Here is a 286,609-nt window from a genome sequence, read left to right as displayed (position 1 = left end):
CTTAATATGAAATTAATATAATCTTAATATGTAATATTTTATGAAATCAATATAATCTTAATAATCTTAATGTGTCCTTAATATGATTAAGGAAAATAGGAGAAAAAAATTATATACCAATGTCATTTATTTCATCCTAAAAAATATTAGCAAATTGAGTATATGTATATAATTGATCCAACTGGGATACAAAAATAATTTAAAAGTAGGAAACCCCAAGTTGGGTCCTCTGGGTGGAGCACTTGGTTAAGTGGCTGACTCTTGGTTTTGGCTCAGGTCATGACCTTAGGGTCATGAGGTGAAGCCTCACATCAAACTCTGTGCTCAGTACGGAGTCTGCTAGTTTCTCTCTCCCTGTCCCTCTCCCTCTGCCCCTCCCTGTGCTCTCTCTTTCTCATAAATAAATAAATAAATAAATAAATAAATAAATAAATAAATATTTAAAAATAAAATTAGAAAACCCCAAGAAACTTATCAAGTTAACATAGCAAAGAAGAAAACCCAATTTTAGTATATGTGCTGCTGAAGCTAGCACAACAAAACCCATATAATCTTCTCAATAGATACAAATAGCATTTAAAAAAAAGAGTTTATTTATTTATTTGAGCGAGAGAGAGAGAGAGAATGAGAGAGATCATGAGCAGAGGGGAAAGGGGCAGAAGGAGAAGCAGACTCCCTGCTGAGTCAGGAGCCACATTATAGAGCTTGATCCCAGGACCCTGGGATCATGACCTGAGCCAAAGGCAGACACTTCACTGACTGAGTCACCTAGGCACCCCACAAATAGCATTTTTAAAAAAGATTTATTTTAGAGGAAGAAGGAGTGCATGTACATGTGCATAAGTGTGGGGACCGGCAGAGGGAGAGGGAGAGAGAGAGAGAATCTAGAGCAGACTCCCCACTGAGCATGGAGCCTGATGTGGGGCTCTCTCTCACCACTCAGAGATCATGACCTGAGTCAAAATTAAGACTCAGACACCCAACTAAGTCACCCAGATGCCCTGCTAACAAATAGCATTTGATAACAATTTAACATCACTCATTATAAAAAACTCTTGACCATTTCAGAGTTGAAGGAAACTTCCTAAACCTGAGACAAGATATTTGTCAAATATCTACAGCAAAGGATATTCTTTTTGTTGTTGTTGTTATTTTTAAGATTTTATTTATTTACTTGTGAGAGACACACAGAGAGAGAGAGAGAGAAAGGCAGAGAGATAGGCAGAGGGAGAAGCAGGCTCTCTGCAGAGAGCCCAATGTGGGACTCATGGCGGGGGACTCAAGGATCACACCCTGGGCCAAAGGCAGGCGCTAAACCCCTGAGCCACCTAGGCGTCCTAGCAGATGATACTCTTAATGGTGAGACTTAAGATGTATTTCCTTTGAAATCAGATATGAAAAAAATCTACATGTGTAGTGCTGATACCATGCAACATTGTACTAGATATTTTAGCTAGCATAGTAAAACAAGAACTGAAAAGATAAAAATTGCAGTGGAAGAAAAAACTGCAATTTTATGTGCAGATGACTCGTCTAGATAAAATATTCAAGGAAATCCACAGGTAAACTAAACTAGGAAGTGTTCAGTAAGATGGTTGCATATAAGGTTAGTATAAAAAATATGATAGAAAAATTTAATTGAAAAAAAAAAGAAAAATTTAATTGTTTCCCAGAGGAACATGGAACAGGGTGAAGAATAGTAGTCTTCACCCAGGTGTATACACTTTGTTTCTTGAAAGAAAGATGGGGTTCCTGGATGGCTCAGTTGGTTAAGTGTCCTACTCTTGATTTCAGCTCAGGTCATGACTTCAGGGTGGTGTGATGGAGCTCTGTGTCAAGTTCTGTGCTCAATGGGGAGTCTGCTTGTCCCTCTCCCTCTTCCCCTCTCCCCATGCTCATGCACACTTTCTCTCAGATAAATAAACAAGGGACGCCTGGGTGGCTCAGTGGTTAAAACTGCCTGCCTTCGGCTCAAGGTATGGTCTTGGGGTCCCAGGATCGGGTCCCACATTGGGCTCCCTGCATGGAGCCTGCTACTCCCTCTGCTTGTGTCTCTGCCTCTCTCTGTGTCCTTCACAAATAAATAAATTCATAAATAAATCTTTTCTTAAAAATTGGTTCTTTAGAAGGGGTACTGGGAAGAGCTTTCATTTCCTTATCTGTACCACTTCAGCATTCACTGAACAGTACTTCCTGAGTGAGCACCTCCCCGGTGCTGGGCTTTGTGCCAGGCCTTGGAGATCAGACTCCTAGTGTTGGAGTGGAGCATGGGCTGCGATAATGTGTGCGAGGGGCATCAGCATGGTGGCTGGAGCACGGCTGCACTCAATATATGGTGACCATTATTATTACTGGCTCCTAAGGAAAGGCATGAAGTTTTCAGCTGCCAAGATAAAGAGTCAGTCTCTCATTAGTCCTGCCCTTGGCTTTATTGCACCCAACACATGTTCATTAAAGTCTGTGTTCAGCCTATTCCACACAGCCCAGCATGTAAACAAGTCATCAGGGGCAGAGGCCCCTAGTGGGGCAGCCCCAGCACCTGGGGATGTGGCGGGTGCAGGGAGGCTCGTAGACTCCATGGATCCGGAGAAGAAGGATGGAGCCCTGGTGGCGCTGTGATGGCCTCTTGAAGTAGACGAGGGGTCTCCTGGACCTCCACACAGGCCTGGCTTTGGCCCTCATTTCTTGCTGCTTGGGCCTCTATCCCTTAGCCGCAGAATCGAACACAGTATAACAAAAGGAAATAAGCAGGACCTCACACTTGGGTGGCATTTAAGTTTGCTGTTGCTCAGAGTCTGTTTTTGAACTAAAGGAATTTTGTGTGGGGCAGGATTGGGTGCGGGGTGTGGGGTGTGCCTCACTTCATTGTTCCAGCACAAAAGAATCACCCAGTTCTCTGAAAATTCTGGAAGCCCTTCCACGCCAAAATAGCTCAAGGATGTGCCAATGCTCAGAAGGCCCGAGGTTGGAGCTCCTGTTGGTGGGGAGCTTTTAAAACTGGCCTCCTGGCACCGCGAGCAAGGCTGCTTACAGCCCTGGGTGTGGGGCATGTCTTGGAGGGCAGGGAAGTGCCTCCCTGGATCCAACACCCACTGCACGAGGCAGGCGCCCTGGCTCTAAACTTTCCCATAGTTTCGGTTGGAAGATGCCGTCTTTGAAACTTCGCTAGGCTCTGACGCCAGCCAGTTTCCTCCTGGTCTGGAGCCCAGGGACCACGGTCCAAGCATGCCCAAGCCCTCCTGCTGGGCTTGCACCCCTGAAACTGGCCTTGGCTCTGTGGCCTGGGAGCCCAAGAAACTCTTGTTGGCAGGCAGGGACAGAAGTGGTAAGAGTACTCAGTCTGCTGCTCCTGTCAGGGTTAGTCTGTCTTTCTTGCCGTCTTTCTTCTAGCTTTCTCTCCCTTTCTTTCTTTCTTTCTTTCTTTCTTTCTTTCTTTCTTTCTTTCTTTCTTTCTTTCTTTCTTTCTTTCTTTCTTTCTTTCTTCTTTCTTTCTCTTTCTTTCTTCTCTTTTTCTTTTTTTCTTTCCTCCACTCTCCTTTCTTTCTTTGTTTCTTCTTTCTCTTTCTCTTTTTCTCTTTCTTTCTTTCTTTGGACCTTTCTTTCCCATTGCCTCAAGCCTAGAGCTCTGTAGCTCCCTGCCAGCATTGCCTCCTCACTGGCTGGCAAAGCCTGCTTGGACAGAAGGTTGGTAATTTGTGACTCATGGCCTGTCTCTGACCATGGGCAGTGCTGAGTCACTGGGGCTTGCCTGTTCTGCCGAGGAGTGCCAGGGGTGGGGTAGCCCCCTAGGAAGGCACTGGCAGGGGTGGGGGGACGCCCCCTTACCTGCTGGGTGGGGCTGGCCTCAGCTCATGGGGGGCAGAACCTGCCTGCCGGGGCTGTGCCCCTTGAAGAAACCCATGCAGCCAGGTCTGTGCTGTTGTATCTGGGGCATCTGCCTCAGGAAGGCCTCCCCGCTTGGGTCCCCTTGGTCCCTGGGACTCCGCTGGCTGTTGGCCCTGACTGGAGCGTACCTTGCATAATCAAGGCTGCTGCAGTGGGTGGTCTGTCCACTGTCTCTCTGGAGATCTTGAGATTCTGAGTCCTGGGTGAGCCAGGGATGGTGAGGCTGCCGACCTGGGTCCTCCAGCCACTGACTTGATCTTCCTTCATTTTTCACTTAGAAAAGGACAGAAGTAAAAACAGTGAGGAGCACCATTTCATGGGTTCTGCTCATCAGATTGTCAGAACATTTGAAAGGACTGATAATGCCCAGTGTTGAAGAGAATGTAGGGAAACGGATGCTGTTCTGTGAAAGTGGCTGCAAGAGGCCCAGCCCCTTTCAGAAGGGCCACTTGGCAGTACCTACTAGTCTTCATTCATTATTTTATTTAGATTCAAGTTAATTAACATATAGTGTAGTATTGGTTTCAGGAGTAGACTTTTTTTTTTTTTTAAGATTTTATTTATTCATTCATAGAGACACAGAGAGAGAGAGAGGCAGAGACACAGGCAGAGGGAGAAGCAGGCTCCATGCAGGGAGCCCGACATGGGACTCGATCCCGGGCCTCCAGGATCACGCCCCGGGCTGAAGGTGGGGCTAAACCACTGAGCCACCGGGGCTGCCCAGGAGTAGACTTTTTTGAAGTGTCTATTAACATTTTAAAAACACATATACTTTTTTTAGAGATTTATTTTTGGGATCCCTGGGTGGCTCAGTGGTTGAGTGCCTGCCTTTGGCTCAGGTTGTGATCCTGGAGTTCCCAGATCGAGTCCCACATCGGGCTCCCTGCATGGCACCTGCTTCTCCCTCTGCCTGTCTCTGCCTCTCTCTCTGTGTGTCTCTCATGAATAAATAAAATCTTTAAAAAAAAGCAACAATTAAATAAAGACCATTAGTAGGGTGATGTATAAATAAAGTAGGCTCTACTTTTGAATACAACTGTGAAAAAGAACAGGGTAGATCTGCATGTACTGAGTGATATGAAAGGGTGTTTGTGATCTAAAGTGAAAACAAGTCATAGAATCACATATTTCATAGGGCCTATTAAACAAGCAGAACCTTGTATGTGCGTGTATACAGCTCTGCATGCACACGCATTCACACATCCACATATGGAAGTATGTTAATAGTGGTTTTCTCTGGAAACAGTCTGATCTTTGAGATAATGGGAGACTTTCACTTTGTAATCTTTATATTCCCATTTCGTGTGACATTTTTACAAGTGGGTCTTTTAAATAAAAACAAAACAAAACAAAAACAAAATAAACAGATGTCCTCATGCATGATGAAGACTCATATGTGTGTGTATAAATATGTCTATATATGAGAGATGGGAGAAGAGTTCGAGATTTCTCCTGCCTCCCCCAGGGCTGAAAGCTCTTCCCAGAGCCCATCCTCCCTCAGGTCGGATCACCCAGTTGGTGCCACAACTGGGCCTAACTCCCATTCCTACACAGCTTCCCATGTTGACTCCCCACCTCTCCATGTTACTTCCTTGGGAGGGGGAGGCGGTCCCCATCCTGTGTTCCCAGAGTTCCCTGCCTGTTTCCTTTGTGGCCACTTCACACTGGTTACACCCCTAATTTGCTTCCATGCAGCAACAAACTAAGGTGGCATCCTGCCCCTCATATGCATAGAGAGGATCCTGGGGACTTGTGCAGTGAGTAAATGAATAGAAGGGGATGCTTGGGTGGCTCAGTGGTTGAGCGTCTACCTTGGGTTCAGGTTGTGATCCCAGGGTCCTGGGGTTGAGTCCTGTATCGGGCTCCCTACGGAGAGCCTGCTTCTCCATCTGCCTGTGTCTGTCTCTCTCTCTCTGTGTCTCTCACGAATAAATAAATAAAATCTTAAAAAAAAAAAAAAAAGAATAGAAGGATGCTGGGGGAAGGGACCCCTGCCATCACTCAGCCCACTTTCCCATCCAATGCCCAAATGCCCTCTGCTGGCACCTCTGGTGGTGGGGCGCCCACTCCTGTCTGGGCAGCTCACTGGGCCTTCCTGCGCAGAGTAAGCGGCTCCCCGTGCTCCACAGGGAGAGGGGCCAGGGGGTCCCGCATTTCCCAGGTAAATTTAGTCTGTAATCAGTCCAGCAGGCAATTTCGGAGCTTGACAGCCTGAAATGCAATGCCTCCCTCTCTCCAGCCGGGAGAGCCTGCCAGCGAGACCTCATCCAGTCCTAGCAGGCCAGCCCCACCCTAACCATCGTGTTGGCAGGGTAAATTAAGCATTAAAAACAAACTAATTAGTACTTCAGGGTAGCTTCATTCACAAAATTACCTCACTGAGGACGTGTCTCATTTATAACCGACTTAATTAAAAGAAACTCGGTAAATTCCTGTAACAGATGAGGACAGCACTTTCTAGAAACGCCGTAATTGAAATGTTTTACTGCGTGTATCAAATGGTTATTAAATCTTTAATATCATAATTCCTTAAGAATGCCATTGTCAGTGACAAACAGCAACCCTCACAACAAAGGAGCTAATTGTTCCCTCCTCTTGGCTCCGCAGCCCACAGGAAGTCATAACTTCTCTGTTGTACTTCTTTCTTTGCATTTTTAATGCGTATGGGTGCGTGCCAGCCCTGGGAGGAATCCACCATAAAGATTAAGAATGGGAAGAAGCCCTGTTTCTGACTGGTTGACTTGAGGTTTAGAAAAAAATGCACCTTTCCCAGGTGAGGCTCTGGCAGGCATTGGTTGAGTATCTGCCACTGTGGGTGGGCTGTGGCCTTGGGGTAGCACAGGGATGCTGAGTGACTCCCCCAAGTTACCCAGCAATGTGGAGTTTGGAGAAAGCTCCCCTGTGCGGTGTTGGGTGGCCTGGCTGAGGCTCCGTGGGAATGTGCCCTGAGGCAGGCAGGATAAAGTGTGTACAACCTGACCTCCACTCCCCCTCCCCCCCATACCAGGCTTCCTCCCCACCAGCTCCTAGGGACTCACTCCATGCAGGGGCCCCAGGCGCGTCTTTGTGCAGGATGGGTGCCAGGCCTTCTCCCCTGAGCACCTGGCCCTGGAATGGCTGATGGGAGGAATCTGCAGAGTGGTGGAGGGCTGGCCAGTGGGTTCATTGACCCAGAAGAAACTGGTAAAATACGGACACTCTCAAGCTTCGGAGGGGGCATTGAAGGAGCTTATGAATAGAGTCTGAGGCCTTTTCAGAAGGAAGGGATTGAAGGCATCCTTTTGCTGGCTTGCTGGATGACTGGGCGAGGGGCACGGCCACTTCTTGCTCTGGTTTCCTTTCCTCTGAAAGAGGTGGAAATGTTACGAGGGCCTGTGTTCGGAGTCACAGTGATTGAGCGTGACTCCTGCTTGGTTATGTATCGTGGGATTTGGGGCCTCTGTCCCTTAACCTTGTAGAACGAGATGCTTGGCTTCAGGGCCTGGAGGTCAGGGTCCAGTGAGCCAGCTCCTGAAGCAGCAAGCACAGTAACTGGCACACGGGCAGCGCTCAGTAAATGGATTCACATTAATTGTTAATACAATCTGATCTGGGTCCAGAGGAAGGAGAAATAGAGTGGATCACGTGGTGCCATGTCCAGATGGTGGACCGGCTGACTGCATCAGGTTCTTACAAACAAGTCCATGAAGAGGAGCTGAGTGGGAAAGGCAGTGTGAGGTGCTCTGACCCCAAACCAGAATGCAAATTACTTTGCAACAGTCTTTCTTGGAAAGTGCCGTTGACCTGGTCACCCTGACCCGCGGAAGCACACCGGGCTGTCTTCCTTCTAGCTGCAGTTGAGCATACATGAGAGCTGCCTACATTCTCTTAGTATCAGAGCTGGCGGGACCGGTAGAATGAGCTAGATTGATGGGGAAACCGAGGCACAGGGTGGGTGATTCTTGGTTCCCAACTGGAGAGCTATGGCTGGTTTGGAGTCAAGGCCCAGCCTCCTGGCTCCCGGTCCAGTGCTCCTTGTACAATTCACTGCTATTGTCCAGACAGCCACTGGCCCCCTGGACATCTTTTAGAGAACTGGAAGGAGGTTCCTTCTCCATCCTTGTAATTAGAGGGTCCTGGCTGGATTTTAGCCTCACTGACTTCCTCCACCACGTGCTGTCATACAAGGCACAACCCAGAGGCCATATGTGATATGATCTACTGCCCCCTCTTCCTGCAGCCGGAATTATACACATTTTCCTAGCTAGGCCTCTTCCACAGAGGAGTGTGGGTGGGTATGGGTTGGCTCCCCTGATCCCCCAGATGCTCCCATGGATTTTTTTTTTTTTTTTTTTGCTTGAGGTGGGAGGAATTGTTATCCATCTGGGTCACAGCCTCCTCCCCTACTCTGACTCTGGCTACCACCCACATGCCCAAAGCCAGTTTACCAAAATCGATATATCCAGCAACATCCCCATCCCCAAATATTAGAATATTAGAAATCCCCCTTATTTCTAATATTCTTTTGGAAGAAGTTTTCCATCTTTTGAGTTTTTCAAAGAGATTCTTAAGCCAGTTTGCATTAGGGTGGTTCTGCCTTAACTCCAGGTCAACCAAAGCACTTTAGAAGCTTCTAAGAAATGGAAGACCTTGAGAGAAAGTCATTCATGTGTAGAAGAAGGGGCAATCATTCCCCATAATCAGGAAAACAGTGGCTTCTGTATTTCACACTCTCCTTATTGCACATTCTCTTTTATCTCTGCCCCTTTCGGGGGTGGAGGGTGGGGGTGTGTGGAGGTCTTACAAGTGTAAAAGGGGCTTCTCTTCAGCATGTCCCCCAAAGGATGCACTGAAGAACAGAAGGGTTCAATAATTTAAGAGCAAACTGTATGATCACCAGAAAATAGAACTATTGACTTGTCTGGAAAGGGAAGGTGTATCAAAGCTGGGTACAGGGGATGACACTATAAAAGAGAAGGTGGCACAATTAATTCATCTAAATTTCCACATGTAAAGCAAAACAAAACATAATCAACTGAGAAATAGGCCTCAGAAGCTTTAAAAATGCTTGTACTATTTGAACCAGGAATTCAACTTATGCTGAATCTCTGGTAATGAATAGCCCTTAAATATGGAGTTCAGTTATACATTGAATTATTTATCGTGGAATTATTTGTGACAGCAGAGGGGAAAGAAAAACAGAAAATAGTCTACATATGCAGTGATTGAGAAATGGCTCAATCCACCTAAAAGAATATTATGAGGTCATATTATTTTTTTATTTTTTATTTATTTTTTTTTTTTAATTTTTTTTAAAATTTTTTTTATTTATGATAGTCACACAGAGAGAGAGGCAGAGACACAGGCAGAGGGAGAAGCAGGCTCCATGCACTGGGAACCCGATGTGGGATTCGATCCCGGGTCTCCGGGATCGTGCCCTGGGCCAAAGGCAGGCGCCAAACCGCTGCGCCACCCAGGGATCCCTATTTTTTTATTTTTTAAAGATCTTATTTTTAGGGGCACCTGGATGTCTCAGGGGTTGACTGACTGTCTTTAGCTCAGGTCGTGATCCTGGGATCCTGGGATGAAATCCCACAGGGGGGTTCCCGCAGGGAGCCTGCTTTCCGGCTCTGCCTGTGTCTCTGCCTCTCTCTGTGTGTTTCTCATGAATAAATAAATAAAATCTTTTAAAAAATTATCTTTAGTAATCTCTACACCCAATGTAAGGCTCGAACTTGCATTGGGTATAGCATTTAAAATTATTTTAGTGGGCAGCCCAGGTGGCTCAGTGGTTTAGTGCCACCTTCAGCCCAGGGCCTGATCCTGGAGTCCTGGGATCAAGTCCCACGTCCGGCTCCCTGCATGGAGCCTGCTTCTCCCTCTGCCTGTGACTCTGCCTCTCTTTCTCTGTGTGTGTCTCTCATGAATAAATAAATAAAATATTTAACAGAATTTTAAAAAATGATTTTAGTGGTGCCTGGCTGGCTCAGTCAGTAGAGCATGGGACTCTTGATTTTGGGGTCGTGGGTTAAAGCTGCACATTGAGTGTAGAGATTACTAAAAATAAACTTTAAAAAAAATAGATAAAAATGTTCACCAAGAGGCAGTGATACATAGTATCAGCAATATAGGTTTGGAGTTAGCCAAACCTACATTAGAAATCAGGTGCTACCTGTATAAACTTGGGATAATCTCTCTCTAAATCTCAGTTTAGACATCTGTAAAATGGAGATAAGAAGAGTACCCACTTAAAAAAAAAAGAGTACCCACTTTGTAGGGTAATTGTGTGACACGAGATAATGTATATAAAAAGACTCATTGCAAAGGAAGCCCTCAATTGTCACATTATGATGATCATTCTTTTGCAGAACTTAGACAGTTATCCATGTTCACTCATTCTTGAATTCAGCAAATATTTATTGAGGTCATATTTGTGCTAAATACTGCTCTAAATATTGGAGCTACAACACTAAATATGTTCATGCTACCTGAAAGAAACAGAAGGTATGCATGCAGCTTGAGCCCAGATGTGTTAAAAATAAAAAGATGCCCGGGAAAAAAAAAAGACTAGAAGGAAATAGACCAAGATATTAGCTGAAATTGTCTTTGGATAGTGAGGCCATTGGGTGATCGGTCCTTACTATCCAATATTCCTTAATGAATATGAATTTCTTTTATAAGGAGTAATGTTTTTAGGGGTTGAAAAAAGAAAAAAATGCTGGTGCCTGTTGATTAGCCTTTTATGACCGAGGATCATGCTTTCTGTGCATGTTGTGAAAAGCGGGGCACTGCGGTGAACCATGCCTCTGAGACCCACCCCCCATGTCCTCCTGCAACGTCAAGCCAGACCTACCATCCCACGTGGGAACAACACTGGCTTGTGCTGATTTGTTCTGAATGCATCCACATTGCACAAAAAGTGTGCAAAATCAAAACAGAACAGCAAAGCAAAAAGTAAACACCCCAAAGGATTTATAGCTGATGGCGGGGTCTGTAGCACCATGAGATGATAAAATACTTCTTGGCCATATGACTGCGAGGAAGCAGCATCAGCGGAGAGATCCACAGGCCGCCCCGCCCCTGCCCCCGCCCCGGGCTCCCTGAGCTTCCTCCTGTGGGGCTCTGTGGAGACTGTGGGAATAGGCAGGAGCATGTCGTTTCTCTCTCCTATAGAAACGATGCTCGATCCTCGGAGGCCCACCTCACGCTCCTGCCCTGGAAGCCTTGCGGGTCCCCGGGGCACCTCTCTTCACCCCACCTTGACCTCCTGTTTGGAGAGACCTCGGCAGCACCTCTGATGTTGCCCCTCCCTTCAAGCCGCGGGGACACTGACACATCTCTGTTGCCTCTCAGTGGGTCCTGTCCCCGCACGGGCCTCCCGCCTGCGTGTCTGCAGTCACGCACCACTCAACTCCTTATTAACCAGGGCTTCTAGCCTGCCCCAGCAGGCGGCCTTGCAGGCAAAAAGCATCCCTTTGTTCCCTTTCTATGACCTACTTAGGTATCAAAAGCTTCATTCCCTGGGGAGTTTCCAGGAAAGCAGCTCTGAGGAGGGGCAAGGGAAGGGCTCTGAGGGTCAAGGACGCTGTCTGGCTCCCAGCCCTGCCGGGTGCAAGAGTGTGTCCCTTCCTTCTCAGGGCACTTACTTCCTTCATTTCCACCTGGGGTGTGTTTGGTGGGGGCAGGGGAGGTGGCTAAGATCACTTGACACGGCCCTAACGGCGCAGCCACAACACAGGCTCAGAGCACCCTCAAATCAGGCCCTGTGGCTCTTTATCTTCACCCCCACTTAACAGATCAGAAAACCGAGGTCCAGAGATGTTACACGACAGGCCCAAGGTCACCCAAGAGGCAGGTGGTGGAGTTGAGATGGAAAGCAGAACGGATGCTGCTGACCACTCTGCAAGGTGTTTTAAAACCAGCTTCAATTTGTGGGGAGGACTCCTTTCTTCTATTTTGAGGTGCTGCTCCAAAGGACACAGCACTCAGAGGCCTGCAGCCTCCTTCTGGCCTTCACTCAACCCTCTTAGACCTTGGATGGGTCCTCCGATTTCTGGCTGTGGGAGGCAGAATAATGTTCCCTACCATCCTAAAATGTCCATGTCCTAACCCCTAGAACCTATGAATATGTCCACTGACATGGACAAGAGACTCCACAGATGTGAGGAGTGAAGGAGCTGCAGCTGGGGAGATCATCTTGGGCTATCCAGGTGAGGCCAAGGTAATCACAAGGCTCCTTCAAGGGGGAGGCAGGAGAGTTGGTCATAGGAGATAGGACAAGAAAAGCAGAGGCCTGAGAGAGATTCTTCGAAGATGCTGCATTGTGGGCGTTGCTGCAGGCTTTAGAGATGGTGGGTGAGGTCACCAGCCAAGGAATACAGGCAGCTTCTAGAAGCTGGAAAAAGCAAAGAAATGATTCTTTCCTGGAGCCCCCAGAAGAAATGCAGCCCTGCTGGCACCTGGATCTTAGGACCTCAGACCTCCAGATCTGTAAGATGATAAATGTGTGTTGTTTTGAATCACCTAAGTTTGTGGTAATTAGTTATAGCAGCCACAGGAAACGAATTTGCTGGGCTCCAGCTGTCCCCTCTGTAAACAAGTAGGGTGGCCGGCTGGATGGGCCATACACACTCTGCCTTTTTCCAGAGGCTTTGCAAGTCCCAGCCACAGAGCCTGGGTTGTTTTGACTGATTTTGTGGACTTTGTTAGGGAATCTTGATCCTTAGCTGTTCTTTATCCTCTGTGGAAAGAGCGGTTGCTTTGTCTCTTGGGGCCCTGGGGCAAGGGGCAGTTTGGCCTGTAATTGGGTTGGCCAAACCCCACAAGGCAAGAAAATAGTACAGCTCTGCAGAGCAGGCCTTGCTGGGGGTTGCTGGGTCCTTGCATTGGAACTTGTCTTGAGACCAGCCCCTCAAAAGGTCAAAACTGCCCTCTGGCTCCCATGCAGAATTATAGCCTCCCTTCCGCAGAATGGCCGAGGTTGAGGGTGCCTCCATGAGGGCTCTGAGCTCCATGTGGTCCCGTTCTCTTCTATGTTCCCAGCACTGCCACAGCGACTCAGAGAGCAGGTGCTCGAGAAATGGGTGTTGAATGAATGAATGATTCAGTGACACACATCACACAGTCATTTCTATACCTAGACGCATAGCTAGACATGCACCTGCATACAAGTCTCACACAGTCACACACCCGGATGGAAATGTGCACACAGATGCATGGAGATGTGCACACACGTGGGGCTGAGCCCCACTCTGAAGGAAGACAGGACACTGTTCTGGGGAGGGAGTTAGAATACCAGCTAGTTTAACAGGGTCTTGGGAGCTTTAATAAATCCATGGTCACCAGAGGCTTCCCTGTGGGGCCCAGCAGCTGAGGAGGGACCCAGGCAGGAAGAATGGGGCAGATTCTCCATCGATAGAAGGTGGGTAGCCAGATGCTGGCTGCCGTTGGTGGGTACACACACCTGCGTACGGTGTGACCTAGGGACCGAGAGGGGACTGGGGGCCCCGCACAGATGTCTGAGTTGCCTCCCTGTGTGTGGAGATGAACCTCTGAATTTCAGGTCCTGAATCACAACCCATCCAGATCCCGGAGGAGGCCCAACTTTGGAGGCTTCTTAGAAAGGAAGCAATGCAAGCTAAAAATCCCCCTGGTAGAGGGATAGGGGAGGGAGGCAGGTGGTGAGCAGAGAAGATCCCTGCTCTTGAGTTAGAGGCTTGGTCCAGTCTTAGTCTGTTGCTTACCAGCTGTGTGACCTTGGGCTGGTTGGTTAAGTGGTAGCTTCATCATCTCTGCGGTGGGCTAATGGAGGTCCTTACTTGTCAGAGCTGGAGGGGTTAGGTGAGGGAATGAGAGTCAAGTGCTCAGCTCACTGCCAAGGAATTAAAAAATGGTAGTCTGAGAAAACAGAGGTGCTCAACCCAAAGGGCACTCAACCTATTCTAGATCAGAATAACCAGGGAGGACATGAGGAGTCCTCTCCAGCCACTTGCCACCAGCTGGTCCCACAGTCTAGAATCCTGCTCTAAGCAGGCTGGTTCTGGGAGAGGTATGGGTCATGGGCCCATGTTGACCTGGTGAGGCTTGCTGTGTGACCTTGAGTAGATAGCTTTGTGTCTCTGAGCCCCAGCTGCCTCATTATCCCCTGCCCGGAGAGCTCTGAACCTCAAATGAGACTGTGCCTCTGAAAGTCTCAGAGGAAGTAAAGAATCCTTCATCAGCTGGGAGTACCTCTGGCCGTCCTGGGACACTGGGAAATGATGACCCACCGTTCACCCCCGAGTCTCTGACCACTGGCGAGTCTCTGACCACTGGCTCATAGTTTCTCCCCGAGGCTCTTGACTGGATCTGACGGCTGGGCCAGCTGGGCCTCTGTGGGTCTGCCTTTTCAGCTCCCATTCTCTTATCCAAACAGAGAAAAAAGGCCCAGCAGAGTCCCTCCCCAGGCATGTCTGTCAGGGCCTACATGCCCTGGGTGCAGAGACAGGAGAGCCCCAGATGCCCGGAGCATCCTGCTTTCTGCCTTATGGTGTGATCCCTCCAGAGATGGAGCCTTAGAGGAGCCCAACTCATTGGAAAGCTCAAGTCCAAGTCTCAAGTGAGGCTGTGCCTGGCCATCTCTCCTCTGTAGCCTCAAGGGCTGAGTGAGTCCCCATTGTCTCATCTGTTGGCCAGGAATTCCTACGGGGCAGGGCCCAGGTATACATCACCCGGTCCTGGGCACTCAGCAGGGCCTTGTGGGCTACCAGGGTGCTAGGGTGGGGGTAGACAGGGGCTATGAGGTCCAGAATCACTGGGCTTGGTTTTCAATGCCATGTGCCACCTCCTCACCTTTCCGTGCTAACAGGGCCTGGTCCCCAGCCAAGCCCACACTGCCCAGGCTGAGCACAGGATGGCTGTGGCCTTGAGCCCGCCTCGGTGGCTATCGGACCCCAGGTCATTAGTGCTGGGTCATTGGGCGGCCTTCTTTCCGAGCCTGCCACACCCTCTTTGACTCATTCTGAGACAGCATTGCCATGAGGGTTTCTGGCCTCTGAATTCACCTTTGGTTTGGTTTCTGCTCGGGCAGCTCAGAGCAGTTTTGTTTTTAAGTACAAACCCACAGAGCTGCTTTCCCCTTTCTCTGATCCCCCAAAACAAACAAAGGATGTTGGTCTGCATTTTGGTTTGTTTTGAAGCTGAGAGGAAAGTGAGGGAAATGGGTCACATCAGGGGCTTCGAGGGTGGCCAGGTTGGTGAGGGAATGTGAGGGTGAATGGGGAGGGGCGGGTGGTGGCTGGGATGGCGTCTCACTCCCTCGAAGGGCACCCCGGGTGGGCTCTGCTCCCCTGGAGCTCCCCCATCAACAGGAATGTGAGAGCTGGGGACCTCTCAGGGGGCCAGGAGAAGGACTCCACATTGAAGGGAGAAGACCCAGGTCAGAGTCATGGCTCTGAGTTCCCTCACTGTGTGACATTAGGCAAGGCCTGCTTCTCCCTGAATTTCAGCTTCCTGAGGCATCAAGCTCTGTTCCATCCTATGGAACATCCCCTTTTGCTGATGGGGAGCAGGGGAGGCACCACTGATGGGGAGACACTTATGATCTGACTTCCAGGTCTACCCTGAGTAGCTAGTCCTAGATCCATTGGAAAGCGCTTTGTATCTGCTGGGACCTTGGCCATCAGATGTGGTCTCCCCCAGCCCAAGCTCCCCTCCCCATTCTTCCCTCTGGTCTGGTAGAGGCCCCCTATCTGGGGTCTATGATCCATGCATGTGCCCCCACTGGTTCTGTGACCCCTCCAATAGGGTATGCAATTTCCTGAAACAGAAAAGATCAGTCCAAGGAATTTTCAGTCCAAGGGCAGAGAGGTCTCTTTTCTGACACTTCCCAAGGAAAGTCTAGGAAAAAAGTCACCTGAGCAAGGTGAACTCCATTGTGCCCAGAGCTTCCAGGAGACCAGCGATGTTCAGAAGGAGGTGCTGGGCTGGCCAAGTCCTTGAACCACCAAGGGAAGGAGCTGGAGGTGTTTCTCCTTCAGTGACAATGAGTTGAAAAGTGAGCACATTTGTTCCAGAATAAATCAACTGGATCCTAAATAGTTTAAAATTTAAATTTCTTTATTAAAATCCATCGGGCCAGGGATCCCTGAGTGGCTCAGCAGTTTAGTGCCTGCCTTCGGTCCAAGACATGATCCTGGAGTCCCTAGATCAAGCCCCATGTCAGGCTCCCTGCTCATTGGGGGGGGGGGGGGGGGGTCTACTTCTTCCTCTCCCTCTGCCCCTCCCTGCTGGTGTTCTCTCTCTCTTGCTCACCCTCTCTCTCAAATAAATAAAATCGTAAAAAAAAAAAAAAACTAATAGACTCCATCTGTTCGACAGTTCTTAATCTTTTGTGTTTTTAATCTTTCTAGTGGAAAGGGGTTCACATCCCTCCATGCTGAGCTTTTAGGAAGTTGAGGGAATCCAGGGAGAGATGACTGGCTCAGGTGCCCCATTTCTCATTTGGGGTAATTGGGCTTTTTTTCAAAGGGTACTTTGGAGAGATGTGGAGCCAGTTTCTTCTTTTAAGGCATGTGATGCCTGCTTAGAAGTAAGTCTCTCTTGGTTACCAGATCAGAAGGTAACTTTCTTGGGGACCCATGGGAAGGAGGCCCTGGACTCCTGGGCCCCAAGAGGGGCCTATTTTGGTGTTCCTGGAGCTCTTTAACCTAAAAAGGAGGTAACGACACCCCCCTTTTATTTATGTATTTATTTTAAATACTTTATTTATTTATTCATGAGAGACAGAGAGAGAGAGAGAGAGAGAGGCAGAGACACAGGCAGAAGGAGAAGCAGGCTCCATGCAGGGAGCCCCATGTGAGACTCCATCCGGGACCCAGGATCATGCCCTGGGCCGAAGGCAGAGGCTCAACCACCAAGCCACCCAGGTGCCGCCCATCTCCCCCTTTAAAGTAATTTCTACACCCACTGTGGGACTCGAACTCACAATCCCGAGGTCAGGAGCCAGCGGCTCTACCGACTGAACCAGCCAGGAACCCCAGCCCTTTTGATGTCTTAGTTGAGCAGATCATCGGTGGGTGGGAATTTGCGCGGTTCAGGTTGCAGCACTGCTTCTAGGACCCCTTGCAGCCCCAACGAAGCTCCACCAGGAACAGCGTGGAAATCCGGGGGGGGGGGGGGGGGGGGGCGCCTGCCGGTTGACCTCCCACACCCGGAGGGGATAAGACTCCAAGCGGCCGCGGCGCGCGCCGACAGCCCAGGCTCGGAGCGCGGCCCCCTCCCGGGCGCTCGGGTTGCGGCGAGCCGGGCCCGCCCTCGCACGGCTTCGGGCGGCTTCTGGCGCCACCTGCTGGCTGCTTCTCTCGCAGCGCCCGGATCTCCCCCTGGCCACGGCGGGTCCTCGCCCCGAGTCAAAGGAGGTCTTTCACGAAACTCCTACCAGCGGCAGAGGGGGGAGAGGCACCCCAGACGGATTAAATCATCATCTCTCGGGGTGAGGCTGGCATCCACGTTTTTTAGAATTCTCCAGATGGTGCCAAAGTAAAGCCAGGGTTGGGAATCACTGTGGGGGCAAGCGGGTTGGTTCCCCAGGCCTGGGCTAACCCACCAGCAAGGGGGAGTCCAAGGGGCTGGGGAGAAATTGCAGAGGCTTTCTGAAGAACATGCCTCACTCCCCTTGAGTAGACCTACTCAGTGCTCTGGAAATTCAGAGGCATGCGGACCAGGGAGTCGTGATCGCTCGGTGGAGAATGTTGCAACTAAAGAACCGAGTCTCTGATCTGGCCTTGACGTTAGGGTCTATGGACATTTCATGGGAGTCCCCAGGTTTTCTATGAGCATTTGCTCATTTTGTGTCTTATCTCAGGGAAAATATTTAAAAATCAACATAGACACACTTTGCATTACTTGGAGGTTTATTAACTGACTCTCTCTCCCAAGGTTTTAGTAATCCAAGGTCCATTTGGAACCTTTTTTTTTTTTTTTTAAGATCTTATCTATTTATCCATGAAAGACAGAGAAAGAGGCAGAGACATAGGCGGAGGGAAAAGCAGGCTCCCTGCAGAGAGCCCAATGTGGGACTCCAACCCTGAACTCCAGGATCACGCCCTGGGCCCAGGACAGACGCTCAACCACTGAGCCACCCAGGCGTCCCTGGAACTTACTGTCTTATTGATGCTAAACAGAACTACTTTAGTTGTCATGGGCAAATTAGCAAAGGGTGAAAGGACTTAACTGGTGCAGAATGTGTTGAATCAGATGAAAGCTTAGAGAATATTCCAGAACATTCTACAAACAAAGGTTTTATAGCAGTTCCAACCAAGAAAAGGCTTGGGAGAATAGAGATCTCTTTTTTAAAAAAGTCCTTTCAGGGCAGCCCCGGTGGTGCAGCAGTTTAGCGCCACCTGCAGCCCAGGGTGTGATCCTGGAGACCTGGGATAGAGTCCCACGTCGGGCTCCCTGCATGGAGCCTGCTTCTCCCTCTGCCTGTGCCTCTGCCTCTCTCTCTCTCTCTGTCTCTAATAAATAAATAAAATCTTAAAAAAATAAACAGTCCTTTCATGCTTTTAGAATAAGGCTGTAGTTATTTTGAACTCTTAAGCATCTGCCTCATGCTGTCCCATGTGTATTTACCTTGTGAGTGATGTTTGGGATGGAGAGGAGGAGTCACTGGCATTTGGACAAGAAATAAAGTCTCTACTCCTGACCATCGCAAGCAAAACCCTGTAGGCTCTGCATCTGCCTTTCTTCAAACCTCCCTTCTTACCCTTCCACCCTCCCTGGCTTTATTCTAGCCATACTCAACTTTTTGCTGCTTCTCAAGGATGTCAGACTTATTGCCACCTCAGGGCCTTTGCACCTGCTGTTTGCTTTGCTTGGATCACTCTTGTCCCAGATATTTACATGGTGTGCTCTTTGAGTTTTTTTCAGGCCTTAGCTGTGGCCTTACCTCACCATCCTAAGTAAATTAGGATTTACTCCCTCCCATGCAGGGAGCTTGATGTGAGACTCGATCCCAGGACTCCAGGATCACGCCCTGGGCTGAAGGCAGCGCTAAACCACTGAGCCACCCAGGCTGCCCTATCTTTTCATTTTTAAAAAAGAGTTTTTATTTATTTATCTTAAAGTAAACTCTACACCCAACGTAGGGCTCAAATGCACAAAACCCCGAGATCAAGAGTTGCATGCTCTTCTGACTGACCCAGCCAGGAGCCCTGCACATGAAGAGGTTTTAGAATTGCCAAACCACAGCCTTCTGAGGAACAAATTCACTAACTAAAATATGGGTGCATATTCTTTTTGTTGTCTTCAGTCTTGGCGTGTGCCATCAAAAAATCATATTTCCCTAATTTATTAAGACCAGCTCTTTTCTTCCCCACTCTCTGGTGTGGCTGGCTTTGTTATTTCTTTCTAATAAAGTTAAATTCATTTCTTATCCTTTGTATTCCATTTGAGGCACCCCACATCCTGGTTGATTTGGATTATTATTACTATGATTTTTTGGTATGTGAAGTATTAGCATCAGGTTTTAAGACTCCGAACTGTACAAAGAGATTGGCGGAGAGGAGTGGCACTCTTTGTTACTGCTGTCTGCTCTCATTCCCTCCCCCTGCCAGTGTCCACTCCTTCCTGTACGTTAGCACTCTCATTAATTAGTAGTTTCTCCTTCCTCAACTTCTTTTTGGACCATGTTCAGATGTATATACATATTTATTTTCTTATACCCCTTCACTTCTTTCTCACATAAAATGTAGTATACCATAGGTACTCTTAAAAAAATTTTTTTTAGGGTAGTCCGGGTGGCTCAGCAGTTTAGTGCCACCTTCAGCCCAGAGTGTGATCCTGGAGACCCGGGATCAAGTCCCACATCAGGCTCCCTGTTTGGATCCTGTTTCTCCCTCTGCCTATGTCTCTGCCTCTTTCTCTCTCTCTCTCTGTGTCTCTCATGAATAAATAAATAAATAAAATCTTAAAAACATTTAAAAAAAGATTTATTTATCCATTTTAGAGAGAGAGAACACGAGCAGGAGGCAGGGCAGAGAGAGAGGGACAAGCAGACTCCCCATTGAGCAGGGAGCCAGACTTGGGGCTCAACCTCACCACCCAGGGGATCACACATCCTGGGCCGAAACCAAGAGTCTGATGCTTCACCACCTGAGCCACCCAGGCACTCTTTTGCATTTTTCCTTTCTTTTACTTTAATATCTCTTGGGAATCAATTTGTATCCAGTTCTTTCTTTTTCTTCCCAGCTGCAAGCTACTCTGTTATGTGGCGCACCATAGTTTATTCAACCATTCTCCTGTGCATGGACATTTAGGTGGTTTCCATATTGTGCAGTTATATACAATTCTGCAATGAATAACCCTTTGCAGGCATATTTTGTATTGCTGGAGGTGTTTCTTCAGAGTAAATTCCTAGAAGTGGTTTTCTGGGTCAAAAGGTAAGGGCAGATGTAGTATTGTGAGGTAACACATCAGTTTGCTAATGCTGCTATTACCACAAATCTAGTGGCTTAAAACAGCACAAGTTCGTAGTCTTCCAGTTCTAAAGGCCAGAACTCTGAAATGGTTTCACTGGTCCCCAAACCAAGGTTGTCAGGGCATGCTCCCTCCAAGATGCTAGGACAGAAACTGTTTCTGTACCTTTTCTCGTGTCTGGAGCTGCATTCCTTGGCCTCAGGTCTCTTCCCCATCTACAAAGTCAGCAGAGTAGCATCTTACTTCCATTGTCCCGGGGTCTCCTCCTTCTGTAAAGGACCCCTCTTTTGTCCATTGTCCCAGGGTCTCCTCCTTCTGTAAAGGCTCTCTCTTATAAGAACACCTGCAATAGCATTCAGGATCCATCTGGGTAATGCAGGGTAATCTCTCTATCTCAAGATCCTTAACTGAGTCCCTTTCGCTATATAAAAGGAATCTGTAAAATTCACAGATGGCCGGGATGGGAACCTCTTCAGAACACCACAGGGGGGATCCCTGGGTGGCGCAGCGGTTTAGCGCCTGCCTTTGGCCCAGGGCACGATCCTGGAAACCTGGGATCAAATCCCACATCGGGCTCCGGGTGCATGGAGCCTGCTTCTCCCTCTGCCTGTGTCTCTGCCTCTCTCTCTCTCTCTCTGTGTGACTATCATAAATAAATAAAAATTAAAAAAAAAAAAGAACACCACAGGGAATACAGGCTTTTTTGAACGAAGTGAATATAATCCCTACAGATTTACTGCAAGTCTTCATTTTTATTATAAAATCTGTACAAGGCAAGGATAAGACCTGGAGGTCTTTTTTTTTTTTTTTTTTAAAGATTTTATTTATCTATTCATGAGAGAGAGAGAGAGAGAGGCAGAGATACAGGCAGAGGGAGAAGCAGGCTCCACGAAGGGAGCCTGACGTGGGACTCGATCCCAGGAACCCAGGATCACACCCTGAGCCGAAGGCAGATGTTCAACCACTGAGTCACTCAGGCATCCCAAGACCTGGAGGTCTTTAAAGTTCCTCGTTGTTGAAAATCCTATGTCTGGGGGTGCCTGTGTGGCTCAGTCGGTTAAGCATCTGCCTTTGGCTCAGGTCACAATCCCAGGACCCTGAGATTGAGCCCCACATCAGGCTTCCTGCTTAGCGAAGAGTCTGCTTCTCCCTCTCCCTCTGCCTGCTACTCCCTCTGCTTGTGCTCTTTCTCTGTCAAATAAGTAAATAAAATACTTTTTTAAAATTTTTATTTACTTTTAAATTTATTTTTATTTTTTAAAGATTTTTATTATTTATTTATTCATGAGAGACACACAGAGAGAGGCAGAGACACTGGCAGAGGAAGAAGCAGGCTCCATGCAGGGAGCCCAATGCAGGATGTGGGACTCAATCCTAGGACTCCTGGATCACGCTCTGGGCCAAAGGCAGGCACTAAACCTCTGAGCCACCTGGGAGTCCCTATTTTTATTTTTTTTTTTTAAAGAAGGAACAAAGAAAAGTCTATGTCTGGCTTTTGTTCTGTCTTGATGAGCTGGATAGTCAGTAAACAGTTGTTCCTAACGCTGTGTTGATCCCACACAACGTGGCTCTCCAGGATGAGGTGCTTGTAGCCTGTCTCATGAGTGAGTGACAAGTGATAGGATGGAAGTGGTGGCTGGAGCATTTTATTTTCTTTCTTCTCTTTCTTTTTTATTCTCTTAAAAGATTTTATTTATTTCAGAGACAGAGAGAGCATGAGCAGGGGGAGAAGCAGATGGAGAGGGAGAAGCAGACTCTCCACTGAGCAGGGAGTCTGATGTGGGGCTCGATCCAGGACCCCAGGATCATGACCCAAGCTGAAGACAGAAGCTTAACTGACTGAGCCACCGAGGCACCCCTTCTCTTTCTTTTAATTTTTTTATTTTATTTATTTTTTTTAATTATTTATTTATTTATTTATGATAGTCACACAGAGAGAGAGAGAGAGAGAGAGAGAGAGAGAGAGAGAGAGGCAGAGACATAGGCAGAGGGAGAAGCAGGCTCCATGCACTGGGAGCCCGATGTGGGATTCGATCCCGGGTCTCCAGGATCGCGCCCTGGGCCAAAGGCAGGCGCCAACCCGCTGCGCCACCCAGGGATCCCTTCTCTTTCTTTTTAAAAAGATTTATTTGTGGGGATCCCTGGGGAGTGATTTAGCTCAGTGGTTTAGCGCCTGCCTTTGGTCCAGGGCGTGATCTTGGAGTCCTGGGATCAAGTCCCACGTGGGGCTCCCTGCATGGAGCCTGCTTCTCCCTCTGCCTGTGTCTCTGCCTCTCTCTCTCTCCGTGTCTCTCATGAATAAATAAATAAAATCTTTTTTAAAAAATAAAAGATTCATTTGTTTGTTTATACAAGTAAGTAATCTCTATACCCAACATGGGGCTTGAAATCAGGACCCCTGAGATCAAGAATTGCATGTTCTTCCCACTGAGCCAGCCAGGTGACCCTGGAGCATTTGCTGTTGGGTCTCTTGGTCTCCTTGGGACAAAAGCCTTGGTCTAGCAAATCTAGGCCTAATTCATGATTCTAGCACAAATGGAGAGCTGAAGAGAAAACTCCTTTACCCTGAGATGCATTGGTCTGAGTTTTTCTTATGATTAGAGTTGCCAAACAGGAACTTGTGGCTCAGTGAGTTTCTGGTCAATAGAAGTTCTAAACAGGTGCTAAATGACCAGAAGAGGACAACCCGGGTGGCTTAGTGGTTTAGCACCGCCTTCAGCCCAGGGCGTGATCCTGGAGACCCAGGATCAATTTCCACGACAGGCTCTCTGCATGGAGCCTGCTTCTCCCTCTGCCTGTGTCTCTACCTCTCTCTCTCCCTGTCACTAATAAATAAATAACATCTTTAAGAATAAATAAATAAAAATAAACTGTCTTAAAAAATAAATGACCAGAAGATATTGCTGGGGGATCTGTTACATTATTTAGGACCTCACTGTCCAACATAATAGGCACTAGCCATGTGTGCTATCTGATGCTTTATGCTTATTTTGTATTTAAATTGTTTTTAAAGATTTTACTCATTTATTTGAGGGAAAGAGAGAGTGAGAGAGAGAAAGAGATCACGAGTAGGGGGAAAGGGCCGAGGGAGAGGCAGATTCCTTGCCAAGCAGGAAACCTGATGCCAGACTCGATCCTAGGACCCTGGAATCATGACTTGAGCCAGAGCCAGACACTTAACCAACTGAACCACCCAGGCACCCTCCTATATAAATTTTTTAAAACCTTTTTATTTTGAAATAATCATAGATTTACAGGAAGTTGCAAAAATAGGAGAGAGGTCGGGATACCTGGGTGACTCAGTGATTGAGCGTCTGCCTTGGGTTCAGGGCGTGATCCTGAAGAGAGGTCTGTACCCTTGCCCCCACTTCCCTCAATGGTTACATTTTGTATGACTGTAGCACAATATCAAAACCAGGAAATTTGCATTGGTACAATGCGTGTAGTGTCCTATGTCACTTTCTCACATGTATAAGTTTGTGTATCCACCTCCATAATCAAGATCTAGCGCTATTTCCTCACCACAAAGCTCACTCACGTGGTACTCCTGCAGTCTTCCCCCACCCTTCCCCCCACCATCCTTAGTTCCTGATAACTGCTTCTGTTTTCCATCTCTGTAATATTATCATTTTGAGAGAATTACATTCATGGAAGCATAAAGGTATACTGTTTAAAGTTTAGTTCATTAAAATTAAAATTGAATTTAAAATTCAGCTCCTCAGTCGTACCAGCCACATTTCTATCTATCTATCTATCTATCTATCTATCTATCTATCTATGACAGAGAGAGGCAGAGACATAAGCAGACAGATCATGACCTGAGCCAAAGGGACATGCCCAACCACAAACCACTCAGACATCCCCAGCCACATTTCTAATGCTTAGCCACATGTGGCTAGCAGCTGTCAGGGGACAGCACGGATATATGACTGTTCCATCACTGCAGAAAATTCTATTGGCCAGTGCTGCTTTATGGAATAAGACCAGATCCATAGTTCACAAATGCTGATTCGTGGGGTGCCTGGGTGGCTCAGTTGGTTAAGCATCTATCTGCCTTCCAGCTCAGGTCCTGATCCTGATGCATGGTTCTGGGATCCAGCCCCGTGTCAGTCTCCCTGCTCCACAGAGAGCTTGCTTCTCCCTCTCCCTCTGCTGCACCCCCGCTTGTGCTCTCTGTCAAATAATTAATTAAATAAATAAACTTAAAAAAAAAAACACAACCAAATGCTGATTCATATACCAAATCACCCAGAAGTGTGACAAAATAGATTCCTGAGTATATTACTTAACTATTATGTATAATAAATTATCCCCAAAGGTAGTGGCTTAAAACAATCAACCTTTATGATGTTGCATACTTTCTGTAAGTCGGGGTTCAGGAATGATTCAGTTGTGTTATTAGGCTCACAGGCTCTCATGAAGTAGCAGTAAAATGTTGGCCAGAGCTATGCTCATCCGGAGGCTTGGCGGGCTGGAGGACCTGCCTCCAAGGTGGCTCCCTCAAGAGGCTGGCAAATTAGTGCTGCCTGTTAGGGTGACCACTTGTCTCCATTTGCACAGGATTAGATTAAGAGGTTTCCTGACTTGTAGGTAAGACTTTAAGTGTCAAAACTGAGACTGTCCTCGACACCCAGGAACAGCTGTTGATGGGAGGACTTCATTCCTCCCCACATTTGGCCTCTTGTGGGGCTGCTCTAATGTCCTTCTGACATGGCCATCGGGTTCTTTTAGAGTGAGTAATCCTAGAGAGCAAGAGAGAAGCTCCAATGTCTTTTCAGACCTGCCTTGGGAGTCGTATGGCATCACTTCTGCTGTATTTTGTCATTAGAAACAAGTCACTGAAAACTCTGGTCCACATTCAGGGAGAGGGGAATTAGGATCCACTTTTTTGAAGAGAGGTTTGGGAAGGGATTAGTGGACTTATTATTGTAAACCCTCCACACTGACCTATACCTGGAATCCTGATGGGACAAAGGGGGCAGGGCCGAGGAATCCATACTTTATCAAGATTCCTGGATGATCCCTGATGTGCCTGCCACCAGCTTCCCTGGCCTCAAAGGCCCTTCCCACCCTGAGATCGTGGACATCTCACCTACTTTGGTAAACACTCTTAGGAGGTAAGAGGACAAAGGATGATTCAGGCCAGTTGAATTGGTGAGTTGAGTGATTCCTGAAGCTTTATTTGAGTATATGGATGTCATTTACCATGGTGTAAATGAACAACTAGGGAATCATTTAGAAAATCCTCCCTGGGGGATGCCTGGGTGACTCAGTGGTTGAGCATCTGCCTTTGGCTCAGATCCTGATCCCAGGGTCCTGGGATCAAGTCCCGCATCAGGTTCCCCACAGGGAGTCTGCTTCTCCCTCTGCCTATGTTTCTGCCTCTCTCTGTGTGTCTCTCATGAATAAATAAATCTGAAAAAAAAAGAAAAGAAAAGAAAATCCTTGCTGAAACACTGAACCTGTTACAAATTATCATCAGCAAAACATATAGCAAAATGGGGAAAGATGTGACACAATATATTTATCAAGTGTGTATCACACACACTTAAGGGATGGTTGAGATGCTGTAGCAAGAGGTGGACAAGGTCTGGGAATGCATTTATTATACAAAAAAAGAACACAATTGCAGTTATGGTTGGTGGGTGGTGAGAGGGCTGTGAAGACTAAAGAAACTACTGCTGGTTTTATTGTCTCTTCAATAAAAGAGAGTCATTCCTTCTTCAGATCTTAGCTCAGCTGACACCTTTTCAGAGACCTCTCCAAACTTGGTTAACACTGGCCTCCTCTGTAATAGTTGATGTTTTATTGTCTTGCTTGTGTCCACATAGCACCTGTCACTTTTGCAAACATTATCTCCCCCTGCAGCCTGTGAGCTCCCTGAAGGAAGGCAGGGACTGGGTCTGCTTTTGTCCTCTGTGGTCTCTCCCGGGCCAGCACTAGTGCCTTGGACACGCTCACTGCCTAGGGATTAACTGAAGTATGAATGAGGTGAAGTCTGAAGGAAGGAGGAGGGAGCTGCTGGAGGTGCAGGAGGCAATCGGAGAGCTTGGAGAGCTCATGCTGGCTGGAGAAGGGGAGGCTGGGATCAGCCCTGGTGCAGTCGGCCCTGATCCAGGGAGACGGCTAAGATGACATGGGCCGACATTTGAGAATCTGATTCAATCTGTGTTTCTTGATCTTGGCGCTGTTGATATTTTGGGTTAGATAATGCTTTGTTGCAGAGGGCTGCCTTGGGTAAGATGTTTAGCAGCACCCTGGACCTCCGTCCAGTAGAGGCCAATGCCACATCCTCTCCTGTTGTAACAATCAAAAATATCCCTGAATATTGCCAAATGCACTGCCCATGGGTTGGCTCAGAGAACCAGTCCAGGGACGCCTGGGTGGCTTAGCGGCTGAGCGTCTGCCTCCAGCTCAGGGCGTAATCCTGGGGTCTGGGATCAAGTCCCACATCTGGCTCCTTGTGGGGAGCCTGCTTCTCCCTCTGCCTATGTCTCTGCCTCTCTCTCTGTGTCTCTTATGAATAAGTAAATAAAATATTTTAAAAAGAAAAGAAAAGAGAACCAGTCCAGCACCCTAGTGAGCCTAAAATCTTTGCATGAAGATGAACTGGGGATGTAAAAGAGGGACACTGAGGCCTGTCTCACGCGGGAAGGACTCTTGAGAATGATCTGGGCATCAGGTGCGGTGTGTGCTGGCACCTGCTGGTGCAAGGCTGGGAGTGCACCTATGGCAACACAACAAACCCGGGGACTGGAGCAACTTGGCTGGTGGGTGGGCGCCAGCAGTGCTGCCCATTAAGAGCCTTTCCTTAAGGATGGGCCAGGGCAGCCCCAAATAAGACAGCTGGGGTGTGCAGCAACCAAGGGAGCTAGTGGGAACAGGACATTTCCCCATCATTTTGGTCAAATGTTCAAGGATGTGCTTGTTAAAAAGAAAAAAAAAATCAGGCCAACTTATTTATTTCTCTTTTCCTTTTTTCTGCAGACACAATGGTCCCTCCTCCCTAGAAATTCTCTGATCTGGGTTTGGATCAGGACAGGGACCCTTCGAGAGGGGGTCATGCTCAGCTTCTTATTCCTCAACCACTCCCCTTGGCTAGACTGCTGGTGATCCCAGAGGTAGCTGCCTCCCATAGGCTACCCTAGTGGGGGTAAAGGGGTATGGGGGCGGGGGTTGATGGGGGAGAAGGCAGGAGGTTGGCACCTCCAATGGCCAAACCCACACTTCCCATCTTCTGCACACCTGCCCCTTCCCTATGCTCCCAGCTCAGTAGGGATGGCATCAGCTCTAGTTACAGAAATGTCACCTCCAACGTTGAGTCCTACAGGTTCTGCTTCCTTTTTTAATCTACCTTATCCACCTTCCCACCTCTGGGGCTGTTTTCACCACTGCCTGAGCCTCCCTCATCCCAAGCCTGGGCCACTGCTGTGGCTCAGTTGGACTGTTGTATTCCATGCAGTTTCACCTGAGGCCACACTTGTGGTTGCGTTGAGCTGAGACCTGGCCAGGGCTGGAATGTTCTATAGATGGCTAGTCTCACATATCTATCTGGTACCTGGGGCTGAGAGTGGGGGTAAGGAGGCAGCTCAGCCTCTCTCTCCTGCAGGAGAGTTGCACTTATCTGGGGGACTGGGGCTACAGAAGATGGAGAAGGAAAACTCCTTGCCTCTAAAGTCTAGGCCTAGAACTGGCGCACTGTTCCTTCTACCACATTCAGTTGGTCAGAACAGGATCCAAGGCCAGTTAAGTTTTAACAGGAGGGGAAGGAGACTCCACCTCTTTCATTTATTTATTTATTTATTTATTTATTTATTTATTTATTTAATTTATTTATTTATTCATGAGAGACATACAGAGAGTCAGAGACACAGGCAGAGGGAGAAGCAGGCTCCATGCAGGGAGCCCGACGTGGGACTCGATCCTGGGTCTCCAGGATCACGCCCTGGGCTGAAGGTGGCGCTAAACCTCTGAGCCACCCGGGGTGCTGTATTTTTTTTTTTATTTAAATTCAATTTGCCAACATGTAGTACATCATTAGTTTCAGGTGTAGTTTTCAATAATTCATCAGTTTCATATAACACCCAGTGCTCATCCCATCAAGTGCCCTCCTCAGTGCTCATCACCCAAACACCCCATCCCCTCACCCACTTCCCCTCCAGCAACCCTCAGTTTGTTTCCCAGGGTAAGAGTCTCTGTGGTTTGTCTTCCTCTCTGCTTTCTTTCCATTCTGTTTTCCCTTCCCCTATGATCCTCTGTGCTGTTTCTTATATTCCACGTATGAGCGAAACCATATGATAATTGTCTTTCTCCAATTGACTTATTTCACTCAGCATAATACCCTCCAGTTCCATCCATGTCAATGTAAATGGTAGATATTCACCCTTTTTGATAGTTGAGTAATAATCCATTCTATCTATTTATCATCTATCTCACATCTTCTTCATCCATTCATCTGTCAAAGGACACCATGGTGCCTTTTATAGTTTGGCTACTGTGGACATCACTGCTAAGAACATTGGGATGCAGGTGCCCCTTCGTTTCACTACATCTATATCTTTGGGGTAAATACCCAGCAGTACAATTGCTGGGACATAGGATTAGACTCCACCTCTTGATGAAAGACGCTTGATAATTGGGAGGAACTGGCCATCACCTTTGCAGACAACCCACCATGCCCACCTTCCTCAGGTCAGGTCAGCCTTTCCATTAAAGATTCACTTACTCACTTTGTTTCTGCTTAAAAAGTTCCCTCCTTGGAAAGGCCTTTGCTTTCTACTGGACATTTACCAGCACTTGACATTATAGTTCATATTTATTGGCTAACTTTTAGCCTTGCCCATGAGACAGTAAGCCCCAAGAGGGGAGGGATTATGTCTTTTTAGTTCAGTGCTGAGTCCTGGACACCTACCAGAGTGTCTGGCCCACTGTAGGAACTTAGTACATGTTTGTTGAAAGAATGAATGTTTCTAAGAAACTTTTTTTAAAGATTTTATTTATTTATTCATGAGAGACACAGAGAGAATGAGACAGACACAGGCAGAGGGAGAAGCAAGCTCCATGCAGGGAGCCTGACATGGGACTTGATCCTGGTGGGTATCCAGGATCACACCCTGGCCCAAAGGCGGCACTAAACCACTGAGCCACCCGGGCTGCCCAGAAACTTTCTTCCATAACACTGGAGATCATCATCATATGTTTATTTATATGGTGATTTGAGCAAAGTCTGTCTTTTCCACAAGGAAAGGAACAGTGTTTATACCCATCATTACATTATATTGCCACTTTTTTAGGGCAATGTCTGGAAAATAGGAACCTACATGAATTTTGGCTGAATGAGTGAACTCTGAGTGGAGGGACAGGCTGCAGGGCAAAAGTGAAGCATCTTCCTAGGGAGTCATCCCTCATTACAACGCACAGACCTTGGATCTTGAAAAAGAGGGCTATAAATAAAAATGTTCTGAATTGATACTCTTTATTTTTTTGAAAAGTCTTTTTTTTTTTTTAATTTATTTATGATAGTCACACACAGAGAGAGAGGCAGAGACACAGGCAGAGGGAGAAGCAGGCTCCATGCACCAGGAGCCTAATGTGGGATTCGATCCCGGGTCTCCAGGATTGCGCCCCGGGCCAAAGGCAGGCGCTAAACTGCTGCGCCACCTAGGGATCCCTGAATTGATACTCTTTAAACCTGCCTGAGGGAGTTGGTGTTTGGCGCAGCCGCACCCTGAATTTCTCTCTGTGAGGTTATGTAAGGTCATGGCATTTCTCTGAGGACCACTTGGGGTGCTTCTGAAAAATGCAGGTGGTGGCCCCACCCCCCAAAATATTAATGGAGCACCTTGAGTAGGGAGACCCCACCACCTGCATGTGCCAGGAGCCCTCCGGGTGATTCTCAGGTGCACCACATTTTCAGAAACATTGCTTTTCATTTCTGCATTCGAAGTTTGTGGTTCTGGGGGCTGGGTTTTCCTATAGACCACTTGTGTCTCTTAAGTCCTTGGTAGCTTTATTTACTTATTTCCCTCAGAAGGCTTTGTCAACAAGCAGTCTGTTCTATCATCCCTGGAAAATAAGGCTTGTTTCCTCCTCTTTTGAGGAGGCTGATGCTCAGGATCATGGAGAGGTCATATGGTGTAGTCCCCTGTGGCTGGGCAGGATCATGCTTAAACCACAGAAGGCAGAAAGGAAACAAAACTGGGTGTCTTCTCCTGCAGACTGATGATGTGTGGACTTATGAGGTTTGTGTCTGGGGCTTATAGAGAGAAGAGGTGGGGTCCTTGATATGGGGAGGCCCTTGGCTCAGTTAATGGAAAGCCAGTATCTCCCCAGGGTTGAGGAGGAACTGGGGAGGGAATGGGAAGGATAGAAGGCCTAATCTTCTTACGTAAGAGTCATGGAAGAACTTGTTTTGTAATCCCGGGGCAGCAGGGCTGCTAAGTTTAGATTTGAACCTGAAACTTCTGAACGTCGAGAGGCATCTGAGGCTGCCGCTCCCTTGGGCTGTGCTGGCAGGAAGGGCTGTGTCTCTGGCTCCATGGTCTCCAGCTGGGCAGTGGGGGGAAAACTGGGGCGTTAGAGGAAGGAGAGGCCTAACTAGTTTTAGGCAAGCTATGGCATTTCCAGAGGAAACTCTGGTGATCAGCCCAAGCCCCACAGTGTCTCCACCAGCAAGGACTATAGTAGGTCCTGGGGAGGGGGGTGAGGCATGAGAGACTGGGGTGGGGGCAATGGCAGGGACACTTTGGCTCAGTAGCCAACCTGGCTGCTGATTTGTTGCCTGCCTACCTGTCACTGTCCATATCAGCAAGAAAGTCCCTCTCATCGGCCAGGACAGAGGAGGTCCCTGTGGTGAGGCCAGTGAGGAAGCAACTACTGTCCTGGAGCTCCTGGAGGAGGCTTTGGGAATAAGAACCAGTAGGCAGTATAGTCTCAGCTAGGGCAGATGCTTGGTCTGAGAGTAGACCTTGGTCAGCCTGGAGAAACCAGGACAGTCCTCTTCCTACAGAGTGTATGCGTGTGTACCTGTGTTTGGGAATGGGAGTGGGGGGTGGCTTAGGGGAAGTGCTACGTGAGAGAGAGCAGTCTATCAAACCATGCCCCCCCCCTTTTTAAAAAAGATTTATTTATGTATTCATTCAGAGAGAGAGAGAGAGAGACAGGCAGAGACACAGGCAGAGGGAGAAGCAGGCCCCATGCAGGGAGCCCGATGTGGGACTCGATCCTGGGTCTCCAGAATCACGTCCTGGGCTGCAGGCGGCACTAAACCGCTGCACCACTGGGGCTGCCCAAACCATGCCCCTTTTGACACCAGTTGCAAGTTTCAGGGTCTCCAAGATCACCTTTATTTTTTTTTTAAATTTCTTTTTAAAAAGACTTTATTTATTTATTTATTTATTTATTTATTAATGAGAGATGGAGAGAGGCAGAGACACAGGGAGAGCAAGAAGCAAGCTCCATGCAGGGAGCCCGACATGGGACTCAATCCTGGGTCTCCAGGACCAGGCCCTGGGCCGAAGGCAGCGCCAAACTGCTGAGCACCCGGGGCCGCCCAGTCAAGATCACCTTTATATGTAATAATTTACTAAAAGGACTTGCAGAACTCACCAAGGGCCATTATGGTTACAGTGATGGATATGGAATATTGCCAACTAGGGAAGTTCTCTTGAGCCTTGGTGACCAGAGATTTACTGGGGCTCCATAGTCAATTGTCCACGTAGCTGATATCAACATCCAGTCCCTCTGGAGGTCCAGCTGCTACTGTGTGACTCAAAGCTCCCACCCTAAATCACATTGTTAGTTTATCTAGTTAGTAACTGGTCCCTCCTCTGAATCACATTGTTAGTTTATCCTGTGTGGCCAGCCCTCACCCTAAATGAAGATAGTCCTATCTGGCATGACCTCGCAAGGGCTCAGAGATTATTTTCCAGAAGCTAAGGGCAAGTTCCAGACCTCTCTTAGAATGAAGTAAGATTAAATTCCTTATTACACAGGCAGATTAAACAGCCCTCCACCCACAATAAGGCTTTGAGGCCTTTCCTCCTGGATGATCAATGACAATCCTTGGGCACGATTTCTAGCTGTCTGGCCAGGAGGACCGAGAACGGCGGTCCTTAAAGTGTGCCACCTGCATAGAAGTCAGTCACCTCCTTTTACAGTGTGTGCCACTCACCATCTATTTAGACATTTGTTTACTCACCATTTACTGAACACCTGCAATGTGAGCAGCATTTTAAGGAGGGAGATGGAGAATCAAGAGCAAAACAAGTGTGAAAGAATTTTGAAGTGTGCTACACGCTAAAAAGGAAACAGAGGGCTGACCTCAGAGTAAGAAGAGAGGGGAGAAAAGAACCTGCTTTAGATTGCATGGCAGGAAAAGGCAGCTTTTAGTGGGAAAGACGGACGGACGAGTGTGCCTGGTGTAGGGGCACATGGGCCTCAGCTGCCATTGGATGCTTCCATATGGGTTTCGGAAAGGTGCCCAGCAGCAGAAACATAACTGCTTCCTTGTGGTCGACAACAGTCTTGTCAGGACCCAAGGCTTCCTGAGCCATGTCTGGACAGGATCTCAGCCCCACACATCCCCTTTGCCTGTGCTTGCGCAGCATGTAAGCCACAGGACTCCTTGGACGAACAGTACCTGGAAACAAGCATCCCTGGGGCAGCCCTACCGTGCTGGGACCAGATACAAGGCCATTTTAACTGCATCTGACCTCACGCACATTTCAAATAATGTGTTGCCTGTTAGCAGAGGACATGGTGCAGAAATTGGGAAATTCTTCCTCAAGTCCCAGACCTTTGAGCAGTGCATGCAAGTCAAGGGCAAGAGGCATTTTTGTTTCTGTCTTCAGGCCATGCTGCATGCATCCACTTACTGGTGGGGTCTGGAAAAGAGATTCCCTGTCTCTTGCAGTAAAGGGGATCCTATCTGAATATTTGCCTGGTTTTCTTCATCTTTTGTAGGACCCAGTACATGCTGAGCAAAGGACAAAGTCCTACCCTCTTTTAGCTCAGAGGTCTCTGGTAGTATATTAGCCCAAGTCAGTTCTACCTAATACTCTCAGCCCCACCCCCACACACGCAGGCGCTTGCACACACACTGGTGTCCCTCTCCAGGGCCCTTACAAGTACCAGAGCTGGACCTGGATGAGGCTCAGGTTTGCCATACAGTAACATTAGATCTGCGTTCCAAATCACAGGTGGTTTTACATAGCAGAAATCCCTGCTTCTTTTCATAATTGTTTGATTTTAATTTGTTTCCCACACTGTGTGAAAGTTGAAACTTAGAGAAAATAAAACAAAAACAAAAACACTTAGAACCTTGCCATTTATTACGGACTGCATGTTTCTGTCCTCCCTCAAATTCAAATGTTGAAACTGTAACCCCCAACGGGAATATATTAGGAGGTGGGGCCTTTGGGAGGTAATTAAGGTTAGATGAGGTCATGAGGGTGGGGCCCCCTGATGTGAATAATGCCCTTATAAAAAGAGGAGGAGACAGGGGATCTCTCTCTCCTTCCCTTCCCCCTTCCCCTTCCCCCTTCCCCCTCCACCTTCCCCACCCTCTTCCTCTTTCTCTCTGTGCTCACACCAAGGAAAGCCATGTGAGGACATAAGCAGGAAGGGGGCTCTCACCAAGAACCCAATCATGCTGCCCACCCCCTCCCAATCTCAGACTTCTAGCCCCTAGAACTGTGAGAAATTAATGTCTGTTAACCTAGTCTTTGGTTTTCTGTTTTAGTACTCTGAGCTGACTAAGCAGTCTAACAAATCATTTATAGTATTGTCTTCCGAGGTTTGTGTATTAGTTTCCTAGGCTATTATAAAAAACTACCTGGGGGCACCTGGGTGGCTCAGTCGGTTAAGCATCTGCCTTCAGCTCAGGTCATGATCCCAGGGTCCTGGGATTGAGCCCTGCATTGGGCTCCCTGCTCAGTGGGGAGCCTGCTTCTCCTTCTGCCACTGCCTACTGCTCTGCGTGCTTGTGCTCTCTCTCTGTCAAATAAATAAAATCTTAAAAAACAAAACAACTACAATAGGCTTAGGGGCTTAAAACAATTTAGATTTAGTTCAGGTCAGAAGTTCAAAATTAGTCTCACTGGGCTAAAGTTAAGGTGTCAGCAAGGGCTGGTTCCTTCTAGAGGTTTTGAGAGGAGACTCTGTTTCCTTATCTTTTCCAGCTTCCGGGCTGTCTGCATCACGTGGCTCATGACCCTTTCTGCCACCATCAAGGTCAACAGAAAGGCATCTTCCAATCTTTCTCTCTGACCTTTGCTTCTGTTGTTACATCACCTCCCCTTGCCCCGAGTCTCTTGTCTTCCTTCATAACACCACCGTGAGTACAGAGGGCCCACCCGGACAGTCTAGGTTCACCTATCCATTTCAAGATCCTGCACATAATCATGTCTGTTAAATTACTTCTGATATGTAAGGTAACATATGTTTAGATCTGGGTGATTAGGGCATAGACATCTTTGGGAGGTCATTATTCTGTCTCTATATTTTTTATTTTTATTATTATTTTTTAAAAGATTTTATTTATTTATTCATGAGAGACACACAGAGAGAGAGGCAGAGACACAGGCAGAGGGAGAAGCAGGATCCATGCAGGGAGCCTGATGCGGGACTTGATCCTGGGACTCCAGGATCATGACCTGAGCCAAAGGCAGACCCTTAACCACTGAGCCACCCAGGCATTCCCGTCTCTACAGTTTTTAATGTCATGTTGCAGTAATACTAATACACAATTGCCTGCAATTAGCATTGTAGTAAATATTACCCCACCGGAAGTCTTTGTGACCTCCTTTCCTCAAGGCTATGAATGCTCTATAGAGGGTGTAAGCTTCAATTTGCTCAAGCTGGAAACCAGGCCGTATTCCATCCTGGGCTGCCATACATCTTTCTGAAGCTAGTATTACCCCTTCTTGGGATTGCTTTAGCATAGGTTCCCAGGAGCAGGTCAAAGGAGTAGGTTTATGATTCTTGTTATATATTGCCTAATTGCTTTCCAGGAATGCATCACTTTATACTACCTCTCCTGATCAACCTCATTTGGCTTTCAGGAAAAAAAAAAGTTCTCTCATTTTATAGTAAAGGTATTATATCTCACTAAAGAATATTTGGGAGATATAGAAAGAACTAAAGGAAAAAAATCAGTCCCATAAACTGATCTTTTAAAAAGTTTAGTTTTTTGTAAACTCTATACCCAACGTGGAGCCCAAACTTACAAACTGATGACCAGGAGTCACAAACTCCCAGAAATTGAAACACAACTTCCATTAATACTTAATATATTTCTTTCCTTTTTTTTTTTAAAAAAAGATTTTACTTATTTATTCATGAGAGACAGAGAGAGAGGCAGAGACACAGGCAGAGGGAGAAGCAGGCTCCATGCAGGAAGCCCTATGTGGGACTCCATTCTGGGACTCCAGGATCACGCCCTGGGCCAAAGGCAGGCACTAAACTGCTGAGTCACCCAGGGATCCTCCAATAAATTTCTTTCCAATATTTTTCTCTGAGTGTATGTATATATAATTTAAAAAAAATCATAGATACGATGTTGGAACTTCTTGGACCTGTTTTAGATCTGGGACACCTCATTGTTTTGGATCTGCAGGAGAAAAATTTTTATTGTGCTTATCTTGGGATGTCCCCAGGATATGGTCTGTTTCTCTTTTGTGGACTGGTTTCATTCTTAGGGTCTTTTTTAAAAATTTTATAAAGATTTTATTTATCCCCTGCAGGGAGCCTGTTGCAGGACTTGGTATCAGGACCCTGGAATCACAACCTGAGCCAAAGGCAGACTCAGTAACTGAGCCACCCAGGTGCCCCAGCGCAAGTCTTTATTTCAAAAGCCCTGAAGTCTGACGAAGATCATTGGTCCATCCTGTAGCCAGTAGGGTGCAGTGCTTTGATTGGTCCAAGAAAGGGCCTGGAGTCAGGGATGGAGTTAGCTCCATCAAAGCTTATGGAATGACTGGAGAGAGAGAAGGGTCATTCCCTCCAAAGAAACACTGTTATACCTGACCTGGGTTTATTAGCTCATAATTGCAAGGGAGGACCTGATTGGCTGCTCTTGGGTCAGGTGCCCCCCCTCCAGTCCGAACCTGGCAAGAAAGAAGGAAGGTGGGGCTGGAGGTGGCAGAGCCAAGCCTGGCATAACCTGCTGCCTGGTTCAGCTCTTCCTTTGGGGCTGTGGTGGGGAGCAGTCAACACTAGGGTCTGAGGATGCCATGTTGCACCAGATTTCTTCAGTGTTTTTGGAGTGCTTGCTTCCCATTTTAAACTTGCCCCAACCCTCTGAAATTGCAGCTGAGCAGTTAGCCCAGTTGCCCAGAGTCACACAGCCAGTGAGTCAAAGAACACTCGTGTGATTCATCTGAAAGTGACACCTGGGGGAGCCCCAGAAGGGACCCAGAGCAGGTGGGGTATGGGGAACTCTTCCCACAATCAGGGTCCTGAAAGGTGGTTTGGCAAGGAGGTGCTGGAGAGGAGGGGAACACTTAGGACCTTTGGTCCAAGCATCACACCTGGGCTTTACTGACCCAGGGTGAGATATCTGCTCCTAGCTCCTGTGACATTTCTGGAGCCCCATCTTCCCCTAGAGCTATCTGGCTCTGCCCTGCCTCCTTGAGGTCCTGTCCTCCCAAAGGCGGCTTTCCTGCGCTCATGGGTGACTCAGTGGCTTTCCTTGCCTCACCCTCTCCAGGAGTGTGCCGGGGCCTTTGTGTGTGGAGCGGGAATGACCAGGCTGGGAAGCTCTGAGCCCTCCAGTTAGCCATGGAGCAGCTCGTGGGCCTGGGGAGAGTTCCAGCATGAGCGCTCCACGCTCCAGGACCTCAGGGGGTTTAGCGTGCTTAGACCAGAGACCCCTACAGAGCCCGGTGCACTTTGCACCGCCCCCGCCCCCCCCTTCCCAACCCCATAAGCTGGTGCCCTTCTTCTCGGCATCCGGGCCCCATCGGAACACCAGTCAGTTGCCTTTTCCTCCTCCCGCTGCCCTCGGCCCAGCAGCCTGTCCTCTGGCCTCTGCCGCCGCCCCAGCCGCCTGCTCCTTTAATCGGCGCCACAGCTGGTGGTGAGCGAGCGTCGGGGTCCCGGAGCCCCTGCCTCCTCCACGGGCCCCGAGGCGCGGAGAACGAACGTTTGTTGGCGGAGGCCAAAGCCGCGCAGCCCCTCCGACCGGCCACGAGGCTCTGCGCAATTCTGGGTGACGGAGGCCGCCGGCTCGGGCGGGGCGGGGGCTCCCCGGGGGCCCGGGCTGGCTCCCGCCTCCCGTCTGCGCTCTCGGGCTCCCAGCGGGGGACGTTCTGCCGAAGCGCGGTTTGCTGTTTTCACTTCGCAAAAGCTCCGAAAATGGCCACTGGCAGTCTCGCTCCCGGGGAAAGTGCCTGCTACTCTGGAGCGCAAAAGCTCGGCGCACCCGGGTTGCTCGGCGCTTGGCCCTCGGCCGCCGCGGCCGGCACGCGTGTCCCCGCGCACGCACCCCTCGCGCGCCGCCTCGTCCCGCGCCGGGGCCCTCGCCGCCCCCCTCCGCGCGCCCGCACTCGCCCGGGGCACCGCGTCGGGGCAGGCGCCGAGGGCGCGCGGAGGGGGCGGCGGGCGCGGGCGCGGGCGCGGGCGCGGGGACCGGGCCCCGGCCTGGGCGGTGTCCGGGGCGGGCCCAGGGGCGGGGCTCGCGTGCCCGGGTGCGCAGGGTCGGGGCGGGTCCGCGCCGCCGCCGTCCGCGCCGCCCCGCCCCGCCCTCGGCCCGGCCGTGCGCTCGGTTCCTCGCGCAGCAGCCTCCGCGGTAGGTGCCGCCGAGCCCGCCGCCGAGCCCGCCGCCGCCCGCGAGGTAGGCACCTCGGCCGGGGACCCGCGCCCCGCAGGCGCCCGGGGGGGCGGGCCGGGCCGCGGGAGCTGAGCGGGAGGCGGTGGAGGGAGGAGCCGCGCGGACGGGGGGCCGAGGGCCGGGCCGGGCCGGGCCGGGCGGCGCGGGGGAGCGGAGCGGGGCGGGAGCGGGGCGGGAGCGGGGCGGGAGCGGGGCGCCCCGCGAGGGCCTGGGCGGGCAGCGGCGGGCGCAGCAGGCCTCGGCGGGCGGCCCGGGCGGGGAGCGGGCGGCCGGACGCCCCGGGGCGCCTGCGGCTGGGGCTCGAGCCTGCGGGGACCGCGGGGACCGCGGGCGGAAGGGCACGGGCCGCGCGTGAGGGCCCGGCCGGCTGCAGGTCTCGGTGACCTTTGCCGGCGGCGCCCTCTGGACCTGGGTCCCGCCCTCGCGGCCCGGCGGGGGACCGCCCGCCACCCACGCTCGCCGGGCTCGGCCCACGGACCGGCGCGGGCCATGCGGTGGCCGCGGGGATGAGCCGCTGTGATGACCGAGGCCCAGCCCGGCCCCGGCCCCGGCCCCGGCCCCCGCACCGGCCCCCGGCCCCCGGCCCCGCACGCCCTGCCCGGCCCGTGGGTGCACGCCCAGGGACGCTGGCGCCCGGCCTTGTCCGCGGGTCCTAGGCCTCTAGGGCCCGGGCGGGGGGCTAGGCCTTGGGAAGGGAGGCCCGGCGGGAGCGGGATGTGGCCTCCTTGGCCTCTGGAGCGCCTCCCGGTTTGTTTGCTCGTTCATTCACGGAGCGCGGCGGCGCCTTCACGAAACTGGCTCGGAGCCCTTGGATTTCCGGACTTGCAATCCCAGTGACTTGTCCAAGGTCACACTCAGCAGGCCTGAGTGCTCTCATCTGTAGAATAGGAGCAGTTACAGCTCTCCCTCGTTGGGTTTTTGGGAAGAATAAAATGAGTTGGTCAACACGAAGCCTTCAGGGGAAAGCTGGACAGCCTTGAGGCTTTTTGGGAGGATTTAGCCCATCCTCTGCAGACCATTTTACTCCACGTGGTGTTCTGGAAAGGGTTCAATAAACAGCCAGCTGCTGTTATTTTAAACATTATTACTAAGCACTTGTATACTGGGCACTGAGTAATTTTCAGGATAATTCATGAAAAATCCTTATAGAAGTTTATAGACAGACAAGGTCAGGCTGAAGCAGGAAGTTGCCTTTGGGTGCAGAGCTGAGGGAAGCCTAGCCTTGTTTGACCCATTCCCTTGACCAGCCTCACCTCTCTGGAGGAGATAGAGAATGGATCCCTCCTTTTCTGCATTCACTGTTGGCAAGGCCAGGGCAGACTGCCCAGGGCTTGCCTTGTTTCTCCAGCCCAGCTCTGGACTGAGTTCTACAGGGTTAGGCTTAAGCCTTATGCAGCTTTGTTTTCAGCGCCTGGGGTGGTGCCACTTGACCCACATTAGGTACTTGAGAAGGGTCTGTGGGGGCAAATGCAATCTTGCTTTTTATCCAAGAAGCAACTCACCCTTACTGAGAGAAGGATAGTTTTTACGATGGCAGCATGTGGCTTAGAGTAGGTGCTCATTAAGTATTTGTGAAATTATTGAATGGGCATATGTAGTGGATGCAGGCCCAGACCAGAGTTTCTTGATCTTGGACATCCTAAGGGACACACACTCATTCACTTCCAGCAAATACCCTTGCTTAGGAGAGAGTCACAGATATTTAAAGACTCGCAGTTGAATGTACAGCCCTGGAGCACTGAGATGCAGATCTGTTTCCTTTTTTTTTTTTTTTTTTAAGATTTTTAAATTTTATTTATTCATAGAGACAGAGAGAGAGGCAGAGACACAGGCAGAGGGAGAAGCGGGCTCCCTGCAGGGAGCCCGATGTGGGATTCGATCCTGGGTCTCCAGGATCACGACCCAGGCTGTAGGCGGTGCTAAACCACTGCGCCACCGGGGCTGCCCGCAGATCTGTTTCCTAATTTGAAATCTGCTTTAAACCTATTACCTTCGTTATGTGACTTTTTCACATCCTGTGGGAAACTTGTAGAACTGGTGTTTCTGGGCCTGCAGGGTGGTGGTGGTGGGGTGACCCCAGTGAGTCGGGATTCTCCTAAGGTTTTGGGCCTGGTGCTTTTCCTCTTTCTGATGAGTGGATTGGTAAAATGCTTGACCCTGGAGATTGTCCAGAGTAAAATTCTTGACCGTGGGGAGGGGGTAGTACTGCTCTTACTTGATTACTTAGTTTTATTTCTGTATTCTATTCTGTATGCAATAGGCAAGGGCTATCTGTAGACACAAATACAGTGGCTTAGGGGGACCATATAGTGATGAGTTGACTGTGGGCTGCTGGTCCTGCTGGGCAATAGGCAGATGTGGACAGTAACCTTCAGGCTGGTGCTAAGGAGAAACGCTGGCCCTCCACTTTTGCCTGTAAGATGTTCCCAAGGGACTGAAGTTCACTTGGTCCTTGATGGAATTTCTCATGGCCTACCCTCTTTGTTGGTGATGACTTTGTTGGCATGTGTGGTTGAGAGCCAGCTCAAATCTGCAGGCAGCCCCTCAGGGTACTCAGAGGGTCTGTGCCCTTGGGCTCCCTACAGACACTTCTGGTAGCCACTGAGGAAATGTGACCAGTGGGATCCTCCACCCGGCCTGGGCACAATCCTCCTTTTCATTGCTTGCTCTTAGTGGTGTGTGGGTGGGTATCTATATGCCCTTTACCCAGAACTGTGCTAGAAGGAGTCTCGGAGAGCAGACTGAGTTCACAACACAGCTCTGACAGGAGCCCCCGGATCTAGTACAGGTCAAGTCAATGTCTTGTTCCTTAGTTTCTCCCCTGTGTGATCATCATCATCATCAAAATAGTCCTTAATTGAGGGCCTGCTCAGCACCCTCCTGGGGGCTTAACATGTGTTCTGTAACATTGAATCCACTATCCTGCAAGCCTTGGGAGAGAGGTACTATGGTTTGTTTCTTTTTCATGGGTCAGGAGGCTTGAGCACATATTTGGGATTCAGGGTTGTCTGGCTAGTTCCAGGGCTGGCAATTTTGTTTTTGTTTTTGTTTTGTTTTGCTTTTTTTGGTAGGGCTGGCAATTTTGCACTGAGGTTGCCACACCAAGGGGCCACTGGGATGAGCTAATAGATGTGAATGCATTTTGAATGGTAGGATTTGCTGTTCAGAGGGGAAGTGTTTTCTTTCCCACTAATCGGAGTGAACATGTGTATGGCTGGGCGTAGGCTAGCTGTCAGTGGATTGCAGTGGATCACAGTCCTGTGGAGTCATCCCTCTTTGTCGCAAGGACAGTGACCCTGGACATCTGTCAGGATTGAAAGGTCAGTTTTTCCTCGGGTGAGATAGGATGCATTCTAGGACCTACTGGGAGAATATTCAGCTAAACAGTCCCTCATTATGGTCAGGTAGAGAGTGGCCTTTTGATAACTTGCATTGCAAAGGTAATTATAATAAGAAATACATAAAATGTAAATCTCTAATAAAATACTATCTGGTTGTTGCATACCTCCCAGGCACTATTCACTGTATTAAGTATTTCATGTTACCCATCTAATTCAGTTCTCACAGTGATGCTGAGATAGGTACTCTTTCCCCATATTAGAACCTGAGAAAAGTGAGACTTTTCTTGCCCTGAGCCACGTATCCAGAGAGTTGTGAACTGGTACTGGAACTCAGGGCTGCTTGACTCCCAGATCTACCTGCCCAAGCACTATCTATTTTAACCCCACTGGATCAAGCCAGGCAGTAAGGCTCCAGGTAACTTGAGTCTGAGGCCACGCCGGAGCTCTGGGTGTGCATGGGACCTAAACCTCATGGGTGGGCAGGCAGGCAGGCAGGCAGGGTGTCCCCGGGTCAGTTACATTGTCTTGAGGATTCTGATGGAAGGCTGTGCTGGTGGTGGCCTACCTCCCGGGGTGTTTGAAAATAGAAGCAATGCCTAGGAAGCCGGGCTGCCCGGTGTGAGACTGTCGTGGAGTGGGAGGGAAGGACAGCTGTGCCGGAAACACAGACTTGGTACCAGAGCACACGATGTTGGTTTTGCCAGCATCCTATAGACCTAACAAGGGGCTGCCTTTTCCCTGAGAAAATGTGGGATGGGTATGTGTGTGGCAGCTTCTGATGGTGTGGGCCCAGTATGTTGGCTTTCAGAGCTGGGCTGGCCTCCTCCTGGGGAACTTGCTTTTCCTGGTCCCCAGGGTTAGGGGGAGGTGCTTTTGTTCTAATCCCTGGCTGGTCTGATGCTCCTCCTATATGCTGGCCCAGTTCTGCTCAGACAAACCACCTCTAATGCTGTTAAGAGAAACAGCAGAACCAAAGGCTTTCTTACAATTTTCCCTTTCTAAGGGAAATCCAGGACGGTGGTGATGGTGATGGAGGTGATTGCCATGTTAGTTGGGGTCCTTGCAGGAATCAGGTATGCACTTATGTGCAGTAATAATGAAGGGATCATTTGCCAAGATGTGAGCAGAGTGTGGAGCACCTGACAAGTGATGTGCTCCACACCACCTCCTCCCCCTCCCCACAACTTTGGGTCCTTTGGAACCTGGATAGGGCCCCTTGGCAGGAGCCATGGCCTTGGAAGATCATCAGTGCCCACCTAATGCCCAGCAGGGAGGGAGCTTGGGGAACGAGTGCCCCAGCCTCACTCTTCCATCTTTTGCTGGTGTCTCCTATTGGCCAAGAAAGACACTATTGTTAGCTCCATTTTATGGAGCAAAATGAGGCACTGAGAATATAAGTTCATCAGAGGTTTGTCCAAAATTATACAGCTAGTAAAGGCTGGTGCCAGTAGAACCTCTGCCAGACTCATAGTTCCTTCTAGTAGTCACTGTATCCTGCTGCCTGGGCACCCGGATAGGCTGGGAAATGCTGTAGCAGGGTGGCTCCTGGTGTTTAGGTCCTAGCTCTGTTGTACCCTTGCCCTTGAAGATAGTGTCTGTCAACCCATTGGCTGTAATGTTGCTCAGAAGACTTATCCTGACTAAGCCTCGAGGACTTAAGGCTACCCTGCTTCCTGTGTGAACCACTTCAGTGGTGGTTAGCTCTCTGAGGGTACCAGGGCTCCTGTGTCTGGATCCTTCTGCCTCTGCAGAGAAAAGTGCTGTCCTGCCTGTTTGCTAGGCTAGGAAAGGCTGAGAGGGAGGGAAGGAGGCTTTTGAACAAGTGGCTCAGGTGATTCTCATGTACACTAAAATTAGGAAACTGTCCAACTCCTGCCTCCTGGACAGGATGTCCAGAGCTACAGGTGGTCACCTGGGAGTAGAATGTGTCCCCTATAGGCCTTGCTTGTTAACTGTGACATCTCAGTGTGGTTTGCATCTGTTGTTGGAACCAGGATAGATACTTTCCACATGGCTTTTCCTTTTGGCTCCTCTATTGCAACAGCCATTTAGAACATGACTTATTGCGTCGTGTAGGCAAACATAGCTCAATTTCAGACACGTTGGCTGGATTTTTAAATTTCCTGTCCTTAAAAAAAATTATCATTGTATCCCAACAACTTAAATAATAAAGTGGAATAAACATTGAAAATCCTATTTTTAACTCTACTACCTCCATAAACCCCCTCTTCTTTCCAGAAGCAGCTCCCAGGCAGCCACAATTTACAGATGGGCTTGTAGCATTTCAACATGCCTTTCCATCATTCACAAATGTGTGAATATACAAATGTGTTTGTAAAAGGGTTTTCCTCTAATAACATGGAATTAACACATTGTCTGTGACTTGCTTTTTTCATTTAACTACAGCAGGGCCTTGAGCAACATGGGAGTTAGAGATGCTTACCCCCAAGCAGTCGAAAATCCTTGTATAAAGATTTTATCTATTAGAGAGAGAGAGAGAGAGGGCATAAACAAGGGGGAGCAGTAGGCAGAGGGAGAGGGAGAAGCAGGCTCCCCATGTATCAGGGAGCCTGATGCAGGGGCTCAATCTCAGGACCGTGGGATCATGATCTGAGCTGAAGGCAGCCACTTAACAGACTAAGCCACTCAGGCACCTCCTTGTATAACTTTTGACCTCTCCCTCATTTAACTATGAATAGCCTATTGTTAACTTGAAGCCTTACCAATAAGATATAGTCGATTAACTTATATTTTGTATGTTGCATATATTATATATATATTCTTACAGCAAACTAAGGTAGAGAAAAAATAATTAAGAAAATCATAAGAGAAAACACATTTATAGTACTATACTGTATTTATTGAAAAAAATCCACATATAAGTAGACTTGTTCAAATCCGTGTTGTTCAAAGATAGCTGTATATCAAAGATAGCTTTCTTTGCCACAATGCATAAATCCATCCTGTTCTTTCTACCACATAGTACTCCTTAGTTTGCACGTACTTTAATTTTTATTCATTCATGGGATGCCTGGGTGGCTCAGCAGTTGAGCATCTGCCTTTGGCTCAGGTCGTGATTCCAGGGTCCTGGGATCGAGTCCCGCATTGGGCTCCTTCTAGGGAGCCTGCTTCTCCCTCTGCCTCTCTCTCTCTCTCTGTGTGTATCTTTCATTAATAAATAAATAAAATCTTAAAAAATTTTTTTTTATTCATTCATTTCCCTGTCGATGGACATTTAAGGTACTTCCAGCTTGTGTGTTAAAAGTAATGCTGCAGTGAGCATCCTCATGTACACATCTTTAGGGTGCCTTGGGTGGGTTCCTAACAGCAGAATTGCCACGAGGTTGATATATGCCCGCTTAGACACAGGCCGGCAACTGTCTCCAGAGGGGCTGTACTGTACAAAGTACTTACACTTGGCGTGAATGGGAGTGGCCATTTTTCACACCAACAGTGGATGTTTTCACTTACAGTTTTGCCAATTTGTTTGTTGAGTGAGCCTCTCAAACACAGATATGTCATTCACTCTAAAGTGGCTCCCTGAGGCCCTTAGAATAAAGTCCATGCCTTGTTCCGAGGTCAGAAGAGGCAGTGATCACTTCCGCAGGCACGTAGTCTTGTCGGCTTGAGTTGAGCTCTCCTCAGGTCAAGGTGGGTGAAGAGGGTGCTGGTTGTGGGTCTCTCCACCCCCTGCTGCGGAGGGAGCTCTTACTGCCTGGTTTACATTGTCATTGACTTAGACCCTCTTGTTGGATACTAAGTTTCTATTTTTTTCCTCCTACTATAAAAATGCTTTCATGCTCTTTGCACATTTACTCATTAAACAGACATTTATATTGAATATCTGCTACGTGCTAGGGCTTGTCATCTTTGACACATAGCTTTTTACATATTTTGGATGAATTTAGGCGTGACAGGCTCTTGGATGCTTTGAGTTCAAGGGCGCAATTTGGGGGTAGGTGTGCATTGTGGGAGTGGTGGGGGCGCTGGGAGCAGAGCAGCCGTCACTGCTCGGCAACTGATGAGTCAAGGAAGCTATGTTCCCTCTAGGCGGAGGTTATGTAAGTGTTAGGCAGGCCATGCTGGGCGATATACTATCTCTAGGCTTTGAGCTTCCAGTAGGGCCTGGAGTTTCATTCCTCAACTGGAGTGGAGCTTGCGTAATCTGTTCAAGGTCAGCCAGGGAACGGTTGGGTAGGTAGGCTAGGCGGCAGTGGAGGGATACCAGGGACTCCTGTTGCCTGTTGTGGCTTACTTAGTCCTTGTCAAAGTTAGGTCTCCCCGGCCCAGGCCTGTCCATCCCTTGTGTCCCACATATCCTCGGGAACCATGACCCTGGGCTCTTTCTTGAAGCCTTCCCCAGGCAGACAACTAGGTTCCCGCCTTCCCCCAGGCAGCCTTCTGATTCCCATTTGTCCAGGGTCAGCTCTGTGTCAGAGTGCCCCATTTTGTGGTCAGCCTCCAGAGGATGGTCTCCTGAAGGCACATGGAGTGGATGTCACAGAGAGAGATGGTGAGCGATTTGGAGCTCACCAAATGTGGGTGGAGGTAGGGGCTAGGGCCAGAGTTCAGCCTTGGAGTCAGCACAGGCAGGATGTTAAGTGAAAAGGCAGGATACCTAGCTCTCTTCCCTCTGGTCCCGACCTGAGAAAACATGAATGGAAATCATTATTTCTACACTAAAAATTGTTTTTGCAGTGGGTGCTGAGAACTGTGTAAAAATGGGCATTTTCTGGGTGCTGTTGGCAGTTGTAAGAAAGCTGAGCTGTCTCAGGCCTTGCATGAATCCTCAGAAAATGCAGAAGGAGACTGGGCGGGGAAAGCGGAGGACTGCACCAAAAGCATAGGGGAAGCTACCTCTGCATGGCACACTGGGGCCTTTAGTGAGGGGGAGTCATCCTCTCGCCTTCCCTGGGTCCAGGAGTGGGCTTGGCTTCACTCAGATCCCGCACGTCTTCCCTGTAGCTGAGCTGGAGCTGCACAGAGAGCTTGGCCTGGTCCAGGCTCCCTCTGCGGTCCCCACTCCCTTGTCCTTCCATGGTAATCTCCTTAACGGCTGTGTACTTTAGGGCCATGTTTGCTGGCAGTGGAGTGTTTTTGGGCAGGTGGCTTTGCTTGTTGGGTTTTGGGGATTAGTAATGAGTGAGGGCATTTGGGGCACATTAAATGATGAGTGATCTGTCTTTTCACTGAGGGACAGACCAGTCCAGCTAGGAAAGCTGCCCATGTCTGGTGAGGTGGGTCCTAGAGGCAGCAGAGGGTACTTGGGAAGGCGCTGGACCCTGAGGTATGAGGGAGGGCTTAGCTGACCCAGAGACACTGGCACGGTCCTCCTTTTCCCCTCACCTGGGGCTGCATTTGTGGCAGGGGAAGGGCAGCGCTGAAGATGGATGCTCAGTCTACTAATCCCTACTAGCATTGGCTGGGGTGGAGAGTGCTGTGGGCCCTTTGCTGAGATGTGCACATTTCCTGGGGGCTGCGTTGTCTCAGCCTTGACACATGGTTGTTTCATTGCTTCTCCTGGGAGGAGCCAGGGCCATCTGTGGCTGGAGCATGTTTATTTAGGCTGGGGGTATTCTGGTGCACGGTATTCTGGTCTGCCCCTGGGGTGGATGTGTCTGTGAGGTTTGCTTAGGGTGGGAGGGGAACAGGTCAGGAGAGGGGAGTCCCCAGACTTGAAACAGCCAATCAGGACAGCCTAAAATGGATCTTTCCCAGTGTTCTTTGTAGGCTGATGCAGACGTGGACTGAGCTATCCATGGTTCTAGCCGGATCACGTGCAAGAAATAACAAGAGCAACAAAAATAGGAGAGTGTAAACAGCTCACGGGGCTGCTCCACTCCACGCTGCTCTGACACAAAAGTGGGGTGAGGCAGAATTAGCAAAGCCTTTGAAAAAAGTAAAATAGGACTTGGACCACACTTTTGTAATTTCAAAATGTGGAAGTTTATACTTGCTTATTTTACAATATACTCCCTGCTTCTGTGGGCTTCATGCAATGTGTTGGAAGTTAAGGCTTAGGTCAGCAACGCAGCTTCCAGTTGTGATACTGTCCCCCTGGGGTCACTTGAACCACTTTTCATTGGGTTCCCGTTTACCAAGGGCATGCTGTGCAGGTGTTGATTTGTGTGACTACATACATATGTGGCTTCAGATGGGGTATATGCAGATTCAGTTTGGCGATTTAGGTACACTACATATTAAAATTAAAAAAAAATTATTTATTTATTCATGACAGACACAGCTTGAGAGAGAGAGGCAGAGACACAGGCAGAGGGAGAAGCAGGCTCCTTGCAGGGAGCCTGACGTGGGACTTGATCCCGGGTCTCCAGGATGAGGTCCTGGGCCGAAGGCAGCGCTAAACCACTGAGCCACCTGGGCTGCCCTATATTTTAAAAATTAGTGGAACCATTTATGAGTTTATTGAAATTCTGCTAATTAAGGCTAATGATTCTGGAAATGAGGAAGATGCAGGCTATGGTTGCTTTCTCATGGCTCCTCCTGGGTGGAGCACACTTGTATGTGCCATCCTGGATTTGGATTTTAATTTTATGTGTGTGATACATCACAGCAAAGCCTCTCAGGGATACATTGTGGTTCTTAGGGCAAAGGACTGTTTGAATTACTTGCCTTCCTTGATCACTGAGGTATTTAATAAATGCTTGTTGACTGATTTAGTGATATGCAACAATTTCAAGTAGTATTTTGATAGTTGATTTATTTATTTATTTAAAGATTTTTTATTTATTCATGACAGACACACAGAGAGAGGCAGAGACATAGGAGAGGGAAAAACAGGCTTCCTGTGGGGAGCCTGATGCAGGACCTGATCCCAGGATCCTGGGATCATGACCTGAGCCAAAGGCAGATGCTAAGCCTCTCAGGTGCCCCTGAGAGTTGGTTTTAAAAATAAAGTACCATTACAACTCAGTAAATGTCGGGATGCCTTGGTGGCTCAGCGGTTGAGTGTCTGTCTGCCTTTGCTCAGGGCATGATCCTGGAGACCGAGGATTGAGTCCCACATCGGGCTCCCTGCATGGAGCCTGCTTCTCCCTCTGCCTGTGTCTCTGCCTCTCTCTCCATGTCTCTCATGAATAAATAAATAAATAAAATCTTTAAAAATAAAATAAAACAAATCAATAAATGTTTGTTTGAATTAATTTTTGAGGGGTGTGTGTAGTTTTATTTCCTTCCATGTGAAAGTTGCCTAATTATTCAGTTTTACTGTATTCTCTATGAGGAATACGATTCTTAAAAAATGGGTTCCCCTGAAGGGCGCCTTCTTTTCCTTCTGCTGCCCCTGCTTGTGCTCTCTCTGTGTCTGTCAAATAAATAAATAAAATCTTGAAAAAAAAAGTAGGTTCTCCTGAAATGCAAAATCTTGTGAAAAGTTACATTCGTTCTGGCACATAGTAGGTAATCTGTAAGTATTTTGTTGAATGGATGAAATCAGAACCATATGGAGAATAGGTTGGCCTGACAAGCTCTGATTTCTATTCAGTGAATTTAATGTCTTAGTAGCCGACATTTTGTAAGAAGATATGTTTCATTGGCAAGAGCCCTGCAGTTCAGTGAAGTAGCTGGCTCATGAGAATGTGTCTTTGACAATTAATTCATTCAGCAAATATTTACTGACTCCTGCTATATTCTGGGCTTGTTTTCAGTCCTGGGGATGCCAAGGAGAAGTCTAAAGGCAGGCTGATATGCTGTCAACAAAAACTCATGGATGCCAGGAGAAGCACTAGAGCACAAGACTCCCGTGCTCCTGTGCACATCTGGGAGAATAAGGAGTCTGGACCTCTGTGCTGATGATTTTTATTGGTGGTTAATTATAGCTAATAATTTTTATTGGTGGAAAACTCATTTCCCTAATTACTAATGTATTTCTCCTGGTGATTCTTTTATTGTAGCAGAAGATGGCTGTGCCTCCCACGTATGCTGATCTTGGCAAATCTGCCAGGGACGTCTTCACTAAGGGTTATGGTGAGTGTGTGAGCTCGCAGACTGGGTTGGCACGTAGGGATTTTACCCACTGCATTTTGAAAGACGTAGGTCAGGTAGCTCTTAGAACTCTCATGTCAGGAAAAAAAGACAAGCTGTCTATGGCTAGTAAAGTAATTTTGGTTTGTGCACCCGGTAGGGGCAGGCTCATGAATTGCTACAGGCAAGTGGACATTCTGGTTTCCTCTCCCACGGGTTGGAGCAGCTCTTTGTATGCCACTGCAGCAGAGTGTGATTTCTAAATGTAGCCCGTCCTTAGGCACGTGCTCGCGCTATCATGCATCTTTTCCTCACATTCTGTTGGGAGTACAGGTGAGGCTCGGGGGTGCCGTGCCTTTCGGTGTGCCACTCTTTGGTGACACCCTGAGTTCCACACGTAGGCAGGCAGCAGCGGAGACAGGCTCCCTACACACTCATGGCATTTTGAAACAACAGAAGGGAGGCAGAGATGCTACTCGAGTTATTTAACCTGTTAATAGTCATTATCTTCTTTCTTTTAGGATTTGGCTTAATAAAACTTGACTTGAAAACAAAATCTGAGAATGGACTGGTAAGTTGTCTAACCGACATGGAGTATGCCTGTTTATTGTAGATCAGTAAATAACTTCCATGTCCTGGGTGGCAGAGCCAAATGAAAGGCCCTTTTTGATTGTGGCGGTTGTGGCTGTCACATTCATTGCATCTTCTATGGGATGGGTGGTTCAGGGGAACCCTGCCTGTAGGTCCCCAATTTAGCAGCTATTAATACTCATTGTTGTTTTCCTTGTTTATTACTTTAAAACAGACCTGTTTCGGGGCACCTGGGTGACTCAGTTGGTCATGATTTCAGGGTCCTGGGATCAAGCCCTGTAGTTTGCTCCATACTCCTTCTGCCCTCCCCCACCGCCCCTTGTGTACACTCTCTTTCTATCTCAAGTAAATAAATAAAAATCTGTAATAAAAAAAATTGACGTGTTCTTTTTTTGACCTGTTTTTAATGCCACAAAATTATTTTAAAAGTCTTAGTAGTTCCTTTTATTTTTTTTAAGATTTATTTATTTTAGAGAAAGAGTGTGTACACACGTGTGTGTACAAGCGAGGGAACTGCAGAGGGAGAGGAAGAGAATCTCAGAGAATCTCAAGCAGACACCCTGCTGAGCATGGATCCTGAAGACCCAGGGCTCCATCTGAAGACCAGGGGCTTGATCTTACGACCCTGAGATCCTGGCCTGAGCTAAAACCAAGAACTGGATGCTCAACTGACTGAGTACCCAGGCCTCTTTAGCAGTCCCTTTTAGATTGTGCATGTGGTAATTGTTAGAAGGAGGAAGTTTTGGGGTTGATCTACTGCAGTGTCATCTTTAGCTCAGTGCTGGAAGTAGGATAGAAGGGGGATTGCTTTCCTGTCTAGACCAAAGCATTACCAGGGAGGAAGGAAGCTGTCTCCTGACAAAGAATTCCCCATAAGAGTCCTTTAATCAACAGATTTCTTTAGCCCCATCTGTATTTAAATACTGAATTGAATTATAGGAATAGCTTTTGTTCCCATATATATATATATTTTTTCCATATATATATATATTTTTAAGATTTTACTTATTCATGAGAGACACAGAGGCAGAGACATAGGCAGAGGGAGAAGCAGGCTCCCCTTGAGGAGCCCGATGTGGGACTCGATCCCAGGACTGAGGGATCATGCCCTGAGCTGAAGGCAGACACCCAACCACTAAGCCACCCAGGTGCCCCCTCCCCCCACCACATTCTTACATAAAGGAAAATGCATTCTGTTTAGGGTGGCATGATGTACCATGGCAGTGCTGGCATACAGGTTATGACTCTCTTTCTCCTTTTAAAGGAATTTACAAGTTCGGGTTCAGCCAACACTGAGACCACCAAAGTGACGGGCAGTCTGGAAACCAAGTACAGATGGACTGAATATGGTCTGACGTTTACAGAGAAATGGAACACTGACAACACTCTAGGCACAGAGATCACTGTGGAAGATCAGGTAATGGTCACCTGTGGAAAGACACATTTTTATTCATTGACATCTGTTGCCCTGCCTTTTGACTAAGCCTGGCAAATTTCTTTTCGGTTCAGCTTGCACGTGGACTGAAGCTGACCTTTGATTCATCCTTCTCACCAAACACAGGGTAAGAGTCTCGTGTGTTTTCTTAGCAAGGACGTTTAGCCATGTTGTGTAGTAAGGTTCTGTGCTGCCCACTGTGGTTCTCCTGGCCTTAGCTGTGGCCAGGCTTCAGGACTTGTGGTCTAGTAATGCTCTGTGTCATATGAATGAGGCTGCTGCTAATGCAAATGGCCAAGGCAATAGGGCAGCAGGCGATGTTTGGAAGCAGGGGTTAAGTGAACACTGTGCCCAGCCCCAGTTTTCAGGCTGGGAGGGCCCTCTCCTCAGCTTTCTGCTTAGGAGCAGGGAGGCTTCTAACTGAGGGTGGCTCTGGAGGCTGCTCTTTTCCTCTGTGACCCTCAGCCACAAAGCATTTAAGCTTTACAGTTATTGGGCTCATCAGGAGGCAAGATGGTGTGTTGGTTGCCTCAGCTCCTGAGTGCTTTTCAAAGTGGCTAGGAGAGGAAAACTTTCTTTTTTTCCTCCCTGCTTAGAACAGTGGGTCTCCTAAATCTGGGGGAGATTGTTTTGCATATCATTGACAGGCTCAAGGGCATATACTGAATTTCACTTTTTGGTTTTTAAACATTATAGTAAAATACACATATAAAATTAATCCTCCACAGTCTTTAAATGTACATTAAGTGGCATTATGAATTTCATCTTTTGCTGTTATATATTATTTCTTTTCTTCCCTTCTGAAAAATGTCTTTTGGAGGGAGGGTCTACTGAGTTCAGACCCTGCACTGCATGCAGGGTAACTGCAAAGAACTGGACACACAGGGCTTCTGTGTCTGGAGGTTATAGTTTTTTGTAACTTTGTTATGGATCACGTGAAGACCATTGGGCAGGAGCTGGATTTACTCTTTTTCATCTCTGCTGTAGTTTCTCCTGCAGCAGCATTGGTTTCTTGCTTGCCTACTTCCTCCTGGCACTTTGCCGTGATGAGAGAGGTTACCCAGAGAAACCCTGTGATAGCATGAGGGGCAGGAGGATATACTCACATGCTTGAATTTGCTGCCTAGGATTTTGCCTGCTGCCCTGAGATGGCACACTTTGGAATTTGTAAGGTATTTCCTATTACCTTTGGGAGGTTTGCAGAGAAGTCTCTAGGTCCTATAGTAATACACATAAGAGGAATGCTTTTTTTTTTTTTTTAAATTAACTTTTTATTTTGAAATAGTTTTATAGTTAACATACACAGAAATGCTGCACAAATAGTGTATAGATTTCCCATATATCCTCAACTTAGCTTCTCCTAATGTTAACATCTTACATGATGACTATAACATGATCATCAGAACCAGGAAATTTATGTAGCTTTCATATAGTTAACTGATCTGTTGTCCTACTAATGTCTTATTTCTGGTCCATGATCCAGTTCAGGATACTAGATCGCATTTAGTTGTCAAATCTCTTTTGTCTCCTTTAATCTGGGCATTAGTTTTTCTTTCTCTTTCGTGACCTTGACAGTGTTAAAGAGGATTGGCCAATTATTTTGTAGAATCCTTCAATTTGGATTTGTTTGATGTTTCCTCATGGTGAAACTCAGATTATGCATTTTTGACAGCCACAGAAGTGATTTTTGTGTTGTGTCTGTCTTGGTGTGTGATACTAGGGCGTATATGTCAGTATGCCTCATTACCAGTGACATTAACTTTGATCACTTGATTAAAGTGCTGCTTGTGAGGTTTCTCTATGTAGCTATTTTTCTCTTTGTAAATAAGTATCTTGGGAGATTCTTTGAGACTCTGTAAATATTCTGTTTCTTATCCTTTGACTAAGAAAGTTAGTATCCATTAGTGATTCTTGCCTGCAACAATTATGTTTGGCAAGTGGTGATTTTCTCTTCCCATCATTCCTTCTGCATTTATTAATTGGGATTCTGCTGTGAGAAAGAGTTCTTTCTTTTTCTCCATTTATTTATTTAATCAATTATTTCTTTCAGCATGGATCCATTGACATTTTTTTTAAAGATTTTATTTATTCATGAGAAACACACACACACACACACACACACACACACACACACACAGGCGCAGAGACACAGGCAGAGGGAGAAGCAGGCTCCATACAGGGAGCCCGATGTGGGACTCTATCCTGGGACTCCAGGATAACGCCCTGGACCGAAGGCAAGCGCCAAACCACCCAGGGATCCCCATGACTCCTTTTTATTTTTTATTTTATGTATTTATTTATTTTTATTTTTATTTTTAAAAATATTTTATTTATTCATTCATGATAGACAGAGAGGGAGAGAGAGGCAGAGACACAGGCAGAGGGAGAAGCAGGCTCCATGCCGGGAGCCCGATGCGGGATTCGATCCCGGGACTCCAGGATCGCGCCCTGGGCCAAAGGCAGGCACTAAACCGCTGAGCCACCCAGGGATCCCCTCCCATGACTCCTTTTTAAATAAGCATAACCACAATATGATTACATTGTAACAAATAAGTTCCTTCATACTTTTAAATCTCTAGCCTGATCAGATTTACATGATTTTATTTTTTTACAGAATCAAAAGTTACCCATGCAAAATTGCAAAAATTGGTTCATATGGCCCTTAAATCTCATTAATTTTTAGATTTTCCTCCTCTTCCTTTTCCCCACTTGCAATTTATTGAAGTTGAAACTAGGTCATTTGTCCTATAAGATTACATACAGACTGCATTTTGCTGTTTGTGTCTCTGTGGTGCCATTTAACTTGTTCCTCTGTCTCCCTCATTTACTGTGAATTGGTAAGTCTAGAGGCTTCATTGCATTTAGGTTCCACTGGTGGGGGGGGGGGGGTTGTAGAATATAAATGGTGCTGTATGCTTCTATGATTTGGACGTAGAAGGCCCAATTTGTTCTTTGTGTGTTAGTGTTATTCACAATTCATTAGAGGTCACAAACTGGTGATAATTCTACTTTAATCATTCATTCTTCAGGTATTAGCTAGAATATTGCAATAAAAAGAAACTTCTGATTAACTATTGGTTACTTTAAGATAGAGTTAGTGTAGGAAAGGTGGATTAAATGTTTGCCTCCTTTTTAATTTATTGTTTCAAAGTAACATATTGCTTTTCTAGTCTCTGAAGATGACTTAGGTATGTGTTTTAAGTGTATGAATGAATTCATAGATTTGAACATACTTGTTACATTTCAATCCATTGCTGGTATTGTTCTTAATAATGTCCTCTTGCCTCCCATGTTGACCTTTGGTAAAGGCAAGGTAATATGTTTGCAGGTGACATGACTCACCCATGTTTCCTGAATAGTAGGCACGATAGGCACTCACCTGGTCATATATGCAAAACTGGGATTAGCAGACAAGACCTGTGGACTTTTCCTGACTTGCAGGGACCTGGCCCCCATGACTGCAAGGCCTCCAGTTCATCTCAATACCCAGGTCTCTGAAATACATACTCATTGGGATCTCATGAATAATGAATTAAAAGCTATCAGTTATATTTATACTTAGAAGGATCTGGCTAGTGTTTGCTGGTTTATTTACTTACTAAGTGAGCCACAAAGTAAGAAAGTAACCATCTCCTTAAAAGTTGCCGTTGAGATTGCTGCCTTCATGACAGATACACCATATCTTTTTCATAGACTTGGAGGATAGCAAAGAAACATCTGTTTCATAATTACATGGTGGCACTCTCCCTAATAAATGCCTGTGTAAATCATTACATTAAGCATAGGGAGAGGTTAGTAAAAGACAATTACTTAGTGCTTTTTCCCCCCAAGCTTTTCCAGGCTGTGTTCTCACTTCATTATTATGGCATTTCTGCAGACTGGATTCTGGTTGGAGAGTTTGTGTTCTGCCGTTAGAGCGCAGCAGCTGCATAAGGAAGATCTGGGCCCTGACTTGGCCCTGCATCTCTGTATATAAACTGGGATTAAATTTTTTTTTTTTAAATTTCTTGGTATGCAAGGTAAGTTAGTAAGTTAGTTTGTGTTCTTAATCCAATTTCTTTTTCTTCAGGAAAAAAAATGCTAAAATCAAGACAGGGTATAAGCGGGAGCACATCAACCTGGGCTGTGACGTGGATTTTGACATTGCTGGTCCTTCCATCCGGGGTGCTTTGGTGCTGGGCTATGAGGGCTGGCTGGCTGGCTACCAGATGAATTTTGAGACTGCAAAGTCCCGAGTGACCCAGAGCAACTTTGCAGTTGGCTACAAGACCGACGAATTCCAGCTCCATACTAACGTGTAAGTGTACATGAGTGTGGTGTGTGAGTTTGTGTAGAAGAGAAATTGCTTTTCAAGCTCAATTTTTTTTTTTTTTTAAGATTTTATTTATTTATTGATGAGAGCCACAGAGAAAGGTAGAGACATAGGGAGAGGGAGAAGCAGGCTTCCTGCAGGGAACCCAATGTGGGACTTGATCCCAGGACCCCAGGATCACCACCTAAGCCGAAGGGAGATGCTTAACCACTAAGCTACCCAGGTGCCCCCAAGCTCAATTTTAAATTACTTTAATATGAGTGTATTCATTTTTTTTTTTAAGTGAGTATATTCAAATCAGATGAACCAAATGGCCTTCTGGTATTTTTCTGTTTCCCACCTGCTCATCTCCAGAAGTGGCTTAGAGTCTTTCTGTTCTAGAGATGGTCAGTGTTGTAACTGGTACACATAGAATGACTGATCAGTTACAGCAGTGGCATGATGTCTGTCCAGAGGAGTGTCCCTTCCCTGCTAGTGTCCTTTAGTGGACATTAGAGCACCTTTCAGTTTTAGTAACAAAGTGGTGGGGAAAGGTGCTGCTCTCTTTCTCTGTATGATGCCTAAGATCAGGTGGCTGTGCTTAATGAAATGCAGATCTGAGAGACAGGTTAGGGGATGATGATCTTGGTTGCATACGGTGTCTTCTCTACATGGCATAGCATGCCCATTTTATTAATGACTGGACAGTATGGTGAAGGGGCAGATTAGGTTAGAGAGCCCCTTGTAATCAAATTTGGGAGTTCAAGTGGAGTGCTGCTGATTTAGGTAAATGGAAATGCACTTTTTGTTTTTTAAAGATTTTATTCATTTGACAGAGAGAGCACAAGCAGGCGGAGGGTCAGAGGGAGAGGGAGAAGCAGGTTCCCTGCTGAACAGAGAGCCAGATGTGAGGCTTGATCCCAGGACCCTGGGATCATGACCCTGAGGTGAAGGCAGGCGCTTAACTGATTGAGCCACCTGGGCACCCTGGAAATGCACCTTTAAGTCTAAAATCACCATAGGCAGGAGGTACCTGTGGCATGAGTAGGGGACAACTTTACCAGTTTTCTTTCTTTCCACTAGAGGTCACTAAAGAAGTGACTTAAAGACAAGGAAGGGATACTAATATCTTAACATTTCCATTTATAAACTTTTTTGAGGAGTTTTTTTTTTTAAGATTTTATTTATTTATTTGAAAGAGAGAGAGAGAGACAGCAGCAGAGAGCAGGAGCTGGGGGATCAGAGGGAGAGAGAAAAGCAGACTCCCCGCTGAGCAGGGAGCCCGACATGAGGTTTGATTCCAGGACCCCAAGATCACAACCCAAGCTGAAGGCAGACACTAACCAACTGAGCCACCCAGGCACCATGAGGAATTTTTATTTATTTTAGAAGTTTTAATTTTTAAAATATTATTTATTTATTTATTCATGAGAAACACACAGAGAGAGGCAGAGACACAGGCAGAGAGAGAAGCAGGCTGCCCATGGGGAGCCTGATGCGGGACTTGGTCCCAGGACCCCAGGATCATGACTTGAGCCAAAGGCAGCTGCTCAACCACTGAGCCACCCAGGTGTCATGAGGAATTTTTATACAGTAGTTCCCCCATATTTGCCATTTCACTTTCCACAATGTCAGTTATCCATTTTCAACCACAGTCTAGAAGTAGATGATCCTCCTTCTGATGTATTGTCAAGAGATCAGTAGTAGCCTGACGCTATGTCACATGTCTTTGTCATTCACCTAAAATTTATCCCATCATGTAGGTGTTTTATCATTCACAACATCCTAAGAAGATTGTATATACTCTGAGGCGCCTGGGTGGCTCAGTTGGTTAAGCATCCAAATCTTGATTTTGGCTCAGGTCATAATCTTAGGATCATGAGATGGAGCCCCGTGTCGGGCTCCATGCTGGGCATGGAAGCTGCTTGAGATTCTCTCTGCTTCTCCCTCTGCTCCTCCTTATACCTCCCTCTCTAAAAACAAAACAAAACAAAACAAAAACCACCAACAAAAAAACCCCCCAAAACCAAAGACGGGGATATACAGCGCAATAAGATATTTTGTGAGACAGAGAGACCACATTTATAGAACTTTGAGTACAGTATATTGTTATAATTGTTCTATTTTATTCAAAAATTGTTATTGTTGCTAATCTCTTACTATGTCTAATTTATAAATTAAATTTATCATAGGTATGTATGTATAGTAGAGAAACAGTAAGTTTAGGCTTCAGTACTATCTGTGGTTTCAGACATCCATTTGCGATCTTGCAACATATCCTTTCAGATAAGGGAGGACCACTGTAATTAATATAACGGAATTAACATAATAGATATATTAATGGAGTAATTTTTGAGTTTTTTAAAACAAGAGAGTCCCATGAAAACCATAGTGAAGGATAGTCTAGGGTTTCCTAGGTTGGGGGTGGGAGTGTGTGACCACAAAGGGGTGGTATGAGATTTGGGGCGGGGGGCAGATAGAATTGTTCTGTATCCTGATTGTAGTGGTCACACAGATCTTGTACATGTGTTAAAATCCGTAGAAATATACACCAAAGGAGTACCTGGGTGGCTCAACAGGTTAAGCATCTGCCTTCAGCTCATGTCATGATCTTAGGGTCCTGGGATGGAGCCTCTCTAGGGCTCCCTGCTCAGAGGGGAGCCTGCTTCTCTCTCTCCCCTTGCCTGCTGCTCCCTCTGCTTGTGTGCTCACTCTTTCTCTGTCAAATAAATGAATAAAATCTTAAAAAAATATATACCAAAAAAGGTAAAAAAGATGGGTAAATTAAAAAAAAGTAACATACAAAAATGTCACGGGAAAAACAGTACAAGCAATAGAAAGATTTGTTAAGTTAGAATTTTTGTTTTATTTTGTTTTGTTTTTTTAACATTTTATTTATTCATGAGAGACACACAAAGAGAGGCAGAGACACCGGCAGAGGGAGATGCAGGCTCCCCACAGGGAGCCTGATGCAGGACTGGATCCTGGCACTGCAGGATCACACCCTGAGCCGAAGGCAGATGCTCAAAACACTGAGCTACCCGAAGTTAGAATTTTGACTGAAATGGAAAGACCTTCTTTGGTTTGGAATTGGAAATTGGCATCAGTTCTAGGAATAACAATGACTGTTAGCTGTTTTCCCCACATACCTGAGCCTCACATACCTGATTTTTAATAAGTGGACATGGTTTATTTTTAGCTGGCGTGGAAACAGCTGACACAGCTAATCTGGGTTGCTCTGGTGCTTGTGGAGGCCCCAATGTGTAATAGACGCTCTTTGTGCTTTTTTTTTTTTTTCTTTGTGCTTTATATAGATGAATTGGAACAATGAATTCCCTCCGTTTAGGGTTTTGAGAGCTCAGTACAGGAAGATGGCCGTGTTGCTGGTTTTAGAGTTTATTGAAAAAACAAGTTTTTTAGACAAACATGTGAGGCCCCCAAATTTTCCCATTTTAGTTATACTAAAGTCACTTATAAATCTGTTATTTGTGACAAGCTGCTGTTTTGTAGCATACTCAGTTTTTCTGAAGAAGTTAGGATTCCGTGTGAATTGGGGTTGCCTGGGCTCAACCTGTACTTTCTGGAAGCACAACGTCTATGTGGTTGAATTCCAGGGGAACATTTCAGCATTTAGAATGTATTTATGAGCATCTACTTCAGGGAGAGTGTATTGGTGAGGAGTAGAATTTGCAATGAATCAGTAACTATTTGTCCTTGGATTAGTGAGTGACTTCTAAGCTCTTTGCTGAATTCCAAAGCACATGGGCTTTGCCTTTACTAGTTTTCCTTTCCTTTCCTTTCCTTTCCTTTCCTTTCCTTTCCTTTCCTTTCCTTTCCTTTCCTTTCCTTTCCTTTCCTTTCCGTTTCCTTCCTTTTTCCTTTCCTTTTTCCTTTCCTTTTTCCTTTCCTTTTTCCTTTCCTTTTTCCTTTCCTTTTTCCTTTCCTTTCCTTTCCTTCTTTAAGATTTTATTTATTTATTCATGAGAGACACACACACAGAGAGAGAGAGAGGCAGAGACACAAGCAGGCTCCATGCAGGGAGCCCGACACGGGACTTGATCCCAGGTCTCCAGGATCACACCCCAGGCCGAAGGCAGCGCTAAACCGCTGAGCCACTGGGGCTGCCCTCTTTACCAGTTTCTGATGACGTTTCTACTTGAAACACCCAAGACGATGAGGCACAACTCTGAGATTGTTTCATGTTAAAAATATAAGGAGGGGAGGGGGATATCTTCAGAGGCTGGAGTCAATATGGGGTGTTTGGAAGAGAGGAAGGAGTTTGTCCCAGTTGGGTTTCATTCCATTTTTGAAAGCTAGAAACATTTTGTAAGCACCAAGTAGCTCCCTTTCATCCATCAGAACTGTAGAGATAGTGCGGTTTGCGCTAAGAGTTTTGCATAAGTAGAGGAGTTTGAGTTTCAGGTTAAGCTCTTTTGTAATTGCTGGTCCTCTGAGGGACCGGGTCACTTTTGGCTGTGTCTACACAGCAGTGGCTGCAGCTGGTGGTGCTAAGGGCTGTAACTTGCCATCTGAAGAATACTAGAGGCCCAGTCTTTCTTACCATTTCTGGCTGTGTTCTCTTCTCAATTGCTTCTGCTTCCTTACCATTGTTATTTATAGTCACTTTTATAAAAGTAATAACATCAGCAGCAGCAAAAAAGAAAAATTTCCCAGAATCCCAATGTCTTACTTGCTGGTTTTATTTAAAGAATATTTTGGAAGCAAACCTCCAAAGTTCCATGCATCCTGAGCTTCCTGCCCTTTGGTGTTCCTAGTGATGGTTCAAATAGCCTTTCCCTTCCTTTGAACCTTCCCAATGCTGGTGTCTGTTCTATTCCTGTCAGGCTTTTCCCTAATTTGGTACCTGCTTTGTGTCAGCTTTGGTCCATTTATAGCATCCCTGCCCTCTGTTAGACTTGGACAGCTGTGCCTGGTTCTAGCCAGTCTTTGGGCATCTGTGCTATGCTTGTTTGCAGAAATGATGGGACAGAGTTTGGTGGCTCCATTTATCAGAAGGTGAACAAGAAGTTAGAGACCGCTGTCAATCTGGCCTGGACAGCAGGAAATAGTAACACTCGCTTTGGAATAGCGGCCAAGTATCAGATTGACCCCGATGCCTGCTTCTCGGTGAGTACCTGTGGAATCATGCATTGCCCAGGCTCCACCTGAAGGTTGGGTTGCAATCACTCTGGAGGGCTGGGATTCTGTGCTTGGGCTAGAAATTTTCTCCCTGTGGAAAGAGTTTGAAATGAGGAAAGTGATAACAGTAATAGCACTCACTGTGCATGCCAGGCACTGTGTGCAGCCCATTATAGGTGGGTTACTGTGTTTAATTCTTACACAACCTATTTGAGATAGGTGCCTTAAAAAAAAAAAAAAATCATCCCAACCCTGTTTTCACAAATGAGGAACTGAAAATTCAGAGAGGTCAAAGGCAGATGGGGCAGACAGTCGGTAAACACTGAGGTCTGGACTTGATGGTTTGCTGGGGAGCCTCTTCGTCTAATCAGCCCTTATTCCACCTGCAGACTGTAAAGGGGTTACCTTGAACCTTAAGGTTTTAAATGTTCATTTTCCTTCTCATTTTTCATTCTCTTGCCCTGCTTCTGTATTGGATATTAAGAAACCAGACCCTGGCATTTAGCAATTGCTGTATGGTTTTTGCATTAAATCCTGTTCAGCTCATCTCTTTTGTCACAGGGCATTACTAGCTGCATCCTTTTTGGAGTGGAATGAGGAAATCTCATGTTACGGGATGGTGCTTGTGTAATTTACAAACAGCCCATTTGAAGTCTGAAATGGAAACTGAATCTGGCTCCCTGAGTGTTAAGTGCCTTAGGAAAAGGGGCCTTAGTAATTAGATGGTATAAGCAAAAACGAACAGCCAGATGGGACACTCACTCACTCACTACTGGGAGATCTTCCTTCCCCCTGCTTTGTTCTTTCTCATGGGGGTTGTCAGGTTGAAAACATGTACCTTGGCAGCCTCAGCTTTTTCCAGGACTTGGTGTTCTCATGACTTGAGATTGCTGTGCTTCCTGACCTCTCTTTATTTCACCAGAAAGGGGCCAGGGAGAGGCCCTACAACTCAGGCAGAAGAGTGAGGGCAAAATTATTATTGACTCAACTGCTTTATTGAATTAATTATTAATCAGCATTCACTAAGTGCTGAAATTTAAGTGACTGGCAAAGTCATTCTTTTGCTCCAGCATACATTTTAAATTCAGGCATGGCAGTGCCAAACCTTCTTCATGTCCATTTGATTTTTGCTTGCTTTTTTCATGAAGGGAAAATTCTAACAATGCTATGCCTTAAAAAACAAACAAACAAAAAACCCCCTCAAAACCCCATCTGGCATTTGCTGTTTTCCCTTATCCTAATTAAATAGATCTTGAAGAAGTCTTCCATATAAGAAAGATTTCTATTTCTCTGGCCACAAATGAAAGTGTCTTCACCTGTTACAAATTCAGACCTACTCAGTATAAATGAAATTGGGCATTCATACCTTCAGGAATCAAATTTAAATAATAACTTCCTTTTAATTGATAGTTGTGTTGACTCTTTGAGTTTCTTTTCTGAGACTTAGCTCTCAGATTTTATATATTTCATGTTGACTTGAATGAATCCCATAAAAAAAGTTGTCATAAAGATAGAGAATTTGATCCTGAAGTCCAGAGTTGGTTGTTACAAAGCTTTTACTCATTTTGGAGAAGGAAACATAAAGTACTTAACGGTTTCACTGTGTCTTATCTTTTCCTTGACTAGGCTAAAGTGAACAACTCCAGCCTGATAGGTTTAGGATACACTCAGACCCTAAAGCCAGGTATGTGTTGCTTGTGAAAATGAGTGAGATTAATTATTTACTTTAAAGAAAATTAGGGTGCTGGTTTGCTGCTTTATGTTACTGCTTATATAATGCCTGTCTTGTAAATTTTAAATGAGTGTATATAAGGTTTTTATAATGAAATGTTTATAAAAGGTTATAGAGTCATTATAAGACATTTGGAAACTAGAAGTAGTAAATAGGAGAAAAAAGGTCAAGGCTAACGTACATTATACTTTTGGTTATTTTATTCCATCTGTTTTTCCAGTGTATTCATCATGCTCGATACTTATTTCCAGCAGGTTCTTAAAATTAGCACATAGATCATCCTTATTGTATAACTTGTGCAGGTTTCCTTTGCACGATTGGCTAGACCAGTCCCTTGTGTATTAGAACTACAGGAGATGGTACCACCTTGGGGTTAGTTTCATCATGTTGGGTCTTTGAACTCTAGAAATCTAAGATTATCTGATGGCAAAATCAAGCTATTGTAGGGAAAATACCAATTAGTTGTGTGCGTGTGTGTGTGTGTTTGTGTGTACACTGAGTGTGAGGCCTTGGAGTCTGATTCATGGTTGGGTTTCATTTCAAGGTATTTTTGCTGAAGAAGTTTACTGCATGGTGCCAGTGGTAGAGAGGTTATTGTAGCAGGGGGCGATGAGAGGACAAAAGAAAGTGGACTCCCTAAAGTGGGTTTGGGTGGGCTGTGGAATAATAATTGGTGTTTTATAAGCTCCTTCTAGGCTATCAATTAATTAGTCAGATGGTGTTCAGTAACAGGGATTGATGGGCCATGTGGTTTGGCCTTGCTGATCACACACAGCCAAAGCAGGTTCTGAAATTGCTGTGGTCTTGCCAGTGTGCTTTGGCATGCCTCCATGTGTTAACCTGTCTTCTATGTGTTGATATTTCTTATATTTTCTCTCCTCCATTCCTCCCTCTTTCCTCTCCCCGATTCTTCCCCCTGCAGGTATCAAACTGACGCTATCGGCTCTGCTGGATGGCAAGAATGTCAATGCTGGCGGCCACAAGCTTGGTCTAGGACTGGAGTTTCAGGCGTAAATGGATACTGTACAATCATTTAATTTTAAACTATTTTGAGCATAGCTACCTTCAGAATTTAGTGTACCTTTTAATGTTGTATGTCTGGGATGCAAGTATTGCTAAATATCATGTTAGACCTCCAGGTTAAAGATGATTGAGCTTTAAAGTGTTACCCTTTCAGAGGTACAGAAGAAACCCAATTCCATGAAAAGTCCTTTCAGCTGTAGACTTGGGGGGACCTTGGTGGCCCCTCTAGAGAGTTCAGGTTTCTTTTTTATCTAGAAATGGCTGCAAGTGGAAGCTGATAATTTGTAGGCACTTTGTTAATTGATATTGAGTCAATGAATGAAATGATGAATTCTTGAGAATTGAACTTTGGTTTCCTACCCGAATGAAGGAGAGGCTCATTGATGGTGTGTACAAACTCATTGAAAGAGATTTTTTTTAGACAGATTTTCATGACCTGTTTCCACCCACTCCATCACCTCTTTTACACCAAAAGTAGTCTGCAGGGCGTGATAGCTGTTTCTTTTGTGCCATTTTGGGGTGGAGAAGGTGGATGTGATTAAGCCAATAATTCAGGACTTAATTCCCTCTCATGTTGTGGTTTTCTACCCTTGCACCAGAGTATGAAATAGCTTCTAAGAGTCCCAGCTCTAAGCTGGGAAGAGTCTCTGTGACTGTAATCACGTTGTGACAACACTCGGAATAAAAATTGGACTTGTTATATTCTCACTACTCAGTTTATTTTTTAGCAGTTTAATGGGTACATTTTAGAGTCTTCCATTTTGTGTGGAATTAGATCATCCCCTTCAAATGCTGTAATTAACATCACTTAAAGTAAAACTTGAATAAAATATTGAAACCTCATTCTTCTGTTGTCTTTATTAATAAAGGGGTAAATGGGGCATTTGTTTGACATTTGTGTTTGCTTGCACTGTGTGTGTGTGAGAGAGATTTTTAGTTTTCTGTTGTTGCATAACACATTAGCCAAATTTAGTTGCTTAAAACAACACTCAATTATTTATTTCACAGGCTTGTAGGTCAGAAGTCTAGCACAGTATGGCTGGGTTCTCTGTTAAGATTCTCACTATCCTGAAATTAGGATGTCTGCCAGGCTGTGTTCTCGTCTGGAGACAAGAGCCCTCTTCCAAGCTCATGTGGTTGTGGCAGGATTCAACTCTTTTAGGGTATAGGATAACGATCCCTATTTCCTTGCTGGCCATCAGGTAGAGGTATTCTCAGCAAATAGAGGCCACGTGCATTCCTTGCCACATGGTCCCCTCCCATCTTTAAAGCTGGCATGGAGGAACTCCCTTGCTGTCAAATCCCTCTCATATTTGAAATCTCTAGGAGGAGCGCCAGCTACACCATATGCCTTTAAAAATTTTTACTATTTGTTCATTTATTTAATAAAGATTTTACTGAGGCGAGAGATACTGTGCACATGTGCGTGTACATATGAGGGGAGGGGCAGAGAGAGAGGGAGAGAGAATCTCAAGTGGACTCTGCTTAGTGCAGAGACCAATGTAGGACTCGATCCCATGACCCTAAGATCATGATTTGAGCTGCAATTAAGAGTCGGACATTTAACTGACTGAGCCAGCCAGGCACCCCTATTTTTTATTTATTGAGGTATAATTGACATAGAATATATTGGTTTCAGGTGGACAACATAATGATTCAATATTTGTATTATAAAATGATCACTACAATAAATCTAGTTAGCATCTGTCACCATACAGTTACATTTTTTTTCTTTGTGATAAGAACTAAGATCTGCTCTCGGGGCATTTGGGTGGCTCAGTCGGTTAAGCATCTGCTTTCGACTCAGGTCATGATCCCAGGGTTCTGGGATCAAGCCCTGCATTGGGCTCCCTGCTCAGCAGTGAGTCTGCTTCTCCCTCTCCACCACTTGTGTTCTCTTGTGCATGTTCTCTCAATAAATAAACTTTAAAGATAGAAGATCTTCTCTCTTAGCAACTTTCAAATAGACAATACAGCATTATTAACTATGGTCACCATGCTGTACATGACATCCCCAGGACTTAACTCATAACTTCTCCAAACCTTTTAAGGGTTCACCTGTTGAGGTGAGATCTTCTTAGGAAAATCTCCCCTTAACGACTGTGCCCTTTATTTTTTTTTTATTTTTTTAAAGATTTTATTTATTTATTCATAGAGACATACACACACAGAGAGAGAGAGAGAGAGAGAGAGAGAGGTAGAGACACAGGCAGAGGGAGAAGCAGGCTCCATGCAGAGAGCCTGATGTGGGACTCTATCCAGGGTCTCCAGGATCACACCCTGGGCTGCAGGTGGCGCTAAACCACTGTGCCACTGGGGCTGCCCTTACTGTGCCCTTTAGTAACCTATCACAATAATGATAATCCCATCATGTTCACAGGTCCCTCTCATACCCAAGGGCAGTGGATCATACAAAGGCATGGATCATTGAGGTTTGTTCTAGAATTCTGCAGTTTAGATTTTAAAAAATGACAGTGTGGGCAGCCCAGGTGGCTCAGAGGTTTAAGGCCGCCTTCAACCCAGGGCATGATCCTGGAGACCTGGGATCGAGTCCCATATCAGGCTCCCTACATGGAGCCTGCTTCTCCCTCTGCCTGTGTCTTTGCCTCTCTCTCTCTCTCTGTATCTCTCATGAATAAACAAAGTCTTAAAAAGAAATGCTTTAAAAAAAGTGACAATGTGTAAATTTCAAACATTTACAAAGTAAGAGTAAACTACGTATACATTATCCAGCTTCAGTAAATGTGAACATTTTTTTCTATTCCATAATACATTTTTAGGCAGAGTGCCTTTTTATGGATGTTTGGAAGTGACAGTGCCAAACAAATTATCAGATTTACTTGAGCATTTTGTGTCACCCAAAACTTGCTGGCCTCTATTTGTCATACTGTCTTCATCAGGTTCATGAGGATCTGTATCTTTTAAAGCGAGCTTCTGAATTTGTCCAGAGATTTTGGCAAATAACAGTTGGGTACATCCAGTCCGAGGCTAGGTACAGTACTGGTATTTTGAAATGTACAAAGGGCCCTCTGAATATTGAAGGGTGTATTTCCCTCCCCTTAGATATTAAGTATCTGCCTGTTGTATGCAGCATGTCAGAATATTGTGAAAAATGCCTTGAGTTAATGATATTTCATAGGTAAGAGAACCCAAACATGCTGATCTGGGGACACAGGAAGAAAGTGGACAAAGAAGAGAAGATTGAAAGTGTGTTTATTACAGAAAAAGTCTTACATCTGAATCTCCCAACAAGCAGAAGCTAGAATTGAGAGGCTTATTCATTAAACTGAGTTGTGATTTCTGTGCTCAGAGAAGGGAAAGCTCCAAGGGAATTGGGAAGCCTTAGTATCCTGGCTACCATGGAGGGTTTGCAATAAGGGCACCATTCAGTCTGTCTAGGCTTGTGGTGGGCTTCGGGAAAGGAACATGAATGACCTCTTAGTTTTCTTAACAACACAGAGTTTGTGTGTTTCTGAGCTGTCACTGGGGCCAGATAAATGTTAAGGGAAACCAGATTCAGGAAAACGGGCCCTTCTCTCGAGGGGCAGCTCAGCTGTGTCTCTGGAGGATTCTTCTGTGGGAATCGCAGACATCAGAATGGTGAAGCTATGTGTACAGCAAATGTCTTGCTTCATGCCACAATGATTTTCCAGCAAATCAATCAAGTGGAACTTCTAGGATTTCAAGTCTACAGACATTTATTTAAGAAACACTTGCAGAATACCCCACAGCATGTGTCAAGGCAGTAAGGGAACTCTCTAAATCTGCATTTTTATATACTGGAGGTTTTATGTTAACAAAATTAAAAAAGTAACAAGTGTATTGTAGGAAATGTGGAGGCTGTTTGCAACCTACTTCCTAGCCTGCTTTTTCTCCAGTACACCTTTATCATTGTATAGTGTCTGTTTTACACTATCTTCTTCCTCACAAACTCCACAAAGGTATGTAATTCATTTAGTTAACTGTTGTGTCCTGAAATATGAAAAGGTGCTAAGTATTTGCTGAAGTAACAAATGATGAGGAGAAAGTTAGAAACATTTACCTATAATTTCACCACCCAAATATGATGACTGTGAGCAGTTGTGTTTCATTTGCATTTGGGAGAGGGAGCACAGCTACTTCTCTTTTGGGATCAGTCTGTTAAACAGTCAGATCTTCCTTTTAACAATTTTGTTTTTTTTAAAGATTTTATTAATTTATTTGAGAGAAAGAGCAGGAGGAGGGGCAGAGGGAGAGAGAATCCCAAGTGGAGTACCTTGAGCACAGAGCCACAGGTGGAGGCAGTGCTGGATCTCATGACCCTGAGATCATGATCTGAGCCAAAATCAAGAGTTAGCCACTTAAATCAAGTCAATCAGAGGGAGACAGTTATCTGATTTCACTCATATGTGGAATTTAAGAAAACATTATCATAGGGGAATGGACCGGAAAAATAAGATGAAATCAGAGAGGGAAACAACTCATAAGAGACTTAATCATAGGAAACAAACAGGGTTGCTGGAGGAGGGGTGGGGAGATGGGGTAACCGGGTGACAGGCATTAAGGAGGCCAGGTGGTGTAAAGAGCACTGGGTGTTCTATGCAACTGATGAATCACTAACCTCTACCTCTGAAACTAATAAAACACCATGTTAATTAATAAATTTAAATAAAAGAGGAATTGGCCACAACCCACTGAGCAATCCAGGTGCCTCTTTTTTTTTTTTTTTTTTTTTAATGACTTTATTTATTTGAGAGCCCCAGAGAGCGAGCACAAGGACGGGGAGCATCACAGGGGGAGGGAGAAGCAGGCTTCCCTCTGAGCGGGGAGCCCGACTGCAGGGCTTGATCCCAGGACCCCGGGATAATGATCTGAGCCGAAGGCAGATGCTTGACCCATTGAGCTACCCAGGCGCCCCGCTTCTTCCTTTTAATAATGTTTTCGGGGCACGCGGCTGGCTCAGTCCGTAAAGGAGGCCACACTTGACCTTAGGGTCGTAAGTTCGAGCCCCACTTTGGGTGCAGCGATTACTGAAACACAGTCTTTATAAAAACGCCAACGTTTAAAACACTTTCACGACCTGGACGGCGCCCGTCACGCGGCAGGCAGGGAGGGGCTGCCCCGACCCTCCCGGCAGCGAACACTTTACAACCCGAACCGCCAACGGGCTTGGGCGGGGCCTGCCCTTCGCTACAGCTGGGTGCCCTTCCTCCGCGTCCGGGTTTCCCGAGCTCCCTGCCAGGCTGCGACGTCATCACGTTGAGACGCAGATGCCTCTGGCGGCGGCGCCTCACGCAGTGTCTGACGTCATGCCGTAGAGCTTAGCAACAGCGCAGGCTCCCGGCGGAGTCCGTTATGGCCGCTGCTGCCTTGAGGAGGATGAGGGGAGCCGTGCGAGCGAAACTGCGGCCCTCGCCGGGCCTCCAGGCGTCCGGGGTGCTGGCGCGGCCGCTGGTCCTGGCGCTCCTGCTCGCGTCCGCCACCACGTCCAGGGGTAAAGGGCGCGCGGCGGCAGCGCGGGCGCGGGCGCGGGCGCGGGCGGGGAGACGGGCCCGGCCAGGGCGCGGGCGCTTCCGAGTGTCCGGCGCAGATGGCGGCGTCCGGAGACGGCAGCGTCTCTCGGGGCGAGGTGGGCGAGCAGGCTGTCGGGAGGAGTCTCCGGCGGGCCCGGAGCGCGGCGGGGGGATGCGGCCATCCAGGGAGCCGGAAGCGGCGAGCGCGGGTGGGCGTGGAGGGGGGGCGGTGGCGTGGGCCCGGGACTCGAGCGCGTTGCCGCGGGAGTGGCGGTGGGGGTCTGCGAGGTTGCTCGCAGGGGCGAGTCGCGAGGGGGCCGAGGGAGCAAGTGCTGCCGGGACGGCGCAGTCAGGTGTGGTGTCGGGGCGGGGCGGGGGGGCAGCGTAGGGGGAGAGGCGCCGGGGAGGGGAGTGTGGGCGCTCTCCCGCGCGGGGCAGCGGTGAGGACCTGGGGGGCGGGCGCCGACCCCGCCCGGCTGCTGCCGCATTTCGGGGAGCAGGAGCCCGACGGGGGACAGGACACTGCAGACGCGGTTCTCCGTGCCCTGCCTTAGCCGGACGAGGCTGCTTCGTTTTAATAGGGTCGTTAGGATTTGATTAGTTAATTAAAATTCTCTTATTTACTTTTTTGTTGTTATTTATTGATGCGTGGTTGGCATGTGACACGTGAGATTCGGAGGTACAACCTCATGATTTGACATTTGTAGACACTAGGAACGTACCGGCACGATAGTTGTAGTTACCACTCATCACCATACGGAATTAAAAATGATCTTTTCTCGTAATGAGAGTAAATGTTAAGATTTTCTATCTAAGCAACTTTCAAATATGCATTACTATATTCTCGACGATGGCCACCCCGGCTCTATATGTTGCATCCTTGCGAGTTACTTATTTTGTAACAGGAAGTTTGTACCTTTTGATACTCCTCTCCCAGCTCACCAGCCTCCAACACGCTCTTTGGCAGCCATCAGTCTAGTCTCTTCTCTGGGAGTTTGGCTTGTTTGCTTGTTTGTTTCGTTTTGATTTTTTTTTTTTTTTAAGATTTTATTTATTTGAGAGAGAGAATGAGCACGAGGAGGGGCAGAGGGAGAAGCAGACTCCCCACTGAGCAGGGAGCACCAGTGTGGGGCTCTATCCTGGGACCCCAGGATCATGACCTGAGCAGAAGGCAGATACTTAACTGACTGAGCCACCCGGGGAACCCATTGTTTTGATTTTTTTTATTCCACATATAAGTGAGGTCATACGGTGTTTGTCTTTTTCTGTCTGACTTATTTTGCTTAGCATAATGCTTCAAGGTCATGTCATGTGATGTCACAAATGCCATATTTCTTTTTTTTTAAAGATTTTATTTACTTTTTATTTTTTAAAAAAGATTTTATTTATTCATGAGAGACGCAGAGAGAGGGAGAAGCAGGCTCCACACAGGGAGCCCCATGTGGGACTCGATCCCAGGCCTCCAGGAGCATGCCCCCGGCCGAAGGCAGGCGCCCAACCTCTGAGCCACCCGGGTATCCCCCAGATTTTATTTATTTCTTCATGAGAGACACACAGAGGCAGAGACACAGGCAGAGGGAGAAGCAGGCTCCATGCAGAGAGCCCCATGTGCAGGACTCGGTCCTGGGCTCCGGGATCAGTCCTGAGCCAACCAGGTGTCCTACAAATGCCATATTTCATTTTTGTGTGTGTGTGGCTGAGTAGTATTCCATTGTGTATACATACCACATCTTGATCTGTTCATCCATCCATGGGTATTTAGATTGTTTCCATATCTTGGCTCTTGTAAATAATGCTGCATGATTAAGTATTTCTTTTCTTAGAAATGTTACATTGTGAATGAAGATATTGAAGGCTTTATCAGGAAATAAATATGTAACCTACGGCCTGAGACTTAGGGAGAACAAATCCATTAATAAGAATTTGTAATGATTAAGCAGTATTTTGTTCAGTAGTCCGTTTTTCCTTTAGATCAAGACACAGTCCTGTTTTTCTTCTTATATGTTTTTTGAATTTTCAAATGAAAACCTGTGAATAGGATAGTGTTTTCTTGTTTGCCAACAGGGGCCGGGCTGTCTAGCCATAATTTGTCTACTACAGTGCTGTGGTTACTTCCTTAGGTTTCCTCAGCAGCACTGAGGTTAGGGCAGCCCCCATCCCAGAAGCATTTTAAGTCTGTGGGGGAAGGACTGAGGTTTGTTTTCCCAAGGCCTTTCATCATGAGTAAACATAACGAGGGTTTGTCTGGTTGATGCAGATATTCCTATTCCTAAAGTCCTTACATATCATGATTGTTTTGGTTATTTAATCATTAAAGAAAAAACCTGACAGTTAAACATTTATTTTTCTTACTGGAATGCTTAAGACATACAGTTTGAGGGATATAGCTGGTAACTGTAGTTTCAGAAACAGCTTTTCCCTTGGTTGAAAATTTTGTGAGAAGGGGCAAGCGAGGGGGAAGTGTGGACTCTTAAGGTATCCTCTTGTCCCTTTATTTATTAGAGCCCCATAAATGATTGCTTGATCTATATTGGGACATTTTAGGTAACCTTTTTCTTTATTAAATCTTTCAGTTTAAAATTCTTATTCTCTACTGAAAATAATTTAAAATGTAAACTAACATACATGCTCTTGGAAGCAGCTACACTGCAGTATATACCTTATGGTAGAGTGATTTCAAAGTACTCTTAATAAAAAAGCTTACAGTCTAGATAGGGTGTGTGTGTGTTTTAAAAATCTTATTTATTCATGAGAGACACAGAGGCAGAGATGTAGGCAGAAGGGGAAGCAGACCCCCCCCCCCCCCCCCCCGGAGCCTGATGCGGGACTCGATCCAAGGACCCCAGGATCACAACCTGAGCCAAAGGCAGGTGGCTTCAACCACCGAGTCACCCAGGTGCCCCTAGATAGGATGTGTTGAGTTCCAAACTTCAAGTAAGCATAGAAAGTTACTACATTAGATTTATTTAAACTTTTTCCATATAAGGTTTCTTAAAATTTAAATACTTGGGTGTATTCTTGGCAATCTGTAAGGAATTTAAAGTTTTATATTTTATTTTGACAAAATCTAAAAAAATTAATATAAGCATTATTTTAGATCACTGGATGATCACCTTATGATTAAGTTTTGCCATGCCATTTCAAAAGTACCTACTTTCTATTTTTGCCATCAAACTACTCCCAAATGACCACCTCAATTTAATGTGTAATGTGTTTAATTTTTTTTTTAAAGATTTTAATTATTTATTCATGAGAGACACAGAGAGAGAGGCAGAGACACAGGCAGAGGGGAGAAGCAGCCTGCCTGCAAGAAGCCTGATGTGGGACTCCATCCTGGACCCCAGGATCATGCCCTGAGCCAAAGTCAGGCGCTCAACCACTGAGCCACCCAGGTGTCCCTATTTTGTTTTTGGAGTGGGAAGTAAAAATACATTTCTTTAAACTTTTTATTTTGAAATAATTGTAGATTCTCTTGCTGTTGTAGGATATAATACATATCCTATGTACCCTTTACTCAGTTTCCCCAGTGGTAACATCTTAAGAAACTATAATACAGTATCACAGTCGTGATACTGACTTGGGTACACTAAAAGAGCATTGCCATCACCCTCTTGTGTTGCTCTTGTATAGTTACTCCCACTTCCTTCCTATCCCCCATTCCCTCTTGAAATCATGGCAACCACTTATCTGTTATTTCTTTAATTTTATCATTTGAAGGATGTGATATAAACGGAATCCTATGGTATGTAATTTTTTGGAATTGGCTTTTTTTAACCTAGCATAATTCTGTGGAGGTTAATATAGTTGTTTCATTTGTTCTTTTTTATTGCTGAGTGATTCCATTATTGTACAGATATATTGCACTTTGTTTAACCATTCACCTTTTGAAGGACATCGGGGTTGTTTCCGGGTTTTGGCTATTCTGTGAATGTTCATGTACAGATTTTTTGTGTGATTGTAAGTTTTCATTTCTTTGGGATAAATGGCCAGGGGTGCAATTGCTGGATCATAGGGTAGTTACATATTTAGTTTTTTAAGGAATTGCCAAAGTGTTTTCTGGCATTGCTGTCCTTTTTTTAAAAAAAGATTTTATTTATTTATTCATTCATGAGAGACACACAGAGGGAGAGGCAGAGACACAGGCAGAGAGAGAAGCAGGCTCCATGCAGGAGCCCGACGTGGGACTCGATCCTGGGTCTCCAGGATCATGCCCTGGGCCGAAGGCTGCCCCTGGCATTGTCGTCCTATTTTATGTTACCACCAGCAACACTTAAGTGATCTAGCTTCTCTGCATCTTTGCCAATATTTGGTTTTGTCATTACTTTTTATATTAGTCATTTTGATAGATGTGTAGTGATATCTTTATTGTGGCTTTAATTTGCATTTCCCTGATGCATAATATCTTTTCCTGTGCTTATTTGCCATATATATATGTCTTCAGTGAAATGTACCTTTGTGTCTGTTGCCTGTGTTCTAGTTGGATTGTTAGCTTTTTCATTTTTTGAGTTTTCAGATTTCTTTTTGTATTCTGGATACTAGTCCATTTTTGGGTTGGGGCTTACAAATATTTCTTCCTTTGTATAGCTTATCTTTTCATCCTCACAGGAAAGTCTTTCGTGGAGCAAATTTTTTTCATTTTGATAGAATCAAATTTATAGGGTTTTTTTCCTTTTATGTACTGTGTTTTTTGGTGTCAAGTCTACAAATTTGTGTTTAGTCCTAGATTGCAGATTTTTTTTCCTTTGTCTTTTTCTAAAAGTTTGTATAGTTGTACATTTTACCTTTATTTTTATTTTTTGAAGATTTATTTATTTGAGGGAGGGAGTGCTAGCAAGTGAGCCTGTGCCTGTGCTTACAAAAGCAGGGAGTAGGGGGAGGGGCAGAGGGGGAGGGAGAGGAAGAGGGAGAGGGAGAGAATCCCAAGCGGAATTCATGCTGGGTGAGGAGCACGGGGAGGGCTTGATCTAACTACCCTGAGATCATGACCTGAGTTGAAACCAAGAGTTGGGTGCTTAACCAACTGAGCCACCCAGGCATGCCTACATTTTACATTTAAATTGGTAATCCGGGGGCAGCCCCAGTGGCGCAGCGGTTTAGCGCCGCCTGCAGCCCAGGGCATGATCTTGGAGACCCTGGATCAAGTCCCACGTCAGGCTCTCTGCATGGAGCCTGCTTCTCCCTCTGCCTGTCTCTCTCTCTCTCTCTCTCTCTCTGTCTCTATGAATAAATAAATAATCTTAAAAAAAAAAATAAATAAATAAATTGGTAATCCGGGATCCCTGGGTGGCGCAGTGGTTTAGCGCCTGCCTTTGGCCCAGGGCGCGATCCTGGAGACCCGGGATCGAATCCCACGTCGGGCTCCTGGTGCATGGAGCCTGCTTCTCCCTCTGCCTGTGTCTCTGCCTCTCTCTCTCTCTCTCTCTCTCTCTCTGTGTGTGACTATCATAAAAATAAAAAAATTAAAAAAAATTGGTAATCCATTTTATTTTTATTGTATTTATTTATTATTTTTATCTTTAAAGGAATCTCTACACCCAACATGGGTCTTGAACCTACCATCCCAAGATCAAGAGTCCCATGCTCCTCTGACTGAGCCCTGTGAACCATTTTTAGTTAATTTTTGTATAAGGTGTGAGGCTTAGGTCAAGTTTCATTTGGCTTGTTAATATGGTGGATTGCGTTGATTGATTTTTGAATACTATCAGTTTTGCATCCCTGGAATAACCCTTGTTCATGGAATATCATTCTTTTTATATATGACTTATTTCTATTTGCTAATATTTTGTTAAGAATTTTTGCAGCTATTCACGAAAAATATTAGTCTGCAGTTTTCTTTTTCTGTAGTGTTTTGGTTTTGGTATCAGGGTAATAATACTACCTTCATAAAATGAATTGAACAGTGTTCCCTTCTGTTCTCTGGAAGAGATTCTGTAGAATTGGTGATAGTTCTTTAAACATTTAATTCTCCAGTGAAACCATTTGGGCCTGGAGATTAATTTTTTGGGAGTTTTAAAATTCAAGATTTAATTGCATTAATAGTTATAGCGCTATTGGTATGATGTATTTCATACTGGGTGAGTTATAGTTTGTGTTTTTAAGACTGATCTTAAACTTTTCTCTTTTTAGTTGGCTTTTTATGACATTGCTCTGGCAGGGGAGGAGGGGTTGCTCTACAGTACTGTCAGATAGATGTAGAAATCTAGGGTCTCCATTTGATCTCTGTTGACACCCAAAGGGTGATAGTCTTCTTGTTACTTTCTGGACAAGGGTGGGGGTTCTGTCTCCCCTCATGGTCTGTACTTATATGGTAGTGAGGGTGGCTTTCTTACTACTGGGTGATGATTAAAGTCTTAACTCTCCACTAGGCCTCTTCTGACACCATTACACTGTGGAGAGGAAGAGGCAGTTTGTCACAGCCTGCTGAGGGTGGAAGTCTAGGCTCTCTACTTGGCCTTTGCTTGTGTAGATGCGAGGAGAGCCACAGTGGTGGTTTTTTGTTTTTGTTTTTGTAGATGTTTGCCTGGAGTAGAGCAGTCATTATCTAAAAGTTTTCTTTCTTTCTAGGCTGCCTCTCTCCTGATTTTTTGGTTAGAGAGAGCAGGCTTTTTTTTTTTTTTTTTTTTTTTTGTGGTCCGGGGATGGTTTGTGTACATACTCCCTGATGTTTCCAGGTTGCTGGTTTCTTTAGCTAGAAGTCCAGAATATGTGAGGTAAAAGAAAAATCCAGGGAAGTTCCCACTAGGTTGTTTCTCAGGTCCTGAGGTTTCTAACCACTCTGCCTTATTTTCTCTACCTTTCAGAGTCTTAAGCTATTTTTTATATAATATACAGGGTTAATTGTTTTCCGTGGAGGAATAGGGAAAATTTGTCTACTCCATATTCCTGGAAGCCTAAGTAAGAATTCATTTTGAATGTCAGACATCCAAGAGGAGATGTCAAGTTGCAGTTGGATTTATGAGTCTAGAGTTCTGGTAGTTCATGGAAGTTCCCTTCTTATGGCTTCCTTTTTTCCCAGAGAAGTTAGGAAGTGATGTCATCCATTGAGAATGAGGACAACAGAGAAGGTGTGGAAAGTTTGAGAATAGAGGAGCGTATGAATAGTCTCCTAAGGGAGTAGGAAGGTAAATGGACTAGAAAAATAGAGTATAATTGCCCACAACATTGCATGTGTGCCTGAATTTTTGGCATTTAATTTAAAATAAAATAAAAACAGTGATATGGTCATGTATTTATTTCTAGATCTGTTCAGCTGCTTGGTGCAGATGGGGGAGTAGTCAGAAAATTTGATTTTACTTGGGATGTAGCCTTGCCAAGTGAATGGGACAAGGTGAGAAAGGGGTTAGGGGCCTGGAGGTGTACATAAGGGAGGGTTAATAGCTGACTATAAAACTGAATCTGGATAAAGAGAGAGGACAAGAGTATTGGGCAAGTATGGGATGGTGGCCCACGGAGGACTGAAAAGATGGTAGGATCAGATAATTGTAGGTCCTGAATCCTGAATGAATTAGGATAGATGGTCATGTCAGCAAGTAGGATGCGTGAAATTTAGATCGTGGAAGATTTGTGAGGATACTGACCATGATATGACAAGTTAAGGGGGAGGTCTGGCTCATCAGAAGAGAGGTCAAGGATTTTGAAATCAAAACAGTACTTGAGTAGATTGAACTAGAGTTCATTCTAGAGCCAGGAGCTAAAATAATTGAGAATAGGAACCGTTGACCTGGAGTTCATGGACAAAGATTATAGAGGGTGATAGGTGATGCTAGGAGAATCAAGGCTGGTGCATCTAGGGAGGGGAATGGGATAATGGTCTGAAAGGGCCCCTCGGCCCCCCACCCCCAGTAATTTTCCCCCTTCCAAATTCAGTGGTGCAAGGATGTGGGTAAAAAAACAACTTTTAATTAAAAGGGCTTCAGGGAAAGTGTATCTTTAGGGGAGAGCTAGTTTTCAGTTATAACAAGAAATTGAAGGATAAGAGATTTGCTTATATCTGACTGAATTCCAGAGTGCACAGTGGATAAGTTTCTGGACATAGAGAGAGGTGGCTGGTGTGGACAATTACAGTCATTCCCACTCCTATCAGCTTGTGTCCTTTAAAAATACACGATTATTCTATTTTCGTATATATGCTGCCGAAGTGAGTAATGTACATGATTATTCTAAAAGTCAAGTATAGAAAAACAATTTTTAAAAAAGTCACGATTAGTTAGTTGCTTCTAGGTTTAAAAAGTTATAGTTTAAATCATACTTTCCCCAATTTTGGCAGGAAAGTTAAATCTACCAGAGAAATAGTAATTTGTAAATGCAAATGTAAAAATTCTTTTAAGAAATTCCTGTTAATAGTTTTCTGAATAATGTAGGCATTTGTAGGCCCTGTTTCTTTTCTTCCAATGGAAAGTTTCAAGGAACCAACTGTTGAAAGTATTTAAGACAGTTTTACTAATATTTTTTTTTTACCACTTTGCTAGTTTATTTTTTTCTAAGAGATTCCATTCAGTCCAATTAAAACTAGCTATTTATTTTTCCTATACAAAATAGGTGTCAACTTTCTATACAAAATAGGTGTCAACAAACCACAGTATATTCATGTATTCAAGTATTACATGTTTGAACAAAGAGTAGCCTTTTAGGTTGCTAATTTATGTGCATGTACACATTTGTGAAAGTCCAGGAATGATTTGGTTTAACTTACCCCTATAAAATATTTTAATTTGATAGACTTTAAAATAGTATCTGTATATTTTTAGATCTCATATGACAATCACTTTTTTTTTTTTTTTTTACAAGATTTATTTATTTTTAGAGAGTGTAGGGGAAGGGACAGAAGGAGAGAGAGAGAGAGAGAGAGTTTTAAGTGGACTCTGCTAAGTCCAAGCCCAACACAGGACTTAGATCTCATGACCCTGAGATCATGACTGGAGCTGAAACCAAGACTTAGACACTTAACTGTGCCACCCAGGTTCCCCAGACAGTTCCTTTTTTAACAAATATAATGGATGCTCTTGAAGTTTTTTTTTTTTTTTTTTTAACAGATACTATATTAGATTGTTAATTAGAAACACTTAAATTTCATCAGGGATTCTTCTGAACTTTTGGTGTATAGAGTTATTTCTGTAAATACTTTACTGTAGTAAACCATACTGAGTGGGTAGGAGCATAAGGAAATAAGAACTTGTATGTGTTTGGTGTCATTCCCATACCTGGATTGCCTTTCCCAAGCTTTAAAATAGTCTAGTTCAAAAAAAAAAAAAAAAAAAAATCTACTTCACACTTAGTTTTCAATTTCCATTTCTTCCCCTTTAGGAGTTTTCACTTTCTTCTACCTAAGAATACTTAAAAAGAAAACTGGCAGAGGAGGCCTTCTGGTTCTGGCATCACTTAGAAATGCTGCCTGCAGCTTGCTTATAGCGTCTCTTAAATTTGTTGTATATTTTGAAAATATTTAGGTTTGCATTCTATGTCTAGTTTTTATTTTTTATTTTTATTTTTTGTATATTTTTTAATTGGAGTTCGATTTGCCAACATATAGCATAACACCCAGTGCTCATCCTGTCAAGTGCCCCCTCAGTGCCCGTCACCCAGTCACCCCAACCTCCTGCCCACCTCCCCTTCCACTACCCCTTGTCCATTTCCCAGAGTTAGGAGTCTCTCATGTTCTGTCACCCTCTCTGATATTTCCCACTCATTTTCTCTCCTTTTCCTTTTATTCCCTTTCTATATCTAGTTTGTGGCCTACTTGAGCTAGGATCAGCCACCAATCTCTGTTCTGGGGATGGTGTGCAGTCTGGACAGGTGTTACTCTGAAGTCCAGCCTCTATGTGAAATGAAAACAGAGGGGATGGATGAGAGCTTTGTGTGAATTTCACCATTGTTACCTAAAGTTATCCCTCTCTGTTCTTTCCTTTTTCTTTTGGTGACAGGCTATGTAATGTAGTAGGTCTTTCATTTCTTTCTGGCTAAAGAGTTATTACCTGATGAATAATTGACTAAGAAGAAATGTAACGGATTGCTGGCTATTGAGGCATATTAACAAATAACAAAAGAGAGAGGAATTTACCAAAGAGAAATGCTTAGTGAAAATTTTAGGTAAATATGCTTCTGGCTTGGTGGAGATAAAGTTGGAGATTTCAGTTTAATGTTCTTTATTCACTATTTTAGCTCTTCCACAAACCAATTTGTCGAGCCACACTGTACTCCAGCCAGATGTTTCTGCTCCAAGTACGAGTGCTGTAACACATGAAAACCAAACCAAACTTTCTGTCTTCCAAATCCGCACCACTCTCCAACCCACAGCTAGTACAGAGAAAAGTGGAGGAGCATCTGTGGCCCCTCATCCCTCACCTACTACTTCTCTGTCTCAAGAGGAAACAGGTAACAATGAAGATCCCAGCATAGAGGAAGAGGATCTTCTCACGCTCAATAGTTCTCCGTCCACTGCCAAAGACACTCTGGACAATGGAGACTATGGAGAACCAGACTATGACTGGACCACCAGCCCCAGAGACGATGAGTCCAGTGAGGCCCTGGAAGAAAACAGGAACTACATGGAAATTGAACAGTCAGTGAGGTCTTTTAAGAGCCCATCCTCAAATATTGAAGAGGAAGATAGCCATTTCTTTTTTCATCTTATTATTTTTGCTTTTTGTATTGCTGTTGTTTACATTACATATCACAACAAAAGGAAGGTATGTTTGGTCTTTTCAGCCCCTCTAATTATCCTTTCTTATCTGTTCCATTTCTTACTAATGTTTTTGATGATTCAGAATTTTGTTCTTTTTTAGCCAAGTGTAAATTGATGGTAAAATATCAAGATGTCTGATCAATTTGTAAATCTGTGGTGTATTTCAACAAATTACAGACAATGCTTTATCTTGTGTGCTTCTAAAAAAACGTTGAAAGGTTTTTTAATTAGCGAAACCAAAGCCTGGTGTTTTTTTTCTTTTTAATAAATTTATTTTTTATTGGTGTTCAATTTGTCAACATACAGAATAACACCCAGTGCTCATCCAGTCAAGTGCCCACCTCAGTGCCCGCCACCCAGTCACCCCCACCCCCCACCCACCTCCCCTTCCACCACCCCTAGTTCGTTTCCCAGAGTTAGGAGTCTTTCATGTTCTGTCTCCCTTTCTGATATTTCCTACCCATTTCTTCTCCCTTACCCTCTATTCCCTTTCCCTATTATTTACATTCCCCAAATGAATGAGACCATATAATGTTTGTCCTTCTCCGATTGACTTATTTCACTCAGCATAATACCCTCCAGTTCCATCCACGTCAAAGCAAATGGTGGGTATTTGTCACTTCTAATAGCTGAGTAATATTCCATTGTATACATAAACCACATCTTCTTTATCCATTCATCTTTCAATGGACACCGAGGCTCTTCCACAGTTTGGCTGTTGTGGACATTGCTGCTATAAACATTGGGGTGCAGGTGTTCCGGCGTTTCATTGCATCTGTATCTTTGGGGAGCCTGATGGTTTTTAAAAAACAGGTTGTATGTCTTAAGTTAGCATTGCTACTTCAGTGGCAATATTTGTGGAAAAAGATTAATTGCTTATATATACTTTTAATTAATTAAGCTTTGAATTTAATGATCTTTTAATAACTTTTTTCCTGGTTGTAAAATACATATTTATTTTGAATATATAAATACATATTTATTTAGAATGCCAGTGATATTCTATCCCAGTTTTGAATGTTGGGCCATCTCTGTTATAACTACCTAAGGGACTCCTTGGTTCCCCTGTGATCTACTAACTCATTTCTGCAGATGGAACCCAGAATCAATCTTCAGCAAGCATTCTGCATTAAATTTTGAGAAGCACTGTTTTACTTTTTTTACAAAATGGAAAATAAAGCCCTTCTGTTGTTGTTATTTTGCTTTCTGAATTTGGGGGCCTAGGACAGAGATAATACACTTATTATAATTGTTATACTTTTAGCATATCCCCACTTTCTTTTTTGCATATCTAATTTATTTATTTATTTGTTTGTTTATTTATTTTTTCCAGATTTTCCTTCTGGTTCAAAGCAGGAAATGGCGTGATGGTCTTTGTTCCAAAACAGTGGAATATCATCGTCTAGACCAGAATGTTAATGAGGCAATGCCTTCTCTGAAGATTACCAATGATTATATTTTTTAAAGCACTGTGATTTGAGTTTGCTTATTATGTAATTTTATTTGCTTGACTTTTTTATATAATATTGTGCAGATGTTTGCCATAGGCAGTTGGTACTTAGAGAGATGGGTCTCTCTTTATTTTGCCTTGGTGCTTTGGAAATGAAATGTCACAAACAAGGAGTATATAATTTTTTATCTACACTTTTAGAGGTAAATTTAATCAGGTGTCCAGAATGTGGAGCTAAGCATTATCTGTTAGTTTTGTTTTAGATTTCTTTATTACTTCTTTTGGAAGTATTAGTAATACTGGTTTTAAAAGATCCCAACCTTGTAACTAAATCCTAACATATCTGGTACTGTTGGCTCAGATTCTCTTTCTGCCATCCAAGTACTATTTTTTAAGCATACATTCTGTGCTCCCAAACTATAATCTACAAGGATGTGTGTAATAGTGCTTGGCATATAAGTAACATTTTTTCTTCCAGGAAAATTGCTTTGGATATTTTTGGATAATTTAACTTAAAAATAACTTAAGATAATGATATTGCTCAATCTGACCACAATTTTAGGCAAAACATTAATAAATGTCTCTAGAAATCCTGGCAGTAGAGAGACTCTGCAGTTTGCAGTGGACGTGGATAAAATGTTATAGAGATACTGTATTTTGGCTTAAATTACTGAATTAAATTTAGAGGTAGAAATTGTGGCAAAATATTAAATACAAATTCAGTTGCTTTTAGTTAGCAATTGATTGTAGCACGGGTTCCTCCAAGCTTTCAAGCAAGGAGCAGAGTTTAAAATTATATCAGATTTGTTCATTTTGTTTATTACTTTATAGTAAGTTTGAATAAACCTTAGGGGCCATTATCACTTAAGTAATACTTTATCTAGGCTTTTCAAAATTATACCTCAATGAAGTTGTTTGTATACATAAAGGATATATGTGTACACTGACTTTTTCTCCCCATGTACTTGTTTTATTTTCTTCTGTTTTGTTTTTCACAGCAACTGGAAATTATTTAATGTATTTCATTTTAGCCTGTCTTTATATAATAAAGAGTTGATCAGTTTGTAAATATGTGATTTAAACCATGGTTGACTTACAAATGTCACTGCAATTTTTTAGAAAACATAATCCCTAATATATGTTAAACACCTACTCAGAAAGCCCAGGTGAGCCAGTGAGCATGTGCTTTGTGTAAAGATGGAAGAAGTAGGGCAATCCATCATTTCTTTCAGGTGGACAATTTACTGTCCTAATAAGGAAGGGAGCACAATGGAAATACACCTGAACTGTTTTATTGCAGTAATTTTTCATATCTGAAATTGTATTATTTAATATTTTGAATAAGATTTTAAAAATAAATGGCAAAGATATAAATCTATGATTTTATAAGTATGTTTCATTTTAATGATGGCATGAGTCTTTCATTTGGGTGGTGACAGAGAGGTCGTGCTTTGGGAACAAGATAAACTGACTAGCTTGCTTTTGTTCCTTTTGGCAGTAGTACTCTGCCTCTACGAATCCTCTTAGATTTCTAAATCCTATGTGAGGTCCAGTTTTCTGCTAGGTACTGAAGTTTAATGAAAACTCTTGCAAAGTAAGTTTGCGAAGAAAAGTAAAGGAGCTACATCAGTGTATGCTTTCTAGTATTCTGGCCTCCCTTTTGTGCCCCTGTTGAAGGTTCCCCTATCAGGAAGCTTGTACCATCTTAGTGGATCTAGGGTTCTTGGGCTTTTCCTGATGGCACAGTCTCTGCATTCCAAGCCCCAGTGCTGCAATCAAGTAGTCTTTGACTTTTGGAGCATCACATCATACATTGATTAAAAATGCTGCTGGGAATGCCTGGTGGGCTCAGTTGGTGGAGCATCCAACTTTTGATCTTGGGGTTGTGAGTTTGGGCCCCATGTTTGGTATGGAGATTACTTAAAAAACATTTTTTTTTTTTAAGATTTTATTTATTTGAGAGAGAGGGCATGAGCAGGGGGAGGGGAGAGAGAGAGGAAGAGAGGATCTCAAGCAGACTCCTTGTTGAGCAAGACCCGCATTTGAGTCTTTTTTTTTTTATAATAAATTTATTTTTATTGGAGTTCAATTTACCAACACCGCATTTGAGTCTTACAGCACAGTGTAGCTGACCTGTGTGTGCTCTCTGTACCCTTCTCCCACTCTGGGTAGGTGAGGCATTCTGCACCAGGTGTTGGAACGAATGGCATAATAGGTTACCTTTTAGCTTCTATTTCTTATCTGAAAAGGGATGTTTTAAAACTTGTGAGGTAGATAGAAACAGACATTTTGAATTTGTGCAGGCAGGAATGTCGTGACTGGGGTTTTGATTTTAGGTGTGATCTCATGAGGGTGAGTGCAGTTTCTTAATAGAATGTGTGCAGGGGGCAGCCCTCTCAATACCTTGCCCCAGAATGTAAGCTTGAGAACAGAAGACTGGCTCTTAGTCATCTCTGGCCCCATATTCAGCACTGCCTGGCTCCTACTAGGTCCCTTGAAATTATTCAGTGATGTGTTTGTGAAATTAGGTAAGAAAAGACAAAGGAGGCTCAGCACAGGCTCATATAGTTGACATTCAGTCTAATAATACTACTGACATTTGGGACTCAGACCTGCACTCAGTAGGGGAGAACCAAGACGTGTGCGTGTGTGTCAGCTTTATCCGAACAGCCACATTCCTACATTGTGTGCGATAATAGCCCTTCCCCCAAATCCCAGGTTCTGATCAGAGCAGCTGCTGTCCATGAAGGCAAAAGGAGTGGAGGATGCCACTGCTGGTGCAGCTTCCCAAAGCGTCCAGTTCTTTCTCTCGCCCTGACTGACTTTGCCTTTTCTCAACCTGTTCTGCTGGTGCAATAGTTTGCCTCCCTCCTGGGTCCAGCGGCGAGCAGTTCCATCCTTCTCAGCAGAAGTTGAGGTTGAAAGTCTTGCTGAGGGCCTGATGTCTTCCAAGGGAGTGGAGAAGGAGGCTGTCCTGAGGTTTGAGGTCAGTCTGTGAACAGAATTCTGTTCACTTGTGTTTTTAACTCCGACTTGAGGAAGTTGCTGGGACAGATTCTGCATGCACATAGACCTGGGGTCATTTCTGACTCCCATTTCAGTAACCCGGTGGTGGTGACCTGCTGTTTGGGTGAAGTGACTCAGGGAACCTGATTCTGGAGCAGAAAGCAGCAGCTTCTACGCCTTAAGCTCCAAGCCTGCCTCTCTTTCGGCTCCCGGAGGAGTCCCAGACTCCTCTGCCCCTGCTCCCGAGGAAGCTTTTCTCTGACACCCTAATATCTCTGCTTTAAGACCCTATGCTTCTTTTTCTCACAGCCCCCAAACTGTCTCACTTCTCTGCTGAGTAATGATGGCATGTTCTGGGAATCATTTACTTCCTGCACACCCTTCTCGTAGGATCCCTTGTGCCTCTCTGCCAGGCCACCCCTTGGCATGTGGGTTGGATGGCACTCCCATGTGAGACCCTTGTAAAAGAGTGCCGGGCAGCCCGGGTGGCTCAGTTGGTTTAGCACCTGCCTTCGGCTCAGGGCATGATCCTGGAGACCGGGGATTGAGTCCCACGTCGGGCTCCCTGCATGGAGCCTGCTTCTCCCTCTACCTGTGTCTCTGCCTCTCTCTCTCTCTCTGTGTCTCTCATGAGTAAATAAATAAAACCTTAAAAAAAAAAAAAAAAAAAGAGGGCAGCCCTGGTGGTTCAGCAGGTTTGGCGCTGCCTCCAGCCCAGGGCGTGATCCCGGGGACCCGGGATCGGGTTCCACGTCTGGCTCCCTGCATGGAGCCTGCTTCTCCCTCTGCCTTTGTCTCTGCCTCTCTCTCTCTCTGTGTCTCTATGAATAAATAAAATGTTAAAAAAAAAAAAGAGAGTGCCTTGGGTTAGAAGTACTAACCATGGTGAACTCTGGAATCAGACAGGTCTGGGTTGAATTTACATTCTAGGTCTGAACTTAAAGCTGAGTGCTCCCCATTTTGCAGCTCCAGGGTTAGGCCAAACACATTTTCTGATACCTTTGCATGTGAGAAAGGGCCTGGAATCTGGAGGGCTAACTCGAATGCCCTGAGCTTTGCCAGGGCTAAGATGTCCCGGCCCCTGTTGTAGATACCTGTGCTTCTAGGAAGACACATCCAAGGAGAAATGGAGGGGAAAGAGAACAGCAAATTCTGTCAAATAAATAAATAAAATCTTTTAAAAAAAGTTTCTTTTACGGGCACCTAGGTGGCTCAGTTAATTAAGCCTCTGCCCTCCACTCAGGTCATGATCCCAGAGTCCTGGGCTCTGTGGGGATCCTGCTTCTCCCTCTCTCTCTGCTGCTCCCCCTACTTGTTCTCTCTCTGTCAAATAAATAAATAGAAGCTTTAAAAAATAAAGTTACTTTTATTATGAGTATAACAATATACTGTAGGAAATACATTAAGCAAGTGTACAGCCTAATAAATTATTACAAAGCAAATACTTGCATAGCTAATCACCCAGATAGAGAAATAGAACTTGGTCAGCACCCAAGCTCCCCTTTCTCTTCTCTATCCTCTTCTTCTCTTCTCTCCATGGGGAGATATTATTCGCAGCAATCACTACCTTGTTTTTCTTTTTTCAATTTATCACCGAAGTACATATGCCTAAACACTGTAATTTGGGACTTTTATATAAATTGAATCCTACAGTACACACTGTATATATATTCTTTTGTGACTGATTTCTTTCTTTCTACATTATGATGGTGAGATTCGTCATGCTGGTTCATTCATTTTCATTGCTGTATGGTATTCTATTGTAAAAGTATGCTGTAATAAATTTTCCTGGGCTGCTGTCGGTGGATATTTGAGTTATTTCCAGTATCAGACTATTATGGATGACATTGTTAGCAACATTCTTATACATATACATATCTTTTGTTGCTTGCAAGAGTGTTTGCATTTCTGATGGGTATATACCTGGGAGTTGACTTGCTAGATGCATACGTTCAACTTGCGTAGCTAACGCCAAGCATTTTTCTCCAGTGACTGAACCAATTTATACTCCTACTAGCAGTGTGTGACACTTCCTGTTGGTGTACATCCTGGCTAGCCTTTGGCATCATTGGTGTCCTTAATTTTAACTATTCTGGTGGATATATAGAGGTGGTATCTCATTGTAGTTTGACTTTGCATTTCTCTGATTTATTAGTCGTTTTCTTTTTAAAAGATTTTATTTATTTATGTATTTGAGAGGAGAGAGAGAGGGAGGGATAGAGGGAGAGAGAGAACCAGCTGGGGTGGGGGAAGGAGCAGAGGGAGAGGGAGAAGCAGACTCCCTGCTAAGCAGGGAGTCCAATGCAGGGCTTCATCAGGACCTTGAGATCATGACCTGAGCTGAAGGCAGGCACTTTACCCAGTGAGCCACCCAGGTGCCCCTGATGATTAGTCTTATTAATCATTTTTTTTCCATTTGTTCATTGGAACGTTCTGTCTTGTGAAGAGCTTATTCAAGTCTCTTGCTTATTTTCCTATTGGAGTATCTGTCTTTTTCTTACTCTTTTGTGGGCGTTCTCTATTCTGGAGATGAGCCCTTAGTTGGTTACTCAAATCCATTTTCTTACTCTATGTCTGGCTTGCCTTGGCACTCTATTAAGGATGTCTTTTGATGAACAGAAGTTCTCAAAGTTTTTTGAGGAAATTATAGCTGTTTTATTTGTATACTTTACATGCATAAATTCACAGATTTTAAATGTTCTGCTTAATCAGTTTTGACAATGTATATATATGTGTAACTGCCACCCATGAGAACATAAACAATATTTCCATCATCCCAGAGAATTCCCTAGTACTTCTTTCCAGACCCTTCTTTACCTATCTTCCAGAGGTAACCACTTTCTGATTTTTTTCACCACAGATTAGTTCTGCTTATTCTAGAATTTCATATAGATGGAAAGAAAAGTATGCATTCTCTTATGTCTTACTTCTTTTGGTCAACATGTTCTTGTTTTTTTTTTTTTTTGTTGTTTTTAGATTCACTCAAGTTATTGCATTATCACTAGTTCATTACCTTTTTTTTTTTTTTTTTTTGAGAGAGAGAATGTACGTGAGCAGGGGGAGGGGCCAAGGGAGGGAGAGAGAGAGAATCTAAAGCAGCCTCCAAGCCCGGCATGGTGCCTAACACAGGGCTTGATCACATGACTCTGAGATCATTACCTGAGCCAAAATCAAGAGTCAGACGCTTAGCCTTCTCAGCCACCCAGGTGCCAAGCAGTTCATTACTTTCTATTGTTTAGTATCTATTGAACGAATTGATCACGACTTGTTTATTCATTCTCCTATTGATGGACATTTGTATTGTTTCTAGATATATACACATAAATCTGTCTCTGGATTTAATATATATTATACAGATATCAAATATATTAATGATGTATTTTAATAACTTAATGCTATTTAATGATTAATATATTACATATATAGTGTAAATATATGTTAAACTTTAAATTTTGAGATAATTATAGATTAATATGCAATTGTAAGAAATAATATAGAGATCCCATGTATCCTATACTCAATTTTCCTCAATAACATTTTGCAAAGCTGTAGTACAATATCACAACCAAGATATTTTTAAAAAAGATTTTATTTATTTATTCATGAGAGATGCAGAGAGAGAGAGAGAGGCAGAGACACAGGCAGAGGGAGAAGCAGACTCCTTGCAGGGAGTCCAATGTGGAACTTGATCCTAGAACCCCGGGATCACGCCCTGAGCCGATGGCAGATGCTCAACCACTGAGCCACCCAGGCGTCCCCAGGATATGATCTTGATGCTGTCCACATACAGAGCATTTCCATCACCACAAGGACTCACTTGTTTTTGTAGGCATACACATTTCTCTTGCACTCTGAAACTCTCTTTAATCCCTGACAACCACCAATCTGTTCTCCATTTCTATCATGTTATCCTTTCAAGAGTGTTGTATGAATGGAATCACATAGTATATAACCTTTCGGGGTTGGTTTTTTCAGTCAGTATCATCCTCTGGGAGAAGCTAACACAGGTGATTTCCCTGTACGGAGAAAAGGGGTGGGAAAGGACAGGAAAGTGAACAAAAAAGGGGGAAAGGAAGGAAAGGGAAAGGAAGGAAAGGGGAAAGGATAAGGAAAAAAGGAAAGGATAGGTAGGCTTGATACGGAAAGTTTCCCTTCCCTTCCCTTCCCTTCCCTTCCCTTCCCTTCCCTTCCCTTCCTTCCCTTCCCTTCCCTTCCTTCCTTCCTTCCCTTCCCTTCCCTTCCCTTCCCTTCCCTTCCCTTCCCTTCCCTTCCCTTCCCTTCCCTTCCCTTCCCTTCCCTTCCCCCTTCCCTTCCCCCTTCCCTTCCCCCTTCCCTCTCCTTCCCCCTTCCCTCCCCTCCCCTCCCCTTCCCTTCATGTTTCAGGGGTAGAATTCAGTGATTCATCAGTTGCACATCACACCTAGTGCTCATTACCCCAAGTGCCCTCCTTAATGCCCATCACCCAGTTATCCCACCCCCCCACCTCCCTTCCAGCAACTGTTTCATAGAGTTCAACGTTTCTAATGGTTTGCCTCCCTCTCTATTTTCATCTTATTTTATTTTTCTGTCCCTTCCCCTATGTTAATGTTTTGTTTCTTAAATTCCATATATGAGCAAAATCATATGGTATTTGTCTTTCTCTGACTTATTTCACTTAGCACAATAACAACTTCTTTTTTTTTTTTTAAGATTTTATTTATCCGAAAGAGAGAGAGATAGTGAGAGAGAGAGAGAGAGAGCGCACCAGCAGTGGGGAGAGGGAGAAGCAGGCTCTCTGCTGATCAGGGAGCCTGACGCGGGGTTCCATCCCAGGACCCCAGGATCACAACCTGAGCCAAAGGCAGAAGCTCCACTGGCTGAGCCACCCAGGTACCCAGCACAATACCTTCTACATCCACATCATTGCAAATGGCAAGATTTCATTCTTTTGATGGTTGAGTAATATTCCATTGTGTGTTTATTATACACACACACACACGCACACACACACCACATTTTTATCCATTCATCTGTCGATGGACATCTGGGCTCTTTCCATAGTTTGCCTATTATGGATGTTGCTGTTTTTTTTTTTTTGAAAATTTTTATTTATTTATGATAGTCACAGAGAGAGAGAGGCAGAGACATAGGCAGAGGGAGAAGCAGGCTCCATGCACCGAGAGCCCGATGTGGGATTCGATCCCGGGTCTCCAGGATCGCGCCCTGGGCCAAAGGCAGGCGCTAAACCGCTGCACCACCCAGGGATCCCTGGATGTTGCTGTTATGAACATTGAAGTGTATGTGCTCCTTCGAATTCCTATGCCTGTATCCTTTGGATAGATAACTAGCGGTGCAATTACTGTTGAAGGGTAACCCTATTTTTTTAAAATTTTTTTTAAATTTTTATTTATTTATGATAGTCACAGAGAGACAGAGGCAGAGACACAGGCAGAGGGAGAAGCAGGCTCCATGCACCGGGAGCCCGATGTGGGATTCGATCCCGGGTCTCCAGGATCACGCCCTGGGCCAAAGGCAGGCGCCAGACCGCTGCGCCACCCAGGGATCCCGGGTAACCCTATTTTTAACTTTCTGAGGAATCTCCACACTGTTTTCTTTTTTTCTCTTTTTCTTTTTTATTGGAGTTCAATATGCCAACATAGAGCATAACACCCAGTGCTCATCCCGCCAAATGCCCCCCTCAGTGCCCATCACCCAGTCACCCCAACCCCCTGCCCACCTCCCTTTCCATGGCCCCTTGTTCATTTCCCAGATTTAGGTGTCTCTCATGTTTTGTCACCCTCACTGATATTTTCATTCATTTTCTCTCCTTTCCCTTTATTCCCTTTCATTAATCCACACTGTGTTCCAGAGTGGCTGCACCAGTTTTTATTCCCACCAACAGTGCAAGAGGTTTCCCCTTTCTCTGCTTTCTCACTAAAATCTGTTGTTTCCTGAGTTGTTAATTTTAGCCATTCTGACTGATGTGACATGGTATCTCATTGTGATTTTGATTTGAATTTTCCTGATGCTGAATGATACTGAGCATTTTTCATGTATCTGTTGACCATTTGTCTTCTTTGGAGAAATGTCTGTTCATGTCTTCTGCCTATTTCTTGACTGGGTTTTTTGTTTTTGTCACTTAGATTCTTTCAAACATTAATAGTTCTCTTTTTTATTGCCGAGTAGTATTCCATGGTATGGACGTACCATACACTCTTTAACCATCCATCTATTCCAGGATGTCTGTGTTGTTTCTGTTTTTTTTTTTTTTTAAAGATTTTATTTATTTATTCATAGAGACAGAGAGAGAGAGAGAGAGAGAGGCAGAGGGAGAAGCAGGCTCCATGCAGGGAACCTGATGTGGGACTCGATCCCGGGTCTCCAGGATCACACCCCAGGCTGCAGGCGGCGCCAAACCGCTGCGCCACCGGGGCTGCCCTGTTTCTGGTTTTTGACTATTGTGAGTAAAGCTGCTATAAAGATTTGTGTGCAAATTTTTGTGTGAATGTAAGTTTTCATTTCCATGGGATAAATGCCTAGGACTGTGATTGCTGCATTATATGGTACTTGCATATTTAGTTTTTTAAAAAAAGTACTAAAATGTCTCTCAAAGTGACTGTCCTATTTTTACATTCTCACCAGCAACATAAGTGGTCCAGTTTCTCTGCATCCTTGCCAACATGTGGTATTTTCACTATTTTTTACTTTAGCCATTCTGATAGGTGTGTAGTGATATCTTATTATGGTTTTAATTAGTATTACCTTAATAGATAATGATGTTGAACATCTTTTTTTTTTTTGGAAGATTTTATTTATTTATTTGAGAGAGAGCATGTGTGCACAACAGAGAGAGAGAGAGAGAGAGAGAGAAAGAGTGAGCACAAGCAGGGGGGAGGGGCAGAGGGAGAGAGAGAAGCAGGCTCCCTGCTGAGCAGGGATTTCCTCATGCAGGACTCCATTCCAGGACCCTGAGGTCATGACCTGAGCTGAAGGCAGACGCTTAACCAGCTGAGACACCCAGGTGCCTGAACATCTTTTCATGTACTTGTCATCTGTACGCCCTTTTCGGTGAAATGCCTCTTAATGTCTTTTGCCCATATTGTAATTGGATTGTTTGCTTTTTGCTGTTTTTTTTCTTCTGTTGGCTTTTTAAAAACTTTTTTTATTATGATATAAAATTGATCATTTTAACCATTTTAAGTATACAATTCATTGGCATTAATTACATTCATACTGTTGTGCAACCATCACCACTAGATGTTTGCACAGTTTTTTCATCATCCTAACAGAAACTCTGCAAGCATTAAGCAACAACTGCCCTACCCCCGCCACCGCTGGTTACCTCTAATCCATTTTATGTCTCCATGAATTTGCCTACTTGAGGTATTTCACAATGGAATGGAATCATACAGGATTTGTTCTTTTGTGTCTGGCTTATTTCCCTTAGCATGATGTTTTCCTGTTGTAGCATGTATTAGGACTTCAGTCCTTTTTTATGGATGAGTAATAATATTGTGTTGCTTGTATATGCCACATTTTCTTTATCCATTCATTTGTAGGTAGACACTTAGCTTGATGCTACCTTACAGCTATTTTGAATATTGCTGCAATTAACATTGGCATACAAACATCTATTTGAGTCCTTGCTTTCAATTCTTTTGGGTCTACCTAGGAGTGAAATTGCTGTGTCATATGGTAATGTTATATTTAGCTTTTTGAGGAACTGCCAAACTACGGTAGCAGCTGTACCATTTGTACATTTCCACTACCCAGTGTAAGAGGCGTCCAACTCCACATCTTTGTGAACACTTGTTATTTTCACTTATTTATTCACTTATTTATTTCCTAATAGTTACGAAGTGGTATCTTATTGTGGTTTCCATTTGCATTTCCATAATGACTAAGAATGTTGAGTATCTTTTCACAAAGTGTTTATTGGCCATTTGGATCTTTTCAGAGAAGTGTCTATTCAAATTCTTTATCCATTTTTTGATTAGGTTCTCTGTCTTTTTGTTGTTGAGTTTCAGGAATTTTTTATATATTTTGGATCTTAATTTCTTATTAGATATTTGATTTGCAAATATTTTCTTCCATTTTGAAGGTTGTCTTTTTACTTTATCTGTCCCTTGATGCATAAAAGTTTTTAATTTTGATAAGGTTCAATTTATCTGTTTTTTCTTTTCTTGCTTTTGCTTTTTAAAAAAATTGTATTTATTTTAAAATATTTTATTTATTTTTTTTTGAGAGAGAGAGAGAGAGAGAGAGAGCGCGTGCGCTTAAGTGAGGGAGGGAGGGGCCAAGGAAAGGGAGAAGCAGACTGTCTGCTGAGCAGACTTCAAGATCATGACCTGAGCTGAAGGCAGACACTTAACTGACTGAGTCATTCAGGCACCCCTTAAAAATTTTATTTTAAATTCCTGTATAATTAACATACAATGTTATATTAGTTTCATGTGTACAATATAGTGATTCATTACTTTCATACATCACCTGGTGCTCAACAAATGCACTCCTTAATCCCCATCACCTATTTCACCCATCCTCCCACGTACCACCTCCCCTCTGATAACCATCTATTTGTTCTTCATAGTTAAGAGTCTCTTTCTTGGTTTCTCTCTGTCTCTTTTTCCTGTGCTCATTTTTTGTTTCTTAAATTCCATACATTAGTGAAATCATATGCTATTCTCTTTCTCTGGCTGACTTATTTTGCTTAGCAGACTTATTTTGCTTAGCATTATATTCTCCAACTCCATCCATGTCATTGCAAATGGCAAGACCTCATTCTTTTTTTATGGCTGAATAATATTCCACTGTGTATATGTATTCCATGTATCCTTTACTCATTCATCAACTGATGAACACTTGGGCACGTCCGTATTTTGGCCGTTGTCAATAATACTGCTATAAACATTGGGGTGCATATAATCCTTTTGAATTAGTGTTTTTGTATTTTTTGGGTAAATACCCAGCAACGTGATTACTGGATCATAGGATAGTTCTATTTTTAACCTTTTGAGGAACCTCCATACTGTTTTCCAGAAGGGCTGCACCAGTTTGTTTTCTCACCAACAGAGCAAGAGGGCTCCTTTTCCTCCACATTCTCACCAATTGTTTCTTCTGTTTTTGATTTTAGCCATTCTGACAGGCTTGAGGTCATATCTCAGTGTACTTTTGCTTTTTTGTTTGTTTTTTTAAATAGTAGCTTTTGGTGTTATCTCTTGTTTCATTTATTTATTTTCTTTTTTTTTTTAAGATTTTATTTATTCATGAGAGATACAGAGAGAGAGGCAGAGACACAGGCAGAGGGAGAAGCAGGCTCCATGCAGGGAGCCTGATGTGGGACTTGATCCTGGGTCTCCAGGATCACACCCTGGGCTGAAGGCAGGTGCCAAACTGCTGAGCCACCCAGGTGTCCCTATTTACTTATTTTCAAAATAGACTCTACCCTCAATGTGGGGCTCGAACTTATGACCCCCAGATCAAGAATGGGATGCTCTACCAACTAAGCCAGCGAGGCGTCCCCTTTTGTAGTTTTGATTTGTATTTCTCTGATGATGAGTGATGTTGAGCATCTTTTCATGTGTCTTAGCTATCTGGATGTCTTCTTTGGAGAAATGTCTGCTCATGTCTTCTGCCTATTTTAAAATTATTTGTTTTTTGGGTTTTGAGTTTTATAAGTTCTTTATATATTTTGGATACTAATCCTTTACTGGATATATCATTTGCAAATATCTTCTCCGATTCTATAGGTTGCTTTGTAGTTTTGCTGATTGTTTCCTTTGCTGTGTAGAAGCTTTTTATTTTGATGTAGTCCCAATAGTTTATTTTTGCTTTTCTTTCTCCTGCCTCAGGGGACCTATCTAGAAAAATATGGCTATGGTTGATGTCAGCGAAATTACTGCCTGTGCTTTCTTTTAGGATTTTTATGGTTTCAAGTCTCACGTTGTCTTTTATCCATTTTGAATTTATTTTTGTGTATCATGAAAGAAAGTGATCCAGTTTCATTGTTTTGCATGTTGCTTCCAGTTTTCCAGACACCATTTGTGTGAGAGTCTTCTTTCCATTTGATATTCTTTACTGCTTTCTAGAAGATTAATTGAGCATATAATTGTGGGCTTATTTCTGGGTTTTCTATTCTGTTTGTTGATCCATATGTTGTTTTTGTGCCCGTACCATACTGTTTTGATCACTACTGCTTTGTAATATAACTTGAAGTCTGGAATTGTGATATCACCAATTTTGCTTTTCTTTTTCAAAATTGCTTTGGTATTTGGGGTCTTTGGTGATTCCATATAAATTTTAGGATTTTTTGTTCTAGTTCTGTGAAAATGCTGTTGGTATTTTGATAGGGATTGCATTAAATGAACAGATTGCTGTGGGTAGTATAGACATTTTCACAATATTTGTTCTTCCAATTCATGAGCATGAATTTCTTTCCCTTTTTTTGTGTTGTCTTCAGTTTCTTTCATTAGTGTTTTACAGTTTTCAGAGTTCATGTCTTTCACCTCTTTGGTTAGGTTTATTCCTAGGTATCTTATTATTTTTGGTGTCATTGTAAATGAGATTGTTTTCTTATTTTTTTTTTTTTTTTTGCTGCTTCATTACTAATGTATAGAAATGCAATAGATTTCTGCACATTGATTTTGTATCCTGTGACTTTCCTGAATTCATTTATCAGTTCTAGTAGTTTTTTGATGGAGTCTTTAGGGTATTATATATAATATATAATATTATATATTATTATAATATATAATATATATATATATATCTGCCAAGAAGTGAAAGTTTTACTTCTGCCTTACTGATTTGGATGCCTTTTATTTCTTCTTGTTGTCTGATTGAGGCTCTGACTTCTAGTACTCTGTTGAATAAAAGTGGTGAGAGTGGACATCCTTGTACCTTGTTCCTGACCTTAGGGGAAAAGCTCTCAGTCTTTCCCCATGAGGATGATGTTGGCTGTAGGTTTGCCATATATGGCCTTTATTATGTTGAGGTATGTTCCCTCTAAACCGACTTTGTTGAGGGTTTTTATCATGAATGGATGTTATACTTTGTCAAGTGCTTTTTCTGCATTCACTGAGATGATCATATGGTTTTTATCTTTTCTGTTATTGATGCGCTATATCATGTTGATTGACAGCTAATATTGAACCATCCTGGCATCCCCGGGTGGGATGATTTTGGTGAATGATTTTTAAAAAATGTCTTGTTGGATTCTGTTTGCTAGTATTTTGTTGAGGATTTTTGCATCTGTGTTCACTGGGGCTATTGGCCTGTAGTTTTTCTTTTTTTGTGGTGTCTTTATCTGGTTTTGATATCAGGGTGATACTCATCTCATAGAATGAATTTGGAAGTTTTCCTTCTTCTATTTTTTGGAATACTTTGAGTAGAGTAGGTATTAACTCTTCTTATTAAATGTTTGGTAGACTTTACCTGCGAAGCCAGCTGGTCCTGGACTTTCGTTTGTTGGGAGTTTATTTTTTTATTTTTTTAAATTTTTATTCATTCATGAGAGACACAGGCAGAGGGAGAAGCAGGCTCCATGCCGAGAGCCCGACGTGGGACTAGATCCCGGGTCTCCAGGATCACACCCCGGGGTGAAGATGGCGCTAAGCCATTGAGCCACCGGGGCTGCCCTGTTGGGAGTTTTTTTTTTTTTTTTTTTTTAATTTATGATAGTCACACAGAGAGAGAGAGAGAGGCAGAGGCAGAGACATAGGCAGAGGGAGAAGCAGGCTCCATGCACCGGGAGCCCGACGTGGGAATCGATCCCGAGTCTCCAGGATCGCGCCCTGGGCCAAAGGCAGGCGCCAAACCGCTGCGCCACCCAGGGATCCCCTGGGAGTTTTTTGATTACTGATTTAATCTTGCTGGTAATCAGTCTGTTCAAATTTTCTACTTCTTCCTACTTCAGTTTTGGTAGGTTATATGTTTCTAGGAATTTATCCATTACTTCTATGTTGTCTAATTTGTTGGAATATAGTTTTTCATAATATTCTCTTACAATTGTATTTCTGAGCTGTTGGTTGTTAATTCTCCTCTTTCATTGGTGATTTTGTTTGAGTTCTTTGATGTAGGAAATGTTAGGGTTCAGAGCCAATGGCCATGAAAGAATTCTTGAGACATCTTTGGTGCAAAAGAGGTGGTTTTATTAAAGCACAGTGACAGGACCCATGGGCAAAAAGAGCTGCGATGGGGTTGTGACAGGTGACTGATTATATACTTTCTAGTTGGGAGGGGTTTATGGACAGTTAAGTCTCTAAGGAATTTTGAGAGCAAGGTTTCCAGGACTTTGGGGGGGCTAGCTATTGTTAGGAAAAGGACATGTATTATGGTCCTTCCTTTATCTCTCTCTATATAGGGACAAAGGAGGTTTCCAAAGGGATTTATATATATTAAAGAAGATTTACAAGAACCTGGAGGGGTTGGGATAATGTTAAGCTAAGATTACCTTTTGCCCTTAGCAAAGTTTCAACATCAAGGCAGCTGAATTTCTAGAGGAATGTCATTCTGCTTGTTTCAAGGACTTGTCAATGGGCTGTAGGCAGTAATGAAATTTAATATTTTTCTTTACCTTTGTTTCCCACATCATTCTGCCTGAACAATTTTGACCCTTAAATCTTTAAGGTTGCTGAGGGTGGAAGGTCTCATGTTCTGTAACTTCCTCCTGCTGAATAGGGATATAGAGATGTCCCTACCTGTAGGTCAACATTTGTCAGTTGGTGGCTTATATATAGGAGTTATGAAAGGCAGAGGCAGATGAATCCAAAGGAGACCACATGTATGGGATCTTCCCAAGTGGAAAAGATCATCTGTCAGCTTGAAATTATAGCAGGAAAGAAATCGTGGTACCAGGTGGAGAGACATGGGAGAAAACAGCAATACATGATTAGAATTAACAAAGAAAACGAAGCCCAAATAGGAGTCCTTTGATAGTTGACAAAAATCCTCCTCTAGTCCAGGAGTTTAACCCATCATTAAAGGAAAGATAGGCATCTTCTAAAGCGCCAATTTGGGTATTCATATCAGTTAGAAACCCAGAAATATTTTTGTGGTAATCTGGAGCATATACACAGCATTCTGTTTTTATGATAACGCAAGTTCCACCTTGTGCAGCAGTTAAAACATCTAATGACATTCTGCTTTGTAAAACTGCTTTATTTGTGTTACTTCAGTATTTAGTAGAGAAACGCTATTTTGAGGGTCATTTAGGGGTTTGATCATGTACTTATGAAGAACTTCCATATGCCAAACAACATTCTCTAATCCCAAAGAGGGAACAAAGATGGATGCTAGATGTTCATAGCAATGAAAGGCAGAACATATCCACCATTGTTTTAAATTTGGAAGGTTGGCTGGGTTTGTAGTGGTTTTAATAATGCATCGGTGTATCTGGGCAAAACCCAGAGTATAGCAGCCTATCAAGCTTGGGGGAGCCATGCCACAAGTTTGAGCTGCATAGCCATTGGGTCCTGTTAGGAGCTAGCCATCTAATTCTGGGCCTCCTTGAACTGTAGTCAGGATATCCAGGGCTGTTCAGTTTTGACCACGTTTAGAATTTGTGGGTGACTGTGAGTTGGGTCTGGTTACAGGTGACTGTTGTATGCGTGGCTAAAGTCTCCATTTGCAATTTTACATCAATAGAGGTAGTTCCTAGGACAAACATGACTAAGGAATAAAGCCATCAAGAAGTCCTCTTTGTTTGAGGTCCTGCCTTAACAATATCCTAATTATGAAGAATCACTGGCAAATGGGAGAAGACTTTCTCAGGAGACTAGGGCATCCCCAAATGCATCATCTAACCCAATCATAGGGAAAGTGGGGCCATCCGTTATCTCCATAAGTCCATAGTTAACCCTATGGAATGGAGTACATTCTGGCTTTTAAGGAAAAATTTTGTCATCCCAGCCACACAGAATTGGTTAGGGTGGGTTATATTACCACACAGAATTGGTAATAGCTGAGTTATATAATTGTTGGGGAATCAATCCCATTTTCCAGTTATTCAAATAATCATATACCCATGGGGTCCTGTTATTATCCCTACAGAATAACAAGAATGAAGATTGTTTAAAAAAAAAAAAGAATGAAGATTGTTTATACATGAGCTATTGTGGCAATTTCTGTGAAGTTTACCTCAAGTTGTCTAGCTTAGGCAAACAACTTTCAAAGACAATCAGAACTAGAATTTAATATCTGCAAAGATGTGTTATTAAACAGTAATTTTTTCTCTCTAAAATCACCCTTATTTCCAGAGATAGCTAAATTAAGACTAATTCATTTGCAAAACAAGTCCAATTTTAACAAGCTTGGTCTAATTATTTACATAAGCTCAGCAAGAATAGTGATTGACTGTATAGATCTCTTAAAGTCTGCTTTGCTGGAACTTTTATAAGGAATCGAGATTTAAATTTTAGTAGCCTCTCAAGGCCAGAAGCCAAGCCAAGCATTTGCCATCAGACTTGCCTGTAATACCCGTAGTGGGCAGATTTTTCTTGATGAAGTCCCCAGAGTATCTTGAGGTTCTTGCACCTGCCAGGAAGTAACAGCCTTTACTCACCTGGTAAGGCTGCTGGGAATTCTGTAAGCAGAGTATCAGGCCAACATTTCCAAGGGACTTTAGGCTCCATGTTTCATAAAGTCAATCTTTTTTTTTTTTATTTTTTATTTATTTTTATTTATTTATTTATTTTCATAAAGTCAATCTTAACTCTTTAAAACTGTTTGGTCATATCTGAATCCATGCATGTGTCTCTCAAACAGGGCATTCCAGTCAGAGCCTTCGTAAAATAGCCAGTGTTTCCAATGGTGTCCTGTTATAAGGAGAACAGATTCCTATTGAACTTATGCAAATGATCGATTGCCATGGAAGAAAGAATACTTACTGACACATTTTGAATTTCAGAAGATTCAAGTTAGAAAAGTTAAATGCTACGGTTTGTTCACAAATGAATACTTTATCACATTTCTGTAAGTCATAGATATCTTAAGAGAAAGTATCCTTAATCTGGAAGAAAAACATTACAGAACCAGCAATGTTTCAAGTAAGAGTCACAAAACTATCTTTTTTAGTTCATTTAGTCCCATGTTACTAATTCTTGTTCAGCTTGAATGTGCCTTCTTAGGTCTAGAAATTCTACCCATTTTAGTTTTGATCAGAAAGATATCAAATACCTGTATTTGTCAAAAGCCCTTTCTGTGAATCTCCTTGAAGATAAAACTCTTTTGTAAGAGCATCAGAACAATTACTATAAATCACAAAAACTCAGAAATGGACATTGTTAATGATCTGATACGAGAGTTCATTATGATGCAGTTGACAAGGAAATTCAGTTATTTCTGACACATAATACTTCAATAATCAGAACATCATGTGATAACCATATACCAGAATACAACATGCCAAATAAACCAGCCTAACTAGTCAAAGAGACTTCGTTTATGATTTAAACCTTGGGGAAGTTTGTTAAAACCTTAGAAAGTTTTAAAGCACGTGCCTATTTAGGATTAAAGATCATCAAAGACCTGATAAAGGCAAAACATAAAAACTGGTTTTTCAGGGCAAAGAAAACAACTTGGTTTACATTTTCTTATCAAGAGCAGACCAACAATTCAGGAAAACTTGCCTTTTTAACAGAGAGAAAAGAGTTCCAGTGTATCTTAAAAATACATTCATTTCAACTTTAGTTCATCCTGACCACACATAAAATTCTTTTCCAAAGATTTTCCTTATTACCGTCCGCTCTTAAATACATTTAGCAAGATTTTAATTTTCAGAAACCATAGTCTCCAGTGAAAACTAAGTAGCAACCAATCATGAACCGTCACACCAGAATTCTTTAGATGACAGATTTATGAATCAGTTAAGCACAAAGCATGTTTTCCAACAGACCCAAAATATCCTTAGTTTCTTTGCAATTAGAAGTCAAAAGCACAAACTTAACGTTCAGTTATCAATGTCTTAGTATTTTTTCTAGTTTGGAAAAGACCTAGATGTCCAATGAATTTGTTACAATTTATCATCCAAATAAAAAATTAAAGTTTCAGGTTACCAAAGACTTTAAAAACTATCTTAATTATCCTTGAAAACTTTGAGACAGACAAAATTAACCATCATTTTAAATCATCTTTTTGCTAACAAATTGCAACAGAGATAACACAAGTGTATTTGATCTATACTAAACCTTAGTAGAAGAAGTTTCATATTTAATGCTGATAACTCCAAAGACATGTGTATCTTAAACCAACAAACATTGGCTTAAGGAGGAGGAGGAAGTTGGTGTCCCCTTCATTAGAGATGGCCTGTATTTTCTCCAGCAACCTAGGTTCTATCAGGAGGAGGTGTATTTAGATAATTATCATCTAGTACGTCAGGAGAGAGTTTACTGGCCTAGTTACTTAGAAAACATGTTCTACAAGAGACCCTTAGGTCCAGGTCCTGATTTAGAGCCCTGAAGGCCTGGACATAGGGTACCTTTGTCCATTTGCTCTGTTTCCTACAGAAGAGATCTAACTGATAGATCCTCTTGAGGCCATGCACTGTTATGGGAGCTGAATCCTTTTTAAAATTTTGCCATCTGAATTGTTTCCAGTGGGTTAAAAAGTATCCCAAAGGAGAGTCCTTGGAAAGAAGAGAGAAGATCCATTACCAAAAACCTCTCTCGACTCCTGGGTGACGTTCCACAAAGGATATGTCAGTTTCCTGATGTCAAAGCCATTCAAAGTGTCCCTTGAACAAAATCACATGATCACTACCCTGCCATTAAAGGCTTTGGAGGAAGGATGCTAGCTAGCATCCCCTGCTTCCCCATTGCACTCTAGATTGCAAAACGGGTGCCAGTGTATGGACTGAGATGTCCATGTCTTGAAGGTCATACCTTATTTTACCTTGCCTTGGAGAATCTGTGTTTTTTTTTTTTTTTTTTAAGATTTCATTTTATTTATTTAGAGAGAGCATGAGCAGGGAGGAGGAGCATAATGAAAGGGAGAGAGAGATCCCAAGAAGACTCTGCTGAGCACATAGCCCAGCTTGGGGCTGGATCCCATGACTTTGAGATCATGACCTGAGCTGAAACCAAGAGTTGGACACTCAACCAACTGAACCACACAGGTGCCCTCTCTTCTCTAACCTTTATTATTTCTTTCCTTCTGCTGGTTTTGGGTTTTGCTTGTTGTTCTTTTTTCTAGCTCTGTTAGGTGCAAGGTTAGGTTATTTGAACATTTTCTTGCTTCTTGAGGTAGATCTATATTGTTATAAACTTCCCTCAGAATTGCTTTTGCTGCATCCCAAAGGTTTTGGACCATTGTGTTTTCATTTTCATTTGTTTCCATGTACTTTTTTGATTTCTTGGTTGACCCATTCATTGTTGAGTATCATGTTACTTAACCTCCATGGATTTGTGTTCTTTCCATTTTTTTCTTGTGGTTGATTTCTAATTTCTTAGCATTGTGGTCAGAAAAGATGTATGGTATGACTTTGATCTTTTTGAATTTATTGAAACTTGTTTTGTAGCCTAATATGTGGACTATCGTGGAGAATGTTCCATGTACACTTGAAAAGAATGTGTATTCTGCTGTTTGAAGATGGAGTGCATCTGTTAAATTAATCTGGTACAACATGTCATTCAAAGCCACTGTTGCCTTGTTTATTTTCTGTTTGGATGGTCTTTCCATCAGTGTTAGTGGGGTGTTAAAGTCCTCTGCTATTACTGTATTACTATTGATGAATTCTTTTATGTTTGTCATTAACTCTTTTACGTATTTGGGTGCTCCCATTTTGGGTGCTTATGTATTACAATTGTTATATCTTCTTACTGGATTCTCCCCTTTATTATTAATAGTGTTTTCTTTCTCTCTTTTTACAGACTTTATATTTAAAAGTCTCTTTTGTCTGGTATAAGTATAGCTACTCTGGCTTTTGACATCCATTTGCATTATAATTGTTTCCCCATCCCCTCACTTTCAATCTGCAGGTGTCTTTAGGTCTAAAATGAGTCTCTTGTAGACAGCATATAGATGGGTCTTGTTTTTTACTTAATCCACTTTGTCACCCTAGTTTTTTGATTGGAGCATTTAGTCCATATACATTCAAAGTGATTATTGATAGTTTTGTATTTTTGTATTTATTGACATTTTGTTACTTGTTTTGTGGTTGTTTTTGTAGTTTTTCGCTGATCTTTTCTTATCTTACTTTCTTTCACTGTTTGTTGGTTTTCTTTAGTGATATCCTTGGGTTCCTTATGCTTTATTTTTTGCATATCTATTATTTTTGGTTTGTGGTTACCATTTGGTTTATATATAACATCTTCTGCTTATAGCAGTCTAAATTAAACTAATGGTTGCTTAATTTTGAACTCTTTATTCCTCTCTCCTTTACGTTTTAGATATTTGGTATCATCTTTTATATCCTTTTATTTTGTACTTCCTGTTTTTCTTACTCTTATGTTTTCTTTCCACTCACAGGGTCCCCCTTATCATTTCTTGTAAGGCTGGTTTTGTGGTCATGAAAAGTCATGAAACCAGTTTGATTGCTTTAACTTTTGTTTGTCTGGGAAATGATTTCTCCTTCTATTCTGAATGATAGGCTTGCTGGATAAAATCTTCTTGGCTACAGGGTTTCCCCTTTCAGCACTTTGAATATATCATGCTGCTTTCTTCTGGCTTTCTTCTGAAAAATCAGCTGAATAGCCTTATGAGTTTTCCTTCATATGTGACTATCTTCTTTTCTTTTGCAACTTTATTATTTTTTTCTTAAATTCTTTATTATTTTTTTCTTTTTTTCTTTTCTTTATTTATTCATGAGAGACAGAGAGAGGGAGAGAGAGAGAGAGAGAGAGAGGCAGAGATATAGGCAGAGGGAGAAGCAGGCTCCATGCAGGGAGCCTGACATGGAACTTGATCCCAGGTCTCCAGGATCAGGCCCTGGGCTGAAGGCAGCACTTAACTGCTGAGCCACCCGGGCTGCCCTCTTTTGCAACTTTAAAATCCTTTCTTTATCACTGTTTTTTTTTTTTTTTTTTTCTGTTTTTAATTACTATGTGTCTTTTTTTTTTTTTTAAAAGATTTTATTTATTTATTCATGAGAGACACACAGAGAGAAAGAGAGAGAGAGAGAGGCAAAGGGAGAAGCAGGCTCCATGCAGGGAGCCTGATGTGGGACTTGATCCCAGGTCTCCAGGATCACACCCTGAGTTGCAGGTGGCACTAAACCGCTGCGCCACTGGGGCTGCCCCAATTATTGTGTGTCTTATTATGGACCTTGTTGGGTTGAATTTCTTGGGGGATCTCTGTGCCTCTTGAATCAGGACCTCTGTTTCCCTCCTCAAATTTGGGAAGTTTTCAGGTATTGTTTCTTCAAATACATTTTCTGCTGCCCTTTCTCTTTTCTCCTTATAGGATCCCTATAATGCACATGTTATTACACCTGATGTGTTACTGAGTTCTGTAAGTCTGTTCTCATTATGCAGTATTGGACTTTTACCTGTTCAGCTTGATTGCTTTTTATTACTCTATTCTTCAGGTCACTGATACATTCCTCTGCTTCCTGTAGTCTACTATTTATTCCATCTATTCTATTTTTAATTTCATTTATTGAATTCTTCACCTCTGATATGTAATTTTTTCTCTTTGTCAAGGGTCTTTTTTTTTAAGATTTTATTTATTTATTTGAGTGAGAAAGTGCACATGCGAGAGGCACAAAGAAGGGCAGAAGGAGAGGGAGAAGCAGGCTCCTTTCTGGCTGAGTAGGGAGCCCAACATGGGGCTCGATCCCAGGACCTTGGGATCATGCCCTGAGCTGAAGGCAGACACTTAATTGACTGAGCCACCCAGGTGTCCCTCTTTGTCAGGGGTCTTACTGATGTCATCCACTCTTGTCTGAAGTCCAGTGAGTATCTTTATGATCATTATTTTAAATTCTTTATCAGACTTATTACTTATTTCTCTTTTGTTTAGATCTCCTGCTGTAAATTTGTCCTGTTCTTTCATTTGGGGCATATTTCTCTGTCTCTTCATTTTACCTACCTCTCTGTGTCTTTTTCTCTGTGTTAGAAAAGTCAGTTACATCTTCTGCTCTTGAAAGTAGTGGCTTTATGAAGAAGAGGTCTTATAGGGTTCCCAGTTCACCAGAGTCTGGTACTTTAGCGAAGTCTCTGATGTGTGTTGCTTGCATCTTGCTGTTGTGTCTGAATCATTTTTCCCTTCAGTACAGATGTCTGCACTGACTCTCTGCCTGTTGTGGGGTGTGCTTGCTCTCTGTCATGTTAGTGAGACCCAGGAAGGCTGGCTCTGAAGGGAATGTGACAGGGAAGGGCTTGGGGGCAGGGCAGCAAGGTGAGCAAAATTTGTGCAGAGCCATTTGTTCTAGACCAGATCCTCCACAGCCAGGTGGCCACTGGGAGTATGGTGCAAGGTAGCAGTGTTGGCAGGCAGGGTGCTTGGCATCTGTGTGAGTGATGAATGGGCAGGGTGTGTGATAATGGTATTATCAAAATTTGTAGACTTGAGAAGAGTGTGTGTGCTACTGTTGGATAGAGTATTCTATATATGTCTGTTATATCTGGTTGATTTATCATATTGTTCTAGTCCTTATTGGTCTTCTGTCTGTGTATCCATTATTCTTTCTTTCTTTCTATCTATCTATCTATCTATCTATCTATCTATCTATCTATCTATCTTTAAGTAATTTCTATGCCCAATGTGGGGCTTAAACTCTTGACCCCAAGATCAAGGTTTGCATGCTTTTCCATCTGAGCCAGACAGGTGTTCCTCTATCTATTTCTGAAAGTGGTGAATTGAAGTCTCTGTTATTGTAGAACTGTCTAGTTCTCCTTTCATTTCTGTTGTTTGCTGTATATATTTTGAGGTTCTGTTGTTTGGTTTATATATGTTTATAACTGTTATATCTTCTTGATGAATTGGCCCTTTTCTCAATATATAATGCCTTTCTTTAGGGTTTCTTTCAACAATTTTAAATTTGAAGTATTTTGTATGATATCATTATAGCTATCCCAGCTCTCTTTTGGTTATAATTTGCAAGGAATATCTTTTTCTTTCTTTTCACTTTCAACATATTTATATCTTTGGATCTAAATGTATATATAGCATGTATCTGGATAAAACTTTAAAAAAGCTATTATAATTACTGATAAGGGAAGATTTCTGTGATTTTGCTATTTGTTTTTTTCTATGTCATACTTCTTTTTTTTGTTCCTCATTTTTCCATTACTGCCTTTTTAAATGTTTAGTTGATTGTTTGTAGTGAACTTTTTTGATTGCATTCTCATTTACTTTTGTATATATTCCATAGATATGTTCTTTGTAATTACATGGGGATTATACTTATCACCTGAATTTGTAACAGGGTATTTTAAAGCTCTGCTGTTATATAGCTTTGTCCTCCCTCCTTTATGTTGCTCTTGTCACAGATACCATCTTTATATATTGTGTGCCTAGTAGCATAGGTTTATAATTATTTTTTATGTATTTGTCTTTTAAATCCTGTAGGAAATAACAAGTGGACTTAAAAATGAAAAGTATAATAACAGCTTTTATATTTGTCCATGTATTTATCTTATCAGGCATCTTTATTTCTTCATATGGTTCCTTGTTACTGTCTAATGTCCTGTCATTTCAATCTGAAGGACCCCTTGACATTCTTGTAGGGCGGGTATAATAGTACTGAATTCTCTCAGGTTTCATTTATCTGGCAACATCTTGGTTTCTCTCTTAGTTTTGAAAGATGATTTTGTTTGATTTAGAATTATTGGTTGAAAAAATTTAAATTTCAGCAGTTTAAATATGTCATCCCATTATCTCTGGCTTCATTGGTCTCTCATGGAAATTGTCTGTTAATCTTATTGAGGGTCTCTTGTATGTGATGAGTCGCTTGTCTCTTGCTAATTCCAAGATTCTGTCTTTGTCTTTGTTTTTCGACAGTTTGATTCTAATGTGACTCACTGTGGGTCCTTTTGAGTTTATTCTACTTGGGAGTTTTTTGAGCTTTTGGATTTTTGGATTTGTAGATTCATGAGTTTCATCAAATCGGAGAGTTTTTAGTTATTATTTCTTCAAATATTCTTTCTGCCTATTCTCTCTCTCTTCTCTTCTGGGATTCCTACAGTACATGTGGCTCTGCTTGATGGTGTCTCACAGGTCTCTTAGACACTTCTTTTCTTTTTTCTTTTTTACTTTCTTTTCTTTCTCCCCTGCTCTTTAGACTTGATAATATCAGTAGTCCTGTCTTGAAGTGTGCTAATTTTATTTCTGCCTGCCCAAATCTGCTGTCGAACCCTATAGTGAATCTCAATTATTTTAGCTCATGACTTTCTGGATGTCTCAACTGAGTGTCAGGAATATTAATGTGTTATTTACATGTGTTGGTGAGATTTCATTCACTTTGGCAGGGCCATAACACCAATTTCCCTTAGCACTTTTGCTCTCAACCCAATAGCAGCTCCTATTGGCAAGCCTCAGGTACTCTCTTCCTATACATGTATAGCTTAGCTGTCAGCTACAGATTTACAAGGAAACCCTTCCTTGACCTACTGGGCTCCATATCTGCACATCTATCTTCTATTCAAAGCCCTCATTCTTAGATTGAAGCTGCATTAGCTGCTCTAAACTCTGACCCCTGCTTCCTCATCTTACTGGTACTGTCATACTCTATTTGGACTATAGCTCTATAAAACATGATTGGAAAATTGTCCTCAATAAGAGAGATGGATGGTTGAATGATTGTGTAGCTGACCTTATGAGTTTTCCTTCTCTCAGGTATCAGTCTTACGCTGCCTGCTGTCCCTGCCTGAATAATTGTCATATATGTATTGTAGTTTTATAGTTGTTTATGATGGGAGGGCTAGAGTGCTATTAACTACTCCATCATAGTTACAGGCAGAAGTTTTTCTCTTTCTTTCTCGATGAAGTGGATTATGTGTTGTCAAAGATGTTGAGACAGATGTCAGGCAGAGCCAGCCACTTTCTCTGAAACTTTGCCTTTGTCAGGTCTCAATGAACAATAGGGCAATCACTTGTTCAGCTCTGCAAGTACACAGATATGATGTCTTACACCCCCCAAATCCTTAGCATACTCCAAATAAAGGGACTTCTACTACATGAGCACTAATGGCAAGATTCTCTTGGATCCTGGAAGTCATTCACCTTATTGCAGACAAATAATGTGTTCATTTCTCATTAAAAATGCAGTTCTTCCTGTATTGCTCTTTGGTAGCAAGGAAGTTAAGTTTGCCCTATTGCTTGGTTGCGGGTGGATGGGACCATAACACTTTCAAAGGTCTTTTTGGCTTCCTTGCTGCTGTGATTAGCACATGGGCCAGACTCCTGGCTTTGGGCCTGCAGGCAGAAAGCCATATAGTAAAGCATTTTCCAGCAGAGGAGGACACACAAGGGATGTCTTTCAGCCCGTTAGAAAGGAGGCATAGCCAAGTCAAACACCAAAACTGAGACATGCTACATCTACAAAGAAACATGGAGCTTGGCATCTCACACAGCTCCAGGAGCCCACAGGCAACTCATTCATTAAAGAGACATTTAATGATTGCCCTATACTGAGCCAGGCCCTATATTGGGTTCTGTATATAGACTGTGAGGGGAAGATTCATCAAGGATATGATGCTAAAGTTGGCTTCTGGAGTCAAATCCTGGTTCCAAGGAAAATTGAGGAAAAAAATTGCACTGAGCTCATCTTTTCCATATTTCTATTTGAATAAAAGAACATACAATCTGGATTTATTTTTTGCAAAAGGACTCAGAGATTTCATTTTGGAGGCTGAAGCACTGGTTGGAGGGCAACCTCTAACCTTATCTAACCCACACATATGCTCTTACAGTAGGTCTCAAGAGCCCACTCCTGGGTGTGTTTCCACAGCTGAGGACATGAATAGTATGGCCTTTCTGGAGCACTGAAGACTTTCTTTTTCCAAGAAGTAGATGTCCAAACTTGAGGTGGCTCACTCCACATTGTAAGATTAGGTGTGGACCTTTGAACTCCTTCCCTGGGTTACTCCTGAGACTGCCCTCCTGGCACGTTCAGTTTGTGGGTGGGTTTCTGGTAGGCAGAAAAGGGAAATTTCTATTTTAGGTGCCATGGACCTCTCTGGAGTAGGGACACTGCTGGCCAGGCTGAACATTTATAGGTCTGTATGTTCTTTGTATAAGTGAACCCACTACCTTCAAGTAAAGTCTTACATTCTCTCTGAAAATTTAGTTTCTATTAAAGGGAGGTCCCTGCAGGACCTAATGGTCCCAACACTCCAGAGATTTCCTGGGTTTCCAAAGATGATTTCAGGGCTTTCATTTTAATTAGGTTTACAAATATATCTCTGACTTCTTTTCTCAGTCAAGTTCTTGTGAGCCCTCTGGCCTGGGGGGCCTGGAGTCTTGGAATAAGGGAATAAGGGCTGTCTTGCCTGCTCAGTATCATTTTGGGGTTCTTGTGGCCACATTGGTAGATGAAGCCTCCAGTTCCAGACCATACGCTTCCATAATGCCCTCATCCATTCCTTCTCCAGTTTTCCCATCCTCTCCCTCTGCCTGTCCTCCCAAGTTCTACAGCACTTTCCACATTTATCTGCTGTTGCTGGCATCCCTTCCATGGGCAGGCACGGATTCTTTGCAGAAACAGCCTATTTTGGGGGGTCTGGGGAAAATCTATGATATGATGGTCAGAATTATGATGGAAATTTATTGACTTAAAAATAAAATAAAAACAATTCGGTCTGGAAGAGACACCTTAGAAGAGGTGGTCTAAATGGAAATCCGTGGTATGCTGTGTTTTGTGGTTGGAATGGGATTGTAGTTTCAGGAGGCTGGAGCCTACTCTGAGAAGCAGAGGAAACTGAGTCACCATCACTAAAGGTTGGCAGAAACATGAGCTGGGACATTCCCAGGTGATGGTTACAAGCCTGCTTTTTCCCTCCTCTCACGAGAGTGGGTGTGAATGCCAGTCAAGAAAGCGGATACTGTGCTATCAGGCTGCTCTGTTGTACAAAACAAGTAAAGCATTTGGTGATACTAACCAGGGCCCACCTGGGAGTAATGGAACCCAGGCTTAGGAAAGGTGCTTGGGACTCTAGGAATACACCAGGGTGGGTGGGGGAGGGGGCAGGGGAAGATGGAGAAAGGGGAATTCACAATTTCTTGTGACTTAAGTGAAGAACAACAAGCAATTTCCCCCTAAGAGCTGCACCCCCCACCCGATAGATAGATAGATAGATAGATAGATAGATAGATAGATAGATAAGGAAAGTATGTGAGACGTGAGCCAGTATTGGCCAAATGTATCCATTGCGTTCTGATAGGCTAGGCTTGAGGAAAGAGTTTTCATGATGCATAAACCACTCTAAGCCCTAATGAGTCTGATTCCTCCCTTCTGGCTCTCCTGGCATAGTGAGAGGAGGCTTTTGTATAATTGGCCCTTGAAACATTATTACAATCACTTTGCGGCCTCCCTTCAGCTTATTTTTAATTACAAGGTCTATTGCATTGTTAAATTATTAACTGTGACAATTACTTATCTTGGCATTTTCTTATCTTGATGAAAATGAAAACAGCAAGGTCGTGTTAGCTCACTTGAGGTTTTGGTCGGCCACAGGCTTCAATTAAGCTGGGCCGGCTAGGCAAATGTTTGCAGTGTGCGGATGGGGCTCGTTGGCGGAGAGGCTGTTAGTGGGATCTGGGCGGCGAGGACCTGGGCTGCAGAGGTGCTCGTTCCTGGGCAGCTGGGACCAGGCCTTCTGTGGAAGTAGGAAGTGTTCTTGCAGGTCAGTGATTGGGGCTGCCTGCTGCGTCTGTCCCTCTAACCTCGAGGAGGGGACCCTGTGCACAGGGCTCACACTTTAAGAAGCTATCCTTCCAGGATCCCTGGGTGGCTTAGCGGTTTAGTGCCTGCCTTTGGCCCAGGGCCTGATCCTGGAGTCTTAGGATCGAGTCCCACGTCGGGCTCCCTGCACAGAACCTGCTTCTCCCTCTGCTTGTGTCTCTGCCTCTCTCTCTCTCTCTGTCTCTCATGAATAAATAAATAAAAACTAAAAAAAAAAAAAAAAGAAGCTATCCTTCCTACCAGAGAGACAGACAGCTTGGGGCAGAGTCAGGAAGCAGAGTGCGTCTTTCTGCCTCCCCCGACAACACATGTCCCAGCTCTCCGCTAGCCATCGTCCCCTCGTCCCCTTTCTGCTTCTCTGTCAGCTGGAGGTCATTTAGACCTCCTTTTCCCTACTCCTGTCAGCTGACCTCCTAGTGCTCTCTATATGGTCATACGGGCCATAGCGACAGCAACTAAGGGGCCGTGATGGTAACGGTAACATTTAGTGAATGCTTGCTGTATGCCTGGTGTCTTGTCCACAGCAGGCTCTTGGCAAATGTTCTCAAGCGCTGGCCGTGGCACTCATTGTCATGCTGCCTTCTGTCCAGCAGGGGGTAGTGTGACCACACTATAAAGGGGGGCTTTCCTCCACCGAGTTCTCCGGAAAAGTGAAACTTCAGAGCTTCTGCAGGTCCTGGAAGAATGCTACTGACTTTGACCGCGGGTTGAAGGCTCCCACAGACAACAGGGTGAAATGATGCACAGCTGTCATTCCTGCCTGTCCCCCAGCCTGGGGCACTTGGGGTCTATCAGTCTCAACCTCAGGTCATTCTGTGTTCAACCCCCAGTTTCTACTAATTCCACGGAGGGCAAAGCACATGAGGTTGGAGAAACAGCTTTGGCCTCAGTGGGCAGTGTTGATTCCATGGCAGGTCCTTGACCTTACTTCCTTAGAGACACACAGATGATTCCCAGACCAGAGAGCCACGTGGTAGGAATTAGAGATTGGGGGTGCACTGATGCCCAAATGTGTTATATACTTTAGTGTATGGCACCACAGTTGAAAGACTAGTTGGCCATTTGAGATACTTGCTTCAGTAGATAAATCCCCAGGGTGTCTAGCACTTAGGCAGAAGCCCTATGAAAAAGTCCTGTCTTCCCCATAGCCTGGGAACCAATTGTGACCATGGTGTCATTCTCAGAGGGGAAGGAGTGAGACCACAGTGGGATGTGGCTGGGTCAGCTCTGACCTCTCCTGTCCGTGGAGGGCCACGGTGAGAAGATGAGGCCTGAGCTGCTCTTACTCTGGGCAATCTCTGTTGACCTAGCTCCCTCTGTGGGCTTTTGCTTTGGGGAACAGGCAAGAGCTTCTGAGGAATGACTCCATGGACATTTCTGACAACTCAGGACTCTGAAAGCTGACTTTTTACTTGAGGAGGAATTTTCGGTGGCTGTGCCTAACAAAGATGGGTTAGGAGATCTCCTTGGTTAACTTCTCTGAGGGTTTGGATCCTGGGTCCTTCCACACAGCCCACAGCTGAGGCTCTAGCTCCAATGGACTTATAGATTGATGGGGCTGCCTGACCTCTAGGCTTGCAGAAGTGCTGTTGGTTCAGGTGTTCAAAGCAGCCCGAGTTATCTTTGTAGCTTCTCCAAATTCCACCACTATTTTCTAGGCCTCTGTGAAAAAAGATGCTAATTTACCACAGACTGCTAACTCCCCCACCCTCCTCCAGCCCACCTCTCCAGCTATCCACCTATGGGAGCCAGCAGGAACAGAGCAGTCAGTGTACCAGCTGTCAAATGTCTGCAAGGTGAAGGTGATGCCCACATTCTGGGGCTTTTGCTCTCCACCAGCAGGCCTCACCCCGAATTCACTGTGCAAAGTTCTCAAGTTTAAGGAAGCTGTGTATCTGTGTGCATGCTCAGCTCACGTCCATTTTGAGAGAGTTGCCTTTCAGTGTCAGAGTTGCAGCTGAGGAGGACATGTTCCTTGATTCCTGACCTGGTAGGTGGGTTGGGGCCATTTATACTCTGGTTTAAAATAATAACAGCAACAACAACCATAATGATGATGATGATGACTGGCTGTTCTGAGCACTTTAACACTAGCTATCTACTTTACAAGGATTATCCACTTTAATTTTTCGCAGGAACTCCAGGATGTACCTGCTATATGTGATATATATAATATTATATATAAATGTATATGTATAATGTATATATAATCTACTATATATAATACCTCTGTTATATAAGGTGGAACCTGAAGTGTGGAGCATTTAACTGAAAGGTCTTTCTGGGAGAAAGTCACTGAGCCAAGAGCTGGGAAGTGGCTGAGAGGGGGCTGGCTGAGGAGCAGAATACAAGCTTCAGATCTCTCTCCACCCCAGCTGCTTACACCCACCTGATGTGGAGCCACATGGGGCTTGGTAATTATAGTACGACCTAGATCCAGTGGCCAGCAGCCAAGCTTCAGTCCCCACGATGGAGAGCCATGGTCTCTCATACAGTTTCCCAGACCTAAGCCAATTCACATTACCAGAAAACACATAGTTGAAGGGGATTCTTGGTCCCATTGAGGAAGAAATCTACAACAGTGCCGCACCATGTTTAAATGTACTGTAAATATGCTACTTCCCCTGTGGGGTCCATTGCCATTTACCAGAGTGAATGTAGATAAAGGAAATCTACAGTCCCTTTTGGGGCCACTTGAAACTGAATCTTAGTTTTTTTTCCAATTCCTGGGGACTCCAAATGCCACCATAATCTACCATAAAAAAAAAATTAAAAAAAAAAAAAAGGTTTATGGTGGTCAGATGATAATTGGAGTTTTGAACAAACTTCATTTCACATTGAGTCCATGACCTTACTCTGTGATATTTCCTTAGTTTCTAAATGTATAATGGGATATACACTATGCAATCGGCACTATGCAATTGGCAGAATCATCACATTAGCTCCTTGAGCTGTGGAGTGAGAACTACTATGAACTTTGCCCTTCCTACAGTGATAGCCAAAAACAATGCTGTGTCCTCGGCAGGGGTGGGGGGCAAGGGGAGGATGTCAGAGACTAGCATGGAAAGGTCTTGAAAGGTGTAGAGGTAGTGGTTTCTATCTCATACCTTCTTAGCTCATCTCTTTGGCCTGTGCAGAAAGATGTGCGTCTTAGAAAATTATCATAAACCTAATTTATGTAGATTATCATAAACCTAATTAGTTGGTGATTCTAATTATAGTCACTTTTCTAGGTGTGGTAACTTTATTGGCACAAATCCACACAACTCCTGGCATCTAATATGTTAAGTTTTCAATCTGACAAATACTTTTGCTTTTACGCATCAGATACTGTAGCCAGGGCATCTTGGTGTGCTGTCTCAGGCTGTAATATAGACTGTAAGGATCTTGGTCATCTTCACATGCCACAGAACATCACACAGATCCACTGCATGGATGAGAGCCTGCTGATTGGACCTAATAAGGAGGAAGTAGAATCTTAGAAACCTTAGAGACACATACAAGCCAGAGGATGAGAGATTAACCCAAAGAAAATTCTCTGAAGTTTTTTGGAATCTGGCGATTTGGAGAATATGGGGATATTCCCTCCAAAGTGAAAGAAAAGTTGCTCCATCTTTCATCCCTTACCTTTAAAGAGGCACAATGCTTTGGGGCCTTTTTGGATTTTGGAAACAATATGTACTACATTTTAGGATGCTGCTCTGACCTATTTATCAATTTATAAGGCTTAAAGTTTTGCCTAGAGTCCAGAGCAAGAGAAGACTCTGCGGGAGGTCCCAGCAGCAGTACAAGATGCTCTGACACAGAGCTTTAGGACTCAGCAGGTCAAATATACTTGAGGTTATCTATGGTAAATAATAATGCTGTGTGGAGACTCTACTAAGCCCTAATAGGAGAATCAGGGCATATACTCTTGGGTTTTTTTTTTTTTTTTTTAATTTTATTTATTTATTTATGATAGTCACACAGTGAGAGAGAGAGGGGCAGAGACACAGGCAGAGAGAGAAGCAGGCTCCACGCACCGGGAGCCCGATGTGGGATTCGATCCCGGGTCTCCAGGATCGCGCCCTGGGCCAAAGGCAGGCACCAAACCGCTGCGCCACCCAGGGATCCCTACTCTTGGGGTTTTGAAGAAAAGCTGTGCTGCTGCTGCTGCTACTCCTTCTTCTTTTTTATTTTTATTTTTTTGCAGTTTTATCCTTTATATGACAATCAGCGATTAGTTCTCATCCACATTAACAGTCTGTAGATTTTTGAAAGTGGTGACAGGTATGTAGGTAACAAGCGTGTAGAGCTTGTTTGGTGAATCTTCATCCTCGTTACGTTTTCTGGACAACTGCACACGGATACGGTATGGAACATTCCTTATTCCTTTGGCCCAGACAGCTTTGTTGAGCCTGGTGTCAATGCGCACATCTGGAGTTCCCATCTCCTTCATGGCAAATTTCCGGTCTCTTTGAGTGCCCGAGGGGCATGCTTCTTGAAACCCACTCCATGGATGTGTTTGTGAATGTTGATGGTGTATTCTCTGGTCACTACCTCGCTGATGGCAGAATGGCCCTTCTTCTTCTCGCCATCCTTCTTTGCAGGAGCCATTCCGCCGGGCCCTAGTTGGAAAAGCTTCTTCTTTTTTAAAGCAGACTCCATGCTCAGCATGGAGCCCAGTGTGGGGCTCGAACTCATGATCCCGAGATCAAGAGTTAGACACTCAACTGACTGAGCCACCAGCTGCCCCAAAAGCTGTGCTTTCTTATCCAAATAACTATTCTCTTCTTAAGAAACCACTCCTGGCTTCCTCTAGCTGGCCCTGGTAGACTAGATGCCTGAATAGGCAAACTGAGCTGCCCATCACACACTGGGTATTATTTGGCCCCCTTACCCAAGGTGGGGCTTGCATAGTAGTAAATCCCTCAGATAAGGATTCTCCCTCAAGAGAATTAGAGAGAACAAGTAAATTGCATGATAAGTAAGACATGAGTAAGTGAGTGCCACTTTTTTTTTTTTTAATGTCAGGAAAATTTTTATTTGATTGAAATGTTAATGAAAGATTCCACACATGTTGAGTGCCACTTTTTTTTTTAAGATTTTATTTATTTATTCATGAGAGACACAGAGAGAGAGAAACAGAGACATAGGCAGAGAGAGAAGCAGGCTCCCCGCAGGGAGCCCAGTGTGGGACTTGGTCTTGTGACTCTGGGATCATGCCCTGAGCAAAGGCAGATGCTCAACCACTAAGCCACCCAGGTGCCCCTAAGAGGTTAGAACTTAAGAACAACCCATGGCTGCCCACTTTCTCTGGACTCAGAGGTGGCCAGAAGTGTGAATCTACTCTAATTCATGGGTAATGGCTTAAAGTTTGGCTGGATGATCAGGGACTTGGAAAGAACAGGATCAGAAACTGGTGGCAGTCTGGATAAGAGGTACATGCATAGATCTCTCAGGAAGGGCACAGAGCATGAAGATTTTTGTGTCTCATGTGAATGCTTACCAAATTGCATCCACTGTGAGGAGGCTTTCGGTAATCAAGTGGACGTGATGACAAGTTCTGCAGAGGTAATCAACCTCTTTTGCCAGTGGTCCCAATGTTTGCTCAATGGGCCCATGAAAAAAGAGCCTGTGGTGGCAGGAATGGAGACTACACATGGACTCCAAACCTGGACTGCTCCAAGGCTGATCTGTTTATCATCACCACTGCTGAGTGCTTAACCTGACAGCAATAGAGACCAATGCTAAGCCCCTGCTTATAGCATCATTCCTTGGAATATTTGACTCCTTCCATCATGGTGAGGACAATAATTGGTTCTCTCTGGAACACTCATGTATTCTGGATATGGATTCGCCTTCCCTGCCTTCTGTCAGTACCAGAATTCACGTATTATGGGATGCCTTATTTACCATTAAGGTACTCCTCCAACATTGCTTCATAGTAAGGAACTCATTTCATTGTAAAAGAAGCACAGCAATGGATGCATGCCCATGAAATTCACTGGTCTTATCATGTGCCCCATTAGCTGGCCTGATAATGGATTGAACCATGTCAAATTGCCAACGTTCAACTGTTTTAGACTCATAAAATTAGCAAATTTCAATGATTCAACTCAACACAACAGTGGAATGACTTTTTGAATATTCATGTATGGCACCAATTGGGAGACAACATCCCCAAAGAATGGCGATCTGTCTTATTGGATGCAGTATACTACAGTCAGAATTCAGGGATCTGGGAACTAAGAGGGTGAATGTGGAAACTGCTCCTTTTACTACTCTACCCAATAATCCACTGAAATGATTTTTGCCTCATGGTCCTGCAACTTTGGGCTCAGCTTGTCTTTTAGTCTTGATTTCTGAGGGAGGAATGTTTTCACTGGGAAACAAAACAATGACACTGTGGAACTGGAAGTTGGGATTGCCACCTGGCCACTTTGGGCTTCTCATGGAACTGAGCCAATGAGTAAACTCTCAGAAGGAGTTTACTCTCCTGGTTGGGAGGATGGATCCCAATTACCAATAAATTCATTGTTTTGCTTAAGTCAGTTCAAGTTAGTTTTCTGTCCTTTGTGATAAAGATATACCATAGGAGCTCAATAAATACTGAATTACAAATTAGTTTCTCTTCTATCTCTTTGGGTTGCTCCATAGTTGGGTCACAGAATAGCTTATGTAATTCATTCCTTTTTTCTTACTGGAGGCCTCCTTTCTTGACCACACCTGGAAAGGCAGGTGGGATGACAGCGCCACCTGAACAAAGCAGCAGAGAAGGAAACCAAACTTTTGGTTGTCATTTAAAACATGAAAAATGAGAAAAATAGCAATTTATATTTCCTTCCTCTCCCAGAGCACTGCGTGAAGTGTCTGAAAGCTTCTGCAGTACAGAGTTTGGAACTGCTTCTTTACCTCACACCTTTGATGAGCAATAGCTTGAGGTCTGAGGCAGGGCTCTAAAAGAAGTTGACATTTTTTCCCTTTTCACCTTGTTACAATGTCCAGTGATGCCTGTTTAATGGGGCCAGAAATGAGGTCCCACGTGTCTACATCAGGGCTTTGAGAATCTTATCTGGTGGTACAACTTTTACTCAAAATTAACGCATTGCGTGGTTAAGGGGATGAATAAACTCATTAAGGGAGCTAGCCGATGTCCTCATTGTCACCTAACAGCATTCATTGTGTGTGTGCTTAGAATAATGTCTTTCCTACAAGCCAAATGGGAAAATGCTCTAATGTATTTCCCTGAATTTGGCCTGCCACTATTGTAAATTACCTTGCTTAATGGACTTTGGGATTCTGTTATCTATTTGGAAACTTCTGAGCTCCTGGAGAACCAAATCAAGTGCTTTAGTCCCTAGCAAGGGAAGGCAGGCTTAGAAGATTTACAACTCTGTGAACATCATTATTGATGTCTGTTGTGTTTTGCAAACAACTTTCCTGTGAAATAAGTACTTATGATGAGGCCACAGGCACTTTTTTTTTTTGATAAGTCACCCTGAAATAATGACTACTAGGACCCATAAATCCCCTCTGGTAATCAACAGGCCAGGAAGGTATCTGGCAATGATCCCACCCCACCCCCACTCTAGCTGCATGTGGGAACCCTGCCAAGGCCCTCAGCAACCTTCTGGTCATTTACCAAGAGCAGCTAAAGTGATCACTACCACTGTCACCACCACCACCACCACCACCACCGTAGCCACAGATGTAGAGCACTTTACAGCTGATGGAAGCATTCATAGGCCTTATCTCGCCTCAGGAGATGTGGGACCTGAGGTCCAGAGAGGTCAGCCAGGAGTGAGGGCAGGAACTAGGGTAGAACTTGGGCATCCTGACTTGCTCTTACTGTCTTTACTCTTTATACTGGGGTGGTTAAGTTTATGAGTCAGCTTGACTGGGCCATGGGTGTCCAGATATTGGGTCAAACATTACTGTGGGTTTCTGTGAGGGTATATTTAGATAAGAGAAACATTTAAATCGGTGGACTGAGTAAAGCAGAATGCCCTCCCTAATGTAGATGGGCCTCATCCAATCCTTTGCAGGTCTGATTGGAGCAAAGCCCAGCCCTCCAATGAGTAAGAGAATTCTCTGGCCTGATGACCTTTGAACTGGGACATCAGCTCTACAGATTTTGGATTTGCCAGACTCCATACTCATGTAAGCCAATTCCTTACCATAAATCTCCATATATATATCTATCATATATACATATACCTTCTATTGATTCTGTTTCTCTGGAGAATTCTAATATGACTACTTCCTCCTCATGGAGTGATATAACGTGCCCTGACTGCTGGTCCCTGAGCCGGAGCACAGGCCTGAGCTTGGGGATATGAAAAGGTTAAAACTGGTTGTGACAGTAAAGGTGTAAAAGAATTATTTTTAATTGTGACAGAATGCATATAACATAGAATTTACCATCTTGACCATTTCTGAGTGTACAGTTTATCAGTGCCAACTATGCTCACAGTATTGCATAAAGTTCTCATTAAAATTGGGCTAGATAGAACTTTTTAGTACCCAAAGATGAGATCATCCTTACCGCGAGCAGTGACCCTCACAACTTCTGGATTTGCCCGAGATGGCTCCGAGCGACAGGGAAGGAGAGCCAATAGAATGTGTTTGCAAGCAGGAGTGAGAGAAAAATTAAAAATCAAGCTACTGCCCATTTGTCTCTGTGGAGCAGGGGCCTTTCTTTAAGCCAGGATCAGAGCCAGTTGCAAGGCTGTGACAGCATCAAGGGGAGGAGGAGGCAGAAACAAAAGGGAAGCTTGGAGGAAGGGGGGAGGGGTGCATCTGAGCCGAATGTGGAAGAGTGGCAGGATTTGAACACTTGAAGATGGGTGGGGATGAGGGGGACTCAAGGCAGAGAGCTGTGTGACTGAGGGCCAGTATCAGCATGTACACCTGCGTCCCTGCAGTCATGTGTCCTTGGGCCACAACCCTTTCAGTGCCACGTTCCCACCAGGCTCTGCGCCCTGAGCCTGGGGCCCCTAGAGGCTCTGCCGTTCTGGAGGAGCCCCACCCCAACCCCAATTCCCCTCGAGCTTCTAATCCACAACCAAGAAGCAGCATTTTATAAATAGCCGTGTTGACAAAACTTAAATATAGCACCCCTGGGAACTTAATTACCCAGTGGCAGTGCTATAAGGACCATCCGGGCTGTGACTGGTGGTACTGGCGGTGCAGGGAGGGGCAGGGGGTCTGAAGTGTGGCCAGTCAGCCCTGCCTCCAGGTCCTCTGCCCCCCACAACCTGAGCATTTCTACCAGGACTGGCCTGAAGGGGTGGGGTGGGACCTCACTAGGAGCAGGCCTAGCTAGACACCCATCCCTCGTCTGATCAGAGAGACACCTTGGGGTTCTCTGTCCTGGCAGACTTCTTCTCAGAGACTGCAAGATAGCAGAGGCCACCACTGGGGCCATCTGGGGAGCAGCCAGCTTCCAGGCTTAGGCCTGGGACCTGCCCAGAGGACTCACCCGAGCAGCTCAGTCCCAGGAAGTGGACTGCATCTCAGGCCTGGGGGGTCTGGCTCCAGCCTGTTCGCAGAGCCCCTACTCCCTACTGTGCTTTCCACACTGTGGCCACAGGTGCCTTCTTCGGGGACCCCACAAGCAGCAAGCCCAGACTCCACACAGCACCCATCTCCCTGCCCAGAGCCCTCTCCTCTTCTTGCTTTCTCCATGTTCCAACATAAATTCTTTCCCTGAGCAGTGCTCCCTTGTCCTGGCTAAGGGTGCGACCCCTGATGTATGCTCGTGAGGCACTATGTTTGTCCTGGGTACCTAAGATTCCAGTAGTTACTAAGCACTCAGTGCACTGTTGGCTGAATATTTGCCACCTTTGTGAGACTGCAAGCTCGCAAGGATGTGGCTTGTTCCTCCCTGTACTCCCAGCTCCTAGCACGGGGCTTGGCACTCAAGGGGTATGCAGTGAATGTGCAATAAATGGCAGATAGAATATTTAGCAGAGCTCACACTTCTCTAGAACCAGAAGCAGCCACATCCCAACAGCTGAGACCTCTCTCCACCTCCCTGGAAACATCTGGTCACCTCAACAGCTGAGTCCAGCTGAAGTCAATGGGAGAGCCATCTGGATCTCCCTGAGGCCAGCAAGTACTGAAGACATAGATCTGGGAATGCTGGGGTGAGGTCTTGGCCAGCAAGGGGTGTGGTGGCAGCAGGGCAGTGGATGCATCATTGGTACATGCCATTGTGTGTGTCACCCAAGTGTTCCGGAGGGGACAGGGAGGTTGCCTGGTCAAGGCAGGCTGTGTATGGAGGTGGGGAGAGGGGAGGCTGTCTAGACTTCAGGAGGGGATGCTTGAAGCTCTGGGGTACATCAGGAGATGCAGAGTTGAGGCCACAGGGAAGACACAGAGATGGACTTGAGTTCTCACACGTGGAGCCTTTCCAGATAAGGCCAGGCTCTGCTGACCACACTGGCAGCTCCGTGACATGGTAATGTAGACCAGCTGCTGGAGAGGTGGACGTCTGGCACACCTGGGCAGGCCATGACCCAGCAAATCCTGGGGGCAAGGAAGAGGATTAGCCAGCAGGGAACAGTGGGTCCCCCCAGGGCCGGAAGTCTCCGCAGCTTACAGGGCTGCGATGTTGGAGAAGAGGAGGGCAGAGGGGAGAAGGACATGGGTGAGAGACACCCTGACCTCATGGCGACAGGGACAGGCCCTGGTCAGGGACACGCAGCCCCAGAACCACTCCTGGCGAGGCAGGACTCAGCCTGGTGCCAGGGCAGGGAGCCCCCTGGCCTAAACTTCACATTCATGATCACCTCTTCACATTTAGACTTCAGGAATTATTCCAAGTGAGGTTTTAATGTTAAAAGAAGTAATTTGTTAAATGTAAGCATTTAAAACATGCCAGAGGTTTTATAGCTGTATCTTGGCATGTCTTTGGTCTTTAATCTACCAAAGGCCTAGAAAAGTGGAAGTGGTCCAGACAGACCTGCTGGCTGTGGGCGGCCTGGCTGAGACACAGGGACACAGCCCTGGCTGGGGGAGCCCCAGACCCCGTCCTGCCCTGCACACAGTTACTTGGTGTCTCCCCTTTTGGATATAGCTCTACCCAGGCCACCAGCTTTCCCCTTGAGAGAACCCAGGATGTTTTCATTGCCTCTTATTCACCCCATTGGTGACAGAGGGGTTCCCACCCTACAACGATGGCCACACACACAGCATCTGATACTGGACAGCAATTTGTCATATAGACACAAAGCCTGGGGAAGGAAGACATAGCACACCATGCAGGGCCACATGGGGATTGAGTACATGGGGACATGAAAACAGAGTACACAACCAGAGTTTGAGAGAGGCAGGCTTTATAGTATCCAGAGGATGAGGTGGCCCCCTTCCTGGGGGAGGATGTGATTGTCTTGTATGTAGTAGTACGCCTGAATTCTAGCTCCTGCCTCGAGTGCATGGTGAGGGACACAGGCCAAGACTGAACAGACAGCAGTGTGTTCAGGGAGCTCAGTGGGAGCTTGGGAGGGGTTTGTGGGAGGCTGTGTGGGCCCAGGAGGTCACCCAAGAGTTCACCCAGGATGACAAATGAAAGTTCTCCTCTTGCTGACATATTCCTGTGGTACTTCTTGAAGCTGCCCCTGCTGTGTTTAAACCAAATCAGATTTGTTTCCAGAATGGGATGGCCCCATTTTTCTGGCCCGATGGAGAAAGCACATATGTTGGGGTATCCTTGGGTCAGGGGTCTTAAGGCTAGAAGCCCAGCCACTAGGAGGTCAGCTGACTCTGGTAGGTATAGACTCAGGCTCCTGAGAGGCAGGAAGCCCCACAGAGTGTTCTCTGTTCCCCTCTGCTTCTCCCGCCCTGAAGTTCTTGATCCAGGCTCACAGGATGGCCCTGGGGACCCGTGGGCCAGATGGAGACGTGTAACCCCAGGGTCACACATTCCATGTGTCCACCATTTTGCCTTGTGATCAGGATTGTTGTGTCCACTTTTGACTCTGACAAGTCAGCTCCTCCCAGTGGACCATCACTCCAGCAGTCTCCATACATCGCACCCCAGGCCTCCCTGCTCGTTCATGCCCTCTGCCAGATGCAAAGACTCACCCTTGCTTCCTGGAACTCACACTAACACTCTTCTGTCCTCCATAGACCTATAAATTCCTTATACTTTCCTGAATTGTGTGTGTGTGTGGTGTTTTTCCTGAATTGTGTTTAAAAACACATGATGCAGTTTCTTAGGATATGAATCTTGCTGAAAAAAACTTCACTGATTTTGCTCTCACTGAAAAACTTGAGGCACTTTTTTTTATTGTTATAAGTTTTATTTTGCAGAGATTGAGGTATCTTGACCATTTGCTCGAAACGGAAAAAGAAAATCCTAAAACTCATTGGCATTGCTTTTTCAACAGACCAGGGACTACTGGACTATGAGGTTATGGTCAAGTCTCCTATGGAGGCACTTCTTTTATTTTTTTTAAGATTTTGTTTATTTGAGAGAGAGAGACAGGAAGCATGAGAGAGAGGGAGGGAGAGAGAGAGAGAGCACAAGCAGGGAGGAGAGGGAGAAGGAGAGGGAAAGGCAGATTCCCCGCTGAGCACAGAGCCTGACACTGGACTAGAGGCTAATCCATATAATCTTGCATCCATTTCTTTTGGGGACTCTGGTCTATCCTCCAGGCATCTATGTCCACCACAGAATTTGGTTACTTGGAGTATGCCCAGTCTCAGTTCCAGTTCTACTTCCAGCAGAAAGGACAGCTGAGTGGTTTCCATCCCTCATTCTGACTCTCCAGCCCCCAACTCCTCAGATTGCTCCTGGAGCCTCCAGGGCAGGACCTTGGAGGGAGGGGCAAAGAGCAGGAAGCTCTGGGGATGGGGCTGAGCCCTGGAGTGAGCCTGGGGTTGAAGACTCGACCTCTCCCTGGGCAGGGACTTGGTGGGATAGAATCCCTGGGCTGTGCACCTTAAGAGAACAAACAAGCTGCTTCCTTCAAAAAAAAAAAGTCAGGGACACCTGGGTGGCTCAGCGGTTGAGCATCTGCCTTTGGCTCAGGGTGTGACCCTGGAGTCCTGGGATGGAGTCCCATGTCGGGCTCCCTGCATGGAGCCTGCTTCTCCCTCTGCCTGTGTCTCTGCCTCTCTCTCTCTTTCTCTCATTCTCTCCCCATGTGAATAGATAAATAAAACCTTTAAAAAACAAAAACAAAACAAAAGGCAGCTGCCCAACCGAATAAGCCATGGAGGTGCCTTGGGGCACTTCTAAACGTGGGAAGGGGCAGATTTGCAGGTTTCACAAGCAACAGAGACCAGTGTCCCAGGCCTAGATGGTCCGGAAGAACTGGGGGACCCCAGGGAGAATGGCTGATTGGTTTGGCAGAGGTCCACCCTCGATGCCAAATTGGAATGGCCAGGCAAGACTGAAATGATAGGATCCTTCTTGAATATTCTACTCTGTACAGGACCCCCACCCCCACCCCAAAGAATATTGCATGACTCTAGGAAGGGAAAGAGACCTTCCTAAAATCTAACAGATACTGGGTTTCCCATCAACTTAGGGGAGTGGCCTGTTCACTTTTTTTTAAAGAAGTAATTTGCCTTAGAAAATTTGGAAACTGTGGAAAAGTACAAAGACAACCAGCCTTACCCAGAACTGCAGCGCCTGGCGGTAAGTGCTGTTGCCATTTCGGCGCCGTTCCTCCCAGTCGTATTTCCTACCCTTTTAGATGTGGGTATGTCCAGTTCTCAGGACAGGGATTCCATGGGGAGAATTTCACTTGCTTCTTTTGATTTAACAGCTGCACGATACTCTACTCTGTGGATCTCTAATCATATAACCACTTCTCCTATTTTGGGTTTTTTGGGTTCTTTCCAGGTTTTTTGTTTTTGTTTTTTGTTTTTTTTTGCTATTATTAGTAATGCTGCAGTAAATATCCTGGCATGTAAATCTTTATGTATGTCATTGATCAATTGATTTGTCAAGTGTCACCCTGCAAAGACCCCTGCTTGGGAGTAAAGGAGGGTCTCCTGATCTAGAGGTCCAAAGCCAGAGGCACATGCTCATTTCCAGAAACCTTCCCCCTAACTTTTTTAAAAAAATTTTTAGCGGCCAAAAGGTCCTTTATTGGGGCTCATGTGGCAAGCAGGAATCCGTCTTGTCCTATAACCTCTCTTCATCCCACTTCAGTAACTCCTAGGTCACTAGACTGGAAGCTAGCTATGCCTAATCTGGGCAGAGCTCTGGAGACTTTGAAGGGAGAGGGGACAGGAGACAGAAATGGAGGGTGAATGGAAAACCATTCTGGTAGCATTCCCTAGCCTCTCCCACAGACTTGCAAGATAGACCATTTTCTTGCCTCCAGTTGACAGATGAGGAGACTGAGGCACGGATAGAGACAGATTAATTGCCCGAGGCCACTGAGTGAGTAGATGGCATTGCTGGAACCTAAAAACAAGACAAACCGAGTACCCCTCCCCCGTCCACCCATGCCGTGCAGAGAGGGGCTCTGATGTGAATGCAGATGGATGGTCTCTAGCGGGCGGCTCCCGCGCCCACCCAGCCCCGCCTCCTTCATTTTCTCCGCCTTGTTTCACACACCCCGTCTTTCCAGTGGGTGTTCAGAAAGCTCCCAATTCAGGACTGTTGCGCCTGACACTTCCTCTGCATTCGTTTAGCTCAAAGCTGCTGTCCACCTCCACCTACCACATCAGAAACTGTGAGGAGGAAACTTGAGAATGCCACTGGAGCAGGAACGTCACGCTTTCCAGTGGGGGACCTGCTGTGACTCACCATTGGGCTGTGGGCCTCTGGAAACATTCCTCGGGGTGAGGGGGTCAGTGTGGCCAGAGAAGCTTTGGGAGCCCAAGGCCCTGTCTGAGCCACTCCTGGAAGAGAGGACACCCTAGGCCTCCACGGCCTCCTCTGCGGATGCTCAGAGGGAAGAGATCCAGACTGCCTGCAGCCCCCGCAAGTCCTCAGGGGCCATCACACACCCTGGGCTCTCCCCAACCCCAGGATCCTGCCAAGCTCCAGGGCCACCTTTCCAGAATGTTCTTCCTGCCAAAGCCCAAGGCACTGATGAAGAAAAAGCAATGTGCATGGAGAATGTTGTGCTCCCCCCTCAAAGGATAAGTTAAAGTCCTAATCGCTGGTGCTTCAGAATGTGATGTTATTTGGAAATACTCAGCAGATGTAATTAGTTAAGATGGATTAAGGCGGGCCCTCAAGCCAAAGATTGTGTCCTTATAAGAAGGCTGTGTGGAGACACACAGAGAAAATGTCCGTGTGACAAGGGAGACCAGAGGATGGAGTGATGTAGCTGTGAACCAAGGGAATGCCAAGGATTTGTGGTAACGGTCAGAAGCTAGAGCGAGGGAGGAAGGATCCTCCCCTAAGGATTTTAGACTGAGTGAGACCCTGTCAACACCTCGATTTTGGACGTCTAACCTTCAGAAGAGAGAGAGAACAAACTCCTGTTGTTTTAAGCCATCCTATTCATGGTCATTGGTCATGGCAGCTCTAGGACACTGACTAGAGGGTGAGTTGGGGTGCTGGCCCCCCTGAAGCACTCCCATTCCTAGAGGCTGAGAAGGCATCCATAAGAGAGGAAGTAAGTGTTTTCAGAGCATGGCTCCTGAACTCGCCCTCTTGGCAAACTTACTGTTCTCTCCTGGGGCTCTCCCCAGCTCTTCAGAGTTTCTGACGCACCTGGGGCCTAGTGGTGCACATCTGACATCCAAGGACTGGTCTGGCAGGGAAGTTTTGTTTGTGAGGGGATCCATCCTGAGACTGGACTTTGTATGTCCAAACCTGAGACTATAAAGAAAGTTTCTTTAAATCACCTTAAAAAGTTTCTGACTAAAGGGGTGCCTGGGTGGCTCACTTGGTTAAGCATCTGATCTTGGTTTCCAATCAGGTCATGATCTCAGCATTGTGGGATCAAGCCCTGCCTTCGGCTCCCTGCTCAGCACAGAGTCCACTTAAGACCCTCTCTCTGCGTCTCCACCCACCCCTAAAATAAATAAATAAGTCTTTTTTTTTTTTTTAAAAAGAAAGTTCCTGACTAGAATTTTAAGTCTTTTTTTATCAGTACAAGGGACCCTATATCGCTCTCTACTGTCCCTACCCCTCACCTTTTTGTCTTTTAGCCAGAAGGTAAAAGTAGTTAGCTCATGGTCACTGCTGCATGGAGGAGCTACCTGATTCTCCCATTGTCTCTCCTCACTCTCAACGGGAACTGCTGGCTGGGGAGGGAAGCCCTGGTCATTTGTACTGACGGGAAGCAAACCTGAGCCAAGAGCAGCCGTGCCCAGAATGAGCGTTAAGGCAAATGTGACGCGGGCAGAAGTTTCCCTTTCCTGAAGCCAGCCACCAGCGTGGATGGTGTGGCATGGGGTAATAGCTCTCATCTTCCACTCCTTTCTTTTGTGATTTGTCATTGCTTGAAGGTCCTTCATCCCCTCCCTCCTTAGAGTTCAGATGTTATTGGCACCGATCCCCCATTTACATACGTGGATGGTTGTTTATCACGTCTGGCTGCTCTGAACTCTAGGTTCCAGGAGGGCAGGCTGTCCCCAGGCCTAGAGCTTGTCCAGCACATAGACGGTGCTCAGAAGAACTTTATTGAAACAATAAGTAAGTTAGAAGAAGAGTATTGTTTTACAGAGACACATACTAACTGTGAGCTCAAATCCATGTGGAAGGGGGACAGGGAGGGCACAAACCCTTTTCTTCAAATGAAAAGAACAATAACTGATACCGTATACTTATAGTGCCTTTAACTTCCTCAAAGCACCGTAATATGGTATATAATGTATATATAATATATATATAATGTGGGTAGAGAGGGTGTTATGATCACCGTGTCACTAATGGGCAAAGTGAAGTCTGTGTGGGGTGAAATGACTGGGTTGGGCAGGACGGGGCAGGAACCCAGCTCTCCCTCCTGGGAGTCTGTGCCTGGTAGCTGGGAGCCGTGAGGAGGGTTAAAACAGTACTTACTAATTTTGACATTGAAACAGAAAACAGCTGGCTCATCTAGTATTTTCTAAAATATGTCCTAAGAACGTGAGGCCCTCCAGAGGCTTTGTGAATCTGCAAACTCTGGTCGGATTCACAGAGGATGTGAGGGAGTATGTCACACACATCTCTTAGAAGCTCTGGTAAGTCCTGCGCTAAAGGGCCCATTTAACCTCCAACACTGTGTTTCCCTATGATTTTGGGCCGTAGAAGCCTCCCTCACTCCCTCTTCTTTCCTTTCCTTTCTAGTAGAAAATAACATCCTGCCGCGGATACCTTGTACACTGTCAATTCTTTGGTTTTTCCTTAGAAGAAGTGCCCTTTTCAGAGGATCACATGAAGGGGAGGAGGGCACGGGGCAGAAACCTCATGTCTAGAGCCCCAGACAAGGCCAGTCCTCCTGGGCTCTTGTACCTGGGGATCCTCTTGGGAAGGGCTGTCCCGGGGAGGGCGGGGACTTGGGGCGGAGCTGCGATCCTGGGCAGCAGAGGAAAGAGCGGACTCCTGTGGTGGCAGCTGCCTTCCTGAAGTCGAGTGGAGCAGTCTGTGGTTAATTATTTGCTTCTCCTGAGGAGCACTGCGTACCCCAACCTGTGGCTCCCTGGGCCTGATTGCATGACTCCTCTCCATGCAGATTCATCTCAAACTTGTTTGATGCTTCTCCAAAGAGCTCCATCTGGTTCCCACACCATTTCTGACAGGTGGCTAACACGGCTCTTTGAAGCCCCCAGAACACCAGGAAGTGTCTTCCGCAGAACCGACTTGGCTTTTATGTCACTTTTCTGTCTCCCTGTTGTGTATTTGCCAGGACCATAGACATTTGTATGAAAATGGAGTCCATGTTTGTAAGGACTCGTCTGCTCAGCCTGCAGGGCGAGGAGGCGCTGGGGGGCAATCTGCCCAGCCCAGCACCTACCCACATGGCTCTGTTCCTCCCTATGTGAGACTTCTCTGGGCTCTGAGAGAGGGGGACGCCATCCAGCCCGGATTTATGGCCTGAGTGGGCCTTCCTGGGCCACAGGAGCATCTGCTTCAACATGGAAACAACATCACTCCGTCTCCAAGCATATGTCCAGACTTGGGCCTCATGGGCTGTGGACTGCGGGCTGCATTGTGAAGTGCTTGGCTGGATGGTGGGGCCAGCCTGCGGGGCCAGGAAAGGCCAGTGGGGAGTCTGAGGGGTGAATGACTATCAACAGGCTGCTATGGTTAGAGAGAGCCACTGACAGCACATTAAGAGAGTATCAGGGCCTGGGTGGGGGCCAGCACATGACCTAGCCTGATGGAAGCAAACACCGAGCACATCTCTTCTGCCATCCTTGTGAGCCTGGAACGTTAGCATTTTCAAAGCACCTTCACCACCATTTGGTGTTTTCATGATGGATGTTATGGACCAAATGTTTATGTTTCCCCCAAACTCATATATTGAAGCCCTACTCCGCAATGTGATGGTATTTGGAGCTGGGGCCTTTGGGAGGTAATTAGGTTTAGATGAAGCCATGAGGGTGGGGCCCCCACAAGAAGATTGGTGCCCTTCTAAGAAGAGGAAGAGACAGCAGAGCTTCCTCGTCCACCATATGAGGACAGAGTGATAAGGAGGCCATCTGTAAACCAGGAAGCAGCCTTCACTAGACCCTGACCATGATGGCATCCTGATCTCAGACTTTTAGCCTCCAGAATGGTGAGAAATGTCTGGTACTTAAGCCACCCAGTCTGTGGTATTCTGGAACAGCAGTCTGAGCTGTCTGAAGTGACTGGGAAGTATTGCTGGCTGATGGAGAAGGTCTATCTGCTGCAGGTTCCACAGTCCTGGTTTTTCAGGGAGATGCAGCTCTGATGACATCACTTCTGTGCTGGATCCAGCCATGTCTGACAACCCTAGAGTTGTAGTTTCCTAGTTTTGCTTAAATCAGTTTGAACTGGATTCCTGTCCGTTCTGACCAAAACCAGAGTTCTGACCAAAGCAGTGGTGTACCCCTATTCTGATGCCATTCTCTTGGAGAACCAGCCCTCCCCTGACACTCTGAGGCTCCCCTTGCTGAACAAGTTGAACACCTGTTCCCTGTGGCGCTGCATCCTCTTTCCATAGGGAGATCTTACAATAATCACCCTCATGTGGGGCTGAGGCGGGGTGGCTGAGGAGAAAGCCATGGAGAATCACTGAAGAGGATTTTTTGTTTGTTTGGTGGTTTATTATTTACTTTGGGTTTCTTTTTGTTATTTAAAAAATGTATTATTATTGTAGTATTTATTATTTACTTGTGTTTTTTCAATTCACAATGTTTATTATTTTTATTATTATTTGCTTTACTTATTTATTTATTTTTAGAAAGGCCGATTGACAGGACAATACTGATATTTTCCACCCCGAGGGTTGGGGCAGAGGTGAACTGGATGGGCTCCCAGGGCAGGTGAGCTCCTGAACTCAGGAATAGGCAGGGCGATGGATTCAAGAGAAGTAGAAATCTTCAAGAGTCATCACATATTGACTTGAAGGGTATGGCGGGGAGATGGAGTGGATAAGGACTCCTATTTTTGGGGGGTTTTGTTTTGGCTGCAGCATGTGGGTGGACAGTGGAGAGCCATTGAGTCAGAGCAAGCGTTGAAAAGGACCAGCCCCTGGGAGGGCCCAGTTCAGGCCCCAGGCCCTTGTGGCCCCCTCCCCTTGGTAATCCCTTGCTCTATCTACATGTTTACTTTTGAAGGACATTTTCTGTCTATGCTTTGAAGCCACTTAATCCATTAATTCTTCATTATTTATGTCCGGCTTCATTATGTTATAATCTTTACAGTTGTTAATTTGCATTTCATTTCCTGCAGTGACAGAAAACCCCAAAACTTTACCCATGAAAAATGTTATTGTTGTGAATATTAATACAAGTCACAAATGATCACCATCCAGAGCCCAGTGCATAGCAACGGCTCCCTTCTTTCCAAGGATGAGAAGATTGAGGTAATTACCAAAAGCAAGAGCTCTGCTTGCCCTGAGGGCTGAGCAAGGCAGAACCAGTCACGAGTCCTGCGATAATATTATAAGAGGGAGAGGGGCACCTGGGGGGGCTCAGTTGTGTCCCAGGTCATGATCCCAGGGTCTTGGGATTGAGTCCCGCATCGGCCTCCCTGCAGGGAGCCTGCTTCTCCCTCTGCCTATGTTTCTACCTCTCTCTTTGTGTCTCTCATGAATAAATAAAATCTTAAAAAAAAAAAAAAGTGGGAGAAAAAACAGTACCTGAAGACAGCCACTGCCCACTCTTGCATCTAGCATCACTCCTGGCCCAGACTCCACAATGTCCACAGCTAAGCCTCTTGGAGGCTAAAGAGGCTAGATGGCTGTCTCCATGCCCCGAGGGGTAGGGGAGAGCTCGTGCCCGAGGGGACAGAGGAGGAGAAAAGCCAAGATGAGGTGAGGTGGCCCTGGGAGGGAAGGACAGGATGGGGTGGAGGGGAGCTGCTGCATGTGCTCTAGCTTTAAGCTCCTCAATACCTCCTTTCCTGGCCCAGGATGGGACTTGGGCTTCGTGCTTTTTAAGGAAAACCACACTGCAAGGAGGAATTTCTCTGCCTCGAGGCCAGAGATAACCAATACTCCTAAGCCCCTGAATGAGATGCCTGAACATGGAGATCTGGTAGGGAATAGCTGTCACTCCTGAAGGAGTTTTGTGGCCCTGTAAGAAGTATGGGAGCAAGCCAGGGGTGGTTGAGGCATAGCTCTGCCCACTGGGGCCCAGTTGTGTGCAGGAGGTTAAGGCTGTGAGTGAACCCCTACTGTGGGCCTGTGATCCTGGCTGTGCTCCAGAACGTATCTGGGTCCCAGCTCTAAACATTGACTGGCCTCTGCCTGCACCTGACTCCAGGATGAGCCCCAACTCTGGTTACAGACCTCTCTGGACACTACTTCTGATGAAGCCCTTATCCTGGCCCCTTTCTCCTGCTCCAGTTCTGATTCCAGACAGTCCCCAGTCCCACTCACTTTTCTCCAGTGTCACCTCAGCCTTGGAACGCATTGGTCTACACTGTCACTCACACCAAGCTCACAGGTTGGTTAGACAGAGGCACTAGCTGCTGGACATCCCACCTCTGGGATCCTTCTCCGCAGTGCTGCTAGCACCAACCCCTCTTCCTCCACAAAGCCTTCTCTTTCCAGTCCAGCTCTCACGGACTTATCCTGCCATGGGCAACCTGAGGGCTGGTTGAACTTCCTGGTTCTGTGCGGTTGTCTTGCTAATATTAATGGCAGGAGCCATTGCTACTAATTAGCAATGGCCTAATGACCTAATAGGCCCCAGCCACTGTGCTGAATTCTTCACAGGCCTCAGCCTCTAATCTTCTGGAAGAGCTCAGGAGATTGAGATTAGGTCATGCCCATTGTACAGAGGGGAAGACGGGCTCAGGGATGCAAAAGAAGTTGCTCAAAAATATGCAACAAGTAAACCACAAATCTAGGGTTTGAACCAGGTGCTCTTTTGCCTTCTTTTCTTTTAAAAAAAGTCCCCCTTCCCCACTCTTTTGGGGGAAGGTGTTAACCCCACAGAAAAGCTGGAAGAACTGGGTGTCCTCTTAACAGCTTGCCTTAACCCACTCCATTTCTCTCCCTTTATATACATACACCATTTGCTTTTGTCAAATCGTCCAGAAGTGGGCTGGGACATTTGTGACACTTGACTCCTTGGATGCATGCGTTTCTCAAAAACATGGATTTAATCCAGAGTCGAGCTGCGCATTTGGCTGCGAGATTTCTGTAGCCCTCCTCCATCGAGGGCGGTCAGAAGGTCAGCTCTCTGCAAAGTCTAGACTGATGTGGTCTGCATTAGGTCCCACATTCTGAATGTGTCCTACCTCCTCCTTCTAGCTAGATTCAAGTCAGATGTTTCCATCAAGAACACCAACCGTGTAGGTAAGTCCCTTTCACCACCCATGTGGGGCACGCAGGGGACAGAACCGCCTTGCGGAAGTGCAGCATCCGTGTTAGGGTGGTGGCTGCCCTGTCTCTGCTGTGCACTCACTGTTCTCTCCCTGGGTGAAGTGCTCCGGGCAGTCCTCTGGGGCTGTGTGACACCCGGTTCCCTGCCACAGCCTTAATCCCAATAGTTTTAGCTTCTTTTCCTGATTCTCAACTGACCCACCTTTCTTGTTCTGTTGTCTCCTCTACATTTATTAGTTGGCATTCTCTGATGAGAGATTTTTCATGTTTTCTTGTCTTTCTTCTTTCCCTGGCCCTGTCTTTTGGTGTATTACTGTGGACTCATGGATTCCCTCCCACCCCCATTAAATGTGCTAGAATCTCCACGATTATCATTCTTCTTTTTTTAGTAATCTCTATGCCCAACAGGGGGCTCAAAGTCCTGACCTCCAGATCAAAAGTTGCATGCTCTACCCACTGAGCCAGCCAAGTGCCCCATCATTATTCTTTCTGGTGCTAAATTTGGTCCAAATTTGGCCAGTGGGCTCCTTTTTAGATTGGTTCCTGTGCCTTTGAAAAATGATCCTGTTACATCTTTGATCAGTCCCTTGCTTTCTGGTCCAAGACCTTCCAGGTTCACTTTGTACTTTCCCTGCTCTAGAACTAGAATGAGCTGTTTTTCCAAGAAGTCCTAGTTTTTTCCCCCTTTGGTCTCCTCGCAGGCTTGACTTAGAGAATATACCTATTTCTTGTAGAATGGGCTTCTTGGAGAGATCTGTAATGTAGCAGTCACTATTTGAAGATGCTGTCTGTGGGGATGATGGTTGTGGCAAATGGAGGTGACATTTGGGCAGTAGCAAATCACCAATCAGAATGCTAAGGATGGGCTCAGGTGCCCACAAAGCCAAGGTACCAAGTGGGCTGAGCAGTGTACCCCAGAAGGTATGTCCCATGTTCATATTCTCTAATTTGTGAATGTGACCTTATTTGGGAAAAAGGGAACGTTGCAGATGTAACTAAGTTAAAGATTTTCTGAGGAGAGCATCTGGACTACCCAGATCCTAAATCCAGGGGCAAGAACCCTTATGAGAGAGAAGAAAGGCACATAGAGGAGAAGGCCATGTGAAGAGGGAGCCAGGGATTAGTAAGTGCAGCTGCATGCCCCAGAACAGCTGGAACCACCAGAGGCTGGAAGGGATAAGGAGTTCTCTTCTAGAGCCTTCAGAGGGAGTCTGGCCTTATCAACACCTTGATTTTGGGCTTTGGGACTCCAGGATGATGAGAGAACAAATTTCCATTGTTTTAACCCATCTAGTTTGTGGTGATTTGGGAGGGCGAGCCAGGAAAGTCACACAAGCACCAAGGAAAGAATTTGCCCGAAAAAGCATCAAGGTAGTTGATATGGAAGAAATCAGAATGGTGTTAGACCACCTTACACTTCTTGTATAGTATTGTTTTTATCTGAAATTACTGCTGGGATCCTCTAAGGTCTTGACCCAGTCCTGTCCCCATGTTCCCGGTGGCTGGTGCTGTGGCCATAGCTCTGAGATGTTTGCCACGTTCTGCGGAATGGTAAACATGGCCCCCCAGATAGAGCGGTAGCCTGCCCTGAGCCCTGCACCCAGGGATTGGGGGCTGCCTCTATCAAAGGGCTGCCACCCTGGTCGGACGGCCCTCCCCAGTTCAGAAGGGTCTCTGGTGGCTGACTCACCTCCCATTTCCCTGGTCTGTGCATACAGGGCCACATAACTGGAGAGGCAACAGTGAAGGATTAGGGCCTGGGGGACATAACTAAGGTGATGCTAATGTGCTGGTCTGGAGCCACTGGGAGCAGCCCTCACAGCACAGGCTTGGGGTCCAGCCTGCAAAGCTAGGTGGGGGCTGGTGGACCAGAACGTGTCTGATGGAAAGCTGGTGTGGCAGGACATGGTGGTTCAGATCACCTGATTTGATTTGATGAGGGGATCCTGCTGGAGGGCGTGGCACCAAAGGGTTGAAAGGACAGGCTTGTGGCTCGCCTACCCCAGTGACCGTAGTGTCTGACTCACTCCGGGGATGATGGATCCCATCACTCCTGTGAGCGCAGTGCTTCTTTCAGAATAGCTAAAGCTAATCTTGGGTCAGGCTGTGTGTGACCTCAGGCTCTGCTGACTCTTTGTTTCCATAGTGATTTGGGGTTTTTGAAAAGGTGGGTCCTCAAAGCTGAACTGGGGCAGGGCACCTATATTGGGCCTCGTGGTCTGGGCCATGGGCATGAGCGGACACCAGAGGAGAGTTTTCTGCAGAAGGCCCCCAGCCCCTCTCCCTGGGACATACAGAGCCCTGGCCTTTAGACTAGAGAAGGGCAGGGGGAAATGACCTTGCGCCCAAGCCCGGCCCTCCAGCTCTGACATAGCCACACTGCTATGACCCGCCTGATTTCCACTAACGGCCGAAGAGAACCATAAATTCCGATTAGGGAAAGACGTTGGTTGGCAATGACATACAAAAAAGTTTGTGATTAGTGAACTGTAAAAGCTAACATGACATGCTCATAATTGGGATGTATTTACTGCGTGAGAAATGCCGTGCTGCCATTGGGACAAAGTGACTTTGAGGGAACTTTCTAAAGGAGGCTGACACAACTTCTCTCTTTTGCTTACCAAACAGCAGTGGCTGTTATTGATGGCGCTTTTCACACGGCAGCTACAGAGAGCGAGAGAGGGGCTGTGATTTCTTGTCAGAACTGCTTTATGGTGTCGTATTTTCCGGGTGTTTAAGAAGCCCTGTTCATTGGCGGCATTATCCTGGGTGATTTATGGACCCTCAAAAAGCTTACTTCATTTCACTGTTTTAGACATTTTGCTTTTTTTTTTTTTTTCAACAAACCTTCCAATATAATCAATGGAGGTTTCTCCATCTGGCCTGGGAGGGGAGTGCCATGTGGGTTTATAGCAAAATCAATATGAGGATAAATGGACAGCAAAGAAAGTCCATTGTCAGGATAGAAAGAGGCTTGTAAGTCCCGTCTAAGTGGCAGAGCCATCGGCAGGGGCTGGTTCGAGGCTGGCCCTGCCAAATATGGCTACAGGGTGTTCTCACTGACCAGCTTGGAAGGGTTAGGGACCATAGCCCGGTGCTGGGGAGAGGGCTCAGCCACACTGTAATTAAATAAGTTTGTTTATAAGCAGCCCCTCTGCAAGTCTCATTAATGTTTGATGCTGTTTGAATCTGTGTTTTCTAATTAAAGTAAAAAATGATTCCCAAACATATCAATGTTCGAACATTTGCTTTCCAGGGGCCGAGAAAGCAGATGAGCAGCTCACAGCTGGGTCTGATGTCTCCTGAAGGAGACCTTACCGCATCAGGGCCCCTGGAGGAGCTCTAGACGTGCTTGCTCACCCCCTGTCAATGCCAGGAAAGTCCCTGTATCTTCTCTGGAGTCGTGGAGGGGTACCACAGGCCACTGCTTCCAGGGCACCTAAGAGGTGGAGGACTGTTTGGGATACCTGGATGGGGCTGCTGTGAGTACATGAGGTCATATAAGACAAATAAGAGTTGGCTTTTATTAGAGAAGGAAAACTCACAGGCCTCTTGAGCCCTCTTGGAGGAACACAGTAAATATTGAATTAATGAGCAAACAAAGGATAGTCAGACTGGAAATAAAATCCAGTTCCAGGCAGAGGGGATGCACATGTAAGGAATACCTCTCCCGCCTTGAGCAGCCTCGTGGGGCACATAGTTGCTCACTGTCCCACTGGCTGGACTTATATTCATTCACTCATGGATTCACTCACTGACCCCCTGGGATGGGCCAGGGCTTGTGCAGGGACCTGCAGGCACAGTGGTGCCTCGGACACGTAGGCTCTTGCTCTCTTGGAGCTCATAGTCTTGGGCAGGAGCAGGTCCTGAACAAGTGAGCACAGAAACATAGAACTACCAAAAAGAGACATCACGAAGAGCCCAGTTAGCTTCCCAGTCCTCTCGAGCACTGCTACCACCCTCTGGTCAGAGAGACCACTCCTATTCCTAGTGCTTGATGGATTTGGTTCTGGACCCTGTCAGGCCATGCCTTCTCAGAAACTTGCTCATCTCTCCAGCCTTTTACTCACGAGGGAGAATTGTGCCCTTGCCAGAGCACGTTGCAGAAATTACCATGGTATGCTTATTTATTTTTAAACTTTATATTATAAAAATATATATACAGAAAAGTAGAGGGAATAGTATAACGGACATATATAGTATAGTGTGTGTTATAGTAGTATAACAGACACCCGTATGCCCACCACCTATCTTTAACTACTATTTACATTATGGCATTTTTGCATCTTCTCTTTCTTCTTTCTTTTTTTAAAAGATTTTATTTATTTATTCATGAGAGACACAGAGAGAGGCAGAGACACAGGCAGAGGGAGAAGCAGGCTCCCTGTGGGAAGCCCGATGTAGGACTCGATCCCAGGACTCCAGGATCATGATCTTTGCCAAAGGCAGACGCTCAACCACTGAGCCACCCAGGTGCCCCTTCTCTTTCTTATTTCTGAAGTATTTAAAAATAAAGACACTGTTACATTTCCCCCATAACTATTTCAATACGCACCTCTGGAAAAATAAGGTAATATGCATATGTAATCATAATGCCATTGTATCAGTTAGGGTTCTCCAGAGAAAAAGAACCAACAGGATGTATGTGGATACATAGAAAGAGATTTATTGTAAGGAATTGGCTCATGTAGTTATGGAGATTGAGAACCCCAAGATTTGTAGTTGGCAAATCCGGGAGAACTGATGGTATAGTTCCAGCCTAAAAGCCAGCAGGTTCCAGACCGAGGAGGAGGCAATATTTCAGTTCAATGTTCTAATCATGCAGGAAGCCTTCTGTCTTATTAGCAGGAGGGTTAGTCTTTTCAGTTTATTCAGTCCTTCAACTGACCAGACAAGGCCCACCCATGTGAGAGAGGGCAATCTGCTTTACTCTGTTCAACTGTGTGTGTGTGTTTTAAAGATTTTATTTATTTGTTCACGAGAGACACAGAGAAGGAGAGGCAGAGACATAGGCAGAGGGAGAAGGAGAAGCAGGCTCCCTGCAGGAGCCTGATGCGGGACTTGATCCCAGATCCCTGGGATCACATCCTGTACCAAAGGCAGATGCTCAACCACTGAGTCACCCAGGTGCCCTTACTCTATTCAAATGTTAATCTCATCCAAAGAACTGTCACAGACAGACTCAAAATACTATTTCAGCAAATGTCTGCCATGCCTGTGGCCTTAAGTTGACACATGAAATTAACCATCACAGCCATTATTGTGCCTAAAAAAGTTAAGAGTCTCCTGATCCAATACCCTGTCTAAATTCAGATTTCCCCAAAATTCCTTCAGACTAGTATCCAATCAGAGATCAAGCATTGAACTTGATTGTCACTTGTGACCTTTTGAAAAGCCCAGTAGCCAGGGTCATTGACTCCTCCAGGTTTATGGGGGAAGATGTTGGATGTGGAATTTGGTGGTGGGTCTGAGAAGATAATTGTTTATTACTGAGAACAAGCACAAGTGAAGCATCATAACACTCAGGTCTGCATTCCCCGATAATTTATGGGCCCCAGGCATGGAGCATTTATGTCTCTAAGTGCTTTACATCGTTAATTAGACACACCTGGGAACTCTAGCAAGGACAAGTCAGCACGACCACGGCTACCTCCAGCAAAGTTTGAGAAGCTGAGCTGTACAGGGAAGGTCACCAAGCAGGTGTGGGCCTGAGAGTGGAGCAGGGGCCCCAAGAAAAGAGTGTTGGACTCCTCTCTGAGAGTTGAAGCCAAAGCCCAGCAGCCAGCCTTGGTCCAGCATTCCCAGACCCAGGATGGATTTAGGCTCCCCCCTGGAGAGAAGGTTGGCAGGCTAGCAGCAGCGGGTATACACCCAGGGGTAGACATAGGTTCCCACTCCAGGTCAGGAGGGAAGACTCCTTCTTGGAGTGTGCTCCTGCGGGGCAAGAGGCCCTTTGGTTCTAGATGCCCTCAGGCCCCTCTCTGAAGAGCAGTTCTGAGTGCTTCTTCTTGGAATTCACAGCCAACTGCCTTTGCTCCCCCTGCCACATTATTTTTCAAAGCGATGACCCAATGAAGCAATTACTATTCCACTCGGGATGAAGATCTCTGCAGCCTGCAGCCAAGCATTGCCTCTGGAGCATCTGTTTCTTTCTCTCTTCCTCAGCCTCACCAAAGACCTCCTCCATTTGTGACTGCTCAGGTCTACAAAGGCTCCAACAATAAGACCAAGGCCCCTCTGAATGGACACTTCCTAAGAAAGGAGCTCCACGTTATCCAAGAGACTTTGTGAAGGAGTGTTTGGTTCCACTTGTGCTGTTTGCATTCTGGATGCTTTTCTCCCCTTGGAGAGCAAACTCAATTAAAATTTACATTTTATTGATAGACAAATTGTGACTACAGTCTAGAAAGTTTAATTGTGGAAGAACGGTTCCATGATGCTTGGCCAGGCACTGTTCACCTATGAAATGACTGTTTGCTGCACCATATTCTCCAGCACACGAAAAATCTGGAGCAGAAGGAAATAAAATGGAGGACTGCACAGGTTGCTTCTGCACAGGTTCTGTTTCTGCACAGTGTGTGGACGCTGTCACTGGAGGGGCGAGGGCCATCGTATGTTGGGGAGGTGGAGTCCCTGCCTGGAACTTTGGAGAATGGGGATGTCAGGCTTCCCCGCTGCAGGAAGAATATGGACCGCAGTTATGGGATCTTGTACCTGAAAGCAAGCAGGGTGGGCAGGGACCTTGATGCTCGACCTTTCTCACACGGCTTTTGGCTCTTTCCCTCATCTTTCTCCCAGAAGTGGACCTTTCAGGGGGCTCAGCTGGTTCTGGCTCCAACAGTCCCTCCTAGGCTCTCCACGTCTGGGTGGAGGAACTGGGAACAGCTATGCCAGCTGCACTGTTCTGTACAGCTTCTCCCAGGAAGGTCCAGGTCCAGAATGCTCTATGCTCTGTGACCTTGTGGCCTCAGTCATATCTAAATGCATGTGGATCAGCCAGGACATGGGGCAACAGAGTCCTTGCTCCCACTTGGCTGGGGTGTAGGTGCAGATATTCTTGAGCCTCAGAAGAGGTTCTGAATCTGTGTGCCTACCGGTCGCTTTGCTGGGGAAGGCGGTGTGTGAGGGACCACTCCCTGAGGCACTGCAGAACTCTTCCCAGCTGCCCTGCCTGGTGCTACCTGCCCCAGCTGCCTACCAAGTGGGATGCAATGGGCACCTAAACAAACTTACAGGCAACTCCAAACCGTTGCAGTTAGGATACTACCTAGCTTTCCCCTGAAGGGCTGGGCTTCGGAGCTGTCAAGACAATGAAGTGTTTTTGAATACCAGTGCTCGGGTGTTCCTGCAGGACTCAGAGCTGTGCTCTCCCAAATCAGAAGCATAGCATGCGACTGTCATCACGTTTTGTTATTCTCTGCCTGCATTTACATAACATTTCTGCAAAGTGCTTTATAATCATTTCATTAGTCATTCATTTGCTTAATTGCATAGCCCTCAATTCAGTTAGAAAATCTGATTTTAAATTCAAGTTTCTGCGACCACAAGTTTTAATTCAGAAAAACTTTTTTTTTTTTTTTTTTTTTTTTAAGAAGATGGAAACATTTCCAAATTTTGAGCCCCATCTTACCAGCAGTGACTGATTTTGGAGTACAGAGTGAGACATTTAAAAGTGGTGACAGTGGTCACTTGCTTCTAAGATCTAATTTAGAATGACTAAGGGGTACCTGGGTGGCTCAGTTGGTTAAGCATCTGCCTTTGGCTCAGGTCATATCCCAGGGTTCTGAGATTGAGCCCCATGTTGGGCTCCTGGCTCAGCAGGGAGTCTGCTTCTCCCTCTCCCTCTGCCCCTCCCCTTGCTTGTGCTCATGCTCTCTCTCTCTCTCTCTCTGTCAAATAAATAAATAAACTCTTAAAGAAAATGAAGAATGGCCCAGAAACCCTGCCCACCACCTTGAAACAGTGGGGATACCAGGTTGAACATGAATGTGGTAGGTCAGAAAGAGTTCCGTTGCTAAAGAAGACTCACAGGACCCCCAAGAATCTATGGCTTATTGCAGGGCCAGGATACAACATAATGCTATAGCAATAGCATTATAAAAAAGAAACCCCTCACTGCCAAAGGCTGCTTCACAGTGCCAGGCACCACTGTCTGGAGAGAGTCCAGGCCTGAGCTCCAGTTGTCCTCTTTGTGGAAGGCCGTTCTGGATACACTTTAGCTCTTGGACCAGGAATCTTCAACAAGGGCACAGAACACTTCTGAACTGGGAAGTCTGAAATGGAGACTTGGCCAGGGCCTCTCATGCCCAGGGCCTCTCATACCCAGTGGGCATTTTTTCTGGCTGCACTCCTGGCCTCATGGTAGAGACTTTGGTGGGGGGGGGGGGGTCATGGAGAGCAGGTGCAAATCATCCGTCTTGGTGTTATCAATAAATGATGCTGTCAAGTGGAAACAAAGTACCCTTAAACTCTTATGACCCATGGTTGCAAAGCAACGCTATTAATCAGTGAGTTTTCTGTGCTGATCACAGGACCAGCGCCGTGTAGGTGTATTTCTTATTTCAGTAACTTTGCTCAGGCCAGTTCTAGGCCTGCTGGAAGCAACCCTCTCAGCAGCTCGGGGAGCATGGGTGACCAGGAGTGAAGAGGGCATAGGACTGATCCAGTGTGCTAGTGTGAGCCTGACTGTGGCCCCAGGCTGCAGACTCCCTGCCTTCCCATCCATTCTCCATTTGTTACCCAGACCTCGCGTCAGGGGTGCACATTTGGTTAAGTCCTTACTCGGTGGCCACCCTTTCAGCGAGCTCTTCTGTGCATGCCCTATTTTAAATTGCACCCCTCCCACATGCTCCCTATTCCACTTCCCGGCTGTATGTCTTTTCTTTTTTGTATAAGTAACATATCTTGCTTTTTGTCATCCATCCCAATAGAGTGTAGGCGCCATGAAGTGGGAGTTTATTATCTGCATATTCAGTGTCTCTGTCTGTGAGTCTGAGTGCCTGACATGCGCCAAGTCAGTGTCTCTGCTTGCTGCCTGAAACCCAGCTTCGTGCCTCTGGTTTTGGGTCCTCTGAAGCTGGTCCTCAAATCCCATTTTTGGTCTTTTTTTCCCATTGCTTCCTCCATCCCACCCAACACGTGCCTACCCTTTGCCAACTGCTTCCTGGTCCTTTTACACCCCTTCCTCGTTCACCTTGCACACGCTTTTCCCCTTCCTGGAATTCTCTCCCCTTGCCCTGACTCCCCATTACCTCTGGCACACCACCCCAAACCCACTCCCCCAGCTCCTGTCCATCCTTCAAGGCCCAGTTGGAATGTCACTTTCTCTCAAAGGCCCACCCTACCCTGCTTCCCCAGCACATGCCCTGTGTGCTAGCCCTGCAGCCCAGCCCTGCGGCCTGCTGTTCTGTCTGTGACCATCTGCCTAGTGGACTGAGGCATGGAGGGGGAAGGGATGAGATAGGTTTTACAGATACTGTGAAGGCCACCTCCATCAGGTGCGGGGCATTGGGCTGAGTGCTAGATGTAGATGAGCTCGTTTAATTTGCCCATCTCCCCAGGAGGCAGATATGAGACTATTCCCATTTTATGGAGGAACACACTGAGGCTCAGGGAGACCAAGAGCCTTACTGAGTATCACATAGCTGGTAAGTTGTGGGGCTGAAAGTCAGAGCCAGGTCTGACTCCAAAACACTGGACTCCTAACCACTCCTCTCCTGCACCTCATCCCCCTAGATTGTTTATGTTGTCCACTGCTGTGCTGTCGGGGGGAAACACTTCTGCACACCTCTGGTTTTTCACCTGACAGCTTCTGACCCTTCGCGCCACCCTTGCTGTACCTGGCTGACAGATTTGGGAGATGAAGTGGGCGTGCATGCCCTGCCCTGTCCCTTTTCTTGGCCCTGGGAGCCAGGCAGCCCCCGGACAGCCTGTGCTCCCATCTGTTCTCTGTGCTGTGTCTCCACCTGACTGGCTGGGAAAGCCAACCCCATTTTGAGGCAGAGATGAGAGAGCCACTTGCCTTCAGATACAAGTCATGGTCCCCAATTCAGCCTGTTTTAGAAATACAGTGACCTTTTGGTTTTCCTCTCAGTATCTCATTCATCAATTGGTTCAGGGTTCACATAGACAAGGGGGCAGTTATCTGCTGGGTCCTTAAACGTGGACACCATTAAGTATTTGCCGAATGAACTAAGGCAGGAGAAGAGCTTGTGGGGAGCAGAAGGCTCAGGAGGCGGGGGGCACTGGGCAGTGGGGAGTGTGCGTCAGCCTCTCTACAAACCTAAGGAGGGCCCTGGGACAAAGGAGACACTGCAGTAAGGTTCTGGGCTTTGCTCCTGGCCCCGAGGTGAGCCCATGCTGGGGCTCGGTGGGCGGCCACGGCAGCAGGTGGTCCTTTCAGGGCATCTTCCCACGGCTTTCTGAAGACAACCTCACGCCTCTCCCCTGGGCCTGGCGTCCGTCTGGTGAGAGTATTGCCTGTGGCCGTGGCCAGCCTGTGGCGACACGTGAGGCTGTGGCCTTGGGGGTAGGCCAAAGTGCTCTGGGCCCCGTGAGCCCGTGCTGTGCCTGCTCCAAACCCAGGCCTGGGCCTTGCTGCCTCCCGGCTGGCTCGCCGGCCCGGTGTTCCCGGCCACTCCAGCCTGTGGGGCAGCTTGGAACCCCCGTGCTAGCATCTTGCATTGTGGCCCCCTGGCCTAACCCGAGAGCAGGCTGTTTAGTCCACCTGCCTGGTGCCCATGACTGGGTTGAACTCAGAGGCTCGGAGCCTCACGGAGCCCAGAGCAGACAGCCCGAGCTGAGGATGCTTCCCTGTGCGGGCGGGCACTGCTGCTCAGAGCTGGGCACTGCAGGGCTGGGTGGCCACCTTCTCTGCCAGGTTTTCCTTCTGAGTCTGGGTGCTCTGCCCCTGGGCCTTTGCAAGTGGAAGAATGCAGAGGCTCGGGGCCCCCTCTGGCTCAGCTAGAGCCCCCAGAACCCCCCCTCCTCCCTCAAAGAATATCCTCCAACTTTTAGTAAGGCTAACGGTGTGCAAAGTGCTGTACTCGTGGCACCTGATTTCATCCCCATGTGCCCTCGTTCTCCCCGTAGGGCTGGGGCCTGAGGCCCACAGCTGGTGCTGCCCTCTGAAGCTCCCACTTCTCTCTCCCAGCCCAGAGGAGTCACAGGGTGCTGTGAACTCTGTGTGAGGACTGCTTCAGACCCACTTCACTTTCATGCTTAGCACCACTTGCAGTGAATCTACACCAGCCAAGGCAGGGGCATGGTGTGATCCAGTTTTCCAGGCTAGAATTCCCCTTGTAGAAAAAGTCAAAGCATTTTACTGACTTAACTTCTCATAGCTGTTTCACCTTTGGCATATCACTGAGTTCACCTGGCAACACCTTTAGCGGACATTGGTGCCTCTGTTTTTGTAGGTGAGGGATCCGAGACCCAGGAAGCATGCAGAACCCCTGGTGGGAGTGCAGTTTCCCAGGGCAGGGGCTTGTCCTGCCTTCTGCTGTGGGGTGATAATGCAGAGCACAGGTGTGTCTGCCTGTGGAAAGTTGCGGCCACGGCTGGGCCTACTAGGTCTCTGTTCCTTTTTCTGAGTGATTGATGTCTGTCCCTTGTTGGATCCCTGATCTTTTATTTTTTAATTTTTATTTATTTATTTATTTTTGGATCTCTGATCTTTTAACTGTCACTCTGCACCTGTCCCTGTAGACTGCTGAGCTGGGAGAGGGGGCCAGAAGACATGGGTCCTAGCCCTTAGAGGGTACCTGGGATCTGTGGGGCAAACACTTGCTAGTGAAACAGAAAATCCTTAACATTTCAGTGGCTTAAGTGAGTAATGCCTTAAAGTTTAAAGTTTATTTCTTACCCATGCCTAGTCCAGTAGGGGAGTCCCTGGCCAGGCAGCTGATTCAGTGACTCAAGGATCCAGGCTCCCTCCCTGTCATGACCCGGCTGACTTCATTGACTCACAGTCACCAAGTAGCCATCTGCACTGCAGGCAAAAAGCAGCAGAGTGACTCTCCCATCGCTCAGGACTCAGATGCATGGCCACATCCAATCACAGGGGCAGCTGAGAAATGCCACTTTGCTGAAGGCTCAGGAGAGGTGGGGAGCACAAGTTTCGGCGAGCATATAGTGCTCTGCCAGAAGGCCTGGCTTGGCTCCATGGGAGCCACCTGCAGTCTCAGAATGCTCATGTGCTTTCCTATTGCTTCCCAGGGTGTCTTTCAGGCTGGGGGAGCCTCTGGCTGATTGCCTGGTGACTCTGCAGGATCAGGGACCCTGAACGGTAAAGGCTGGGGTTGGGCTGGGCCCTGAATGATGTACAAGTGGACTCAGGTGAGACCTAACACGCCTGATGACTCCAATACCTAATTAAATCCAGCCTGCCTGTTAGAGTTGTCAGAGGAGCAAGTAAAGGTGTCCAGAAAAGATGACAGGAGCAGGCAGTGGGAGGAGGAAAAGATGGCAGGTTATAGCTGGGCGTGGTCCACAGAAAGGCTGGGGGCACTCGGCCCCAAGGATGCCCAGGCAGCCCCTGTGCCTGATTCGTTAGGCACGGCCCTGCCTGCCGTGGCCAGGCCATCCACCTTGAGCCTTCATCTATTCACTCCGTACTGTATACTGATCCTCCTGCAGGGTGGGGGGTGAGTGAGGGGGTGGTGGATCTTAACACATTAATAGCATTTGATCCAGCACCATTCTCCTCCAGTTAAAAATAAGGCTCATCAATTGAGGCCAGGCCCTAGGGGACAGCAGTGTTATAAGCTCCTCACCTGATGATGTTCAAACCTAGTTACAAAAATACACAGCACCTCTGTACCAGGGAGAGAGTGACCTACTTTAGACCTCCTGGACTGACACCAAATTGATGGGGACAACGTCTGGGCCCTCCTTCTGTTTTGAAATTCCTGATAACCCATTATCTCTGGCTAACTGCGCTTCTTAGCAGTTATCCAGAAGTCTCTAACCAGTGTGGATTTTTGTTTTATTTAGTGCTGCAGCATGCCTAGATTTGGGTCCTCACAGCAAGAGGCTCTAGAGCACAGGGCCTCTGGGCATCTGAGCAGAATTATTGGGTTTCTACTAGTCTCCATCATCAGGGCGTTGGTCCCCTGGAGTGAGGAAGGAGATCTTCCCAGGCATTGCATCTCCTCCCTTCCCTGTGCCCGGTGCTGGGGTCCCTGCAGGATGGGGCTCTAGCATCTGCAGGGAAGCTCTGAGACCTCCCTGCCTCACAGCCTCCCCTGGGTTCAGAGCCCGAGGACACCCAGAAATATCTGCTTGCTCTTTACACATTCCTTCACTAAGTGTTAAATATCTTTATGAACCTGTGTAGACAGGTACAGAGACAGCTAGTACACACATGACGGTGGTGCGTGCCAAGGAGGGGAGGAACATACCTGGTATGGTGTCGGGAGGGCCTACAGCAGGGAGGTTTGGCCTCGTCTCTGAAGACAAGGGATAGCTTCTTGGAGGGAGTGATGAGGTTGCTGAGCTTAAAGATGAGGAGGAGGAGGCCAGGATGGGGGTAAGCATCAGGAAATGGGCTGGGCTGTGGAGCGGAGCACGGTAGTTCAGCTGGGAAATCCTGCTCTAGCCAGAGCTGCTGGTGGCTCTCCCCAGGCTGTGTAAGGACCCGGGCTCAGCACTCCCTCTCCTGAGTCTTCTTCAGCCCCCTGCCTCCAGCAGCCTGGGCCCCACGGTGGGTGTGCAGTAAACTTTTGCTGGGTTGAATTCAAGAAGAATTCCTCTTCTTTTTTTTAAAGATTTTATTTATTTATTCATGAGACACACACACACACAGAGAGAGAGAGAGAGAGAGAGAGAGAGGCAGAGACACAGGCAGAGGGAGAAGCAGGCTCCATGCAGGGAGCCGGACATGGGACTCGATCTCGGGTCTCCAGGATCACACCCCGGGCCAAAGGCAGGCGCTGAACCACTGGGCCACCCGGGCTGCCCAAGAATTCCTTTTCTTAGTGACTTCAAATTCTCAAAGTTTATGTTGCTTCTTTGAGGTGTAGCTCAGAAACACCTGTCTGGTTGAGGTTGGCAAAAGGGAGGCCAAATGCCCAGGTCTATCTCTACCCCCTGCATGAATTCCAAATACACTCTTCATACTAATAAGAACAAAAGACATATGTTTTCCTGCCCCCTCTCCCCCGAAGAAAAAACCCATGAGGAGGTTGTTTGCTTGCTTTGGGAATAGGGGTGCCATCCTATTGGCTTATGTAGAAGTCAGGTCTGAGAATTTGCATTTCTCCTTTCTGCTGGCTGCCTCCTGGTTGAATCGACTTCTTGCAGGTCAGTGTATGGTCAGGCAATGTCCTGTGGCCTTACTGTGGCCAGGTCTGGCCTGATGCGGTTTCAGAAGTTGGCTCGTGGGTGTTGCCTCTGGCAGAACCCTGGAGGGGGGTGGTCCTGGACGTTGTGGGTGGGGGGCAGTGACATTGGCCAAGACTGCACCAAGAACCCATGCGCCCCTCTCCAAGGCCAGCCATCAGAGCTGGAGGACCCGAAGTGCTGCTGCAGCACGGATGCCTGCTGCCCTCCCACTCCTCAGCCACCATGGCCCTCCTTAGCCAGGGAGGGGCCTGACCACGGCGCCGTCCAGGCATCCGACAGCTTCCCCACACTGGGGCTGGCCCCACCACCCCTCTTGTCATTTTCAAGGCTTCCCCCAGCCTGTTTGTGGAAACACCCAACCTTCCAAACTGGCCTTAGAGAGGTAGCCTCCCTCCCTGGAGGGAGAGGCCCTTCCAAATTCTGCCCTTGAAGGACCCTGGGACAACTTGGGACGGGGGCCTGCAGGGGTCTCTAGATGTCTAAGGGCCAACACCTGGCATTAGGGTGGTGGTTAGAGAGAGGGTTACTGATACCTACCATTTCCCTTTGGGGAACAATTGAGAGTATAGTTAGGTAAATGAATGAATTGCAGGACAGTGATTTTACCGCGTTCAATTGAAGAGCATCTTTCCAAAGAGCTTCCCCAGTTGGGCTCTCATTTACTTCCCTCTCAAATGATCCTATATGTCCTAGGATACTGTGGTGTTACTAGACACTCTGACATATAGGTATTCTGATAAGAGAAGCAGGCCGGAGAGGCTGCTTGATGAGCCCAAGTTTTCTTGTCCCTTCACGGCTGAGCTGGGAAACCCTGACGTGCTGCCCGCTGGTGCTCACATCCTCGGCTGCTGGTCTGGAGAAGCCCATTGAACATAGGGAGCTGCTTAGTCCCTTCCCTCCCTGCTCCTCATTATCAAAGTTGCAGAAGCGCTGCTCTGCTCCCTGCTCCAGTAGAACCACTTTAAGATCTCATCTGTGAGGCAGACTTTTTTTTTTTTTAAGATTTTATTTATTGATTTGAGAGAGAGCGAGAGCCGGAGGAGGAGCAGAGGACTAGGGAGAGGGATAAGCAGACTCTGCATGGAGTGCAGGCTCAGTCTCACGACCCTGAGATCATGACATGAGCTGAAACCAATATTTGGACGCTCAACCAACTGGGCCACCCGGGTGCCCTGAGGCAGAATGACTTTTGAAGTTGTGTGGACTCTGTGAGCATGTGCAGACTTCCCTGGACAAGAGAAGGACTGGACTGCCTAGCAGTGAGTGTGATGGCCTCACAACCAGACACACCCCAGTGCTGATGAGGAGAAGCCCCTGTCAGGGCTCCTTGGTTCCATTGGCTCATGACCTGGGCAGGACTGAAGGGTCAGGGGGGCAGATGGAATGATCCTAGCCCAAAGTGGAAGGCAAGATTTGGGGACACCTGAAGAGAAGCAGGAACCCCGGAGGCTGAAGCAGACCCTTCCTCAAAGAGGAAAGGCAGGTCTCTTGGTGCAGACGCCTGGCAGTCCTGGCTGGCGTGCAGCCCGTCCCAGGAGGGCCCAAGGGAATGAAGCTCTCCCATCAGCGTGCTCAGGACAGTGCTCCTGCTCTCCAGCCTGCTCTGCCCAATGCATTATTAATGAGGCAGGCTTCATTTCCAGTTTTTGGGTGGCTAATTTGTTCCTACAATCATGATTTCAAATATCACATGAATAATTCAGAAAATTATTTTACTGTAGTTAGATAAGCCTGTTAGCTGTCACACATTGGAATAAATTAGTTTTTCCATCCCATGGGGCATGGAGAGGAGGTGCTGGCCATGCAGCAGGGGTCTAGCCCGGACTTGCACACTACTTAGCACTCGGCTTCTAGAGGCCAGGCAGGCCTTGGGGCTGAGCAGATACTAGGCATCATAATTTGTCACGGACAAGCGTGGTTACTTCTGAGTGAGAATGGGTCACTCACAGATGGCAATTAGTCCCCTGGACCTCCATTTGGATTAGAGATGTGCATGGTTGTTTAACAAGCCCTGGGTGGTACAGCTCTGGCCTTTCCGGCTCATAAATGCACAGCAGTGCCCATCTTCTATGTGTGAGGCCGCAGGTAGTCCGCACAGAAAAATCTCCCCACTCCCATTGCTCATAAGGCCGGACCAGATGGGAATTCACCTGAATTTTTTTTATTTGGATGAGGGGAATGGCCTGGCTCTGTCCCTTATTAAATGTGTTGTATTTGGGAATTTGCTTCTTTTCTCTGAGCCTTGGTTCCTTCATCTGTACATTGGGCACACTCTTCTGAGCATGCCTCAGCCCCTGGGTTTTTGTCAGAGATGAAAATGACACAATGGGTGTGCAAAAACTGCAAACTGCAGAAAGCAGCATGGATCTAAAGGTTACTCTGCACCTGCCTCCTTCAGGACAAGGGCTTCTCTGCATCCCTCCCCACTTACCTGAGAAAAGACAAGTCTAGCTTCTCTCTGACACCCATTCTGCTATTTGAGAACCTACCCAGTTCCCTGTCTATGGAGCCATCACCAGCCATAGGCCAGCACCTGTCTCTGACCTCTGGCCTAGCACCCCTGGTATGCCATTCTCAGCAATAGCTCTGGGTGGGACGATTTGTCTCCTGTGCCAGATGCAGCCAAGCTTCTGGCTCTGGGGACGGAACTGGCCCTGGTGTGACCATCTGTCTGAGACTCTCTGTTGGTGAAGGCAGAAGAGTAGGATGCTTTGGCCCCATTGGAGAGTGGCCTGAGCATTAGAGGCTGAAAAGAGAGGAAGGTGTGGCCTGCTGGCACTCCTGCTTGCCCCTGGGACAAGGCTGGCAACTGCAGGGGCTCACCAATGCCCTATGGAAGAATGACAAAATCCCTCAGTCCTGTTTGGGGAATTTGGGCTCCTTGCACACGTGGGTTCCAGCGAGAGTGTGGCTCAAGTGAGAGGGTCAGGGACAGCTGGCCCCAGGGCCTGGGTGGGGGAAATAGAGGTCAGTGGTTAGGGTGACCAGAGCAGCTGGCTGAGGTGAGGTTGTCTGGGGTTCCCTCGGGGGAGGGAGGGAGAGCAGCCAAGAAGAACAGGAGACAGGACAGGGGTCAGGGCTGCAGGGGCCACGTTGAGGAACAGGGAGAGTGAGGGCCGGTGGTGGTGGTGGGGAAGGGAGTGGTCAGGGTAGCATGGCCCAGAGGTTAATGTTGTAGGCTCTTGGGTCAGGACTGGTGCCACCGGGGACAAGTGCTATGGCCTTTCTAGACTTCCATTTTCTATAAGGTGGGGATGATAATGGCACCATCTCTGAGCATTGGATATTTGTTCCATGGGATAATGCCCTTAAAGCAGGTGGCACAGTGCCTGGCATATCAGGGTGCTCGATATGCCTTCACCTTGCCTTCACCTGTCCTCAGCTCAGATGCCCCCAGGGGTGGGGAGACGCTGCATCCTAGGCTAAGCTAGCTGATTTAGGTCATCGACTAAAGCACCCAGTCCTGGATAAGCTGGAGGATGTCTTGGGGTGTCCTCCCTTTCAGGAGGCTCCAGGACACAGTGGGGAGATCAGACCAGCCCGGGGAAGGAGGGGTCTGCGCAGCTCTGCAGAAAGTTGGGGATGGCTCAGCTGAGATTCTGGAGGCATGCAGGGCTGCTGAACAAGCCATTTATCAAGATCTTGGCGACAGGTATTTAAAAGGAAAAACATTTGCATGTATATATTTTTTCAAAATGATTAATATTCAAATTAGTGCTGGAGATCCAAATTGCTAAAGTGTAAGTAGGCAGAAAACTTCTCTCACAGCTTATAGTTTTCCGTCCATTCCTCCATCCTCACTGCCCCCCCCCAGTTCCCAGAAATATCTCTGGGCTTCCACAGACTTGTCCTGGAGTGGCAGCAGCTCCCTGGCAACTCGCTTCCCAACTCTTACAGACCGAGCTGTGGGCAGCTGACCCTCCAGGTAGAAAGAGCAGCTTCCTAGTGACCGCCCAGAGCCCTTGAGATGCCCGCCTCCCTGCAGGCTGCCCCACCCCACTCAGGCGTCTCCTGCACACATCGCACTCCACAGGTGCCATCCTAAGGCACACCTGTAAACATCCCACTCCTTGTTCTAGCAACATCCATGTCATTCTGTTGCTTGTGGAACAAAGCCCGAATTCCTTTTTTTGGAAAATCATCACCAAGACCCAACCTAGTTTTACAGACCTCTACCCTCCCCAACCTCTGCTCGTCTGCCCCTGCCACCCACGGCGCCCTGGGCATGAGAGCACTATCTCACTCTGCACCTGTCGTTCGTGCCGTGGCGCGGGTGCAGGTGCTTTCACTGTGCTTGTGGCATCTGGAGAGCCCGCCTCCCCTCAGCCAGATGTAATCCCACTTTACAGTTTATGAGATGAACCGGGTGGAAGGTAGTGAGAGAAGCTCCTATTTCTCAGATTTAGAGCAGCTCTGACCGTGCATCCCAGCTTAGAAACTGTTCTTTATCCTGTAGGACACACATGGAGGAAGGAAGTTCGCTGCGGGCTTGGTTTGATAACCTACGACAGATCTTAGTTTCCACCTATGACTGCTTTTGTCTGAGGAGGGCCCACTGAGTGTGGGCCCCATGAATCGGCTTCTGGCAGACTAGTGCTACCAGATGTTGCAAGCTCCACCCACTGGCAGTCACGTGAGTCCTTATTCTTGGCTTGTCTTTCCCTTTAGGCACCGAGCGTTCCCCCCAGGGCAGGGTTACCTGTCAATTTCCATGTCCCAGCACTTAGCATCCATACACCCATACACCCATACACCCATCCATCCATCCATCCATCCATCCATGAATCCAAGTGATATTTATTAAGCCCTTAATGAGTTTTAAGCCCTTTGCTAGGTGCTGGGAGTAGAGCAGCTATCAACCCAAATCCATTTCTTGCCCTCAAAAAGCTCCTTGTTGAGTGGCAGAGGCAGAAAGACAAGCAAGCAATAATCATACAGGGATTGTGAAAGCCACAGGAGGTGTAGATCCAGCTAGGATGGGGAAGAGGCAGAAAGGAACGGTCAGAGAAAACTTCTAGAAGCCAGGATGTCTAGGCCAGAAGAATGGGGGTTCAAGAGAGGGGGCTCTGGGGTCAGGTGGCTCTGGATTTAAGTCCCAGTTCTTCAAGGTGAGGGACTCTTGACCAGTAAACTAACCTTTCTGAGCCTCGGTCTCCTAATCTATGAAATACAGTTTCTAAGCCAAATCCTCTTCTTCTCCCCTTCCTCCCTCATCAATTCCCAGCTAGAGAACTCAGCCTATGTAGGGTGAGGCCTACAGGGGACTTTCTCCTGCAGAGAACTACAAATTGAAAGAGAAAGACTGGTGTCAGGAGGAGAGGGAGAGGAGATCGGAGGCCTATAGAATCTGGATGGGAGAATGTTTAGGGGTGGGCACAACCGCAGGTAGGCAGGATGCTGATAGAGTGAAAGGCGGGAAAGAAGATTTTTAAGAATTTTTGCTTTGTTTTGTGAAGAATTCTCCCTTTGGAGATAAGGGTCTAGCTTGCTTTACAATTATATTTAATTTTTGGACTGGTGATTTTTTGGAAAGCAAAGTTATACCCAGACTGGCTTATGAGGCAGGCCGACTTTACATGGCTTACCTTCTAGTATACCCAGCCTGAGAGGTGGGGTATATTCATGGTCACACACATGTTCAGCCAATACTCACACCTGAGCACTCCAAACCATGTCATTTCCCCTAGAGTATGTTGAACTGTGGATGAAGTTCCATTGACCACATTCCCAATTATAGCACAAGGGGGTTAGAAATACAAAAAAGTAATCTTGGGGTGTTCCACTGAATGGTATTTTAGAAAGTTGTCTTTTTTAAAAACAGATTTTTATTTATTCATTTGACAGAGAGAGAGAATGCACAAGCAGGGGGAACAGGCTTCCCATTGAGCAGGGAGCCTGATGCAGGGCTCCATGTGGAGTTCGAGGTGGGACTCAATATGAGGCTCCTTCCCAGGACCCTGGGATCATGACCTGACTGGAAGGCAAGTGCTTAACCGACTGAGCCGTCCAGGCACCCCTAAAAAAGTTGCCTTAGGGATGCCTAAATCAACAAGAAAACCCAGAACAAAAAATGGAATAATTAAAAAAAAGCACAAACTGTCAAAACTTATGGCTGTTTCCAAAAACAGTACATTCAGAAAAATTGTATAATTCTAAATCCCTGCATCTCCAGGAAAGATTATAAAGAAAAACAAAAACCACACACATGGTGAACTGCTTCTCCACATTACAGATATCCAAGATGTAAGAAAGAAGCCAAGACAGTTCAGAAAGCAAGCAATACTAACCTGATAAACAAGACCTAAGAAATGAGTACTGATGGATAGAACCAGTAATTAGGCTTTTGAGAAAATCCATAAAGCCATTAGTCCAACTAATCAAAGAAAGAACAAATACATAAACAAATGAAACCAGAAATGAAACATAAGATGTAGCAAATAATATAAAAGAAATTTGTAAGATTTGGGGAGAGTATGGATTTTATGTATATGAATAAACAGGTATGGATATAGGTGTATATCTGCAAAAAGTTCAAGATATGGCACCTAATGCCACCAGCACACTTGCAAAGAAAATGTGTCTTCTTTGTCACTGAGTTCTGTTATGAGCTGAACTGGGTTCCCTACCCTAACCTTCATGTCCTACCCCCCCCCCCCCTTGCCCCAATATACTGAAGCCCTAACCCTGGTATGTGTGAATTATGACTGTATTTGGAGATAAGACCTTTGTTAATACAATCAAGGGAAAATGAGGTCGTTAGGGTGGCGTTAATCCAATATGAGTGATGGCCTTATAAGAAGAGGGGAAATATGGGGATCCCTGGGTGGCGCAGCGGTTTGGCGCCTGCCTTTGGCCCAGGGCGCGATCCTGGAGACCCGGGATCGAATCCCACGTCGGGCTCCCGGTGCATGGAGCCTGCTTCTCCCTCGGCCTGTGTCTCTGCCCCCTCTCTCTCTCTCTCTCTCTCTCTCTCTCTGTGACTATCATGAATAAATAAATAAAATCTTTAAAAAAAAAAAAAAAAAAAAAAAAAAAAAAAAGAAGAGGGGAAATATGAACAGAGGCATGCAGTGAAAGCACCCTGTGATGACCGGGGCAGAGACTAGAGGGGATGCACGTGCCAGCCAAGGAACACAGGATTGACAGCCCCATCAGAGGCTAGGGACAGGTAAGGATGGGTTCCACCCAGAGTCTCAGAGGGAACATGGCCCTGCTTTCAGACTTGTGGCCTTCAGAATTATGAGCAAATACATTTCTGTTGGAAGCGACTCAATTAAAATTTGTGGTTATGTTGTTAGGAACCCAGTCGTAGGAACCCAGCACAGTCTCCCTCCACCTGTCAGCTATTGGGTCAAGTTTGTCACGTTTCTCAGGTCTCTCATTCATTAGCTTTCTTGATCTGTCACTTAGAGAGGAGAATGTACAGTCGGGGGGATTTCTGTCCACTTCCTCGCATCTATTCTGTGGCCGTGGTGTCTGAGCCACATACCTGTGTTGGATGGTCATTGTTGATTCATTGATAAAAAATATACTCTTGTAACTTTGTGTATCTCATAATAGTCTTTGCTACCAAATCTACTTTATCTGTTATAATGGAACTGTTGCTTGTTATTTTTATTTTTTGCATAGACTCTATAGATCAGGGCAACATTTTGGCATTCACTGCTTAGGGTTAGGGTTTGGTGAGGGTTTTGTTAGAATTTCTTTTGGTAGAACTACATGTCTATTTTGTTTTAGACTTCATTCATGAACTTTCTCAAGGGTGGCTTATCCTGCAGGTATTACTTGCGGGCACAGGATAGGCACTGGAAACACAGACATGATCCTGCATCCTTGGCTTTGCTCTCCCAGACCTCAGAGTCCAAGGAGATTCTTCCAGTGGTGGCTCTTCTTTTAGCAGAAAGGTCAGCTCAGTTGCATTTCATGTTAGAACTGATACAGGGATGGAATATTCTGGCACTGCCCATAGAGAGAGAGCCAGTAGTGGAGAAAAGCGGGACGGAAAAACACGAGAGGAGGAGAAAGGAAGAGGGACAAGAGAAAGGAAGAGCAAAGGAGGACCCGGGGCCTTTGAGGATATTTAGAGAAGTGTTCCTTCCTTCTAGCCGGAGGCTTTGCAGGTGGTGTCTCTGCCCCTGTTCTGTGCATCAGGAGTAATTTGACTGAGGTGGGATGAGTGCTGTGGGAGAGCTTGCATTCCTCTTTCCAGCATCTTCCTGTCTGAAGTCTGCTCCTATCTGTTCTGGTGTCTCTGCCCTTGGGGAGCCTAAAAGCTGCTCATTGTGAGTGAACTCCACAGTGAACTGCATCTCTGAACCTTCCCCACCTATCATAACCTGGAATTCCCTGGAAAATCGGGCTCCTTTGGAGTAAGGCGCCTGATTTCAAGAGACAGGGCCTGGTGATCTGATGTCTCTCATACCCATGCCTCTAAGAAGCTGTGGACTCTAATGGGAGAGAGAGAGAGCCCCACATCTCACTGCCCTTCAGGACCATCCGGTTCAGCTGGCATGGCCTGAGCTGCTTGTGACAGGGGCCTGGACAGAAAGGTCCTCTTCTGCGAACCAGGCACTGCACATTCTGCTGTCACTTTGATTTCCAGCTCCCGTCTAGTTGTTAGAGTGAATGCATCCATCACCCCTACAGCTTCTACCCTGGAGCTTTCACAATTTAAGAGGTCTTCACTAAAATATGCCCTATTAATAGAAGCCATGGGGTCCAAGTCCTTGCTTGGCCTTCTCTGGACTGGAATTTCTAACTTAGCCAAATATATTTATCCTGATCTTCATGGGCCATGAGGGGGTGGCCCTAAGAGCCCATAAACCAAACAACATGGGAAAAGGTTGAGCAGCTTGGAAATAAATCACCAAATTGGTGGCTCTGTGCTCTGGCCCTGAGGCCTGGGGACTTGGTGTGGCTCCCCTTGCATGAGTGTTTGAAGCCTGACCTGGCCAGCTCCCTGCAGAAGATGGTGGTGGGACCAAGTTCTGGGCATGTTCTGGAAGGAGCACTGTGTGAATGGATCCTTTGGTACCAGAAAACATGGATAAAGCAGCAGCCTTCAGCACGTGAGATACATTCTTGCCCCAGGGCATGATGTTCACCCCCAAAGCAGCATGCAGCAAGCTCCACCAGCATCTCCATTCTAGCCCTGGGTTTGTCATTGGGGACAATGGAAAGGCAGAGAGCTTTCCACACAACATCTCATAGAAGACTCACAGCCACTTTACAAGCCAAATGTTGTTATTCTCATTCCCAAGATCTCATAGGGAGAAGAAGCAGAACTGGGATTTGAACCCAGGAGTCTTTGATTCCAGAGTCTGTGCTTTTAAGCATCCACTGTCCTTCATTCTGTGACTGGGGCATGGTTGGAAGGGAAGGCAAGTCTTAAATCCTTTCTGGAGTTTATATTCTTTGAGTCTCTTCTCTACAGCAGCCAGACCTATTCAGAGGGAAGAAGATGTCCATCAAGTTCATCTGGCTGTCAAGGTCAATAGTCTGGTGAATGAACAGCTTATTGGCCAGAGGTGGGGGCTGGCTCAGTGACTCTACTCCCTTCCGGCTCTGCTGTGAGCATCCCCACCCCAATAATCTACCAGCCCTTGAATCTTAGTCCTTGCCATCCTCAGGGGCCAAACAGATTTTCCGAAGCCAGGAGGGGGTCCAGTTTGCCTGTAGTCTGACCCCCTGAGTGTCCTCTACACACAGTCCCAGAGGGAAAGTGTAAGAGTGTGGCTTCCCTGACCCTTCCACGAGGCTCCTCCCCTTGCTCAGCCCACTGCGTCATGGTCCAGGACTCTTGCCACAGATTATCCAGAACAGTCACTGACCCTACCACCCCAGACATTGAAGAGTGGCTTTGGGATACACCCAGGATATCCATTGCTATTTTCTACAGCTGGTGAACACCCATGTACGTTTCCATTCTCTGAATCACTGGACACTGATCAGGGCCAGAGAGACACAGAAACCAGAATGCAAGGTCAATGTTATCTCAGGTAGTTCAAAGTTGGAGAGATGCTGTCTGTGACAGCTCTGAAACTCTGGGAAAACTCTGGAAAGCTTAGAACCTCGTAGAGAATGAAAAGGGATTCCTGTGATTTAATCCGAGGCTGTCTGTGTCGGTTTCTAAACCTTCATTATTCCACTTTGACATCTCTCAGTCTCCCAAAGGACAAGGATATGACAAACACAAACTTTGGGTATTTGGGCTCCCCTCATCATACTCTTCATCATGAGTGTGATACCCAGAGATTTAGAACTCTCAAATGCATTGAGTACACCTGCCCCACTGTGTCCCTAAGAGACCTCGAACCTCTGTGTGAATGTGGGGAGATGAGAAGAGGATTTGGAGGAGGCTGATGGCTGGTCCCTGAGCTCCTCAGAGAAGGTCACCTAAGAAATCTGAGCTGGGCACCCCATCTTGCTACCTGCCCCTCCCCAGCCCCAAATACAGCCCCTGAGCCTGCCTGCATGGGGAGGGGGCCTGTCCCACCTCTGTTGCTGCTGCTTCCTCCACAGACTCACACATCTGCAGTCTACACCCAGCAGGGCCTGGAATGTTTGCAGTTTTGGAAATAGTCAGAATGCGCTAAAAATGCAGTGACAACAGCCGTCTTGGAGGGATATTTTTAAGGGTGATAGGATCTGAGAGTCATTAGTGCCAGAAATGTGGGTCTCATCTTATTTTTAAAAACCAAGTGCCACATCTCCAGATGCTCCAGCCTACACCTCAGGCCACGTCTTCAAACAGCCACACCCCTGGTGTCTGTTGAGTGCTGGGGACACGGTCAGACATCTTCCTCATGGGATGTCCCGGTGAGGTTTCAAGTCTTCATTATTCCAACTGGAACAGAGAATGTAGTGTGAAGAGGCAGGGCTTCCCATCTCAGCCACTTCTTCCAGCTTGGGTGCATTTCACATGAGGCTTCCTCTAGGGAATGGTGATATTTGGGGGCCCTTTGAGCATGAAGACCACACCTGGCAGAGGGAGTCCCACAGGAAGCAGGTATGTCTGACCCCTGCAGTCAGTGCCCAGGGCCTAGGCCACAAGGCACCGAGCTCCATCAGTACACACTGCCTCAGCGACACTTCTGCCTTTGCTCTGCTGTGAGCCCCTGTAATCCACCAGCACTTGAACCCCAGTCCCTGGGGTTGAGAGACTGAACAGGGGTTCCAAAGGCCAGGAGGGGGTCCAGTTTGCTGTAGTCTGGCCCCCTAAGTATCCTTCCACACAGTCCCAGAGGGCAGGTGTGGGAGTGAGCCTTCCCCAGCCCTTCCGCTTCCAGGTTCCAGAGGACTGAGCCCTCTTGCTTGCACTGATGCATAGGAAAAATCAAGGAGTTTGGAGCTGCAGAGAAAAGGCTTGCTGACTTCAGGTCAGAACTGCTTCTCAGATGACTATTTCCTCTACATCAGTATTGTCCTAACACAGATCTCATGTGAGACATACAGATAATTTAAATATTTCTGGTTGTCCCACTAAAAAAGTAGAAAGAAACAGGTAACATTAATTTGAATAATATGTTTTATTTAACCCCATCTATCCAAATGCTGTCATTTCAATATGTACCTAGTGCACACAACTGGTAATGTGAAGCCTGCATTTTTTTTTTTTGTACAAAGCTTTTGAAATCTGCCATGTATTTTATACTTACACACATGGATTTGATCTAGTCATATTTGAAGTGCTCAGTAGCCAAATGGGTGTCTAGCGGTTACCATATTGGACAGCACAGGTCTAGAGCCTCTTCTTCTAGGTGGGCATATAGGAGGGCAGCAGGACAGATGGAAATAGTCTCCGGATCTGGAGGGGAAGATAACCCATCATTCCTAGTTGCCTTTTCCTAGGGGATACAGGACAGCAGGAGGTGGGGAGGGGGGAATGTTGGTGCTAGTCCTCTGCACACACTGTTTTCTCCCTAGATGGCCATGCTCCCTAGATGGCCATGTGGGTGTGGCCACAGAGCCAGGTCCTGGGGCTCCAGTGGTTCCTTGCACAGTCTGGAAAGGGTTCAGAGGCAGCCTTACTGAGCGTATGGGTCCCGTGAACAGAGAGCTGCCCTTGTGCCCCTCTTTTCTCTCCCACAATACTGTTTCTCTGTGAGACCAGGAGCAAAGTCATTCACTCTTCAACAAATACTTCAAAGCATTTGCTGCATTGCGTATGAGGCCCTGCTCTAGGATCTGGGAATAAATAGAACAGTTAAAAAAAAAAAGACAAAATTCTTGCTTTTATGGATTTTACTTTTTAGTTGGGGAGAAGGTGCAGAGAGAAAGAGAGAGACCGTAAAGAAATTTTATCAGTGGCAATGAATATTGTCTTAGGCTGTTTGGGCCCCTGTAACAAAATATCATAGGCTGGGTGCCATATAAACAACAGAAATTTATTTCTCACAGTTCTGGAGGCTGGAAAGATTAAGGTGCTAACTGATTCAATGTCTGCTGAGGCTGACCAGCTTCTCACTGTAACCTCATGGGGTGGAAGGGGCGAGGGAGCTTTCTGAAGGGAGCCAGGGACAGAAGCAACCTCATGGAAGTCTGGGGAGAGCCTTCCAGGCAGAGGCAAAAGCACTTGTGGAGGTCCCCCTGCAGCAGAAGTGTACCTGGTGCCTGGTGCTAACCCTAACCCTAAACCTGGTGTCTGTTGTGTGTGAAGAGCAGCAGGAGGCCAGTGAGCACAGAGGAGAGTGGGAGGAGGTGAGGTCAGACCAGTAGAGCAGGGCCCACAGCGTGCCCTTTGTAAGCATGTTGTTTTTACTCTGGACCGGCTTAAAGGCTCCTGCATGTTTTTTTTTTTTTGTTGTTGTTGTTGTTTCGTTTTTTGACATTAAAGCAGCTATTTTATTTTGAATAAGTGGCACAAGCAATTCTGAGTATCCCTCCACTCATATGAAAGCTCGTACCCGACAGTACTCCTTGCTTAGTTTTTGGAGAAAAGTAATCTTTTCTTTGGCTGGTCCTGTCATCTGCTATGACACCTTCTAAAGGCGGGCATGGCATCAACGGACATCTGGTTACAGTCAAAGAACCAGGTCCACACAGCAGTCTGGCACTTACATTTGGGGTGGTGACTATCATTTGGATTAAAGTTGAATGCATGCGCTAACAGGGCTGCTGACCGCTGATCTTGAATTAGGTAAAATGAATGTGATTTGTCCACATTCCTACAGTTGTGTCCATTTAAAAATCACCTTTATAAAAAAGCTCCTTTCATTAAAACATACTCTGATCAAATAATCATGCAAAGGAAAGCACCCCTAGCCCCCGAGTCTATGATATAAAGGCAGGGAGAAAGGACAGGTTCTCTGCTGTGATCGCATTCAGGACATTCACAAGGGCAAAGGGTGAGCGAGTTCCTGGGAGTGATGCTAAGTGGCCACAGCGAACATTCCACGTGCTGCCCCTGAACCTTCAAATGATCAGCTGGCCGATTGTACGCTGTCCTCCCCGCTCTCCCATGAACGGCCGCATGGCCTTCACGTAGTTCTTTTCCTCCAGCGTGAAACAGTGATAAATCCCTGCAGGAAGAGTTATCATGTCTCCTTTTTCATGAAAATGTGGACACACTCATCCTCTTTATCTCTCACATCAAGGCACTCACTGTCGTCCAAGACGGAGTAACGGATCTCATCATCCAGGTGCAAATGCTCCTCACAGAACATCTTAATCTTCATAATTTAGTTGTTTATCTTTGCATGTGGTTATTATGTCCATCCAGGAGGAGTCTCTCTCTTTCAGATCTTTTCTCATTCTGGATCATTCTCATATTTCTCAGCATCGAGCTTCGAGCGGGCACAGCTGTCCCCTGAGCCCCACCTCCACGCCAACCTCTTCCTCCTCCCTCGACTCCGGCCACATTCTTCTTCCTCTTTATCAGGCTCTTCTGCCTCCTCCTCCTCCTTCTGTTTCTCCTCCCTCTTGTCCTGGCCGCAGGCTACGCTTAAGTGGGTTTGGGAGCAGCCTGTTGCGGGAGTTTGTGTGCAGGTGGCACATGGTGGCCCCAAGGTGCATGGGCCAAGTTGTGTGGGTAAGGAGGGTTGAGGACACCTGACTGCCTGTGTCAGGGAACCCTTGGTACTAAGTCTACCTTGAGGGCCTTCTGTGAGCTGAGGGACCATCTTGGAGGAAGGCCTGTGACTGTGACCTTCACAGCGCTCCTTTTGTTGGGCTGGGTGGTTAAGCAACGTCATTAAGATGAATGTGTGTTTTGGTAAAGGGTGTAAATATATGAATAGTGTCCTCTCCAGCCCCATACATCACCCAGTGTTTATTCAGTGCCTGGTGCATAAGCTAGAAGGCATGCATTGCTATTTGGGGCTGTGAGTTTTAAAGTACATTAAAGGAGTTTACTGAAAACTCTTGGCAAACAGATAAAATACAATTACTCTAATTCCCAAGGCATTGCAGACAGAATGTCCTGAAAACCTGCAGTGTAATAATTCACAGGGAGCCGTGGCAGGCAGCCTGTGAGGCATCAGAAGCGCTGCTTTTGTAAACTTCAGAGGCGGCCAAGAGCTGTCCCTTGGGAGACCCTCGACCTGTGTTTTATTAACCTCCCTGTTTCTGGCTGAGAAGCTGCAGGGAGAATCTAGCTGGCAGGGCTGGCTGCCACCCTCAGGAGCTCTACAAGGGCCACCATCGAGGGGGGGAAGGGATGGGACCCCTGTTTTCTCTGGCTGCACCCTGCCTGTCCATGTGAGCTTCAGCCTCAGGCTCTGCTAGCTGTCCTATCGCACATTGGGGGGGGGGGGGGGTGGGATTCTCCCCATGAAGCAGTCAGGACTCTCAGGCCTTTCCTGGGAAATGGAGGCTTTTGGTGGGACAGCTGAAGAAGGGTCTTAGTGATTAGATGTGTGCCATCTTTCCAGAGAATTTGAGGTTGACTTCTAAGACGCAAGGGACCCAAGGACAATTCCTGATGCAGAGGTGGAGATGCCATCCTGTGGAGCTTGGGCAAGATTGCACGGGTGCTCTGCTCTGCCTTGCTTTTCTCTACTTGCCAGGGCAATGGGAGATGCCCCCAGAGTTTGTAGACTATAGGTGCCTCTGATCAAGGAGTCATCCTGTACCTGTGCCCAGGATGAATGCCAGTGCTGGTCTCTGGAGCCTAGGGAGAGCCTGGACCCTACTGCACAGGAGAGCTGGTGGGCAGGGGGTGACTTAGCTTCCAGGCATCTCCCTGGTGAGAGGTGGACAACAGAGAAGGGTCAGAACTTTGGGAGCTAGGACCCCAGTTTCTTGGAGAGGGGGCAAAGGATGGGCCTTCCTTGAGCAGGGCTCCTCCCTGGCTCCCAGACTTAAAGCAAGGAGCTGCTCACTACTCAAAAGCTGGGCCTGAGTCTGCTCTGCTGAAGACCATGGGCAGGCTCAGAGCATTGGTGCAGGGTGAGCAGGGGTGTCTGGGAGGTGGTCCATAGAGAGGTAGAGGCAATTGGAGGGCAGTCAGGAGGCAGCTTGCACCGCGGGGAAAGGCCTGTGCGTTGCTCCGTGATCGTGGTCAAGTTCTCAGAGCAGAATAGACCCTTGTGGGAGAAGGGCCTTCCACGAACATTGATTAAACATTGCACTGAAGAGACATCACAATAGCTAAAGCCTAGATAATTGCTTGAGCTGAAATGTTGGAGCACCTGAGGAAGAGTCAGGTAGGATGCAAGTTTAGAGGAGGTGATTTCTGGAACATACCCTCTACCTGAATCAGTAGTTCACTGGGAGACTGCCCTCTCACTTGGTAATAATGGTAATAATGAACACCTCCCCAGTGAGCAACAGCTGGGATTTACAGAGCACATGCTTCCAGGAGGCTCCAAGACCTGGTGAAGGCCCAGAGAGAGCCGGGGACCTGTGGCTATCTCGTCATGCCTCATACACTGTCTCTCGGGAGATGGCCCCAGAGCCTCCAGCCAGAGTCTGGCATTGGGGTCTCTAAACTTGGCCGGTTGTTTTCTTTATCCTTAAGGCTGCCCATGAGGCTTCCGGCCCCTAAGGAGTATTACCTGGTCCTGTCTAATTAGGTATCCGGCTCAGAGCCCAGGCAGGGCCCTGCTGGGTGTGGGAGTTGGGAACACCCCATGCGGCCCACACGGGCCTAACTGGGTCCTTATTCCAGGCCTGGAAACGGACGGCTTCGGCTGAGATTCACTTGCTCTGGTGGAACAGTATGCGGAGTCTCTCGTGGGAGATACAGAAATTAGACCCGCTTAACTCGACTGACCATAGCCTCCGTTTGAAAGCCTCCTTTCTCACCGCCAGCGAGACTCGGTAAGTGGTCGTGTTTAAAATAGTTGTTCGATGGGGCTACTTATTAATCTAGCATTAGTTACGGTAGTTAGGCTTTTAGAGATAATGAAATGTAAATGCTCCTCCAGAACAGGCCCTGTTCTCTCAAACCAAACACATTTGTGAAGAAAAATGGTTGTAGTAAGATGATGGAGAATATTAATTGTGTCGATTTACATACTGTACAGATGGCCATGCAGATGCTGAGTCCGGTCAGGAGCCAGCTCAGGCCAGCAGGAAAGGGGCCCCCGGGGCTTGCTTTACTCTTCCCTTTGGGGAGACCACTTTCACTTGTTGCTGAAGGCTTCCCGCTGGGGTTTTACAGACAAAGATTGTTGAAGAAGCCTGTCAAAGGCCACAGGGGGTCAGAGGCAGAGCTGGGCCTCGGGCCTGGGAAGCCTGACTCTGAGCTCTGGGGTTCTTGACCAGCTGCCCCCCGGTGGGCTCCCCGGCTGCCCAGTCCAACCGGCTCTCCGTGGGGGTCTCAGCAAGTCTCGCCACATCCATCCTGACCACTTCCCTTCTCCGCAATCTGCTCCTACCTAAAGGCAGAGACAGCCAGCAATGATTATTCTTTAATCAAGTGTTAATTATTGAGTGCCTCTGCACGCCAGGCACCACGCCAGGCTTCGAGGTTGCTCTCATTTGTGGAGCCGACATCTAAGCAGTCAGCAAATATCCACCAAGCAGACACGCCGTGACCAACTGTGAGACCGGCTATGCAGGCGAAGCCCAGAAGGGGATGGGAGGTAGAAAATGATGATTATGGTGACAGCTGACACTGATTTTTTTACTATGCACTCCACACGCTTCAAAACACTTTAAGCGAATGACGTCCTTTGATTCGCCTAACAATTCCGTGGATTAGCTCCATTTCACAGATGAGGAAGTGGAGGCACAGAGAGGTTAGGTAATTTGGCCGCTGTCACAAAGCTAGTCAGTGGCAGACCTGGGATTTGAATTGGGGATTCGGACTCCAGATTCTCTGCTAACTAACTGTGCTGATTGCGTCTTAAAAGTGAGAGTAAATTTGGATTACACAGGAAGTAGGGAAGACCTCTCAGAGGAAACCAAATTTAAACTGGCCCAGAAAGGTGAACTGGCCAGGTGGAGAGCCAGAGAGTGACAAAGCCCTGGGAGAGGGAAGAGCCTCAGCCTTCTGGGAGCTGCTGGCATCCTGGGGCGAGGGGGGGATTGCTAGCCAGCCAGGGGCGGTTCAGTGACAAGGCCTCTGGGGCTGGTGAGCTGGGACTTCTGATCCTGAGAACCACAGGAATCCAGGGTTTCAAGCAGGGGAGTGGCAAGCATCAACCTTTCTTTCCCTAAATAATTGCGCTGGGATGGGCCGAGGCCCTTCTTCCCCTGGGTGGCAGGTCGCTCGGTAAGCTGGAATTTGGTTCATGAGTAGAGCATCTAAGTCAAGGGCAGACTGGGTGCAGAACAGGCATCTGTCAGCTTGGACAGGGTCCATTTCCAGACTTTGGAAATGCAGGGGAGAGCAGGATGTGTCCCACTCAAGGTAGCGCAGCTGTGAGTGTGGCAGACGGCTGGGAGGGCTGTGTGTGTGACACCTTCTGAGACAGGACAGTTGGTGAGTGTGCTAGGCACCAGCATGCACATTTATGGGGAACTGCAGCCGGCTCTGTAGCTTATTTGAAAGAAACACATTGCTTATCGTTGACCTATGGTTTATGAGTCCCAGGACCCCTGCCCCTTAGAGGGAAATGATTCTATTTGTATCATGGAAGGGTCTTTACTGTGAAAAATGAAAAGGCTGCAATGCGTATCTCGGTGGCTGCCATGAACTAAACACAGGTGGAGATGGGAGTTGAGGAAGCATCCCTAAGGTGGCCTCTGTGGTGGGGATATTTCCATCATTACATCATTTTATCAAGCCCAAGGAGAAGGCCAGGGTCTGAGACAGTGACCAGAGTGGGCAGAGAGCCGGGAATGTACAACACACTTAGAAAAATTGGAAATACATCTGGGGCCTAGTTGAAGAGGTAAGAGGATGCAGACTCACCAGTGATAAGAAGATAGAAGTCTGGGAGTGCTTCCTGGAGGAGGCAGGGCTTGAGCTGGACTCTGTGACTCTCAGGACAGTGATTCTGTAAGCCCTGAAACCCTGAGCAGAGGCCTGGCCCTGGGGAAACATCCTATTTGTGCAATATCCTCATGCTGTTCCAAAAGCCAAGTTCAGATGATAGCTCTCCAGACTAAGTCCAGAGTCCTCACTCTGCCTACCAAGGTTTGGGGCAGCAACCCCCACTTGTAGGCTCTGGAGTTCCTACACAGATGGAGAGACTCAGGGGCAGGGGTCTGTGGAGGAGTAGACCAGAGATGAGCTGTGTCTGTGTGGCTCTTCACACAGAGGGAAACATGGTCAACTGTCTCGTCAAGAGTAGGGGCAATGAGGGAGCTTAGGGGGTCTTAAAGACTCCCCCAGCCACCCCTTGGCTCTGTCACTGTTCTGAGTCTGCTCTGAAGCCATTGTTGGGTGGGGGGGGTGGTTCACCAACACCGGCCCTCTTTTCTGTTCTCACATCCAAGGACACAGACCGGCAGTTTTTGAGCCACCAAAGGCTGCTCTTGACCTGGAACAACCTATATTCTTTGTTCAGATCCCAGCTAACTTATAACACCTTTTCCTGGCACTTCCCCCTCCACTCACTCTGAGCTCCACAAGTACAGGGAGTCCTGGTCTCATTCCCTTATCTGCTTGTAGCTTGCAGAACAGGGTCTGGCATGTAGTAGGTGCTTCGGGAATATTTGTGGAATGAGTTAAATGAAGCTTTCTTATTCCTCCAGCCTTGGGGCTCCCAGGACATTTTTATGACTCTCAGTTGGCATTTATTGAGTTCATTCCTATGAATGATGTTTAGAGTTGCAATGGAGACAGGCCTAGGCAAACTGGGACAGCTGGTCACCTGGCTAGCTAGCATGGTGCCTGGACTAGTTGGTTCCTGATATGTGGTGGCAGTTGTGTCTTGCATGTGGGAAGAGGACAGGTAAAGGTGGCGCGTGCAGGGATTTTGTTCAGGATGAGCTGGAGTTGGATGGGAGAGGACTGAGGAATTGGAGCCTTCGTCTCTGGGTAATAGGGAGCACAGTAGGTCTCTGAGAGCTGCAGAGTTTCTTCTGGGGAGGCCTGGGGATTTCTGTGCTGGAATCCCTGTGCGCTCCCTCTAGGCCGGCTCTTGGGACTTCTCCCACAACCTGCTGCATGCAGAGTGGGTCTCCTGCCCCTGGGTCGCAGCCAGCACCTGCTGGGCCCAGAGAGCTGCTTTCTGAAACCAAGTGCCGAAAAAGCCTGGCTTGCCCAGACACCGTTCCCCCATTTGAATATTCTGAATGGAGCTGATTGCCTAAATTGAAGGTATTATGCTGTAATGATTGTTATAATTAAAACTATTATCATCTGAAAGAGACTAGAACATGGGAAACCACTGCAAAGACTTTTAAAGCTTTTAAAGCATGTTTTTGGACCAGATAAAAAGCGCCTTTGTGTGGAGTGTTTCGAAGGGAGGGAGTCTGTGAGTGGGCACCTGTGGGCTCTGCAGGGCAGCTCTGGCTGCAGCCCGGACGGGAAGCCCGGTCCTCAGTGAGGTGGCGCGGGGAGCAACCGGGACATTCGGTCAGAGGGTGGCAGCTGCCATGCTGTCCCAGACTCCAGACGCAGCCCTTGGGCCTGCAGGCAGAGGACGAGTTGGCTCGCAGGCTCGGGCCAGGCTGGAACCTGGCAGAGGAGCCCTCTCGGGAAGACGGGGCCGTTGATGCCTCGCATTTCTCCATGCTGGGGAAGGACCGGCCAGCCCCGGTGGGAGAAAGGGGACCGTGTCTAGGCTGGGGGACAATGAGATCTTGGGGGCCTCCAGATGGCAGGAGGAGGGGACTGTGTGATGGCAGGACCTGGGCCCCCAGCAGGCTGTGGGCTTGGCAGTCTGGACCCCCCTGTACTCACAAGTGGGCTCTTGGACCCAACCCAGTGAGCAGGGAACTGGAGACACAGCCTGAGAGCAGGTGGGACTGGCACAGTGGGCAACCCCCTCTTCTGAGTCTGGTGTCCTTCCCTCTTCCCCCCCTCCCCCTCCCACAGTACAGGTATAGAGACTGAGGCTCGGAGAGGCAGGTCTGGGTGAGGGTCACCCAGCTCAGGAGTGGCAGGGCCAGGCTCTGGGCTCCAATCCAGGGTGCTGTTCCTTTTGCCTTGGGCCTCTCTGTGGTCAGCTTGGTCAGCTCTTCCTTGGGTTGCTCCTGTGTGTCTGGAGTCATGTCTTGCTGGGCCACTTTGTTACATTTTGTCCCTTCTTGGTTTGTTTTATTTATTTATTTATTTATTTATTTATTTATTTATTTATTTATTCATTTATTTATTTATTTATTTTAAATTTAAAAAAAATTTTTTTTTATTTATGATAGGCACACAGTGAGAGAGAGAGAGAGAGAGAGAGAGAGAGAGAGAGGCAGAGACACAGGCAGAGGGAGAAGCAGGCTCCATGCACCGGGAGCCCAACGTGGGACTCCCGGGTCTCCAGGATCGCGCCCTGGGCCAAAGGCAGGCGCTAAACCGCTGCGCCACCCAGGGATCCCCCTTCTTGGTTTTAATTCTTTTTTTCCTTTTCCTTCTTCCAAAAACAATTACACAATGAGTACATGAATTGATTCCTTGTTAAGCAAACAGTATGGATGATAATAGTGAACACACAGCACTGATCTTAGACGTGTGTGGATGTGTTTGTGTATATGTGTATATATTACTAATCCTCATGCAAAGCAATGACATAAATCTTACTATCCTTGGTTTACGGAAGATAAGACGGAGGGCTGGGGTACGGGGGCTCCACAGCTGGACTTAGAACCAGGCAGGCTGGTCCAGAGCCTGCATAGTCGTCTCCTGTGCTTGTGGAGAAAGTAAAAGTCCCCCTGAGGACACTTCCCTCCCACTTGTGGAGTAAAGACCACAGTTACTCTGTGGTGTCTTCTTTCAGACCATCCTCGTGAATTTACACACACAGAATTTTGGTGTGTGTTTCTGAACATCAATAGTATCATTTGGTTTTTATTGTTTGCAAATTGCTTCCACCACTGAACAATACACCTTGGAGATATTTTCATGCCAACATGTGGCAACACTTTACCCTTTTAAGATGTTGCAGTGTCTTCCCTAGTTTATTTATTATCAAACGCATTCCAGTGTCATAGACTAATGTTGGTGTCTCCCCAAAATTCATATGATGAAATCTAGTCCCCAAGGTGATGGCATTAGCAGGCAGGGCCTTTGGGAGATGATTAGGTCTTGAAGGTGGGGCCCTCATGAATGGGATTAGTGCCTTTATAAATGAGACCCAGAGAGCTCCCCTGGCCCTTCCACTAAGGTGGCCCATGTCCTTACTATCTATGAAACAGGAAGAAAGTCCTTGCCAGACACCAAACCTGCGGGTACCTTGATCTTGGACTTCCAGCCTCTAAAATGTGAGAGAAAAATAAATAAAAAAATAAAAAAAATAAGAGAGAAATGTCTCTTGTTTATAAGCCACATAGTCTGATAATTAATTCTGTTATAGCAGCTTGAACAGAGCAAGATAATTAGTAACTATGAAGATGTAAATTAACAAAAAGGAGATCTAGTTTTGTCACCTGGCCACTTGGCAAACATGAGAAAGATTACTATCATCAAGTGTAAGCCAGAGTAAGGGATAATTGCCCACTGCTAGTGGCAGTGCACCCTGGGTGGCCTTCTCTGAGGGCAATTGGTCAGTATCTATTAAAATTTAAACTGGTACATTTTGTCCTGGCCTCCTAGCTTCTAGATCTTTAATCTGGAGACACATGTACATACATGGCCAAGAAGGCATGCCCAGTGATGTCTATGTAGCACTGCTGGTGCTAGTGTAACACGCTGAAAACCACCTGTCCTCAGCTGGCACATAGCCTCCCAGAAGTGGGTACAGACCTGCTCAGATGCCAGGAGACAAGCAGACAATTTTTTTTTAACTTTTTTTTTTTTTTTTTTTTTTTAGAGAGAGAGCAAGTGAGGGGTGGGCAGGAGAAGAGGGAGAGAGAAATCTAAAGGGCTTCATCCAGCATTGAGCCCAACTTGGGGCTCAATCTCATGACCCTGAGATCATGGCATGAGCCAAAATCAAGAGTTGAATGCTTATCTGACTGAGCCATCCAGTAGTCCATGGCTTTTTACACTTTCTAAAATCTAGGTTTGGTGTACAAGGTTCAGAACCCAAATAGAAGTCCTGAGCTTATCAAGAATGATGGCAATGCCCTGCCCCCCTGTTCTTTGCACTTGGCTCCCAGGCTTTAGTGGTCACCCAAGTTTTTCTTCTATTGTTTTGTATTTTCTCCATATTACTATGCTAGTTGATTTAACTGTGCTTTCTTGATTTTCTAAAAAAAATTTTTTTAGATATGATCCATTGACTTTCTTTTGTGGAAGGGGCAATTTATAATTTCTGTAAGCTGTGCAGCACCCTCCCTTGCTCCCCGCCTGCCCCCCCTCCCCACCCCAGCTTCCCCTTCTCCTCTATCCCTCTGAGAATGTCAAATTTTCATTTTGGGTGAAATCAGTATTCATGTTTACATTATTATGACTGTGTAGCTACAGTTCACAGGGAGCCATATGTAGTATGAAGATGGTAGTTTCTTGTGCAACTTTGCATTTTTTTAGGATGACTGTTTCCCTTTCCCTCTTTGTTTTGTTTATATGAACCAATTACAGATGATTTTCCAAACTCCATGACAGAAATGAACATCTTGGAAATTTCCAACCTATACAGTGGTTGACTTGTTTTATTTTTGCGTGTATTTTTCAGACAGCCCTTCTGAGCCTCCAGCCTGCAGGTCTTGTCCAGACTGTTCTCTGCATATAGCATCCAGATTCACACACCATCTCCTACTTTTAGAGATCCCTTGCACCAGGATCCCACTTCATCCACTTTCTTGGGTTCTTCTCTGCTTTTCTTCAGTAACCTCTGGAGAAAGGGTGACTAGGAGGTAAGTTTTTGAAGACTTTGCTTATCTGACCATGTCTTGATTTTAGCCTCATATTTGATTGATATTGTGGCTGACTCTGGATTGGAAATCATTTCCCCTCAGAATTTTGAAAACATCGTTCCATTGTCTTCTGGCTTCCATTGTTGTTGAGACAGCAGATAGCACTCAGATCCACAGGTTTGTTTGTGACCTGCTTATTTATTTTGGAAGTTGTTAGTATTTCTCTCCATTTCTTTGTTCTACGGGTCATGATGATGTTTCTTGGAATGGTTTAAAAATTTTTTTTAAAGTTAATTTTTTAAGTTTAATTCATGGTGTCACATACTCGGAGGATCTGTTAAGTCTTGCAATCCATTCCTTCAGTTCTAGAGTAGTATCTTGTATTGTTTTTTGATAATTGAATTTTCTATTACCTTTATTTTGTTTTTCGGTAACTCTTGCTAGTTGGATGATAAACCTATTAGATTAATCCTTGAATTTTCTTATCTTATTTTCTACTTTCTTTTTTTTTAAATTTAGTTAACATATAATGTATTATTAGTTTCAGAGGTAGAATTTAGTGACTCATCAGTTGCATAAAACACCAAGTGTTCATTACATCACCTGCCCTCCTCAATGCCCATCATTCAATTACCCCATCCTCATACCCCTCCAGTAACCCTTAGTTTGTTCCCTAGAGTTAAGAGTTTCTTATGGTTTGCTTCCCTCTCTGTTTTTATATTATTTTATTTCTATTGTTTTTTTGAAAATTTTAAAAAGTAATTGCTACACTCTACGTGGGGCTTGAACCCACAACCCTGAAGTCAAGTCATATGCTTTACTGACTGAGCCATCCATGTGCTCCTGTCTTTCTGTTTTTTTAATGGAGATTTTTTCCCCTATTTTTCAAATATTCTATTGGTGAAAACGATTTCTGCTATCCTATTTTGATTTCAAAGAATTTTTTTCTGAATGCTCATTTTATGGCCCTCTTGTTCTCATTTTATGAAATGCAGTATCTTCTAATTTTTGTATGGGTATGAAAATACATACATTGTGTATATATTTTTCTTTTCTTTCCTGCCATCTCTTTGTTTTGTTTTTGTTTTTTGAAATTCTTTTATTTCCTGTTTGCTCTGATGTGACTTTCAGTTAGATAGTTTTCTGCAATGCCTTGTGCTCTTTGGCTCTCCACACATATCTAAGAGTGAGCCACCACCAGATAACCCCTGGTAGCACTTTGTGCCTGGGGGAGGCTTGATGACCAGTGGGCCTCAGTATAGGGTGACAGAGTGGGTTAACTGGGCTATTTCCTTTTTTTTTTCTCCTCATCTCCTTTTTTAAAAATTTGAAATCAGGCCTTTTTCTTTTTCTTTCTTTTTTCTTTCTTTCTTTCTTTCTTTCTTTTCTTTTCTTTTCTTTTCTTTTCTTTCTTTTCTTTCTTTCTTTCTTTCTTTCTTTCTTTCTTTCTTTCTTTCTTTCTTTCTTTCTTTCTTTCTTCTTTCTTTTCTCTCTTTCAGTTCAATTTGCCAACATATAGCATAACACCTAATGCTCATCCCATCAAGTGCCCCCTTCAGTGCCCATCACCCAGTTACCCCATCCCCCTGCCCACCTCCCTTTCCACCACCCCTTGTTCGTTTCTCAGTTAGGAGTATCTCATGTTCTGTCTCCCTCTCTGATATTTCCCACTCATTTTCTCTCCTTTCCCCTTTAATCCCTTTCACTATTTTTTTTATATTCCCCGAATGAATGAGACCATATAATGTTTGTCCTTCTCCGATCGACTTACTTCACTCAGCAGAATACCCTCCAGTTCCATCCACGTTGAAGCAAATGGTGGGTATTCATCTCTTCTGATGGCTGAGTAATATTCCATTGTATACATAAACCACATCTTCTTTATCCATTCATCTGTTGATGGACACCGAGGCTCCTTCCACAGTTTGGCCACTGTGGACATTGCTGCTATAAACATCGGGGTGCAGGTGTCCTGCCATTTCACTGCATCTGTATCTTTGGGGTAAATCCCCAGCAGTGCAATTGCTGGGTCTTAGGGCAGGTCTATTTTTAACTCTTTGAGGAACCTCCACACAATTTTCCAGAGTGGCTGCACCAGTTCACATTCCCACCAACAGTGTATGAGGGTTCCCTTTTCTCCACATCCTCTCCAACATTGGTTGTTTCCTGCCTTGTTAATTTTCCCCATTTTCACTGGTGTGAGGTGGTATCTCATCGTGGTTTTGATTTGTATTTCCCTGATGGCCAGTGATGCGGAGCATTTTCTCATGTGCTTGTTGGCCACGTGTATGTCTTCTTTACTGAAATTTTGGTTCATGTCTTTTGCCCATTTCATGATTGGATTGTTTGTTTCTTGGCTGTTGAGTTTAATACGTTCTTTATAGATCTTGGATATTAGCCCTTTATCTGCTAGGTCATTTTCAAATATCTTCTCCCATTCTGTAGGTTGTCTTTTAGTTTTGTTGACTGTTTCTTTTGCTGTGCAGAAGCTTTTTGTCTTGATTAACTCCCAATAACTAATTTTTGCTTTTGTTTCCCTTGCCTTCATAGATGTATCTTGCAAGAAGTTGCTGTGGCCAAGTTCAAAAAGGGTGTTGCCTGTGTTCTCCTCTAGGATTTTGGTGGATTCTTGTCTCACATTTAGATCTTTCATCCATTTTGAGTTTATCTTTGTGTATGGTGTAAGAGAATGGTCTAGTTTCATTCTTCTGCATGTGGATGTCCAATTTTCCCAGCACCATTTATTGAAGACACTGTCCTTTTTCCAGTGGATAGTCTTTCCTGCTTTGTTGAATATTAGTTGACTGTAGAGTTGAGGGCCCATTTATGGATTCTCTATTCTGTTCCATTGATCTATGTGTCTGTTTTTGTGAACTTGGCTATTTCCATATGGGATTCCCTAATAACAATATCTTTAGGTCTTTTCTCTTGGGGTGGCCATTTTCTCAAAAGAGAAATCCTCCTATTAGCTAGCTGCCTGAAGGAGGTGTATAGGTTTGTCTGAGAACTTCTAGAAGTGTTCAGTGGGAGAAGGTGGCATACATCTTTACCATTCAGTGTATAGACATCTGTATTCCCTGTTTTTAATATGGTCCCTCATCCCCATGCTCAGCTGTGTCTGCCATACCTGAGTCCAGAATCTCTTTGACCCCAAATCTCATTGAGTTGAGCAAGTTGACACCCTCCAACCCCCAATCTTGCTAGGAGGCGGGAGTAGGATTCCTAGGTCTTATGCTGATTTTCCAAGAGTCCTCCAGCATTTAGCCCCGCCTATGCCTCAGAGGTATTTGGTGCTGCTTGAATCCCTAGGCCTTTTCTGTGTTCTGAATGGGTGTCTCTTATAATCTTGGCCTCTGTTCTCCAGCTCTAAATAACCTCCCAAATTCCCACTGCCAGATCTCATCACTTTAGGGGTTAGGATTTCAACACATGAATGGGGACACAAGCATTCAGATAATAGCAAATTGTTTGAATACTTGTTACACCACTTTGCAAATCAAAAACACTTAAAAGGTATCCAATAAAAAGTCTCCCTGTAACTCCTCCTCTATCTGCTCAATAGTAGGACTTTATTCTTCCAGAATCTTTTTAAAAAATATTTTATTTTTTTAAAAAAGATTTTATTTATTTATTCATGAGAGATACAGAGACACAGGCAGAGAGAGAAGCAGGCCCCATGCAGGGAGCCCGACGTGGGACTCCCAGGTCTCCAGGATCACACCCCAGGCTAAAGGCGGCACTAAACCACTAAACCACCAGGGCTGCCCCAAGATTTGATTTGATTTGATTTGATTTGATTTGATTTGATTTGATTTTATTTTATTTTATTTTATTTTATTTATTTTATTTTATTTTATTTTTTATTTATTTTTTTATTCATGATAGGCACACAGTGAGAGAGAGAGAGGCAGAGACACAGGCAGAGGGAGAAGCAGGCTCCATGCACCGGGAGCCTGATGTGGGATTCGATCCTGGATCTCCGGGATCGCGCCCTGGGCCAAAGGCAGGTGCCAAACCGCTGCGCCACCCAGGGATCCCAGATTTCATTTTTTTAAAGTAATCTTTACACCCCCCATGTGGGACTTAAAATGAGAATTCTGAGATGGAGAGTCACACGCTCCACCAACTAAGCCAGCCAGGTGCCCTCTTCTAGAATCTTTTTATATAATGCATATTAAAGCAAATATGAATGTGTGGTTTATCTACCCCATGCCCACTTTTTTTTTTTTTTTTTTTAACAAATGATGGCATACGTTAAGCATTTTTGGATACTGCTTTTTTTCCTTCACCTATCAAAATATTTTGATATACGAAGTACATCCATAATATTTTATAGTTGTATCATATTATGTTATATGCCTGTAATCTAATATGTTGAACCAATTGTCTCTTGATGGACAGTTTGGTTGTTTCTCATATTTGCTAACATAATACATTCTACAAATTTGTTAGGATGAATTCCCAGAATTGGAACTGCTGAGGAAAAGGGACATGTCTTTGTGACCTTGACAGATGCTGCCAGTTGCCCTCCCTGGGGGTTTGTACCAGTTTCTCCCACCAGCAACGCATAAAGGGCCCGTTTTCCATACACTGACAGAGTATGTTCTCAACTTTTTGGATTCTTGCCAATCTCATAGGTGAAAAATGGTCCTTGTCTCTCTATTTAAGAGCTAAGAAATCATTCCCAGGGGCTTCTCCAGCAGGCTTGTTCTCCTGAGCAATGTCTCCTTGATCAGAATTTTGTAATATGCCTCTTCCTAAGCTTGTCATTGGCAAAAGGAATGAAAGGACTAATTGGTTTAAGGTTAATCCAGATTAACATCCTGTGGTGGGACTGGGATAGGGGCCAGCCTTCCCGCTGCCTGGGAGCCTGGATTACACCTGCTTCTGTTAGCAAGGTGGATGGGACTGATGCTATTAGAAGGCACCCAGCAGTGTCTGGGGCCATGTCCCTGGTGCACCCTCCTGCTAGAGGGCTTGCCTGACACCTGTGCCTCCAAGGTCAGGCAAGGCTGCTTCTAGGAGTCCTCATTTTCATGTGCTCATTGTTGCTTGGCTGCCTGGGGTGGGAGGATGCTCTGTGCTTGTGGAAAGGGCCTGATCTCTGATCAGATCCAGTATACTGGTTGCATAAGCCAGGCTAGAGAAGCATCTAGGCTCTAGCATTGAAAGCCCTGGGTTCAAATGTCCCTCTACAATGTACTAGCCATGTGACCACTTAGCCTCTCTGAGCTTCAATTTTGTCTGTTATAAAACTGGGCCTGGAACTTCTATGATAGTGGCCCTAGGGTGGTAAAGAAGTATGAATATCATGTGCCCAGCCCAAAGCCTGGCCCACGGGGAGTATTCAGCAGAGGACTGTCCTTATTCAGGTCTCCTGTCTCCTAGAAGGCAGGAAAGAATATCACACCAGTTGTGGCCTTGGATCTTGAGCTTGGTTGTCCCTCTGTCCCCAGGCTCAGCACACAGCTAGAGCCTCAAAAAAGGTGCTCAATCTATGCTTGTTGAAGGAATCTGAGAACAGCAATAAATTAGTACAGAAGCCATCACTACATATCCTAATAGTATTTGGCCTTCTCAGCCATGTTGAGGCAAAATTTCCCTTGATAGGATCTGTATTGAATCATTTACACACGCCGTGCTGCCTGATGACGTGCACTGTTTATCTACAGCATCAGCTTCATATTGATTTATCAATGCCCATTTTGCATGAGGATCAATGGCTTAATTGCATCTCGGCAGACATGGGGATACAATCCGTGTGCCATTTGGAGCACAACCCCGAGTCGAGAGCCTGCTGAAGCTTCTGTTTGCTCCTTGTGAGTTTGCCTACACGTGGTGCTGCTCTAGTGGACAGTCCCCGAGGCCTGAGTGACCAGCCGTCATCGCTGCTGGCAGAGGTCAGGGAGACCAGGTGGGGTGTGTGTGAAGGTATCCAACTGGATGAAGAGGATTCACTCTTATGGGAAGGGCAGTGGGTGGGAGATGCCTGCAGCTGGTGTGGGCTCTGCTCCCATGACCCTTCCTGGGATGTGTGTTACCCCTTTTAGCCCCTCTGCTCATTTCTCCTGTAGACGGAGCACCTCAGAGCAAGGGTATGTTCTGGTTGGTCTGTCTCCCCAGGATCTGCCGCACACGTATAGGGCTCGAGGAAGTCTGGCTGAGGGCTTGAGGGTAAAGTGCACCTTTCCCTGGGTCTCCCTGCTGCGCTTCCAGGTGGTGTGGGGGCTGATGAGCGCAGGTGGCGGGGCTCGGGCAGTAGGTGGCGCTCCGTCTAAGTCTGCGATCCGGGTCTGGGAGGAAAGGCGGTCAGAGCTTCGGAATTCACCCGACTTTAAAATTAAACAGAAAATGATGATTAAGCATTTTAAACTTTTTTTAACTCTTGAAGTGATATTGAAAAGCTTTGTGTTATGAATGTCATGGAATTGCAATCAATCAACTAAGATAATGTCCACTTATTAAGCCCCTACTAAGTGCCAGATATGGTATTAGCATATTAATCCTGAAGGGAGTACTCTTCCTTGTGTAACATGTCCCCCTGACTAATCTATCTGTATTACTTACCTTTTAGAGGAATACATTGATGAATTGCTCTATTAAAAGAGAATAAAGGTATTTAAAGTCTTTAATGGGAGAGGAATCGCAAAGGAGTTTTTAAGGCTTAGAATTGTGTAGAACGTCAGCACATTATGTTAATTTTTTTCCAGAGGCTGAACAGCATAGAGGAGGGGGAAAAATCAACTTGTTATCATCTTGTTGCACAACCTGGGTAATCTTTGTCTCATCAATGCTAACAAATATACCACTAATAGCAGTTTGTGTTTGTAACAGTGAGATATGCTTCTCTGGAAAATATTATCAGCACTTAAATTATCTTACAGATCACACTCTGGCTTAACAGAGGGTCTTAGTGAAAATATGATAGCAGGTTGCAGCCAATGGGCTCTCTATTTTTGGGTGGGACTGTGGGCTGCTAAAGTCCCAGGCATCTCCTCTCCACCTGGGGGAACCTGGGGGAGCTGACGGGGTCTGTGTGAGTGGAAGTGGTGTCACCTTCTGTGGGACAGGCAGAGTGAGGGGTGGCTGTCAGCAAACTCCCGGCTTGGTCCTGCTCGATGTGTCTGTGTCTGGTCCCTGCTCTTGCCTCAATACCAGCGCAGAGCCTGGCACACCTACGGGCCTCAGCAATCCTGGAGGACCCAAGTGTTTAAAACTACAGAAGATGTGGGCAGAGAGGTGTGACTAGACAAGGTGCCATTCAGGGGCCCAGTCGGCACTTTTCTGTGTGCCTGGGCTACCTCTTGAAGCCACGGGCTGGAAGGAGCCCAGGTTCAGGCACATCTGAGGGCAGGAGAGCTCTGTGGTCTGAGGAAGCTGGTGACTGCAGTTGGTATGGTGGGGCAGGACATGAAGAGGAGGAGGACAGGCTTTCTGGCAGGAGGAGGAGGGCATAAGCAAGACTCTGAGCAACCATGAGGTTGGGGGTGTCTGGGCCAAGGGGCAGGGCAGGGCAGGGTGGGGAGGCACCTGGCTCCATGTGTCCCCAGGCTTCTAAACCCTAGGGGCACCTAGCCCAAGACCCACTTGCCATTCTTTTTGTCCTTGGAGAAGGAGTGGGGCTTTTCTGTGCCCACAGATCCTATTCCAGTTCCGAAAGAGTCATTCTCCATCTGCAGCATGAGGGGCAATATCAGGGAAATTTCAGGAACCTGCGGCCCTCCAGACGGTGATTCTGTGAGCCTGTTTTCCCTGCAGTGCTCACCTGGTCTGTGGGGGTGCTGGTCAGGCAGGGTGCTGCCCCCAGAAGCTCACAGTCCCGTGAGGAAATAATCAGCACATGGGGTATCATGGTTCACACCAGAGCCTTGGTGTCAGCATCTGTGTCCCCTGGCCAAGTGTAGAGCCTGGGCCACAGCCAGTCCTGGTCTTGGTCTGAAGAGTCCAGGGGACATTCCTGACCAAGGTTGGGGGCTGCAGCAGGGCCGTTTCATGCTTCAGGTATGAAGAGGCTGGTAAATAGGAGGGCATTGTGGGTGGATGCAGAGGCAAGTGCTCAAGGCTCAGAGGTCCTGGGTGCCCAGGCTGTCCAAAGTATGGGCTGCAGGAGAGGGGGCAGTGCCTTTGAGGCCAGATCACGAGGGCCTGGTTGCCACAGTGAGGTGCCTACAAGTGTTCGTCCTCTGCTTTCCTGCTTGGGGACCTAAGCAGGCTGTGCCCAAGTGGGGTGGGATCCTAAGGGCAGAACTACAGAGACCCCCAAGGCCACAGCGACCCCTCTCCTGGCTGGCTGGGTGGGCCTAAGAACTGTTTAGGGGGCAAGGGGCTCCTGTCTGCAGCTCAAAGCCAGGAAGAGGCCTGGCCTCTTGGCTTGCAGGCAGCAAAAGTGACTCCAAACCTATTCTGGAAGGAAGAACAATCCATGGTCTAATGTGAGTCTCCTGCAGGGCCAGGGGCTGCTTGTTGGCCCATTGTGCCCCTTGGTCTGGGCTGGCGCTGAGGCTGCTGGGGAGGAGGCTAGAATGTGGCAGCCTCTAGGCCCAGGCAGCCCTACACTGTGCTGCGGCTTCATAGATGTGCTGCATCTGCATGAGGGCTCTTACTCAGCTTCCACAGACATCCCGGAGTCGGCCACAGGAGATGTCATGAGCTCCAGGGCTGGTCGGGGTTAGGCCCTGAGAAAGGGTCCTTTGGGTGGCAGGAGGCTCCAGGCCCTGCCCAGCCCCCCTGTGTGCAGCGTCAGGTGTTCTGAGGGCAGAGGTGGGAAGGCAATGATGGAGCTCTGTTCTTGGCTTACAATGATGAGCCTGAATGCCCCGCATCTGTCCTGTGCCACCGGAGGTGGTTTTCCTCTGGGCACTGCAGTCAGAGGAATACCCAAGATGGGATGATGCCTTCAGGGAGAGGCCTGAGAAAAACAACCATTTACTATGCAAGGGAACAGGGGAGGGGCCCCAGATGAGCAAAGGGGAGAGAGCAATGGTTAGTGCTTAGCCTGAGAACAGAACTGGGAACAGCCATTTTTGTCTGAGTGACAGCATCTGAAAGTCCCCATGGGGGTACCCCAGGCCCTTCTGCTCTGGCTCTTGCCATTCTGCCCTCCTCCCCTCGCCCCCAGGTCTTCCACTGCCTCCACTCCCCTTCCCTGGCACCAAGCCCTTTGTCAGGAAATCTGTCCTGGCTCTCCAGAGCAGAGGGGCTCCGCCAGTGCCTTCTGGACTCCGGGCTCACCTTGTTCCCTGCATAGGAGGCTCTTTGCACCTGTCTCTCTGCTTCTTGCTGGTTGGGTCTCTGGGGGTTGGGACCCCACCTAAATGGGCAGTGTGGTCGCATCTTGATTCTTACCTTGGTTGCATCTGCAAAGACCTGATTTCTAAACAAGATGACATTCTGAGGTTCTGGGTAGTTGTGAATTTTGGGAGGACCCATTCAACCCATTGCAAAGAGGGGCCCTTGTTTGTTTATATTTTTCTTATTTTTAAAAGATTTTTATTCATTTATGCATGAGAGACACAGTGAGGGGCAGAGACACAGGCAGAGTGGGAAGCATGCTCCCTACAGGGAGCCCAATGAGGGACTCAATCCCAGGACCCCCGGATCACGCCCTGAGCCAAAGTCAGACAGATGCTCAACCACTGAGCCGCCCAGGTGCCCCTGTTTATATTTCTAAGTCTCTTTCTGAGGTGGTAATTATCCTATGAGCCCAGTTACCAGTGTTTTCAGAACCAGGCAGGGGAAAGGGGCTGGGATCACTTGGTAGGTAGGCTCCTACTTCATTTATTTTCATTATGGGCCTTCCACTCAACTAGGGGGCACAGAGAGAAGACCTTCAACCCGCCAGCTTTCTGCACAGTGTGCCGTGCAGTCCCTGGCTGTGTAAGCCACGCAAGGGTGGTGGTGTGGATCTTGTTGTTTTTATATAGATTTTCAGGCAGTCCTCCTGGTTTGAGTGCCACCTTCACTCCTACTCTCAGCAGTGCCTGGACCCTCAAACTCCAGGGCCTATGTAGCGTTGAGGATGTGCAAATCCACTGCTTTAGGCTTTCCCTGCTGCTGGCTTAGACCTGGTTTTCTCTGGTCCTCTGTGTCACTTACCATCTGGTTTCCAGCTTCCCAAATTTTGATGCTATTTGTCTTCTATTTGGTTTATACCTTTGTGGGTATTATCCCTTTACTGTCACTCTATTAAAATCCATCAGTGGACTCTGATCACATTTAGAAGGATGCTTAGAGTCTGCCCATGGCCAGCTTCCCAGCCTGGGCTTCCTTATACATCAGACACCAGCCCTTCCGTGTTCTGAGTTCAATCTTCAGAACAACCATCCTAGAGCTCTCGCCCCTTTGTCTTTTTATCACATTCATGGACAGGAACAGGCTTCCGTGCAGGGCTCTCTGTTCAGCTGAGGAAAGCAGATACACGGCCATGAGCTCCTTTTGATGTTTCCTCTCCTCTTCTCCTACTTCTGCTAATTTCTTTTCTTTTCTCCCCTTTTCTCTTGGAGTCTGACCAACAGAGCCTGGAGCTTTCTGGAAGGTTTCCTGGGGAGACTGGGGGATGGAGCCCTCCTCACTGAGGCTTTAAAAGGAGGCCACACAACGTCTTTGAGTTCAGGTTTCTATTACGCGTGTAGAATGTAGAAGCTGGTGATCATCTATGAAAATTCAATAAACCTTGAAAACAGCATCAGAGTTGATATCTGTAATTTAAAATAATGGATACTAAGAAATTGTTTCTCATTTATCTCTACTGCTGAGATTGTGGCATGAAAGAGACTTCATTAGGCGTAGGTTTTTTTTTTTTTTTTTTTGAAGAAAAAATAGTGTCATTTATCTCCATCAATGATGGATGCAGGAGGTAGCTGATGAGGCTGATAAAACCCAATCAACAAAAGCCTTGGTTCTTTCGCAGTTTGGGATAACAGAATGGAGCCACAAAAATCACAGTGGGAGAGGCATGGAAACTTAAAGTCTTGTTCTGATGTAAAAGTACCACTTTGATTTGTTAGGCAGCACACCTGGCCCGAAGCATTGTTCAGAAATTAGGGGAGGAGGAGGGGGTTGAAACATGATTTAGCCTCAGGTTGCATGTGGTCAGAACCTCTTCTTCCTCCAATGTTCCTCTTTACATTCCAGGAGCATTGAGCTGAAGCTGGGGTGCCTATGAAGGTACCAATGCTCAGCTCCCAGAGTGGGCTGTGATTGGCTGGAGAGATGCCTGAAGTGTGTGTGTAGGTATGTGCGTGTGTCTATGCATGTGTGTGCGAGCATGTGTCTGTGTCATGTGCAGGCTTCTCCCTAATGAGTCAGGAGGCAGCATTTCTCTTTTTGTAATATTTCCACTCCGAAATAAAAAATCTCAGAGTCCAGTTCCTGCAAGTGACCAACTGGCGAGAGGAAGACCATGCGTGTGAGGGGGATTGATTAATTCCCCTTTTAGGAAAAAGAGTACTCAACATGCCAACTTAAACTCTTTCACAGTCCCTGCTCGGCTGGAGGTGGAGGGCAAGGCCTGAAACTGAGTCCAAACCCACAGGGGCCCTGGAAGGGGAGGTTCCACTGAAGCCACCAAGTCTGGATTGTGTGATGGTTTGAGCAGATGCTGCTTTTGTGCTGAGTGCCAGGCATGGTGCTTCCCAGAGCCATGTGGGTGTGACAGTGATGCCAGATGATCCGGGGCACCTGTAACCCTGCGGGCACCCAACTAGCAGAGCTTCACAGAGCGGTATCCTACCTTGTGACCTCTTGCCCTCCTCCACGTTTCACTCCCACCTCCCCTTCTGTCTGGGGGCACACGCTGCTTGTACTTCTGATGTATTTTAGATGCAGGGCACGTGTGTGAGCCTCTCTTCCCCTATGTGCACATGCGCACCTGTGTGCATGCACACACATACCCACCCCCCTTCTCGAAAGAGGAAGCCTACATCCAGCTACAGAGCCAGGGACATCCTACTGTTAGGACACGGATCAAAGAATGCTAATTGATCAAATATTAAATGCCATTTAAGCGCTGCACTGAATAATTTACCTTTTCTCATGTGAGCAACTTTGCAGCAACTGAAATAGGAAGCGGGAGTTTTCATGCTGATAACGGTGTTAGCAGGGGAGGGGAGGAGATGTTTGTTTTCCCGAAGTGTTGTGAAATGTGTGAGAACCAAAGTTTTCACTTATTAAATTCAGCCCTGTAGGAATATGGTGTCAAGGTTTTCCATCTCGACGTGATTTTTAAAGAATCAGGTGATGGGGATATGGAGGGTATGGAGAGGAGGAGGTGGTGAAATCCTTGCTAGGAGTGACCACTGATGCGGCCAGGGACGCTCTGCCTGGAGATGAGGAGTGCAGAGAATAAGGGGAACCCCACTGCCGTAGGTTGGAGTATAGCCCCCCAAGATATCCTCGTTCTCATCCCAGGGGGGCTGGAGCACATTCTCCCACCCAGCAAGGAACATTGCGGAAGTGATTCAGGTGGTTCAAGGCAGGGAAGTTGAAGTGTATTATCCAGGTGGACCCAAGGAAATCACGAAGGTCCCTTAAGAGACAGCGGGGGGTTCAGAGTCAGAGAAGGAGGCATGCTAGTAGAAGCAGGGTTTGGGGTGATGCCACCATGAGCCAAGGAATATAGGCAGCCTCCAGGAGCTGGAGAGGGCAAGGAATGGTTGTCTAGGGCCTCCAGAAGGAGCACAGTTCTGCTAACACTTAGCTCTTAGCCTTGTGTAATCCGTTTTGCACTTCTGACTTGCCGAAGTATAAGGTAATAAACTTGCGTTGTTTGAAGCCACTAAATTGATGGTAATTTGTTACAGCAGCAACGGGAAACTAATACATATATACCTTTGACTGTCTCCCTGCATCTTGCTGTGTCTCAAAAATAACACCCCCACATCTAGTCCTTTGGGGGCAGATATTTGTTACTATAATTACTGTTGGTAGCATCTGGAAGCACTTACTACGCGCCATGCTCTGTAGCAAGAGCTCTTCTTGCATTAGCCTATTTAGTCATCATGTCAAGCCCATGGTCAGAAACCATTGCCATCCACACCATTTTAGTTATCCACTGCTACCCAACAAATTACAGTTCAAAGCCCAAACATTTATTATCTCCCAGTTTCTGTGAGTCAGGATTCTGGGAAAAGCTTAGCTTGTTGTTCTGGCTCAGGATCTGTCATGAAACTCTCGTCACCTGCTGTCAAGGTGTCCACTGGGCTCTGGTCATTGCAAGGCTTGACTGGGGGGCGAATCCATATCCCAGCTCACTCATGTGATGATTGGCGGCCCCCAGGCTCTCTATTGTTGGCTGGAGGCTCCAGTTCATTCTCCACATTCTCCAGTAGCCCTCTGTGAGGGTTGTTCACAGCATGGCAGCTTCTTTCTCCCCAGAGTAAGGGATGAGAGAATGGGACGGAGGGAGAGAAAAGGTGGGGTGGGGGAGGCAGAGAGGTGAGTGAGAACCCAAGATGGAAGCCTTGGTCTTTCTCTCACTTAGTCTCAGAAGGGACATTCTATCACTTCCACTGTATTCTGTTCATTCGAAGCCAGGAATGAGATCAGCCACACTCAAGGAGAGGGGATCTCACAGGGGTGTGAAATCAAGAGATAGAGATCATTGGCGACCCTTTTAGAAACTGCCTACCATCCCCACTTTGCAGATGGGATAACTAAAGTCCAGAGAGGTTAAGCTTGTAGAAGCTAGAGCTGGGATTGGAATCCAGCTCTGAGCTCAGAGCCCATGTTCTTAACCTTCAAGCTGTCATGTTTCTCAGCAGCCAGAGTGTGTAACTATTCCTTCCTGTGTTATTAAACACTCCTGCCACCTTCACATCTCATATTAAGGTCTCTCCTTAGGGTGCCCTTGGCCCTCAAGGATACCTGAGACCTAGCATGGACCACCATGTACTGCCGTGTTTGGTTTATTGTCTGTCTGTCCTGCTGGATGAGATGGGGAGCCGAGTGCCAGGTGGATGCCTCTTTGAATGAATGGAGAATGAAAAGCAGGAAGGTTCAAAGAAAGAAAGGAGTCCTGGCAACATGGGGCCACCGAGTGAAGGGTTTGCTGTGATGGGGGGACTGCGCATGGACCTCTGTTTCTGTTTGGTGAGCTCTCTGTGTGAGCTTCCCCTGGGGCCACAGAAGCTTGCCTCTCCACCAGCCCTTCGTCTGTCTGGTACCACGTCTGTGGATGCCTCAGCGGGGTGGGAGGAGGGGGCAGTGTTGTGGGGCTAGTGAGCCATGAAGGGCTTGTCCTGGGGAGGAAGAGGATACAAGGCCCTGTGGTGGTGTTTGTTAGACATCTCAGGTATGTCCTTCCCATTTCCTTTTGGGAGGACAAGAGAGAGGAACAAAGGGAACAAAGCTCAGGGATCTCTAGAAGGTCACATCTTCCCACAGTAGGGAGGGGACTTCTTCCTCATTGATTCAGCACCGATGCCTTGATGCCTTCTTCCTTAATGTCATTTGTTGGGAACTTTTAGGCCAGTGGTTATCAAAGTGTGGTCTCTGGACCAGCAGCAACATTAGTTGGAACTTGTCAGAAATGAAAATTCTCAGCCTTCCCATCCCATACCTTCTGGATCAGAAACTTTGGGGATGGGGCTGAGCATTCTGTGACTTAGCAAGCCCTCTTGGTGATACTGATGCGTGATAAAATGGGAGACACGTGCTCTAGGCCCTTAAAAACCCTTTCATAGCTTTTGTATTTCTTAAAATAGAAATTACCCTAAGTGCAAATCTTCACTATATGAAGGTATTGGAAAACCCAGGAAAACAATGGGACGTCTAAAATTACCCAGAGATTAGTATTAACTTACTGGTGTGTGTCACTTCATCGTTACAGGATTAGGTGCATACTGATAAATGCACCATTTAATAAAGTTGAGATTTTACTACAAATATTGCTTTGTATACTGCTTTTTAAACAATTCTCCATGTCCTCAACACGTGTCCATGGCATCACTCCTTCACAGCTGCATACTGTTCCATTGTGGGAATGTACCATCACTAATCCGTCCCTGGGACTGACGCATCCGCTGACGTTCGCTGTGAACTCTGCTCAGATATAGCCACCGTGTAAACAGATGGTGGGCAAAATCAGTGAATTTCTTCATGTCTCTGTCCCTCGGAGGCTGGGAGCAGTGGGGAAGCTCGTGAGAATACAAGGATGGAGGCCTGGACACGACCATGGCAGTGAAGAGAAAGGGACAGATGAAAGGACAGATGCCACGATTTCAGCGAGTGCCCAGAGCGGGTTTTGGGGAAGAGGGAGGCAGAAATTCAGAGTCTGTGTGAGCCAGAACGCACTGTGATAGGAACACATCTGATGCTAGTTTTGCTTGGGGAATAAGCCCTCCCAAAACAAAGCCTCTCTTTATATGCACAGAAAAATGTGTGGAAGGCCATAAACCAAAATGTTAATGTAATTTCTGAGTGGTGATGTGATGAGATATTTTCATTTTCTTCTTATTGCTTATCTATATTTTCTGAATTTTCCATAATGAGCATCCATTACTCTTGTAATAAAAACAATGAAAAGAAGACAAGAGGAGTCGGGAGGAACAGTTAGTTGACTGGGGCAGAAGATGCTGGAAGGTTCTTTTTGGTTGTGCTGGGTGATGGCTCCATGGGTGCTTAGAAGGGGAAGCAGGTCAGGATTGAAGGAGTGAGTTTGTGAATTTTTTCTAAGTGCCCAGGATGTCAAGGGCCTGACAGGGCATTCTAAGGCTGGGATAGGGCCATTGACCTCCTGTTAGTGGATCAAAAGACCCTGACTGGCTCAGAGAAAGTTCTGGCAGGGAGGGGCTCTGTGGCCAGTGCAGTGAACTCCCAAGCCTGGCATGAGCATGTGTGTGCGTGTGCATGTGTGTGCGTGTGTGTGCACGGAGGAGGGCATGGAGACCAGCCCTGATTGGGTCTCTGCTGATCCTGGGGAGGGCCTTGGTGGTCAGGAAGGCATCTGAGCCCGGAATCCTCTTCCAGGTGAGGCTGATCAGGAGGGAGTCAGGACTATTAGCCTCTCCCTCGCTTGGGCCTTGACTCCTCACAATGCCCTGTGGAAGAAGCCCCGAGAGACAGCACTCAAACGAGTTTCAGTGACATCTCATCAGATGCCGAAGGGGCTGTGCTGGTTTTTTTTTTTTTTTTTTTATTCATTACTTAAAAAAATTTTTTTTTTTTTTTTAGTTCATTACTTCCAATTATGAAAGGGGTTTTGTGGGTTTTTGTCTTCAACCTAATTGAACCATTTGCCCCCCTTGTCTCCTCCGTGCAAAGCATCTTCACCCTTCGGTGCAGAAAACACTAGAGAAACCTTTTTTCATTTGAAGGAAACATTTCTCCTTGAAGGGCACGGGGGAATCGAAGAACACTGCTGGGCTTGGTTGGGGCGGGTGGGGGTGGAGTGGGCCGAAGCTGAGGCTGCAAAGGCTAACATTCCTGGGGTCCCTTGAGATCTGATGCCAAATCCTAGAATGCCCGAGTCCTTCAAGGAGAATGCACGGGCTGCTTTGTTTGCCTGGGACCTGGAGGCTGCTCCACAGGGAAAGCTTTAGCAGGTTGATGGAGGGCCCGCTGGCTGGAGGGACGAGGGATTAGTTCTGAGACAGCAGATCTCTCCCTCTCTTCCCTCCCATCCTCCTGATAAGATTTCTGGGTTGGAAAAAAAAGTGATGATGGCTGGAGCTCATCCTTGACAGAGGCTTGGGGTTTGACCTTTCCAAAGGTTGCAGTACCAGTAGTGGCTGAGGGGCTGGGACGTGAGGGGCGGGGTGCTAGGAGACTTGGTGGGCTTCTGACACGGGCAGCTCAGCCTGCACTCGGGTCCCCCGTTTGCTTTGGGGTGTTCTTCCTACAGCAGTTCTGCGCAAGTCTGATTTCAGAAGCCATGCAATCCAGTGAGTGGCGAGCAGTGGGTCTGGGGAGTAGGGTGCCAGCTTCGCGAGGCCAGTGCTCCCAGGACCTGGGAGGCCGCGGTTCCTGCCCTGAGTGGGGGACCCCTCTGCTCTCTCCTTCGGCTGCAATGAGCTGGTGTGGGGACTCGTGTGACATCTCCCCAGACCAGAGCTCAAGTGGAGGTGGCCAGGCTAGGAGAAGGGAAGCTTGGAGAGTGTCTTGACCAAGTGGGTTTGGGGTCTTTGATTACTTTGTTCACTGACTTGTTTGGATGTGAAGGAAGATGGGGAGAAGGGGCGTAGGAGGAACAGTCTGCTATTCTGGTGTGGCTGAGGGAGACAAGGCGGAGATTGCTCTGGGGTCCTGTCTCTGTCTGATTACAGAAGGTGGCTCTTAGGCTCTGCTCATGGAACCTGACCTTGGCTCCCTGTGACCTGTCTCCCTACCCCTGTCACATGTCCCTGGTGCCTTTTACCACCGAGGCACCATGAGATTTGCTGTGGGGTTGCACACATGAAGAGACTGTCCCTAATGGCCAGGAGTGGGCTGGTTAGCAAAGAAGATGTCCATGACTACCTAGGCTGCTAGCAGAGGGTAAGGAGGGCCTTAGGAGAGGTGCTTCAGGGTGGGCAGGAACTTTGAGTCAGGGAAGGCTTGAAGGCTGAGGAAGCACTTCTGGGTTCTATAGGATTTGACAGGGAGACCTTCTGAAAGTGTTCCAGGTTGGGGACTAGCAAGGGAGAAGACTTGGAGGTGGTAAGGGGAGCAGGAGTGGGGAGAGATTCAGGGCTGGAGCCAGGGGGAGTGAAGGGCAGAGATAAAGCTGGGGCATCAGAGGAGTCCCCTGAGAGGATAATGGGGAACCTTGAGTGCTATTCTAGCAAGTTTGGTCATCGGACCGAGGAAGAGGAGACCCTTGGGAGGTTTGTGAGTTTGTGAGTGCCTTTATTAGGGGTAGCTCCAAGATATAGCTCATTTGATAGACTGGCTACTGGGTCTGGGGCTGGTAGTGGGGTGAGGGAAGGAGCAGAGAGAGGTGCTTTGGCAGTAGCTTGGGGAATGGGTGCCCATTCCTGAGCATTGCTATGGAAGGCATGGCCAGTGATAAGTCACCTATATATGTCCCTAGTGCCCTGTCTTGTCTGGGCCTTAGCTTGAGAACTGGGGGGTCCTAGTCCTTAATGCCATTGTTAACTCTGTGCTGAGGGATTAGAGCCTCACCCCCCAGCCACAGCTGACACTGCTGGCTCCTCTCCTGTCTTGCAGGACAAGGAGCCTCCTGATTCCTTATCCTTGCCTGGATAGTGCTCAGCCTGGGCCCAGCCTGGAACTGTAAAGTCACCCCCTGCCAACCCATCCCTGTGCTCTGCTACCCCTGCCCACGGCCCCGAGTGTCAGGTGTCAACACCCCAAGAAAACGTCTGATGCTCTAAAGACCCTGCCAGAGAGAGGGTGAGCCCAAGCATGGCAGGGTGGTGGGGATGGGGGAGCCCAGGGCTGGCACTTGAGATGTGTCATTGTTTTATTAAAGTTTAAAATTTAATAAAACAAAATTTACGGGAGATGTTCCAGCTCCACATATATCATTTGGCTTCTCGCTGATGCAGCATGTTGGGCGCACAGCTGTGCTTCCCCATCTCTGGACATCAGAAACGGAAGACTTAGTGGTTACAGACGCCTCGTGGGGACAGGGGCTGGCTGGTGGCGAGGCTCACACTTGCTCTGGAGTGGGACAGAGTTGGGTGGAGGTCAGGCGGGCCAGGGGCACACCTTTGGTGCTATTGCTGAAGACCTCAGGCCTCCACTGGTGCACCTAATGTCTCTGTCTTCGCTGCAGCAGCTTGTCCTTGACCAGGTGTGGAGGACACACTTACAGCCTTTGAAGACTCACACGAAGGGAGTATAGCAGAGGAACCAAGGGATAGATTGCAGAGCCGACGGCAGGATCGCAGCTCTGCTGGTTACTTGTGGTACTTGTTTCTGAGTATGGAGTTGGTACTCAGTAAATGCTAAATAAGTGGTCATTTCTTTTTCTTTTTATTCTCGACTAGATGCTGCTGGGCCTCAGGTCACAGCCCCACAGAGCCTTCATTGAAAAAGAGGAGGCAGGTTCATGGACACTGGAAATACTTAGAGGTATGCTAAGTACTGAGTGGAACTCGGTGTGTGTCTATGTAATCTGGGGAGGCTTCTAGGAGATTTTTTGACTTGGTCTTTTAGGGGACCAGGGAGGATTTCACTGGAAAGATCAAGAGAAACCTGACAAACACCATCTTAGCCAGGTGACCAAGGTCACCATCACTGGCGATGAAGCATGTTGACGGTGTGTACCCTGCCTGTGAGAAGCACCCTTTACCTCCCTCAAACCCACCGCTTCTGTCTGATCATGAGAAGAACTTCGGATATGTTCCTGTAGTGAGGCATCCTACAAAATCCCTGACTAATACCCCTCAAACCTGTGAAGGCTGCCAACAACCAGGAAATCCAAAGAAACTCTTAGCTGAGAGACTAAGGAAGTGGCTAAATGTCATGAGATATCTGGGTTGTGATTCTGGAACGGGAGAAGGACATCAGATGAAAACTAATAAAATCTGAGTAAAGTATGGACCTCAGTTAAGGAACAAAGGACCTAAGTTCATTTTCTCTGAAATAGAGCATCAAGGAAAAGCTGAGTGTATTCTTTTTTGGATTGCGGGGGAAGATGGGGGTGATGGGCAGTAGGGGGTATTCTTGGAGATTGAGCTTTAGCTAAGGGCTGGAGTTCCAGGCCTCACTGATGCTAATGCCAACGACGAGGACATTGACAATAGTAATATTAGCAACAGTGACTAACAAACCAGATGTTGGCTGACTAAGGCAGATGTCTATTGGCTTGGGCTCTGGCCTCCTTGGCTTACCTCTTAGAGCATGTTTCTCAGGCTGACAGCCCATCAGTAAGGCTTACTGACAGCTTACCCAGCACTGGGCAGGGCTCCTGACCTGCTGGAGGTCACAGCATGGTGGGGAGACAGGCTTCCGCACAGGTTGGGATGAGTGTTGTGGAAGGGAGCACCACCTTAGCCTTAGTGGGAGGATGGCAGAAGGGGAACCCCTCAGCTGGATGCTGAGGCTGAGAGTCATGAGCATGTGCACCGGCCTTCAGGAGAGGGTGACACTGAGGGTTGGCTGGGGGGCACCTGCGTAGAGGCCTCCCCTCCTTGGATGCAGTCATACCCCTGGAACTGAGCCTAGCTCCTCAAAGCAGCTGGGTGGCAACAGTTTTTTTAAAAATCAGAGAAACGATTACAGTTTGGCCCAGATTCCCAATGCAGAGGGCACAGCAAGGCATTTGCATGAAGGCCTTGGAGGGTCTGGAGCTCTCTGCTGTCATTTGTGGCTCTCCTTTTAATCACTATTTATTTTTAAATATCTGTCTAATGTATAATACAAGCTTAGGCTCTTGAGGCCTTCGTCTCCTCTTTCAGCTCTGTTTCTGAAATCCCATTTATGGAGGACAAATAGCTTTTGGGTACAAGAGTCTTTGCCTCTTCAAAGAGGCAGTTAGTGGGCTGTTCTCTCCTGACTGTCTATCTGCGGTTAGGGCAACAAAGTGAGATTATTTTAATTCCATTTAAACTCTCTGGAGGTCTGGCTGTCGAGGGAGGCAGCTGCTGTCTTTGTTGGCTTGTTTTCCTCCTAAGCGGTGTGTTTCTTAGGGTTGGGGCAGGGAGGGTAAGGAGATGGCACCAGCAGGGGGTCTGTCTCTGCCTCTTGGCCCCCATCAAGGGAGCTGGGCCTAGCATTTCTCTGAACTTCAAAGAATCTCTCAGCAGGATCTTTGTGGTAATGACTCAGGAGGTTATGTTTACAGAGTTTGAGTATTTGTGCATGTGAGTGCCCCAGGCCATGTGCTTGGCTGGATTTGTTAAAAAGCACACTCATTCTGTGGGTCACACTTAGTGGAGTACCAACTGGACCAGTCATTGGCCATACAGTGGGGTAGTAAATCCTAGGATGGGGGAAATATGGGGTATAGGTTGAGCTCTGAGGAGAGGTACCTGACCAGGTCAGGGAAGGCTCCCTGGAGGAAGTGGTACCTAGACTGAGCTCTGAAGGATGAGTCGAGGTTGTCTTGCTGATACTTTCTTCCTCCAGCAGAGAAGCATGGGGCATAAAGTCTGTCATGGGCTGATCTGCTACCTTGAGAGAAATGTTCTAAGGTGAGGATGTGCCCAGACCCATGCTGCTCAAAGAACTGTGAAGGGACAGTGAGGGGCTGCTGGCCTCAGAGTCTGCCTGGTGATGGGGTTGTCTCAGGCTGGTGGGGTGGGGGGTGACAGTGATCCTTATACTTAGATCCTTGGGACTAATTAGGAGACAAAATAGTTTGGGAACAAATGGTAGGTATCTCCCAGCAAGGAGGACTCAACCAAAAGGTGATATAGGGGGGCCTTCAGGGACCTCAAACTGTCTCTCCTGTGAGAACCCTCATCGGGGGATCATTGGCTGTGATGACGGGTCTCAGATTTGTAGCCAGGAGTGGGCTTGCTTCCTGGCTGGGGTTCGGAGGACTTCTGGGCACTTTCTCAGATGTGGAGATTGTGAAGCTCTGTGGGGTATGACGAGATAGTCCCTTGGCTTGGTGTCTGGAAGCCCCTGAGACACTGGTAGCAGGTTCACTGGCCCCTGGGAGAGCCAGGCCCTTGAGCCATGCGTGCAGCTGGGCCAGGCACTATGCCCTTTAGTGCCCCAAAGGGGGAGCCAGGGCCAAGCGGTTGGCCCACATGGTTCTGTTAGCGTGGCAGCTAACAAGTATTGGAAAGCTCAGGTCCTGGCTTAGGGATTTGTTGGGTTATATTGTCAGGTCTCTTAGCTTGGCTTTGCCTGTTTCTTCTTTAGTTTTAAAATCTTAAAATGTTGGTAACTGAGAGCGTATGTGCCATTCAGTGGTTTGCCAGGCGTAGGCTGGTATTTCAAATTTTGTGCCCCCAATGTACCCTGAACTCTGCAAAGTATCCCCCCATCCCCATCTCTCCCAGGTCCCTATTGGGCCTCAGAGATTCAGGATACAGAATAACCACCAGGGCCTGCCTTGCTGGTGACTTCTCAAAGCACTGGAAAAAGTCAGAGCAAAGGATGTGAAGATGAACCTAGCAGCAAGCACCTCAGAATAGCTCCTATGACAGCTTGGGATGGGTGGGCAGCACTAATTTTATCTGCCAGCATTTCCTCGATTCACATTGACAGCAAAAGGCCAGATCCTTCCTTCCTGGTGGTTTTGGAGTGGAGGTAGAGCTGCTACCTGCCTATCCAGCCCCCAGGCCACTCTGTGTGAGGGTAGAGATGCCCCTGTTAGAGCCCCTTGGAGGGCTCATGCCCTACCCTGGGTTGCTGGGCATTATTGCATGAAGATTCTCACCAGTTTTATGTTTTGCAGGGAAGTTAAAAGCTTCAGATCATCTTTTAGATGTTGTTGGCAAGCAGTAGAGCTGAGGTTCCTAGTCTGGACTTTCACTGCATTTAGCAAGTGTTTGATATTTCGCCACTGCAGTTGGACTAGATGTTGGGGAGAGGGTGGGCTGTGGTGCAGTGGGTGATGGGAGGGGAAGGATCTCGAGAGAAGACCACAGCCCCGCTGGACAGGAGTGTGGTAATGACACTGACACCAACATTAGGGTCTGGAGCAGGTTGCAGAAAGGCTGACCCTGTGGGTCGTGCTCGCTGGAGCAAGCATCCCAGTCTGAATTTGGGGCCTCCAGCCAGTGTGGGACTGGGGGGTGTCCCAAACCCAGGCAGACTCCTCCCTGGTGGACTTGGCCACTGACAGCTGCCATGACCAGTAGACAAGAATTGATTAGCCAGAAAGTGCTGGAGGAAATCCACATTTTTCTTCTTAGTGATCAGGTCTTGCTCTCACTTATATTTTCTGTAAGATGAGCATCCAATGGGAAGAGAAATATGGTGGCACTCAAGCCTGTTTCCTCAGCCCAAGCATTAATAATTCACCCCCCTTTTTCTGTGTCTACACAGAGCTTCACCATATGACCTTGGTCATTCTTTAAAGGTGGCTTGGTCTTTCCTTTTGGGGATGGTGTTGAAGACCTCATTCTGTCTCTCCTTGATGGGGGAGGGACAGCCCTCCCCTAAATGTCATGACTCGGTGTCCTCAAGCAGGAAGGGTCTTTTTGGTCACCTTCCTGCCTTTGCCTTCCCTTGTAACATTTGGGCCCATGGGGTTGGCAATCCCTGGCTCCATGGATGTGCAGGGCCAGGCTGTCTGATGACCTTTTACGTTTTATAAACGAGGAGGCTGAGGCTCAGAGAAGAAAAGGAACTTGCCAGAGGTCACCCAGCCGGTGGGTGATGGAAGAGGGTGTTGAGCTCAAGGGTGTGATTCCAGAGGCTGCACTCTTAACCATTGTGCTATGCAGAACCCTTTAGGAGCTCAGAGGGAGGCAGGCAGCCCAGCCAAGGGCTGAGCGTGAAGGAGAGAAAGAGGCATCACCGGAAGCCTCCTTGCGCTCTGTTCTGGTTATCAATAACAAACCACCCACACTCCATGCTGTAAAACTACAGTCATCTTCTATTATCATCTTTCCTGGTTCTTGGGGGTGGACTGGGCTCATTTGTGGGTTCTTGTTCTGGGCCTCCCGTGTGGTTGGTTGCCTATGGCAGGTGGTGGCTGGTGGGGAGTCAATGCCTGGAAGGCTGCCTCACTTACCTGGCTGGTGTTGGAGGTTTTCCTACCAGCCAGGACGTCAGTGGAGACAGTGGCCTGTCTCCACAACCAGGGCTGTCCCACTCTTGGCAGCTGCATGGAGAGAAGGGTGGACCCGAGAAAGTCAGGTCGAGATGCATTGTCTTTTCTGATTTAGCCTGGGGAGCAAGTGAGCATCACTTCTGCTGGACTGTCTTCACTGGGTGTGAGTCGCTAAGACCAGGGAGGGGGGTATGTGTTCCCGCCTCTTCATGGTTGGGGGTGTGGGGGGTATTGAAGAATTTGCAGAGGGTTTCCCGTAAACCCAGGATGAGACCATGACTGGAAGGATCAGTAAGAAGGTGAGCAGAACAGGAGGGAAAGAGGGAAGGTGTCCCTGGCTGAGGGCAACATGAGAGCAAAGGTTTGGGAGGGATATGGGAGGGTGGAGGGGTGGAGAAGCCCCGGAGGGTGGACGCATCTGTGCAGGGGCGCTGGGAGGCTACAGCAGCAGAGTGGGTGTTAGCTGGAAGGGGGGGCCGCTCACGGCTGGCTGTTGTGGTTCAGTGCTCATGGGTCTATTTCCATATAGACCTCACCCTTAAAACAGAGCCGGTTTGGTGAATTCCTACCTGGGCCTTGAAAGCACCGGGAGGCAGAGCAGGGCCCATTCCTTAGGCCTCAGGGCCCCTGGGCAGCAGCTCCAGGCTGGGAGGTTCACAGAGGCAGATCCCCTGCTGAGTCCCTGCGTTGGTGGTGCCTTGGGGGTCTGCGTGTGCTTTGCTCCCCCACTTCTGGTGTGGTCCTCCCTCCCACCCCTAGCTGGGTGTCCAGAACCAGTATGAGGGAATAGCCCAGTGGGCAATGGGGTTTGCTTTAACTGGGGGAGGGCAGATGAAAGGGAGGGGAGCTTCTGAGAAGCTGAAAATCACACCCTCTGGGTTGGCTGTGAATCCCTGCCGTTCAGACAAGAGTCTGCTCTGCACTGTGCTCACCCGTGAGGGGCTGCTCCTGTGCTCCTCCCTCCCTTGCACGTTTCTCAGTGCCAGAGCCAGATGCTTACGGACCTGCTTCTCCATTTGGCCAGGAGTGGAGGCTTGGGCTTAGGGAAGAGCTAGCAGCCCTCCAGGGCATGTAGGAGAAGGGGAGTGGGTACCGACCCATTGTCTATACACAGAGGCAGGTGTGTGTGTGTGGGGGGGGGACTGCACCGCCTGGTGTAATGCCCTCTCCTTGTGTGTAAGTGGAATTTGTAAACATGCTGGACAGCACTCCAGTGATGATGTTACATGGTGTGATTCTCTGAAGCAGCAGACTGGAGACAGTGTTTCCTATGGGCTCTGAAGGGGTAAGCTGCCCTTTGGTGGAGAGGGCCAGGTGGCTAGGACCTGAAGGCAACCCTGGCACATGATCCCTAGTTGATAGCCAGGAAGGAAATGGGGATGTCAGTCCCGATGTGCAAGGCACTGAGTTCTGCCAACAACCTGGATGAGTTTGGAAATGGATTTTCCCCCAGTCAGGCCTCCAGCTAGGATACATCCCAGCTGACAGGTTGATCTTGGCCTCTTGAGATGCTAAGCTGAGATTTCAGACTCTCAGAAGTTCCTAGACTTCTGACCTCCAGAAGTGTGAGGTCATTGGTAGGTATTGTTTAACTGCCAAGTCTGTGGTCCTTTGTTACCCATTAGCAGAAAACAAATACAGCAGGCAAAGCTCATGTCTGGGTTGTGGGTGGCATCTGGGCCCTGGGCAGTGAGGGTTTGCAGGGAGGGGCTGTGGCTCAGGTGTGAGGTGCACTGTGGCCACGGTAGCTGGGTTCCGGTGGCCAGTTCTGGACCACTAGGCCTCATGGATCACTTCCCGCAGAGCCCCCAGTCACATGACAATCCACTTTTTATGGCCTGGTATAGCCACATTTTATTGTCGAATTAGTAGGAATAACAGCAGCATTTTAGTGGCTGATTGGGAGCCGTATATTAGCCATCGTATTAATAAGTGCACAGTGACAGGAGACCAGAGAGAGTGAGGAAATGAGACATGGTATTTATCCCCAGTGAAAAATCTTTTTTATTATTAAAGACACTGGGTTAACTGAGGATAGATTTAATGCCTGCCAGTAATTTTATTGGATAATCAGCAACCCAGGGTCCCCACCGCAGCCTGAGCTCTGGAACCCTCATCTAGGGCCATTGGATTCTTTGGAGGAACCATAGGGCTGGGAAGTGGCAAATGTGGGCACTTGCCTGGGATTTCCTCCTGGGTCTGGAGGGGGGCAGGCAGAACCTTCTCCAGGAGCATCTAGCACTAATCCTGAGGTTCCCATGTGAGACAGGGCAAGTCCCTCATCTATTTGGAGATGAGCAACATCAGGTCAGTGCAAGTTCTGCGGGCTCTGAAGAGAGGGGTCGCAGAGAGGCATCAGAACAGGTGCAGGCCTACCCTTGACACCAAGGGGAGCCGCCTGGCAGAGGACCATGCAACTGGAGGGTCTCATGTTCTGGGGACAGCCAGCCTCCGTATGTCACCTTGTTTCTCTGGTGGCTAGCTATGTCTGGTGCTCATGGCCCAGCCCTGGAGAGGATAGGTGTGCCTGGCTCTGGCTGGAGGAGACTCATAGCCAAGGCCCCGGGAGGGAGGAGCTTGGGCTGTGGCCATTCCAGTGTCTATTTCGGTAGAGCCTGCATTCTGGAAAGAGGACTGCACTGAAGAACCCTGCAAGCTCTAGGCCTTGGAACACCAGAGAGGAGGGGTAGGGGATAGAGTATGGGGCAGGAGGGAGAGGCGCAGCATCTGGAGCTGCCAGTAGCTGGAGTCCCAGCCAGGTCTGCTTCCTATAAATACCTAAGCTCCCTCACTGCTTCTCTATGGCTCTCCTCTGAGGATGCGGCCTTTCTGTCCTCTAGGGCTTCTCAGGTACCCTCATCTGACCCTCTCTTTGTACCTTCTACCATCCACCCTTGCTCCTGCCATAGACTCTGGGAGGTAGAAGACACCTGGTGGCAGCTGAGGGGCTCTTGTGGCACAGGGAGTACGGCATAAGAGAAAGAACATGAGCTTTGGTGCACAAGTGCTGTCGGTTTGTACCCCACCCTGTGCTGTGCTGGCTGGGTGACATTGACCCCAGGGGCAGTGATTCACCCTGAGTCTTACTATCCTCTGCTGCCAGAGACCACCACCACCTCTATCTCTCAGGGAGTGGTTGTGAGTATGAAAACAGAGAATGAACATCTGTTAAGGGCTTTGTAGACTCTCTGGCACATAGTAGATGCTCAGTATCAAGAATGTTATTTCTAGAAGGACTCAGACTCTTGTATTCTCAGGGGGAACTTCCTGGCCCATATTGAGGTTAGTTTGCTAACTTGTTCATTCTTCAAGTGTGTGGTTCTGGGGGTGGGTGATACAATGTGTGGCAGGTAGCAGGTGCTCTGTGAGTATTTATTGAGCGGATGGCTATAGAGATTATAGACCAAGTTCCCCCTCTTGGGGAATTCAGTCTGCGGGGGTGTGGTGGTACTTGTGAGTGGAGATATTCTCTGGTTTTCCTCAAGCTGGTTGATCTCACTTTGGTGTCCAGTGCCAAGGAAGCCTTGATGATGTCTCTATTGCTGTGAGCCAGAGAAATTGCCTCGTTCCTCTGTAGCCTGACATTCTTTTGACAAGAGATCTCAGGGAGAGGTGACTGTGACTGTATCCTGTTTGGAAGTGCAGACCTCAGCCCAGTGGCGGGGGTAGGTGGAAGCTTCAGACACAGACAGCATTGGCTTTGCCTCCTGTGGGTACTAGGAGCTCTCCACTCCCACTGCCACCCAACCATGCAGTTTCCCTGCTTCTGTCAAGCCCAGAACAGATATGAAACAGCACAGCCAGTGCTCAGTTGGGAGTGGAGAGGTGAGCAGTCATCCCTGGGAAATCCTCCTGTGCTGCTCTGGTGGTCTTACACAGGGTTTCTGGGGGTGGCCGGGTTGGGGGGCTTCCAAGAAGGATAGGATCTGGTTCACTTCCCCTGGTGCTTCAGTTCCTTTTGGAGTTCAGATCCTTGCCTCTGGATTGTGTCCCCCGATCTCAAATCCTGTGTAGACTGCTGGCCTGGCAGTGTTCTGGCTTGAATAGCCAGCCTTGGAAGTAGTCCATAAAACAAAGATTGGCCTGCTGCCTGCTGCCCTAAAATTCAAGAGAGCAGATCGAAAAGTGAATGCCTGTAGCTTGCTGGGCCTGTGAGCACGTGGAGGGCGTCTCAAGGGTCCAGGAGCTGGCAGCCTCTGGGGGCCTTCACTTTCAAAGGTTAACAGTGCAGAGACCAGCAAGTGTCCAGGACCCTGTGACGGTTTAGCAGTTCTAGAGCCGAGGACTGGAAAATTTGTGTGATTGTTTATTGCCTCCATTTTTTATTATCAGCAAAACTTTAATTACAGCTCTCACTAAACCTACTACCTTCTGCCAGCGTTTACAAGGCAATAAATTTCCCCTTCTCTCCTAACACAATCTGAACCTCCAATAGGGAAGTGCATATGCACTGGAAGATATTGATTCCCCAAAGAAATTATAACAGCATTTGTTCTCAAGTAAACACACAGAGAGACTATTATAACACTGGGGAAGAGTCGATTGTCTTTGCTTTATTAAACAACTCAGCTCTCGATTGGAAGCACATCTAAATTATCAAGAGATTGGGAGAACAGATAGACAGTGATGCCTGGAATGAACCTTCGAGTGGGAGGACTCTACTGCAGAGGTGAGCAGGCTTTGTCTCTTTCTCCTTCCTCCCTCATCAAACCCATTTGCTCCTCCCCCCCTTTGCCTCTGCAGTCCTTTAGCCCTGAAGGGGCATTGATCGTGGCTCTCAGCTAGGGAGTGGGCAGCTCACTACAAGCTGGCAGAAATGAAGCTTGCACAAGGCCTGCCAACTGGCTAATGGCCCCATGTGTATTGGCAGACAGTAAACATGAGCCTTTTAAAAACTTCTTGTTGTGTTACTGGCAGGTGGAAAAGGTTGATGCATTCATCAGCCTAATTTGGAAAATGGTACACGGCCCATCTTCTTGCTTCCCAACACCCAGAAATGCATCCCACTGAGCAAAAGAGTGATCAGCCATGACCTCGTTCCCACTGGGCAATTTGAGACAGAATATTTTATTATAAACAACTTGGTTCTATGGTCCCACAAGAGCAGAGATGAGACCAGAAGTCTGCAGATGTTTTATACAATGTTGATATGTTCTACATAATGTTTATGGCGGTGTTAATTGGCATCTTGCTAATAAAAAGATAACTTCCCTCAAATCCATTTTCCATGATTAAACAAATTCATGAAATGAAGGTGAAACAAATATCTTTGCTGCAGGACTTTTCAGAGGCTGTATGTTAATACACATTAAGACCCTGGAAGCAGGGGGAATAATTTGTACATACAGTTCTTTGTATTTTTTTAAACAGAATTCGTATTATGTAGGATGAGAGTTTTTACAGAGTAGTCTCTGGGAAGTACTGAGCTGAGGAAATAATGCAAAGGTAGGATAGGTCATGGAGAAGTGGTTTGGATTTTCTTTTCTGTTGTTGGGTTGGAGAAATGAGCCTTCGGAGTGAGTCTGAGTGGGTAGCAGCAGAGTCAGACTAGGTCAGTTAGAATGGCCAAAGTCTTGCCAAAATTGTGCGTGCACTCTCCCAGGGCCTCTGAGATTTGCTCAGTACTGATGTGAAAAGTGCTCCCTCTCTGGAAGATGGCAGACCTCAGCCCAGTGGCGGGGGTAGAAATGATAGATAATACAGAAAAGGACCAAAGGAAAAGCTCCAAAGCAGGGATGTCTTTCACCGAAGCACAGTCATGGCAGTCTTATCTTAATTAAAGATTACTCTAAGTTAATAGAGGAGGGAATTTCTCTGTTTAGAAATGATTTTCTAGCTTCTTTTAGACCAACCCGCTATCAAGAACAGTTGGGAAGTTGTGGTAGGTTATATTTTCCAGATGGCCATGTCCACGTCTCTTCCATACTACATGCTCATGCTTCTTGTGTCTTCTTATGACATGGCATTGACACTCTTGCATTGAGAGGTAGAGTTTATATCCCTTCCCCTTAAATGTGATTGGACCTTTGTAATATCCTGGGTCAAGAGCATGTGGTAGAAGGGAAGCTGCATGACTTCTGAGACTATGTCATAAAAGCTTACACCTGCCTCTCCTTTTCTGTCCTGGGATACATGCTTTGGGAACCCTGAGCTGACTCGCAAGAAGTCTAATCTGAAGCCTCCATGCTGTAGCAGTCACATGGCAAGATTACGTGAGATAATGAGAGATGCCTCAGGGGCCGCATGTCCAACTGCTTTAGTCTTTCCAAACAAGATACCACACATCTGAGTGATGGAGCCTTTGAGATGACCCTAGCCAAAGCTGCCATGTCACTGCAGCCTTATCAGAGACCCCAGGCCAGAATCTCTCAGTTGAAATGTTTCTGAATTCCTGACCATAGTAACTGAAAGATATAAGTGATTGCTCTGGTTTGAAACCACTGAGTTTTGGGGAAATTTGTTTATGCAGTCATAATTACTAGAATATAGTTCCATAGAATTCATACAACATGTGGAAAGATTTGGAAAGCTATAAGAACAACAAAAGCTTGGGATCCCTGGGTGGCGCAGCGGTTTGGCGCCTGCCTTCAGCCCAGGGCATGATCCCAGAGACCCGGGATCGAATCCCACGTCGGGCTCCCGGTGCATGGAGCCTGCTTCTCCCTCTGCCTGTGTCTCTGCCTCTCTCTCTCTCTCTCTGTGTGACTATCATAAATAAATAAAAATTTAAAAAAAAAAAGATTTAAAGAACAACAAAAGCTTGGCTTAAGAGGGGCCTATATTCTGGAAAGAAGGGAAACCCAAAGAGGAGAGCCAGATCTTTGGTGCCACTTTTACTCTCAGGTTGGTTGCCCCCTGAGAGGCAGCACAGGTGGTGGTTACTAAATGGTTGAGAAAGCTGAGTGTAGCTTTTAGCATTTTAATGGGTTTGTGGGGGAAGATTGGGGTTCAGGTCTTGCCAATTAAGAAGGGCCCTGGTAAGCTCCCCAGACTTTCAGCTACGACTTCTAATAGTGTAGTTGAACCTGAAATAGACTAACCTTCAGACAAGCTGAGGCCTGACTTTTATTCCATTTACAAATTTTTAATTTTTTATTATTTTTTAAAGATTTAATTTATATGGGGGTGGGGAGAGCGCACAAGACAGCGTTCATGTGTGCATAAGCATGAGGAGGGGCAGAAGGAAAGGGAGATGGCACCAACTAGGGAGCAGAGGCAGTGCTCAACCCTGAATTCATGGCCTGAGCCAAAGTCAGGACTTAATTGACTGAACCACCCTGGTGCCCCTGAAACCTGCCTTTTAAATCAGCTTAGCCACTGACTGGGTTAAGGTCATCTGTCCCTACTGAGTTTGTCATCCGAAGCAAAAATGAATCTTCTTTTGAGCAAGGCAACATGATCTGGAAACTCATATTATCTCTACACTATCTGGAATTCACCAAAAAATAACTCGGCATATATAAGACAAGAACTGACTAAAAACTGAGGGAAAATGTAGGATAGAATAGACTGGAAAGGAGTCTGGCAACTGAAATGATCAGATGTGGACTTTAAACTACCTGTGATTAATACACTCAGGAATTTGAATGACCACGTAGAGAATTCCTCCCAAGAATTGGAAACTGTAAAATAATCACATAAATTTGGGAACTGTGAAACCAATAACTGAGACTTCAACAGAGGGATTTAAGTGAATATTAGATACAGTGGTAGAGCAGATTGGTGAACTGGAAGAAAGATGGGTAGAAAATTTCCAGTTTGAATGATGGGAAAAAATGATAGAAAATACAGAAAAGACTCTAGGAGATATGGGACATGATGAAATGGTCTGACATTTGTAATTGGAGTCCCAGAAAGAGGAGTGCGGGGGTGGGGGGCACAATATTTGAAAAGATAATGGCCAAGAATTTGTCCACACTGACAAAAATATCAAGCCACAGACTCAAGAAGCATTATGAATCCTAGATAGAGTAAATTAAAAGGCGTCTATGTAGGCACATCACAGTGAAACTACCAGAAATGAAAAAGGAAATCTTGAAGTATTCAGAGGGACAAAGGACAAAGTACCTTCTAAGTGCAACACTGAACCTGATACTGGTTTCCAAGGAAAGAATGGAAACTTGAAGGCAGTAAAATATTATTCATGGTGAAAGGAAATTACCTCTGTGTAGTCAGCTCGGGCTGCTATAATAAAATACTGCAGACAGGGTGGCTTAAACAACAGACATTTATTTCTCACAGTTCTGGTGACTGGGAAGTCCAAGATCCAAATGCTGGTAAATTTGGTTTCTGGTTAGGACTTTTCATAGCTTGCAGATGGCTACCTTCTTGCTGTGTCCTACCATGGTGGAAAGAGAAGGAGTCCTGGTGTTTTTTCCTTCCCTTAGAAAGACATTAATTATGGGACATCTGGGTGGCTCAGCAGTTGAGCGTCTGCCTTTGGCTCAGGTCATGATCCCAGGATCCTGGGATTGAGTCTCTCATTGGGTTCCCTGCAGAGAGCCTGAGCCTGCTTCTCCCTTTGCTTATGTCTTTGCCTCTCTTTGTGTCTCTCATGAATAAATAAATAAAATCTTTAAAAAAAGACAGGCACTAATTATGTCATGGGGGCCATGACCTCATCTAAACCTAATGGTCTCCCTAAGATCCCACCTCCAGATATCATCACACTGGATATTTATATCACACTGTAGGTATTAATATCACATGTATTAAAAATGTGTCCCTGGTCATCATGGAGTCCTGGGCTCCAGATGTTCCCACCTGCTTCATCCAGGCAATGTCTTCTTGCAGAGAGTGATGCTATGGACCATGGCGGTGGTTATTTCTTTTTTGAAGGTCAGGGGCTGGTTTAGGTGATTTTATTTAGTACTGAGAGCAAATCTGCCTGAACCATCTGGATCCTTCTCAACTCATTTCTTTATTTTTTTAAACGTTGTTTTTTAAAATTACTTTTACATAAATAATTTATGTTAGAGAAAAATCAGAAAAAAGTGATAAGCAAGAAGAAAAAGGATCACTCATAATCCTTCCCTTAGAGATAATTTTTATTGTATTTCCTTCTAGTCTTTTCCCTATTTTTCCAAACAAGCTCTAACTATGTATTATTTGGTGGCTCACTTTTAAAAAACTTTCAGTTGTATCAAAAATACATTTTAAAGTCAATAGACATAGATTATATGTTTTAATTTTTAGTGCAATTTAATGTTTTTCCCCCTAATTCCACAATAATATGGAAAATACAAAAAAAGGATAATTAGGAAAATGAAAGTCTCTAGAGATTACTACTACTTCTGGTGAAAATTTCCAGTGTGTTTTCCATGTATGGATATAATTTTTACCTTTCTCCCCCTAAATAGAATTAGGCTCATATTCTGCAAGGTAGCATTACTTTTCATGGCTTAATTATCAAAAGAAACTTTAACTTGAAAAAAGTATTCCATTGTATCAGTGTGCCATCTGTTATTTATACAGTTCCTTACTTTTGGTCATTTACTTGTTTCTAATTTTTTCTTTTTTGCTATTGGAAACAATCCTACATTAATCAGTTGTGTCATTGATATCTTGTGATACTTACCCAGTTTTTTCCTAGAAAAAAAAATTTCACTTGCTTGGTCCAAGAGCATGCCCATATTTGTGTTTTTCAATTTACATTGCCACATTGTCTTTCAGGAAAGCCATGCCACCTGACAGGTCTACCCACACCGGTCTCTTTACTCCCTCCCTATTCTTACCACTATGGACCATGATTCTCCTTACGAGTCTTTATAAAGTTAGTAGATGGCATATGGTATATTGATCTTTAAATCTGTATACTTTGATCTCTAGTGATATTGAACATTTTCTTATATATTCATTGTCTGTTGGTGTTTTTTTTTTTTTTTTTTTTGCTAATTTCTTGGACATTGTAGACCAATTTTGTGGGCTTTAATATAGGGATATTTGACTTCTTTAGGTGAAGGCTGTTATCAAAATTCTAGATTGGGTTTTGTGCACAGTTCTTTTCTATTTTGTTTGTTAGATCCAAAAGGTTTTGTTTTAAATTATGCTTGAAATTACATCTAGTTTTATAATATCTGAATTGAAAGAGCTCATAGAGGACATTTATTCCATGTGCCAGTTTTATCGATGGAAAAACTGGGACCCAGAGAGGACAAAAGACATGCTCATAGTCACATGGCATACCTCTCTGTCTCTATCTGCTGCTTTCTTTCTCAATCATGTATTATTAAAATTTGATGCTTGGAATGATTCATTTTGTCTGGAAACATCTGCTATTCCCCACCTGTCACTTGGTCTATAGATGGAAATATTGGGTATGAGGCTAAGATTCTCAAACTGTCAATCTCACTGAACAGGACAGAATAGGAGAAAGTCTAGTTTGAAATTGAATCTCCTTGAAAACAAAGTGACTCTAAAAATCCATTGTGATTCTAAATAGACTTGGGAGATGTCAAGTTTCAGCATATTTGGGATTTGCTTTAATGAACAGATTAAAATCATTTATGCATAGTTTATAATTTTAATGAAAATAAGTACTATAAAGTATGTTTAAAGTATATTTGAAAAGTCATTTTTCTTAGTAATACTTTCATATTGTCTACTTAATCAATTAGGAAAATACTTTGTAGATAGTTTCAGAAAGGATGGGTTAGGTTTGCTGCAGTAACAAATACCCAGCAATATCAATGGCTAAAACAATAGGAGTATATTTCTTGTTCACTCTGTATGTCTAGAGGAAACTGATCATAGGCACTCATAGGCTTGGGCTGATAGAGGCTCCATCTCCACACATTTCTATGTTCGTCTTGGGACGAGAAGTGGGTACAGCAAATCACTTGCTGATTTTTGCAAGGCAGGGTTTGGCCAACCATGGCCTCTAGGTCACGCCTGTTTTTATACATTCTGCAGTGTAGGAATATATTTTATATTTTCAAATGGTTAAAAAATCAGAATAGTATTTTATGATATACACAAATTATATGAAATCCAAATTTCATTGTCCATAAATAAAGTTTTATTGGAACATAGCCACACCCATTTGATTACATAGCAATGGCTGCTTTCCTGGTACAACAGCAGATGTGAGTAGTTTTGACAGTTACCAGATGATCCACAAAGCCTAAACTCTATACTACATGGCTTTTTGTGGGAGAAGTTTGCTAACCGTTGTTTTAAAGCCTCTACCCAAAATTCATGCTATTCATGCTCATGTTTCATTGGCCCAAACACATCCCATGGCCTTGCCTGACTTCAGAAGAGATGAAGAGTTGCATGTAAGGAGGAGAACTGGAAATATTTGGTGAAAGGCACCAACAACTACCCCACAGACAGAGGGAAGGTAAGCTTCTCCCTGGCATCGTGCTGAGATTTTACCAATTCTTAATTAATTGAATCTGAACTAGAGATAATTTACTCCAAATGTCTGTCAAAAGCCTGAATTGCCTGTGTTTGTGCAGGCCTAGCCCTCCCTCAGAATGACTGCAATTGATCTGTGATTATTCTCATAACTGCAATTTACAGCTTGATAACAACAGCTAGAGAAATTTATAAGCAACCCAATGAGCACTTTTAAGAAAAAAATCAATTCCAGTTCTCCGGAGTACAAGGGGACATTTAATACTGTAAATTGTCTGAGCTCAGCTAGAAAGGGAAAAAAAGAAAAGCATTTATTTTCTTATTCACCGCCTCCTTTAGAGTTAGTGTTTTTGACCCTTATCTGGGAATGTGATTTTCCCAAACAATGCAGGAGGGGAACTGTACGGGCAGGCACTTCTTCCTGAGACAGCATGAGCCCACTCCACCAGCTTCAGATAAGCCCCCGTTAAGTCTGTAAATTCTAAGTAAACTGTTAAGTAAATGAGAAATGTGGGTAATTTCCAAAAGCGATCTCTGAGCTGCTGGATTTAGATACCTCCTTCCCTGCCATGAGATGCGGACACATGGTTAGTGCTTCTCCCTGGAGTTCCATGGTCACTGACACAGGTGTATTTCCACCGTAAGCAAGCAGCTGGGGTGTGCCCTCCCCAGGCCACTTTCTGCCTCTCAGACACGACAGACAGTGAGTCCGAGCACCCTGCCTGGTGGTGCCAGAGCAGCTGAGACCACTGAGTCAGCCTCTCTCATTCTGGCTGCCTGAGAATATTTTCTCCGTGTCCTCCCTCCTACAAATGACAATTCCTTTCTTTTTAAAAATCTCCTCAAAGCTCTTGTGCTTTTGCAAACCACAATTATTCGTAATGAATCATCCCCAGAGGGCACGTCTTCATGAAGTCTTGCCTACTTCCTTATGGTTGTGGCAACTGAGTAATCAGAGGATATAAGAGCCCTTCTTTCCCTGCCATAAAATACGTTTATAGAGATATAATTAGCAATGGTATTATCTTCATTTGGACTTAGCCATGCTAAATGTCCTACAAGAGTTGTTTACGAGGTGATATGAATGGTAATGGTATTAATAACACTATTAGCCAGAAGTATCAATATTTCCCACCACTTACTGCCTCCTAATGAGGTTGCGTGTGGAGTTCTGGGACAGGAATGAGCTAGTAGATTTATAGAAAGTTGTAAGGAAGCACTTAAGAGTCATTAAAAGGAATTTGGTGACTTCAAAGTGTAGGGCCCTTGTCCCTCTTTGAGTTAGGAGCGTGGGGCAGGTCTCCGTGTGCACAGATCCCGGTGGCCCTGGACCCACAGATGCTCTGTGCTACCTCTAGGTCTTTGCTGGTACCTTCTCCTGTCTGTGATTCCTGCCCACTGGCTCATCCAGACGCACCCATCACCCATCCACAGGGCCTGGTTCTTTTGCTACCTCCTCCGGAAGCACTCAGAGCACTTCTGGGGCACTTCAGGATTTTTCTGCCCTCTCTCATGTGCTATCTTGTCTTTCCAGCAAGACTGTGGGGTCTTTGAGATGGGGGCCCTGTTTTTCATTTCTGTATCTTTTACAGGACCGGGGGAGAAACAGCCTCCTCTGAGGTCCCAGCCCCATTAATGTTCAGCACTCTGATGGGTCCTGACACCTCCTAGATGTCCCTGCAGTTGTAAGGGTGGAGGTGGGGGGGCCCTCCGGTGACATGTAGACTAGCTGGCCATTTTACAGTGGGGAGACTGAGGCTCAGACAGGTGATCAGTTTTGCCGGGGTCCCACATGGGGAGGGGCATTGTGGGGAGGAGTTTCAGTTCCCAGGCCCAGCTTTTGAATGGGTGGATGGGAGTGGAGAGGTGTCCCCGAAGAGGACCTTCCAGGCCAGGGGTGGCTCAGCCAGGTCCCAGCACCCCAAATGTTCACCCATATGAGAAGGACTCCTGCAGAGGGTGGCAGAGCAATGCAGAGGACAGCGTGCTGGGACTAGAGGCAGGAGGCCAGCATTAGGTGCTCGCTCTGACTCTTTCAAGCCTCAGTTTCCTCTTCAGGGAAGTAGGGACGATTTTCTGTCTGCTGGTCTCCCTCTTGTTCATTGGGATTGCATGGTAGGCTTGGTGAGAGGTTGCTTTGTGCTTCTGTGCTCCCCTCCATCCCTGATGAGGATGGTGACAGAGGTAGGACGTGAGAGCAGAGAGCAGGGTCCCCTTCCCAAGGTCCTGTCCATTTGGTGGAGCAGAGTGTCACATGGCCAACTCATCTGAGACTGACTCTGACCTACCCTCCTGATTCACGGTCAAGAAGCCTGCTGAGTCTAACTCATCACCATGCTGCTTCGGCTCCCCACCCCTGGCCCCCAAGCCTTGACCCCAATGTAGTCATGTAGGCCCGACCACAAGATGAATACTGTCAGCTGCTATGACCATCTCATCAGCCCTTCTGTCCCACAGAAGTGGGTGGACGCTTTTGATCTTACCACTGGTGCCGCCTTTTGGGGGCTGTCATGCCAGGAAATTCTTTGGAAGATGTCTGAGGGCAGAGCTGGGCTAAGCCTTTGTTTCCATCCAGGCAACCTGGGCCAAGACCAGTGTGTCCTCTGCCCCTCAGAGAGGGTGCCAGTCTTATCCAAGGCCTCCCCGAGAGCCTTGAATCAGGGTGGATTCCTGGACTTCAGACCCAGAGGTTCTTCTTATTACAAAGATGAATGATGCCAGTGACAGAGGGACCATGGCTGTGAAGGGGGCGGAAAGATGATGGGGCCCCTCCAGAGCAGACTCTGGGACAGGGTGTCTGGAAAGGCCTTCTTCCTCCAGTCTGGCAGCACAGCCCTGGAATGGCTTCTTAGGGGAGACCAGACTTTGTGCAAAGAGTAACCATGAGGATCTTCCATCATTCCCCAAGGCTGGACCTTGGGAAGCAGCAGTTTGGGCTCCTTTCTACTACTCCGGGGTCAGCAGGGACAGCAGAACCACTAGACCCTGTCTCCACCTCCTTTGACAGCACCAAAGAGTATCCGTCAGCTTGTGAACTCCTGAGCATTGGCAACTGTGTCAGATCCCTCCCCAGACTCACCTTGGTGACACGGTAGGTGCCAGGTCAACGAAAGAGTGAGGGTGGCACTCAGAAGAGGGGATTACGGTTTGGTCTTTTGTACCATCAACAACCAAGCAATGCTTGAGTCTTTTCTCAGCGCAAAGTAAAAATTCCCTTGGAGTCTCACCTGAGGGGATTGCACCTTTCTGAGGTCCCAGGTGGGCGGTTTGTGAGGGGAGCGGGCTTGAGAAGCTCTTCTGCTCTCCACTCTCCCTTTGCTGTCAGGGCAGCCTGTCCCTTGTATATGGCTCCTCTTAGCCCGCTCAGATCCTATTATGCCAACATAAATTGAGTTACAGCATCAAAAGCTCTTTGTTTAGTGAACCAAGCACTTTGTATTAGTTACTACATTTGTCTTGTTATTTTGCGTCATCTTTGCTGGAAGCCTGCATGAGTGTCCTCGAGGAGAAAACTGTACAGACTAAGTGATTTGTGAAATCTATTTGGTTCTTTTGGTTATTCTTAAATGGGATAAACAGCAGCGCTGGGGCTCCAGTGTTTGCAGGGGGGGTAGAACTGAGTGTCCAGTGGTTGGTGTGGGGAGGACCATGGTGCCCACGGTCCCCCCATACACAGTTGGCTGAGTTTCCCCTATAATATAATTAGGCATCATCTGTTACAAACAGTTCGCTCCTGTGGAATGGATGCGGTGATATGAGAGTTATTAAAATTGCCAATTCTTCGCATTTGTGCAGTTTAAGGAATAGCAGTTTTTCACATTGTAAAAATAATATGATGCACATTACAGAAAATTTGGAAAATGGAGACAAAGCACAAGGAAAAACAAATCCCAAATCCCAACACAGGGGGTGAGGCACTAACATTTCAGGGTGTAGCCTTCGAGAGATGCTGTCAGGTGTGTGTGTGTGCACGGGCAGGGGTGAGTGTGAATCTGCACCCGGTGCCCACTGGGGGTTCCCTATGGGACAGGGATTGGGACTGACTAGCCCCCTGCTTCCCTTGATGGCTATCACCCTGGAAGTGCCATGCTGTTCCGAGCCTCTTGGCAGCTCCCCGCTGTCCAGGGTGTTGGGATGGACACTGGTGTGCCCCCGTGTGGCCGACCTCTCAGGCTTTGAGGTGAATTGTGATCCTTGAGACCTGCAGGACCCTTGGTTGTGTCTGTGTCCTGCTCTGCCCTTTGCCACCCCTGGATCACTGAGGATGACCTCCTCCTGCGGGAGGATGGCTCCAGGGAGGTGTGTGACCAGCCTTGCATGCAGGGTTCAGAATTTGGGGTGGGGTGGGATAGGAGAAACCCAGGGCTTTGTAGGTCTGTTCATCTCGTGGAAGATAATAATGCCAGAGAAGGTCTATAAACTCATTTATCTTCCTCCTGGCTTTAAGAAAAACCTGACTTTTGTTTTACTAGCCACTCGCAAGTGATGCTCAAGAATCTCTGTCTCCGTGCTGATATATAAGAGCGTATTTGCTCAGTGTCCACTTTCCATTTTCCTAGAGAAATCAATCCTCCTTGTCAGAAACACATAGTTCTGAGACTCTACCTGTGTCAATATGAGCTGTGCTCAGGGACAGCATGAGGGAGGCAGGTGCTTGTGGAGGAGGGCACCACACTCCCTGCTCAATATTCTTTGACCTCTGAGCTCACCCTGACTTTGCTCAGTCGATTGTCCCCCCTGCCGTCAGGAAGGCCTGCCCTTGAACATGGCTGAGCGATTCATTACCTGTCAGAGGCAGCCAGGTGTGTGCACACATGGCTGCGCTGGGGGCTTGTTTAGTTGGCTTAGTAATTAAAAGCAAACAAAGCTGGGATGGAGACCTATTGGTGTTGCTGGGGGCTCTGAGGCAGAAACATACGGGCGGGCAGCCAGGTTCCGGAGCCCAGCAAGATGAGGTGTCAGGAGAGGTGACAGAGTGCTGGGACCTCGGAGTGGGGGAGCAAATGGCTCCATTGTGGGCCATCTTGCAGGACACATGAAGCTCTCCATCCCCATCTGGGCCTGGAGTGGGACTGTCCCTGGGCATGCAGTCAGGCCTTCTGTGGTGAGAGAGAAGGAGGGCAAGGCCTGTTCTCAGATCACTGCCCTGCTGGGCCCTTTATTGAACTCAAACTGGGTGTTGGTGACATCTTAAGAAAGGATTGAATTTTGGTTATTAAGTAGATGGCAGAGGTGGGATTCAAACTCTGAGCTTTGTGATCCCAACGCCAGTCTCTTGTTGGTTTTTCCATGGGTGAGCTGTGTTGTGGGTTGAATGGGTGCCCCCCCCCCCAAAGTTATGCCCACATACCTGGAACCTGTTTGGAAAAAGTGTCTTTGCAGATGTAATTAATGAAGGATCTTGAGATGGGGTGACTATTCTACATTACTCCAGTGAGCTCTAATGTCAGTGACAAGTGTCCTTCTAAGAGAAAGGCTGAGGGAGAGTTGGGACAGATGAAGAAGACACAGACGAGAGAAGAGGAGGCAGTGTGACCATAGAGGCAGAGACAGAAGTGATGTGGCCCAAGTCAGGGAACACGGAGCCACCAGAGGCCAGAAGGGGCAAAGAGCAGATTCTCCCTTAGAGCCCCATGGGGAGTAAGGCCCCGCCGGGTAACAGACTTCTGGGGCCCGGTGCTGAGAGACTGCACTCCTGTTGTTGGAACCCACTCAGTTTGTGCCGATTGGTTATGGCAGTTCCAGGACCCTCATACAGGTGGCTCGGTTCATGTTAGAAGCTGGAGTTTTTCAGCTCCTTTGTAATCCTAAAGGCATCTTTTTTTGGATATCACAGGCAGTCCTGTCCAGGGTGTGGCCTAGATGTGGAATCATGTCTCCAGGCCTCTGAGGACATCCGTGACAGCACGAACTGCCACAGTTTCAGTGTCCTTCTCGTGTACCCTGGAGTCCCTAGCCCCACAGCACAGCGAAAGCTGACCTGATGTTGCATATATGTTTTATGAATGGATTTTGCTCAGCTCTGGGGTTGCTTATTTCTTGCCCACAGGCAACAGCAGGAACTTGGTGCTGTTTGGGCCTTTTGCCCCAGAGAGGCCCACTCCCCCTCGAGCTCCACTGGCAGGTGACCTCACAGGGAGGTTATAAATAGCAGCCAGGGATGGCTTCTGAGTGCCTCCAAGTGGAAGCACAATCACTTGCTGACAGTTTGGTGCAGGGGGAGACAGCGGGATGCTGGGGGCCGTCGCTTCTCCTCTGCTCTGACGGTAATCAGAAGAGGCAGATGTCTCCGACAGCTGGGGCTAATGGGCTGTCAGACAGGGCCGGACCAGCCTGGGACATCCTTCGTGCTCCTTGGCCCTGGTCCAGGCCAGACTGAGGGAAATCAGGCATGGGCCCGCCGAGGGAGGCTGAGGACCTGCTTGCAGAGGCTGTGCCCCTTCTGCTGTCTGCTGAAGCCTCTCTGGGAGTTGGGGGGGGGGGGGTCTGCTCCATCCATCCTCGACAGTTTTATTTTTCATCTGTGGGAAATGGTCATTTGAATTATTGATGAGAGATTAAAACTAAGCTAATTCAGTTCAATTTCTCCAATAGGCAAAACTATTTATAATTAACCTAGAAGCAAAGGTCAGTGCAGTAGTAAATGGCTGTGGTGGCAGGAGGAATTCAAATGAGAATCTAGTTTGTGCTAAGGTGGAATTTCTGCAGGGACCAGCTTGAGAAGTGCTTTGAAATGAATTCATGATTCAAGACCAAAGAGTGGTACCACCTGAGAGACCTTCTTCTCAGCCTTGGGACATTTTGAGCAAAGGATGCTCTGGGCTTGTTTCTTCAATATGTAGCCCGGAAAAGGGAGCAGAGCTAGTGGCCTCTGGGACATGTGACTTCCAAAGCAGCACAGAAGCGGGGAAATTGGGAGACCTGAGGTCTGGTTTGGCTGCCTCTGAGTCCCTGCGTGCGTTCATCCTCTCTGTCCATGAAATGAGAAGGTGGGACTAGCACACTGGGCCCCTCTGTCTCGCCCTCCACTGACTCTTGCCCTGTAGTTGTAATGAGTGATTCTAGGGCTGACAGGGGAGGGCTGACTGATGGGTGGACTGCTCCTCTGTTCTCAGACACTCAGTGTCCCTTGAAGTTGGGGATTTGTCTTTGGTGTGGGTCCTGGACTGATGTACCACTGCAGCCTCGACAGGTAAAAGGACTCTGCAGTCTGTAAGGGAGTACAGTGGTTAGTTCGTCTCTGCCTGGGCCCACCCAGTCCCTTGCCTCCAGTGTCTCCCTGCGTGCTTTAGGTGGGAGAAGCTGAGCTTGGCTAGTTTGGCAGTGAGCATCTGGGTGAGGGGCTGGCATACAAGCGGGGACTTCCAGCATGTCCTAGAGAGGCACAGGGCCTTTTGTGCCTCAAGTCTTTGACTTCTTCTCTGATGGAGCTGAGCCAAGTATCACCTCTTGTTTAATGCTGGGAATTATTATTTTTTTAAGAGCGATCACATGTGTGAGCAGTGTTGGGCAAGGAAGGGCAGAAGGAGAAGGAGAGAGAGAATCTCCAGCAGATTCCATGCCCAGCATGGAGCTCCACATGGGGCTCTATCTCAGGACCCTGAGATCATGACCTGAAATCAAAAGTCAGACGCTTAACCGATTGAGCCACACTGGTACCCCTAGTATTGGGAAAATGTATTTGAATACTTATCACCAAACTCTGGGAGTGACTTTCAAACATCCATCTAGCAGCAAAACCATTACAAAATGAAACCTTATGAGGAAATGTAATAAGTCAGACAAGAAAAGGGGTCTCCCCCTGCTTGGCAGTGGGGACGCTGTGGACCTACCCTGGAGGCGCTTCCTACCCCAGGGGCAGGCTGCCCTCTGAGGGACCAGGAGGACTTCTCCCACCCCAATCCAGGAGAGGCATGCTGACCTTGGTCAGAACCCCCCCCCCCAAAGATAAGATCAGCCTCCTCACTTTGTAGCAGATGGGTCTGAGACCCAGAGGGGGTATGTGGACTGGCCTGCAGGTGCCGTGGGCTGCTGGCCAAGCAGGGCTCTCCTGGCTTCCAGCTTGGTGGAGGGAAGTAGGGAGCTGTCTTCTGACTCCACACCACCTCTCTGGTTGCTGTTCTCAGCCCTAGTGGGATTTGGGTCTGATTCCCGACAACCCAGTCTCCGGTAAGGTCTCCCAATGGTGCCAACATTTGGCCTTTCTCTGGAAGGGTTAAGTATGTGCTTTTTTCTTTTCTTTTTCTGGCTTCTTTTTAGGTGGACTTCAAATTTGTAGGCCCCAAGAAAGGGTGCTAATGTGCTAATGTAAGCTGAAGGAATGCAGCACTATTTCTTAAAGATGGGATCCACATTCTTTTTGAAATAACGCCTTCCCGAGGCAGCATGTCTGTGTTTCTTCGGCGGTCCTTGGGGCGCAGATGCCTGCAGCCCCCCTGCTTTGTGGTGGCCCCGTGGGTTTCACACATCTCCTTCCTCATCTCCTGAGACTCCTGCAGTTTTAAAGTCAGCTCTCACCTCTCCTCATGAGGAAATAACGCTGCAGCTGTTTGTGACCTCCGATTTTAATTGGATCTGAGAGCGGTTTTTGAACGAATGAATGAAGTTCCTGGGCTCTAAGAACAAGCTCTGTTAGTAATGAGCTGAAACTATTACATTAATTTCCTAAGGACCTCGTCCTTCCTCTGCTCAGATTGTTGCAGACACTGGTCAATGCTGCATATAAATTGAGGTCTCAAAAGGCTAAATTAACAATTAATCGGCAGCATCTCTCAGCCCCTCAAAATGGAAATAGTCCCTCAATTATAAGAGGAAATCTACCTTCAGGGACCTCTTGTTATTGAAGATGTGTACCCTGGACACACCGGGGGAGGCTGCACTGACCTCTTGTTTATAAGGGTCTAAAGGGGCGAGGAGTGTTCATACATCAAAGACATCGTTCTTAGCGTTTTGTCACATCAGCTTTTGCGTCTCTTTGTGTTAACGCCGAGTCTGGGTGGAAATTCGTCTCTGTCACTCGAGGGCACCAGAAAAGTGTACGGGCGGCCCCCACGGTCACTTGCCTTCACTCTCTCCTTCACCATGCCGCTCAGACTCCTGACGCCCTGCCTTTTGTGATCCTCCCCCTGCACCACACCCCCCCACCCCCAGATTCCTGGCTGGTCTCCTTGCCTCCAGAATCTTGCTCCCCATGCTTTGTTGGTACGTGGCCTGTAATGATCTTGAGCCAGAGTCCTCAGTGGCTCCCCACTGCCCCAGGGAAGAGGAAGGAGCTTTTCCCTGTGGCTTCCACACCCCATCTGATGCCACCTTGCACTTCCCCCACAGGACCCTCACCCCTCTCCCCATAGGTGCTCAGCTGCCCTCTTGGGCTGGCTCTTCATAGCACCCACACCCCCACCCCTTGGCTAGTTCCTGCTGCAGAGCTTTTGCTCCCACTGTTCTGTGGTGGCCCATATTATTTATTGTACAAACTAGGGTCATTTTGACGATGAAAGGTGACACTAACTAATTATGCCAGGACAATGGACATAAGTTGGATGGTCCAAGGAAACCAGGACAGGCTGTCACCTGAGCTGTGTCTTCCCCTTCTTCTTTTCACTTTTCATCTCCTTTTCTTCTACCTCCTCCCACTAAGATAAGCTCAGGTCTTCTTCCGTCCTTGATGGCTCATTTTAAGGAAGCTTCTCTTGGTAGTTTGAGTTTCCAGGTCGTAAATGTGAGGCTACATGCCAGAGGCCCTTTGTTCTCCTCAGCACTGCACATATTGTCTGAGTATCTCCCAGGAGGTGAGTGGTGGGACCCAGATTAGGAGCATGGATTTTGCAGCAGGAAGGGTCCTCTCCTGTTAGTACCAAGGGCTGAGCCACAGGTATGAGCACAGAATGTTATTCAGTTAGGTGTGTTTATACACATATGTATCGTGGTCATTTGTCATTCTTTTTGGCTTTCTAGTATCTGAACCTCCCTATTCTTAGGGGCATTTCCAACTTTTAAGGCAGAGACTCTCTTACTATATGCAGTTGAAGAGGGGCTCCTGGGTGGCTCAGTGGTTGAGCATCTGCCTTTGGCTCGGGGCATGATCCCAGGGTCCTGAGATCGAGTCCTGCATCAGGACTCTCTCTGCCTCTCTCTCTCTCTGTGGGCCTCATGAATAAATAAATAAAATCTTTATATACAGTTGAAGATGCCAGGTACTCACTTTTTGGTTTTCCTTGCAACCAGGGTGCAGGAAGAGACCATCTGGATGGACTCGAGTCTGGTAAGAGTGCCAGCCACGACAGGGAGCAATGGTCTTGATAGTGGCAGCCCCTCATACTGGGCATTGGTGGCAGCTCCAGCAAGGTGATTGCATCTGGCACTGAGTCACTGGTGGTGGATTTTGGGGACGAGTTGTGGAGCAGATGTGAAGATCTGTTCCTGGTAGTGTTCTCCAAGGCTGGTTCTCTGGTCTTCCCAAAGATGGTGGGAGCTGTTTAGCATTCTTTATTATAAAAAATGTTAACCATAAACAAAGTTAGAAAATAATCACATAATAAGCCTGAGCCTCTACCTACCCACTGGGTAGATTCAACAATTATTAAATTTTGTTCCTCCCCTCTTTTTTTTCTATTGCTCCTCCCCACTTTCTGTATCTCTTTCTACCTAAAGAATTTTAGTATCTCATTCCTAATACTTCAGCATGAATTTACAAAAGTTAAGACTTAAAAAAATATAACTTGGGAGATGCCTGGGTGGCTCAGTGGTTGAGCGTCTGCCTTTAGCTCAGGGCGTGATCCCTACTCAGAGGATCGAGTCCCACATCAGGCTCCCTGTGGAGAGCCTGCTTCTCCCTCTGCCTGTGTCTCTGCCTCTCTCTGTGTGTCTCTCATGAATAAATATATAAAATATTTTAGAAAATCTTAAAAAATGCATATAACTTGGCAATTTTCATCTTCCCTTAGCAAGATTAACGGTAATTCCTTAATCCCACCTCCTTTCCAGTCTGTATTCCTCTGATTGTCTCAAGATGCCTTTTTATAGTTGTGTTTAAGTCTGGATCCACCCAGTGTCCACACTGCACCTATAGTTTTTCTGTCTCAGAGGTCTCTTTCACTGTAGAATCATGTCATGTTGCTGACTTGTTTTGCCAAAGAAACCAGGCCGGTTGACCTGTAGAAGTTCTCACCTCTGGATTCGTTTGATTACTTCCTGGTCATGGTATCTCTACTCGTTCCTCTGTCCCTGGCCCTTCCTGTAAAGAAGAAATTGTTCTAGAGACTTGGTTAAATTAAAGTTTAACCGGTTCGGGAGGAATATCTGGTAGTGATGCTGTGTCATGGGGTTTGTGTCCCTACTTTTAGGGCTACTGGCTTGATCGGTGAGTTCAGTTAGTGGCAGCCTGAACCCTTTGTTACCAAATTAGATCTCCTTAAAATAGCAAGTAGTCTGTGGACACTAATTTGGCACCCTCTGAATATACCTTTTACTTTTTCAACTATTTTAGTACCCGTAGATCATCATTGTCTCTGCAGTGTTTTAAAAGAATTTCTGCTTAAATCCATGAGAATGATCTGCTTGCAGATAAATAATAACTCTGATTAGTAATTAATTTTTTTGTAGTTGAAAAAAATTATAACAATTGCTGGTTGCTTTACATGAAAGTATGCTATACAACCCGGGGAAGATTCTGAAAAAATAGAAATACTTCAGTGCCTTCTTGGCACATCTTCAGCTGTTACAAATCACTGGTTGGTCATACTGGACTTGGGGAGAATAACTCACTACGGTCTTGTATTTGTTGTGGCAGCACGTGCTGCTATAAAAAAATGAACTCCCAAATGTCAATGGCTTCATGCAGCAGAAGCTTTGTTGTTGGTGGTGTTCCTGGTTAGTAGGCAGCTTCCCTGCACCCGGAGACTCAGGGCCCCAGGTCCTGCTCATCTGGACTCCTCTGTTCCTGATGACTGTGTTATTTTTGGTGTCCAGCTGGAAAGAAGAGAGACTGGAGAATGCACACCTTTTTCTTACCTCTAAGGGAAGGATACTCATAGTTAGTTATTCCCTTTGTGAGAATTGGTAAATGGGGGCAGTGCTAGAGATGAGCAAGGCTGGGAATGGATTCCTCCGTGGGGTGGCCACTTCCCCGGGACACTGCTGCACATTTGCATGGATGGTTTTACCCCTGCTTTTTCTTGGTTTCCTTTTTCATGGTTGGAGCCTGGCTTTCATATCTGCAACCACAGATGGAGGATCAGGGTTCTCACATCCCTGTACGCTGTCCTGTTATAGCCTTGGAGTGGGGACTTCTCATTCTGCCCATTGTCACTCATCTCGTCCACTGTCTGATTCTTCCCTTGGTGTCCCTGTATCCTAGGCAGGGTGTCTTTCCAGCTCAGGCATGGCAAAGAACCAGATGAAAAAGAGATTGTAACCTTTTCTGTGAATGCCAAGATGTCACTGCATCCCTCAGGAAATTCTGTTTCTATTCAGAAGATAGTTCTTCATAGAGAGGCTTTCTCCCTTTAATTAGTATTTTCACAAACTCCTCCCCCCCTTCGTGAATTCTCCAAAGTTTGACAATAGCCTATAACATAGTTGATATTCAACTTTTAGACAGAAGCATTAAAACAAGTTTTCAGGGATGCCTGGGTGGCTCAGTGGTTGAGCGTCTGCCTTCGGCTCAGGGTGTGATCCTGGGATTCCAGGATCGAGTCCTACATCGGGCTCCCCGCAGGGGACCTGCTTCTTCCTCTGCCTGTGTCTCTGCCTTTCTCTCTGTGTTTCTCATGAATAAATAAATAAAATCTTAAAAAAAAAATCAAACAAGTTTTCAGAAAACAAAGCTTTCAGATAAAACCAGTGGCTTCTCTTCTAAGCTTCCTGCAGATCTTAAACTTCACCAATTCCTGCCCTATTCTGAATATAGCACCTTTTTGTTGGAACACACTATATATTTGTAAAACACATTGCTTTGTTCTCTAACAAGTTGAGAAATCCCTGCTGAGCAAGAAGGAGATATGATGTGTCTTGGTTTTTCCTCATCCCCAGCCCAGGGATGACCACAGAGTTGGTGGATACTCTTTGGTTGCCTTGAGAAGTTGATCATGAAGGCTGAACATTCGACTCATAAAAGCTCAGGCTGTATGTGCTTTTTGGTTTTATGGAGTGTTGTGGTGTTGAGGACCTCTGGCATATTGTGGTCCCTGTGAATTCACTCTCCTTCCTCTGTTGTGCAGAGGCTGACAGACTGTGTAATGTGAACATCTCACACACTGGGAATCGTTGAAACTGAAAGACCCGTCATGTTCCATAGGGAACCAATGTCCATCAAGTGGGGTAGGAAATGAAGAGCTAACGCCAGTACTAGTACCAGACAACCTGAGGTCCTGAGGGTGCTTCCTGCCCAAGGGGAAGAGAATCAAGGTGGTCGCAACCCGGAGGAATGCTCGCCAGTGTCTGATGGCACCATAATCACATAAACAATGACAAGTTCCATAAACATCACAAATGGAGGAATTTGCCTTGAAGTTCCTTCTGGGATCTAATTTAAGGAACATTCTGGTGAAGCCGAGGTCACGAGGGAGGCGGAAATGAGTGCAGAGAAATGCAGTGTGACAGGTGGGCTGTCCTGGTGGGCAGCTCTGTGGGGAAAGGCTCCTGGGGAGGGAACGCTCAGTGGGAAGTGACCCCGGAGGAGCGACAGCCTCAGCAACTGCCAGCCTTTAGGCAGGCTGACACCACTCACGCTGCTGCAGGATGGGAGCTGTGTGGAGCTGGGAAGAGGACGTGGAGTGAGAAGATTGGGGTTTGGGTCTTCCACTGTGTGTGGCCTTGAGTAAGTTATCATGCCCATGAGTTGACTTTTCCCCATTGGAAAGTGGAGCCGGAAGCTGATGTGGGCTGGGGCCGCTGGGAGCACTAGCTGCAGCCCGTCTCCGAGGGCAGGAGGGGTGGCTGTAATGCTTAGTTGATTAACAAGGAGGTGCTGGCCAGAGGAAGTTTATACTGGGTCCTCCAGTCTGAATATTCTTCTTTGAGGCTTTATTTAGGGTTTTAGTTTCTGAAAAACAGAACTGGGATCCCTGGGTGGCGCAGCGGTTTGGTGCCTGCCTTTGGCCCAGGGCGCGATCCTGGAGACCCGGGATCGAATCCCACGTCGGGCTCCTGGTGCATGGAGCCTGCTTCTCCCTCTGCCTGTGTCTCTGCCTCTCTCTCTCTCTCTCTCTCTCTCTCTCTCTCTCGCTGTGACTATCATAAAAAAAAAAAAAAAAACAACAGAACTTATTTTTTCTTTCTTCATTGTGAGGTGGGAATTTGATGTTGGAAAACAGAGGACGTCTCGTCTAGAACAATGCGCGTGGGCAGCCCAATTTCATCTTGATCTTTGGCTGTACCAAGGATTTCTCTGGTCCTCCAAACCTCCTGCTCCTCCAACCCTGCCTGCTGTGAGTTTAGCAGGGAAAGAGCACAAAAGACACAGACATGTAAATTAGAGCCTGCAGATCCAGGGGCCCCTCTGAGCTGCTCTTCAGTCTGTGGAGAGAGGGCGAGGGTGGGACACCTGGTGTGCGTCCCAGGAGGCCAGACAGAGCATCCTGCCAGCTCAGCAGTGACACTGCTGAGCAGACAGTGAAGAAGTGGGGTTCCAGTAGAGAGCCCCAGGCATCCCTTGAGCCTGTTGCCTGAAGGCTGTCGGGGGCAAGATGTCTCCCCAAGGACCCCCCACCCACAAGTTATTTATGTTCCCGCCCAACTGGTGGGAGACAGAGTGTGCGCATGTTTATTTTCGAAGAGAAGTTGACTTCAGTCTCTTGTTCTAGGTGGTTCTTACTTTAGCTGACCCCTGTGGTGTCTCTCCTCAGGGCTGCAGGGAGGTGTTCACTGAGTGTGAAACAGGGAAGCAGCAGGTAGAGAACGAAGCATAGAGAAAGGCTGGAGGAAACTGCGTGTGAAGGGTGGGCAGATCTACTTGCTTCAAGAAATCCTGTTGACCTTCCTGGAAATTGTGTTTTGTCTTCAGAAACATCTTTTCTTGGAATTTGTTGCGAGGGAAGGGCTGGGTGGGGGGAGTGAGCCCCCTTCTAAGCGGAGGTCGAATTCCTCCTTCCAGAAAAGGAGTCTGGAGAGAGTGGGCTTTTGGTGTGGGGCAGAAGAAGGAATGAGGAGGAATGCAGAGCTGCTCTTTAGGGCAGATGACACTCCAAGCCTGCCCTAGAATCAGTGGAAATCATTTGCAGACCTCTGTGGCTTGGAAGACAACGCAGCTATCCCGGTACGCTATGTGAGTGGGCCAAGGGAGCTGAATTTAATTTTATGTGTGCCGGGAGATTCTGGGCAGCGTGTCTCCGTGGTGCAGAATCATTATTTACAATGAAGCACTTACACAGAAGTAGTAAAGTTAATGGAGGTTTCAGAGGAATTAGCCCTGTCGCATTCCCCAGTGACACCGCCGGCTCCCCTCTCCGATGGCTGGATCTGCTGTGTGCAGAGCTAGTGGAGTTTGCGTGTGGGGTGGTGGTGGATGAAACTGGGAGCACCCCAAAATGGAGAGCTCCCAGCTTGCACACACTGGCCTGTGGCCCCGCTCTGCCACAGGGCGTCCTCCCTGGCCACCAGCCCCGTGCGGACTTGCTGGGGGTTCCTGGTGGAGTGCATGCTATTGATGCCACTTCCTGTGGTCGCTCTGGCTGCTGCTGTGGAGGGTGAGATGTGAGGCAGCCCCACACTCCCATTCCCCGCAGGAGTGACCACGTCACACGTGGGGATGGTGACTCATTCCAACTGGCCACATGCCATGAGGTCCTTGGGTGGAAGCTCCTAGGGCAATGTTGCCAAGTCTACACCTGGTTCCTGGTGTACCCAGTGTTAGGATCCTGGCAGATGTGGATTGGAATCTAAATTCTGCTGCATGACCTTGAGCATGTTGTGTGGCCTCTCAAGTTTCATTTCCTTTATCTCTAAAACAGGGACAGTAATGATGCCAGTGCCCAGAGTCGCTGGGACGATTATGACAGAGGTTGGAAACCACTTGGTCCTGTGCTGTGGGGGACAAGTGTACTGTGGAACTCATGCTACTTCTCCACTTTCGTCTCACAGCTCGGTCCCAGCATCTCTCTGTATTCTTAGACCCAGAGCCTGTGGATGGTTTCCCTGGCTTCCTTGCCAGGTGGCCTCCTCCCGGGTTTTGTCCACAGGAGGCTCAGAAGGCAGGAAGGCCAGGGAAGCCCTAGTTTTCCTTACTCTCTTTCTCCTTCTCCCAGTGGTGTCTCCAAGGCAGGGCAGCTCCTGTGGTGGCCTTCCTCTGTGCTCCCAGCTCCCGGGGCTGCAGCCTCTCCTCTCAGCTCCAGGGAATATCATCTCCTCCCTTTGTGACCCCCAGTCCCTGGAAGCTATTGGTTTCTTGCATGTCCTACTCTCTAGGTCATCTCACCTTCTTCTGGCTGTCCCAGCACCTGTGTGAGTGATTCATGGTGTTAAATCTCCTCTCTGTGAAGGACCTGACATGGTTTCTCAGTCCCTGACTGGACTCTGATCAATACAGCAGAACTCCCATTAGTTATGACAAGAGCATGGCCTTGGAATCAGACAAGGCCAGGTTCAAACATGGCGGCTCCACCCCTTCCCAAGATGCGACCTGCACCTTCACGTGTGCCTCTGTAGAATGGAGATGATAATAGACCAAAGTTTGTGGGGTTATTGGGAAGATTTAATGAGAGAATAATATGAAGTACAAGCTCCACATAGTGTGGTAGTGGATGGCAACACGACAAGAGGCTATGTTTCTAGAGGTGTTTGTTGCTTCCTCTGGCTGGCCCAGGGAGTGCTGGAGATGGTGCTGGAAAGCATGTAAGGTGGTGGGCTTGGGCCTGGGTATCTGTGGCCACCAGGGAGCTTCATGGAGCCTAGAGGACTCTGTGGACAGGGACTGCTGGAGCATCTTTGAGTCCTCTCCCAGTTTAGCTTAGAGCTTCAGCTAAGCACCAAGCCACGCTCTCCCTGAGGCCACCTGAGGGGGAGGACACCACAAATGCTGTGGCCTTTTCTCAGAGTCTCTGGGGCTCATAAGTGAGGATGGGTCAGTGCCTCAGTCTGGGACATCGCTAGTTGCATGGCTTTTAAAGTCTACTTAGTCATTCATTTTACCTAATTATCCAGTGACCTGACACCAGCCTATAATGTTATTTTCTGCTCAGAATGATACCCATGGGGTTTGGAGAGCTGGAATATTTTATCTGCTACTCAGTGGCCAACCTTCCTAACACTTTTGCTCACTCAGACCCTCCAGAGGGGAGCGGTGGCACTGGCCCCACCCTGGGCTTATCTGAGAATTGCACGGCCCGGGAGCCAATCAATGGGCCATCCTTCAGGCTCCGGTGGAGTGCTGGGTCAGCATCCCCTTTGTAAATGGCTTTTCCTGGGCTTTTTATCTCTAGGAGGGGGGGGTGTGTCATGATGGACAGGCAAAGAGACTTGGCAAACCGTGGATCTGAATCAGCAGAGCTGAGACAACTTGCATCCTAAGCAGTAACGTGGCCCATCTGACGTACAATTTGTTGGGCTCTGCCTCTCCCCAGGGTGGTCCCCAAGAGCTGGAACAGGGACCATGTGTTTAGAAGAGTTCCAGAGGCCCAGAGTGCAGGGTCCTCCCCTACCATCCGCCATTCCCACTGGGGGCCCAACTGCCTGGAGAATGCCTCTCCTTCACCCGGGCCGGTACCCATTTCTGCCCTCAGCCTTTGCCGTGCCACCCACTTGGCTGAGGATGCTCTGTCCTTTCCATGAATGCGACGACTCTAGGGATCTTTCCCTGTTTAGAGGCCCACTGACTTCCCTCATCCCTGCCTCTTCTGAATTGTGTAACAAACCCCTCATTAGGTTTTGCCGGACATGATTTTCCAGGTCTTTGCAAATGTCAGGCTGGAGTCTTGATTGGCTTCTGTGATGCTTGGGATTGCATGACCAGCCCCATAGGGGTGTGGACTTCCTTTCTGGAGCCTTGGGTACCATTCTGGGTACTCTTTCCAGAGAGGAGTTTTCAGGGCATTGCAGTGAGGGACAGTCAGCTAGGCTTCCTCCACCTGGCGGTAGCGGAGGAGCAAAGACCACAGATTTCCTCATATGACTTCGGGCCACGAGTACCTGAGAGAATATTTAAAAATACAATTCCTGGCTCTCACCCCTAAACATTCTGTTTTAGTAAATCTGGAGGCAGGACCTAGGAATGGATGCTTTCAAGTCAGATTGCCAGGTAATCCTTTTTTTTTTTTTTTTAAGATTTTATTTATTTATTCATGAGAGACACACAGAGGCAGAGACACAGGGAGAGAGAGAAGCAGGCTCCATGCAGAGAGCCTGACGTGGGACTCGATCTCAGGACCCTGGGGTCACAACCTGAGCCCAAGGCAGATGTTCAACCACTGAGCCACCCAGACAGCCCAAGATTGCCAGAGAATTCTGATGTCTTGCAGAGTGGAAATCCTGGCATAGGACAACACACGGGCTGGCCAGTCAGCCTTACAATTATGCCATAATCTGCATTTTGGGGGGACAGTCTTATTTCAAGGATTCTGTTCCATTGTTCCCATAGGCCACTGAAATAGCCCAGAAACCCCCAGGTTTTGTTAGCCAAGGTGAATGTCTCAGGCCACTTCTCCAACATGAATAAGGCAGTAGACATCCTCTAGGCTTTAAGTCCTGAGTTTGGAAATTGGAAACCGGCACCTCCCCACAGGAACAATTTAATCACGAAGCACTTGGTTTTTAGTTCTCTTGGAATCTAAGATTTAGCAAAAAGTAATTCAAGAATCCCCTCTGCATGATTCACTCAGTGCTGGAACAGTCCCAGCAGGAGCAGCCCACAGTTCCAGTATGTCAGTGACCCCATGAGTGGCCTGACTTGCTAGACCTTTCTGTGTTCCTGGAGTTGATATACTTCTCTCTGTCCCTTTCAGCCACCGGTCTTTTGTTAGTTTTCCTGAGCAGCAGTTTTCAACCCTGGCTGCACATTGGCACCACATATGGCTTTCCAGGCCTCTTGCTCTGAGATTCTGATTTAGATGGACTGGGTGAGACCCTGGCCTTGGCTGGAATTGATAGGCAGCTGGAATTGAGAAGCACTTGGAACAAGCCATGTTCTCATATGCATCCATGAAGGAGATAAATAAGAGTGAGATTTTTTTAAAGAAAGATTTTATTTATTTTTCCATTAGGGACACACAGAGAGAGGCAAAGATATAGGCAGAGGGAGAAGCAGGCTCCCTGCAGGGAGCCTGATGTGGGACTCGATCCCGAGACTTTAGGATCATGCCCTGGGCCAAAGGCAGGTGCTCAACCACTGAGCCACCCAGCTGGCCCCAGAGTGAAATTTAAGAAAACATCATCCCTTAAACGTGGTGCCGAACTTGCCTTACTAAACTAGTTATTCCTCATCACTGATGTACCTTGTTTGGCTTCCCAGATAATTTGAAACTGTCTGTCTCATTGTCACACTTTGTATTTCACAATGACACTGACAGTGGACATGCCCCTGGCCCCTGCTTACTGACTGCCCTCACTTCTGCTGTTGACCTAGTTACCTGGGTGACTGCTTTCTCCTGCCTCTACTTTGCACTATCTGAGCTCCTTCTGGGGCCTAATTTGTTTGATGATGGGAAGCTTCACTTTCTGCCCCTTGAAATTGTCTGAGTGTTCCCTCCCTAGGCCACCACGAAGAGAAGAAAGGGGGAGGGAGGTCTGTAGTCTTCCTGTCTGTGGCTCACGGTCCCCTTCCCAAAATGATATATCTCCTGGGGTGGCTTGTGTCACTGTCCTCATGAGGGCTCTTGGCATGGAATAAAGATCATCTGCTGGGGCACCTGGGTGGCTCAGTCAGTTAAGTGTCTGCCTTCGGTTCAGGTCATGATCTCAGGGTCCTGGGATTGAGCCCTGCATTGGGCTCCCTGCTCAGTGAGGAGCCTGCTTCTCCCTCTCCTTCTCTGCTCTCTCTTGCTCTCACTACCCAACCCCCCAAATAAATAAAATCTTAAAAAATATATCATCTATTAATTCTCCCTCCACCAATCCCTGCCCAATTTGGCTTCCAAAAGAGGGGCATGTTCTTTAGGCTGAACGCTGAGAAGATTTTGCCTTTGTAATTGAGTGTGGCTTCTTCACATTCCCTGAGGGGAGGATGGATGCACGTCTTGTCTGGGTTTCCATTTGCTGCTTTCCCACCCTCCACCTCATGCTGAGACCTAGCTGGCCCCAGGAGACACTCACTGTATTAAATCCAGTTGAATTTCTTGCTCTCCCTCCACTGGGCTCACTCTCAGGGACAAGCAGAAGGAATATTAGTGTCAGGCTGTGTGTTCTCACTTCAGCAGGCTGCCTGTGTCCTTGTTGGTGACAGCCCCTGATTTCATAGACCCTGTGGTGTGGTGTTCACCCCAGGACAAAAAGCTTGTGGGGTAGGAGGTTTGGAAAAGCCAGGGATAGGTTTGTGTGCAGGAAGGTGTGTGATTCTGGCACACGCTCAGATTTCCAAATAAGCCTCTTCTCTCTTTGCCATGGAATTACCTTCTCCCTTTGCAGCTGGTTTATAGGACTCATTAATTCTGCTATTAGAAACAGATCCCCATTAAAGGCAGTTAATAAACGTGTGATAGTCTCTTGGTGGACCTAGAGTCAGAAAGACAGGAGCCTGAAAATCACAATGCCAGAGGGGAAGCACTGCTTCTGTTTTTTGGCAGGGGAGGGCCAGCTCCTACACGTGCTGCAAATTTAAGGCCATGCAAAGGATTGTGCCACAGAAATTTAGGGAAAAGAAAAAAAAATCTGTGCAGACTCTGTTTTAATCAAATTCAGAAAAATCTTCATCATGTGAAAAGATTCAACACATGAGAACAAAATGCATTCCATGTTTGACATAATGCTTTTCTCATCTACCACCACTGAAGCTCAGTTATTCTAGACCTACACTGTCCAATATAGTGGCCACCAGCTGTTGGGCGCTGGAAATTTGGCCAGTCCAAATTGAGATGTTCTATAAGTGCAAATAGACACTTGAGTTTGAAGAAAGTAGATGAATTAGTCACTTTTTTACATTAAGTAAAATGATAATATTTTTATATATTGGGTTAAATAAGCTGTGTGTGTTTGTGTGTATTTCTTTCTTTCCCTTACGGGGATAGAGAACAGGGAGAGGGGCAGAGGGAGAGGGAGAGAGAATCCTTGAGCAGACTCCCTGCTGAGTGCAGAGGCCCACACAGGGCTTGATCTCATGACCCTGAGATCATGACCTGAGCCGAAATCGACAGTCTGACACATATCCAACTGAGCCACCCAAGTGTCCCTAAATAAGCTATATTATTAAAATAAATTTCACATTAAAAAAATCTTTTAAAAATCTGGTCCCTAGACAATTCACAGTTATGTCTGTGGCTCCCATTTGTGGCTTACATTATGTTGCTGTTGGACAGCATGGAGGTCAGCTGCCCCCCTCTTAGACAGGAGGCTGATGACTTCTCCCACAGCTAAGGATGTTTCTGTGCTTGAGATGCTCTCTGGCTGTCTTGGCCTCTCCTTTGCTCATGAAGAGTCTGCTCCTCTTGGAAAGCCAGTCACCAGGTTGATGAGATGGCCCATGGGGAAGCATCTCCCGTGAAATTGCTTCTGGAAGTCCCTAGCTCACCTTGTGCTTTCCCTTTGTTCAGACCAGAGGTAGAACCTTGCAGAATCCAGCCTACCACTCATGTCACAGAGTTTAGGCAATGTCCAATGGAACTTTATGAAGCACCTCCTAAAGTGCAGGGCATTGTCCTAGGTACTGGGTTGCAGCAGTGGACACAGTAGATAAGCCTCTGCACTCCTGAAGCTTATGCTCCAGTGGTGGGAGCAGATAATCAACAAGGACCTAGGTAAATGAATACAATGCCTTTAGGGAGTGATAGTGGCATGGATGTAGAATCAAGCAGGGACATTGAGTCAAAAAGTGAAGTGGAGGATGTGGGGAGCTACTTTACATTGGGCGATCTGAGAAGGTGACATCAGTGTTGAGATTTGAATGAGACTGAATGATGAGAAGGAGCCCATCATGTGCAGATGTGAAGGTGGAAGGCTCAGCTAGTGGAAAGGCCCCAAGGCTAGACTTAACTTGGTATGTTTGAGGAGTCTAACCAGGAGTGGTGTGGTAGGAACTGTTGCTGGAGAAGCATCAGGGACAGATCACATGGGGCCTGTGGCCCCATTAAGGTATTTTGAGTTTAGTGTAAGAGATTCTGGGAGCCCCTGGAGGGTTTTGAGTAGGGAGTGAAACCATCACTCAGGCTCCTCTTGAGGATGGACAACAGATAAGCCTGGAAGCAAGAAGAACAGTGGACATGATGTTTCCAGGCAAGACATGCTAGCAAGTGAGCCAAAATGATGCCATGGAGGTAGAAAACAGTGATTGGATTCATGAGATAGAGCTGTCTCGAGTGGCTATTTGGCTCTGGAAGGTGACAGAGAGAGACATCATGGGTGACCCCTGGATTTTTATTCTGAGCAGCTGGCTAGATGGATGGTGGTATCCTTTACTCAGGTGAGGAGCCTGAATTTTGCAAAAAGTGGCAAATTAAGAGAGGATCAAGAATGCAAGTTTGGACAAGTCAAGCTAAAGATTCCTTTAGATGTTCTATGTGGACACACTGAGGAGGGTCTTGGGTCTATGCCCCTGGGGAGAGCTCAGGGGAAGTTCTGGGCCTGTGATGTGAACATGGAGCCATGGGTACCTATGTGGCATTTAAAGGCACAGATTTGGACAGGATCCCCAGGGTGCTGGGCTAGCTAGGGAATGGGAGGGTTCTGAGAATGCCAGGCCTTATGGCTCTCCTGCATGTAGAGGGGGAGCAGAGGAACAGATGCAAGCAAAGGGGAAGATAAATTCAACTGAGGGTGCAGAAGCCAAACCTCCAATGTCGGGAGCTCCCGAGCCTAGCTCTGGTGGGCTCCAGGTGTGAGGTCTTAGTTTCCGGCCTTTGATGAGTGTGTTTAAGGAGCTTCCAGGGAGGCCTCAGGCTTGAGTAGGGAAGAGGCCGTGGCTCTGGGGATGCCCAAGGCAGCTCTCCTGCTATCTCTGGGTCCCAGGGTGCACCTGGCATGCCATGGGAGCAGTTCTTTTTTTTTGTTTAATTTTTTTTATTGGAGTTCAATTTGCCAACAGATAGCATAACACCTAATGCTCATCCCATCAAGTGCCCCCTTCAGTGCCCATCACCCAGTTACCCCATCCCCCTGCCCACCTCCCTTTCCACCACCCCTTGTTCGTTTCTCAGTTAGGAGTATCTCATGTTCTGTCTCCCTCTCTGATATTTCCCACTCATTTTCTCTCCTTTCCCCTTTAATCCCTTTCACTATTTTTTATATTCCCTGAATGAATGAGACCATATAATGTTTGTCCTTCTCCGATCGACTTACTTCACTCAGCAGAATACCCTCCAGTTCCATCCACGTTGAAGCAAATGGTGGGTATTCATCTCTTCTGATGGCTGAGTAATATTCCATTGTATACATAAACCACATCTTCTTTATCCATTCATCTGTTGATGGACACCGAGGCTCCTTCCACAGTTTGGCCACTGTGGACATTGCTGCCATAAACATTGGGGTGCAGGTGTCCTGCCGTTTCACTGCATCTGTATCTTTGGGGGTAAATCCCCAGCAGTGCAATTGCTGGGTCGTAGGGCAGGTCTACTTTTAACTCTTTGCGGAGCCTCCACACAGTTTTCCAGAGTGGCTGCACCAGTTCACATTCCCACCAACAGTGCAAGAGGGTTCTGACATGGGAGCAGTTCTTGTTTGGGATAGGATTTTGGCTAGATCTCTTCTTATGAGAGCAATAGAGGAAAGCTTCATGGAAGAGGCAAGCCCTGAATAAGCCTTGAAGGGCAGGGGGAATTAAGATGGAAGAGGGTAGGAAACCAAAATTAGAGGCAGGAGTGAAATTAGAGGCAGGAGTGTGTGTATGTGGGTGAGTGGGTTGGAGGGACTTCTGAAGAGGTCTAGTTTAGGTAAATGTGATAAGTTGGTAAGTACCTGTATCAGAACTCAGTAACACTCTTTCCTTCCCAAAGTAATGGTTTTATGTGGGGTTTAAGGGAAACATGGCATGGAAACCTGCATGGAAATAGTGTGGCACTTTTGAGGAGTGGAGTGATGACATAAAGGTGGTGTTTGAGACTGATTAATCTGGCACAGGGCAATGGGGAAGACAAATTAATTTTTGAAATGTAAGTTTTGTAGCCACTATGTCCAGGAGAGATCTGTAGGGCTGGAGACAGGGCATTGAGCAGCTTCTACCAGACGACGAGAGGATGTGACAGCTATGAGGTTCTGGATCACCCTCTAGGTATCCTGCATGAGAGGGGCAATCCCAAGAATTGCAGTCCTAGGATGCAGATCCTCAGAAACCGGAAGCCCTGCATGGGCAGCTCTATGCAGAGGAAGGCCTCAGGTGGGATTCCCAAGCTCTTTTTGCTCTCAAGAATTGCCCAAGTCTGTGGAGGAAAAGTGGCCACCTAGCACACAGCACCCCTTAGGTTGAAGCACTTGTCCCAACTGTGAGTGCATTGAAACTTTGTGTATTTATAAAATGTCTGTGTCACCAGCCCAGCCAGACTGCCATGAGGGCAGGCCCAGCCTGCCTTTGTGCATCGTGGTGTGCCCAGCCCCTAGCCCTGTGCCTGGGAGGTAGCACATGTTCATTTAATGTGTATGGGCTGAGTGGAAACCAGTGGCATTCTCTAAGTCTAGACTGACGGGCTTGGGAGGGACTTCACACAGGGAAGCGAGCCCTACCTTCCATTTTCCAGGTAGCCCCCATGTGGGAAGGAGGGGAGAGAAGATGGTAAAGCTTCTTTTGCTTACCTTTTAACCATCACAGAATCCCCGACTCCCTGCTGTGCTGCCACCTGGTCTCATCTGGCCACTTGACAGTTTGGGATTCATTTTATACAGTTTTTAAATAAAAATGTTTTGGCATCACCCTGATGGAGGGGACATTGTTTCTTTGAGCTTCTGAAACCCCAGATCTTGTGGGGACCAGCTCTACTGAAGGCAGAATGCAGACCCAGGAGGGGCTGCTGGAACATACCAGACAGCCCTCAAGGTTAGCGAGAAACACCCGTGCGTTCCCTCCCCTCATCCTGCAAACACGGTCAGCAGCACCATGTTACCCTTCAAGGTTGTTTTACATACAGTTAAGAAATGTCCTTCTTGCCACTGAGCTTTGTACTCGTGTTGACACCACCCATTCAAATCGACCACTTTCAAAGTTAGCAGACTGAGGTACAAGTTACTATGCATCCTGCAGTCCCAGTTTCCTGGTGGTTTCACTGAATTCACTTTATCCATTCTGTTTTCCAGGTGCTGTTAGGTTTCATGTGCGTGGGTGGGGGTGCTAAGGAGTGAAGGGGGCATGCCTGTCCTGAAGCTCTGGGCTCTCTACCTTCTCCTCCTGTGCCCAATGCAGCAGCACAGAGGGGGCAGCTGGGTGAGATCCAGCTTTTTCCTTGACATCTTCTTTCAATGACTTCAGAAGAAGCATGAGGGAAAAAAAAATTCCAGAAGGCTCTATTTCACCATCAGGCTTTCAAAGTCATTGTGAAGGATACCAGCCAAGATAGCATACTTAACTTTTCTCTTTAGTTTTTTTTGATTTATTATTTTTTTTAATACTGCAGAGTTAACACTGAGGTCTCTTAACATCTGGTCTTCCAGCTGCTGGTATCCTCCATGGTTCCCAGCCCCACACTGGCTCTCAAGCCTGGATGGATTTGAGGGCAAGATGATGAGAGTCACGTCTGTTGGCCGTTAATTGGCTTGTATCATCAGGACTGGAGACTGTATTCACCACACGTGCCCTGGACTGAGTGACATGGCTTTAGTCCATTTGAGCCTGTTCTATCGTGGAGATGTCCCTTGCTTCTGTCCAGCCTCCCTGCATCCCATCCTATGGGTTCCAAGAACATCAGCACCCTGGCTATTTAGGGGAGCCACATGTTGTGTCATTGGAAATGTGCTAAGTCTTAAAGATGGCAGAATGTTGTGTTCTAGTTTGGAGTGGAAAGATTTATAGAAGTTTAAAATCTGAGGGAAAAGTTAAATATTTGAATGTGTTAAAAAATAACATCTCAGCTGAGGATTTCATGTTTTATGCCTTAAAAATGAAGTTCAGTGGGTAAGTGGCAAGGATATATTTGAGGCTATGTGGCGGGGAAACCCCTCCTTTCAAGGAGTTCATAGTGTCTGGTGGGTGGAGAAGCAGGGGTGGGGAAATCAGAGGTGAGAAGACAGTATCTGAAGAAGGCGAGTGCAGGAAGTCTGGGGGTGGAGCTGGGGGTGGGCAGGATTCGGGGTGGAGATTGAGAAGTTTCTCCCAGAAGGTGCCATCTGGAGCATGACAAAAAGACACCATCTTACCATCGAGGGACAAGATGGGTTCATACACGAGCAGATACTGTTGTCATGTGTGACCAGGGTGTCCCTTAGTTTTGTCTGGATTTTGTGGTGAGAGGATATGGCCTTCTATCCATGGAAGCTTCTGGTGTTCTTTCCCTCTGTACCTGTTTACCGAAGCCCTCTGGTTTCCACTGTGTTGCTTCAACTGCTCATGGGTCTGTAGCTCTTTTCTGGTTACAGAGCATTCTCAGTGGCTCTCGGGGGCAACAGTCAGTGGGTGGAAAGAAAGGGAACAGAATTCCAAGGGAAAGAGGCGGCATGACCAGCTTCTGTAAATTTTGAGCATTCTCGTGTTGCGTTAAGCGTCTGTTTGCAGAACATCATCTTTGATTATTGCAGTCGTCCTCCATTTAAAGTGCGAGGAGCCCTCTTGACCCCCAGACAAGCCAGTCATAAAAGAATGTTTTTAAGGAAAACTCTCTGAAGTAGAATTCTATTTACAGAAGTGTAGTTTGAACACAGTCTCTATCTGTACAGCAGGGGAGGTGAGTGGCACTCATGGGGTCATGCTTGCATTTGGAACGCAGCAGCTTCCTCTAAAAGGCACAGTGTGTTTTAGCTACAGTAATAAATATTAGCCCCATCTTGCTGTTGGGAGGCCAAGGAACAGAGAGGGGAGATGTGCACATTCTTTCCAGCCTCCTCTCCTGACCCACCAGACTGCTTGATGTTAAGAGGCTGTTTAACAACAGAAGGAATCCTGTTCTTGTTGCTAGGTTGATGGGATTGTTCATGAATATCCATGACACTTATGCATATTCATGAAACCGAGAGTGTGATTGACAGCCCACACACCTGAACCGTTTCCTGGAGCACCCTCAAAGGGCCTTTCTGTCCTGAGCCTGGGCATCTGCTCCCACCTGAATGGGTTCCATAAGGACTAGGCTGCTTCAGGTAACATCTGCCTAGAAGACCACCTGGGGTACTTGTCTTCCTGTTTATGCTCAGTGGATGCCTTCCTTCACCAGGTTGTTCCAAGTCCTGCTTTGGGAAAATAAACATTTCTCCCTGTGACTCCCCAGCTGTGGGCCTTATACCTGGTAATGGTAGCTGATACTCCTGGTGTGGCCAACCCAGCAGCCCCCCAGGAGCCAGTTTCTCTCTGGGTCAGAAGAGAGGAGGAGGCAAGAAGGCTGATGCTCTGCGGGTGGGCACCCGTGGTTTCCTCACTAGGTGGTTCATCTAATAAGGGATCCAAGGACAGCTGTATGCCTTCCTGGTACCCCCAGGTTTTGGGCTCCAGGTAATGCTATTTGCTTTTCCTCCATGCAGCTCTGAGGCTTGAGAATGATGGCAGAGTCTAGAAGCTACTCAGTGGCCCAGATCCTGCCCCTAGTCCCCAGCTGGAGGTGACAGCTGGATGTAGGTGTTGAAAACATGGAACTCCTGTTCTCCTCCCCGAGTGCTGGCTTCCCCTGCAGCTCCTGTTCCCTGTTTCCCCTGGTTTGAAACCTCAGCATTTTCTGAGTGGGCCCTGAATCTCCTCCATGTCCTGGAGTGCGCAGGGTGACTGGTTTCTTTTCTTTTTTTTTTTTTTTAATAATAAATTTAATTTATTGGTGTTCAATTTACCAACATACAGAATAACACCCAGTGCTCATCCTGTCAAGTGCCCCCCTCAGTGCCCGTCACCCATTCACCCCCACCCCCCGCCCTCCTCCCCTTCCACCACCCCTAGTTTTTTTTCCCAGAGTTAGGAGTCTTTATGTTCTGGGGTGACTGGTTTCTACACACACCACAGAATGTGTGGAGTACTGCCACTTGGTCTATTAATCAGGGTTCTCCAGAGAAACAGAAAACACACACACACACACACACACACACACACACACACACACACAGTATGACCTTCCTGAGAAAGTTCCTAGATAAATACAGGAGGAACATAGGCTATCTGGAATACCTGCGTGGCTATCAGAAGGAATTAGGAAAGTTGGCCCAGCAGGAAGGCATGTTTGAAAAGCCTGCTAAGACATCAGATAAAGAGGCTTAACATCTGCAAACAGCACAGCAAGTCTTCCATTGTAGTAGGTCCCACTGCCAGTGACTTAAAAATCTTGATCTCTGTTTGACAGAAGACTGCTTTCCTTGTTAGCAGGGATTCTAATCCTCATTGTTGTGCATGGAAATAAATTAGTTTTGCAATAAAAAAAGATTATATGTTATCTAGAGGCAGAATATAGATATTTGCTCTTATTTATGGATGGTAGACAGATTTTATTTATTCAAGGGGCTCTTACAATAGAGTTCTGTGTTTGAGAAGAGAGCTTGACTCCCTAGATGTTTAAGGAACTGGCTCACGTGATTGTGGAAGCTGGCAAATCCAAAATCTGCAGGGTAGAGTCCGAGTCCAAATGCCACTGCTGGCAGAACCGGCTCTTCTCAGGGGAGCTCAGTCTTTTTCTGTTCAGGTCTTTAACTGATTGGGTGAAGCCCACCCACATCATAGAGAATAATCTGCTTTACTGGAAGTCCCCTCATTGATTAATTGATTAAAAAAATATTTTTAAAGTAATCTCTACATTCAATGTGGAGCTTGAATTTACAGCGCCTGGATCAGGGGCAACACGCTTTATGGACTGAGCCAGTCGGCGCCCCAACTGCTCCCTGGTTTCTTTTTTCTTTCTTTCTTTTTTTTTTTTTTTAAAGATTTTATTTATTTATTCATGAGAAAGAGAGAGAGAGACAGCGAGAGAGAGAGAGAGAGAGAGGCAGAGACATAGGCAGAGGGAGAAGCAGGTTCCATGCAGGCAGTCCGACATGGGACTCGATCCCGGGTCTCCAGGATCACGTCCTGTGCTGAGGGCAGTGCTAAACCGCTGGGCCACCGGGGCTGCCCTGCTCCCTGGTTTCAATGTTCATCTCATCTAAAAAAAAAAAAAAATACCTTCATAGAAACCCATAGGATAGTGTTTAACCAAATATCTGGGTACTGTGGTCTAGCCAAGTCACATAAAATTAACCATCACACTTGACTTTCCTGGCACCTGATGTCAGAGATGTGTTCTGACTCTGGTGCGTTCCTCTGTGCTGCTCCTAACGGAGTTTGACAGGTTTTTCCGGAGCTATAGCCTCTTGGCATAAATCTTTTAAGTTGTGTTTCATCCTGGAAGAAAAACCTTCCATGATTGGAGCTCCAGTTTTAACCAGGGTTCGTGGCAAAGGTGATGCTCCCTCACCTTGTTTTCTTTGTGTATGACACCTTCTTGGGGGCCAGGATCTTGGCTGATGCATCCTCACGCCTTCAGTAGCCAGCCCCAGACCTGGTGCAAAGGAAGAGCTTAGTAAATCCTCTGAGCTAACTCTGGAAGGAGCAGAAGTTCTCTTCGTGGTCCTGGGGGATTCAGGTGACCAGGCCTCTGGGCAGTGAGCCATGCCTGCTGCTGCCATCAGGACACCAGTCCCTGTCCTACATGGCCACCCTTAGCAGACCACTTGTGGGTTTTGTGATCTCATTGCCTGGGCTGCCTGCCTCTGATTTGATCAGTTTCCTCAGGATCAGGGGCAGTTTCCTTCCTTTCCAGCTAGCCTCAGCCCTGGGACCAGGCCCCTGAACATGGAACTCAGGAAAGGTTTACTCCTGTGGTTCATCAGAGAGCCAGTCTGGGCTGCATTAATAGGAAAAACATTAGAGGGGACCGAGAGAGTGAATTAGTCGCAGAGCTTTCTGAGGGGTAGAAGAATAAATAATCAGGATAAAATATACTGTGATAAGGAAGCCTGTCCTTTTGTTTACTGACATGCATCTCTGCTTCAAGCTATTTTAAAAATGACTATTTCATTGATAAAATGAATGTGTGGAGGTGATAAAAGAATGAATGGAAATTTACCTGGGAACGTCTCTGTAATTGAGTGCCTATCTGAGGGATGAATAGAGGAAGCAAATTATCCATGATGGGCCAACTCTCTGCTTTTCTAGGACTGCGCATTCTATTTTTCCTGCTCAATAGAGGACATTGTCTCCTCCACCAAATTAGCCAAACATAGATAATGTTGTCAAAGAATGGCTCCATTAGATTTCACAGACGCCTGACACCAATACAAAAGCCTCTACCCTCACCGCATTTCAACTTCAGTTTTTTCCTACATGACTCAAAAAAATAAATTTGTTTTGTGGGGCAGAGATGATGAGTTTGACAGGTTTTTAGAACAGAAGATAAAAGAGAAGTTAGCAATATTGGTTAAGGGGATTCCAGCAAATTCCATTAGGCTGTATATCATGAGGAAGATAGAACTGGTGGGAGCACTGCTCAGAGGGACATTTCTATCCCATCCAGAGAGGCCAGGTTTCTGCCCCCCACCCCCAGCAAGGAGTGAGTGGTGTACATCCAGAGAATTTATCCCCATTTAGAAGGAAAGAACAGCTGGAACTCCAGAAAGTGCTCCTGAGCCTAGGAAATGGATGTTATAGCTCTTGTGTTCAGAGTTTCCTGATTCTGGGGTACAGATACACAAGGCCTGCTGAGGGAGGTTTATCTCTGGGGATTGGGGTGAGGCATAGGGACTGGACACCACTGAGATTTCTCTTCTATATTACTGCGGCATGGCCAGGTCTTACACTCGGACTGTAATCTTAGACACTTGATGTAGAGTTGGAAGAGTCAAGTTCATGCATAGATACAAGAGTCAATCTTGGGGGCTTCTGAGGGTAAGAGCTTTATTCATCTAGACTCAAACCCACTAGTCAAAGGGGATGTTTACTAACTCAGGTAGCTGAGAAATTCAGGGGTGTCTGCTTTCAGGCAAGGCTGGATTGAGCAACACAAAAAATGCCCTTTCTCTCACTGTCTCCTCTTGGCCCTGCTCACCCTGTTCATCCGTGTTTGGGTCCCATTTTCTCTTAATGCTAGCAGGCTGCCTCATACAGAAAGAGGAGGATGACTGCTAGCAGCTCCAGGCTTACATGACTCTAGATTGGCAAGTCAGAGAAAAGCAAGCTTCTCCATATGTGAGCATATAGACACAGAAATGGTTGGCCTTGCTCGTCAAGTGTCCACATGGACCAATGACTATGTCTGGGGAGATGTGATACTGTAATTATTTCAGTTTGGCACACTTCTGTGGCCAGAGCCTGGGGCTGGGGGCACTATGATGGACAGCCCCACAGAACCATATGGAGAGCAGGGTGGATGGTTCCCCAAAGGAATCACAGTTGCAGCAAGAGCAGCCTATTTTCAGAACTTAAAAAAAACAGGAAGAGGCCTCAGCTAGAAGGATGGTGACCCTAGGCAGAGAAGAAATGCCGTGTGAGAGCCCTCGGCTTGGTCAACCTCATCTCCCATGTAGCCCAGGCATCCATCTGGGCCCTCCCTCAGCTCTGTGAAGGCTGACCGAAGTCCAGCAGGCATAACTGAGGTAGGAGCAGCTAGACATTTCCCTGGAGCATGGCAAACCTTCTCATTCCCCTCAATTATGTTCCATTTGCCATAAACTTATTTTTAAATGCCATATTCCATCTCTCCCAGCATCCTGTGTTTGAGAATAATGAGACTTCTCAGCTGTATGGGTTTTATGGTGAAACATACCCCATTTGAGAGGGTTCCAAATTCTCTCTCCTTTTACTTTCCTTCTTGATTCCTTGGCTCCTGGCAACCCCCTACTTAGGATTTGCAGAATTATGGATTTATTCTTTCAGTATTTACTGAGAACCTATGGTGGGAAAGGCCCTGAGATCAGCCTCAAACAAAATAAACCCAGCCTCAAAAACCAGCAGGAAAGTTAGATAGTCAATAAAAACAAAACCATTACCCTGTTGGTTGAATGGATACATGCCCCAAAGGGGCAACACCGGGTGTTCAGACCACTGAGGACTGAGCTGGCTCATAGGGCAGGGAGTCTTCCTTGAGAGATACTTTGAGCTGAGAGCTAATGGGTGGCTGAATTTGGGGTTTTGATGAGGCAGAAGGGTGGGGAAGGGGGGAGCATGTTTGGACGCCAGGGCTCTGTGCAGGGAGATAGGGGCTGCTGCCTGGATGGGGCTAGGTGAGAAGCCTGGATGTGGTTTGGTGGGAAAGCTGTCAGCCTTGTGGATGGACTTGGAGGGGCTGTGGTGGTGAGGAGAACAAGGTGGTTCTAAGGCTTCAGCCCCAGTGATGGTGCTGCCTTTTGCTGGGATCCAGAAGGCTGAGAAAAGCCTATCTGGAGGAAACATGCACAGGTGCACACATTGTATCTTGGACATTCTGAGTTTGAGGAGAAGCAGCTGGGTATATGGGAGTTCTGGGGACACAAATGTGGGAGCTCTCAGCCCAGAGGTGGTGAGGGAAGCTGTGACAGGAGGCACCTGTGTGTGGAGGTTGGAGAGACCAGGCCTGGGGTCCCAGGAACTGAAGCATTTGGAGGTCAGGGAGAGGAGGGGCAGCCAGCAAACGGATAAACCCGACTGGGCGACTGGGCGAAGGTGACATCCTGCCTGTGATAAATCATGCCAGCACTTCCCTGGGCTGCAGATTGTGCCCTCAGAGCCCCCCCTGCACCCCCCCGCCCCCCAGGCACCAGGGGCCTGTTGCTGGGTGATGGATGAAGGCCTCTCCCACCCACCCACCTTCCGCTGGTGCCAGCTTCCTGCCACCACCGGGTAGTCCCTTGGGAAGAGAGAAAATAGCTAAGTAGACTTGTAGTGACAGCCTTATTAAAAGTGACTTTTTAGAACTTCTTACAATTGTTGATTAAAAGGCCCTTTGCTCCAAAGGCTCTGTTTGTGGTGGAAGAAGGAAAGACATTTTAGAAGAAATTTCTATGGAGGTAGGATGTTCTGGCAAATTGGCTAGGTGGCATTTGCTGTTACAGGCTTGTATTTCAAAAGCCACTAAAAGCCCCTCCAGAAAGTACTGGAAAGTCATCATTTTGAGAAAGGGAAATACTTGTGGGGGAAGGAGAAAGTGCCAGCTGTGGAGCATGTAGTGGGCAGTGGTGGGGGAAGCAGGGGGCCCAGGTCACCCACACCCTGCGGCAGGGCTACTCAGGCAGCTCCCCCCGCCCCCTGCGCACTCCTGCCCGCCCTCGCTGCCACTGCTCCATCTGACATGACTGCTTCTCAAAACCATCCTTTCCAAAGTTAACCCATTTCGTGGACTCCTTTCTCCAGATCTTCCTGGCCCCTCATAGCCCTCGCTCCCTCCGGTGGCCCATGACCTCTGCATGACTGCCACATGTTTGTGGCTGGGCACCCTCCTGCCTCTCTCCCATGTGTGCTTCTGGCTTTCCCCTGGCATGCTGTGACAGTGCTGAGAGGGAAGGCCCTCGCGGTGTGGGGGTCGGAGGAACTCCACAGGACATCAGCGGGCTCTTTTTCTCCTGGCTAAGTGGGCAGGCCGCTGTCAGGTCGCTGGTACTCGGCACACGTTGTGTCTCTGTCCTGGGCTTGTTACTCCCGAGTGGGGCTGCGCCAGCACACGCAGGCAGGGGGAGATGAATAGCGTGTGTGCGTGTGTGTGCGTGTTATCTGTGGTTGTCCAGGTCAGGGAACCCAGCCAGGCTGGCCAGGGGAGGACTGCCCAGCACAACCACCTGGGATTGAGATGAGACCGCTCAGAGATCATTCAGCTGGGGCTGGGCAGGAGGGGAGACTCTGTGCCCCGCCGCCCCCCCCGCCCCAGCCACGGAACTAGGTGTCTCTGGGTCCCACCGGGATCCCGGGACCTGCCTCACAGCCCTGTGCTCGGGGTGGATTTGCAGACAGGTGGGCTTCTGGGAAGGCAGAGCCACTCACTTGCCAGGAACTGAAGAGAGGTACAGGGAGGCCATGCCTGTGGACACGAGTGTCCGGTGCTGGAATTTCCCTGAGTCCCAGCCTTGGAGCCCAGTGGAATGCTTTTGAGGCTTCGTGAATTCTTCTCTGCTGAAGATAGCTTGAGTGGTATTGGATACCACCGCCAATTTCCAGAGTTTCAGACTAGAGACATCCTCAGAGGCGGCTGAAACCCAGAGTTTGTGAAAGAGCAAGAGGACCTGGTATTGAAATTGTGGGACTGGGGCCCAGGGGTGTCTGGGTAAGTTGTAGTGTCACAAGACTTGTGGTCATTTAGTCCTACAATGTCCCTCTGAGCAGAAGAGGAATAAGTGGGCCAGGTGAGGCTATGGCCACCTGGATTCCCTCCCTCCCTCCCTCCCTCCCTCCCTCCACCTCTTTCTCCCTCTCCTTCCCATCCGTCCATCCATTCTAGGCCTCTAGGCTGGGGACACAATGGCTAAGGCCCACGACCTTTGGTGCGGGGAGGCGGGCAGGAACCAGACAGCTGTGTTGTCTGTGTGAAGGGTGTCATTTTTGGAGAGCATGGGGCCATGGGAGCACAGTGATCTGGAGCAACAAGAGGCTTCCTGGGACCTCGATCATCCCTGGAACTTCCCTGGTAGGGCAGGCTTTGGTGAGGGTGGTTGTGTACGTGCACAGTGAGCAAAGCTTGCCGGGGAGAAGAAGGGGAGACCTGATTCCTGACCCTGGTGTGTATAGTTGTCTTGCTTCCCCTATGTAAAGGCAGGTTTGAAAGTTTTCTCTCTAAACCAGCCTTGCTGTAGAGCTGACATGAAGCTGTGTCCAGGAACCACATACACGAGAATGGTTCATCGTTCACAATAACGAAATCTGGTATTTTTAGACACTTGCCTCGGCAGACCCCTCCTCCCAGAACTGGCTCCCCTTTGCGTGCGCGCGCGTTCTCTCTCTCTCAGCTCCTCTGGGAAGTGAGGCAGCTGGCTTAGCTGAACTTCAAAGATGATGACATTCTGAACCTCTAGAAAACATTTTTTGGAATCTCAAAGTGCATGAATTAAAATGTTATTTTTACTTTTTTTCAGCCTGTTGAGGAAAAGCCTGTGAAGGGGCACATCAGCCCAGAAGGAGAAAGCATGTGGAGCAGCTGTGTGGGGCCCAAGCCTATGAGCCTACGTTTCCATATGAAGGAAGTGCTCTTGGACTATGCAGTCCTTGGGTGAAGAGCAGGTGACAGGGAAAAGTCTGTCACGTCTGGGCTTCTGTGAGTGTGCACTGGATTCCAGGAGCTGTTTCCAGAGCTTTCCTGGTTGTTTGTGGGAAGACTGGTTGACCTGAGGGTGTATCTGGGAGGGAAACGCTGTCCAGCAAGGGCAGTGGTGGGCTTCTGGGTCAGAGCGAAGGAGCTGGGGCTGAGCTAGGGGACATAGCTGGGGGAGATGGACATGAAGTGCCCCCCACCCGGGGACAGACAAGGTTGAGACCAACCCATAAGAAAGATGGAAGGGAGGAGGGCTCATGAGGAGGATGAGGAGTCCTGGACTCAACACAGTCTGGTCTTCATTGGAGGTAGGGACGGGCACTGGTAGTTTTGAAGCTTCTTGGTTTGTTAATCTGATAGCATGGATTTGTTTCTCTGTGGTTACAAAACAGACTTGTGTGCTTATCTGAGAGACAGCCGTGTCAGGCACACTTTGGAAAGCAGTTGGGGTAGAGAAGCACTGGTAGGCAGAGTAGGAGGAGAGCAGGGAGTAAACAGGTGCACAGGGTGGCACCTGGAGGGACCCGGGGGTGTCAGCATCTTCAGTGCTTGGGAGCCTCCCTGAGTCCCCAGAGAAGACTCCAGAGGATGCCCCTGTCCCCCCATGACATACCTACATTCATGAGTCCCACGTCCACATGAATAGGAGGCTTCGGCATTGCATGTCTCTTTCCAGTGGTGTTTCTGGGTGGGGAATTTGGCCTCCTAGAAGAGGGGACATGTTTCTAGGACCTCGTAGAGACTTGGCTCCTAGGAATGTCTATATATCTCTCCTGAGCTTCCCCTAGATAGCATTTCACTCTGTTCAGAAGATCCTGTTGGGTGTAATCCTGGGAGATGCTCTGTTAAAGCTGCCTGTGGCCCTCTGAGTGAAGCTGGAAAACACCATATATCCTATGCTCCCTTCTTGGAGATTCTTAATGACCATCAGCATGTCACAGGCTCTGAGAAGTCCTTCTGTAAAAGACATCTGTTAAATTTTCTTTATCCCTCTGTTTCCCAAACATATTTGACCACAGATCTCTTTGGATACAGAAAGCCTGCAAAAACCCTGTGCCAGGCTCTTCCACTCACATATACATCTTGGGTACTTGATTACTCCATATTCTCATGCCAACTATGCTATGGACTCACAAGCTCTGGATTTCCTCCCACTGTGGAAATTAGGGCATTTGTCACCAGGCCTGCAGTGGCCTCCCTTGAGCTTGGGGTAGGCCTGTGGGAGCCAGAGCATAGACACATCTGTTCAGGCAGCACACTTCAGCAAGCGCCCCCTGCCAGCCTGAGCATGCAGGCCGGTTCCTTCCTGGTTCAGCCTGAGCAGCTGGCTCAATGGCCAGTCTGTATGTTCACCTGCATGGCCAAATGAAGCTCACCTGGGTCTAGGAAATTCCACGAAGGACAGGATGTGAGCAGAAACATTCCATCTGTTGAATCTTCTCTCCCCTGCAGCAGCACAGGCCCCAGGCTGCTCTGAATGCCTTGTTTTGCATATCGTGATGAAATATTTAAGGAAGTTCTTCTCGTTTTGAAAACCTTTTTGTCAAGGCACCAGGGGCAGCCTGAACATGTGATAGAAATCCCTGAAGCCTGGAGAGAAGGAAAGAGGGATGCAGAGAGGAAGGAGAAACCACTTGAGAGGTTGGGGCTTCCTTGAGAAGGATCAGGAATGGCTGAGGGGTGGCCATCTTCACCTATCTTCTCCCTGGTGTCTGTGCAAGGTGTGTGCCACTGACCTGGAGCCTTAGAGGACTTGATTCTGGTGAGTGTTGGCATGGTGTCCTAGATTGGGAGGCTTGTAGTATGTCCTTGAGAAGTATTTGTTTCTCTCAGAGACTGGGTTTCTCCAGTGATAAGACTACATGGTAGACCAGATGCTCTCTGGGGTTTTTCAAGGTTTAGTTAATAGGACTCTACTTGGAAGCTGGTTTGTCTGTCATGTTGTTTTGTTGCCAATGCTTCCTCCATTCCCAGTGAGATAAATTGAACCCAGTGGCTATCCTGGAAGGGAAGACTGTATCTAGAAGGCCCACCCAACTGTAGCCTGCTGTGGTTTATACAGACCTGGCTTTCCTGCCCACAGAGATGTTGCTGGAGCTGGGGCAGCCATATCTAAGGGCCAGTGTGGTACTGGCCTTACTGGCCTGTCATATTTCTGAGCCGACCTCCTGGGGAGAGTTCCGTGATTTGACTTCTTTTGGGTATCCTCACAGTGTTATATCTGGATCCCCCTCTGTGTCAGGGATAGGCTCTGGTCTGGGCACAGCCATAGCAGCAGCCTGTTGGCACTCCTGATACAAAGTGGCAGCTTGTTCAAGGCCTTACCTGGCCCTCTGTCCTGGCTCTTTACTGCCCTGGCCCCTGACTAGGGCAGAGTTGATTTGACCTAAGTCAGAGGTGACCCTGGAATGGTCAGAGCATCTGCAGGGCCTGAATCTCTGCCTCTCTGGTGATACAGCCTCCATGTTCAAGGGCACGTGCCTGCCCAGCTCCCAGGGAAAGAGTGAGCAGCTCCCCCTCGGATGATTGATTAGCATCCTACATTTCCCTTTGCCAAGGAGCCTCAGAAGCACACAGGCAGATGGCTTCTCCGGGAATTCCTCTGGGGAACTGAGCTTCTACAAATCCACATGTGGAAATCCAATATTCAAACGTGAAAAGAAATTGGGAAAGAAAATATGCTCTCCCTCTCTCTCAGTTAAAACCTGGATATAGGGCTGGAGAGGTCAGAAACAGCTTCTACTCTCCCATGGCTCCCCTCCTTGTCAGAGGAAGAAGAACAGACCTGGGCTGCTTCTAACTCAGCCTGGCAAAGAGGCCTCCAAAGGGCTACTGCTGGGAGACGTGACTCTGAGGAAGTAAGCTTCAATTCAATTGAGCAGGTTTTGCTTAAGCAACGACTGGCCTAGGCTGGGGTTTGACATGGTGTGGGATCAGATCCCATAGTGTATGGCCTAAAAAGCACAGACTCTTGGCTCAGAACCAAGGTTCTAGTTCTGGCTCTGCCATGGTCCAGCTGTAAGACCTTGATCCAGAGGTGTAGGCTGTCTGAGCCCCAGTTCTAAATCTGTAAAATGGGGATTGTAGTACCTGTCTCATAGGGCTGTTGAAAGGATCAAATGAGTGTGTGCATATAATACTTGTAGCACAGGGCCTGGCTTGGATCATAGTGTACTTTCAATAACCACACAACCTCCAGCCCCCGGTAGGCACAGGGGATGTGCCCCGTGTTAGTGGTGACACAACAGAGGCTGAAGTTATATGCATTTTTCTAAAATCACTTGGGTTGTTATTGATAAAGCAGAATTGACATTGGGGTCTGCAATATTGTAGGAGGACATATGTGTGAGACAGGGGTGCTTGCCCTGGTGTCAGGTGGTCTGGGATGAGAAGAGCCTGCTCACGGTGGGATGTGTGCTCTGTAGTCACTGCTCCTTGGCAGAGGTTGAGCCATAAAGAACACATTTTTTATTTTAAACATTTTCTTCCTGCTCAAGAAAAATGTTTATAGGATTCTAAGGCATTAGAAAAGCTACCCAGATCCATTGCCCTAAGTGGGCAAAGGCAGTTCCTCTGTGGACGAAGAATTTGGGGTCTCTTTCCCCAGAGCCCTGACCTTCCCCATCCTGCCCCACACCCGTGTTTCATGGCACTGCTTGCTCTCTGGCATTTGGCTTCTCTCAATCCTTTCCCTGAAGTTTGGTCCCATTAATGTTTATGAGCAAATAAAACTTTGATTGCTGCTTTGGGCCGTGAGATCACTGCTGACTTGGGGAGGGACACCTAATTTAACATAATCCTATTTCTTCGACTTTCCATGACTTCCACTATATTCTCCTCTGGGAAAATGAGCAAAAGGAGTGGAAATGTGATTAAAACAGAGCTTCACCTTCCTCTCCTGGCCTTGGTGTTGTCAATCCCTTGCTGGGGGTGGGACAAGAGGCAGGTGGAGTGTTGGAAACACAGATGTTGTTATATGTTGATTCCCATGTGGATGTGGACATGTAGGGATGAGCAGCCCTTGGGGGCTCATGAGCTCTGGGGTGCCATGAGTGGTGTGTCAGTTGGTTTCCCACAGAATGAGGGCTGGTGGATATATTTGGTCATATGCATGAGGATGCCCATTCCTTCTTTGGAACAAGAAATGAACAACTAACTCATTACTTCAAGAGTAAAATCAAGTCAAACTGGTGTGTGGGACTGTGGGGGCCCTCATGTTTGTGCCATATGTATCATTTTTATTTTCCTAAATATGCAGAGTCCTATATAGGCTTCTTTTCAGTGGGTTTGGAGAAGCAGTCTTGTGGGGGGGCACCTGGGCGAGGGGAGCTGAGGGAGGGCAGGGCTACACAGCAGCTGCAGGAGGTGAGAGGCTGTACTTGACTCCATTATAGAGTCACATCTCGAGGACGGGCAGCAGATTCCTTCAGGGGCTGTTGACAGGGCTGTGCGCCAGGCTGGAGGAAGGTAATTATATCATTACTTGTCACTCTTGTCTCAAGGGGCCAAATTAGCTGACTCTCCAAAACGAGGGTTTACTCTTGACTTTTTAATTTACGAGCTGATGCAGAGGCATACTAGTTCACTCTTTAGTTTTTTAGGAACGGCTCAGGTGTGCTTGGCCTGGTAGGTGGGATTGAGGGGAGCAAACACGGTTCTGACATTAAAGGTCTCACAGAGCAGCAGGGAGTATGGAACAGACCACCACCCATGCTGATGCTCAGTAGGATGGGAGAATAGGTGGAAGAAGGGGATGGATGAGAAGGGCAGCCCCCCCCCCCCCCATCGGATGCCAAGGCTCCTCTGGGGAGGGGGAGGGAGGATGGCCCTTGGAGGACAAATTGCATTTCCACAGGTAGAGAGGAAAGGGAATGGGCAAGGCTTCACGGAGGGGTCAATCCAAAACATAGATGTGTAGACAGAGAGACAGGGGCTATTTGCCAAGGGGTTCTATAGAAGGGAGTCCTGAGAAAGTAGCTGGAAGGGGTGAGACCCTAATGCTGTTTGAAGATGCTTTGTGGTTAATTGTGGAAGAAATGTATATGAGCCTTCCTTTGTCTGACACATTTCCTGAGTGACTACTACATGCTATACACTCTGCTAGGGGCTAGGTATGCAGCTGTAAACAGGTGAATATCACTCTCTTGTGAGGTTATAGTCTAGCAGGAGAAGATAGTAAACAAATAGATGTAACACATAAGTAATGTATATGGTATGTTAGGAAGAGCTCAGTGTAAGGGGAAAAGAATGAGGAGCACCACGTAGAGGAATGGGACCACCAGGGGGTGTCTCTGTGTGTTTGGGTGGAGATTGCACTTTTGACCAGGGTAACAGAGTAGGCCTCCTGGATAGGATGACATTTGAGCATTTTGAGGTGGATTTAAGGAATTAGCCAGATGAATACTTGGGGGAAGAGCATTTCAGGCCGAGCAAATATCAGGTACATAAGGACCTGATGCAGGAGTGTGCCTGGTATCCTCAAGGAGCAGCTGGAGGCCTGTGTGGCTGCAGCAGGGTGAGCAAGGGGGCAGTGGTAGGAGACAAGGTCAAAGAGCCACAGAGCTCCACCCTCAGCAATGTGGGGGCCTCTGGAAGATTTGGAATGGAAGAGAGACGGTGATCTGACTTCTGTTTTAAAAATAGCATTCTGTGTGCTCTGTGTAAACCTGACCATTTTAGGAGCAAGGCTGGAGGCAGAGAGGCCAGTTGGGAGGCTGCTATGGCCTCCAGGTGAGAGGTGATGGTGGGCTGGGCTGGAGACGTGTCGTAGAGGTGGTGAATAGTGGTTCAGTCCAGGACATAGATTTCTTAACAGGCTAAGTATGCATGTGGGAGATGGGGGAGTCTAAGATGTCCCACGGTTTCAGCTCAGCAGCTGGGCCTGGCCAAGCTTCGGGTGGATCAGAGCCCGCCCGTGTAGACTTAATGAGCCCGAGCTATCTCTTTGCTGTCTGCATGGAGATGTGTGTGTTGGGGGGTAGCTGACTTTCCTTATCTGGAGTTTTGGAGAGGGCTTGGGGCTGGAGATGTGGATATATAGGGGCCGTTGGCCTTTCGATGGTATTAAGGCCATGAGAAGGGGTGAGACCACCCAGGGGGGTGTTAGAGGCTGGCGTGTTCCTGAGTTTGAAGTACCAGGTATTCCATTAGGCACTTCCAGCATCCCTCTCTGTCTCCACCACAACCTAGTGAGGTAGAAGCTATTAGTTTCCCTACTGTACAGAAGAGGAATCTGAGGGTCAGGGGGTTAAATGAATGACACAAGATGATACACCTTTAATAGGTCAGAGTAGAATGTACATACATCTGTCTGATTCCAAGTTCTTTCTATTGTTTTTTAAAAATTTATTTATTTATTCATGAGAGACACAGAGACAGGCAGAGACACAGGCAGAGGGAGAAGCAGGCTCCCTGTGGGGACTTGATCCCAGGACTCTGGGATCATGACCTGAGACGGAAGGCAGACGCTCAACCACTGAGCCACGCAAGTGTCCCCTGATTCCAAGTTCCTTAATTATTGCACTTATCAACCCTCTAAAGACCAGGTATGGAGAAGTTCTCCATCACCTGAGGGCACCTGGAAGTGGGGCCTGGAGTTTTTGAATGGGAGACAACCAAGTTGTGGTGAACCCAGTGTTGTGAACTGAGTGTTTGCATCCCCCCCCAAATTCCTGTTTTGGGGCCCTAGCGTCCATCATGGCTGTATTTAGAGATGCGACCTCCAAAAAAGTAACTGAGGTTAGATGAGGTCATGAGGGTGAGGACCTGTCTAATAAGGTCAGTGTCTCATACAAGTGACACCAGAAAGCTCATGCACTGTCTCTCTGTGTACGCGCCCTGAGAATAGGCCATGTGAGCACCCAGTGAGAAGGAGGCCATCAGCAAGCCGGGAGGAGAGTTTTCACCAAGAGACCCAGTTGGCTAGAACCTTGATTTTGGCCTTCTAGCCTCCAGAACTGGGAGAAATAAATGTCTGTTGGTTCAGCCGCCCTGTCTGTGGTATTCTGTTATGACAGTCTGAACAGTCTGAGCAGACTAATAGATCCAGACTCTTTGGTATGCTGGCTTTTTCCAGAGCTGTGTGTTCTTGCCAGGCTGCAGGGTCCAGCAGTTTGGTAACTGGTTTCTTAAGGACTTATTCTCAACCCCCTCTTCACCCACTAAACAATTCAGTGGATTTGAATGAACTAGAAGAGTCACTGAACAAATTATCTAGTGATTATCTGCCTTGTGGAGTCCAGAGAGAATTGTTAGAAGAAAATTGGTAAATTCTTTTCATTCTTAATAAAACCTAACATTATCTTGCTAATGCCTGATATTAAGAGTTCAAAGTCATCTCTATACCATTGATCTTCAAAGGAAGAAATTTCCTAATTTATCTGACAAGGCCTGGAAAATATGGGTGAAGCTCCTTTCAGATGGGAATTTTATTTTATTTTATTTTTAAAAAATCTTTTAAGCAGTTTTTGGTACAGAAAGTGCTATAGTTTTTTTTTTTTTTTTTTTTTTCATTTGAAAACACCAGAGTGTGGGGGAGAGATGCAAACAAATAATAAAAAAGATACTTTTGTAACATTATTTTCACTGTTTGGAAGAAAGAGTCATTCCAATAGTATTGAAATGTCCAAAGATGAAATGATTTCATTTTCTTCTCTAAAGGCTATAAAACTGGGGCACCTGGGTGGCTCAGTGGTTGGGCGTCTGCCTTTGGCTCAGGGCATGATCTTGGAGTCCTGGGATCCAGTCCCACGTTGGGCTCCCTGCATGGAGCCTGATTTTCCCTCTGCCTGTGTCTCTGCCTCTCTCTCTCTCTCTGTCTGATGAATAAATAAATAAAATCTTTAAAAAAAAAAAGGCTATAAAACTGACCTGTACCTCTGAAACCAATAATACGTTATGTTAATTAATTGAATTTAAATAAAATCAATAAAACCCAAGACCCATCTATATGCTGCCTACAAGAGATTCATTTTAGATCTAAAAACACCTGCAGATTGAAAATGAGAGAATGGAGAGCCATGTATCACACAAAGGAAAGTCAAAAGAAAGCTGGAGTAGCAATACTTATATCGGACAAAATAGACTTTAAAACAAAGACTGTTAAGAAGAGACAAAGGAAAAAAAAGAGACAAAGGAGGATATTCTTAATAAAGGGGACGGTGCAACAACAACAAAAATATATTTTTAACATAAAAAAAATAAGGGCTATAAAAAATCAGGCTGCCTATTGATTCCATCTTTGTGTCCAGTGAACCCGTGTTACTCTACAGTGGCCCAGGGGTTCGGTATTGCAGAAAGATCAGCCCAGGTTTCTGGGCACATGGCCTAAACAGGAGGGGGGAGCATCTCCCCCTGCAGAAATATCATGGGCAAGAAGGTAGGTCCTTCAGCCAGGAGGAGCGGCTTTCCGCACAAGAGCTGAGGGCAGCAGAGCCCTCAGTGTCCCACTTCTGCTTCCCTTCCACTTTCAGAAGACAGGGAAAAAAGTCAAAATGACAACGCCTGTGAAGAAGGTGCAATGTATGTTTAGAAATACTGTTGGAGGGAACTATCTTAGGAGTAAGAAAAGCCTTGCCAGCTTTTACTACAGATGGGAGAAGAGAGCCATCAAGGAGATGCCACCACGAGCCAAATACACTTCCCTTTTCTGGAACTTCAGTAGCATAAGCATAAGGAGGCCAGTTTCAATTCCTTTGCCCAACAGGCTAGGCTTGTAGATTAGGCATTTTTGGCTCCATGTGGACCAATAAAGCACAGGACTGCAATCCAGGGCCCAATTCCCTAGAAAGTACCCCCTCGCCCCCCAATGCCAACAAATGGTTAGATCCTGTAACTGGGAAATCTCATAATTTTTCAGATGAGAATTTAGAACATTGAATAAATGTGCAACATGGCTGACTCCCCACCACCCTTGCCGCCTCCCCACTCTTGGCTTCCACTGAATTTGTGTGTTCAGTTGCAGCTCGGACCTCCCTGAGCATTTCAGGGCCACTGAGCGGCAGGGCCCCTTCTGCGGGAGGCTGGCATCCTTGCTTCCTTCCTTGGTCCGAAGGGCACTCTGGTTTCGTGCTGCTTGATTGAGCTAGTTTTAAGGAAGGTGCAGAGAGGCACTCTCAGTGTGGTCAGCATCTTGGGAAGCGGATGTTTCTGGGATCTTAATGTTTTCTCTCTTTTTCCTGAGAAAACCTTTTCTCGATAAAAATGAGTTGTCAGCTGCTCTTGAGGCCCTATAAATTGATTTTGACTCTGTCCATTACAGGTAGCTTCTGTGTGAAGAACCCGTATAAATCTTACTCAGTCAGGGAGTGTTTAAAATGGCAAATTTCAGAGTAAAGGTTTAACAAAAACCATAAATAAAACTTCAGAAGTAATGGAAGTGTTTATTAGTATCTGTGGAATTCCACGCTGGAACAATGAAGGCGGTTCAGGTGCCAAGAGACTGACTGAGGTACTGTGTTTGCTGCGCACGAGAGAATATCCATCTTTATTTGGCCTCTGCTCACAGGCCGGACTTGGAGAAGCCTGGCTGTGAGCAGTGCTCCGTGGCTAGGCTCGTGAGGGGTGTTTATCACTGTCAGGGGCAGTGGCAAGTCTGGACGTGGCAGGCTGCCAGGAAGGAGAGAAACTTGCTAAGGACCAGTGCCTCGAATCCGCCAAGCTTCCAGGCCTCCTGAGTGCCTTGCACGGTGGGAGGTACTAATCATGGTGATCTCATAATCCCTGCAACAAAGCCAAGGGACAGTTGGAGCAACGTGTCTGCACTCTGTTCCCAGCTAAGGAAACTGAAGCCAACAGTGGTTTGTGACTTGCCTAAGTCCTACAAGAAGGTGTTACTAGAAGCTAGAGTATAGCCAGTGGTTCCCAGGATCTTGTAGTGGTACCTGCTACATTTCCTTCCTCCCCATTTAACTCCACCTCTTCAAATAGTTGTTGAATCTGGGCCTCAGTTGGGTGCCAGGTTGTGGCAAGATGCATCAGCGTGCAAGGGTTTATTTTTTTATTTTTTTTTTTTACTTGCCCTCCTCCCGTATGCTCTCCATTCCCTCTGCTGGGACCTGCACACATAGAAGGATTGTAGAACAAAGCCACAGTAATTATCACTTATTCATTAGCTCATCCATTCATCGGCTCATTCACCCATTGCCTCATCTACCCGCTCATCCGTTCACTTGATGAACACCAGCTATGTTCCAGGTTCTATTTAGGTGCTTAGTAAGTCATAAATGGGCAAATGTTTGGTGCAAGAGAAGGGTTTGAAGGTTGGCCCAGCTGGGGTGAGATTGGTGGGTATGTAGGAAGCTTCCCAGAGAATTTAGGCTGAGCTGGATCCTCAAGGAAGGCAGGGTTTGAGAGGATGGGCAGCTTCTGGGCAGGAGGGACAGAGCAAGCCAAGGCCTGGGGTATGAGTGTGGGCGGTTGTGTAGACTTGGTCAGGGAAGTAGACAGCAGGCGGGCTGCTCTGGGCAGTATCACCTGTGGGCTGGGGTGAGCTCGGTCCTCCTCTAGAGCTTGTTGCTCTGGCCAATGGACTCCAGCCTGGGGCCTTTTGGCTGCACCTAGGAGCTGAAATATGGGTCTCCAGTGCTGAGTGTGGAGCCAGCTTTCTTTCCTTCTAGTTCTTTCTCTTCTCCCACCCCATCTCTGGGGTCAGTGCAAGTACCCGCTCCAACAGAAGACTGCTGCATGGCAAGGCTCTCACACATCTCTCAGCAATCCTTTGTTCTCCACCAGGCAAATTTGGTTCAGACCGTGACCCATGTCCATGTTTGTCTGTTGTCCAGCTGTCCGTCTTATTTTCTCCAGGTGGCCTGGGTCCTCTAAGGGCGGTCTCTGCTAACCCCAAAGAGCCCTGCACAGGCCTGGCCACACACTGAGTGTTGCCAGGTGAAACACAAGATACCCAGTTATATTTGAATTTCAAATACACAAGAAATCATATTTTAGTGTAAGTAGGCCCTACATATTGTATAGGAGATGACATGCAATGTTTGGGACATAATTATACCAAGGAATTATTTATGATTTTCTTGAAATTCACATTTAACTGAGTGTCTATTTTTTTTTAAACAAAATCTGACAACCTGACCCTAAAAGGCTTACTGGTTGGTTATAGAAACTGAAAGATTTCTAGGTTCATGGAACATGCACATTGTTAGGAATGAGATGCACCTAGAGGTATAGAAGGGAGCAGAGGTTAGAACAAGTTACTTATCTCGCTAAGCCTCAGTTTTCTTATCTGTGAAGTGGAATTTTCCTAGTCCCTACCTCATGAGTGAGGAATAAATGAGATCATGCCTGGCAGGTGCTAGCACATGCCTGGTGCTTGAAAGTCTTGACAGAGTGACGGGAGCCGTTACTATTGTTTTTGTGATTTTTCTTTTCTTCTTCTTCTTCTTTTTTTTTTTTTTGCTGTTGTTGCTACCTCTCAAGGCCACGCTGGTGCTCTGTAGCTATGCCCAGAAAGTCTTCTGCTCCTTCAACTCCTGCCTCCCTTCCTCGAGGCTGGTGTCTCTGGGAGCCCCTCTGCCTCCTCCCATCCCCTCAGCGTGTTTCCTGAGCGAAGCAGTCAGGTGCCTCATCCCTGCTGGAGAAAGTCGTGCCTCCACCTAATGCGGCTAAATTTCTGTCCATGGATGCGGCAGTGGACTTTGTAATGGGACATAGATCATTACAGATGGGACTCAGGTTTTACAAAATATTTTAGGAGGTAGATAAATTAGATCATGAAAAGTGCATAAGGGACATCAATTATGCAGGAGTCAGAAGAATGATTATAAAGTGATCTGGCCTTAGTTTTGGTCCATGAAACCTTGAATGGTGGCCATTAAAGTAGAAAACATTCCTTGCTTCCAGCTTCAGAGAAGTGGAAGGACGTGGGCCTGGCCCAAAGGAACTTGTAGAGCACATGGAGACCTCCTCTGCTTGACTAAGCTGTAAAAGGCCACCTGAGTGGAAGAGAAAACTGGCCCTGGGCTTGCTTATGTGGAGGAGTTCTGAGGCTGTGGGAGCATGGGGGGCCTGCTGAGGGCCCGGCTAAGAGGCTCTCCTGGCTTAATTCAGCACAGAAAGTGCACACTAGAATATCGTGGGAGAGTTCGACACTTTGACTCCTAGGTGCCCAAAAGTCCTCCAAAGGTGTCATGCTTATCCTTCCTCTTGCCTGTAGCAGCAGACTGGACCCTCAGCAGAGTGCCATCGCTGAATTCTACCTGGAGCTGGTCTCTTTGCTTTAGGCCCACCTGTCCCTTGGAGTACAGCTCTTGATAACCATAAGAAGAACAAGGCAAAATGGCAGTGGTTGGGGTACATGCAGCCCTCAGCAACGTACCCTCAGTGGGAGAGTGGAGCGTGGTTCATTGAGCGAGTATGTAGCAGAGTGGAGTGCTCTGTGAGGGGGGGGCAGAGTGGAAGGTGGGTGACACTTGTGCTGCCCTCTTGTGCTCCTCAGTGACAGTCTGTTTCTGTTGGAGCTCACAGGTGCAAGAAAGTGTTCTCATCAGCCCCCTGACCCTGTTCCCTGGGGGGCCCCTAGTCCTTCCTCTCTGAAGTCAACATTTCACTGAGTCCTGTTTATTTCTGCCTCAATCCTGGGCAATAACACAAACCTTTTTTTGGAGCACAGGAAGTGGTGTTAGGCATTCCTCATTACCACTCCAGGCTTGGAAGATAGCAGCCCTGTGCTGCCACTTGCGGGTTGGGTGACCTTGAATAAATCACTTACACCATCTCAGTCTCAGTATTCTCAACTGCAGATACAATGGTGCCCGTGGCGTATAGTTCATACAAACTGAATTCTCGGCTGGGTGCTCTTCAAGTAATGGTGTGTTCTCTTGGGTGTGGGACCTTTGCTCCTGCTTGGCCTTTTAGAGGTTGGAGTTGGATGGTGGGCACTCGGTCCTCCGGGCCTCACTCAGTCTATGCATCCTTACAGTACACTCAGTATGTGATCAGATTTGCCATAAATAACAGCTTTGCAGATGCTAAGGCCGTTTCTCACCCAGGTATACCTTATCCATCTACTTTAAACTTGTGTCCCTGGGTCGTTCACTATTATTATTAAGGACAATAGCTAGCACTTGTCTAAAGCTTCTTTGCACCAGGCTAAATGCTCTGTATGCATTTGTTCATCTAACCTCAGAACTCGGTCAATAAAGCAGCAGGTCTAGAAGTGTTACGTGATATGCCCAAGGTCACAGAACTAGCCCATGATGGAAGCAGGATTTGAACCAGGCATTCCCATTGGAGGGCAGAGAATAACAGGCAGACCTGCCTGGGAGGAGACTTCCTAAGTCCCGCCTGTAAGCGCACCATTCTAGAAGGGGGCAGACTGTGGTGGTGGGGCCAGGAAGGAGTTTCTCCTGTTCTCTCCAAACCTGGAAGAAGGAGCCCCATGAAGGCAAATTCATTTTCTCTTGGACCCCAGCATCAGTCAAGCTGCCGCAGCTTGTCTTAGAACTAAAGACCAGTCTGGAGAGAGAAATGCTTCCCCAAACCACTGAAGGACGCTGGTGTGTAGAACAGGACAGGTAGCCCGGCACACAGATGAGAGAAAGGGCCAGGGCTGGCTCAGCCATTCTGTGCACTGTCGTCTGAAAAAGAATTTTGGACTTTGCTCCTTAGGCATTTTGCACGGTGAAAAGAAACTTTAAGAGACATTGCAAGGAATCCTGATGAGACGAGAGATGCCACCACATTGAAGGAAGCAAGAAGAGGCACGAGGGGGTGTGTCTGTGGGGCTGGGGCGCGTTGTTTATAGATTTCTAGACAGATGATGCTAACTTACTGCCTTCAAGGGGGAGAAGTGTCTTTGATGATGGTGCTGGATAGTAGGTGTAAACCCGGACTATCCTTGCACACAGTTGTAGATGATCGCTATTTATTAAAGCAGCCCTCTGGACTCCGATGAATAGGATCCCTTTTGTCTGGTTTGAGTTGTGTGCACACTTGGAAATCACGTGGCAGTTTACTTAACTATCCTGAGCTGGGCCCTTAAAAGACATAGGGGGTATCTTGGCAGAGGAAAGCTGAGCTTCTTGAAAAGCTAAAGGGCTGTGGAGCTTGAGCATTTAGGAGTTTCTGTACTTGGGTTCTTCCACCCGAAGGGAGTTGCTAGAGGTTTGGAGACCACTGCTCCTGTAAACTTTGTACTCCTCTGTGTGGGTGGGCAGTGGTGGCGGTGGCGGCGGTGGCACCAGTGATGCAAAACAGTGATTGGAATTCTCACAGAGGGGGCAGCTCCGAGGCCCTCCCGGCTCCTCGGTGGGAGGGTTCCCCAGGGCTCCTCCTGCTGCCCAGAGAGCAGGGTGAGGGCCCGATTTGGAGTTCACTCTGGGCTCCTGGGTGGTCCTTCGGACTCTCTGAGATGAGAAGTCAGGCAAATTGCCATCATTTCTGGGAGCAATGGGGTGGGTGGGGAGCCGGAGCCTGGGGTTTGGGGGTCTGTTTGCTCTTGTGACGACAATCCTAACCAGCTCTACTTCCAGCTAGGTATTGGGTCGTGTGAACCCAGGGGTAAGCATCACGGCGAGTTTGGCAGAGTGTGGTCACTGCTGGTTTTCCCAGGCTTGTGTCCTCCAGTTCTGCCAGTAGAGAGGGACTGAAGGGGTCCTTTCTGTCCCAGATGGAAATCCCAGAGGGGAGTGTCTTACTGGTCTGTGCCTGACCAAACACTGAGGGCAACATGAGACTCTGAGGTGCCCAGCTTAGGTCAGAGCTCTCATTCTGACCACTTGCAGCAGCCGGAAGGGACCGAAACGCAGAACCTGGCAGCTTCACTTCTTACGTGGCTGCAGTGGGGAGAAGCGGCTCCTTGCAGGAGGGTGCATTTTCCGGAGGAGGCAAGACTGTGGCAGAAGAGGTTCTGATGGGCCAGGACGTGCTTTGACCAACAGCAGCGGAGTTCTAGTTATAAGTTTTGCTGATTTCATTGAAGAGACAGTGCTTGAGTTCAGCATGCATTTCCTGATTACTAGTGAGGCTAAATATTTCCCCATGGATTTTTTTTTTTTTTTGTGGCCATTTGCATTTCTTTTGTGTGTCTCCCATCTGTGGCCTTTGCCCATTTTTTTTTTTTTTTTTTTTTTTTTTTTTTTTTTTTTTTTTTGGAGCTGAGTATTTCAGAGGAGTGGGGGTGGGTGGATCTGAGTTTGCTATTTCCCACCGCCTTTGGTGGGTGATTGTGCCAGCTGTATTTACTCCTGCTTAGAGGAAACCCAGCTAAGCCTTCAGGAGACCAGTGTGGAAATGCAAGAAAAATACTCTCTTCTTAATCAAATTTCTTGTATTATGAATGCTTATTAAATATTTTATGTGAGAATTGTAATTACTGATTAAGGCCAATATCAATAGCCTCGGATAATCAGTGTTTAACACTAATTAGGAGGTACTGAGCAACCCCCCAACGAGTCGTCTCTAACAATTTGGGGGTTGCTGTAATTGTTGGCAAGCTGCGCCGGGAGGTAGCCCTGCTGGCCGAGTGGTGCCCTCGTGTCTGCGTCAAAGTCTGGCTAATGGAGGGGTAAATCGCAGCTGAATCGGGCCCCTTCCCAGGTGTGCTGTGTGGCCCGGGCTTGGGGGCGCGCCGCGTCCTGGGCTCTCTTGTCTGGGCTCACGTGGCCGGTGAGCTAGTGGGGCGCGGGAGGTTTCCAGCCTGAGGAGCGGGCGCTACATCCCCGCCTCATCGCTTGCCTGCCTCTCCATCCCCGCCTACACACACGCCACACACCACAGACAGGACACACACATACAGACACTTACCCACACACAACCACCCCCACCCCCACACGCATGCACATGCTCCTCTGTAACCATTACTGGCTTTGTTTGGAAGGTTTCTCCTGAGGGTTTTGCTCTGCCTCTAAGCGGGGGCACTTGAACTTGCTGCAGAGAGAGACACTGGCTGCAAAATGTCCGAATCTCCTTAACATCCCAGCTCTGGCCACCCGATGGCTTGTAGAGTTTGTGGGAAGAGGGAAGGGGCTTTGGCCCTTGGGCCCCATGTCTCAGTGGGAGTCCCTCCTGAAGGGACTTCTTCAGCCAGGGGACAGCAGTTCCTTCCTCCCTGGGAGGTGGGCTAGAAACAGTCACCCAGGACCGGTGGTGAAGGCTGAGAAAGTGCAGGGGGTGGTCACGGGAGGAGGAACCACTCAGGCCACCCATGCGCAGCCTCTTACAGCGACGCCTCAGTGGGGAACTGGCTTTGGGGTCAGAATCCCAGCCCCACTCCCCTCCAGTCCTGGGGCTTTGGAATAGTCATGGCACCTCTTGGGGAGGCGCCTCAAGGTCGGGTAATGATGGCTTTCCTTGCAGCAGGTCATGACACAGACAGCAAGGGCTCTGGGGCCACTCAGCCAGCCGGACTCCCTGCCCACACCTCTGCTCCACTGTGCGACTGTGACCATGCTACTTAACCTCTGAGTCTCAGCTTCCTAACATTTAAAATGAGGACACTAACATATGTACCCCTTTGGGTTATTTGAAGGATTAAATGAGTAGTAAGGAATTTAGCAAAGTGTGAACTGCACGAGTGCTGATGAACTATAAATATGGTAGCCCTCCCTTATCTGCTGTTTCGATGATCCGAGATCGACTGTGGGCTGAAAAACACATGACCCTCCTTCTGAGAAATCATCAGAAGGTCAGAAGGTCATCAGTAGCCTGACACTGTGTCACCACACCTCCATCATTCCCCTCACTTCACCTCAGCATGCAGGCATTTCATCCACTCACATCATCACAAGAAGAAGGGAGAGTACAGTACAATAAGATATTTTGAGAGAGAGACAGAGACCGACCATACTCACGTAACTTTTATTATACCGTGTTGTTATAATCATCCTATTTTATTAGTAGTTATTGTCGTAAATCTCTTACGATGCCTAATTTATAAATCAAACCTTATAGCCATGTATGTGTAGGAAAAAACAGTATATGTGGGATTCAGCACTATTGATAGGGTCAGGCAACCCCTGGGGGGTCTTGGAACGTATCCCCTGCGGCCGAGGGGACCTGCTGTTGGTGGTAAGTTACATAAGTTGCCTGAGATGTGCTGGGCAGCACTAATGGAGTGCTCAAAATACCCACTGTGTTGGTGCTGGGGACACGAGGTGGCAATGAGCCAGACCAGGTCCCTTCCTTTCCTGTCTAGTGGGAGGCAAATGTATGAGATAGTCACAGATGGTGGTTTGTGCCACAGAGAAAACTAACACTAGATCAGGGAAGGTGGCGGGAGGGAAGATTATTTTAGGTAGGTAACATCTGAGTGGCCACCTTAATGAAAGGAAGGTGTGAGTCCTGGCAGGAGATGGAGGAAAAAGCAGGGACAGAGACCCTTTGCTGGTGCTGTGGCTTCTCTGCCCATGTTCTTGTGGGTCCCTTCCTATGCTGTGCCCACCTTCTCCTCTGTGTTCCCTGTCTCTCGCCCAGGCCTATGGCTCTTTGTTGGCAAACTGACCTCAGGCTACTGGAAGTGCTTTCCCTCTACACGGAGAGCAGGAGGTACTTGGGGACTGGCATTCCCCCTTGGGGGCAGCCCTTACTGATGACTGATGGGCACCAGCTTCTTCACCCGTGATGAGGGGTAGCCCACACCATTTCCAGGGCTCTCCAGAGGTATCGTAGCACAGCCACCCTTGGCAGGATTTTGCTACATAGAGCTCACTCTCCTGGCCTTGTCCCCTTCTCCTTCTTGCTCACTTTCCCCCTGGCTTCTTGTGGGAAAGCTTCCCTAATAAATCACTCTCACACGAACCTCCTCTTGGCTTCTGCTTCTGGGGAACCTAAGACAGACCCTGGGTCAGGATCGAGTGTGTCATGTTGAAGGACAATGAATGGGAAGAAGGGCTGAGAGCTGGGAGCGGTTGAATGTGGGGGAGGCCAGAGAAGTGGCCAGAGCTGGCTCATGGAGGCCTTGTTGGCTGTGATAGACTTGAATCTTTCCAAGAGCAATGGGAGGTTATTAGAAGTTTCTAGGCAAGGGGATAGGTTATATAATTTGTTTTATAGAAAAGACCTCTAGTCACTGTATAGAGTAGATCATTAAGAGGCAAGAGTAGAAGTAGGCAGACCTTCTAGCAGGACAGAGACAGTGGGCCCAAGCTAGGAGGGCAGTCAAAGGGACAGATTTTTGATTTGTTCTGAGGATTGGTAGGTGATCAATGACTATAATGTTTAGACACCTATGTTTTCCCAAAGTCATAGCAAGAGTTCCAAGTGATGACTGTGGGTCTGTGCTAGTCCTGTGATGGTCCTGCTCCATGGGCCCTTTCCCTAACCCCAACACAGATACAAGCAGATGCCTCTCCTTCTCCTGAGCCCCAAAGGTGCTGTTGGAGCCTTTCTATGGCATCACTCGTACGTTGTCCCAGCTGCTGGGCTGTGCCTGCCAGACCTTGAGGAAGGGTCATGTGGGAGAGCCATGGGCAGGATGTGAGGACGTGGGCAGATCCTGCCTCTCTCTGGACCTGTCTCCTTGCCTTGGGCTGACGGGAGTCAGAGGTGGGAGTGCTGAGGCCCCTCGGAGGCCAATTCAGGGGCTTTGCAAAGGGATGTTTTAGAGAGTGCTTTGCCTGGGTTGTGAAAGGTCAAGGGTTTCGTCTCCCTCAGTGGCATGTGCCGAGATGCAGCCTCTGTAAAGATGGACAGACTGGATCCAACGTGCAACCCAGCCTCCCACGAGCTTGGCATTCCTGTGGCTTTCCTGGGGACACTCCTTTGAGGGCAAGGGCCAGACAGAGCCCACCTGAGCTGAGATTGGGTTGACTTGGAATCCATATTGCTTCTTCAAGTAAAGACACCATTTTGACAGAAATCAAGACAGTTGTTCTAAGTTTTGTTTCTTCCATAAATTAAGTATCTGAAATGTTAAAATGCTTGGCTCTTTGAGGCCCCAGGGGACAGTTCTTTAGAAAACCATAAACTCCTTTCTGCATGAGACCTAGAGGTCTGTGGTGAGCTTCAGTGGGAGGTGGACTGTTTTTGAGAAACCTTTTTTCCTAGGCAATACATCTTTTCATGATCTGAATATATATAGGATGCTGCAGGTCTATGGCTTGGTCCTTGGGGCACATCTAGCGGGCAGACATGGAAAGTTGCCAGATGCTAGGCAGGTCCCTAGTCAGAGACCCCAAGACCCCACGGAGGCTAGGAAACCCCACCTCCAGAGCCTCTAGAGCCCAGACCAGCCTCTACTCCCTAGAAGTAATCAGTGGCATTTGGGGAGATCTGATCTATCTATGGGAAATTTTAAAACTAAAATATCTACACCTCCAATCAGAAATTCCACTTCCTTGTGTCTAGTCGAGAGACACAGTCAGTCCAAATATCTCAAAGAATCATTTATGCAACTGTTCAGTGCAATTTCTTTTAACAGGGACAAAATGGAAATAACCTTAAATGTCCTGAATATTAAATAAACGGCAGAATAGCCATGCCAGGACCTACTATTTAAGGTTAAACATCCTTAAGCTAGATGAGTCTACAGTGTTGTGGAAAGACCCCCCAAGTTTCGTTACTCAGTGGAGAGAGTAATTCACAGAATAATTTACGTAACATACCATTTATGTTGAAAACCTCCCGTGGGGCGCCTGGGTGGCTCAGTGGTTGGGCAGCTGCTTTCGATTCAGAGTCTCATCCTGGGGTCCTGGGATCAAGTCCCACGTCGGGCTCCCTGCATGGAGCCTGCTTCTCCCTCTGCCTGTGTCTCTGCCTCTCTCTCTGTGTCTCTCATGAATAAATACATAAAATCTTAAAAAAAGGGATCCCTGGGTGGCGCAGCGGTTTGGCGCCTGCCTTTGGCCCAGGGCGTGATCCTGGAGATCCGGGATCGAATCCCACGTCGGGCTCCCGGTGCATGGAGCCTGCTTCTCCCTCTGCCTGTGTCTCTGCCTCTCTTTCTCTCACTGTGTGCCTATCATAAATAAATAAAAAAAAAAATTAAAAAAAAAAAAAAAAAACCAAATCTTAAAAAAAAACCCTTCCCTCCATAATAACTTTATTTCTCTATATACGTAAGAAGCCAGCCGAAGGCAGTATAGTCTTGGGACAGGACTGGGGATGGTAGCCTCAAGGGGACTTTTGTTTTGTACCTCCAGTTTGAGTATTTTTAAAATGAGAATATTTTTCAAAACTACATGTATAATTAAGAAGGTTATAATAGGATGTAAAGTCATTGATGTCTATTAGGAGAAAATTTTAAATACAGAGAAATGTCCCCCTGTGCCCCACTGTTAGCATTTTGGTACATTTATGTCCAGTCCACTTTTCCCTTATGCATTTTTACATAGTGTTAAGCATATTGTGTGTGTATTTGTATAATCCTATGTAATTTTGTACCTTACTCTTTCCTTTTAATATTTTGTTGTGAATACTTTCTGTGCTGTTTCAAACTCTATAAATACCTTTAATAGCTGCATAATTTTCCATTGTGTGTTGGTTCGCTGTTTCCCATTTTTTCCTTCCCGTTTTAAAAGTGTCTCTGTTTGCTTAGGAAATTTTCCACCAGTCTGGTGAGACAACTAAAATCGCTTCTCTCCCCATGCCTGTTACAGGGCTGGTGCATGAAATGCCACTGGTGCGTGTGGGCATGCACGTGGATGTGTATGCGTGCGCATGCATGTGTGTGCGTGTGCGTGAGTATGATGGGAAGCTGAGACACTGTCTGAGAGGTGGACTCGCCATGGCTCTCCCTGAGGTAATTGAGGCAGAAGAGGTGGAGCTACACATTCAAGCCAAAGGTTGGTGGTTCAGGTCAGTAGCACCTTTTGGATGCACAAGTGCCTCCTTTGAAATGACTGATAGTAGATGACATGGAAGTATCCTGTAGTGGGGCCCTAAAGTCCTGGGTGGGAGACCTATCTTGATATCACCTCCACCCCCCTATCCGGAAAACCTTTAAACCAGCCTGCAGATCATGTTATGATCTGAATACAGGAGAGGAGGTTTCTGGAGGTGTGTTCTCTGGATGACCAGTTCCAGGCAGAGCCCGTGGTTTGCTCCCCAGAGGGGGCCCCCATGGGCAGGCAAGGAGCAGCTTGCCCTTCCCACCCCTAGACCTTAGTTTTTTGCTCTGAGAAATGAATTTTCCTATGTCACTTAGGATCTCAGCTGGAAAGGAATAGAGAACCCAGATGGGCAATGCAAGACAGGTTAAAGAAGTGACTGTTTACAATGACATGAGCAGCAAGATAAGATGATGCACCCAGGGCACAGAGACCATTAGTACCCTGGGCTGTAAGACAGTGAGGAGGGGACTGTTAGAAACCCCTGCAGGGAGAGCTGCAGTCATAGGAGAGAAGCCGCTGGGTGGAATCTGGCCATAAGCTATGGCTGTACCCTGAGATTTGGCATAGAGGGCACTGGGCAAATAAACCCTACAGCCTCTATTTTTCCCATTTGCCAATCTCCTGCCAGTATGCCCAGTGGCAAACCCAACCAAGAGCCAGAGGCAATGAGGGAGCCTGGGTAGTCTGCCTAGGCCAGTGACCAGGACCCAGAGTGAAGTGGAGCAAGCGGAAGAACAGATTGGGTGGGCAAATGGAGAATATCTGGCACATTCAGTCCCCATTCTACTCCTTTGTCAGGGGAAACACTCCAGGCCCAACACAATGGAAACACAAAGTCACATTAGCTATGGGATCTTAGCATGAGGAGGTCCATTTCCTTATATTTTTGCCAGGAATCTAATGAAAATGTCACTGTCTACTGGTGACCTTTCTGTAAGGTGGTGGGAAAAAAAGTAAACAACATAAAACGTAGGTGCTGTGGTCTGCTCTGCAGCTGATTGTGAGGCATAAGACGATAATCATAGTTTTGATGGTTCACCATCCGTTCCATGCATCATTGATCCTCTGTCAACACCTGGGCTGGTCGGCTTCTATTTTTTAACCTGCTTGTGTGACCTAAAACCTTTGTTCATACAGGATCATGGTATTGTTGAGTGCATGAGTAAGAGCCTTTGTTCCTGTCACCATGACTACTTTTTACATGGGCCTATTGATCAAGCGTGGGGTGTTTGAGGACATCAGTGACTGGCATACACAAAGAAAGGTCATTTCATCCATCTGATGATTGAGGGCCTTTTGTGCCACGAATGCCCTTTGGTGAGCATCCCTGTGAGACATGGATGTCTTCAAACCTTCTCCGAACTCACTCTGAGTGGCTCACTCTTTGTCACCAATATGTCAATCTTATTTGTTCTTTGTTTCTGACCAGCTGTCTACCTGTTAGTGACTGACTAATCAGTACAGATGTATCGGGCTCGCTCTCCTTCTGTGTGATGTGGGCCACTGCATACATCTCCTGAATTTCTGCCCACAGGGAAGACTTCCACTCACCATTGTCTTCCAGGATCACCCGTGAGTGGGATTGCAGGACATTCTCCATTCACTTCTGACTTGTTTCAGCATACTCAGCCTACTGGGCAAGCCATCAATAAACCAGGCCATGCTCACCCCTGGCCCACTCTTCACTGACTATAGAGAGCTCCCTCTGAGCATAGGTGTGGTTTGAGGCAGACATAGTGAAGCAGAAGGAGTAAGTACCATGGGAGTCTGAGCTATCTGCTATAAAATCTATTCTTACTTCTGGAGGAAGTGACATATAGTTACCTGGTGTCCCATGGTGTGGTGTTGAATCTTTTCCATGGCTTCCATAGGAAGCCAGAAGCTGCTTTACACATGAAATACTGTTATTAGCAGAATTCTTATTCTAAAACCTTGGGACCTGTACTATAATTTTCCTTTTAGGGCTTGCCAGAGGCTCTATACCCTATATGACATCTTTGTTTGCCACAGATATTTCTAGTACAATTGAATATGCTGTGTTACCACGTCACAGAGCAACAGAGCAGTTTATAGCCAGGATCTTCTGTAGAAACTTCTCTTGATCCAGACTGCTCTCAAAACTGGAAGACTTACCAGATATTAAGCAAGAGGTCAGAACAAGATGTCTAAATGTGTTATATGTTTCCTCCTCAATCCAGTGACCCACTCAGGTGCTATGTTCTTTTTCTGTGGTGAGTGGCAAAAAGAAAAGCAGCATTTTGCCATTTTAGAGGGGTTATACCTAGATATTCTAGACTGTTGCACCCTTAGAAACTTATGTATCAGGCCCTTAAATTTTTGTAGAATTTATCACTTGTTTTCTGGCATGCATATGTCTTGCTAAAATATGCATGGTGCTCACTCATGCCTTCTCAACAGGTCCAATTAGCATAACTATATTAACATAATAGACTACTGTGATTTTCTATGGTATAGCAAGACATAAATTAAGACTGAATTGTGATAGAGAACAGACTGTTAGAACAGGAGAGTTGGCGGAACTTTGGGATAAAATCGTGAAGGTGCACTGCTATCCCTGCCATGTAAAAGCAAGGGGGTTCTGTTTTTTTTGTTGTTGTTGTTTTGTTTTGTTTTGTTTTGTTTTGTTTTTTAGGAACTAGGATTTGCATCAGTAACTGCACACCAGACTTCCATACTAGGGAAATCAAGTTCCCTTTTATAAAGATGAGGATCTGCCTCAACCAGAGAGGAAATTTCAAGAGAATATAGGGGTTCAAAGTTCTCACCCCCCTAAGCATCCCCATTCCATGTCCTGGGATCTTGTCTTCTCCAAGAGCACCTTTACCTTAGGACAGTGTTTCATAACCTCAACACTACTAAGATTCTGGGAAAGGTGATTGTTGTGTTTGTCTATGGCTCTTCTGTGCTTGGTGGGATATTTTCAGCCTCTGTGGTCTCTTTCCACCAGATACCAGCATGGTAATGCAAAATGTCTCCAGACACTACCGAATGTTTTCTGAGAGGCAGATTGCTCCCAGATGAGAACCATTGACTTAGCATAAGTGGCCTGGCAAAGATTCTTATTAATTGGTATCCAACTCTCTAATGCTTATGCTTAGGCTTTATGCCTGCTCCTCAACCATATCTGCCCTGCAACACAGATGATGAGACACTCCTTCTATACCTGCCATGGAGTCTTCCTGAATGTCTACCTGTTCTTTTACTCAAGGATTCAAGGTTTTCATTTTGTCCTTCTGCAGGTGTATTCTCCCTAAGCAGTCAGAAGCAGTTTGCTCATCCTAGGATCTTTGTGATCACCATTGTCACTTAGTGACAGAGTACCAGAGTTGTCTGTTCCCAGCACTCTGTCTTCTATCTGCACCCCATCATGTGTCATCTCAGTGATCTGAATAATCTTAATGGCATTGCTTACCACAGATTATCTCATCTACCCTTAGAAAGAAGCTTATCCATGCTCTCATCAAATAGGTGAGTAATGCAATCACCATATCCTATTTTTAGGGCCTATTTTCTGGGGCCACTTCCAGAACCAAGTAAGAGAAAAACGGTACACTCAAAAAAGCACCTAAAGAGTGGTTAACAAAAGGACTGTTTTGTAAGGGTGGGAGCAGGATGCAGGGAATCAAAAAAAAGGATGGTGAAACAATAGCTAATAAGAGCAGAAGCGGGATCCCTGGGTGGCGCAGCAGTTTAGCACCTGCCTTTGGCCCAGGGCGCGATCCTGGAGACCCACGATCGAATCCCATGTCGGGCCCCCGGTGCATGGAGCCTGCTTCTCCCTCTGCCTATGTCTCTGCCTCTCTCTCTCTCTCTCTCTCTCTCTCTGTGACTATCATAAATAAATAAAAAATTAAAAAAACTTAAAAAAAAAAAAAAAAGAGCAGAAGCCATTATGTCCCTGGACTGAGAAGGAGAAGGAGGAGCTGTCCTGGAGCCAAGGAAAGCTGTGGGCAAGGGGGACGGTCTCTGCCTGCAGCCTTAGGTAGACATGTGGCGCTAGAAAATTGCTGCCTGGAAGGAGAGGATATAGGGGAAAAATGCTCTAACGTCTTTCCTTTCCTCCCCTCTCATCTCATGGTGACTCCTACTAGCTGGACTGGAAGCCAGTGGGGAATGAAATGTCTTTATGCAATTTTGGCAAGTCAGCCTCCCAGGGCACAGAGCAAGAGTAGAGAAGACTAGAAAGGAATATAAAGGACCAACCAAGAATGTGACTCAGTAGGGTGGTTTTTTTTTTCATATGAACATTAAAACTTTTGAGTATAGCTGATACACAATGTTACGTTAGTTTCAGATATACAGAATAATCATTTGATAAGTTTATATGTTCTGTTGTGCTTACCACAAGTGTAGCTACTGTCATCTGTCACCGTACAACACTATTGCAATGTCATTGACTATATTCCCTATGCTGTGCCTTTTATTCCCATGACTTATTCATTCCATACCTAGAAAACTATATCTCCTTCTTCCCTTCAGCCATTTTGCCTAGCCATCAATCTGTTCTTTCATAGGACCATTTTTTTTGCAGTAATTTAATCTCTCAGCCCCCAAAAGAATTTTAAAAATTACTTAATTGTCTTTGAGTAGCATGTAATAAAGATGTGATTTTAACTTAAAGAAGCATTATTAAAGTTTATATCATGTTTATTCCACAAATGGCTTTGAATAATATTAATTATATATCAGGAATTTAAACTTTTTACCCATTTAACAACTGATCATAATTTAATAATAATAAAAATAATGGCTAGCATTCATTTTGTACTTTCTATCTATTAGGTGCCATCATAAGTACTTTCCAGGCTTTAATTGATTTTTTAAATTAGTTAAATAAGGAAAAGTATGCTCTGCCAACAAATAAATTATGACATCTATCATGTTTGTTGGGGACTGGATATGTATTGAAGTGCAGATTGAAATTTAAATATGTGATTCAACATCCAACAGACAAAAGCTGCTTTTGTGACCTCGTGTTTGGATTCTTGCATTTTTCCCTAAACAAATAAGCCAGTGGTTTATTTTGACAGTGTTTGTGTTTATGTGTTAAAAGGACAAGAAAGGAGAGATGGCATCATGCTGTTACATGTAAGCACTTTGCCACTAATAACATGTTGTGTGTATGGGCAGTCTTTATTCTCAACAAGTGAAAGTCAGAATGGATATAATTGTCAGTACATTTCCTTTTCAAATGGTCACATTTTGAAGTACCAAAGATAGCTTGATGTACTATATGTGATTTCTGATCAGATGGCTGCAACTTACTTACCTGGCAAAAACCATCCCACGGTGATTTTGTAGAATTATTACCATTTTTTACAGTCTTCATTAATTTGTTGTATTTCAACATCAGTGTTTCCTATGCTTCCTGACTTTAACCAATGGCCCATTGTGAGTGTAATGAAATAACGTATGGCTGAGAATAGGACATTTAAAAAGGTAGAATGATCGAACCCACTGTGGCAGTTAGCACTTTTTTAGCTAAGTTACAAATCAATGGAGAAACTGATTTGTTAGCAGGTTCATCTGACCTCCACTATGGGCCATTCTTGCTCCTTAGGGCGTATTAAGGAGTTCTTGATTATTTTATGGAATTATTATTTTTAGAATGGAAGTGGAAATCCTTGTTGATGAACATGAACCCTTGCTACTATTTGTAACCCCTGAAAGGTTTGTAGATGACTTTTTGTGTCAGGCAGCTCAAGGGACATCTCTGGGTCTGCTCTGGTTTTGCTTCAGAAAATGCTGTGGGCTGCACAAGCTTTGCAGGAGGCAAGGCAGGGATGACAAGGCTCCATGGCGGGGAGGTGGGGACCAGTTCTCCAGGGACCAGGCATCCAGCATGTCAGAGCCAGGAGAGGCACTGGGGTCATAGGGTCCATATTGCCTCAATATTCTGTATTGAGGAGAAAGCAGTCCCGGAGATTTCAGTGTCAGGGCTGTGATGAGAGCAAGCACTCTCTATTCTCTCCTTGTAAAGGATTCCAGAAAATATTTGCTGTTTAGTATATTTCCCACCTTCCCTGGGGATCACAGAGGCTCATTTCCTGTGTTAGGCATGAGGTCTGTCCTGGTCAGTGTGCCCCATGGTCTGCCGAGGCTGGGTGGATGGCAAAGGTGGGCACTTGTCTCTGGAGTCCAGGAGTGATTTCATATGCTGACCTCTGATGTGTTCCGGGGGCCTATTGGGTTGATTTAGGTACATGCTGTTTTCTTGTGGATTTAGACAGTAATACTCAAAGAACCTTCTTTGAAGTCAAGAGCTGCTGGTAAGACCAATAAGCAGGAACTGAGATGAGCAGACTCTGTATCCTATTTGAAGGAACAGTGTGGCTTTTGACACATCAATCTTTGGGATCGAGAGGACAGGGCCAGAGAGCCTCAAATGCAGGCAACAATGGCTATCTTTTGCCAGCGTCAAGATGCCCCGGCAGTGGAGCTAAAACTTCCTTGCATCGAAACACTTTTCAAAGCCTTTCCAATTGAATCTTTATTCTCTTTCTTCCCCCCCACCCCCAACAGAAGGCTCTCTGTACTTTGAGGGAAGGTTCAGAGTAATCTTTTTGCTGGCGGGTGGCTCTGCCTGCAACCCTGCATAGCAGATAAGCCAGATAGCAGTGGGGCAGGAGCAAGAACAAACTTTGCACAAGGATGAAACTCTCTCTGCACATGTGCCTGTAGCAATGGCAGGTCAAGTGTTGAATTCTGACAGTTTCCTTCTGCAAAGTGTAGAGAAAATTCTACTCTTACACATGCAGGGACATCTCTGGTCTCACTCTTGCTCTCCCACTTTGGGCTCAGGCTGAATGTGAGCTCAGCGTAGCTGCTGTTTTATGGGTCACTTAGAGCTATGGTTTCTGCCCTTTGTGGGTTCACAGAGCCTCTGGGAATCACTGAGGTGACGGAGCGTCTCCTCCACGAGATGCTCATGGCACGGGTGCACTGGGTTCTGTGAACACTTTGGCGATGGGAGGCCAGTTCTTGCCAACTCTCCAGCCATTCATACACTTAGGGTTGGAGATCCTGGGGTTGATGACATCCGTGTCGTGGGTGGCACAGGGCTGTGCCTGCCCTAGGGGGTGGGCCACCACCAGCTGCCTGAGGACGGACGGCTTCTAGGCCGGATGTGGGCCCCATGTGGAGGATTGCCTTATGTCGGCAAGATTTGGCTGTTAAAAATCCTCTACTTGGTGTTTCTTTTTTTGGGCTCCCAACTTTTCTCCTGCTTCACTGACTCATGTTCTTCCTCCTCTTCTGTCAACACGAGTATTTTTCAAAGTTCTGGTGGTGGACTGTGTCCCTTCTCTCCTAAATCCTCTCTTTTTTTCTCAGTGACTTCTCAGTAAGCCTTCAGTCCCACGTGTTCTCTTGAGCTCCAGGCCACTTCCCCTTGCCACAAAGATGCCTCCTATAGCCGACCGCCTCTTGAGCTCCCGGGCCTCCTGCAGCGCCCCCACCCTGTTCTTTCTCTGAACTGCTTCTCCCTGGTCAGGGCCTGCGGGACCCCGGGAGTCACCCTGACGCCCTCCTGGGCAGCTCCATGTGCAGGTGCTCCCTTCTCTCTGCCTCAGTATCATGGCCTGGTTCCCATCCCACTCTCACCCTCCGGAAAGCTACAGAGTTCTTCCACACACCCCTTAGCCGGCTTGTCCTTTGAATCATATTCTGAATTGCAGCCCTGCTACCTCCATGCTTCAAAATCTTGTGTGCGCTCCATTCTCTGGAGAGCGGGAGTTGCCGAGCAGAGGTGTATGTACCCAGGGATCTCCGCGATTGGGACCCACCATAGCAGATGCTGTGGACACCGTGCTGGTACTTGTGTCTCAGCCTATCATCACATGCAGCACCCTCCACCTGCCAGTCTGTGTGTTCCTGTGTCTCAGGGCCACTGCATAAATGTGCAGATTGAGACAGTGGCTCTGGCAGCAGCAGGAGGCTAGCAGTGTCAGGGAACTAGTGCATCCTTCACCCCCCAGAGCAATCCTCAACAAATAAATGATGGAAGGGAGTTGACGTATAAATACCCCAGCTTCCTTAGCTGGGTGGGTGGGATGGCTGAGGTGCATGTTCTGCATCGGCTCCCCGCTAACAGAGCTAGGCTCCAGTTGCCTTCAGGGCTGGTGTTCCCTGGGACCTTCCAAATAGACTCCTTATGCTCAAGTTCTTATTTCAGGATCTGCTTTGGTGATGGCAGTGGGACCCAAATTAAGTCACTAGCTGGCCTTTTCCTAACCACCCCTCACAAAGTCTCTGCCATTCCCTGGCCATGTTTTAGTTCCATTTGTCTTTGTATCTTTGCTCCAGACAGATCCTCCACTTAGGATGTATTCCTGCTTCTACCTTCTGGAATCCTGCCATTCTTTAGTTCATCTGAAGGTGGAGTCTTCCAGGAAGCCTTCCCAAGGACTCTAGCCCTGAGCATTCTTGCCACATGTACTGTTGACTCTTCTCTCCATTATACTGTTGTTTGTTGGCTTTGATGTCTGTCCTCTCTGTAGGAACGAGGATTTGAAAAAAATGTTTTTAGGGGTACCTGGGTGGCTTTGTTGGTGAAGCATCTGCCTTCGGCTCAGGTCATGATCTACTTTCGGCTCAGGTCATGATCTCAGGGATTGAGCCTCGCATAAGGCTTCTTGCTCAGTGTCTGCTTCTCTCTCTCCCTCTTCCTCTGCCCCTCAGCCCTGCTCATGCTGTACCTCTCTCTCAAGTAAGTAAGTAAATAAATAAATAAAATCTTTAAAAAAGTTTTTATTCATCCGGAGCCTGGCACCTAGACCTTCAACAAATGCTTGTTGAATTAAACTCCTTAGCTCCCCCAAATCATTATGACCCTCTCCGTACACCCACACTAGTGAGACACGCATTCTGAGTCTCATTGGCAGGATGCCCTGCATTTTTTCTTTGGAGGCAAGTTAAGTCTTCCGTTCTGAACCATCCTCCAGACTGGAGGCTCCCAGTCTCCTCAGACAGTGAGCTAACTATGCGTTAGGCAGACAGGCTGAGAGGATAAGAAAACACAAGGGTGAGTCTCAAATTCAAAATGCTTATAGTAAACTCACTCATTTGGGGGTTGGCAAACTTTTTCTGTAAAGGGTCAGGGAGTAAAAAGCATGGGCTTTGTGGGACCCGTAGGAATCTCTGTCTCTTCTTCTTCTCCTCTACCTCCTCCTCCTCTTCCTCCTTCTTCCTGACAACTCTTTAAACATTTAAAAACCATTCTTAGTTCTCAGGCAGTGCAAAAACAGGCTGTGGGCTGAGCCCTGCATAGTTTAATGACTCATCTAGGCAGCATTTATTGAGTGCCTACTCTGTGCTTGGGTTTGTTTTGGGGAAATTAGGCCTTCTGAGATATTCCCCCTGAGGCTGAGTACATACCTGGCAGGGGGGGATGGCAAGAGCCCTGAGAAGCTGAAATGAGTTGACTACAGTGCCCACTGTACCCTAGCTGGGGATGTGGGGAGGATCTCCTTCCCTGTACCATCCCTGTTCTTTGCATGACTGCTTTCTGGCAGCATGGCTGGCTGTGAGTGCCATGACAGTCGCTGTGAGTGTAATTTCAGCTGGAGGTCAGCTGTCCCCTCATTACTAAATGGCTTCCTCATCTGACTGAATTTTCTGTTTGATCTTATCTCTGCTTTTACTTGAGAGACTGACTGTGCTAACTCCCTACCAGGTCCCAATCCTTTACCTCTTCCTGGCCATGTTGACTATGTGCATTTGTCCTATTGAGATTTGCTTCCTCCTCCACTGTTCTCCACCTTTGGTTTTGTCCAGTGCCCCTCCCTTCCTGCTGATCAGGAGCCCTCCCACTGATGGCCTTTCTGTCTCTCATGTTTATAGTCCTTTTCTTCCACTGCTGGTCCCGAGGCTCTGCGATGTCACAGGCCCCAAAGTCAGCCTAGGATCACAGCTGGTCAGTGGGTGATGAGGGGTCCATTTGTTGACTGCCACCCAGTGTGGTTTGAGCCTCAAAGTTCCCCAGATGTTGGAGGCCCACCTTGCCCTGCCCTATCCATCATGGCGGATGGCTTTGTGATGAATGATATCCCTGAGTGTCCTTGCCCGCTGCACCACAGAGGAGTTAGTCATGCACTGGTTCATTTGGTCTTTGTTTTTTTTTTTTTTTTTTTCTTTTCATTTGGTCTTTGTAATAGGTAATCAAAGATAACATTTTCTCCAAAAAGCTCTTTTTAGAGGCACAGATGCCTGATAAGTAGAAACCTTATGTCTTAAATCCGCCCCACCCACTGGCTTTCTTCACTTATAGTTACCCATTCTACAGAAATCCATTCTAACAAAGAGGAGAGATGGATTTGCACATTCCAAAGTTTCCATTGGTTTGCCAGAGAATTCATTGCCAGCTTTTACAAAGTAGTGAGCTCCCTTAGTGCATTTTAAGTGGTTTTATTTGCAAGGTTTTGATTCAGGTATAACTTTTCGGGAGCACAGGGAGTGCATAAAACGAGGCATATTCATGCTCACCTGGAGAAAATTGTTACCCCGTGTATGTGAGGAAAAGATCATTTGCAAGTCTGATGTGAATGTTCTACCCCAAATCCCACAGGGCAGTTAGTTCACGTTCCAGAATGCAGATTTCTCCTACTCTTTTATCTTAAGAAGCTCACCTGTAAGAATCTGTCTTTGGAATGCAGGAAAGTCAAGATCTGAGGATTCAGGCTGAATGTGATTATGATCCATTGAAGGAATTCAATAGATCACGGTGGTATATGAACAGACCCCTTAGAGAGCTCTACCCACTGAAGAAGAACTTGTATCTGATTTCTCTTTGCTCAGAGGTTTCTAACCTGGTGTTCTCGGATCCCAAGTGGTCTACATGTGGGCTTCAGGGATCCACCAACCATCCAAAAAGACATCCAGTTTTCAGTGCCTGTTTATATGAATTCTTTTGGGGAGAGTCTAAGGCTTCTTTGGGATTTGCAAAGGATTTAGGACCCTAAAAATACCTCACGTGTGGCAGAGTCTCAGGAGATGAGGTGCTCCGTGAGGTTGGATCCTTTGGCTTATTCTGTGCTTGGTCCCAGTTCTTGGAACAGTGCTTGGTGCGTTGTTGGTGCTCAATGTGCATATGTGGGTGAGTGATTCGATAAATAAATGAATAAAATGGCAGCACTAGGATGTGAATGTGGGCTGCTCTGTGATCCCAGAGCACTTTGCCCTGTATCCACCCAAAGGAAACAGGCTATTTTGTTTTCCCAGGAAAGCTGGGCTGGTAGCTTTGCGCAGAGGAGAAAGGAAAGTCTGTGTTCACCAAAGACCCAAAGTGTGAATCAAAGACCCAAACTGCCACAAAAGAAATCTCAAAGCAATAACCAAAGTAAAGAATGCAAGAGGAAAGACAAATTGGATTTTCTGAGACTCACAGTTCCCTGTGAGCTGGGGGAGAGTTTGGGCTTCAGCCAGCCCTGATGCTGGCGACAGGGAACCTACCTAGTGCAGAGCACTTCTGAGGTGACTGTACTGGGAAGCAGCTGCCTCGGGCTGGTTTGGACTCTAACTCTGGTGAAAAGACCACAGGCCAGGCTGATACCATGTGCTTCCATCCCAGAAGCACTGCCAAGGGCTACCTTGTACACTGAAGGAAGCAATCTGCTGAGGTAGAAGAAGCACAGAACCAAGGGTCACAGGGTCTGGCCTCCAGGTCTGACTCTGGCTCTTGGCAGACCTTGGATCACCTGCTTCCCCCTCTGGATTTCAGTCTCCTTTTCTGTAGAAGGATTAGCAGTGTCTGTTTTTATTCTTCCCAGACTTAGCTGCGGGAAGTAGGCAGGAGTTGATACTGGGTTTTATAAACAAAAAAATGCAAAAGACAGAAGACACTTGGGGAAACAGGGAACTAGCTAACTGTGTTGGGCAGGGATCCTCTTGTCTGGGGTCTGGGTCACTGTGGGTCACTGGGTCACACGTCATAGTCAGCCAGTCAAGCAGATGCTCCTGGTGAGCTAGACCTGTGTGGGAAATGAATGGAGATCAAAGTTGGCAGGAGTCTGGGAATACAGGAAGGATGCACAGAGGGGATGTCATGAGAGACTCATCGGTTACTGAGGTAAATGGAGCTAGGGCTCCATCTGTGTCCACAGCTGATGATCTGGCCCTTTTTAGAGAATAAGAGTTAGTTACTAGAGCCTCTTAATTAATTCCAAGATGCTGAGCTGAGCAAGGCTGGCTTAGCCCTCTCATGATTACAGAGCAGGTGCTAACTCCTCTCGAGGGCAAACATGGCCAGTGGCCCATTCCAGAGCCATGGCCATCTTCTAGTTAATAGAGAGATTTGTGCCCAGAGTACCTGGGAATTGTCTTATTCAGAATTCTGGATGGGAGATGAGTAATTCTCAGCATTTCTAGGACTCCTGAGGTTTGGTTTAGACTGAATGACACTGTAAATAGTGTTCCTCAACCCTGAGGCTATTTCCAAGGGGGAGGACAGCACTGTCAGGAATGGGATGAGGTCTCATTGAGTTGTTTAGTGTTAGATGTTAGAAGTTTAGTACAGTCCTGCTGAGATGCAGGAGGAAATAGACATTGTGATTGCCTTGCCAGCATCCATCCCAGCCTCCCCTGGGTCTAGCAGTCTCATGGGTTGGGTGGTTCTAACTAGTCCAAGTGAGTCAGAGAAAACCCAGTCCCCGCCTTGCTGGAGAGATAGAGAAATGATCCAAACAGAACAAAGCTTAGGGCTTTAGTTTGGTGGCCTGAGAAATGGCACTCTCTTCCCCTCTGAGTGTGAAAGGTGAAGCATGGAATCCTCGTTGCTATTGGCAGCCATTTTGTAATTATGAGGAAAGCTGATCTGAAGACAAAATTAACATGTGGAGGGCAGCAGAGCCCAGAGGATCACAAGAAAATGGAGCTGGACTTCCTGGAGACATGAATCAATAAAGCACCTTTATCATTCAAGTCAATTAGAATTGGCTTTTCTGACTCTTGCATCAAGTGCTTTCTAACTGACATACATGGACATGTTGGGTTCTGTCTCTTCTCAATCCTGAAAGTCAATGATTTAATTTTATATTTTAATTTCCTGGGCTAGGGCCAAAAGCAGGTGGAAATGAGCATATAGGGCTAATGTTCTTGGACACTGGGGCTTTGCATCGGAGGTTGGAATGTTGGAAGCTGACCAGTGTTGACACTTCTTTGATCTAGTCAAAGATAGCTCTAAAAGCTTGGAGGGAAGCTCTTTACATTGTTGGGGCACTGAGGTTTCGAGGCTGGTCTAGCCTGTGGCTTGTTGGGGGCTGGCGATGGTCTAGCTCTAGAAGAATCCAACCTGATGATTTAGTTTTGTTCTTCAAATGGTCTCTGGGTTTGAAACTGCTAGTGAGTTGAGAAAATGATCCCTTCTAAGTCGTGTTCTTGCCTTCCAGAGTCAATTATCCGTAAGTCTTAGAGCTCACTCTGGTACTTAAAATTGCACAGTTCCTAAGCCTGTATGTCAGAGGAAGTGAAACAAACAGGCTTCTGTTTTACAAACCCTCAGACATTTCCACAAAGGGTCTCTTAACTGTCTCTGACAGTAAGAAAATTAATAGATGCAGCTGACAGTGTGTAAAATGATCATGTGTGTCGAGGTCTCAGAGGATAACATAATGTCTTCACTAGAAACGACTAGTGTGATGTGGGCTAGTAATGCAGGAGATGGATGGGTAGAAAGCCTGCCATGGGTTAAATGCCATCATTATAGGCTCTTTCAATCAGAAAGTGCTGGAAAGAACCTGCAGCCTGCCTAATCCTGGGCTGGGGACCCAGCATCCAGGCACGATAGATGATGCTGAAGGAGGAAAGCACCCCTTGACCTTGAGGACCTGCCTGGCTGAGCGAGAAAGAGAAGGCACACATACCTAACAGCCAGGGAATGCTTGCAGCTGTATGTGTTCTCGGAAGTCTGAAGAAGGAAACAATTGTTGAGATCTGGGCTTTCTCAGGGGAAATGGGGCTTGAATTAGACTTCAAAGGAATTGAGCAAATTATTATTTGGACTGGAATTATGTATTATCGAATGAACCTTGAAGCAGCCATTCATTGGCTGGGGCTTGGAGATTTTATTTACTGAGAATGTTGGAATAAAATTTATTATAACAAGAATTGGCCTGCCCTGTATTTGTCCTATATTTAAAACATGTAATTTTTCACAGTAACAGCAGAGAACATGAAATTTAAATGTAGGCTTCTTTATGGAGTCTTGAAAATGACTTTTATTCCTGGATGGAATTGGACTATTGACTGTGTTAGGTTTGGAGGTGATTGAGCAAATAGTATTTTCTATTTGATCTTATTATATTTTAATCACATTGCAAGAAATGTCAGAATAGTACAAAATGAGAAACTTCACAAGCTCATATTTCATTATGAAGTCAGTTTGTACAGAGCTTTGGAAAGGACCTCACTCACATTGATTTGCTGCGGTGATCAATTATAGCTCAGCTCTAACGGGCTGAAGCTGGTGTGCAAGGAGCTTCCGCCATGCTGAGCCTGAAGGTCACTTTTCGGCATCCCTCTGCCTGAAGCCGGCCACGCTCTTCCTTGTTTTATGAGGTGACTTGAATCTGGAGGCCAGTGGATGAAATACCTCTTCACTGTGGCTCTGGTTTGCTAATGCACCAAGCCATCATGGTTGAACATGGTGCTGATTTTTTAGTTGGATGAATTCCTAGAGTGTAGTGCCTAGGTCAACAATAATCACGTGTTTAGGGCTATTTATGTAAATCATCACATTTGTCTGAAGAGTTTGTGCCAATTTATATTCACACTATGCATGTTCAGGGGGGCCTCTTTTCCATACTATCACCAACACTACGTATTTTTCTTTTTCATCTTTGCCAGTCTGATAGCAACCACTTGCCTAATTTGTATTTCTTTGGTTATGAGGAGGCTTGGACTTTTTCATATGTGTGTTAACCTTTTCCAAATTTTCTGTTTATATCTTTTGTTCATTTTCCTATTAGATTATATCATGGTTTTATTTTTATTCATTTTTTTAAACTTTGTTTTTAAAAGATTTTATTTATTTATTCATGAGACACAGAGAGAGGCAGAGACATAGGCAGAGGGAGAAATAGGATCCTGTGGGGAGCCTGATGCAGGACTTGATTCTCGGACTCCAGGATCACACCCTGGGCGGAAGGCAGGCGCTCAGCCGCTGAGCTAACCAGGCATCCCATATCATAGTTTTAAAATATGCCTGCACATTCTATGTCATTCTTTTTTCAAAAGGTGGAGTCTGGATCCCAGCCTCTCAAATGTGGCTGGGCTTAGTGACTCACTGCTAAAGAACAGAATGGCAGAAGTAGCAGAGGTGATGATGTGTGACTTCCAAGTCTGGACCGGAAAAGATGTTGTAGTTTTCATTCTCTTGAAATGGTTTGCTCCAGAGGAAGCCAGTTGTGAGGACATACCAGCAGCCCTCTGGTAAGTAGCAAAACCTACATGGAGAGGAGACGAAGTTTCCTATCAAGAAAACATCATCAACCTGCCAGACATGTGAGGCAGCCGTCTTGGAGGCAGGTCCTCTAGCCCCCCTAGCCAAGCCGTCAGATGACCGCAGCCCTGGCTGACACTTAACTACACTGTCACGGGAGATGAGTTTACCTAAGGCCCCAGAGGTGGAGAGCAAAACCTTAGCTTCCAGGAACCTCACATTCCGAAGCCAGGAGTTAGGACTGCAATGTCTAGTACAATAGCCACCAGCCCCACGTGGCTACTGAGCAGCCGATGTGGCTAGTCCGATTTGAGAGACACTGTAAGTATAAAGTTTAAGTGTAAAATGCACACTGGATTCCAGAGATGTAGTCTGAGGAAGATGGTTATAGACTATCCCATTAATAAATTTAAAAAAATTGTTTTCAAAGATTTTATTTATTCATGAGAGTCACAGAAAGAGAGGCAGAAGACACAGGCAGAGGGAGGAGAAGCAGGCTCCATGCAGGGAGCCCCATGCGGGACTCAATCCCAGGAATCTGGGATCATGCCCTGAGTGAAGGCAGACACTCAACTGCTGAGCCACCCAGGTGTCCCCCATTAGTAAAATTTTATATTATTTGCACATTGAAATGATAATATCTTAATTATATTGGGCTGAATAATGTAAGTCCGGCAATAGGGTCCAGTAAAATGTGATATTCATAAATGTAGTATATACTCATTACTTTGTACTTGATAAGACTATTTTAACAGTAACTAAAAATGGATGAAATCAGTGATATACTGATTTTCAGCCTGCTTGGGTTAAATTCTTTGAATTTTAGCAGCCCTGTCTGTAAATGGGGGTGATAATAGTCCATGCCTCTGTGGGTGGGTTATGAGGATGGACTCAGATAATCTCAGTAAAGGGTTCAGTGCCGTGCCTGACCCACGGTAAGCATGTCAGCTTTTGTTTTTATTTATAACAAAGGAGGAAATAAAGTCTTTATTGACTTCCTTGACTCAGAGTAACCAAACTGTTAAGAGGATATGCATACAGTACACCTAATGAGATGTTTTATCAGCATTGACAGAGCTCCAGGCTGCCCTCATTCCATAGCAGTGAGATTCCACTGCCTTTCTGATGTGTCAAGCCCTTGGATTTGCAATCCCTTGTATGCTGTACAAATTAGTTAGCTTTATTTTATACTGTACACATGGAGTTACCACCTCTTGACTTTAACATTCAGATTTATGTGAAAATCATGCAAATGATGCTTCCCTGAATCAAATGGAGCCTGGGATGTCTTTGTCTGATGTCTCCACTTCTCCACTGCCTTGCACGCCATGCTCTGTGTGTTCCTCAGGGAAAGCTCAGGGCACTCAACCATCCTCCCCACCATTCTGAGTGCTCCCTGAGGGTGGGGCCGCTGGGCTCAGTTAGCTCAGCACACAACAGTAGGTAAGTGCTTTCCTCTTTCCTCTGGGTTTAGCTAAGGCCCCTAAAAGTGGAGAATAAAACCTTAGCACCAAGTACCTCACATGCTGAAGCCAGTATGGCGGCCAGCATGTTGCATGTGGCTACCGAACACTGAATGTGGGTTAGTCCAGACTGATGGGCATGGTGAGTGTAAACTACACTGGATTCTGAAGACTTAGTATGAAAAAAAAATGGTTGTAAATAGCCCATTAGTAAGTTTTTATATTGATTACACATTGAAATGTTAACGAAGCTATATTGAGCTAAATAAAATAAATTAGTAAAATTAGTTTCACCTGTTTCTTTTTACCATTTTAATGTGGCTATTAGAAAATTTAAAATTATATGTAAGACTCACATTATGGGTTAGACCATTTGTGCAGGACTTGCCAAAGAGGGGGTTGCGTGGAGAAGGGGCTGGAGGTTCTAGAGTTTGTTGGGGCAAGTTGCCCATAATAAGAAAGGAGTTGGAAGTGGGGCAGCTTGAGAGGGCCATGTGCAAGAGCATCGTCTGGGAGGGGAGAGCTGAATCCCAAGCCTGTGGGTAGACTCCCAGAGACTGCCTGCTGGAGGAGGGGTTGGATGCGGACAGCAGGAAGAGGCATTGGCCATACCAGGGGACTGCAGCTGACAGATCCCTTCTCCCTCCAGTGATAGGCAAAGGTATTTTTTTTTAAAGATTTATTTTTATTTATTTATGATAGACATAGAGAGAGGCAGAGACACAGGCAGAGGGAGAAGCAGGCTCCATGCTGGGAGCCCGACGTGGGACTCTATCCCGGGACTCCAGGATTGCGCCCTGAGCCAAAGGCAGGCGCGAAACTGCTGAGCCACCCAGGGATCCCCTAGGCAAAGGTATTTTTGAAGAAGAAAAGTAACTCTGCCCTCACTATCCCTGCAGGGGAGCTCAACATTTAGGACTTGCTTTATCCAGACAGCACCAACAAGTCACAATCTGCCATTTCTGCCTCTAGCCTACACTCCCTTGTCCCACCCTCCAATCCGGAGGGCCTATGTATTCACTGGGTGTGGGAGGGGAGCCAGGTGAGGTAGGGAGAAGGCCCTGTTAACTCCTTTCCCATGATGGACCAGAGCTAGGTGAAGGGGGACACTTAAATTGGGTGACTTTAAAGTTTTATGGTCACACTGGCTTTTTGTTTTGTTTTGTAAAAGGCCTATTCACTTATTATCCTGTGATCTTTTAACTCCGTGAACTTTCAGTCTCCAGTGAACCTGCTAATATGGCTCAAAACAGGTCCCTCCTCTGCTCAGAGCTCTCCAGAAGCTTCCCTCTCACTCTGAGTAAAAGTCACAGTCCTGTAACAGTCTGAAGGGCTCAATGTGAGCTAGCCCTGCAACTCTTCTCTGCCACATCCTTTACTGCCATGCCCTCCAACCCATGGCTGCCACACAGGCTCCCTGGTGTTTCAGGTACTTGCTCTTCCCTCTGCCTGAAGTGCTCTTACCTCATGATCTGCACAACATGCTTCCTTTCCTTCTTCGGATCTTGACTCTCTCAACCTGCTGAAATGATAACTCTACTTTCCCAGCTACCCACCCCCCTCAACTAACATGCTATTGTTTCATTGTTTATTACCTTTCTAGTCCCTAGAATATAAGCTCTATGAGGGCAGCAAGGTTGGTTTGTTGTGTTTTGCTGCCTGTTTTGTTCGTTGATGCATTGATGCAATGTGGGACATAGCAGGTGTTCAATAATATTTGTGAGTAGGTGGAATGATAGTGGACAAATAGTTATGAGATTGGCCAGAGGCTTCCTCCCAGGGCAGGAGAGATGATTTAAGGAATCAATGTGAGGGGCAGCTCTGGTGGCTCAGCAGTTTAGCGCCGCCTTCTTCACAGGGCCTGATCCTGGAGCCCCGGGATTGAGTCCCACGTCGGGCTCCCTGCATGGAACCTGCTTCTCCCTCTGCCTGTGTCTCTGCCTCTCTCTCTCTATCCTTCTCTGTGTATCTCATGAATAAATAAATAAAATCTTTTTTTTTTAAAGGAATCAACATGAGAAAGAATAATATTGTTCTATGCTTGTACCCTGTCAGATGCTCCTTGTGGGGTCCAAATCATCCTGGAAATGGAGTCTGAGCTCTGCAGGTGTTCATAATCTAGTCAACATGTAAGCAGTAAGCGCTATGACCCAGGCTGGGAAGGGTGCTTTGGGCTGTGACATTGGGATTGGATTTTGAAGAAGCAAGCAGAGGTGCATCAGGCAGGAAAAAGGGAGCCCACAATTTAGACAAGGATGTGTGCTCAGATTTGAGGTGTGCTGCGATGTGGAATGTGTGGGTCTAGAGAGTGTGAGAGGCAGGTGGGCAGTGGGAGGAGAGTGCATGGGGTCTGGTGGAAGAGGGATTGTATTTGGCAGCTTTTGGTTCAGAGCCATTTCTGAGCCCAGAAAGCTGGTAGGGCATATAACGAGGGCATCCACAGTTTAGTAGGTAGAGAGGACAGGTTCACTGCTGCTGTGGTCCCAGGACCAGCTCTTGGTCATTAGAATGTTTAAAGGGAATAAAAATGATATACCTATAGGCACCTGGGACAGAGGGAGAGGGCTAATCTGGTGAGGACACGCCATCCCTAGGAATGAAGACCTATAATCACAGTTAGCACTAAATGGAGGTCCCCCTGGTGGTGGGATGTTTTCATTCCCTCAGTGGATGTGCTGTGGCTCGATGGTGAACCTGTGAGAGTCTGACTTTTGGTGGCCAAGTAGTGACAGCCATGACCTCTTACTGGCATATGCTGTAGGTGATCAGCTTTTCCTTGTATTCAGATTCTCAATGGTAGCAGGCACCCAAACCCTTATTAGCATATTTGTCCTATTTGTAGATGCTGATACTCTCGTGGCACCTTCTCAATATGGAGTAAGAAAAATGGGATTGGGGCTGAGTGTTAGTTAGCTGTTGCCGTAATAGAGCTTTATAACCAAACTTGTGCAGACTCGGTGGTTGGCAACAACAAACACTCACAGGCTTTGAAATCTTCAGGTTAAATGTGATTCAGCTTATGTAGGCGGCACATGGCTGAGTGAGGGTGGGGGTACTCTAGACAGCAGATTGGATCCAGGTCTACTCCATTCATGCTCCTAGGGCCCAGACTCGAGGGGCAGTGGTTGCCCTGAGCAGTCTCTTCTCCTAGTGGATTACCAGACACATGAGCCAAGCTAAGCCATATTTATATATTTAATTAAGGTCTCAGATTGGGTCGCTTCTGCTAATTTTTTCTTGGGCGAAGCAAGTCATATGACCAAGTCCAACACCAGTGAGGCAGGGAAGTATGCTCTGCCTGCATTGGAGGGGAGGAAACGAATGTCCAGATTTCTCTGAGGCTGCAACTCAGGGAAAAGTATCACAAAGTTTGGAGATTAGTTCTTGCCTCAGGCACTATAAGTCTTTCAGAGACTGTGCTAGGCTGAATGAGAGCCTCCCAAAGTTGTCCTTGTCCCAATCCCTTGAGTTACATGGCAGTTGGGATTAAGGTGAGGATCTTGAAATGTGAAGATACTATCCTGGATTATTTTCATGAGCCTGATATAAGGGCCTTTATAAGAGGAGGCAGGAGTCAGAAGGCTGTGTGACCATGTGGTGACAGAGCTGAACTGGAAAGAGATGTAGCTCTGTGCTGGTTTTAAAGAAGGAGGAAGGGGCCATCAGCCAAGGAGTGTGGGCAGCCTCTGGAAGTTGGCAAAGATGTGGATTTTCCCCTGGTGCTTCCAGAAGGAACCAATCCTTCTTGTTCAACTAGCCCTTAGAGAGTTTAGCTCTGGAAGATGCTTTTCTTCTGACCTCCAGAACTATTAGGAGAATAAACTTGTATTGTTTAATTTTTTTAATGTAAACTTTGTGAGTAATTTTTAAAGCACATGAATTTCAGTAACTTTCAACAGACTCCAAACCTTGAAGATCCAGACAAAATCCTGAAAATCCTGTGACAGTGTGGTAGAATATGTTGGGCTCTGTGCAGGTGAGAGGGGTTAGCATTTTCTCCCAGGTGGCACTGTACAAGTATGCTCTCTTGCTCTTATGTGCAGCTTCCCTCCTCCTGCTGCAAATGTGGGATCATGTAGTCTCTCAAGGAATGGCAGCTCATCCATTCTCCTCTGTTCATGATGGGTGATTTGTCATATTTTTCTTTCTCCTTGTTGGCATGAACTTAAAACCTTATTAGGTTATGGATGCTAGTAGCCTTACTACTTTGCCAACTATATACACACCTGGAGGTAATGTTTAATGTACCATCTTAGCTATGGTGGACAATGGATGAAGAAAGGAGGACTGCTTGGGTGAATGGCTCAAGAGCTGTCTACCTGGGGAAGACTTGGCCACCACTTCACCACCACCACCACATATGCTAGAGATTTAGAACCTGATCCAAGAAAATATGGAGTCTTCCAACTTCTTCCCTCCCTCCTTCCTCCATCCTCTCCTTACTTCCAGCCTGGGATGACATAATCTGATCTGTTTTTTTAAAAGCTAGCTGACTGGTGACCCTGTGAGGTTGAGGTAGAATAGACCAAGTAGACCAGGAAGGAGATTGGTACATTAATCTGGTCAGAAGGTGATGAGAACTCTAAACAGGGCAGTGACAAGCAAGACACATTTTCAAAGTAGAATGATTGGGACCAAATGAGCTTGGCTTTGGGCTCATTGCTGTGTTTAAAGAATATGGTGGACACCGCACAGCTCCCTTCTTCTTTTTTTTTTTTTTAATAAATGTATTTTTATTGGTGTTCAATTTGCCAACGTACAGAATAACACCCAGTACAGCTCCCTTCTTTAGGATCGAGGCCCTCATTCCCCCAGCTGACCTGGATGTATGTTCATAATGGCCCACACCTGGATCCCTTTCTTCCCTTGGCTCAAAGGAGCTTCATTGCCCAAGGAGTCATGGAAACTTGGAAGAAATGGTTACCAGAAGGATGGGAGTGAGAATTTCTGCTGGATTTGGCAACATTGAGATTACCAGCGACTTCAGCAAGAAGAGGATGACGGGTAGGTATAGGTTGTAGGGGCATGAAGACCACATGGGAGGAGGAGCTGGGCTGAGTCTTGAAGGAAAGGTAAGAAGAAGGGCATAGGAATACTTGCCAGGAAGAGGGGATGATATAAGTGAAGGAACCCAGGCTGGAGAAGCCACCTAGTATGACTGGAGAGTGGGAGAGGGTGGAAGGGATGGCTGGAAAAGTGGATGGTATGGTCCAGGTATGGTCATCTTAAATGGTAGGCTCTGGAGTTAGAGCAGATTCAGCCAGTCTTCATGCATGTGCAAGTTCTTGGGTTCAGGATACTGTTCTCTAGTAGGCACTGGGGACTCTCCCCAGAGGATGGACCTGGCTGTTCACATGGATGTTTTGACCATGGTCCAAGGACTCCATGGTTATAAATGCAGATGTAATGAATTTTCTGAAAGGAGTTCCATTAAGCCAGTTGAATGCCTTGATCAGTTTCCTATCCTGCCTAGTAAAATTGTTTCAAATTTTTACTTTTTAAAAAACTTTAATAAAATTATTTTCAAAGAATTTAATTCTGTTTTATGTAAATTATATAGGAAGGGTTTAATACAGCTATCAAATTGTATCCATGATAACTTCTGACATTCTGAATTTTTTGTGTGACCACTGTTTCTAAGAAAACCAATTTTCCTGGACAAATATTTGAAGATCTAAATTTTAACAAGACAATTTGATCTTTATATATACATATATAATCTCTAACAAATTTTACAATGTGAAATTTTAACTGTTATCAGTTCTCTTTGGAGGAGATTATTCCTTCTAATACAATTCATTATGACCAGGATGAAAGGTTGATAGTTTATATTTATTGCTTCACTAATTCATTACAGAATGATGAGTAGGCCTGTGGGATGCTGCCGTTTTGCTGTCTTGTCCAGGACTGGGTGATTGAATGGTAAGTCTCTGATTTCTTGGTGGGCTGTGTGTAAATCTCCTCCTCTGCGGGCAGGATGGGGAAGTCAGATGCCCTGAGGACCAGTACCTGTGCACAAGCCATGGTACCAGCATGGAGCCCTCCCCGTGAGCCCTCACTGTGCCAACACTTCACAGATATCCCTCCCACGTCTCCATTCTCATCCCATTTTACAGAAGTGGAAACTAGAATAGCAATGTTAAGAGGCCTAATTGGAATCAGATCTGAGGTTGGTTGGAGTCCCAAGCCCACACTTTAAACCACAGGGCTACACCGTGTCTGACAGTATCTGTGTGCTCAGCGGACAACCACTCACTTCCTAATGCTGTTTGAGCAGGGGGTTAGGGGTGAGTTATGGACAGAGAATATCTGGTCCAGATCTTCACTACTGTTAAACACACACACACACACACACACACACACACACACACACGCTCCAAATGTGGAAACAAAGGCCCAGGGGAGAGAAGGGATAGTTCCAAGGTCAAACAGTTATTGGGTGGCATGGATGGCTATGGCCCAGATTTTCAACCCTGAGCCCACCTCCGGCAGTGGGTGCCTCTCCACTCAGCAGCCTGCGCGAGCGTCTTTGAATCTTGTGACCAGTGTGATGGGGGAGGCAGGCAGTGCAAGTAGCTTGAGACTGGGGATTCTTGGATCACAATTTTCCTTTATGTCCAGGAAGCTGGGAGAAAATGTCCCAGTGATGGGGACTCTTAAATCTTTGGCCAATCTTTAGGGACCATGTCTGTAGTTGCTCCATGGCCCTCCCAGGTCCTTGTGGCTCTTAGCAGGGTCTGGTTTCCTCATCAGAGGGAGCCCAGTGGGACCTCCAGACCTGCGTCCTCTGTGTGAGGCTGAGCTGGTGGCCGGGGAGGACGCTGCCATTTCAGTCTGGGGCCACACCTCAGTTGCATTTCCCACCTCCACTGTGAATAATGCACTCAGGGACTTCTAATCTTGAAACAATCACAGAGAAGCCTTTTTCTTTGTGCTGTTATAACCTATTTCCTTTTTCTGATTATATAAGGAATGCCGGTTCATTGTGCTACAGTTTTTCTATTTCATAAGGACCATCATAGTTCGAATCATAATAGTATGTGATGAGAAAGAAGGCTTGTTTTTTTCCTCCTTTTCTCGAAAGCCCACAGTCACACAAAGAAAGGAAGTATGGGGCTCAGAGGATGAGCAAATGACGGCACCCTTGACCTAATTAGATGGAGAGGAAGCTGACTGGCTGCTAACAGGCTGGGGTGCCTTTTCTCCATGTGGAATTCTGGGGGATCTGTGCTAGCAGCTCCAACCCTCAATCCCATTGTCCTCCACCACCCCTGAGTCTTGACAACTGGTCACAATTACATATGCAGGGAAGAGGGTTTTCAAAACTCTGCATCTCACATATTCTCCACTAATGCTAGGATAGCAAGCCTGTTAGGATGGGGGGGGGGGTTGTAGCTGGAAGGTTACTAAGGAAACTTGGAGGGGTCTCATCCGGAGGGTACTTGCTTTGCTGCCCTTCCTCTGCCCCCAGGAGTCTGGCTAGGGGCCTACACTGATGCTAAGTTAATCCTAGGGTGATGACTTCATTCTTTGAAGCTGGAGATGCTCCTTCTGTTACCAATATTCCACCCCAGATGAGGCCGCACATTCAAACATCCTGTTCTGACAATGATTTTAGCCGGTCAAGCAAAGGCAGCCCCAAGCCTTCTTTCCTGGTCTGTCTTCTTTGTTGCCCTTTCTGGGAATAACGTGGGCTTTTCCTTGGCTTAGCATCTCAGGTGGCCAGCTGTCTGAGGAGCGTGCCCACCGCCCACCCGCATTCTGGCAGCCCGCGCCACCCTGGAGACCCCAGCCTCCATTAGCAGCAGAGACGTCGAGAGAGTCTGACATCCCTGACCTGCCAGCGAGTCTTCCTTTGTTTGACTCCATTAGTAACTGACCTATTAGACTTTGCAAGAAGAAGATTCCAGAACCCACCTGCAATCTAAACAGCTTTCAGCAGAAACAGTTGGTCTATGTTCCTCTTGCAGATAGCTCTGGGCGGAGGAAGCAGAAATTGCTGTGGCATCTCCCAAAAGCATTTTATAAAAGGACTATTTATTCTAGGTTCAGTCTATTTTGCCCAGCACCTCTCAGACAGTCAATAATTCCAGTTTGTTTATGATTATCCTTGTGTCCTCCCCTTCCATCTGCCTCCCAAGCCTGCGCTTCTCGCCACAGCCGCCCCACAGAATGGGGGAGCATCTGTCTTTCTAATGACCGGCCATGGCAATCTTCGCTGTTCAATATGGCTAGATGAAGAAAACATTTAATTTCTACTATGTGGGGCACTCCAAAGCCAGATTTGACAACTGTTCCATTGAACACTAGTATTTCACAATTTCCTTCGATAACAAAAAAGAAACAGTTCTTACTCCCAGAGGAATATATTTACAAGACAGAAAGTTGATAACCAGGCCACTAGAATGACAAATGGTTCTAAAATACACTGTGTATTGATGTTGATGAACGTGCACTGCCTTCTGAGAGATGGAATTCTTCCAGAGAGTGTCTTGTTCTCAGCCTGAAGGGCCAGTAAACGTCTTAGTGAGAAGCAAGGGCCTGAGTCCTGTTTCTGGGGCCTTCTTGGATTGGAAGAGAGAGCGCTTGGGTGAAGGCCTCTGGGCCATCCATGAGTGGTAAGTAGGAGCACCAAGGGAAGGAGATCCCTGAGGGCTGGTCTTCATGTAGAAGTGAGGTGCCCCCATAGGGTGGTGAAGGATGAGAAGGGCCTTGGTAAGTGGCAGTTGGAAGGACAGGGTCAGCAAAGATATCCAGAAAAAAATGATGGATGGTCAGTTGGGAACCTATGTGAAGGGTGCAGCTCTGTGGGTAGGGAAAGGATCATGGATGAGTCTCAGGGCCATGGTCTTCTGCT

General features: G+C 46.7%; 2 protein-coding genes and 3 long non-coding RNA genes across 9 annotated transcripts; 3 read left to right on the top strand and 2 right to left on the bottom strand.

The window, feature by feature from the left end:
• Positions 1-11,062: 11,062 nt before the first annotated feature.
• LOC111098027 lies at positions 11,063-16,995 on the bottom strand. Of its 3 annotated transcripts, none has more exons than XR_005366370.1 (4): positions 16,829-16,995; positions 15,758-15,934; positions 13,608-13,735; positions 11,063-12,259 (listed from the first exon to the last, which is right to left on the bottom strand). It is a non-coding gene; the product is annotated as an uncharacterized LOC111098027 (long non-coding RNA). The 3 variants fall into 3 exon arrangements; XR_005366369.1 differs by lacking the exon at positions 11,063-12,259 and adding an exon at positions 13,168-13,513; XR_005366368.1 differs by lacking the exon at positions 11,063-12,259 and having other exon boundaries at positions 13,168-13,735.
• A 20,512-nt stretch (positions 16,996-37,507) lies between these two features.
• VDAC1 (voltage dependent anion channel 1) lies at positions 37,508-64,524 on the top strand. 3 transcript variants are annotated; one of them, XM_038552160.1, is made up of 9 exons: positions 37,508-37,528; positions 49,401-49,473; positions 49,992-50,041; positions 51,326-51,478; positions 51,571-51,623; positions 55,566-55,793; positions 60,764-60,914; positions 62,553-62,610; positions 63,581-64,524. In XM_038552160.1, the coding sequence occupies exons 2-9, from the start codon at positions 49,407-49,409 to the stop codon at positions 63,670-63,672; spliced, it is 852 nt and encodes a 283-aa protein (XP_038408088.1). In that variant the 5' UTR covers positions 37,508-37,528; positions 49,401-49,406; the 3' UTR covers positions 63,673-64,524. The 3 variants fall into 3 exon arrangements, with proteins under 3 accessions (XP_038408088.1, XP_038408086.1, XP_038408087.1); XM_038552158.1 differs by lacking the exon at positions 37,508-37,528 and adding an exon at positions 38,053-38,152; XM_038552159.1 differs by lacking the exon at positions 37,508-37,528 and adding an exon at positions 38,083-38,107.
• Positions 64,525-68,959: 4,435 nt separating this feature from the next.
• Positions 68,960-82,682, top strand: C11H5orf15 (chromosome 11 C5orf15 homolog). Its single transcript, XM_038552157.1, has 3 exons — positions 68,960-69,154; positions 79,332-79,858; positions 81,188-82,682. Exons 1-3 carry the CDS (start codon positions 69,016-69,018, stop codon positions 81,317-81,319), a joined length of 798 nt encoding a protein of 265 aa, XP_038408085.1. The 5' UTR covers positions 68,960-69,015; the 3' UTR covers positions 81,320-82,682.
• A 79,805-nt stretch (positions 82,683-162,487) lies between these two features.
• On the top strand, positions 162,488-286,364 carry LOC111098026. Its single transcript, XR_005366678.1, has 7 exons — positions 162,488-162,631; positions 169,474-169,654; positions 188,584-188,668; positions 239,880-240,058; positions 282,630-282,756; positions 283,610-283,674; positions 285,463-286,364. It is a non-coding gene; the product is annotated as an uncharacterized LOC111098026 (long non-coding RNA).
• On the bottom strand, positions 210,722-215,854 carry LOC111097929. Its single transcript, XR_005366680.1, has 3 exons — positions 215,797-215,854; positions 214,831-215,112; positions 210,722-211,150 (listed from the first exon to the last, which is right to left on the bottom strand). It is a non-coding gene; the product is annotated as an uncharacterized LOC111097929 (long non-coding RNA).
• Positions 286,365-286,609: the final 245 nt, after the last annotated feature.

Source organism: Canis lupus, chromosome 11, assembly GCF_011100685.1.
Source record: "Canis lupus familiaris isolate Mischka breed German Shepherd chromosome 11, alternate assembly UU_Cfam_GSD_1.0, whole genome shotgun sequence".
NCBI lineage: Eukaryota > Metazoa > Chordata > Mammalia > Carnivora > Canidae > Canis > Canis lupus.
Note: the sequence above shows the minus strand (reverse complement) of the source record. Positions and strands in the feature narration are given on the sequence as shown.

What these genes read in the sequence shown, in the direction of transcription:
- VDAC1 (XM_038552160.1), top strand. Translation starts at nt 49,407, where the DNA reads ATGGCTGTGCCTCCCACGTATGCTGATCTTGGCAAATCTGCCAGGGAC. An exon ending in TTCCAGCTCCATACTAACGT is followed by an intron (nt 55,794 to 60,763) that starts GTAAGTGTACAT and finishes GCTTGTTTGCAG; the next exon opens with AAATGATGGGACAGAGTTTG. An exon ending in ACCCCGATGCCTGCTTCTCG is followed by an intron (nt 60,915 to 62,552) that starts GTGAGTACCTGT and finishes TTCCTTGACTAG; the next exon opens with GCTAAAGTGAACAACTCCAG.
- C11H5orf15 (XM_038552157.1), top strand. Translation starts at nt 69,016, where the DNA reads ATGGCCGCTGCTGCCTTGAGGAGGATGAGGGGAGCCGTGCGAGCGAAA. An exon ending in GTCCGCCACCACGTCCAGGG is followed by an intron (nt 69,155 to 79,331) that starts GTAAAGGGCGCG and finishes TCACTATTTTAG; the next exon opens with CTCTTCCACAAACCAATTTG. An exon ending in CATATCACAACAAAAGGAAG is followed by an intron (nt 79,859 to 81,187) that starts GTATGTTTGGTC and finishes TATTTTTTCCAG; the next exon opens with ATTTTCCTTCTGGTTCAAAG.